The sequence below is a fragment of the Pan troglodytes genome, chromosome 19 (genome assembly GCF_028858775.2).
Source record: "Pan troglodytes isolate AG18354 chromosome 19, NHGRI_mPanTro3-v2.0_pri, whole genome shotgun sequence".
NCBI lineage: Eukaryota > Metazoa > Chordata > Mammalia > Primates > Hominidae > Pan > Pan troglodytes.
The window spans coordinates 75,340,676-75,571,576 of NC_072417.2; the positions used below are offsets into that span (position 1 = coordinate 75,340,676).

A 230,901-nucleotide genomic window follows, 5' to 3' on the forward strand; every position below is an offset into this window, starting at 1 on the left:
GTTGGAGAGCCCTTCCAAGCTGCCTTGGGTCAGGCTCGGTGGCTCACACCTGTAATCCCAGCACTTTGGGAGGCCGAGGCGACGGATCACCTGATGTCAGAAGTCCAAGACCAGCCTGGCCAACATGGTGAAACCCCGTCTCTACTAAAAATACAAAAATTAGCTGGGCATGGTGGTGGGTGCCCGTAGTCCCAGCTACTTAGAAGGCTGAGGCAGGAGAATCACTGGAACCCAGGAGGCAGAGGTTGCAGTGAGCGGAGATCGCACCACTGCACTCCAGTCTGGGCAACAAAGCAAGACTCTGTCTTGAAAAAAATAAAATTAAATTAAGAACAATAATAAAGCTGCCCTGCCTTGAGGAAGGGGGCCTAGGACTTCATTTTCCCACATCAACCAGCCATTGGATGGAGGCTGCCTCATATCAGGGAACATGATCTTGGGTGAGATAGCTCTCTTCTTAGAGGTATTCAGCTGAGGGCTTTCATCGGCCAACACCCCCAGCAGACTGGGGAATGATTGCCTCAGTGCCAATATGGGGAAATCCCGATCTGACCATTGCATCAGTACACCTACTGAACCAGAATCTGCACTTTAACAACATCTCCACGTGATGTTTATGCACATTAAAGTTTCAGAAGCATTGGTTTAAGGCTGGTTCTCCAACTTTTGTGTGCATCAGAATCGCCTGGAGGGCTTAAGCCTCAGCTTTCTGGGCCCCACCCCTGGAGTTACTGATTCTGTGGGTCTAAAGTCCAAGGATTTGCATTTTTAAAAAAATTCCCGGCTGGGCTTGGTGATTCACGCTTTAATCCCAGCACTTTGAGAGGCTGAGGCAGGTGGATCACTTGAGATCAGGAGTTTGAGACAGCCTGGCCAACATGGTGAAACATCTCTACTAAAAATATGAAAACTAGCCAGGCGTGGTGGTGCATGCCTGTAATCCCAGCTACTTGGGAGGCTGAGGCAGGAGAATCGCTTGAACCTGGGAGGCAGAGGTTGCAGTAAGCCAAGATCACACCATTGCACTCCAGCCTGGGTGACAGAACGAGACTCTGTCTCAAAAAAAAAAAAAAAAAAAAAAAAATCCCCGAGTGATACTGAGCTCCTGCTGGTTCACGGATTACACTTGAAGAACGACTGGCTCCAAATATACAGACATCTAATACCTTATAACCTGGAGGCAGGTGGCTACTGCAGCTGGTTCAGCTCCTCTACAATGCTGTCAAGGACACAGGCTTTTTCCCTTTATGCTCTGCCGTCATTAGCATATTAGCCCTTTGTCTTCATGCTGGTCATTTCTGGTTTCAAGATGGCTGCCATAGCTCCGGTTATCACATCCGTGGTCAAGGCATGAGGGATGGCAACAGGCGAGCACCAGCTGTGAATTATTTCTTTTCTGAAGAAACAAAAGTATTTTTGGAAGTCCCTCACTCCTGCAGATTCTTTTTTTAATTTCATAAATCCATATCGTTTTAATTATTTCAGAAGCATGTGTGATATATTCATGAAGTGAGTTAATTTAGAGAGGACAAGACCAACCCATGTCTTCACTAAAAATTTCACAGAAACCCCAAAAACTACCCTTCATGACTGCCACTCATTCCTAGGAAAGGAAAGGAAATGAAATAAATCCAATCCCAAGTGAGGAATAATCAAATGTGATTATATGTGTATTTATATATAAATACACATATAATATGTACATATATTTAATATGTACATACATATTAGTAATAAATACATATATTTCAGTAAAGGTGCCCAAATCTGACTAACTTCTCCTTCAACTCTATTATTTGAAAAGAAACCAGGTCAGCACAGGGGCTCACACCTGCAATCCCAGCACTTTGGGAGGCCGAGGTGGGTCGATCACCTGAGGTCAGGAGTTCGAGACCAGCCTGGCCAATATGGTGAAACCCCATCTCTACTAAAAATACCAAAAATTAGCTGAGCATGGTGGCACATGCCTGTAATCCCAGCTACTTGGGAGACTGAGGCAGGAGAATTGCTTGAACCCAGGAGGCAGGGTTGCAGTGAGCCGAGATCATGTCATTGCACTCCAGCTTGGGCGACAGAGTGAGACTCTATCTCAAAAAATAAAAAGAAAGAAAAAGAAAGAAAGAAAGAAAAAGAAACAAGCCAAAAAAACACATCTTGATGATTTTCTACAATAATTTTTTGCTTAGGGTTTTGTTTTCTGCTATTTTTTTTTCTTAAAGGAACGAAGTTTGCAGGTTTATTTTTATATGTCACTGTCCAGAACAGAGTTTATGACCACTCTCATTGCAAGGGAGGCTGGAAAGATGAGGTCTAGTCATCTACACTTTATAGTAAGAGGTGGCAAGTGAGAAGAGGGTTGAGAATGGCTGCTAAGTTAACCACAAACATTTTATCTTGAGCTGTGGAAGTAATCAATACCAGAAACCTTTAAAAAAGAAGTTGGTTGTTGGGAGTGGGACTGTGTGTGGAGAGTGGAGGGGTGGGACACTGGTTTTTCATAGCAAGATCTTCTATACAATTTGATTTATTACCATGTTCCTTATAAAATCCACCACTCCACTCTTTCTCATACTCCACCTTAGAAAAGCTTGTTGGCTCAACCTTCAAAAGATTTCTAGGGCCGGTTGCGGTGGCTCACGCCTATAATCCCAGCACTTTGGGAGGTCGAGGCAGATGGATGAAATCAGGAGTTTGAGACCAGCCTGGCCAACTGGTGAAACCCCATCTCTACTAAAAATACAAAAATTAGCCGTGTGTGGTGGCGTGTGCCTGTAATCCCAGCTACTTGAGAGGCTGAGGCAGGAGAATTGCTTGAACCCAAGAGGTGGAGGTTGCAGTGAGCCAAGATCGTGCCACTGCACTCCAGCCTGGGTGGCTGAGTGAGACTCTGTCTCAAAAAAAAATTTTTTTTCTAGAATTTATAATGTCTTGTCATCTCCACTACCACCATCATCATCACTGCTTCTGTCCTTGGTCTGTTAGAATTCATAATCAACAGAGCAGTCAGTGCTCCTTTAAAAAATCTCTCTTCTGGGCTAGGCATAGTGGTTCATGCCTATATTCCCAGCATTTTGGGACTCTGAGGAAGGAGAAGCACTGGAGGCCAGAAGTTCAAGATCAGCCTGCGCAACATAGCAAGACCACCGCCCACCACCACACCCTGCATCTGTACAAAAAATAAGAAAAATTTAGCTGAGTGTGGTGGCATGCACTTTAGTCCCAGCTGCTCAGGAGTCTGAGGCTAGAAGATTGCTTAAGACCAGGAGTTCAAGGCTCTGCAGTGAACTATGATCACAGCACTGCACTCCAGCCTGGAAAACAGAGACCCTGTCTCAAAACACAAAAAAAGAAACAAACAAAAGCCCCTTCTGTGCTCAAAACCCTCCAGTCACTTCCCACTCTCACTTAAGGTTAAAATAAAAATCTTTGCAGTGGCCTACAAGTCCTCCCACATGACCTTCTGACCTCATTTTCTTTTCTTTCTTTTTTTTTTTTTTTTTGAGATGGAGTTTCGCTTTTGTTGCCCAGGCTGGAGTGCAATGGCACAATCTTGGCTCACCGCAACCTCTGCCTCCTGGGTTCAAGCGATTCTCCTACCTCAGCCTCCTGACTAGCTGGGATTACAGGCATGCACTACCACGCCCGGCTAATTTTTTGTAGTTTTAGTAGAGACGGGGTTTCTCCATGTTGGTCAGGCTGGTCTCAAACCCCTGACCTCAGGTAATCCACCCGCCTTGGCCTCCCAAAATGCTGGGATTATAGGCGTGAGCCACCACACCCAGCCCTAACCTCATTTTCTCGCCCTGTCCATTACACTCCAGCCACCCTGGCCGCTTGAATATTCCTCAAACACATGATCACGTTCCCACCTCAGAGTCTTATTTGCTATTCTCTCTGCTGAGAACATCTGCCCCTGTTCCTGGAGCATTCTTACCCAGTCTCCTCCAAATATTCATCCCCGCGGCTCATCCCTCACCTCCCTCCTGTTTTTATTCAAACAACGTCTTCTCAATGAAGCCCTCCTTGACTACCCTTGACCGCTCTATTTAATAGCACATGTCCCCCACCTCCTGCTTTCTTTTTATTCTAAGCACACGCCACCATCTCAAGCACTATGTATGCAGATCTTTGTTTATGATCTGCCTCTGTCTCTAGAATGCAAGCTCATGAGCACAGGGGTTTTTGTCTGTTTTGTGCACTGCTGTATCCCTAGGCCCTAAAACAGAGCCAGGTACATAAGAAACCCTCACTGAATATTGGAGGAAATAAATGCAAAACCTCAAAAGAATTATTAGAATTTTTTCTTTTTTTTTTTTTTTTGAGAGATGGCATCTCACTCTGTCACCTAGGTGTTGGGGTGCAGTGACACGATCATAAATCACTAAAGCCTCAAACTCCTGGGCTCAAGGGTTCCTCCTGCCTCAGCCTCCCAAGTAGCTAGAAATATAGGCACATGCCACCATGCTCAGCTAATTTTTCTTTTTCTTTGCTTTTCTTTTTTTTTTTTTGAGACGGAGTTTCACCCTTCTCACCCAGGCTGGAGTGCAATGGTGCCATCTCAGCTCACTGCAACCTCCGCCTCCCGGGTTCAAGTGATTCTCCTGCCCCAGCCTCCTGAGTAGCTGAGATTACCAGCACCTGCCACCTCGCCCAGCTAATTTTGCATTTTTAGTAGAGATGGGGTTTCTCCATGTGGGTCAGGCTGGTCTCGAACTCCTGACCTCAGGTGATCTGCCCGCCTCGGCCTCCCAAAGTGCTGGGATTACAGGCATGAGCCACCACGCCTGGCAAATTTTTTAATTTTTCATGGAGATGGAGTTGTCACTATGTTGCCCAGGCTGGTCCTGTACTCTTGGGCTCAAGCGATCTTCCTGCCTCGGCCTCCCCAAGTCGGCCTCCCAAAGTGCTGGGATTACAGGTGTGAGCCACTGCACCCCAGCATATATTTCTTTTTAAAGGTATACGTATGTATTAGAGTTCTTCAGAGATGCAGAACCAAAGTAATGCAGAACCAATAGGATATGTATACAACCGCGTATATACACCTGAATTCTATTGGTTCCGCATTTCCGAAGAAGAGATGAGAGAGAGATTTATTTTAAGGAAACAGTTCACATGATACTGGGGGCTGGTAAGACTGAAATATGTAGGGCAAGCAGCAGGCTGCAATTTCAGTGAAGAATTGGTGTTGCATTGCAGTCTTGAGTCCAAATTCCTGAGGTCGGCAGACTGGAAACCAGGTAGGGCTTCTATGTTGCAGTCCTGAGGAAAATTCTTCTACAGGAAACCTCGGTGTTTGCTCTTAATGCCTTCACCTGCTTAGATGAAGCCCACTCACATTACAGAGGGCAACCTGCTGTCCTCCAAGCTCACTAACTGTAACTGTCACTCACACATGAAAAACACCTTCACAGCAACGTCTAAGCTGGCATTTGACCAATCGACTGGGTACCATACTCCAGCTGGGTTCCAGGTTGACACATACAATTAACCCTCACAGCACAGAGAAGAAAAATAAAGAAAGCTACACAATTCCTATTCTTTTTTTTTCTTTTTTCTTTCTTTCTTTTTTTTTTTTTTTTTGAGATGGAGTCACACTCTGTTGCCCAGGCTGGAGTGCAGTGGCGTGATCTTGGCTCGTGATCTTGGCTCATGGCAACCTCCGCCTCCTGGGTTCAAGTGATTCTCCTGCCTCAGCCTCCTGAGTAGCTGGGATTACAGGTACCCACCAACACGCCAGGCTAATTTTTTGTGTTTTTAATAGAGACAGGGTTTTACCATGTTGCCCAGGCTGGTTTCAAACTCCTGACCTTAGGCAATCCACCTGCCTCGGCCTCCTAAAGTGCTGGGATTACAGGCATGATCTACCATGCCTGGCTAATTTTTGTGTTAAAAACACAAAAACTACTAAAAGTAGAGACGGGGTTTCACCATGTTGGCCAGGCTGGTCTCTAACTCCTGACCTCAAATGAACCACCCGCCTTGGCCTCCCAAAGTGCTAGCATTGCAGGTGTGAGCCACCACGCCTGGCCCACAATCCCTATTCTTGAGGGGTGATGGGAAAGACAGTAGGAAATACAGATGAATATAACAAATGCCATGTTACAGAAGCACAAGGAAAGTTCTGTGGAAGGGTAGTTTTTGGTGGGGGGCCAGCTGGGACGACTTCATAAGAAGTGGTCTTTGAGTTCAGTCTTGCAGGATACATGGAATTTCGATAGGAGGGAAAGGCATTTTTCAGACTACTGAAACCTAGAGCCTGAAAATGCTTGGCACATTTGGTAAATGGCCAAAAGTCTTCAGGAAGCAAACTCTTGCTACCGTAGCATCTGCTTCCTGTACCTCCAATTCAATGCTAACATTATGCTGCCTTAATTTGCTCATTATATTTATTTTCCCATGTAGAAGTCTTGATTCTCCATTCTTGAGAACAGGCATATTATACTTTTTTATCCCTAATAGTTCCCAGGTCATAGAAAATACTTAAAATTGTATCTAACTAAAAGTATGTGGCTAAGGTGAACTTGCCTGTCCATACTCCTATCTTCTGATATAATTTTTCTTTGCACAATTGCTCTTCTGGATAAGTCTGTGTAGTTTAAGTCTACCTGAGCCGTACCGTGGGATCAGGAGTGGGTGCATGATACAGCTTTATCCCGTCGCTCTCAGAAATAGGGGCAGGCTCTGCTATATAGTCTAGGCTCTTTCTGTGGCAAGCAGTAGCAACCAATTCACACAGACTTAAGAAACAAAGGGGATTACTGCACGAAGAAATCAGAAATGACACAAACAAATGGAAAAACACTCCTTGCTTATGGATAAGAATAATCAATTTCATGAGAATGGCCATACTGCCCAAAGCAATTTATAGATTCAATGCTGTTCCCATTAAACTAGCATTGACATTCTCCATAGAATTAGAAAAAGCTATTTTAAAATTCATATGGAACCAAAACAGGCATCACACTACCCGACTTCAAATTATATTACAAGGCTACAGTAACCAAAACAGCATGGTACTGGTACAAGAATAGACACATAGACCAATGGAACAGAACAGAGACCCAGAAATAAGACCACACACCTAAAACCATCTGATTTTTTTTTCTTTTTTTGAAATGGAGTGTCACTCAGTCACCCAGGCTGGAGTGCAGTGGTGCAATCTCAGCTTACTGCAACCTCTGCCTCCCAGGTTCAAGCTATTCTCCTGCCTCAGCCTCCCAAGTACCTGGGACTACAGGCACGTGCCACTATGCCCAGCTAATTTTTTGTATTTTTAATAGAGATGGGGTTTCACCATGTTAGCCGGGATGGTCTTGATCTCCTGACCTCGTGATCCACCCCCCTTGGCCTCCCAAAGTGCTGGAATTACAGTCATGAGCCACCACGCCCGGCCAACCATCTGATTTTTAACAAACCTGACCAAAACAAGCAGTAAGGAAAGGATTCTCTATTTAATAAGTGGTGCTGGAAGAACTGGCTAGCCATATACAGAAAATTGAAACTTGAACCCTTCCTTACACCATATACAAAAATCAAGTCAAGATGTATTAGGCAGGGCACAATGGCTGTAATCCCAGCACTTTTGGAGGCTGAGGCAGGTGGATCATTTGAGGTCAGGAGTTTGGAACCAGCCTGGCCAACATGGTAAAACCCTGTATCTACTAAGAATATAAAAATTAGCTGGGTGTAGTGGCAGGTACCTGTAATCCCAGCTACTCGGGAGGCTAAGGCAGGAGAATCGCTTGAGCCTGGGAGGTAAAAGTTGCAGTAAACCGAGATTGCGCCACTGCACTCCAATCTGGGTGACAGAGTGAGACCCTGTCTCAAAAAAAAAAAAAAAAAAAAAAAAAAAAAAAAAAATATATATATATATATATATATATATATATATATATATATATAAAAGACTTAAATGTTAAACCCCAAACTATAAATACCCTAGAAAAGGGCCAGGCGCAATGGCTCATGCCTATAATCTCAGCACTTTAGAAGGCCAAAGCGGGCAGATCACCTGAAGTCGGGAGTTCTAGACCAGCCTGGCCAACATGGTGAAACCCTGTCTCTACTAAAAATACAAAATTAGCTGAGCATAGTGGCATGTACCTGTAATCTCAGCTACTCAGGAAGCTGAGGCAGGAGAATTGCTTGAAACCGGGAGGTGCACTCAAGGCTGGGTGACAACAGTGAAACTCCGTCTCAAAAACAAACAAAAAAACCCTAGAAGAAAATCTAGGCAATACTGCTCAGGACATAGGCATAAGCAAAGATTTCATGATGAAGACACCAAAGGCATTTGCAACAAAAGCAAAAATTGACAGATGGGATCTAATTAAAGAGCTTCTGCACAGCAAAAGAAACTCGTCAGAGTGAACAGACAACCTACAGAACGGGAGAAGATTTTTTGCAATCTATCCTTCTGACAGAGGTCTAACATCAAGCATCTACAAGGTACTTACACAAATTTACAAGAAAAAAACAACCCCATTAAAAAGTGGGCAAAGGACATGAACAGACACTTCTCAAAAGAAGACATACATGCGGCCAACAAACATGAGAAAAAGCTCAACATCACTGATCATTAGAGAAATGCAAATAAAAACCATGATGAGATACCATCTCACACCAGTCAGAATGGCTATTTTTTTGTTTGGTTGTATGTTTGTTTTTTTTTGAGACAGAGTTTCACTGTTATTGTCCAGGTTGGAGTGCAATGGTGTGATCTTGGCTCACTGCAACCTCTGCCTCCTGGGTTCAAGTGATTCTTCTGCCTCAGACTCCTAAGTAGCTGGGATTACAGGCATGCGCCACCACGCCCAGCTAATTTTGTATTTCTAGTAGAGATGGGGTTTCTCCATGTTGGTCAGGCTGGTCTCGAACTCCCAACCTCAGGTGATCTGCCTGCCTCAGCTTCCCAAAGTGCTAGGATTACAGATGTGAGCCACCGCACCCGGCCGCAGAATAGCTATTATTAAAAAGTCAAAAAATAATGGATGCTGGTGAGGTTGTGGAAAAAGAGGAACACTTGTGCACTGTTGCTGGGAGTATAAATTAGTTCAACCATTGTGGAAGACTGTGGTGATGTCTCAAAACCCTAGAGGCAGAAATACCATTTGACTCAGCACTTTCGTTCCTGGGTATATATCCAAAGGAATATAAATCATTTTGTTTTGAAGATACATGCACGTGTATGTTCGTTGCAGCACTATTCACAATAGCAAAGACATGGAATCAACCCAAATGCCCATCCATGATAGACTGGATAAAGAAAATATGGTGGCTGGATGGAGATACTCAACGAAATACCCTTTTCCCTCCAACCCACACCCCTCATGAGGCAGGCGCTGATTTTTGAGGACATCCTTGTGGCCACTTCTCACATTAGACCTTCCAGCCCAGCCCATGGACCCGCATTTCAGTGCCAGGGAGAGAGAAAAGGTCCAGCATTAAAAGTGAAAGTTCTATCCTCACTAACATCTCTGAGAGCATAGGGAGAGACATGATGTTGACAGGAACAGCGTGGGTGGCCTGGTATCAGAGTGTAGCTTAAAGGGTGGGAGTGTATTCTGCCCACCTGGGTAAGGACCCTGCAGGTCTGTGACACTAGGAGGGCTCCAGAAGACAGAGTGAAGCTTTGATCATCAAAGCTTCTAGCTCAGGAGTGGCTTGAATGGGGCAGGTCCAGGCCTGAGGTTCTGGTGACACCAGGCACCAATGACTTTAAAGCCACGGGAGCAACACCGCTTGGGGGAAGCAAGGAGGCATGGCCTCTGCAGAAGTCCTCATCCTCAGTGGTGCGTGATGACACCAGGAGGGGTCCTCATGTGTGGTGGTGAGCAGCATGGCTTTTGGAGTTAGCCTTCCTGGGCTTTATCTTGGCATCACCACTTACTTACTAGTCCCTAATGGTGGCTTCTCTGTGGGGTGTTGTGAGGATTTGCTCAGGTAATGCAGGTGCACGATTGAACCCAGTGTCTTGCTTGTAGTTCTCATTAGTGTTATTGTTCTTATTAAGGGGCTCGACAGGATGTGAGACCTCAGCAGAAGACTCCTGTGAAGGATAATGGAGCAGAAGGGAATGGGAAGGAGCCTCAGAAATAACAGGGGTCTTTGCAGCAGTGGGGGTGGGGCTGAGCTAGGAGAATGTTGCCTATTTCTGTGAGAGTGAATCTGTCATTTTTTGTTTTTTTGTGTGTGTGTTTTGAGACAAGGTCTTGCTCTGTCGCCCAGGATGGAGTGCAGTGGCACGATCTTGACTCACCTGCCACCTCTGCCTCCTAGGATCAAGCGATCCTCCCAGCTTAGCCTCCCAAATAGCTAGGACTACAGACGTGCACAGCATGCCCAGATAATTTTTTGTAGAGATGAGGCCTCACTATATTTCTGAGGCTGGTCTTGAACTCCTGGGCTCAAGCAATCCTCCTGCCTCATCCTCCCAAAGTGCTGGGATTACAGGTTTGAGACACTGCATCCAGCCAAATCCATTGTTTTTACCCTTAGGGCTCTGAGGCCTCAGGAGACATGAGTTATTCAGGCCAGACAGGGAGTGAAGCTAGGATTCACAGTGGATTTTCAATACTTCACTAAGAAGCTTGGATTTCATTCAAGAGGTTGTGAAGAACAACTGAAGAGAACTGTATTAACATTAATCTGAAGGTCTGTGCAAATAAGTCAGAAAAGGGGAAGCTCCCAGAAAGAGAGACCAATTAAAAGATTATTACCATAGACTGTGGGAGAAAGCATAAGGAGCCGAAATAGGACAGTAGCGTCGAGAATGGAAACGAAGGGACAGATGTGAAGGAGACACTTGGCGACAGAACTATCCCAGGATATATAAAGCATCTGCTTGCCCAAGTCTTCAATGTGTTTCAGTCCAGATCCTAGAGCTTTAGAAACTATGCAAACTAGCACCTTGCCATATGCAATCCAGCAAGCTCTTAGATTTTTAGTTGTTGTTTGCATTTACTGTTTTAAACAATTACATGATTTTTCCCAACTAAAATTCTAATTGCTTTATTGAACACTACATTGAATAATGATTCTCTAGCACAAATATCTTAGTTGATTTTCTATTCCCAGATCATTTTACATTTGTAGATTTAAAACTATTTTACCATCTGCTGACCCATTATAAATCAAATAACTTTTTTTTTTTGAGACGAAGTTTCACTCTTGTTGCCCAAGCTGGAGTGCAATGGCATGATCTCGGCTCACCGCAACCTCCGCCTCCTGGGTTCAAGGGATTCTCCCGCTTTAGCCTCCTGAGTAGCTGGGATTACAAGCATGCACCACCACGCCCCGCTAATTTTGTATTTTTAGTAGAGACAAGGCTTCACCATGTTGGCCAGGTTGGTCTCGAACTCCTGATCTCAGGTGATCCACCTGCCTCAGCCTCCCAAAGTGCTGGGATTACAGTCATGTGCCACCGCGCCAACCTCAAATAAATAACTAATAAAGTATATAATAAATGGCAAATATGATACTTAACAAAATGTCATGCTTCTGTACTGTTGCTAACAATGTCCATTTCTCACATCAGTGCTTTATTTTCCTTTCATATTGATTTAAAATACTTATTCTCACCAGGTGCAGTGGCTCACACCTGGAATCCCAGCACTTTGAGAGGCTGAAGTGGGAGGACTGACCTCAGGATTTCAAGACCAGCCTGGGAAACATAGAGAGACTTCGTCTGTACTAAAAATTTTTTAAAATTAGCCAAGCATGGTGGTGTGTGCCTATAGTCTCTGCTACATGGGAGGCCAAGACAAGAGGATTGACTGCGTCTGGGAAGTTGAGGCTACAGTGAGCCATGATCACGCCACTGTGCTCCAGCCTGGGCAACAGAGCAAGACCTTGTCTCAAAAAAGAAAAAAAAAAAGAGTATCCTCTATATGAAAAGAAGAAAAAGAAAATTTAAAAAAAAGAACAGGAGAAAAAGAAATATGACAAATAAATCTATTAACAAATTATAACCAGATCGCTAGGATTTAAGACAAATATACTAACATTAATGACTTGTTAATGCCATTACTTGCCACTGTGTTCCTGATTTAAGAATTTGGGGCCTGGCGCAGTGACTCACTCCTGTAATCCCAGCACTTTGGGAGGCCGAGGCGGGCGGATCACCTGAGGTCAGGAGTTCGAGACCAGCCTGACCAACATGGAGAAACCCCGTCTTTACTAAAAATACAAAATTAGCTGGGCATGGTGGCGCATGCCTGCAATCCCAGCTACTTAGGTGGCTGAGGCGGGAGAATCCCTTGAACCCGGGAGGCGGAGGCTGCGGTGAGCTGAGATCGCACCACTGCACTCCAGCCTGGGCAACAAGAGCGAAACTCTGTCTCGAAAAAAAAAAAAAAAAAAAAAAGAATTTGGATAGTAAACTGAGAACTAAGAATTAGGAACACTTAAAAAAGGAAGTAGAAATGTGCAAACCTGGGTGATTTGTTCAGTTTTCCAGGAATGAAATTATTTAATACTATTATGTGATATTATGCTTGCTTTTTCCTCAACAATTAACTGAGGCTAATGACACCTACCTCCCAACATTATTGTGAGGATTAAACAAAGTAACTTCTGCTTTTCTTTTTGAGACGGAGTTTCACTCTTGTTGCCCAGGCTGGAGTATAATGGCATAGTCTCAGCTCACTGCAACCTCCACCTCCCAGGTTCAAGCGATTCTCCTGCCTCAGCCTCCCGAGTAGCTGGGATTACAGGTGCCTGCCACCAGGCCCGGCTAATTTTTTGTATTTTTAGTAGAGACGGGGTTTCACCATGTTGGCCAGGCTGGTCTCAAACTCCTGGCCTCAGGTGATCCACCCGTCTCAGACTCCCAAAGTGCTGGGATTACAGGCATGAGGCACCATGCCCGGCCAAACAAAGTAACTTCTGTTAAACTATGAAGTGTGATACATATGTAAAATGTTACCTTTTTCTTTTTTTTCTTTCTTTTTTTGAGAGAGGGTCTTGCTCTGTCACCCAGGCTGGAGTGCAGTGGGGCAAACAGCTCACTCACCACAGCCTCGACTTCCTGGGTTCATGTGATCTTCCTGCCTCAGCCTCCTAGTAGCTGGGACCACAGGTGCACGCCACCATGACTGGCCAATTATTATTATTATTTTGTAGATACAAGGTCTCACTGTGTTGCCCAGCCTAGTTTTGAACTCCTGGGCTCAAACAATCCTCTCGCCTTGGCCTCCCAAAGTGCTAAGATTGCAGGCGTGAGCCACCATGCCTGGCCTAATTTTTCTAAAATACTGAAATTTAGAGTATGTTTAGTTAGCATTCATGAAGAAAGTTAATCCATAAATGGAATGGATTTGAATTGAACATTCTTAGGTAATTTGTTAACCAGACACATTTGTCAGCCATCTTGACTGGTCCGTGGAGATAACATACACTGTGGACAGATGACAGGTGACCCACGAGTACTTCCCCACTAGCATTAGCAGCCTGGCAGCACAAGACAGCTTATTTCCCAACAAGCCCTTTCTCTGGAGCCATAAAATAGCATCATCAATTTTTTTTTTTTTTTTTTTTTAGACAGAGTTTTGCTCTTATTGCCCAGGCTGGAATACAATGGCACGATCTCGGCTCACCACAACCTCTGCCTCCTGGGTTCAAGCAATTCTCCTGCCTCAGCCTCCCAAGTAGCTGGGATTACAGGCATGTGCCACCACACCCGGCTAATTTTGTATTTTTAGTAGAGACGGGGTTTCTCCATGTTGGTCAGGCTGGTCTTGAACTCCCAACCTCATGTGATCCACCCACCTTAGCCTCCCGAAGTGCCGGGATTAGAGGTATGACCCACCATGCCCAATTGCATTATCAATTTCTTAAGCTAAAAAGAGACTTGTATTAATTTATTAAATCAAGTCGTTATCAAATGCCTGTTTTAAACAGGTAAACTGAATGTTACGGTGGTTTGAAGCTGGGCAACCCACTTACAGTCTCTTATCATCAGTACAAGAGCAGAATTTGGGGCCTGACAGACCTTAATTTGAATCCTGGCTGTGGTCGGGCACAGTGGCTCATGCCTATAATCCTAGCACTTTCTGAGCCTGAGGTGGGAGGATCCCTTGAGCCCAGGAAACTGAAGCTTCAGTGAGCTGGGATCAAGCCACTGCACTCCAGCCTGGATGACAGAGCAAGATCCCATCTCTTAAAAATTTATAAGTAAACAAAAAATTAAAAGATCCTGACTGCCACAGAGAGAGAAAGGGAGACTCTACATACATACAACTGTTCCTGTTATCTTTTGCTGTACAATGATCCACCCCAAAATTTAGTGACTTAAAATGACAATTTATTATAATTTCTACTAATTCTGTGGGTTGATTTGCTCAGCTGGGCAATTCTTCCTTTTTTTTTTTTTTTTGCGACAGTCTGTCTTTGTCACCCAGGCTGGAGTGTGGTAGTGTGATCCTGGCTCACCGCAGCCTCCACCTCCCAGGTTCAAGCGAGTCTCCTGCCTCCAGCCTCCCGAGTAGCTGGGAACCACAGGCGCATGCCACCACGCCCAGCTAATTTTTGTATTTTTAGTAGATACAGGGGTTTCACCATGTTGACCAGGCTGGTCTTGAACTCCTGACATCAAGTGATCTTCCCGCCTCCGCCTCCCAAGGTGCTGGGATTACAGGCACGAGCCACTGTACCTGGCCAATTCTCTCTTAGATTCTTTCACGTAACTGCAACATGATGGTGGTTGGAAAAAGAGTCATCCGAAGCTCAACTAGAATGCACGACCGAGATGGCTTCTTCATTTATGTCATCTTGTGTTTTAGTATATGGAATAGCTACAAACTAGCCAGGAAACAATATCTGTCACTCTCCACGCAGCCTCTCTACAGGACTCACTTGGGCTTCCTCATGCTATGATGCCTTCGTGATACTTGGACCTCTGACACAGGGGGCCGCATTCCCCCAGAACACCCATTTCAAGAGCAAGTATTCCAAGAGGTTGAAAACACAAGCTGTCAGTCCTTCTAAAGTCTGGAACTGTCACAGGGTTACTTTTGCTGCATTCTATTGGGTAAGCAGATACAGGGCCACACAGATTCAAAGGGAGGGGAAATAAACTCCATGAGGAGAATGATAAAGATTTTTGCGGCCATTTTAAATTCATTACAACGACTATGAAACATTTCCTAGATATATTAAGTGGAAAAAAGAAAGGAGGTTAAAGAATGTATGTTTAGCTGAGCACGGTGGCTCATGCCTGTAATCCTAGCACTTTGGGAGGCTGAGGCAGGCGAATTGCTTGAGGTCATGAGTTCAAGACCAGCCTGGCCAATATGGTGAAACCCCATCTCTACTGAAGATACAAAAATTAGCCAGCAGTGGCTCACACCTCTAATCCCAGCACTTTGGGAGGCCAAAGTGGGTGGATCACCTGAGGTCAGAAGTTCAAGACCAGCCTGGCCAACATGGTGAAACCCCATCTCAACTAAAAATACAAAAATTAGCCAGGCATAGTGGTAGGCATCTGTAATCCCAGCTACTCGGGAGGCTGAGGCAGGAGAATCGCTTGAACCAGGGAGTTGGAGATTGTAGTGAGCCGAGATTGCGCCATTGCACTCCAGCCTGGGCAACAAGAGCAAAACTCCATCTCAAAAAAAGAAAAAAAATGCTGGGCATGATGGTGCATGCTTATGATTCCAGCTACTGGGGAGGCTGAGGTGGGGGTATCGCTTGAACCCAGGAGGAGGAGGTTGCAGTGAGCTGAGATTGTACCACTGCACTCCAGCCTGGGCAACAGAGTGATACTCCATCTCCAAAAAAAAAAAAAGATTGTATTTAGTATGGTATATTTGATTTAAAAAAAAAGGAGAGTTTTTTTTTTTTGTTTTTGTTTTTGTTTTAAGAGACAGAGTCTCACTTTGTTGCCCAGGCTGGAATGCAGTGGTGTGATCATAGTTCACTGCAACCTTGAACTCCTGGGCTCAAATAATCTTCCCACTTCAGTCCCTCCAGTATCTGGGACTGCAGGCACAAGCCACCACACCCATCTAATTTTTAAAAAATTTCTTGTAGAGACAGGGTCTCACTAGTTGCCTAGGCTGGTCTTGAACTCCTCGCCTCAAGTGATCCTCTCACCTCAAGTGATCCTCCCGCCTCAGCCTCCCAAAGAGCTAGGATTACAAGAGTGAACCGCCACGCCAGGCCAAAGGAGACTATTTTATTTACTTAATTTATTTTATTATTACTATTTTTTTTCTTGAGACAGAGTCTTGCTCTGTCGCCAGGCTGGAGTGCAGTGGCGCGATCTTGGCTCACTGCAACCTCTGCCTCCCAGGTTCAAGTGATTCTCCTGCCTCAGCTTCCTGAGTAGCTGGGACTACAGGTGCGTGCCACCATGCCCAGCTGATTTTTTTGTATTTAATAGAGACGGGGTTTTCACCATGTTGGCCAGGAAGGTCTCGATCTCCTGACCTCGTGATCCACCTGCTTCGGCCTCCCAAAGTGCTGGGATTACAGGCATGAGCCACCATGCCCGGCCAAGACTATCTTAAAATGTGTTAGTATATGCTCAGATAATATCAGCAATGATACATGTGAACCTGGTAAGTGTTTTTAGGAAGGGGAATTAGATGACTGGTTGACAAAGATGGGAGGTGGAAACTTCCTATTGTATACTCTTTTTTATATGTTTTTAACTTTATATCATGTGCATATATTACCTATTCAAATTCGACATCAATTTTTATAGAGACATAACATTTGCCACAATTTATGTCACAAGTGAAATAAATATTGCTTGTGGTGGATAATCTGACAATACTTAACATAGTCAATTAAAGAAATATCAGTTTGTTACCAACTTTGTAGCTTCTTGATCTTCAGTGTGAAAAGCCTGTATAAAAGATCACTCTGTTAAAATGGAACCAGTGGTGAGAGCAGCTACAATTGCATAATAGAACATAAAACACAAATACCAGCTCTTCAGGGAGGAACCATAGGGCTAATTTCCACATTCTTTATATTTCTTCGTTAGCATAACAGACAAATATTTGAACAATTCTTGCTCTAACAGGGCACATGATTTTTCATTAGAAATGGTTGCAAAATGGCTAGGTGCGGTGGCTCACGCCTGTAATCCCAGCACTTTGGGAGGCCGAGGTGAGTGGATCACAAGGTCAGGAGTTAGAGACCAGCCTGGCCAATATGGTAAAATCCCGTCTCTACTAAAAATACAAAAATTAGCTGTACATGGTGGCAGGCACCTGTAGTCCCAGCTACTCGAAAGGCTGAGGCAGGAGAATTGCTTGAACCCGGGAGGCGGAGGTTGCAGTGAGCTGAGATCGCGCCACTGCACTGCAGCCTGGGCAACAGAGCAAGACTCTGTCTCAAAAAAAAAAAAAAAAAGGAAAGAAATGATTGCAAAACTTCGTGTTTAACTATTAAATCAGATTTGATTGAGTAAGAGGAAAGATAGGAAGAGAGAGGGAAGAAACTTTTGTTTCTATCTGTGAAGTATTTTAATAAAAATACTAGAGCTACAAAACTAGATGTTTTACTTGGTGTGACTGAATGGTTTCTTAACTTTGAGCAACAGTAAGTCTCACCTGCAAATTATTGGCATCTCAGCTAGTATTACTAATTTGGGACACATTTAAAAAACAAGTTTTAAGAGTCATTTTCCAGAAATTGTCATATAACTGCAACAGAACAGTAATGAGACTGAACTTATTACAAAAAAATGCTCATTTTCAACAACTGTACTTTGGGCCTATCTGATAGTCTTCCTGTTAATGAGGAATAGTTTAGTTTTTGGGTTTTTTTTTTTTTCAAATAAATCAAGGGATTTAATTCTTTGTAACTTTTTCTTTTTCTGAAATGCAATAAAAATGTTGTTAAAATACAGGATTGCCAAGATTGATACTGGCTTTTGAAAGGATACTAATAACATTTTAGTTGCTAAGATTTCTTTGTATATATAGAAAATACTCCTGCTATTCTTAAGAAGTATTTTAAAGATCCAAAGACAGAATTTTGATTGTAGCTTTTATACAATGTTGCCATTATTTTCCATGATTCTATTGCCAAAAAGGAAGGTATAGCATATGAGTACTATAAGCAGCCTGTGAATATCTTTGCTTGCAACAGAATTTAGAAGAAATGATAAATGTGTGCCATTTAAAGGGTATTGTGAGAAAACTGCAATGTTTTAAGGCAAAATGGGTCCACTGAAGTAAGAAAGCTTCAAGTTAAATGGGAAAATAAATCATGATAGCCTCTCTTAATTTGCCATGATTCAGTATGGGTGAGGAGAAGTTAAATGTAGTAGACATATGTTGTGTTTTTCTGGCTGTCCACCATCCTCCCCTTCCCCCTTCCTATCAGCAGCTCAATCTTCCCTTGGAAGGAATTTCCTGTTGTATGTTTTGTTAATGCATGGGCTGTCCCTCGAACACACCTCCCAATGCTCATGCCCAGTACAGAAGCAGAGGGTTAGGTCCTTCCTCCAGCTGCCCTTTGGTGCCCCTGGGGAGGAGACACATGACCCAATTTGAGCAATAAAGTGCTCCCTACCAGGATTTTGCATCTTGAGCAAGTGAACCAGACCGGGGCCATCTGGGAGTCAGATTGCTCCCAGCAGCAGGAGTGTGGTACTGAGGCTGGGCATCTCTGCTGCCTCACCTGCATGGCGCCCCTGTATCCAACTGTATTCAAAGCCCTCTAGCCTTCTGTCATGTTGGTGAGTCTCTGATGCCTACCTGTGTTATTGAGATATGGGTCTGTTGCATGTAACAGAAACCAAAAATAATGGATACTTAAGGTGCAAGTTTATTTCTCTTTCACATAAAAATTTGAACATAGGCATTTTAGGAACTCTGGTCGATCTGGAACCCAGAATACTCTGGCTGCTTTGCCATCCCCAAGGTATGGACTTCCTCATGGTCCAAGATGGAGCTGCAGCCATCACATAAGTAATGGGAAAAAGGAAGAAGTATATACCTTCACCCTTCAAGGATAAGTTTAGGCTGGGTGCAGTGGCTGTCACCTATAATCTCAGCACTTTGGGAAGCCGAGGTAGGCGGATTACTTGGGCTCAGGAGTTCAAGAGCAACCTGGGCAACATGGTGAAACCCCATCTCTACTAAAAATACAAAAATTAGCCAGGTGTGGTGGCACACACCTGTAATCCCAGCTACTTGGAAGGCTAAGGCAGGAGAATCACTGAAACCCGGGAGGCAGAGGTTGCAGTGAGCCAAGATCACACCACAGCACTCCAGCCTGGGTGACAGAATGAGACTCTATCTCAAAAAAGAAAAAGAAAAAAAAAAAAAGCCAGGCATGATGGCACGCACTTGTAGTCCCAGCTGCTTAGGAGGCTGAGGTGTGAGGATTGCTTGAGATCCAGGGTGGGGCAGAGGTTGCAGTCAGCTGAGACTGTGCCTCTGCACTCCAGCCTGGATGATGGAGTGAGACCCTGTCTCAAAAAAAAAAAAAAAAAAAAAAAATGATAAGTGTAGGAAGTTGCACACATTACTTCTGTTTATATACCACTGGCCAGAACTTAGTCACATGGCTAGACCTAGCTGCAAGGGAGGCTGGGGAAAGTGGTATTATGTACCAAGTGTTCTTACTGGAAGCTTTCTACTCTTTCCTGAGTAAAAAGGAAAGAATAGAAATTAAATAACAACTAGCACTCTCTCAGACCTTTCATAAATACTTCTTAAGACAGCCAGAGATGGCTTCTGTTACTTCCAACCAAGAATCATGTCCCACCACCCAACAGTCTCGTGTCTATTGTTCCCATTTATTTATTTATTTATTTATTTAATGTATTTATTTATTTGAGACAGAGTCTCTCTCTTCATCCAGGCTGGAGTGCAGTGGTGCGATCTCGGCTCACTGCAACCTCCACCTCCCTGGTTCAAGCGATTCTCGTACCTCAGCCTCCTGAGTAGTTGGGGCTACAGGCACACATCACCACCCCTGGCTAATTTTTGTATTTTTAGTAGAGACGGGGTTTCATCATGTTGGCCAGGCTGGTCTTGAACTCCTGACCTCAGGTGATCTGACCACCTCGGCCTCCCAAAGTGTTGGGATGACAGGTAAGAGCCACCACCCAGCCTGTTGTTCCCATCTTTATGTCCATGTGTATCCGATGTTTAGCTTCCACTTACAAGTGAGAGCATGTGGTATTTGGTTTTTTGCTCCTGCCTCGATTCTCTTAGGATGATGACCTCCAGCTGCATCCATGCTGCTGGAAAGGACATGATTTCATTCTTTTTTATGGCTGTGTAGTAGTGAATGGAGTATACGTACCACATGTTCTTTATCTAATCCATCACAGATGGGCACCTAGGTTGATTCCATGTCTTTGATATTGTGAATAGTGCTGCAGTGAACATAGGAGCACATGTGTCTTTTTGGTGGAATGATTTATTTTCCTTTAGGTATGTATCTAGCAATGGTATTGCTGAGTCAAATGGTAGCTCTGTTTTAAGTTCTTTGAGAAATCTTCAAACTGCTTTCCACAGAGGTTGAACTAATTTACATTCCCACCAACAGTGTATAAGCATTCCCTTTTCTCCACAGCCTTGCCAGCACTTTTTTTTTTTTTTTTTTTTTGAGACTGAGTCTCACTCTGTCACCCAGGCTGAAGTGCAGTGGTGCAATCTCAGCTCACTGCAACCTCTGCCACCCCAGTTCAAGCAATTCTCCTGCCTCAGCCTCCCGAGTAACTGGGACTACAGGTGCAAGCCACCATGCCCGGCTAATATTTTGTATTTTAGTAGAGATGGCATTTCACCGTGTTGTCCAGGCTGGTCTCGAACTGCTGAACTCAGGCAATCTGCCCACCCCGGCCTCCCAAAGTGCTGGGATTACAGGTGTGAGCAACCGCATCCTGCCTGCCAGCATTTATTATTTTTTGACTTTTTAGTAATAGCCATTCTGGGATAAGCATGGTGGCTCATGCCTGTAATCCTAGCACTTTGGGAGGCCGAGGTGGGTGGATGGCTTGAGCTCAGGGGTTCAAGACCAGCCTGGGCAACATGGCAAGACCCCATCTCTAAAAAATACAAAAATTAGGCGGGCATGGTATCACATGCCTGCAAGTCCCAGCTACGAGCAGCTGACACGGGAGGATCGCTGGAGCCCAGGAGGTCGAGGTTGCAGTGAGCCATGTTCACACCACCATACTCCACCCTGTGTGACAAAGCAAGACCCTGTCTCAAAAAAAAAAAAAAATTAATAATAATAATAATAGCCATTCTGACTGGTTTGAGATGGTATCTCATTGTGCTTTTCCTTTGTTTCTTTAAAGATTAGTGATGTTGAACATTTTTTCATATGTTTGTTGGCTGCTACATTTCAACATTCTTTAATAATTTAACTCAACATAAGTCATCTATATGAGCTGAAATTACTATACCATCATATAGTCAGAGGTTATAGATAAATGCATGAAGATCATTTTTGCCTTGTCAAAATACTGTGCCATATACAGTTATCAATAAAGTGAGCGATGTAATAGTAAATCATTATACTCTCATGACATAAAAGAAAGAAAATAAAGTTAATATGTACAAATAATATTAATGCTGACTATGTAATGAAGCCATGTTTTCTTATCAGGATGTTCATGAATAAAATGAAATGACAGCACAAGGACATTTATTACATAATTTTCTACAGTAGAATAAATTCCTATATGTAACAGAAAGTCAGATGAAATTAAATTAAACTGAAAGGAAAATACTTGAATTAGACCAAATAAAGAAGTTTCTGATGAAAAATTATTACAGGAATGGATTACTGAGCTTGTTACAGACTCACTGGAATGGACAATTACCTGACTAGGATAACTTAATTATGGTTCTGCCTAGAGGCATGAGGCTGAGTTGACGACTTCTGCACTAGGATTTTATAGTTTTATTGAAAAAAATATAAAACCTGCACAGTTTATAATTTACACTTTTTTTTTTTTTTTTTGAGATGGAAGTATGCTCTTGTCTCCCAGGCTGGAGTGCAATGGCACAATCTTGGCTCACTGCAACCTCTGCCTCCCAGGCTGAAGCAATTTTCCTGCCTCAGGCTCCTGAGTAGCTGGTATTACAGGTGCCCACCACCTTGCTTGGCTAATTTTTGTATTTTTAGTAGAGACAGAGTTTCACCATGTTGCCCAGGCTGGTCTTGAACTTCTGACCTCAGGTGATCCACCTGCCTCGGCCTCCCAAAGTGCTGGGATTACAGGCGTGAGCCACCGCGCCTGGCCTAAATTTAAACTTATGAGGCATATAGTGGAATACACTCATTTAGAGATCAAACTATTGGCGGGGCAACAGTTTGAACAATAGTTCTCAACATCTAGTACTTTCCTTCACTTAAAGGAATACCACACTGAATTACCGTGATATTATACATTATAACTTAGGTTGCTCTTTTATATGGAAATATGAAATTACTAATCTACAAATATAGCCTTTCCAATAAAGCTACAGGATGCGTGGAGTAAAATCAGAATTCTCCATTATTCATTCCACTTATATGATGCAGGCAAGTGGGCAATTATTTACAAGTCAGTTTCAGATAAAAAACATCATTTAATCATTACATTGCTATCAACCTTGAAAATATCAAACAGTCAAAGAGGTTAAGGAAGAAAAAACAATTTGTCTTATTTATATACATTAAAATGCTAGCATAAATGGGTCTGTTTAAAAATCATAAATATTATATATATATATATATACAGTTAATAGAGAGAATACAGTATACCAAAAACCATTCACAATTTTTCAGCTAAGAAATAGCAGTGTGGTACATTTCTTCACAGTCTTTTTTTTTTTTTTTGTATTTATTTGAGACAGAGTCTCACTCTGTTGTCCAGGCTGGAGTGCAGTGGCGCGATCTTGGCTTACTGCAACCTCTGCCTCTTGCATTCAAGTGATTCTTCTGTCTCAGCCTCCTGAGTAGCTGGGATTACATGTGCCCACCACCACACCCAGCTAATTTTTGTATTTTTAATAGAGACCGGGTTTCACCATGTTGACCAGGCTGGTCTTGAACTCCTGACCTCAGGTGATCCATCGGCCTCGGCCTCCCAAATTTCTGGGATTACAGGCATGAGCCACCGCACCCAGCCAATCTGCCTTTTTTTATGGCTGCATGGTATTCCAAGGTATATATGTACCACATATTCTTTATGCAGTCTATTAGTGATGGGCATTTAGGTTGATTCCATATCTTTGCTATTGTGAATAGTGCTGCAATGAACATATGCATGCATGTGTCTTTATAACGGAATGATTTATATTTTTTGGGGGTATACACCTAATAATAGGATTGCTGAGTCAAATAGTATTTCTGTTTTTAGGTCTTTGAGGAATCATCACACTGTCTTCCAGCAATGGTTGATCTAATTTACACTCCTACACATATTATTATTATTATTTTTTAGACAGGTCTCACTCAGTTGCCCAGGCCGCAGTACAGTGGCATGATCTTGGTTTACTGCAGCCAAAACCTCCTGGCTCAAGTGATCCTCCTGTCTCAGCCTCCCAAAGTGCTGGGATTACAGGTGTGAGCCACCATGCCTGGCACCTTTCTTCCTTCCTTCCCCGCTTCCTCCCTTCCTCTCTCTCTCTCTCTGTCTTTCTCTCTCTCTTTCTCTTTCTCTCTCTTTCTTTCTCTCTCTCTCTCTGTCGCTCTCTCCCTTCCTTCCTTCCTTCCCTCCCACCTTCCTTCCTTCCTTCCTTCCTTCCTTACTTCCTTCCTTCCTTCCTTCCTTCCTTCCTTCCTTCCTCTCTTTCTCTATTTCTTTTGGAGATGGAGTCTCACCCTGTACCCTGTCTAGAGTGCAGTGGTGCGATCTCGGCTCACTGCAACCTCCACTTCCCAGGCTCAAGCAATACTCCTGCCTCAGCCTCTTGAGTAGCTAGGACTACAGGCGTGTGCCACCACGCCCAGCTAATTTTTGGAATTTTAGTAGAGACGGCATTTCGCCATGTTGGCCAGGCTGGTCTCGAACTCCTGGTCTCAGGTGATCTGCCTGCCTCGACCTCCCAAAGTGCTGGGATTACAGGTGTGAGCCATGGTGCCTGGCTCCACATATTTGCTTTCTTGAGTGAGTGACAAAGGATTAGATCCAGAACACACTGCAGGATTATACCTATCCTAAGTACAAACTTACATAAAAATCATTCTTTATGTATATTGTAGCAGGAAAAAAAAAGTCAAAAACTACTGTTGCAGAGACAGGACATAGAAATAGACCTGATAAATAAATAAGAGTGGGGATCATAAATATTGTCTTAAGCCTTTTGGGAACAACTAGATAAGCAAATGTAGCCAGTCAGAATAGTGGATATTTGTAATTTGCCCCTAAAGCATTTATTATTCCTTTTCTGAGTCACACCAAGGGTTACTGCATACAGCTGCACAGGTTGTGCACCGCACAATTCCAAGGGATGCCAATCACATTGCAGACTATGTGAATGGTGACCTTGGAGTTGTGCAGTGCACAGTCTGTACCACATTCCCGGTGATCTGGTCACAGCCCTGATTTTCCTTTGGGATCCACTGCTCACCCTCTCACAGTCAACACAATCTGATAGGATACTACCACTGGACCTAGAGTTATAACACGTGACTAGGCCTAATGCATCCCATCCCTCTGGCCTCTGGGTCAATGGTGGTCACATGAACTAAACCTAAACTAATCCACTCGGTTGAATCACAGAACTCTTAATGTGATTGTACAGCCTTATGACATAATTTTCCAAATAAAGACTGATTTTTTTTTACACTAACAGTACCTAATGAAGACAGCAACTGTATTAGTCCATTTTCACACTGCTATAAAGAAATGTCCAAGACTGGGTAATCTATAAAGGAAAGAGGTTTAATTGACCCACAGTTCTGCATGGCCGGGGAGGCCTCAGGAAACTTGCAATCATGGCAGAAGGGAAAGCAGGCACATCTTACATAGTGGCAGGAGAGAGGAAGTGAAGGGCGAAGAGTCCCTTATAAAACCATCAGTTCTTGGGAGAACTCACTCACTATCATGAGAACAGCATGGGGAAACCACCCCCATGATCCAATCACCTCCCACCAGGTCCTTCCCTCAACACCTGGGGATTACAATTCAAGATGAGATTTGGGTTGGGACACAGAGCCAAACCATATCAGCAACTATCAATTAAGTGTGTCAACATGAAGAACTTATGTTTTTCTCCAAGCACTGATGATGGCATCTTTACCAACTTAGCCACTCTCTTATCTGGTCTCTGGTGCTCAGTTGATGCCATTGAGATGGAGCTGCAATGGGTCTAGTAAATATATTCTTAGAAAAATGTTTTTCTCTGACCAAAACAGAGACTGAACTACAAGAATCACCATAATCTCTAAGTAATCAGCCAAGGCTAGAACAGAATAGGCCATGATGTATTGGGAGGTGGTGCATTCCCATCACTGCAGGTGATCAAACTCAGACTGGGCAATCACTCATAAAACACATAGTCAAGGAGATACAAATGTCCACTGGGGGCCTAAACTATTATATTGCCAAGATGATGCCTGCAATGTGGGCTTTTAAAATGGTAAAGATATTCAAACATATGCATATAAACAGAAACATGATATTCTAAGAATTAAATAGACTGTGTTATATAGATTTGCCTCCAACATTTTTGGAAGCACAAGAGTGTGACGATGCTTTCCCTTGCAGGGAAACTCAATTGTGATGCCAGTATGTCAAGATTATCAACCAGATTCCAGGGTGGTTTTCTTCACAATTTTGTTGAGATTGTCTATTTCTTTGTGCATTATATTATTTTTATGTCACTAATTTAAAATTTTAAGAAGACTTTTCCCATATATTTTCCCTATATAGCCATCGAAAAAGCACACACATAACACAGTGACTAATTTTTGTTGTCACTTATGTCTTTCACTTCACCAATTTGTTTACAGATTTATGGTTCATTGACTTTCACAGTTGGAAAATTAATGCTAACCCAATACTTTGTATAAATTTATTATGATTTTACTGTAAATTATTTTGCAGTAGATTGCTTGACTGACGTGGTGTAAAACTCTATAGTATATAAATGAAAACATTAAGCAAGTTGAAGGCATAAAATCAGCTAGCACCCTAATATAGTAGCTTTTGAGTGTGAAACTTTATTTTTTAATGGCACAGATATCGTTAAGTGTACAGCTCAATGAATTTTCACAAACTGAACATATCCATATAATTCTCAGCCAGATCAAGACACAGAGTGTCACTAGCTCCCCAAAAGCCCCCCTCATATTTGCTCTTAGTCACTAGCCACACCCCCTAAGTCCATATCCTGACTTCTAATTGATAGGTTAGTTTTGCCTGCGGTAAACTTTATGTAAATGGGATAGTACATTAGGACCTTTGTGAATGACTTCTCCCCCTCAATTTAGGTTTGTGAAATGTAGCCATGCTTTTGCATGTTGTTTGTTCCTTCTCGTTGTTGTATACTATTCCATTGCTTGATGTACCACAATTTATTTATCCATGCTACTGTTAATTGAGCATTTAGTTACTTGGTTAGATTTTGACTATTACAAAAAGTGCTGCTGGCCGGGCGTGGTGGCTCACACCTGTAATCCCAACACTTCGGGAGGTCGAGGCAGGTGGATCACTTGAGGTCGAAAGTTCAAGACCAGCCTGCCCAACATGGAGAAATCCTGTCTCTACTAAAAATACAAAAATTTGCCAGGCATGGTGGCACACACCTATAATCGCAAATACTGGGGAGGCTGAGGCAGGAGAATCACTTGAACCCAGGAGGCAGAGGTTGCAGTGAGCCAAGATCTTGCCACTGTACTCCAGCCTGGGCAAGAGAGCAAGACTCCGTCTCAAAAAAAAAAAAAAAATAGTGCTACCATGAACATTCTAGAACATGCCTTTTACTGAATATAAGTATGCATTTATGTTGGGCATATACCAAAGTAGTATTTTAATCCTCCAGCGGTAGGGTTAAAATGTCTACCTGCTATCTAATGTGTGCTCAGCCTCATGAACAATGATATATTTTTTCTAGTCATGATGTTAAGAAGGCAGCTTACAGTTTTTCTGGTACAAGAAATATATGACATTTCAAAACATCCTAGTAAAACATTTGGAATGTATTTAGATCTTCATATACTTAAAGCCTTAACTCAGGAGTGTAAACGATTAACTTTTATTTTTATATCCCCACACTTAATTTCTATTTTGAGCCCCCATTCTGCCCAATGGCAGAAGAAACTTAATCTGAGTGAATGAAGAATGCCTCCTCCTGCCTTTCCTCGCTGCGCCTAAGTTCCAGAGGCCAAAGTGATGCTGGGGCTGCTAGTTGCCATTTATCTGGGCCATCATGTGCTGAGACCCCACCGTTCCCCTGTGGGGCCTGCTGGCTCCTGGGGAGTCTTTCCGGTCCTGGCTGCAGGGCCTCTTCAGATCTGCTGGTCCCTTTGCCGGGGCAGGGTGGGCAGGCAGCCTCTGCGCCCTCTCTCAGGAGTGTGGCCTGCACGCTGCATGTCCACACTCGTGTACTGTGTATTCTCTTCCTCTGTGCCCATGTCTTGCTGCGTCCAGAGATACCCCTTGGTCCAGATTGGAGTGGGTAGCCTGGATCTCCATCTGTTCCTCCAAATCACTGTTGATGGCACGAACTTTATACCATGAATCTTCTAGGCCTTGGGAGTGTGAAACTCAGAAGCCCAGGTTGGTTCTTATAACACAAAAGCTTTTCACCTCTATCATGCTTTCCTTGAAGCAGTGAATGCTGATGGCTGCAGGGGAATGGAGGCGTAGACGGAAGAGAATATTGTTCCACTACTTAAATATACCTTTTTCTTTCTTTTTTTTTTTTTAACATGGAGTCTTGCTCTGTCTCCCAGGCTGGGTGCAGTGGCTTGATCTTGGCTCACGGCAACCTCCAGCTCCTGGGTTCAAGTGATTCTCCTGCCTCAGCCTCCCGAGTAGCTGGGATTACAGGTGCCAGCCACCATGCCCCACTAATTTTTTTTGTATTTTCAGTAGAGATGGGGTTTTGCAATTTTGGCCAATCTGGTCTCAAACTCCTAACCTCAAGTGATCGGCCCACCTCAGCCTCCTGAAATGCTGGGATTACAGGACTGACCCACTGCACCTGGCCCTTTCATTCTGTTACTTCTTTGAACTCCATTCATAATTGCTTAATTAATTTTTTTTTTTTTGAGACAGGGTTTCACTCTGCCACTCAGGCTGAAGTACAGTAGTGTGATCTTGGTTCACTGCAACTTCTGCCTCCCAGGCTCAAGCCATCCTCCCACCTTAGCCTCCCAAGTAGCTGGGACTATAGGTGTGCACCCTCACACCTAATTTTTGTATTTTTGTATTTTCTGTAGAGATGGGATAATTTTTGTATTTTCTGTAGAGATGGGATTTCACCATGTTGCCCAGGCTGGTCTTGAACTCTTGAGCTCAAGTGATCCGCTCGCCTTGGCCCCCCAAAGTGCTGGGATTACAGGAGTGAGCCACTGCGCCCAGCCATAACCCTTAATTTAAAAAACAAACAAACAAAACCTTTTCACAATACTACTTCAAGTTTGCCATGATAGCAACTTGATTTATATTAGATTGAATTCAGTGTAGGCTTTGGCAAAATTCACAGCTCTCTGTTATTTCTAAAATAGTTTCAAAATTCTAGATAAAAATTCAATAATAACAAACTATTATTAGTTTCCATGTATTAAGCACACAGTTTATGCCAGGTGCATTGCTATCAACCCTATATATATTTTCTTATTTAATGTTTACAGCAACCCAGTGAAGGAAGGCATTAGCTCCTCGGTTTTTTTGTTTGTTTGTTTTTGAGACGGAGTCTCACTCTGTCGCCCAGGCTAGATGTAGCGGCATGGTCTCGGCTCACTGCAACCTCCGCCTCCTGAGTTCAAGTGATTCTCCTGCCTCAGCTTCCCAAGTAGCTGGGATTACAGGTGTCTGCCACCACACCCGGATAATTTTTTGTACTTTTAGTAGAGACAGGGTTTCACCATGTTGACCCAGCTGGTCTTGAACTCCTGAACTCAGGTGATCCACCCACCTCAGCCTCCCAAAGTGTTGGGATTACAGGTGTGAGCCATGGTGCCTGGCCTATCTCCTCATTTTATATGTGAGAAAACTGAGGCACAAATAGGTGAACTGGCTTGCTTGAGGTCACAGAACTATGCTGTGAACCCATGCAGCCAAGAACTTGCAGTGAACCTAGGGTCAATGCAAATAACCACCATGTTATAGGACCTCAATGCAGAGAAAGAACAGGATCTGGCAACTTTGTTATTACTTTCTCCTTTAAAACATTAAAATCCAGGAAGAAGTGCCCTTTCAGACAAGAAAAACTGATAGCTCCTTCCTACTGCTTTCTGAATCTTGGTTCCCACAAATTAAATAAACTAGTCTCTACTGTGTAAATAGCAGAGTGAACTGATGGAATTATTTGTTACAATTTCTAAGGTCAATTTGCAACATATAAACTTATATACAAGCAGGCAGTCATTGAAAATGTTTGCAGAAGGCTTATGAACTAAAGTTGATAAAAAGTATTAAACAATATGTGGACACACACACACATACATCCACCCTACAGAGCAGACAATCCCAAGTGCTACAGTGCTTGCGCAAATATCTTTAATGAAACTTAAGTTAATGCCTTCCAAAATAAAAGCAGCTGCTTGTTTCAATATTATCAGTGCGAAAGCTGTGATCTAAAGGCATCCGGTGGAATAAAAAGTCATTTTTATTTCACTACTTTAATCCCTAGTCCTGAAATAAGGGAACAAGCCCCACAGTATTACATTTCACTTCCTAGTAACTAAAGGAATGTATACTCATAACAAAACTTCCTAACCTTACGGAAAGACACAACAGGGAAAAGGAAAAGTTCCCCAGAAAATTTTCTCTCCAGAGATTATCATTATCAATGATTTTTATTTCTTCAGATTTTTTTCTATTCATATATGAGGTCAGTCTCTATCTGCAGGTATAGCTTTTATAAAACACAATTAACAACTCCAAAAGCCTTAGAGCGCAATGGAGAACTTCATTACAGCTTTGAGAAAATGAATAACTGAAAATTGCATGCGTGTCGCAATAAAACTTCCAAAATGTCCACGTTAGCCATTTTCCCTCCATCTCACAAAACTGCCCTTTCTCTCTTCCTCCAAACTCATAGCTACCTTGTCTCAAACCTACTTCCTCTTATTTCTTTTCCTTTTATGTTTTCCTATTCAAAAGAAAAGCAGTCTATAGGCATTTTCAGTTTTCAGCCTAAGTGACCCCATGGTTGAACAATTTGTCAAGTAAATGAAGAATGCTTCCCCCTTAGAAAGGTCCCCCAAGGGAGGACAGAAACAGCAACAGAAAACACTCATAATTTAATGTTATTGTCCTTTTCACACATATGTAGCTATATCTATTATATTTTATTTTACTTTATTTTATTTTTGAGACAGAGTTTCGCTCTGTCACCCAGGCTGGAGTGCAATGGTGCAGTCTCAGCTCACTGTGACCTCCGCCTCCCAGGTTCAAGCAATTCTTCTGCCTCAGCCTCCCGAGTAGCTGGGATTACAGATGTGCACCACCATGCCTAGCTAATTTTTGTATTTTTAGTACAGACGACGTTTCACCATGTTGGCCAGGCTGGTCTTGAACTCCTGACCTCAGGTGATCCACCTGCCCCAGCCTCCCAAAGTGCCGGGATTACAGCACTTTTACAGCATGAGCTGCCATGCCCAGCCTATTTTATTTTGTTTTGTTTTATTTTATTTAGAGACAGTCTTGCTCTGTCCCCAAGGCTGGAGTGCAGTGGCGTGATCGTAGCTCACTTGGCTAATTTTTAAACTTTTTGTAGATATGGGGTCTGGGTATGTTGCCCAGCCTGATCTTGAACTCCTAGGCTTAAGTGATCCTCCTGCCCTGACCTCCCAAAGTGCTGGGATTACAGGCGTGAGCCATCCTGCCCAGCCTGTATCTATTATACAAGCTGTTTTTTTTTTTATTACTTTAACGCAAATGAGATTATACCATACTCTCTTCTCTGTCACTTCCTATTTTCATGTAATTTATGTTAGACATCTGTCGATGTCAGTATAAATACATCTAGATCATTTTTTATAGTTGTATACCTTTCATTACATGGATGTTTCACAATTTACTTTGCTAACTACCTATTGTTGGACATTTGGTTATTTCCAAATTTTTGCTATTTTATATAATGCTGCACTTGTATAAAATATAGTTTTATATAATTATGTTTAATTATGTACTACTACTGTATCTGACAACTGACTTGTATCAAGAACATACAAAGAATTGTTACAAGTTGCCAGGCAGAGTGGCTCATGTCTGCAATCCCAGGGCTTTGGGAGGCCAAGGTGGGCGGATCTCTTGAGCCCAGGAGTTGGAGATCAGCCTGGGCAACATGGGCAGACCCCGTCTCAACAAAAATACAAAAATTAGCCAGGCATAGGGGCACACATCTGTAGTTCCAGCTACTTAGAGGCTGAGGTGGGAAGACTGCTTGAGCCCAGGAAGTTGAGGCTGCAGTGAGCCAAGATCACACCACGGCACTCCAGCCAGCATGTCAAAGGCCCTGTCTCAAAAAAAGGAAGAAGCGGGGGAGGCAAATAAGTAGAGTATAAGCCACCTCATCCAACCTTATTGGAACCAGTAGTTGACTGGTTAATCAATCCAAGCAAGGAAGCATAAAAACTGATGCATGTGCCGGGCATGGTGGCTCACGCCTGCAATCCCCGCACTTTGTGAGACCGAGGCGGGCCGATCACCTGAGGTTAGGAGTTCGAGACCAGCCTGGCCAACATGGTGAAACCCTGTCTCTACTAAAAATACAAAAGTTAGCCATGCATGGTAGTACACGTCTGTAATCCCAGCTACTCAGGAGGCTGAGGCAAAAAAAGAAGAAGAAATGCTATGTGAAGCCTTTTTATAAGCGCATTAATTTCATTCACGAGGGCAGAGCCCTCATGACCTAATCACCACCTTGAAAGCCTCACTTCTTAACATCATCACATTAGGTCTTAGGTTATAACATGAATTTTGGAGGACTCAAGAAAAAAAAAGTGAAAGACAACCCACAGAATGGGAGAAAATACTTGCAAATTATATACAAAGTAGGCCCACTTTATTTGTGGAAAATATGTAGCCAGACACAGTGGCTCATGCCTGTAATCCCAGAACTTTGGAAAGCTGAGGTGGGAGGATCACTTGAGCCCAGGAGCTCAAGACTAACCTGGGCAACATAGGGATACCCTATCTCTACAATAAATAAATAAAATTACCCAGATGTGGTGATATGTGCCTGTGGTCCCAGCTACTTGGGAGGTTGAGGTGGGAGAATCACGTGAGCCCAGGAGGTTGAGGCTGCAGTGAGCCAAGATAACATTAATGTACCCCAGCCTGGGCGATAGACTGAGACCTTATCTCAAAAAAAAAAAATATATATATATATATATATATATATTTATCTATCTATCTATATATTCATATACAGATATAGATTAATATAGATATATAAACATATTTATAGATATATAGATACATAAATATATAGCTATATATATATATTTATAAATATATAGATATATATGTAACAAAATATGTTCCAAGACCTCCAGTGTATACCTGAAACTGCAGATAGTACCAAACTCTATACGTACTATGTTTTTTTCCTATACATACATACATACCTATGATGAAGTTTAATTTATAAATTAGGCACTGTAATAGAATAACAACAATAACTAATAATAAAAGAGAACAATTAGAATATACGTTTTGTTTTTGAGATGGAGTCTTGCTCTGTTGCCCAGGCTGGAGTGCCATGGCGCCATCTCGGCTCACTGCTACTTCCGCCTCCCAGGTTCAAGCGATTCTCCTGCCTCAGCCTCCCAAGTAGCTGGGCCTACAGGCGCCTGCCACCACGCCCGGTTAATTTTTGTATCTTTAGTAGAGACAGGGTTTCACCATATTGGCCAGGCTGGTCTCCAATTCCTGACCTTGTGATCCACCCACCTCGGCCTCCCAAAGTGCTGGGATTACAGGTGTGAGCCACTGTTCCCGGCTAGAATATACTTTAATATAAGTTACATGAATAGTTTTCTCTCTCTCAAAATACTGTAATATTTGGGATTGCAGCTGCCCACAGGTAACTGAAACTGCAGAAAGCATACGGGGACTACAGTATCTGACAATGGACTTGGATCTAGAATACATAAAGAACTCTTACAACTTGATAATAAAAAGGATATAACCCAATTTTAAAATGGACAAAAGATCTGAACAGATATTTCTCCAAAGAAGATATACAAATGGCCTATAAGGGCCAGGTGCTGTGGCTTATGCCTATAATCCCAACACTTTGGGAGGCCAAGGCAGGTGGATCACTTGAGGCCAGGAGTTCAAGACCAGTCTGGCCAACATGGCGAAAACCCATCTCTACTAAAAATATAAAAATCAGCCAGGCGTTGTGGCGCACGCCTGTAGTCCCAGGTACTCAGGCAGATGAGGCACAAGAATCACTCGAACCCGGGAGGCAGAGGTTGCAATGAGCTAAGATTGCACCACTGCACTCCAGCCTGGGCAACAGAGCAAAACCCCACCTAAAAATAAATAAATAAATAAAAATAAAAGAAAGAAAATAAATGGCCAATAAGCACAAGAAAATACACTCAATTTCTGTCTTAGTCTGTTTGTGCTGCTATAACAAAATACCTGAGACTGAGTAATTTATAAGCAAAAAAATTTATTCCTCACAGTTCCGGAGGCTGGGAAATCCAAAATCAAGGTGATAGCACATTTGGCATTTGGTGAGGGCCTGTTCCATTGTTCCCGTTCTTGCAGTGGCATCTTCACATGGCAGGAGAAGAAAGGAAAAAAGAAGAAGAAATGTTATGTGAAGACTTTTTATAAGGGCATTAATTTCATTCACGAGGGCAGAACACTCATGACCTAATCACCACCTTGAAGGCCTCACTTCTTAACATCGTCACATTAGGTCTTAGGTTATAACATGAATTTTGGAGGACACAAACATTCAAACCATAGAAACATCATTAGCCATCAGGGAAGTGCAAATCCAAACCATGTTAAGATACCACTTCACACTCACAAGAATGGCTATAATAAACAGACAGATAATAACAAGTGTTGGAGAAAATGTGGAAAAACTGAAACACTCATATGTTGCTGGAGGGAATGTAAAATGCTTTGCAATGAAGTTGGAACTGCTTTGGAAATAGTCTGGCAGTTCCTCCAAAGCTTAAACATAGAGTTATCATATGACCTGGCAATGCCAGGCTTCATCATATTCCCAAGGGAAATGAAAACATATGTCCACACAAAAACTTATACATGAATGTTCATAGCAGCATTATTCATAATAGTCAAAAAGTGGAGACAGCTGGGTGTGGTGGCTCCCAACACTTTGGGAGGCCAAGGCGGGAGGATCACTTGAGGTCAGGAGTTCGAGACCAGCCTGGCCAACATAGTGACATCCGATCTCTACTGAAAATACAAAAATCAGCGGGACATGGTATATGTGCCTGTAATCCCAGCTACTTGGGAGGCTGAGGCAGGTGAATGGCTTGAATCCAGGAGGCGGAGGCTGCAGTGAGCCAAGATCACACCACTGTACTCCAGCCTGAGTGACAGACTGAGACTCCATCTCAAAAAAAAAAAAAAGTGATAAACAGATAAATGAAATGTGTTATATTCCTACAACGGAATATTATTGAGCCATAAAAAAAAGGAAATAAGTACTGACACATGCTATAACATGAATGAACCTTGAAAACATTAGGTTACTTGAAAAAAGCCAGTCACAAAAGATCACAAATTGTATGGTTCCATTTATATGAAATGTCCAAATAGGCAAATCCTATCCTAAAAGAAAGTAAATTAGTGGTTGCCTAGGACTGAGGGATGGAGGAAATGGGGAGTGACTGCTCATAGGTATGGTATTTTTTTTTGGGAGAAATGAAAATATTCTAAAATTGATTGTGGTGGCCAGGCACAGGGGCTCACGCCTGTAATCCCAGCACTTTGAGAGGCCGAGGCGGGCGGATCACCTGAGGTCGGGAGTTCGAGACTAGCCTGACCAACATGGAGAAACCCCGTCTCTACTAAAAATACAAAATTAGCCGGGCATGGTGGTGCATACCTGTAATCCCAGCTACTCGGGAGGCTGAGGCAGGAGAATCGCTTGAACCAGGGAGGTGGAGGTTGCAGTGAGCTGAGATTGTGCCACTGCACTCCAGTCTGGCGAGAGAGTGAGACTCCATCTCATTAAAAAAAAAAAGAAAAAAGAAAAAAGAAAAAAAAGAATGTTTCAGGCAAAGGGAAGAGAAGTGCAATGGTGCTATTTCAGGCAGAAGCTTGTCAGGTTTGCTGTGGTGTGGCTAATGTGGAAGGACTCAGTGGGAAGGAAAAGAGATGAGGGCACAGTAGTGGGCAGGGCCAAGATAAAATAAAGCCATGTGCACACTGTTACATTTTTTCCTTGTCCAATATATTTCATTAAATGTAGACAAAACTTATTATAAAGACATAACTTTTGATGTTTGTAAGGTCATCTGTTATTTGCACTCCTTTTTTTTTTTTTTTTTTTTTTTTTGAGATAGGGTCTCACTCTGTCACCCAGGCTGGAGTGCAGTGTTGCCACCACAGCTCACAGCAGCCTCGACCTCCTGGGCTCAAGCACTCCTCCCACCTTAGCCTCCTGAGTATCTGGGACTACAGGCACATGCCACCGTGCCCCACTAATTTTTTATTTTTTGTAAAGACAGGGTTTCTCCATGTTACCCAGGCTGGTCTCAAACTCTTGAGCTCAAACAATCTACCCACCTTGGTCTCCCAAAGAGCTAAGATTACAGGCGTGAGCCACTGTGCCTGGCTTGTTATTTGCATCTGTGATTTTAAAATTCCATGTTTTTTATCATAAGATTGTCAGGTGCTTTCTGGACAGGAAATGCCTTAATTTGTGACTCAAAATACAAACAAATGTAGGTGATCAAATGCATATCTATGTCTTCAATGGAAATATATATACATATAAGTCATTAACGAAGACAAATGAGAACATGAAATTCATGATATATTTTCTTTTCCATCACCTAGCCCCCTAAAGGAGAGATCTTTTTCATTCAGAGCCCTGGGTTTTGTTTTGTTTCATGATTTGCTTTTTTTTTTTTTAAATAAGAGTTTATTTATTTATTTATTTGAGACAAGGTTTCACTCCCATCAGCCAGGCTGGAGTGCAATGGCGTGATCTCAGTTCACTGCAACTTCTGCCTCCTGGACTCAAGTGATTCTCTTGCCTCAGCCTCCTGAGTAGCTGGGACTACAGGCACGTGCCACTGCATCCAGCTAATTTTTTGTAGAGAAAAATTTTGTAGGAGGAGTCTTGAACTCCTGAGTTCAAGCGATCCGTCTGCCTCTGAGTCTCAAAGTGCTAGGGTTACAGGAATGAGCCACCGCGTGACCAAAAGAGTTTATTTTTTAAAGAAAATTGACTTCTTTGAAAACGTAGAAATGAGGCCGGGTGCAGTGGCTCACACCTGTAATTCCAGCACTTTGTGAGGCCGAGGCAGGTAGATCGCTTGAACTGAAGAGTTTGAGACCAATCTGGCCAACATGGTGAAACCCCGTCCCTACTAAAAATACAAACATTAGCCGGGTGTGGTGGCAGGTGCCTGTAATCCCAGCTACTCGGGAGGCTGAGGCAGGCGAATCGCTTGAACCCGGGAGGCGGAGGTTGCAGTGAGCCAAGATTGCGCCATTGCACTCCAGCCTGGGCAACAAGAACAAAACTCCATCTCAAAAAGAAAAGAAAAAGTAGAAATGAGGAAGCGGCCATATTTATTTTTTGAGATGAGGGTCTCACTGTGTTGCCCAGGCTAGTCTTGAACTCTTGGGCTCAAGGGCTTCTCCTGCCTCAGCCTCCCCAGTGGCTGGGCTACTAGGCACACACCACCATGCCCAGCTCTCCATACTGATTTTTTTTTTTTTTTTTTTTTAGATGGAGTCTTCGCTCTGTCGCCCAGGCTGGAGTGCAGTGGCGAGATCTCCGCTCACTGCAAGCCCCGCCTCCCGGGTTCACGCCATTCTCCTGCCTCAGCCTCCCGAGTAGCTGGGATTACAGGCGCCTGCCACTGCGCCCACTAATTTTTTGTATTTTTAGTAGAGACGGGGTTTCACCGTGTTAACCAGGATGGTCTCGATCTGCTGACCTCGTGATCCGCCCGCCTCGGCCTCCCAAAGTGCTGGGATTACAGGCGTGAGCCACCGCGCCCGGCCCATACTGATTTTTAAATTAAAAAAATCTACATTCTATATTCGCATCATAGCTTCTCCCTAATAAAATCTTTGTGAGTGTTTATGGGACTTATTCCCTGGAAAATCTGCAAGCAGCCTGGTAGCTTTATATATACAGGAAAGCCAAAGGACAAACTAGGAATTACGTCAGAGATGGGGAAAGACTAAGGATCTTACCCAAATCAGTTGAGAATCAGCCTTAAGTATAAATGGGCCAGGTGTTGGTGGCTCACACCTGTAATCCTAGCACTTTGGGAGGCCAAGGCGGGCAGATCACTTGAGGTCAGGAGTTCAAGACCACCCTGGCCAACATGGTGAAACCCCGTCTCTACTAAAAATACCAAAATTAGCCAGGCGTGGTGGCACGTGCCTGTGGTCCCAGCTACTTGGGAGGCTGAGGCAGGAGAATCGCTTGAACCTGGGAGGCAGAGGTTGCAGTGAGCTGAGATCATGCCACTGCACTCCAGCCTGGGTGACAGAGTGAGACTCCATCTCAAAAAAAAAAAAAAGTATAAATGAAGCACAATTAACGTGTTATAATTTTATAGAGCAAAAGTTCATAAAAATAAATATTCTAATTAACTCTCCTACATCTTATAAACACTATTACCAAACCCATTTAAGATTGAAGATAAATTATATCATGGCATGGGTAAAGATTTTCAGTAAGGAGTTGCTAGGATAAAAGCCAAAATTCTCCAGCATAAATTCACTGACAGGGATTTCTGTTTAATCTTTTCAAAATTCTAATACCCAATTTATTTCCTCTAGAGAATAACTTGTGTAGAATCATAACCTCTTTGGTGGACCTTGATTTTTCCATCTGTAAAAGTATAGAACTAGTTTTGACTTAACAGTCAACAAATGCCTCCCCTCTCCATATCTAGCTGATTAGAGCGCCCTCATGTGCGCATTTGCTGTAATGTTTTAGAAATCTGAAAAAGACAATATTAATCTCAGCAGTAATACAATAAATAATGTCTTCATTTGCACATTTATAGCAAATGCTATAAATATATAGCTCCAAGTATTACTCAGTAAAAGCTAAAGGCAAATGCTGTAGTAGGTTAATCTTACTGTCGTTCATTATCAAACCTTTCATATGCCAATTTTATCCTAAAACAGTGAAGTTATTCTTTTGGTTTCAATTTTAATTTAATGACTTAAGGGATTTTTTCCCTTAAAACTTCTAAGTATTTCATTATAATATTATTTCATCATTAGGCTTAAAGGAAAATATGTGGTCAATTGAGTTGTTATTTATTATACATGATAGCTTGACATCATCTTTTTAGGGATGGAAAACAGCTCCAGGGACCAAGTCTAACTCAGTTTTTTGGTATAAGAATTTACCTGTCGGCCGGGCACAATGGCTCACACCTGTAATCCCAGCACTTTGGGAGGCTGAGGCGGGCGGATATAGGTCAGCAGATCAAGACCAGGAGTTCAAGACCAGCCTGGCCAAGATGGTGAAACCCCATCTGTACTAAAACTACAAAAATTAGCCAGGCGTGATGGCAGGCACCTGTAATCCCACCCACTTGGGAGGCTGAGGCAGGAGAATCACTTGAACCCGGTTCAAGTGAGCCGGTTGCAGTGAGCCAAGATCACGCCACTGCACTCCAGCCTGGGCAATAAGAGCAAGACTCCATCTCAAAAAAAAAAAAAAAAAAAAAGAATTTACTAGTTTAAATCATAACAATTTCTTCCTACTCAAAGAGACTACATTGGAGGAAGCCAAAACAGAAGCTTATTTATTTATTTATATACTTTATTTATTTATTTTTGAGACAGAGTCTTGCTCTGTCACCCAGGCTGGAGTACAGTGGTGTGATCTCGGCTCACTGCAAAATCTGCCTCCCGGGTTCAAACGATTCTCCTGCCTCAGCCTCCCTAGTAGCTGGGATTGCAGGTGTGTGCCACCACGGCCAGCTAATTTTTGTATTTTTAGTAGAGACGGGTTTTCACCATGTTGGCCAGGCTGGTCTCAAACTCCTGACCTCAGGTGATCCACCTGCCTCAGCCTCCCAAAGTGCTGGGATTACAGGCATGAGCCACCAAGCCCAGCCTAGAGAAGCTTATTTTTTAAAAGAAAATACACAAAAAAATCAAAATCTCTTAAGTCCAATTGTAATTTTTTTTTGGCTTTTAAAAAATGTTAATGCCCTCAAATATTCTCCTATCCAATCACTGTATTTTAAATGGCATTCCTCCAACAAATATTTGTTGAGCCCCCACTACGTGCCAGGATTGAAATGTCAAATTGAAGGAGGCAATAGCTACTGAAGTAAAGCAAAAAAAAGTACTGGCTATTTTTCCTTCTATAAAATGACCTAGTAATAACCGCTTTACCCAGGAGAGTTGCTGTAAAGATCTAATAACATGACACATATAACCACACCCCTAAAGAATGAGGTGTTACCGCATGTTCTCACTCATAGGTGGGAATTGAACAATGAGAACACATGGACACAGGAAGGGGAACATCACACACCGGGGCCTGCTGTGGGGTCAGGGGAGGGGGGAGGGATAGCATTAGGAGATATACCTAATGTAAATGACGAGTTAATGGGTGCAGCACACCAGCATGGCACATGTATACATATGTAACTAACCTGCACATTGTGCACATGTACCCTAAAACTTAAAGTGTAATAATAATAAAATAAAAAAATAAATTTTGCTTAAATAAATATTATAATAAAAAAAGAATGAGGTGTTATTAAAATGTTTGCAAGAGAAACCCTAGTAATTCCAAGCACATATTTTAGGAATGGTTTCTTGTGTAGAAAATCCTGGAATGTGAGGCTCTGCTGATTTTTTTAATGCATATTCTCTTCTTATGTATGTGGAATTTTTTTTTTTTTTTTTTTGAGATAGAGCCTTGCTCTGTTGCCCAGGCTGGAATGCACTGGCATGATCTTGGCTCACTGCAACTGCTACCTCCTGGTTTCAAGTGATTCTCCTGCCTCAGCCTCCCGAGTAGATGGAATTACAGGCATGTGCCACCACACTTGGCTAATATTTGTATTTTTAGTAGAGATGGGGTTTCACCATATTGGCCAGGCTGTTCTAGAATTCCTGACCTTGTGATCCACCCACTTCAGCCTCCCAAAGTGCTGGGATTACAGGCATGAGCCACTGCACCAGGCCTATTTTTGTTTTTACTAATGTTTAAAGAGACCCACTTTATGTACAGAATTCTGGCTACAACCTAACAAATGAGTTGCTCTGTTCATCAGTTATAGCCAATTTAAGTAATTATGAAAAGCTCAACAATACTTTAACTGGCAATGAAAGCATCAGTATCTCACATTTACCACCACAACTTAGGATTTCTTGGTAGCTAAATAAAATGCTTCTATTTTGTGGGGGGAAACTGTCACATAAGTTGAAATTCTGCAATGTTCAATTGAGGAAAAGGTCTCTATGTTAAATCAAAGGTATAAATTCCACATCAGTAGTACATGAAAGAGAAAAAAAAAGCCAAAATTAAAGTGATTCATGCCCACTTCCCTAACTGAACCTAAGATTTTACTAACAGAGATGCCGTAACTTTGATCATGCACACATCAAACTTGAATTTAAAAACATGCATGCACTCACTCATCTTTTATCTGTTATGTAATTAATACTGTAAGATTATATTTTGCCTACATGCTCTATATTACTAATTTATAGGATTATTACTATTCAGTGTTGTTTACTTGAAACCATACTGTACTATACACAACTTTTGCAGTCCATGCTAACTTTATTTTTTTAATTAATTTTTTTTTATACAGAGTCTCACTCACTCTATTGGCCAGGCTGGAGTGCAGTGGCACGATCTTGGCTCCTGCAACCTCTGCCTCTCGGGTTCAAGTCATTCTCCTGCCTCAGCCTCCCAAGCAGTTGGTACCACAGGTACATGCCACCACACTCGGCTAATTTTTGTATTTTTGGTAGAGATGGGGTTTCACCATGTGGGCCAGGCTGGTCTCGAACTCCTGACCTCAAGGTTATAGGCGTGAGCCACCATGTCCCAACTCCATGCTAACTTTAGAGCTTATTTCCCATCCCATAAGATACAACACTACTTGTGTTACATAGTGAGCAGTGTGGGGAAGAAAAGCATAGAATTAAGTTAGTGACAAATCCAGTGAACTCAAAAAGAGGGAAAAAAACACTCCCAAACAATTGTTTTCCCCATATTCTATTCTCCCTAGAGGTAGTCCATACAGTAATGACAAAAGAAAAAAAAGGATACAAAATGAGAAAGATGTTCATGTGACATACAAGTACAGTAATAAAATCAACAAGCATATATGATATTTAAGCAAAATAGTATCTATGCATTGATGGTCATCTGATATAAATCCATCATTTCTGTTGGCCAACATCTAAAACCTTTATTTTTCTGAGGAGACAAGCTATAAATCTATATGGATATTTCTACAATGAGAATTCACTATTACATATGAACCAATATAATTTGATGTCAAATATTCACAATTAGGTTTTAAAAATCCCCTACTTGGCCGGGCGCGGTGGCTCATGCCTGTAATCCCAGCACTTTGGGAGGCCAAGGCGGGTGGATCATGAGGCCAAGAAATCAAGACCATCCTGGCCAACATGGTGAAGCCCTGTCTCTACTAAAAATACAAAAATTAACTGGGCGTGGTGGCAGGCACCTGTAGTCCCAGCTACTCAGGAGGCTGAGGCAGGACAATCACTTGAACCCAGGAGGCAGAGGTTGCAGTGAGCTGAGATCGCGCCACTGCACCCCAGCCTGACGACAGAGTGAGACTCAGTCTCAAAAAAAAAAAAAAAAAAAATCCCCTACTTATGTTAAGAGTACCAAAAATAGGGTCAGGAATGATGGCTCATGCCTATAATTTTGGCACTTTGGGAAGCCGAGGTGGGAAGATAGCTTGAGTCCAGGAGTAAAATAGTGAGACTCTGTCTCTACAAAAAAATAAAAAATTGGCTGGATGTGGCACACACCTGTAGTCCAGGTACTCACGAGGCTGAAATGGGTGGATCACTTGAGCCTGGGAGGTCAAGGCTGTAGTGAACTGTGATCACACCACTACACCCTACACCCAGCCTGGGCTACAAGGTGAGACCCTGTCTCAAAAAAAAAAAAAAAAAAAAAAAAGGTACCAAAAATCTATAGCTGTTTCAGGAATAAAATACATGTAGTTAGTGAGGTTTTTCTCTCCCACTGCTATGACTTAATTTTTGGTTGAGATGCTAAGCCAAACATCATTTTAAGTCTGTGGCCCAACCAAAAAATGGAATCATACTCTCCAAAGAATTGTACATTCCCACTCTAATTGCTAAAATAAAATGTTGGATTATGAAAATCAATTTTGTAGGTATCAATAAGTTATAAGAGCATGGCTTATTTTAAAAAAAAAAAAGTGGGCCAGGTTACCCTACATGAGCTGCAAAGCAAGCAAACTGAATTTTCTTATCGAAGAGCCCATCCTCATACTTAAAATTTCCCATGACTACATGGAAATTCTTTCACTTACCAGAAAGACCTGATTGGCAGTTTCACTGAGAGTTGCGTCATCTGGGCTGTCGACAGGTGTCTGACGTGTAAACTTGGAATCAAACTGACTTACATCCTCTTCAGATTGCTTTATACAAACAAAATAATTTAGAAAATAATGAATAGTCCATATGACATCAATCAAATGCACTGTAAGCTCTGGGAGCTCTTTTCGCAGGGGTTAACTATAATAAAGTATTAGAATAGTCTTAGCAGGCACTATTCTAATAGTGGAGAAATGCAAGTGGAAGAAAAAAATGCAAGTGGAAAGTACTGAGTCAAATTACATCTTCCAATCTTAAACATGCACTAAAAAAGATTTTAGTATACTGTTATTCCTACTAAAAATGTGAATATATTGACTGGGCATGGTGGCTCACGCCTGTAATCCCAGCACTTTGGGAGGCTGAGGTGGGCAGATCATGAGGTCAGGAGTTCAAGACCAGCCTGGCCAATAAAGCGAAACCCCGTCTCTACTAAAAATACAAAACATTAGCCGGGTGTGATGGCGGGCACCTGTAATCCTAGCTACTCGGGAGGCTGAGGCAGGAGAATTGCTTGAACCTGGGAGGCAGAGGTTGCAGCAAGCAGAGATTGTGCCACTGCACACCAGCCCAGGTGACAGTGCGAGAGTCTGTCTCAAAAATATATATATATATATCGAGCTCAAAACAAGCTGGAAAAAATGTGAATATCAATTTCCCCTCTCACAAAGCTTCAGTGTGCCTAGGCCACTGGCTAAATCCCTGTTTAGAGATAATTAGTTCAGTTGGCTACTGCAGGTTTGTAATAAACCTGAAAAACTACTGAAGCAGAGTTAAAACATGAATAACACTGGTAAGATGCTCCAGTTAAAGTTTCTTCCCACAGCTCATTTCATTCCTTCAGAAATCTAAAGGAGCAAAAATAATTTTCTATTCTGCATGGGTTATAAGTTATATTTCCTTGTGAAAGTATAGTTATCACTTCAGTTCTAACCATGAGATTTATTTATTTAATTCCTTCTCTCTTTCCCAAAATATCTGGTTAAACTCTTGGGCCAAATGTAAGAAGTAAATAATAATTTAGAATATCTGACTTAATACTAAAAGATGATGACCACATTGACCTTATAATTCTCTTAGAGCCCAGACTGTGAACCTGCACTCCCTGGAGGAATGGCTGATTCCAAGTGTGGGGAAAATGTACAAGATAAGCATAGAACACCAGTTTCCTTATTTTGCTCTTTCGTACAACACTAGACAATGTGCTCATGTCAAAAGGACTCAGAACCCAACATGAAGATGCACCCAGCATTCACTGCACCCAGCATTCAACGAAGGGAAAAAATGAGCACCAATAAAAATAACTGCTAGGTGCGGTGGCTCATGCCTATCATCCCAACACTTTGGGAGGCAGAGGCAGGTGGATTGCTTTTGAGCTCAGGATTTGAAGACCAGCCTGGTGAACACGGCAAAACCCCATCTCTACCAGAAACACAAAAATTAGCTGGGCATGGTGGTGTACCTGTGGTCCCAGCTACTCAAGAGGGTGAGGTGGGAGGATTGCTGGAAGTCAGGACGTCAAGCCTGTAGTGGGCAGCGATTATACCACTGCACTACAGCTTGGGTGACAGAGTAAGACCCTGCCTCAAAACAATAAATGAATAAATAAAAATAAAATAAAAATAACTGCAATGAAATGAAACACAAATGTGTTAAAACGTGTAAGTTCATAATATACTAAAAAAGAAAAAAACACACACACACAAAGTTCATTGGTCAATTCTGGAAGATGCTAGGGAACTAATTCATTATTTTGAAAACTAGGAAAGAATCAAACATACATCCTGCCTTTCCTGTATGAACTGTACCTTGGGTAACTAACTGATCAAAGAGTTTCTCTTTATGAAAGAATTCCAGCTAACAAAGAAAGAAGAAATAACAGTTAGAATAAAACCATTTCACAAACACCTGATGAAACTATAAAAGTGGGCTACAGTTTCTCAACCTCAGGGCTACTGACATTTTAGGCCTATTAATACTTTGCGTTAGGGGGCTGTGCTATGCTGACTCTTACCCCTGAAGGTACCTATAGCATTCCCTCCCCCAACCTGTGACAATCAGTGTGTCTCCAGACATTGCCAAATTACCCTGGTAGTGAAATGCTGACACAGGCAGTGACCACTAACATAACTAAAAAAACACACATACACACACACAACTACACATTATGCCTCCTGATCAAAGCATACGCGATACTGAGAGTGTAATCTGAATCAGATCAACCACCTAAATTTAAATACCAGTTTTTGGAAATTTGGGGAACAGATGAACATGGTCAATGAAACTCTGGGGATAATATCAGCAAAATCAGAATTTGAGAATTCTACAGGACAAATGACCCTGTTTCTTCAATAAATCACGAGGGGAATCTATAAATGAAAAGAGACCTAAGAGACATAGTAACCAAACTACATACAGACCTTGATTAAATCCTTACAAACAGGAGAAAAAAAAAAAAAGAATGGAACAACAACAACAAAAAAATTAGGTGGGGCAACACAGGGAGACCTCATCTCTAGAAAAATTCAAAAAATTGGATGTGGTGATGCACCCCTGTGGTCCCAGCTATATGGGAGGATCCCTTGAGCCTGGGAAGCTGAGGCTGCCATGAGCCACTAACATGCCACTGCACTCCAGCCTGGGCAACAGAGAAAGACCCTATCTCAAAAAAAAAAGAGAAAAAAAAAAAAAAAAAAAACCTGGGGAAACTGTCAACTTCTTAGGTGTGATGATGGGATGACAGTTATGTTTAAAGAAGATGATCTAATTATTTTTAAGCTGGGCAGGAGGTGTATGACAGTTCTCCTCCTTACAATTGTTTGTTGTTTTTCAAAGTGGGTCACATTATGCTCCATGACCAAAAAATAATCACCATCACCATCCTCCTCCTTTTCCACCTACAGCCCAAGGAATGGAAAAAGAAACTGTGTTTTCTCAGATTCTGAGGTGGTAGAAAGACAATAACACACTAACTCATTTACTCATAAACATATTGTTATGGGTTGAATCGTGTGCCTTACCCACCCCCCAGAAAATTTCGTATGTTGAAACTCTAACCTCTAGTTCCTCAGAATGTGACCTTATTTGGAAAGGGTTATTGCAGATGTAATGAGTGAAGATCAGGTCCTACTGGAGTAGAGAGGAGCCCTAATCCAATATGCCTGGTATCCTTAGAAAAAGGGGAAATTTGGCCACAGATATGCACACAGGTAGAACACCATGTGAACATGAAGGCAGAGATCCGGGTGATGCACCTACAAGCCAAAGAATGACAAAGATTACCAGCAAACCACCAGAAGCCAGGGGAGAGGCATGGAACATACAGTTTCTCACAGTAGTCAAAGAAACCAACTCTAACAATGTGATCTAGAACTTCTAGTCTCCAGATCTATGAGATAATAAATTTCTGTTGTCTAAGCCACCCGGTTTGTGGTACTTTGTTGCAGCAAGCCTAGCAAACGAATGCACACATATTCTGTATTTTGAAGAAAAAATTCCCAGAGAATCATATTTAAAATGGTTAAATTAAGCAAAATAAAACAAACCAAAAAAAGAAAAGTCCCAACCACCTGAAATATTTAATTGTCTTAGGAAACTGACTTAAAAATATCTAATACAGGCCGGGCGCGGTGGCTCACACCTGTAATCCCAGCACTTTGGGAGGCCGAGGCGAGCGGATCACGAGGTCAGGAGATCGAGACCATCCTGGCTAACACGGTGAAACCCCGTCTCTACTAAAAATACAAAACATTAGCCGGGCGTAGTGGCGGACGCCTGTAGTCCCAGCTACTCCGGAGGCTGACGCAGGAGAATGGCGTGAACCCGGGAGGCGGAGCTTCCAGTTTGCCGAGATTGCGCCACTGCACTCCAGCCTGGGCGACAGAGCCAGACTCCGTCTCAAAAAAAAAAAAAAAAAAAAAAAAAAAAAAATCTAATACAGTCAATTGCCACTGGCTTTAGTTCTTTCAAAGACAGTACAAAAATAAAAGATGCTTGGCTGGGTGCAGAAGCTCACACCCGTAATCCCGGCACTTTGAGAGGCTGAGGTGGGTGGATCACTGGAGCCCAGGAGTTGGAGACCAGCCTGGGCGACATGGCAAAACCCTGTTTCTACAAAAAATACAAAAAAATTAGCCAGGCATGGTGACACGTGTCTGTAGTCGCAGCTATTCGGGAAGCTGAGGTGGGAGAATCACCTGAATCTGGGGAGGTCAAGGCTACACTGAACTGTGATCGTGCTACTGCACTCCTTCCTGAGTGACAGAGTGAGACCTCGTCTCAAAATAAAATAAACAGGCCGGGCGCGGTGGCTCACGCCTGTAATCGCAGCACTTTCGGAGGCCGAGGCGGACAGATCACGAGGTCAGGAGATCGAGACCATCCTGGCTAACATGGTGAAATCCCGTCTCTACTAAAAATACAAAAAATTAGCCGGGCACGGTGGCGGGCGCCTGTAGTCCCAGCTACTCGGGAGGCTGAGGCAGGAGAATGGCGTGAACCCGGGAGGCGGAGCTTGCAGTGAGCCGAAATCGCGCCACTGCACTCCAGCCTGGGTGACAGAGCGAGACTCCGTCTCAGAAAAAAAAATTAAATAAAATAAATAAAAAATAAAAACAAAGATGCTGAAGAGAGGATAAACCAGAGATCTTTGAACTGCTAATAAAAATAATGTTTCTGTCTGCTCTGAGATTTTTCTTTTCTCAGCCAGGCCAGCTGTCTCTGTTCAGAAAGACCTGGGGGTCTCCTTGACCATGCACTCAGGGCTCAGACCCCAACACAAACAAGCCCCGTGTGCTGAAGAGAAGCAGGTCCCTTAGCTGAGGTCCAAAGGCTGTGGGTCCTGCATGAGCCTGAAGTGGTGCACGTCCCTGGTCACATTGGAGGTGGAGAGCTTGGGGATCTGAATGTGCTGTTTGCCTTGGATCTTTATTTGTGATTCAGAAACAGTGGAATAAAAGGAAAGGAAAGAAAACCCGAATGGCCACCTCAGCAGGATGCTCCAAGGGTAGTGTCCAGGTGGCACTGACTCAGACACGTGGGGGCTTCCCCCACCCATGCTCAAGAGCCACTTTGCCATTTCACCATCTCTCTGTCCTCCACACCCCTCAGCAGCAAGCACACCAAGAATGTGTTCACCATGAAGCTCAAATCTCAGCAGAATCTAGAGTCTGAAATCCAAGTAAGGGAAAGTGTAGAGCTTCTCGGATGATGCCCTGTCAATTTTATTTTAACGAATGAAAGACCAGAAGAAGTCAGTCTTTGAAAGGAGAGGACAGGAGCATCTGCTGGCATTAGCAGCCATGCCATCGTAGGACCGGCTCACCTGGACCCGTGGCCACCTGTGCTTTTACATCTAGTCTTGGTTAACCATGGGCCACTTTTCCAGCTTGGAAACTAAGCATATGCTCCACTTCCTCTCCTTCCTCATTGAACTCTTTCACTAAAAGAACAGTGCAAGAGAGAGTTAAACTGTTTGCCTCATTCTTAAGAACTTTCAGGAAAAGTGTTGGCAGGGAAGGAAATTTCCCAGCTCTGGGAAACAGTCTTGTGGATTATCTGCTGGTTTCGTTGATCTGTGCTGTCCTCCCTGCATTCATGAGGAAAACTGGCCTTGGTTCAAATAAGAACAGGATTTGTCCTGGTGACAGAGAAAGGTTTCTTCTGATGTCTATATATCTCCGAGGGGGATGCTTTCTCCAGGCAGAGGCTGTGGCCAAGCGATCGGGGGGCTCAGAGGGCTGCTGGGAAGGGGTGGGCCCCTCTCTCCCCAGAGGGAAACTCCTGGGGACCTCTCGAGCACCCCTGCCCATCCTTTAAACATAAATTCATAAATACAAACAAGTAGGCCATTCACAGAAATATTTCTGTGAATAAAATATGTCATAGGACGGGTGGCACTCTCATATGGCAATAATTATGACAGGGGCCGGCAAATGACCTGAGTGACCCGGAGTGACCTGAGCACTGACTCCCAAATGCCCTCCATCGGATGTTCTGCATCCCCGAGACCCTTTCCTGGGTCCTCCTGGGCCCTACCACCCCCTAGACCATCCAGACCTCAGGTCACCCCCCTGTCTGTTGACAGAGTAGTCTCCGTTCCTGAATGTGCTGGTCACCAGCAACAGCAGCTGCTCCTCCTCCAGGAAGCTCAGCCTATACTTCTACATGCAGAGAACCTGGACGGCACCCAGGTGGACCTAAGCCTTCAGCTCCCAGTAGACACTCTGGGCTTCCTACCCTGCCCAGACACTCTGGGCTTCCCCCCACACCTCCCCTCGGCCGGGGCTCCTGTGCGCATCTGTCTCTCCCAGTGCCCAGCACAGGCGTGGAATGGAAGGGATGAATGGACCGATGTGAACACATCATCCTGGATTCTCCTTCCCTCTCGAGCCCTGCAGCTAACCCATCGGCAAGCCCTGGGGCCTCTGCCTCCAAAATCCTGCCTATCCCATGTGCAAACGCCTCTCACCATGTCCACTGCTATTTGCAGTTCTGTGTGTGTGGAAATACTTCCACAAATTTGGAATGAACAGGTCACAGCTGTGCCTGGAGGGAACGGCCAGGGAAATGTGCCCTCACCTTGCTGTTCTATCCAGGCCCACCCAGCTGAGGATGGGGGACCTGCCACCACTCTCCTGGCAGTTCCGGACTCCTGGGAACCGGCAGGTGAGGACCCAAGAGTGTTTTCAGTGACCCGGCTGACCTGGTCATCCGTCAGTCCCACCTTGGCCTAGGCCTCTATGCAGCACAGATCACAGCTCATTCCATCCTGGCATTACACTGGCCTGTGCCCTGTCCTCAGGGTCACATCCGTCTCCCAGAAGCCGTGCAACCCTGGAAAACCCAGGTCTAACAGTCAGGTTCCTCCTCTGTGCATTAACAATGGCGTTGACGCCTGCTTTGCGGGACGCTGGGAGGGGAGAGGGAGGTGTATGCTGGAGAGCTCCCCAGGGGCAAGGCCTGGCTCTGCGTCACTCACTGTCAGATCCTGAGAGCCTGGGGCTGGCCCAGCACATGGCCATCATTCCCTAAGAGTTGGATTTCATCCCTCAGTGCTGAAGGCAGGGGATAGAGCTTAGACAGACCCCTTGCGTCCTGTCTTCTTTATCTACAGCTTACTCATCCTTGCCCCTTTCACGTGCACCCGGCAGAGCAGGTGTTCACTGAGCTTGAGCAAAATTCAAGCTAGAGCAGCTGATGGATCTTGAGGCCTAGATTCACTGTCAAAGTGTTTCTCAAACGGTGCTCTCCAGAACACCAAGGAAAACTCATTTACTGTATAAGTTTGAAAATCCCTGCCCACCGGTCTACCTTTGTGTATGAGCAATCAGCTCTACCATTCAGCCCAGGTGTGTGTTTGCTGGACCATGTGGAGGAAGCTGAAGAGACATGAGCTGAAGGCAGAGGGTGAGTCCAAGGTGGGATCTTGGGACAGGTACGAGAAGTTAGGCAAAAATGGGATAATTCTAGCCTTCATAACCTTAGATAATAGTTCACATTATTATTTAGTTAATAGAATTGTACCCACATTACATTTCTTAAATTTTTTTAAGAGATAAAGTCTCACTCTGTCACCCAGGCTGGAGTGCAGTGGTGCAATCATGGCTCACTGCTTCCTGGAACTCGTGGGCTCCAGCAATCCTCCTGCCTCAGCCTCCTGACTAGGTGGGACTATAGGCACACGCCACCATGCCTGGCTAATTTCTTTGACTTTTCTCTAGAGACCGGGTCCACCTAGGTTTCCCAGGCTGGTCTCAGACTTCTAGACTCAAGTGAACCTGAATCTCCCGCCTCGACCTCTCAAATTGCTGGGATTACAGGTATGAGCCACCACACCCGGCCTAAATTTCTTATGTGCCATGGGACTGCAAAACATCATTATTAGGGGCAGCTGGATGGAAGGTATAGGAGGACACTATAGTGCCTTTTCAATATTTCTGTCTAAAATCTAAAATCATTTCAACAGGAAACATTTATTTCAAAACGTGAAGGTGGTTATCCTTCCATGAGTTTAAAGTACAAAGGCAGGCTCACGGTGTCGTCAGAATTCAGAATGATGGTCGTGGGGCTGGGGGTGTTGGGAGGGGCTGGGCATGGTTGGCTTTGTGATCTGGAGTCTGGTGTGCTCCATCTCTGAATGTCTCTCGAGCTGCACTCTTTCTTAATACATTCTCATAAGTTTAACAAAAAATAAAACGAGGAGGCGAAGCTTGCTTGGGTTGTTAAGCCTAGGGAAATTATCCAGCCATGAGCCCTGGCCCAGATGCTTCTAGAAGCCTGGAGGGAACTGAGAACTTTCCAAGTGGAGGCCGCAGAGGCAAGGCCCTGAGGTGGGAGCACACTGCTGTTCGTCCCTAGCTCTGAAGGGGGTGCCCTGCTCGGAATCAGTGCTGGGTGCACTGCAGGGCCGGGAAGTCCATGCCCACGTTGTGGCTCAGTGCAGTGCAAGCCGATCTCACCCGCTCCGCAGGGTGTTTAGCCTGCCAGCAGGTGGCCGGCTGGTCCTCCTGGGATATGGCACGGACCCAGCAGCTCTGTCTGAAATCATAACGGCGGAACCAAGGGTCCCCTACGTCCAGGTCCGTTGGGAGGCGGGGCATGGAGTTCCACTGCAGGAATCTCCAGGAACCTTGAGGTCCTCCCTGAGCCAGGGCCGGGCTGGGCACACCCTGAGTGCCCACAGGGTAGGTGTCTTCCCGGACAGCCCCACCAGGACAGGGTGTGGAAGAACGAGGTGCCCGTGGCGGGGAAGCTGACCACATGGGCTGCGGGAACCGGGCTGGTGGGCCTGGAGGGGCCTGCCTGTCCCCCTTGCAGAGGGTCTTCCCGCCACGTGAAGCCGGCACAGGCCTGGATGCCGACGACCCTTGCTCGGGTTTGGCTGAAAGGAAAACAGACGCGGTCAGCATCTCCAGTGAGCCCACGCAGGCCTTTCCGGGCTGGGCCCCACCTGCCTCCGTCTCTGGAGTCCTCGGGGTCTCTGTGTGGCCCCCGTGGCCTGACACTGAGGACACGCCTGTAGTCTGCTGATCCCAGAGGGAGGGGTGCGTGCTGCCTCGCGTGGGGAAGCTGTCGTGGCATGGCGGGTGGCTCCTGGGACTGCCCCCAGGGTTCAGACTGGCTGGGGGCTTCCTGCCACACACCTTCGTCCCAGGGCTGTTGGGCCTGGGATACGGCCCCCAGTCAGAACTCAGGTGGGAGGGGCCTTGGATGTCACCCAGCCCCTTGCCACCTCACGTGGGGACCCGTCTCCGCAGTGGGTGATTGGGCCCGGATGTGGGTCACCCTCTGTCCTCCTGGGCTGCCCAGTCCATGCCAGGACTGACCGTTCCCACTTCTGGCTGAACTCTTGGCTCTGGCTCTGGGCCCGGGGTCCCGCCTGAATTCCCTTGTCTCCCTGGCTCAAGGCTTGTTGTCCTGGCAACCTTGGAGGAGCGTGCAGGAGTGAGGGGCCTCTGCTGCTCTCTGAGGCTGTGGGTGCTTGCAGGGAGGGGCGGGGCCTCCCACAAATGGGTCTGGGCTCGTCTAGTAACTTGGAGGGCCCTGCGAGGGGGAGACGGAGACACCGCAGAAGGTGGGAGGGGGCTTGTTGGAGGGTCTTGCCCACATCCCCCTCCTGCGTGCACAGCATGTCCAGTATACACGCACTCAGCGCCTGCCCTGAGGACCGGTGGGCCTCCTGTACTTTCTTAGAGTCCGGGAGGAAGAGGAGGAAGAAAAGGTGAAGAGGAAGGCCCAGGTAGTAGGGTTGCGGGTCCCGGGCACTCCCCTACTATTGACTACCCCAGAGGGGGACATGGGAGGGGACGTGGCACTGGAGCCCACCTGGGGGTGGCAGGTCCCCCTGCTTTCTTGTTAGTTTCTTCATAGAGGCCCTAAGATGCTTGAGCACAGTGTCATCATCCCTGGCCCAGGTATCAACGAACCGGTTCCAAAAACGTGCCCACGGGCCACACCTGGACGTCTTCGTGAGGCGCTCTAGGGACAGGGTGGATATCAGGCCAGGGGAGTTACCTGGGAATGGTCACAGCTCATACCCCGTGGCCACTTCAGTCTCCCACTGGGCGGTGCCGGATCCTATTGTGGCCACCCCAGGCGTCCAGATATACACAGGAGACTGTGGCTGGGGGGCGATCTGGACAGGGAAGTGCTCACCACACTCTCGACTTTCATCTGGGTCATGTGGGGGATGGGCTCGGTGTCACAGTGTCCTGCCCAGCCCACCTGGCCAGACCTCCCTCTGGGCCAGAACAGAGGATCATGAGGACAGTGTGAGGAAGCTGCCCTCGGGCCAGTCGGGCTCTGACCCCAGGGCTCCCCAGGCCCCGCTGGGCACACGTAGACTTACTCTGCTGAACCTTAAAGGCGATTCTTGTTATCGGCATCAACGCCTGTTCGCCTTCTACCAGATACACATCCCACAGGCGCAGGGTGAGCCCGAGAGAGATCTGTGGGGACAGCAGGTGTGAAAGAACCTGGTCCTTCCAGGCTGGGGCTGGTGGCTTGAGCTGCGCACACTGGGGCTTCAGTCTCCAGAGTCAGTGACCTTCCCCATGAGGGTCGCCTGAGCCCTCCAGGACGCTGGGTCAGACAAGGTCTTGAAGCTCCTCATGGGGGGCACTCATTTGAGTGGGGATGTGGCTCCTGGAGAGAGGGGCTTGCCCAGGGCTTGAGGCTTCCCTGAGCCCTCTCAAGTCGGGTCCTGGCCCAGTCTGCCCATGAGGCTGGGCCTGAGCCCCAGCCATTGCCCTGGGATGACCCCTCTTGGGCAGAGGGTTTTGCTTGTGTGTCCTTTGGGGACCCGCCTGAGATTCCTGTGGGCTGGGAGTGAGCCAGACCCCCGGGCTGGGGAAGCAGGGCACTGCAGGGCAAGGAGGGTCCCTGAGCCAGGGTCTCCCAATGCCTCCTTACCCCGTCAATCAATATCCGGATGAGGCAGCCTAAGGACGAACACTGCCCACATAGATCTTTCTTGTCCTGATGGAAGCAACAGAGGTGCTCAGGCCACTGGGCTGCCCTAAAAACCTCCCTCTTCCAGGGCCTCTGAAGACCCTTCCCCTAGTGCAGAACACTGGGCGGTGTCCAGAGCTCCCCACAACACTGTCACCTTCCCACACTCCCGGTGGACACATTGCCCTTTGCCCTGCTCTGCGGGAGCTGGGCCCCCATCCCTGTGCCTCTGTCTCCTCCAGGGCAGGAAAGGAAACCAACTCCCAGCCCATGGAGAACCCGACGTCCCAGATCAGGCCCTGGCTGGGACTCAGCCAGTCACCAGCCCCACGAGGGGCTCCAGCCCCCCTGCTCCTACAGCCCCACGGGAGGCAGGGCTTCTGGGAAGAGCTGAGGGAACCATAAACTCACCTGATGCCACATGGTGTTGGGTTGTGACGTGGCTACCACATGCTCCTGTTGGTCTTGGAGCCCCTGGACGGTCCCGCCATTTGGGCTGTGAAATCCTGAGAAGCCCCCAGCCCATCATGAAATCAGAGCCTTCCCCCAAGATGTGGAGCCATCAGCTGCAAGAGCTGGGTAGCTGGAGAGGCCCCCAAACCCCAAGGCCTCCCACCCTCCCATCTGGTGACCCCAACATGCGGCCTTTACCCTGGGGAGGTGGGGCGGGAACATTCCCTGGAGCCTGGCTGGAGGTTCCCCTGGAGGCCTCCTGGGCCAGGGTGCAAAAAGGGCAAGCCTGACTTTCAGGCCACCACAGGGCGGCCGGAACTGGGTGGGTGCTGGGCTTCCTGGTCATCTCCTGGTAGTGGGGTCGGGCCAGGGAACAGGGGATGGGGAGATGCTGCCACCTGGGCTTGGTCGGCCCATTCGTGGGCACCGATGGCAGCAGGAGCCCGGGCAGCTGGAGGGCAGGAGGACTCTCAGGGAGGGGAGAGTCAGCTGCACAGAATCAGAGCCGGAGGGCGTGGCTCCAGGACACAGAGGGTGGCCACGGGGAGGATGAGATGCCCTCTGCTGATGGGGATGAGAGGTGTCTGATTTGGGCTTTGGGGGTCAGCCGTGGACTCCTGTGGGACCCTCAGCAGAGACATCCTAAAGTCTCCCAACAAGCTGGCGACACAAGGAGGGTGCCTTGGCTGAAAGCTGTGATCACCTGGCCAGGGTGGCCATCTCCAGGTCTGGCTGCAGGAGGTCCCCGGGGCAGCTGTTCGCTTACCCTGCAGGGAGTGCCTCTCACTGGCCAGCAGCTGCACCAGTGCCCAGAATGCATCCTCCTCAGGAAGATAAAGGAGGAACAAGGCGGCGATGTGGCTCAGGTCCCTGCAGTAGCCCACCTCCTGCAAGAGCCAGAGTCACCATGGAAGGACATCAGCTGGGAGGGCTGAGGTCACCTGGGAGGACTCATGTCATTGGAGAGGGCAGAGGTGACTGGAGAGGCTTCCTCTGAAGGAGAGGCTTCCTCTGAAAAAGAGGCCTCCTCAGGATGCACATTCATTTCATGACAAGAGCCAAGTCCATCAGGCACTTCAGCACCTTGTCCAAAATGTCTGCTGATAGCACCATCCTGTGTGTGATGCTGCCAAGCTCCTGGGCTTTGGGGCAGCCCCAGGAGGAGGGCGTCATTTCTTGTTCTGAGAAGTGGTGGTCAGGCCCAGGTGACACCAGGAGTCCAGGCCCTGACTCCTTTGTGTATCAGCTTGACCCCTTGAGACCACCCCCTTCCTTGGAGGTTTATGCCAGCGGTGAGCTGACATCCTACCTCCTATATCCTGGTGGGTCACAAATACTAACTTTAAAAGAAGCAACGACACCCCCACCAGACACCCACTCCTGTGAATATGGAAATATGGCCCGGGAACCTCACTGCCAGGAATACTCACCGGGTTATACTCCTCATACGCCAGGAGGATGTGGAGTAGTTCCCGCTGCCTAGGAAACAGAGAAAGGGGGCTTTGGTTTGTTTTGTGCAGATGTTGTTAATTTCACTTTGTCTACAAAGCCTAACAGCAAATCCCATTTCAGGTTCAGATGATTCACCAGATAAGCAGTGAGCTCTTCAGGGCCTGAGACTCTTGAAGAAATGTTTCAGTAAAATCCACATCTGTGACATGCAAATAGCCCAGTTGTACAGTGACTTGCCTGATCCTTTTCACTCTGAATGATTTTTTTTTTTTCAGTTTGCACACACGCCAGTTCAGTCTGTGGGTGTACAGTTCCTCCACGGTTCCAAACCAATGTGCAGAGTCTCCCGGCCACCGCTCCAGCCCCTCCTGGGGCGACTCCTTCATCCTCCAAGTCTCCAGGGTGGCCCCTATGCACCCAGCCTCTCCCCGATCCGTCAGCCCCTGGCCACCCAGACTGCTTCTCAGTCCCTGTGGTTTGGCCTTTTCCAGAATGGCCTAGGAATGGGAATCCTACTGTGGTAGCTTATTGGGTCTGGCTTCTGTCCCTCAGCAAAATGCATCTAGGATCCACCCACGTTCGTGCGGGCATCACTGGCTCGTTCCCTTTTCTCACTGGGTCTTCCGTTTGAAGGGAGGACCAGCCTTGCTCTCCCCATTCCCGTGTTGAAGGCCGTCCCCGAAGGCTCCGTGTGTGAGTGACGAGGAGTCAAGCAGTGAACCTGGCATGCAGGTTTCATGTGGATGTCAGTTTCCAAATCAGTGGGTTCAATATCTGTGACACTTTGGGGATGTGTGGTTCAAGTCCATCGAGCTTTGTGAGCCACTGCCCAACTGGCTGCCAACGTGGCTGTGCCATGTCATGTTCCCAGCAGACCTGGATGAGAGTTTCCAGGACCCCTAATTCTCCCAGCATTTGGTGCTGTCACTGTTGCCTGGGGGGGCTCATGGGCCCTCTATCCTGCCACCCTCCCGTGGGTCCTACCATGGGTCCCCATGGGTCAGGGAGAGCACCTTTCACCATTGTGCATGATTTTGTTTGCTGCCTTCCATCTCCTCAGGATCCTCCTGGGTTCTGGCCCCACATGTTCCAGTCTGGCCCAGGGCTTGGAACCAGGGAGGTGCTCGGTTCATGGTGCCGGCTGCTCCCTGGGCCAGGAGAGCTCTTGGCAGCTGTGTCATCCCTCCTGGGTGACCCTGGCTTCTGCGCCGGGGAAGCCCCCATTCCTCTCATTCACCCCATCTCTGCTGGGACCCTGTGGCTCCCGTAGACTTACTTGGTTCCGTATCGATCCCTGAAGAATATATGCCTCCTTAATGTCCCGCTTATGTCCAGGTCCATCTGCTGGATGTGTTCAGATGACCTCTTGCCCTTCTCCTTCATGATCTGTAGGGCAGGGCCAAGAGGAGGAAGCAGTCTCAGAACAGATGGAAGACTCCCTGCCCCCAGTGGCAGTCAGCCCACAGTCAGCACTTCGGGAAGGAAGGACAGAAGGAAGGTTTCCTTCTGCAGAAAGCTGCATTTTGGCTTGTTACTGAAGCCAGGGAGGGTCACCAGAGCTGAGTTTGTCTGTGGTGACTGTGTCACCATCTGTGCCCAGGGTGTTCATCTGACCTTCACCCCCAGCTCCCCAGGGTGGTCTTGACGTTCCCTCCAGCTGGAGACCTGGGCCCCTGACACGGCCTGTCCTGTTTGTTGTCCTCTGGCTGAGCGTACCTGGTATCTTCCGGGGTTTTTCAACTTCATTTCCTCAATGTTCAGGAGGACTGACCACATCGGGCCCTGGATGTTCATGGGAATTCCCTGGTACGCTCGATCTATGAGCTGTGGGCAGAAAACAATCTGGTGTCACAGGCCACGGGGTGACCCCAGTGAGGACCAGAGCCCGGGGATTCTGGAAATTGTCGGTTTTGGCCCCATGATTCCTCAGTAGAGGTGAGATCAAGCTGGGACAGGGTCTCCCTTCCCAGGACTGAAAGAGTGGATGGACACTCAGAGTTGAAACTCTGATCTGAACCTTTTCCTTCCTTCAGGTCACCAGGGCATCCCTAGCCTTGAGCTCCGGGTGGTCCCAGCCCTAGATTCAGATTCCCTCCCAGCAAGGTGACGCTTGCACAAATAGGCAGGAAATCTGGCGACCAGGCCTGCAGTCCTCTGGGCGAGGACAGTGTGCCACCCACCCTCTGAGAGGCTGACGGTGCCAGGCCACAGCCATGGGTGCCTGTCCCCTGTCTCTGCAGAGAGTGCTTCCTCCCTCCACACATTACCTTCCTGCTGTTTTTGTAGGTGTCCCACTCTCCCAGCATTTTCACCCACTTGCTCTTTCGGCTGATCTCCCGCCGAATTTGCTGTCAAATGAGGCATGTTGGAGTTAGCGGAGCTGCCAGGCTTCCCAGAGCCGCCCGCGGATGCTGGGTCTTGGGCTCTGGAGCCCTGGTGGGAGCCAGCTGGAAGGAGCCAGGGAAGGGCAGACCTCAAGGGCTGAGAGCCTTTGAGCAAATGAGCACCAGTGGGCTGGCTTTGGGACCCCGGGATGTACCATCCTCAGGCCACAGCCACACAAGTCTTAGGTCCCAGCCTCTAGGTGGGGTCCTGACACAAGGGCGCAGCCACCCCCAAGCCAGGACTGTGGTTCTCCTTTTGGAATTTTATCAAACTGCCAAAGTGAACAGCAACCTGGGGTCAGGTCCAGCAGGGACTGCTGCCCCTCCCAGTGACAGCGCGTTGCCCTCACCCGCCACCGCTCAGGCCAGCTGCTTCCTCTGCCTCACTGACCACCTGCCCAGTCCCTACGTCCCTGGACCAGCCCCTCCATGCATCAGGCTCTTACCTTCGCCTCCCGCGCAGTCAGAGGAGGCAGTTCCGTCTCACTGTAAGGCAACCCAGGCAGAGCTGAGGAACTGCACGGGGCCTGGAGCGGCCCCAGCCTGGGTGCCGACCCCCAGAAAGGACTGGCTCTGTCCCTTTCCAGCTCAGGGCTCAGTCCAGGAGAAGGCACAGGGAAGGGAGGACAAGGGCCTTCCTGTGGGGCTGACTCCCAGGAGGGGCAGGACCTGGGAGAAGAAGGAGTGTAGGGACAGCCTGGCCGGGGTTACTGGGGCCCCTGGCGTGGGGGGCGGACAGGCTGCCCAATGGGGCTGCCCGTCCTGGACTCGAGGTGGTGCTTTCTGCTGGAGCTGAGAAAGGTTAGCCCTGAGATGGGATGGGGGCCGCCCAGGGTGGGCGACCGGGCCCTGACAGGAGTCCCTCAGGGAGTGACCACATCACCCCGCCAGGGTCAAGGGAGCCTGCCCTGAGACCTGCCCGGTGTACTCTGGGTGCACCAGGGGCCCATCCCACTTGACAGCCCCAAGGCCCTTGCAGGTTCTGACCTCCCAGCATCTACCTGCCTCTCCCTGCACCCTAGCCACACACCCTGCGTTTCAGAAGTGGCACGGCTCATCAGCTCCCTCCCACCCTACCTCCCCAGGGATCCTCTGTCTCTCCATCCTGTGATCCCTGAGGGCTGGGCTCCTGGCTGGGCTCCTCTTACCCGGCCCCAGATCCCTTCCCAGCACCAGACCCAGGGTCTTTAGCCACAAGCCCTGCTGCCTCCCTGGCCTCACCGTGAGATGCCCAGAACGGGGCCCTGCCCATCTTCTCCCCCATTCTCCTAGGGCTACAGCCCCCATTGTCACCATGCCTTTTCCCCTCACGGGACAGTGAGGGCTGTAGCTCTAGGGGAATGGGGGAGAACAGGGGCAGGTGGGCCCTCAGAGACCTGCTGGACAACAGCCCTGAGGCTGGGCCAGGCATCCCCTCACCCTGTGGCCATAACCCTTGGATCTCACCGGGGTTGTCTCCAAGTAGACAGGGCCAGACCCTCAGGCTGCCCCGCTCCTCTTGTGCTCACTTGCCGACAGAACTGCTGAGCGCCCAGGGGCCTGACCTAGCCCAGTCTCCATTCCCACCGGCTCCCTAGATGGGCCCCACACCTCTGGCCTAACAACAACCTCGGGCTGGACCTGCAGGGGAGTCAGGGAGGAGTTCTGTCCCTGGAAAGGAGGTTGACCCGACCTGGTGAGACATGTCCTGCATCAGAAAGGCCTTTCTAAAAGCAAACCCATCCCTGAGCTGAGACAGGTGCTTTAGGGGTGAGGGGAGTGCAGAGGACTCACTGTACAATCCCCAAATGATCGACGTTGTTGTTGTAGCTTCGAAAAGGCTTAGGCCCCTTGTCCTCTGACAGCCCAGCTCGGTGTCCCTGTAGCCCAGAGGGAGCCTTGGTGAGGGGTCCAAGGTAAAGGGTGCAAGGGCCTGGGGGCATTGGCCACCCGTCCCTGCCCTGTGCTCCTAGCGAGCCCAGGACCCTTTGACCAGGGCACACTGGAAGAGCCCTCCCTCCAAGAAGCAGACCCACTTGTACCTTTTCGTATTTCATAATGACGTCCTCTCGCTCTTGTGCCCACCAACTACCCGCGACCTCTACCACGTCCATCCTGTGAGACAAAATTGTCTAAAGGTTACACTGTACGCGGCGGCTTCGGAGAACACCTGAACCGCTCTCGCCGGGCTCCCAGATGCTGGCTGGCTGCGTAACCCCCATTCCACCGCCGCCCCCAGGTAAAAAGGGGCCAGACCCAGTGGCCCACAGCCGCTCGAGTCTCTGGAGTCTCAAGTCCCAAGCAGGGGTGGGCATCTTCCCAAGGACTTGAGTACAGTGGGACCTAGACAGAGAATCCTGTTGTCCCCCAATGCCATGAAATGGGGACACACTGGCCCCAGCAGGTTGAATGGTTTCCACCTGCCAAGGGTGAAGGGCCCATGATGGGCTATTCCAGGGATGTGGAGGCAGACTGGGGTCAGCGACCAGAGGTCTCTGTGCAATCGGCCTCCTGGGATGCTCAGGGCCTCAGAGATGCCCAGTTTCCTACAGGGAACAAGATCTCTCCTGACTGCTCGGTTCTACTCCGCTCATCACTTTGGCTACCGTGGCTCTTCAGTCTGAACAGTGAAGCCACTTTAGGAATAACGCCTGTTGAGCAGGAGGGTGTTGGGTTTGGGGGATGAGAAAGATCTATTGTACGCATGGAAACCACGTCTCTCGCGGAGGGACTGTGGAGTCCACCATTCTGAGCCGTCCCAGCAGGAGGAGGCTTCATTTTCCTGGGTCACTGAGGACGAACAGTGGGTCCTTGGTCCTGGAGAACACCTGGATGGACCGTCCCTCCTGGGAATACTCGAGGCAAAAGGAGGGCGAGGCCTCAAGAGGACCACACAGAGCAAGAAATACCTGGGGAGAACCCTAGTGCCCGGACCCCTTTGAACAGAAGGGAAGATAGTCTCCCCTCAGCCAGCCCTCCAGGGCTCCTTCATTTTCCACAGCTGCCCAAGGGCAGCAGGCTCCCCCGGACAAGGGACCATGTGTGTTCAGTGGGGCCCACAGCAACCATCGGGACCCAGCTTAGGGCACAGAGGTGTTCTGAGGACCGTCAGTGGATCTATACCAGTGGCTCTGCCAGGACCAGGCTCTGCCCCATCGGGATCGGAAACCTGGGCAGATTTGGGAGGTCACAGGGTTCAGGCCTGAATTCCAGCACAGCACACGGCAGGGCTGAGAGCAAAACTCAGGGTCATGTCCGGATTCCCAGGCCAGTTACTGCCTCTCTGACCCCAGACGTCTCATCTGTCGAATGGGGACATTTGGGAACAGCACCCACTCTACGAAGCCACCATGGAGACGAAAGAGCCAATCGTCTACACGGGCAGTGTAGAACGGGCGCCTGGTGAGTGCTCAGGGATGACCCTCCTCAGTAGCTGCCCCACAGAGGCCAACACCGCCCGCACCGTAGCCACTGTCCCCAAGTCCGCCTGGAGGAAAGAGAGCAGGTCACGCTCACCTGATTCTGATGAATCAGCTGGCCTGGGTCATACCTCTCAGGGAGAAAACCTTTGAGTCCACAGAGCTGCTCACAGATACCACTGCCTGTGTGTAACTGCTGTAGAACACTGAGGCAGGCCAGAGAGTGGATAGGTGTTAAGCACCAGTGACATTCTGAGGTCATGGCACGCATCACAATGGGGCCTTGCCCGGGTCAGCAGCGCCCAGAGTCAGGGTCCTCCGCTGCCTGAGGCGTCAACATGCCTGCCTGCAATGTGTTTGTGCATGTGCGTGCACACGTGTATGTGGGTAAACACGTCTGTGCACGTGTGTGTTGCTTCTCTGGCCAGTCCCGGCTGCCCCACTCATGTGTGCACCCAGTTCCTCATCACTGTCACCCCCGAGGCCCAGGGCCAGCATCAGAGCATCCATGGCTGCTCCCTAACCTCAGCCCTCCCTGCCCAGGGTGGTCCTGGGATACATATAGGGGTGGAGGGAAGTGACTGCTGCTGTTGGATCTCAGAATATAAAAGCTAATACTATTACCTAATGGTCTTTTTAGTGTCTCTAATGGTATCGCTTTTTCATTTCTGATATTTTAACTGGGTATTTCTCTCCATGACCCTTGGATATTCTAGCTAGAGGATCCTGTGAGGAAAGTGCCGGGCACACAGTAGGGGCTCACTCTTCTAGACATGTTATCTAAAACCTGGTTCATCTGTCCTTCCATGCAGGGCCTAGGGGATGCCAAATTCCAGGGTCCAGAAAGAGCTTGGGATAAAATGAAACTTCAAGGGGACGGCTTTGACCTGGGCTGAGTCTGCCTGTGCCGAGTCTGCCTGTGCCATCCAACTGGAGTCTCAAGTCCTGAGGCAGGACGTCCAGGTGCCCCAATGCAGGGTCCTCCTGATCAACACCTGCTCCCCTGTACTCATTAGCAACCTCACCCACCCTACTCTCAAAGCACACTTGGCTCTCATATCCAGGAGCTCTGCATCTGTAGATTCAGCAACAGCAGATGGAAAATATTCAGAAAATAATTTGGATGGTTATGTTTCTATTGAACATGTGCAGACTTTGTTCTTGTCATTATTCCCTAAAGAATACAGTATCACGACCATTTATGTAGCATCTGCATTGTATTACACATCCTGAATAATCTAGAGATGGTCTAATGTCTACAGGAGGATGTGCATAGCTGATATGTGAATACTAGGCCATGTTATGTCAGAGACTTGAGGATCCATGGATTTTGGCATCCCCAGGGACCCTAGAACTAATCCATGGATACCAAGGGATGACTGTATAAACTCACTCAGTAAGGCTTCTCATTGGAGGAAGGGCCCAGTTCAGGACACACAGGGACATCTCCCTGGACTACTGTCCATTCATCCACCCATTCATCCATTGTCTCCCCCCACCCCCCCATCTCGGACTGTCCCAATGACAGCCCTAGCAAGAAGAGACAAGAAACAAGATAAGTTCACGTTGTCCAGTTTTGAGGTATTGGAAGAAGTTGCACCAGTATGAGAATAGTGGGTCAGTTTTCTACAGGATCCAGAAAGCATATCGGGCAGCCTCGGGGTGCGGAAAGGAGCCTGGCCTCTCCAGCAGCCACACAGGCCTGCAGTAGGATGGGGCTGGGGCTGGCCATGTGGATCACTCAGGCCTCATGAGGGGAAAGGAAATACCAGGGGGCAAAAGAGGAGCATGGGGGCAGCTGGTTGCCTAAGGGGAAGGCACCTCAGGGAAGGGGACTGTATTCATTTGTTTTCACACTGATGTAAAGAAATACCTGAGATTGGGTAATTTATAAAGGAAACAATCTTAATTGACTTGCAGTTCTGGAAACTTATAATCATGGCAGAAGGGGAAGGGGAAGCAGGCACCTTCTTCACAAGACGGCAGGAGGGAGTGAGTGGAGAACCAGTAAGTGCCACACTTTGAAACTATCAGCTCTCCTGAGAACTACCTCACTATCCGGGGAGCAGCACGGGGGAAACTGTCCCCAAATCCAATCCCCTCCCACCAGGTTCCTCCCTTGACACAGGAGGATTACAGTCCCAGATGAGTTTTGGGTGGGGACACAGAGCCAAACATGTGAGGGTCTCAGTCTATGTTGCAGCTCCCCTGGGGCTGAGGCCTCCTCCCAGCCACCCCTTCCCCCAGGGCTTCCCACCTTCCCTGCCCTGAATTCTCTTTTTTTTTTTTAGCTTAGTGATAGACAAAGTTAACATAGAAATCTTGGCCTTCCCAGGTGTGGTGGCTCACACCTGTAAACCACTGCACTCCAGCCTGGGCAACAAGAGTGAAACTCCATTGCAAAAAAAAAAAAAAAAAGTACATTTCAAATAATTATCACAAAGCAACTAGCTTTCCATTATCACTGAGTTTAAGAAACAGAATATAGTGAGCACTCAAAAGCCTCCCATTTGCTTCCTCCAAATCACAAATTCTCCCTTCCTCACAAAGGTAACTATTATTCTAAATGTTACAGTAATCACTTTCTTGCTTTTCTTTACAGTTTTATATCCTATGCACAAGTAAATAAACACTAGATTTCATTTTCCCTGTTTTAAAAGTTTTTATATTTATAAATAGAATTACTTAATTCATTTTTGTTTGTTTGTTTTTTGTTTTTTGAAACAGGGTCTAGCTCTGTCATCCAGGCTGGAGCGTAGTGGTGTGATCTCAGCTCGCTGCAACCTCCACCTTCTGGGCTTGAGAGATTCTCTTGCCTCAGCCTCCCGAGTAGCTGGGACTACAGGTGTGTGGCACCACGCTGGCTAATTTCTGTATTTTCTGTAGAGATGGGGTTTCACCATGTTGCCCAGGCTGGTCTTAAACTCCTGGGCTCAAGCAATCGGCCCACCTCAGCCTCCCAAAATGCTGAGATTACAGGTGTGAGCCACCGTGCCTAGCCTAATTCTTTTGTGTCTGGCTTCTTTCCATCAACATTAGGTTTACGAGATTCATTTATACTCGATATAACTACAAATCCATTCATTTTCATTCCTGTATAATGTTCCATTATCTTAATATATCTCAACTTCCCAATCCCTTCTACAACTAATGGACATGCAATGTTTTCATTTTGGGGCTACTATAGAACATGGTGCTACGAATATTCTTGTACATATCTCCTAGTACACATATCTTTTGGGTGGATACCTACAGGTAGAACTGCTTGTCTTTAACTAGAAAATTGTATTCCAAAGTAGTTGTATTAATTTATATTCTCATCAGCATGGTATGAGAGTTCCTGTTGCTCTACTTAGCAACCCTCTCAGTCTGTTTAATTTTACCTGTTCAGGTGAGTGCACTGATATCATAATATTGTTTTAATTTACATTTCACTGATTACTAGTGTCGTTGATCACTTTTTTTTTTTTTTGAGATGGAGTCTCACTCTGTTGCCCAGGCTGGAATGCAATGGCATAATCTCGGCCCACTGCAACCTCTGCCTCTGGGGTTCAAGTGATTCTCCTGCCTCAGCCTCCCGAGTAGCTGGGACTACATGTGCCCACCATCACGCCCAGTTAATTTTCGTATTTTTAGTAGAGACGGAGTTTCACCATATTGGCCAGGCTGGTCTTGAACTCCTGACCTTGTGATCCATCCGTCTCGGCCTCTCAAAGTGCTGGGATTATAGGTGTGAGCCACCGCACCCAGCCAAGTTATCAATTTTAATGAAGTCCAATTTATTCTTTTATATGAGTAGCGTCAGGAATGTATTTACCAGTATTATCTTCCAAGGGCTATTTCATTGTTTTGCTTTCAAATTTAGCTCTATAGAACACCTGGAATTGTGGTGAAAGGTAGGTGCCAAGTTTCATATGGATATCTAATTGTCCCAGCACCACTTGCTGAGAAAACTGTCTTTCTCTCACCTCTCTGCAATGTTATCTTTGTTATAAATCAGGTGTTCATACATTTGTGAACTGGTTTCTGGGCTCTCTCTTCTATCCCAATGGTCTACTTGTCTTTTCTTGTAGCAATATGACATTATTTTAAATATCATATCTTTGTGAAATAAATCTTGATATCTGGATGATATCCAATCTTGATGATATCCTCATATCTTATTCTTCTTCAAGAGTATCTTGGTTATTCCTGGTGCTTTGTATTTCCACATATGAGAATCAGCTTATCAAATCACACACCACACACACACACACACACACACACGCAGACTTTGCATTTTTATTGGGATTGTGCATTAAGTCATCTGTAGATTAGTTTGTGGAGAACTGATATCTTAAAATATTGAGTCTTCTAATCCATGAACATGGTTTATTCCTTCCAATATTTAAGTCTTCTTTAATTTCTATCAATATTTTATTTTCTATATAGATGTCTTATGTGTCATTTTTAAAGTTTATTCCTAGGTACTTAATTTTTTCTCAGCATTTAATTTTTTTGATACTAAGATAAATAATATCTGTAGTTGAGTTGAATGGTGGCCTCTAAAACAGTATATCCATATATCCATGTTCTAACCCCTGGAACCAGTAAATGTGACCTAATTTGGTAAAAGGATGTTTGTAGATGTAATTAAGTTGAGGATGTCAAGACGAGATCATCCTGGATTATCTGGGTGGGCCCTAAATTCAATAAGTATCCTTATCAGAGAAAGACAGAGAGAAGGAGAAGGCTATATGAAGAGGCAGGGATTGCAGTTATGCAGTCACAAGCCAAAGAATGCCTGGAGCCACCAGAGGTTAGAAGAGACAAGAAAGCATTCTCTCCTAGAACCTTTGGAGGAAGCCCCCACCCTACAGAAACCTTAGTTTCAGACTTCTGGCCTCCAGAAGGTGAAAGAATAAATTTCTGGGCCAGGTGCAGTGGCTCATACCTGTAAACCCAGCACTTTGGGAGGCCGAGGCAGGCAGATCACGAGGTCAGATCAAGACCATCCTGGCCAACATGGTGAAACCCCATCTCTACTAAAAATACAAAAATTAGCCAGGCATGGCAGCGTGCACCTGTAGTATCAGCTACTTGGGAGGCTGAGGCAGGAGAATTGCTTGAACCCGGGAGGCGGAGGCTGCAGTGAGTGGAGATTGCACCACTGCACTCCAGCCTGGGCGACAGAGCGAGACCGTCAAAAAAAAAAAAAGAATATATTTCTGTTGTTTAAAGCCACCAAATTTATGGTAATTTGTTACAACAGTCCTAAGAAAACCAATACAGTACCTTTTTTACAATTTCATTTTCTCTTGTTGCTGCTATACAATCAATTTACTTGATCTAGAAGCCCTGCTTTCCTTTATTTTATTTATTTATTTATTTATTTAAGACGGAGTTTTGCTCTTGTCGCCCAGGCTGGAGTACAATGGCACGATCTCGGCTCACTGCAACCTCCGCCTCCCAGGTTCAAGCGATTCTCCTGCCTCAGCCTCCTGAGTAGCTAGGACTACCGGCGTGTGCCACCATGCCTGGCTGATTGTTGTATTTTTAATAGAGACAGGGTTTCACCATCTTGGCCAGGCTGGTCTCGAACTCCTGACCTCATGATCCACCCGCCTCAGCCTCCCAAAGTGCTGGGATTACAGGTGTGAGCCACTGTGCCCGGCCTTTCCTTTACTTTATAAAATTAGGACACTAAAGTCCAAAGAGCTCAATCAGCTATCTAGTGGCAGAATTAGAACTAAAACATAGGTTGCTAAATTCCTAGTTCAGTGCCCTTTCTACTCTACCAAGTTGCCACTATACCCGAAGACTACCTCTTTAACAATTATCCACTGACCACAGTTTTCAAACCTTCCTTTTTCTTTTTTACCAAAGAGTCAACCTTTAATGCAATAGTTATATATTAGACTATCAAGAGAGGAATTACGCACAACTTGATTTTCCTCAAGAACATTCTTGTATCCTCTAAGAAAAAAAACAAAACAAAACAAAAAAACCAACCCCAAAACAAAAAACTTTTCCGAAGCCATCCGCATTTATGTGGCAGTGAAGATATACATACCTACACAAACACACAGGAAACATAAATTTTGTGTGTGTTGGTTTTTGTTTTTTTCTAATTTTTTTAGAGACAAGGTCTCACTTATTGCCCAGGTTGGAGTGGAGTGGTTATTTACAGGTGTGAGCATCATAGCATATTATAGCTTCAAAATCCTGTCCTCAAGGGATCCTCCTAAACATGCCTGGCTTAGGAGATACTTTTTTTTTTTTTGAGACAAAGTCTCACTTTATCACCCAGGCTGGAGTGCTGTGGCGCAATCTTCGCTCACTGCAACCTCTGCCTCCTGGGTTCAAGCAATTCTCCTGCCTCAGCATCTCGAGTAGCTGAAACTACAGGCCCATGCCACCATGCCCAGCTAATTTTTTTATTTTTAGTAGAGATGGGGTTTCACCACGTTGGCCAGGCTGTTCTCAAACTCCTGACTTCAGGTGATCCCCCTGCTTCAGCCTCCCAAAGTGCTGGGAGTACAGGTGTGAGCCACCGCACCTGGCCATTTTCTTTCTTTTTTTTCTTTTTCTTTTCTTTTTGAGACAGGGTCTTGCCCAGGCTGGAATGCATGGGGCAAGCAAGCATGGCTCACTGCAGCTTTGACCTCCTAGTCTCAAGTGATCCTCCTGCCTCAGCCTCCAGAATAGTTGAGACTATAGGCACACACCATCATGGCTGCTTAGTTAAAAAAAAAAAAAGTCTTTTTTTTTTTTGGAATAGACGAGGTCTCACTATGTAGCCCAGGCTAGCCTTGAACTCCTGAGCTAAGGTGATCCTCCTGCTTCAGCCTCCCAAAGTGTTGGGATTACAGGTGTGAGCCACTGCACCCGGCCAGGAGACACAAATTTCTAAAGAAAGTAGTACTCAGATGCACTGACTATCCTGTTGCCTCTTAATATACGGATAAGGAATGTCATTTCATACATTAGCCACCATGAGTAATACTAAATCCTGGCTCTGATCACTTATATTAGCACATATAATACATTGAAAATGCATTCACAGCAACAGATTTTGAGGACAGGATAAAAAAGTAAAAAAATAAAATTTGTAAAATTATTAAATTTTAAAAAATTAAAGAAAAGAAGAGAAGAAAATGCATTCAATGATGTTGCAAAGACAGAAAATGACTATTTCACAAATGACACTAGCCAGACTGGCAGTGAGTTGCCTAACATTTAACTAACCATTTTTCGGTGGACTGCAATGATGTAACCTGTAAAGGGGCTGTCAGGAAGAGATGGCATGTGACCATTAACCATTCCATTTGTGAAGTTCTTCTCAGTTCCACATGGCACAACAGTGTTTGGCATTCCATTGGGGATGAATATTGGTCGGGGTAGGTCCCCATTGGTAGTAAGGGTGAACATTCCATTTGTAGATGGCGAAGAGGAGAAATCTACAAATTCAAAGATAAGTACAGCATCATAAGCTTGTGGTATTTTCATCTTTGCTCTTTTCTCAAGTATCCTGAGGACCAGAGACAATGTAGTCTCTTAACACAGGGCAGGGAGAAATCACAGTATAAATAATTCTAGATTTATTGGAAGATTTTAATTTTCCAGTTTTACTTCCGTAACTCACACTTTTGACCAAATGAAAAAGAAAGAGTAACTGCTGGAAACTATTAAGCAGAATTTTTGCAGAAACTTGTATCAGCACCATGTTGTAGCACACAAACAGTTCTACCACTTGTTTTCTTTTCCTTCTCTTCGCCTTTGAAGACACTGTCCAATACAGTAACCTCTACCCAGATGTTGCATTTAAAATTTAAATTAGGCTGGATGAGGCAGCTCACATTTGTAATCCTAGCACTTTGGGAGGCTGAGGTAGCAGATGCCTTGAACCCAGGAGCTAGTGACCAGCCTAGGCAACATGGTGAAAACCCATCTCTACAAAAGATACACCATAGCTGGGCATGGTGGTACACGTTTGTAGTCCCAGCTACTTGGGAAGCTGAGGTGGGAGGATTGCTTCAGCCCATAAGGCAGAGGCTGCAGTGAGCCAAGATGATGCCACTGCACTCCAGGCTGGGTGACAGAGTGAGACCGTTTCTCAAAATAAATAAATTAAATTAAATTAAATTAAAAATGCATTATTCTCCCTCACACTAGCCACATCTCGAGCGCTTAACAGTCCACGTGACTGGTGGATACTGTATTGGATGGCAAAGATCACAGAAGTTTCCACCACTGCAGAATTCTATTGGACAGTGATGCTCTAAACTAAAACTAAAATTAGAACATCCACCAACTCACCGTCAGGACTATCTACCTACTACACATCAATGAGGGGAGCCTCATAAAGCCCTTTATAGTTGGGGAATTAGCCTAATTAACCTAATTGTAAGTAATATAGAGAATAGACAAAGCATACTAGTGGCTAAAAGGACTCAGTGAGTGACCACATTAAATTACATATAATGTTGGATTTCTTTCTAGCTATATCTATTGTTTATATTTTCTGGTAGTATGTTCCTCTCATACTAGCTGTTGCCATGTTAGTATTAGATAAAAGTTCAAAGAGATCTGAATTCCAAGAGTATATTAGCTAACGACTACCTATCTAACTGAAGTCACTTGGGTTCTCTAAATTTTAGGTTTCTCGTCGAAAAAATATGGAATAATCAGTAAGGTTTCCCTTGGGTTCCAAAATTCTTCTGCTATCATATCCTCAGCATGAACAAATATAAAAAAGATGACAACTCTTAGGCAAATATTTAAAGGAGCAATCATGAGAAGGAGTTCTAGTTCTATCTTACCTGTCTGTGTTGGACTAGAAGCTGAAATTGGAGACGCAGGGACAGGAATTTCAAATGCACACAAAAATCCACTCACTGAGAGTCGTACTTTTTGGTTGTCCTGAGGAAAGTTCTACAGAAACAGCAGCAAGATGAGAAGGGGAAGATGTTTCAGATAAAATGGAAAAGTTCTCTCTCTAACATATTTCAAAAGAATGTCTTAGGCGCTTTCATCCGTAAAACCAATGAGATGATTGAATAATTTTTCAACTACATAAAGGATGAATGCTTGATAAAAATAACGGAAAACTAACCTCAATTTTTGAACTATTATCTCTTTTCACAGGAAGAAGTGTGTTATATATGACTGACTTCAGTTTTGTCCGTTTCAGGGATCTAAATTCCAACCCTCAGAGACTCCATTTTTGCATTTCATATTAAGAAACTGTCAATGAGGTGAGAGTGTGTTCAGAAATCCCAAAGATGAATATAAATAATACCAGTTGCAGGAGCTTAATTTAGAGTAGGCAATATATTTATTAGATTATTTGTTTCCCCAGCTGGTATGTAGAAAGACATGATTGGTGTCAATTTGTCTTTACTCTTAATTTCTTAGTGTGTTAAAAGACCAAGTATATATATTCATAAATACTAAAAACACACATTCATAAATACATAAAATACTTTAACCTAGGAATAATTCTACTAACAGCGGTAATACAGAAGAGTTGTCAAGTGTAATAGCAGCAGGCTTTGGTAACAGCAGCAGTCTTTGGTGGAAACCTATACTATAGTGACACAGCTAGAACACTCCATATAGGCAGCCTTACATATTTCCCTTCTTCAAAAATACCACCATCAGTATTATCCCTTTATTCTGGTAGAAAACTCTTAGGTTTCTGGGTTGGAAAACTTGGCGTTTTTTGTTGTTGTTGTTGTTCAGTTTTCGTTATGTTTTAGTATCTCTCTTGGTCACATAACCTAACAATTGATCATAATAATTGAGAAAAATGTCATCTTTGGAGGATAGAATCAAAAGTTTCTTAGAGTAGTTAATATTACCTTTATGTTGGAACCATGTACTTCTGCTAGAAGGATTTGTTCTGAATTAAGTCCACAGAGATCACTCAGCTGTTTTTTTAAACCTGTGTACTTTTCATCCATATTCAGTCTTAGTCCATACCGTACAGGGGTAGTACCATCTAACTTAATCACTAGTAAAGAGGAAAGATCTTTTATTGGTAAAATGTAGGTTTCATTGAAAGTCTTAAATGCTGTGTACAGATATATCTGACTCGTAAATATAATAGCAAATATTTCAGCCTAGAATTTTTATTTTATGTGTAAACACTAAAACAGATGGTGCTTAGGGATAATATTAAGTGAAATCAGTATTTTTTTGGTGTTCATCTGACATAAAAGTATGAGTGGCTTTGCAGGGTTTTAAAGAGAGTTGCTGGCATATTTGAAACCAAAAAAACATGCCCCAATCTACATCTTTCAAACCTCAAGTCATGCCTAAAATTAGGTTGCTCAATTATAATATGCTGACCACCGGTCTTTATTTGTAAACAAATAACTATGCTTACAAATTCAGGCTATTTAAATAAAGTAAATTTAATGGAGCCAAGTAATTTTTCAGAACTTTCTGACCTACCTGTTATTTCTAATTGCATATAACTGTCCATTGGTAGTGGCAAAGACAAAAAATTGAAAGGGTCAAATCGGACACTTATATGCCCACATGTCTTGCATTTTACTTGAGATCTTAGCTGCCCATGGAACAAATCCACAACAATTGATCTATTTCTTCTTAGTTGGTTGTCCCAGGCCTAGCAATAAAAAAGATGAGAATTTTCTCTCAAAATCCAAAAGAGAGGCATTTCTATATAAATTCAAAGAAACTAGTTGAATATATTGGATTTAAATGTAAAGAATATAATCCTTACTCTTCATTTAACATAAAATATTAAATTGAGATGGAAAATCCTATTTTTCATTTGTTCTTATCAAGGTAACAATGGTAAATATTAAAGTTATTTGTCCATTAACAAGTATAAAGCATGGCTATAGGTCACTGTATCCATTACTTTAGCAATTATGGGGACTCTTTAAATTCCACTGGATAATTATTCCTACATCCAGTCCCATAAAGTTTACAATATGAAATGGCAACAGTTTTCTATTTTCATTAAACGTATTTTTGTTTTGGCATTATTGCATAAGAATTAAGCACAGAAATAGAAATTCATTCATTTTTGCAGTAAAGTTCTGATCTCAGAATAGTTTAGTTTGCATTTAAGTTGTGCTACATGTATTTGTGGCCAGAACATTTTGTCTATTGCTTACATTAGAAACTCAAAACTGACAAACCTCTGCAGCTACTTCCCAGTCTGGTCGCCCATCACTGTCCTTCAGTTCCACATATGGCTTTTCATGGACTCGATTAAGATCTTCATGAAGACCATCCAAGAGAAAAGCCAGAAGTTCTTGGGAGTCTTGTTGCTGAAACCCGTTAAACCTGGGAGCATATTTTGCTATGGTCCACTATAAATATAAGAGAAGTCACAGTCATTATTTCCTACCCATAAAATTTGGAATGAATATGTCCTATAATCCAATCAGAGCCATTGTAAGAAAATAAATAGTATAGTACTTAGTCTGCCTCTATTTCAACAAATATATTTTGGATAATCATGAAATCTTTTGAATCTTAATGTCAAATGACCCCCCCAACAAAAAGAGAAGTATTTTGGCCAATACTGTGCAATACTGTGTCCTCAGTTCAGTATCATGTAAGCAAACTATTCTTCAGGCACACAGATGTTATTTAAGGCAGAAATATTAAAACAGCGTTTGCTCACATTGAAAGATCCTGTTCTATAATGTTTTACATTTTTATATGCATATAAAATATGTATATTTTATAGGTACATAGTATATACATAACATGTGCATAAAATAATGTGCATATAATAATACATAACATGTATAAAATAATATGTGTATATATTACTTTATATAATATAATGTTGTCTTCAACAATTACATTTTCTGGTCTTGTTGCATCCTAACTTTTATTAACTGCATTATATTATAGAATTATTTTGAGGATATAAATTAATTAGAATAGTGCCTGGCAAGAGGTAAGTAGTCAAATGTGTAGCTGTTATAGTTAATAATTTGTAATATAAAAAGCTTTTGCTTTGTATTTAAATAAAAATAATGAATAATCCTAACTTCACTAAAATCTACTACATCTGATATTAATATAAAACTTATATTCATTAGTTTCATTCATTCATCCTTCTACTTTTTTTTTCTTTTTGGAGACAGAGTCTTACTCTGTTGCCCAGGCTGGAGTACAATGGTGTGATCTTGGCTCATTGCAAACACCACCTCCCAAGTTCAAGCATTTCTCATGCCTCAGCATCCCAAGTAGCTGGGATTACAAGCATGCACCACTATGCCTGGCTAATTTTTTTTAGTAGAGACAGGGTTTCGCCATGTTGTCCAGGCTGGTCTTGAACTCCTGGCCTCAAGTGATCCACCCACCTCGGCCTCCCAAAGTGCTGAGATTACAGGCGTGAGCCCCTGCGCCCAGCCTACTTCTTTGTATTCTACAGATAGAACTATCTTAGTTACGTTGAAAATGGATTGGATTGGATGTAATTAATAAGACTCTGAGGTCCACCTTGCAGTTAGAATACTGCTAATAGTGAAGTATTACCAAAAAAGGTTTACTCTTCATATAAGATGTTTGACAAATTAGTAAAATGAATGACATCCCGAATTTAGAGTATACCTTTGGTCTTTATCCTACCCACTACATATACAGTAGTATTTTGCATATATTTAAACAAGCAAAAGAATTTGACCTTTTGTTTATACCAAGTGAAGGATCCAAAAACATTTATTAAGCTAAAAGGCTAAACACAAAAAACAAGTAGAGAAAAATGATTAAACAACTATTAGGAATTAAATACTTTTATATTATTTTAACCTGCTTACCCGAAGCTTTAATGGGGCAACATTCTTCTGAGTTCCACTCCAAAGTTCCTGCACTAAATCACCATAGCATTTAGCCATATGCCCCTTCATACCAATGGGATTTGTCCTAGAAGTTTGAGAGGAAAATTTGTTGCCAAAGATTCTCATAAATCACAATCATGTGGGTGCAAAAATGCCTAGCATCTCACATCAAAATATCTTTTCTTTTTGAAACAAGAGATGTATTCCTTGGCCTATTTCATATTAAATAGGGCAAATAAGATAAAATCTTTCTCCCACAGGGTGAAAAAAGAGGAAATTTAGGTAATATTGGGTTTATATCAAAGTCACAGGTTAAGAGGCCAGTGACTCCAGAAAGATTACCTGTTGAGTTCATAAAGATGTCTCCCTGAGATAAAATACTGTGTCAGTGGCTGTGTGTTACTAACACACTGGATGCTTGAGTTCATGAAGCATGTGTTTCCCAGGTTGCTTAGACCTGTGGCTCCCTTTTCTGTGGGAACTGGAACAAACAATATGAGAACCAAAGCTTAGCTGTAGTAATATGCCATGGCACAAACAGTTACTTATATTCAATGAAAAGGTTTTTTATAACTCTCATAATCAGCTAAATGGTGCTAATAATTCTCTAGCAGGTCTTTGAAATGCTAGAGAAGGCTTTTCATGGAGTGTCTGGCAACAGTGATGATCCATGCTCATTTGTAACCCAGAAGCAGCAATTATTCTTTTTAATTGCTATGATTTTTCAAAATAATTCAAACAATTCTTCTTCTAGTATGTCTTTTAAAACATATAAATTATTTAATTGCAGAGTTAGAAAGAAATTTAGAAAATAATTTGATGGTGGGTTTGCCAACATCAAATGCTGCTTCAGGAAAAAAGAAAAAGAAGAAGGCCCTAATTACTTTTGAACTAGAAAACCAAAAGTTGTTAGCACTTTAATAGTTGAGAGAAGAAAAAAAAAAGAATACATTTAAAATAATCTCTTTAAAAAATAATACTGGAGACTTACCCTTGTGTCTATCTATTTTACTACTATTTGCTATTAAAGACATCTCCTCAGGCCAACTCATATCTTTGTTGCGAACTGGAAGGACAGATAGGAATGTGTTAATTTCTTATCTATCTAATTTACACCCATTTGATTGCTTTTTTTTTTAAAGACATCTTATTCCTAAATCAGAAGTTTTAAAATCTAGTTAATTTTAGTACATGCATTGCTTAACGACGAGGTTATATTCTGAGAAATGCATCATTAGGTGATTTTGTCTTTGTGTGAACATCACAGAGTGTACCTACACAAACCTAGGCTATGTATGGTATAGGCTGTCGCTCCTTGGCTACAAACCTGTACAGTATGTTACTGTATTGAATACTGTAGGCAAGTGTAACACAATGGTAAGTATTTGTGTATCTAAACATGTTAGAACATAGAAAAGGCACAACTAAAAATACAGTATTATAATCTTATGGGACCACTGCTGTATACAGGTCTTTTGTTGACAAACATCTTTTTGCAGCACATGCCTGTAATTGGCTCTAAAAGCATTCCTACTCTTCATATTGAGGACTTTAAAGTCACTTGGTTTGAATAATCTCATCCCTCAATTACCTACTTGAAGTAAAATTATACTCAACCATCTACAGAAGTAATTAAAGTTCAGAAACAATGGAATTTCTTATACTTAAAACATTAGAAATTACAATTCTTTCTTAAATTGTAACAACTGTCAGAGTAATTTATTCCTTTTTTTTTTTTTTGAGACAGTCTGGCTTTGTCCCCCAGGTTGGAGTGTAGTGATGTGATCTTGAGTCACTGCAACCTCCGCCTCCTGGGCTTGACTGATTCTCATGCCTCAGCTTCCTGAGTAGCTGGGACTACAGGCACGTGCCACCACACCCAGCTAATTTTTGTATTTTTAGCAGAGACAGATTTCACCATGTTGGCCAGGCTGGTCTGGAACTCCTGACCTCAAGTGATCCACCCATCTCAGCCTCCCAAAGTGCTGGGATTACAGGCGTGAGCCACTGCGCCCAGCCTATTCATTTTAATGCAAAGGCAGCTAACAACGTTGCCACAAAACTTGATGGGAAAAGATACACTTAAAAAGTTTTTAATGGCATGTGCATGCCAGTGTGTAAATCTATGAATATACAAGTAGCTCTGTCAGTGAGTAGCCAATGTTGGTGACTAATGAAAGCCTGTGCTACTAACTATGCAAGAAAGTTGTTCTCTTTACTCAAACTCAAAGCAGCAACTTGAAAATTTTAAGGAACTATAAATGTGTAAACTGAATTCACTTGTTTTTTATCTACCATTCCCATCCTTTGTCAGTCAATGACTAAAAACAGAATATTTTCGCTTTAAAGCAATCTAAATTGTATGGTAGGATTACATAAGAGTTCAAAGGGTTTTCTTTTTCTTTTTTTTCAAAGGGTTTCTTTATCATAAAAACATAATAATCAAATAATAGTTGTTTTGGAGAAAATTATAAAATGGGTTATTAGTAACTCTTTAAATTCTTCCCCTTGAAAATTTAATATAGATGCATGCTTCCATCTTGTACCTTCAATTACCAGGTGTTGTTCATCCTGGATTTTCAAATATTCCAATTTATGATCCTCATCATCCAGAAGAGTAAGGTAGTTCTGTGTAAGGAGGAGGAAATGTTTTTGTTATTTGGTTAGTAAACTTGAAACAAATACAGAGATAAAAATGAGTAACAATTAAAAAAAACTTCTTTGTAGTTATATAACATATCACAAATATCTGGCCTACTATAGTCGTTCACAAATATTTATAACTTAGGTGGTGGTATGAGAGAAAGACAATGTGTACTTCATAAGCGTTATCTTTCTCTTTTTTAAAATTTCAGTAGGTTTTTGGGGAACAGGTGGCGTTTGGTTACATGAATAATTTTTTTTTTTTTTTAAAGATGGAGTCTGGCTCTGTTGCCCAGGCTGGAGTATAGTGGCACTATCTCGGCTCACTGCAACCTCCGCCTCTGGGTTCAAGCAATTCTCCTGCCTCAGCCTTCTGAGTAGCTGGGACTACAGGCTCACACCGCCACACCCAGCTAATTTTTGTATGTTTTAGTAGAGACAGGGTTTCACCGCGTTGGCCAGGCTGGTCTCAAACTCCTGACCTCTGGTGCTCCAGCCACCTCGGCCTCCCAAAGTGATGGGATTACAGGTGTGAGCCACTGTGCTCGGCCACACCATTAGTTTATAATGTAACATATAATCTTTGTAACATGTAATCTTTATATGTAACAATAATCTTTGAAAGATAGTACTGTCCATGGTGATCAATTGCTATTATGGATCTCAGAGACAAATATTACAAGTATACATATAGTAACTTAAAAGATGAACTTTTCACTGATATCCTAGACATGGCTTTTAGCATAATTACTATAGGTAAAATCCCATACTCATGAAATATGATTTAACACTTAATTAGCCTTGTGCTCTTTGGCAACATATGTACTAAAATTGGAACAATACAAAGAAGTTTAGCAAATTTCTTTTACTATTTAAAATTAAACAAATACCAACAATCAGACTCTCCATGACTCTGAGATGCCTCTTACCTCACTGTTGTATAGCCACAGGCGCATATCTTCCTCTTTAATGCGCAGCCTTTGAGATAGATATTCGTGAATTTCCTTGATGGTCTGCATTCGACTAAAACAGCCTGTATAGGCTAATACCCGCTTTAAAGGTGCATTCGGAGAAGGTACATTTCCTATGGTTACAGTAATCACAGTAAGAAAAAAGGCAGATGTGAAAAAGGAGCACCCCTCTCAGCAATGGGGACCATACTATTTTAGGAAATAATAATGAGAAATGAGAATTACAGGTGTAATAATTTTATAAATGAAGAGCACCAAAAAGCTTTAAAGTGCAGGCAGGAGACCCAAGTTCTTTTTGTTTGTTTGTTTGTTTTTAATAGATGGAGTCTTGTTATGTTGCCAGGCTAGAGTGCGGTGCTGTGATTTTGGCTCACTGCAGCCTCCACCTCCAGGGCTCAAGCAATCCTCCCACCTCAGCCTCCTGAGTAGCTGGTACTACAGGCGCACGCCACCACATCTGGCTAATTTTTGTACATTTTTGGGTAGAGACAGGGTCTTGGCCATGTTGCCCTGGCTGGTCTCTAACTCCTGGGCTCAAGCAATCCACCTGCCTCGGCTTCCCAAAGTGCTGGGATTACAGGTGTGAGCCACCAAGCCCAGCCTTCCAGGTGTTTTAAAGTGAGTCCAAAGCCTCGACTTTGAAAAGATTAGCAAAGGCCCAAGGCCCAAGGTCCAAATTATTGGCAATATTTAGATACCAAGAAGAGTAGGAACATGCCAGAAAACAATTGGCATTGATATCTGGCTGCACTCAGCTGAGTCACAGTCAATAGCAAAATGAAATAAAACTCAGTGGAAAAAAAATTAAGACAGAGTTAAAAAAAAAAAAAACTCAGTGGAGGAGATAAAATGAGATGGGATTTGAATCCCACAGATAGATAATTGGATTCACCTGGTCCACTTTCCTAAACTTTCTTCGAATCACTAATCCCATCACTTTCAGTCATTAAGTAGCTGAATTATCTGGCACAGTGGTACAACTGCACCAGAAAACATATGTATATCTATTACATATCAATTTAAAAAAAAGAGAATTTGACATAAAATTCTAAATAGGTATAGACTCTACATAGCCAAACAGAGTTTTTTATTATCATTATTTGAGATAAGGTCTCATTCTGTTGCTCAGGCTGTAGTGCAGTGTGGCAATCATGGCTCACTGCAGCCTCAACCTCCTTCATTCAAGTGATCCTCGCACTTCAGCTTCCCAAGTAGAGACAGGGTCTCTCTATGTTGCCCAGGCTGGTTTTGAACTCCAGGGCTCAGGGAATCCTCCCACCTTGGCCCCCCAAAGTTCTGGGATTACAAACTGAGATTACAAGTGTGTGAGCTACCACATTTGGTCAAAACAGAGTTTCAAATTGAAGCCAAGAAGTTTCCCATGGCCAAATAAACAAGTGCCCAATAAGGAAAAATAAAATCATATTAGCCTGTCCACCCAGTAAGATGACGACAGACATGACCTTGAATTCCTGAAGGGCTAAAGGTAGAAACAAGAAGAGTGGTAATACAGGGGAAAAGAGTAAAGAGTGAAGGAAGAATATATCAAGTCTCACTACATACTTCAAAAGAGGAGGGGTATGAAATGACAAGAGATTATGGAAATCAAAGAGAGGTGGCAAAAAAAAACACATCATTAAACCCTGGTTCACTATTCCGCCAAAAATCTAGGCAAAACTGTGGCTTAAAATAGTCTTCTCTGCTGAGGCTGTATTTTATTGAGCAACCCAACTTAAAAATATAAACTTATCAATATAATGTACATTCCAAATAATTTTCTACCCATTCAATCATGAGTTAGCTTTTTTCTTCCTGAAACATGCTTTTAATGAGTCTTCCCCACTAAATAAAGCTGAGAAAATATGTGCATCATCTACTTTTTTAGAACTTCAGAAAAGGAATTCCCTCACCTAAGGCAGGCTAAAAAGTCACCTAAAAAACAATGACTTCTATAGCTTTGTCTGTAGAAAAGGCTACATTTAAGTAATTGTAACTGTAAGAAGGTTTGAATACTTGTCACTTCAAAAGGAATAAAAGAGCCTAGTAAACAGTTGTAATAAATTGAGTATTTGAGAAAGATGAACATCATGTTATGGCAGAACAAAACCCAAACCGTGATCAGTTTTTAAACACATAGCAAGCAAATCTTTTACAATCAGCAAGCAAAGGATAATCTCTAAAAGAAAACAAAAGAGCAAATTTCTCCAATTATACATTTTAGGATTAGTTGTAAGATTACAGCAAGAAAGCATATTTTTATAAATTTTAAAATGATTAATGATTGATTACACAACTAATTAGCAAGGAATAAAATTTCAAAATAAAACCAAATTTGGAGCATCTGAAATATGCAGTTCTAGGATTCAGAAGCATATAAGTATAGTATTCAAGTCAATCTCTATTGTCCTAAGCCACAATATGAAAATTTGAGTTTTAGAAAGTTTTTATAGCATAGCTCATTAAGCAGGCAGCCACTTACTATACATACTTTTGTGCTTTTGAATAGCACCAACAAATCTAGTGGAATTTATAGAAGCAGCAAAAATCTAGGATCAGCACAAGAGTTACAAAGAATACCTACTAAAAGCGCAACAACACATCTTGCCTCTCATGTTATCTTTCTTTTATATATTTTTTTGAGACAGAGTCTCGCTCTGTTGCCCAGGCTAGAGTGCATGGCACGATCTCGGCTCACTGCAACCTCTGCCTCCTGGGTTCAAGCAGTTCTCATGCCTCACCCTCCCGAGTAGCTGGGATTACAGACACCTGCCACCACACATGGCTAATTTTTGTATTTTTAGTAAAGATGGGGTTTCGCCATGTTGACCAGGTTGGTCTCGAACTCCTGACCTCTGGTGATTCAGCAGCCTCGGAGTCCCAAAGTGCTGGAATTACAGGCATGAGTCACTGCACCTGGCCTCATGTTATCTTTCAAAGAGAATTGAAAAAGTTGTAATGGGTGCCATGGAAGCAAGGCTAATCCTTCTAATGGAAAATTAAATCAAGAATGTTTCATAAAGGTTCTATCTCACTGTTCCTTTTTTAAAAAATGGTTTCCTTCACTTTTTTTTTTTTTTTAAGAGACAAGCTCTTGCTCTGTTACCCAGGCTGGAGTATGGTGGCACAATCATAGCTCACCACAGCCTTGAACTCCTGGGCTTAAGAGATCTTCCCACCTCAGCCTCTTGAGTAGCTGAGACTACAGGGCACACCACTTTGCCCAGCTAATTTAAACAATTTTTTGTAGAGACAGGATCTTACTATGTTGCCCAGGCTGGTCTCAAACTCCTGGCTTCAAATGATCTTCCTCCCCAGTCTCCCAAACTGTTGGGATTACAGGCATCAGCCACCATGCCCAGCCTCACTGTTCTTTGATTTTGCTGTTTTCCCCAAAGACAAAGTTTGGTAGACGGGGGCCAATGCTTTGCTATAATTATTACAAAACACTATTGAAAGAATTCTTACCAAACAGGCCGAGGTGGATGGATCACGAGGTCAGGAGATCGAGACCATCCTGGCTAACACGGTGAAACCCCGTCTCTATTAAAAATGCAAAAAATGAGCCAGGTGTGGTGGTGGGCGCTTGTAGTCCCAGCTACTTGGGAGGCTGAGGCAGGAGAATGGTTTGAACCTGGGAGGCGGAGCTTGCAGTGAGCCGAGATTGTGCCACTCCACTCCAGCCTAGGTGACAGAGCAAGACTCCATCTCGAAAAAAATAAAAAATAAAAGAATCTTCATATATTATATGAATATAACCTTTAATGAAGATACAAAACTAACTTTGTTCAATTTCAAAGGAGAGCAAGTACTTCTTTTGGTCAGGGTTTAGAGGTAGTTCTTGCATACTAAGTTATTTAAATTATAATAACATGCTGGTATTGTTAACATAGTCTGAGAATTTGTGTAAATGGTTGCTCATGATTATTAATATTATTTTTTGAGACAGAGTCTCACTCCGTCACCCAGGCTGGAGTGCAACGGTGTGATCTTGGCTCACTGAAACCTCCACCTCCTGGGTTCAAGCGATTCTCTTGCCCCAGCCTCCCAAGTAGCTGAAATTACAGCACCACCACGCCCAGCTAATTTTTGTATTTTCAGTAGAGACAGGGTTCATGTTGGCCAGGCTGGTCTTGAACTCCTGACCTCAAGTAATCTGCCCACCTCAGCCTCCCAAATTGTGGGATTACAGGCATGAGCCACTGTGCTCAGCTTATTATTTCTTTACTGCTGAAGAATAATTTCAAACATTTGCAAAGCAAAAGCACAGAGCAAGTCTTGCCCATCAATAAAGTTTAACCTTATGGAGAAATGAAAGGGGAACTTTTTGCATGTTATACATTAAAATGGGAACTACTTTATATGTCATTTTGATAGGCTTGATGTTTTTTCAAAGCAAATATATCACTTTAATCTTCAAAAATATGCCTTTTGCTCTGTACTCTCTGTCTCTTATGTAAAGCCTCTTTAGATCAAGCATGAGAAATGTATCATGTTTTGCCAAAAAACCAAACAACAACAAAAACCTTAAAAAACAAAAAAGATGATAGTATAAAAGGAATTGCTTTTTACAAATTTGAGTGGAGTTGAAAAGACCAGTCAATGACTGGTATACTACTACTTAGTCTAGTAACAATTTACAATGGCTTGTCTCAAAGAAATAAAGCATGTAAAATATATTTCTATTTATTTTCTTCGTAAGTAGAAAAGGAAACATCCCATCTCAGTTTGCTGTTGGAATGTTTGCTTCAACCCCTCATCTAGTCTTGTGCATGACCACAGATCTAAGCCCTGTAAAAATTAATTACTGAGTCTGTAGGAAAGCTGATGGGAATGTGTATCAATACAGTGGCACCAGACTTTGAGCAACGTAGTTTTCACCTTTTTTTTTTTTTTTTAAGGAAATTCATGGTATTCTTGCTGCATTCTTAAGTTACCTCTCGGTAAATGCTGAGGAAACATTCTCAGGCTCATCATACCCATATTCACCCAGATGTTAGACTGCTGTGTCCGAGTGGCAGGCTGCTGTCTCAGGAAGAGAAGATAGCGGGGAAATAATTCCAGCTCTGGGATGTCTGTCTTGCTGTTCTTGATAACCTATTATTTTAAAAGATAAAAAGAGATCACTAAAAAAAGAAACAAAACTTGCCATTTTAATCTAACTTCTGAGATTTATTTCTAAACCAAAATGTCCAACAAGTTCACTAGCCACATTTCAGTAATTACTGAAACTCACACATTTAAGTTACATGGATCTGATTACTGTTAAAATTCCTGCTCCAAAACCCATTTCCTAAGATTATAACTCCTTGTAGATATCTTCTCCCCTTTTATTTAAAAGCAAGTAACAACACTGAGGAAAAAAAACCCCTAAGTATTATCTATAATTCTACTACCCTCACACCATAAGTCTTTTCATTTTTACATATTTCATGTATATAAATGACTGACATTTTAAGGACAAATTCATAAAAATTGAGTTACAAGTCAAAAACTATGGAAGTATTCATTAGCTATATAGTCATGCTGCCATCTAAAGTTTAGCAATTTACACTATTGCCAGTAATGTGTAAGTATACTACTCTCATAAAACCTTATCACTGGACATCATTTAAAAACATCCACATTTCGTTAATATGAAGAGTATTATAAATTGCTTAAATTTTTATTTTTTGTACTAGTAGTGAGGATGCAACTGTTCCCATATAAAAATTTACTACGTTCTGCTTGCATAACCAGTCTGTTCACATATGTTTTGTCTATGACTTAAACAAAAAATTTGGATGTAAAAAAAACTCAGATTTCACATTGTTGGAACAGGATTTTTAAGTAGTTTTAACCTGCTTATAAGCCCACAGACACAGGAAAACATTTAATTATCAAAATATTGTTGTAAGAGTAGTACATGATCAATTTCATATTCTAAAAGGATAGCAGGGTTAACACTGAAACTCCTTTTTTTTTTTTTTGAGACACAGTCTCACTCTGTCACCCAGGTTGGAGTGCAGTGGCCCGATCTCGGCTCACCGCAAGCTCTGCCTCCCGGGTTCTTCCCATTCTCCTGCCTCAGCCTCCCAAGTAGCTGGGAATACAGGCGCCCGCCACCACACCTGGCTAATTTTGTTTTTGTATTTTTAGTAGAGACAGGGTTTCACCGTTGTTAGCCAAGATGGTCTTGATCTCCTGACTTCGTGATCCGCCCGCCTCAGCCTCCCAAAGTGCTGGGATTACAGGCGTGAGCCACCGTGCCCAGCCAACACTGAAATTCTTGAAAACAGAAACTCTGTACAGAGTCTTTTAAGTCTCAGGTGACCAGGCTTTATTTTCCTTTACTCTCATAACCAATATCTTCTGCAACAGAACTTTTTTTTTTTAGTATCAAGAGGGAGCAATAAAAATCAAATAAAAACAACACTACAAGCCAGGTGCAGTGGCTCATGCCTGTAATACCAGCACTTTGGGAGGCCAAGGCAGAAGGACTGCTTGAGACCAGGAGTTCGAGACCAGCCTGGGCAACACAGCAAGATTCTGTGTGAACACTTACCAATTGATGGTGAGCATTTCAAAAATACAGGGCCCTGTAAGAAAAATTTTGTTTCTCTATGAGAACATCTCAAGTATATTTATTAATTTCATGCAAAAAGTCAGAAGCATATAGAGACCCAATCCTAAAGAGTGAAGAAATAGTGTCCCTTATTATTAACCTGAGATAAAATATCAATAATTGGGCCCAGTACAGTGCCTCACATCTGTTATCCCAGCACTTTGGGAGGCGGAGGTGGGCGGATTTCTTAAGCCCAGGAGCTCAAGACCAGCCTGGGCAACATGGCGAAACACCATCTCTACCAAAAAATATACTACAAAAAAAAAATAATAATAATAGCCAGGTGTGGTGGTGGATGCCTGTAGTCTCAGCTACTAGGGGAGCTGAGGTGGGAGGATCACCTGAGCCTGGGGAGGTCAAGGCTGCAGTGAGCCATGATGGTGCCACTGCGCTCCAGCCTGGATGACTCTTTGAGACAGAGTGAGACCCTCTCTCAAATATAAATATAAATATTTATATATATACACACAATTGTGTGTATGTGTGTGTGTGTGTGTATATATATATATTTCCTTATATTGCTGCTACCAGAGTTTCTATACCAAAAAACACCAAAATAAGATCATGGCCAGTGTTGGGATCAAGTATATAAGTAAACAGAAAAAGAATATTTGAGGAGAAGGTGGAGAAAATTATGAAATAATTCAGAGAGAAATAAACAGAAAAAAGAGAGAGAAAAGAAAGTGGTGGAAATTGTTAAAAGTTATGTGTACTATTGTAAAATGTACAAAACATTTCTAACAATCACATTTAATAAATTCATAGGTCTTAAACTTTAGATTGCATAGAAATCACCCGCTCCCTTGAGATTGTGATCAAGTAGGTCTAGGATGGAGCCCATGAATCTTCATTTTATATAAGCAATCCCACTACAGTTAATTTTGTTGAAATAGCCTTTACAATAAAAGAAAATATATGTTGATATATTTATTTGGAATTATTACCTTTTTGCATGATCTTTAGCAAGACGATCTCGTCAAAGCGCTCTGTTTAACTCTTAGCATCTTGAGCATCTTAACATCTTTAGCATCTTGCGATAATGTAATAGTTTGACAAGCATCCCAGAAGTACTGATTTACCAAAGCTTATCTAACATGATCTGATCATGCTTGAAACCATAAGACTTTCTGCTTGCCAAAAACATGGTCTTCTATATCTTGCCCAACCTCTAATCCTTTTTTCATAAAACTGTGTAACACATGAGCCAACCAAGAGTGTGTAAAGCTCCTGTTAAAATGGGGATATGGCCCCACTCTAAATTTCCAGAGAGACCAGCTGATGTTTTGAAATAAATATTACTAGAGTTTGCCTCTGTTCTATGAAGGCTGGGTTTCAAAAATACAACCAAAGAAACAAAAGTACAGCAATAAACCAAAGGGATATAAAAAACAGCTAGAGAGCCATTTAAAATATTTGAAGTAAGTAGGAGCAAGTAAGTGTCAATGTTTTAATGTAGTGCTCTATTGTTGGATCTGAAATAGTTCGTAACGCAGTGGTTGCTTTGACATTAGTGATTGCTGTCACAGAAGCAGAGACTTCCTGTTGTTTGCTATTGTATCCCCAGTACTGAAACAGAGCCTGGCATGTAGTATGCACCCAACAAATATATTTTTTTAGAATGTAATTATTTTATTAATATTTAAAAACATTTTTATGTTTTGAACATATTTTTGAATATGTTCAAATATTTTACTTTAGTGAATAGTAGTGGACAAGGCCAGATATGATGTTTTTCTATAACCTTAGGTTAGTATTGGTAGCGGTTTGATAAATTCAAATCCTTTGACTCCAATCACAAGGCTTTCTCTGAAGTACTTCACTGATTTTTGTAAAATATTCTTAATTTGAACTGTTATTCAAATTGATTTTAAGTAAAATTTGTATGTGGCTAGATATTCCTTGTTGATTTCACTTTCACTGACATTTTTACTGTCATTTAACAGTGCTTACAAAATATTACCTGTTGGATTTCTCTTTTTTTCCCCAACTTTCATTTTAGAATCAGGGGGTACAGGTGCAGGCTTATTACACAGGTATATTGTATGATACTGAGGTTTGGAGTATGAATGAATCTGTCCCCCAGGTGGTGATCATAGTACCCAATAGGTAGGGTTTTTTTCAGTCTTTACCCTACTTCCACCCTCCCCGCTCTTGTATTCCTCAATGTCTATTGCTACCATTTTTATGATCACGAGTACCCAAGGTTTAGCTTCCGCTTATAAGTGAGAACATATGGTATTTGGTTTTCTGTTTCTGTATTAGTTTGCTTAGGATAATGCTTTCCAGCTGCACCTGTGTTGCTGCAAAGGCTGTGATTTTGTTCTTTTACATGGCTGCATAGTATTCCATTGTGTATATGTACCATATTTTCTTTATCAAGTCCACGACTGATGGGCATCTAGGTTGATTCCATGTCTTTGCTGTTGTGAATAGTGCTGTGATGAACATACAATTGCATGTGTCGTTTTGGTAGAATGACTTATTTTCCTTTGGGTATATGCCCAGTAGTGGGATTGCTGGGTCAGATGGTAGTTCAACTCTCAGTTCTCTGAGAAATCTCTAAACTGCTCTCCACAGTGGCTGAACTAATTTACATTCTCACCAGCAGCAGCAGCAGCATGTAAGTGTTCCCTTTTCTCCCCAGCCTCACCACCATCTGTTATATTTTGTCTTTTTAAGAAAAGCCATTCTGGGCCGGGCGTGGTGGCTCACGCCTGTAATCCCAGCACTTTGGGAGGCTGAGGCCGGCAGATCACGAGGTCAGGAGATCGAGACCATCCTGGCTAACATAGTGAAACCCCGTCTCTACTAAAAATACCAAAAATTAGCCGGGCGTGGTGGCAGGCGCCTGTAGTCCCCAGCTACTCAGGAGGCTGAGGCAGGAGAATGGCGTGAACCCAAGAGGCAAAGCTTGCAGTGAGCCCAGATTGCACCACTGCACTCCAGCCTTGGCAACAGAGTGAGACTCTGTCTCAAAAAAAAAAAAAAAAGAAAGAAAAGCCATTCTGACTGGTGTGAGATGATATCTTATTATGGTTTTGATTAGCAGTTCTCTAATGATTAGTGATGATGAGCATTTTTTTCATGTCTGTTGGCCACTTGTAGGTCTTCTTTTGAGAAGTGTCTGTTCATGTCCTTTGCCCACTTTTAAGTGGAGTAATAATTTTTTGCTCTTTAACTTCCTTAATAGATTCTAGATATTAGACCTTTGTCAGATATAAAGTTTGTGAATATTTTCTTCCATTCTGTAGGTTATCTGTTTACTCTCTTGATAGTTTCTCTTGTGGTGCTTCTGTGTGCTCTTTAGTTTAATTAGGTCCCATTTGTCAATTTTTGTTTTTGTTGCAATTGCTTTTAAGAACTTAACCATAAATTCCCTGCCAACGCTGATATCGGAAAGGGTATTCCTAAGTTTTCTTGTAAGATTTTTATAGTTTGAGGTCTTACATTTAAGTCTCTCATCCATCTTTTGAGTTAACTTTTATATATGGTGATAGGTAGGGGGTTCTGTTTCATTCTTCTGCATATGGATAGCCAGTTATCCCAGCACCATTTTTTGAATAGGAAGTTTTTTTTCCCATTGCTTATTTTTGTCAATTTTGTTGAAGATCAAATGGTTGCAGGTGTGTGGTTTTATTTCTGGATTCTCTATTCTGTCCCATTGGTCTATGTGTCTGTTTTTGTACCAGTACCATGCAGTTTTAGTTACTGTAGCCTTGTAGCATACTTTGAAGTCAGGCAATACAATGCCTCCAGTTTTGGTTTTTCTTTGTTTCTTGATTTTTTGTTTTATTTTGCTTAGGATTGCTTTGACTTCTTTTTGGTTCCATGTGAATTTTAGAATTTTTTTTTCTAGACCATCAAATATTTGATGAATTTAACAATGAAAATATTTTTTCTTTTTTTTCCTCTTTCACACTAGTGAGGAAGTAACAAAAACAGGACAAATTGGCTGAACAGAATAAATGTGTTTATCATATTTAGATTATTTTTCCTTTCTCAATTTATACTTATATAAAGTAAAAATAAACTAATTAGAGCTAAATGGGGTGACTTGTACCTGTAACCTCAGCACTTTGGGAGGCCAAGGCAGGAGGATAACTTGAGTCCAGGAGTTCAAGACCAGCCTGGGCAGCATAGGGAGACCCTATCTGTAAAAAAAAAAAAAAAAAAAAAAAAATTGTAAAACATTAGCCAGGCGTGATGGTACATGCCTGTAGTCCAAGTCACTCAGGAGACTGAGATGGGAAGATCGCTTGAACCCTGAAGGTTGAGGCTGCAGTGAGGCATGATCATGCCACTGTACTTCAGCCTGGACAAGAGAGCAAGACCTTGTTTCTAAAAAGGAAGTATATATATATGCATATACATATATATATGCATATACATATATATATACACACAGAGTATATATATGTGTATATATGTAGTTTTATATGTATAAAAGTATATGTATATATATTCTTTTTATACATAAAAAGTGTGTATATAAATACTTATATATTATATATATATACACACACACTTTTTTCTAAATATATATATAATCAGAAGAAATTCTAGGCAACTGCCAAATCCTTAGCACTTTACTTCACAGTTTAAGAATTTTATGTAGGGAGCCAAGATGGCCGAATAGGAACAGCTCCGGTCTACAGCTCCCAGCATGAGCGACGCAGAAGACGGGTGATTTCTGCATTTCCATCTGAGGTACCGGGTTCATCTCACTAGGGAGTGCCAGACAGTGGGCGCGGGTCAGTGGGTGTGCGCACCGTGCGCGAGCCGAAGCAGGGCGAGACATTGCCTCACTCGGGAAGCACAAGGGGTCAGGGAGTTCCCTTTCCGAGTCAAAGAAAGGAGTGACGGACGCACCTGGAAAATCGGGTCACTCCCACCTGAATATTGCGCTTTTCGGACCGGCTTAAAAAACTGCGCACCACGAGATTATATCCCGCACCTGGCTTGGAGGGTCCTACGCCCACGGAGTCTCGCTGATCGCCAGCACAGCAGTCTGAGCTCAAACTGCAAGGCGGCAGCGAGGCTGGGGGAGGGGCACCCGCCATTGCCCAGGCTTGATTAGGTAAACAAAGCAGCCGGGAAGCTCGAACTGGGTGGAGCCCACCACAGCTCAAGGAGGCCTGCCTGCCTCTGTAGGCTCCACCTCTGGGGGCAGGGCACAGACAAACAAAAAGACAGCAGTAACCTCTGCAGACTTAAATGTCCCTGTCTGACAGCTTTGAAGAGAGCAGTGGTTCTCCCAGCACGCAGCTGGAGATCTGAGAACGGGCAGACTGCCTCCTCAAGTGGGTCCCTGACCCCTGACACCCGAGCAGCCTAACTGGGAGGCACCCCCCAGCAGGGGCACACTGACACCTCACACGGCAGGGTATTCCAACAGACCTGCAGCTGAGGGTCCTGTCTGTTAGAAGGAAAACTAACAAACAGAAAGGACATCCACACCAAAAACCCATCTGTACATCACCATCATCAAACACCAAAAGTAGATAAAACCACAAAGATGGGGAAAAAACAGAACAGAAAAACTGGAAACTCTAAAATGCAGAGCGCCTCTCCTCCTCCAAAGGAACGCAGTTCCTCACCAGCAACAGAACAAAGCTGGATGGAGAAAGACTTTGACGAGCTAAGAGAAGAAGGCTTCAGACGATCAAATTACTCTGAGCTACGGGAGGACATTCAAACCAAAGGCAAAGAAGTTGAAAACTTTGAAAAAAATTTAGAAGAATGTATAACTAGAATAACCAATACAGAGAAGTGCTTAAAGGAGCTGATGGAGCTGAAAACCAAGGCTCGAGAACTACGTGAAGAATGCAGGAGCCTCAGGAGCCGATGCGATCAACTGGAAGAAAGGGTATCAGCAATGGAAGATGAAATAAATGAAATGAAGCAAGAAGGGAAGTTTAGAGAAAAAAGAATAAAAAGAAATGAGCAAAGCCTCCAAGAAATATGGGACTATGTGAAAAGACCAAATCTACGTCTGACTGGTGTACCTGAAAGTGATGGGGAGAATGGAACCAAGTTGGAAAACACTCTGCAGGATATTATCCAGGAGAACTTCCCCAATCTAGCAAGGCAGGCCAACGTTCAGATTCAGGAAATACAGAGAACGCCACAGAGATACTCCTCGAGAAGAGCAACTCCAAGACACATAATTGTCAGATTCACCAAAGTTGAAATGAAGGAAAAAATGTTAAGGGCAGCCAGAGAGAAAGGTCGGGTTACCCTTAAAGGGAAGCCCATCAGACTAACAGCGGATCTCTCGGCAGAAACCCTACAAGCCAGAAGAGAGTGGGGGCCAATATTCAACATTCTTAAAGAAAAGAATTTTGAACCCAGAATTTCATATCCAGCCAAAATAAGTGAAGGAGAAATAAAATCCTTTACAGACAAGCAAATGCTGAGAGATTTTGTCACCACCAGGCCTGCCCTAAAAGAGCTCCTGAAGGAAGCGCTAAACATGGAAAGGAACAACCGGTACCAGCTGCTGCAAAATCATGCCAAAATATAAAGACCATCGAGACTAGGAAGAAACTGCATCAACTAACGAGCAAAATCACCAGCTAACATCATAATGACAGGATCAAATTCACACATAACAATATTAACTTTAAATGTAAGTGGACTAAATGCTCCAATTAAAAGACACAGACTGGCAAATTGGATAAAGAGTCAAGACCCATCAGTGTGCTGTATTCAGGAAACCCATCTCACGTGCAGAGACACACATAGGCTCAAAATAAAGGGATGGAGGAAGATCTACCAAGCAAATGGAAAACAAAAAAAGGCAGGGGTTGCAATCCTAGTCTCTGATAAAACAGACTTTAAACCAACACAGATCAAAAGAGACAAAGAAGGCCATTACATAATGGTAAAAGGATCAATTCAACAAGAAGAGCTAACTATCCTAAATATATATGCACCCAATACAGGAGCACCCAGATTCATAAAGCAAGTCCTGAGTGACCTACAAAGAGACTTAGACTCCCACACATTAATAATGGGAGACTTTAACACCCCACTGTCAACATTAGACAGATCAACGAGACAGAAAGTCAACAAGGATACCCAGGAATTGAACTCAGCTCTGCACCAAGCAGACCTAATAGACATCTACAGAACTCTCCACCCCAAATCAACAGAATATACATTTTTTTCAGCACCACACCACACCTATTCCAAAATTGACCACATACTTGGAAGTAAAGCTCTCCTCAGCAAATGTAAAAGAACAGAGATTATAACAAACTATCTCTCAGACCACAGTGCAATCAAACTAGAACTCAGGATTAAGAATCTCACTCAAAACTGCTCAACTACATGGAAACTGAACAACCTGCTCCTGAATAACTACTGGATACATAACGAAATGAAGGCAGAAATAAAGATGTTCTTTGAAACCAACGAGAACAAAGACACAACATACCAGAATCTCTGGGATGCATTCAAAGCAATGTGTAGAGGGAAATTTATAGCACTAAATGCCCACAAGAGAAAGCAGGAAAGATCCAAAATTGACACCCTAACATCACAATTAAAAGAACTAGAAAAGCAAGAGCAAACACATTCAAAAGCTAGCAGAAGGCAAGAAATAACTAAAATCAGAGCAGAACTGAAGGAAATAGAGACACAAAAAACCCTTCAAAAAATTAATGAATCCAGGAGCTGGTTTTTTGAAAGGATCAACAAAATTGATAGACCGCTAGCAAGACTAATAAAGAAAAAAAGAGAGAAGAATCAAATAGACACAATAAAAAGTGATAAAGGGGATATCACCACCGATCCCACAGAAATACAAACTACCATCAGAGAATACTACAAACACCTCTACGCAAATAAACTAGAAAATCTAGAAGAAATGGATAAATTCCTCGACACATACACTCTCCCAAGACTAAACCAGGAAGAAGTTGAATCTCTGAATAGACCAATAACAGGAGCTGAAATTGTGGCAATAATCAATAGTTTACCAACCAAAAAGAGTCCAGGACCAGATGGATTCACAGCCAAATTCTACCAGAGGTACAAGGAGGAATTGGTACCATTCCTTCTGAAACTATTCCAATCAATAGAAAAAGAGGGAATCCTCCCTAACTCATTTTATGAGGCCAGCATCATTCGGATACCAAAGCCTGGCAGAGACACAACCAAAAAAGAGAATTTTAGACCAATATCCTTGATGAACATTGATGCAAAAATCCTCAATAAAATTCTGGCAAAATGAATCCAGCAGCACATCAAAAAGCTTATCCACCATGATCAAGTGGGCTTCATCCCTGGGATGCAAGGCTGGTTCAATATACGCAAATCAATAAATGTAATCCAGCATATAAACAGAGCCAAAGACAAAAACCACATGATTATCTCAATAGATGCAGAAAAAGCCTTTGACAAAATTCAACAACCCTTCATGCTAAAAACTCTCAATAAATTAGGTATTGATGCGATGTATCTCAAAATAATAAGAGCTATCTATGACAAACCCACAGCCAATATCATACTGAATGGGCAAAAACTGGAAGCATTCCCTTTGAAAACTGGCACAAGACAGGGATGCCCTCTCTCACCACTCCTATTCAACATAGTGTTGGAAGTTCTCGCCAGGGCAATTAGGCAGGAGAAGGAAATAAAGGGTATTCAATTAGGAAAAGAGGAAGTCAAATTGTCCCTGTTTGCAGACGACATGATTGTATATCTGGAAAACCCCATTGTCTCAGCCCAAAATCTCCTTAAGCTGATTGGCAACTTCAGCAAAGTCTCAGGATACAAAATCAATGTACAAAAGTCACAGGCATTCTTATACACCAACAACAGACAAACAGAGAGCCAAATCATGAGTGAACTCCCATTCACAATTGCTTCAAAGGGAATAAAATACCTAGGAATCCAACTTACAAGGGATGTGAAGGACCTCTTCAAGGAGAACTACAAACCACTGCCCAAGGACATAAAAGAGGATACAAACAAATGGAAGAACATTCCATGCTCATGGGTAGGAAGAATCAATATCATGAAAATGGCCATACTGTCCAAGGTAATTTATAGATTCAATGCCATCCCCATCAAACTACAAATGACTTTCTTCACAGAATTGGAAAAAACTACTTTAAAGTTCATATGGAACCAAAAAAGAGCCTGCATCGCCAAGTCAATCCTAAGCCAAAAGAACAAAGCTGGAGGCATCACGCTACCTGACTTCAAACTATGCTACAAGGCTACAGTAACCAAAACAGCATGGTACTGGTACCAAAACAGAGATATAGACCAATGGAACAGAACAGAGCCCTCAGAAATAATGCCGCATATCTAAAACTATCTGATCTTTGACAAACCTGATAAAAACAAGCAATGGGGAAAGGATTCCCTATTGAATAAATGGTGCTGGGAAAACTGGCTAGCCATATGTAGAAAGCTGAAACTGGATCCCTTCTTTACATGTTATACAAAAATTAATTCAAGATGTATTAAAGACTTAAATGTTAGACCTAAAACCATAAAAATCCTAGAAGAAAACCTAGGCAATACCATTCAGGACATAGGCATGGGCAAGGACTTCATGTCTAAAACACCAAAAGCAATGGCAACAAAAGCCAAAATTGACAAATGGGATCTAATTAAACTAAAGAGCTTCTGCACAGCAAAAGAAACTACCATCAGAGTGAACAGGCAACCTACAGAATGGGAGAAAATTTTTGCAACCTACTCATCTGACAAAGGGCTAATATCCAGAATCTACAATGAACTCAAACATATTTACAAGAAAAAAAAACCCCATCAAAAAGTAGGCAAAGGATATGAACAGACACTTCTCAAAAGAAGACATTTATGCAACCAAAAAACACATGAAAAAATGCTCATCATCACTGGCCATCAGAGAAATGCAAATCAAAACCACAATGAGATACCATCTCCCACCAGTTAGAATGGCAATCATTAAAAAGTCAGGAAACAGCAGGTGCTGGAGAGGATGTGGAGAAATAGGAACACTTTTACACTGTTGGTGGGACTGTAAACTAGTTCAACCATTGTGGAAGTCAGTGTGACGATTCCTCAGGGATCTAGAACTAGAAATACCATTTGACCCAGCCATCCCATTACTGGGTATATACCCAAAGGATTATAAACCATGCTGCTATAAAGACACATACACACATATGTTTATAGCGGCACTATTCACAATAGCAAAGACTTGGAACCAACCTAAATGTCCAACAACGATAGACTGGATTAAGAAAATGTGGCACATATACACCATGGAATACTATGCAGCCATAAAAAATGATGAGTTCCTGTCCTTTGTAGGGACATGGATGAATCTGGAAACCATCATTCTCAGCAAACTATCGCAAGGACAAAAAACCAAACACCGCATGTTCTCACTCATAGGTGGGAATTGAACAATGAGAACACATGGACACAGGAAGGGGAACATCACACACCGGGGACTGTTGTGGGGTGGGGGGACGGGGGAGGGATAGCATTAGGAGATATACCTAATGCTAAATGACCAGTTAATGGGTGCAGCACACCAACATGGCACATGTATACATATGTAACAAACCTGCACGTTGTGCACATGTACCCTAAAACTTAAAGTATAATAAGAATAATATAATAATATTAAAAAATAAAATAAAATAAAGAATAAAATGAACAGGAAAAGTGAAAAAAAAGAAGATATTGGCCAACAGATATAAAGTCATAGTTAGGAGGAATAGGTTCTGGTGTTCTATTGTAGAACAAGATGGCTATAATTAATAATAGTGTATTGTGTGTTTCAAGCTAGAAGAAAGGATTTTGAATGTTCTCACCACAAAGAAATGATTAATATTTGAGGTGATAGATATGCTAATTACACTGATTTGATTATTCCACAATGCTTACATGTATCAGAACATCACATCATACCCTTTAAAATACACAATTATTATTTGTCAGTTAAAAATATAAAAAATGTAAAAATATTTCCAGGGGATTATGATGGAGTAAACCCACAGACTTTATTTAGTTATTTATTTGTCTCCATTATTTTAGCAAGTTTCAGATCCTATTGTGCAGACACATTTATAAAGGTTGATTTTGGTCTTAGTTCTCCTAAAAGCAATAACAGAATCCCACAGCTCAGGGTTTAGAAATTCCTTACTTACATACCAAAAACCATGTTTACTTGACTAGTTTAATTGTTCTTTGCCCTTTCTGCTTATAGAATTGATGCCTAGGTGTGAGCTAGAATTACCCACTCTTTATATCATTACAAATTTTCTTGTATCCATCCCCTTATTTCTTAAGGAACAAAAGTGTCTTCAGATAAGAAGGAAATTTTCTTGAAAAGCATAGGAATTGATCTCAAGGAGAAAGAAATCCGGACACTGAGTGACCACCTACCAGTTGATGGTGAGAGTTTTTAATATCGGTATACCCCTTAGTAAACCTTTGAACATGAGGCTAGTAGTGGGGCTGGAATGATTGAAGGGGCTAGAATGATTGAAGATAGGGTATATATGAAAAGAAATGAGAGAGTAAGACCTTCACCATAGCTACCAAACTGAACCCAATGGCTACCGCTTGGGAAGAATCACCAAGAATACTGCTAACATAAATGGCAAGTGTCAACTCACTATGTAACACCACAGGAAATGCCAAGAATTAACAAGAATACATAGGACGTAAATCTTTTAATCCCTGCTGGTAATCCATCGTTAATAGCAATGACCAACACTGTGTGGTCCTGACACATGCAAGGCACTATTCTAAGTACTATCACATATCAACTTATTTAATCTTGCAAACAACCCTAAAAGGTAGGTTCTGCTTTTATCCCCATTCTACATATAAGGAAACTAGGGCACAGAAGAGTCAAGTCACTTGCCCAAAGGCAGAGAGCTAGTAAATGATGGAACCAGGAAAAGAACCTAGGCAATCTGGCTCCAGAAACTGTCTCTTAACCACGATGCTATACTTCCATGAGCTAATAGAATTAACGAATTTTACTTTTCCGCGCTACCTGCAGAGGGGTCCATACGGCGTTGTTCTGGATTCCCGTCGTAACTTAAAGGGAAACTTTCACAATGTCCGGAGCCCTTGATGTCCTGCAAATGAAGGAGGAGGATGTCCTTAAGTTCCTTGCAGCAGGAACCCACTTAGGTGGCACCAATCTTGACTTCCAGATGGAACAGTACATCTATAAAAGGAAAAGTGATGGCATCTATATCATAAATCTGAAGAGGACCTGGGAAAAGCTTCTGCTGGCAGCTCGTGCTATTGTTGCCATTGAAAACCCTGCTGATGTCAGTGTTATATCCTCCAGGAATACTGGCCAGAGGGCTGTGCTGAAGTTTGCTGCTGCCACTGGAGCCACTCCAATTGCTGGCCGCTTCACTCCTGGAACCTTCACTAACCAGATCCAGGCAGCCTTCCGGGAGCCACGGCTTCTTGTGTTACCGACCCCAGGGCTGACCACCAGCCTCTCACGGAGGCATCTTATGTTAACCTACCTACCATTGCGCTGTGTAACACAGATTCTCCTCTGCGCTATGTGGACATTGCCATCCCATGCAACAACAAGGGAGCTCACTCAGTGGGTTTGATGTGGTGGATGCTGGCTCGGGAAGTTCTGCGCATGCGTGGCACCATTTCCCGTGAACACCCATGGGAGGTCATGCCTGATCTGTACTTCTACAGAGATCCTGAAGAGATTGAGAAAGAAGAGCAGGCTGCTGCTGAGAAGGCAGTGACCAAGGAGGAATTTCAGGGTGAATGGACTGCTCCAGCTCCTGAGTTCACTGCTACTCAGCCTGAGGTTGCAGACTGGTCTGAAGGTGTACAGGTGCCCTCTGTGCCTATTCAGCAATTCCCTACTGAAGACTGGAGCGCTCAGCCTGCCACGGAAGACTGGTCTGCAGCTCCCACTGCTCAGGCCACTGAATGGGTAGGAGCAACCACTGACTGGTCTTAAGCTGTTCTTGCATAGGCTCTTAAGCAGCATGGAAAAATGGTTGATGGAAAATAAACATCAGTTTCTAAAAAAAAAAAAAAAAAAAGAATTAACGAATTTTAAAAGGTATATAGTAATGTTACAGATGAAATTAATTAAACTTGGCATATTTTAGATGGTCTCATGCTAGTGGAACTGAAAAAAATTCATCAGGAAATTTTGGGAGACTACTGTTCCCTAGAGGAAATTGTAAAAATATATAATTAATCCAAGTCAGTGAATACTGTATGTGCTTTTCTAAATCAGTGGTACCTTTCATTCTTCCAGTCCATCAACTTTAAAAACCATGATGCATCAGGCACTGTTCTAGGCCCTTGGTACCTTTGCCTTAATAAGTAAGCAATTTTCAAAACATGACTTTTTCTTTTGTTTTTAAATCCCTTCTATAGCTCTTTCAATCTACCAGTGCAATAAGCGCAGATACTTGCGGTTGCCCTGTTGTCCTAGTATCTTGGAACATCACCAGCACAGTGATTTAAAGTGTGAGGCCCTTAACATAATTCTTGTAGAATACCTTCTACCTCTGTTTAATCATCTGAGATAGGATAGAATATTGTTTCAGAACCTAATGGGCCTCAGTGGAGCTAATTGGGGACATAGAAAGGGAAGAGTGTGGTGGCATGTTATTTACAGGCAGACTTTTATCCAAAAAAAGGATCTCCCTTGTCCTATTTAAAAGTTATAATGGTAACCATATTACTACTAATAATAAGGTATTATAAAACTATAAAATAATACCAGTCCAGGCACAGTGGCTCACCTCTGTAATCCCAGCACTTTGGGAGGCTGAGGTGAGAGGATCTCTTGAGACTAGAAGTTCAAAACCAGCCTGGGCAACATAGCAAAACCTCACCTCTAAAAATTATTTCTTTTAATTATCCGGGAACGGCCAGGTGCAGTGGCTCACACCTGTAATCCCAGCACTTTGGGAGGCCGAGGCAGGTGGATCTCATGAGGCCAGGAGTTCGAGACCAACCTGGGCAACACAGTGAAACCCCAACTCTACTAAAATTACAAAAATTAACTGGACATGGTGGTACACACCCATAATCCCAGCTACTCAGGAGCCTGAGGCAGGAGAATTGCTTGAACCCAGGAAGTGGAGGTTGCAGTGAGCCAAGATCATGCCGCTTCACTCCAGCCTGGGCAACAGAGCGAGACTCTATCTCAAAAATAAAAAAATTTTCCAGGGATGCTGGTATGTGCCTATAGTCCTAGCTACTTGGGAGAGTGAGGCAGGTGGATTGTCCAGCCTAGGCGACAGAATGAGTCCCTGTCTCAAAAAAAAAGAAAAAAAAATACCGGTAAAAGATTGTCATAATCGCTGGGTGCGGTAGCTCACGCCTGTAATCCCAGCACTTTGGCAGGCCAAGGTCAGGAGTTCAAGACCAGCCTGGCCAACATAGTGAAACCCCGTCTCTACTAAAAATGCAAAAAATTAGCTGGGCGTGGTGGCGGGCACCTGTAATCCCAGCTACTCGGGAGGCTGAAATAGGAGAATCACTTGAACCTGGGACACAGAGGTTGCAGTGAGCCGAGATCATGCCATTGCACTACAGCCTGGGCAACAGTGCAAAAAAAAAAAAAAAAAAAAAGATTGTCATAATCAAAAAAGTATTTAAAAAGAACTAACAAAGATAAATTCTGTATCTAAGAATCTGGAATGTAATAATTTTAAAGCCAATTCATTGTTTATGTTTGCATTTTGCTATTACTATAATTTAGTAAATATTTATGGAGCATCAATTGTTGTGCAAACCATTACACTAATGCCTAGGTGATAGTAAGAATGCAAAGTGATTCTTGGTATCTTGTCCTCAGATAAACTTATAGTCTTAGGAATATTACAAATAATACAACAGTGTGAACATATTTGAGCAGTGATGAATTGACACCCTTGACCAAGTCATAAATAGAAAATGAGTGTGTCCTTCAGCAGCTGTAAGGTTCCAAACTGAATCTTGCCTATAAGAGTAATAACATCTCTTAACTACTAGCTTAACCTGCCAATCCAGTGTCTCTCAAACTTGCAATCTTACAAACTGCTTAAAATTTATCTGCTGACTTCCAGTAACTTCAGACTTTAATTTGAGAAATACTGATCAAAGAAACTAAGTACATGGTCTACGAAAATATATTTTAATTGAGAATGGTCATGGCAAAATAAAAGTTTTGTCATCACAAATGGACTTTAACTGGATATATCAACATGATACTTACGTTGGCAACCTAAAAGCAACCAGATGTGGATACCATCACTCTCATCTTTTAGTGGATAACTTAGTGCCAGAGTCATCCTAAGCCTAAAGGTAAAGTCAGCGTTGACAAAAATGGAAATACCATTTTTAAACAAAATTTTTTAATTCTCAAATTTCCAACCCCTGAATAGACTAACTTACTAGATAATATATTGATTGTCCTGAAGGAAAGAAGAATGCTTTAAACTTTACTCTTGCATTGTGAAATGTAGATTTTGTTTGTTTATAGGATAAATAGTAGTAGCTATATTAATTAAATTCATGAGCATTGGACTTGGAAAAATAAACTTCTAGGGAAATGTTTTTGAATAATTGACTTTTGAGTTTCTATTTCAAAATTTAAAGACCTTATATCATTTTTCCATAAATCTTTTTGATGCTTTTTTATCTTAAAGATAATGGGAAGATTGATTTTAATGTGATGATGGATGAAGTTAAAAATGTTACAGGTGAGTGAGATGTTACAGTAAATACTACATTGTGTGATCTTAAAGTTTTATATGGAACTATATTTTTAACACAATAACGTTTCTTCCACTCATTTATTTAACAATTATTTATAGAGTATTTACCACATGCCAGGCATTGTTCCAGGCATATAGGCTACATCAGTAAATACTACAAAGGTCACTGCCTCATGGAGCTTAGATTCTAGCAGGGGAAATAAGCAATAAACAATAAACATTAAACATAAGTACATTATATAATATGTTAGAAAGTTATTTATGCTATGGAAATAAGTGAAAAGTAGATAAAGGAGATTGGGAGAGCAGGGAGTGTTGGGGAAAGAGGCAGGTGTGTTTTTAAACAGATAATCAGGCCTTCTTGAGAAGGTGACATTTCAGCAAACACTTGAAAGAGGTGAGGGTTTTGACCATGTGGGGATTTCTAGACAAAAAGTGTTGCAGGCAAAGGGGACAAGGACAAAGGCAGGAGCATGCCTGGTATATTCAAAGAACAGCAAGAAGGTCGGTGTAGCTGAAGCTGAGTAACTAAGTAAAAAAGTAATAGGGAGACTGGGCACAGTGGCTCACACCTGTAATCCCAGCATTTTGGGAGGCCCAGGCAGGCAGATCACCTGAGTTCAGGAGTTCAAGACCAGCCTGGCCAACATGGTGAAACCCCATCTCTACTAAAAATACAAAAATTAGCCAGGCGTGGTGGTGCATGCCTGTAGTCCCAGCTACTCAGGAGGCTGAGGCAGGAAAATCACTTGAACAGGGAAGCAGAGGTTGCAGTGAGCTGAGATCAGGCCACTGCACTCTAGCCTGGGTGATAAAGCCAGACCCAATCTCAAAAAAAAGTAATGGGGGATGAGAAGAGAAAAGTAATGGGTGCATTACTTATTTTTGAAAGCCCTGCAAGGACTTGGGCTTATTTTCTGAGATAAACAGAAAGCTATTGTAGGGTTTAAAACCAAGGTGTAATATTATCTGACCTATGTTTTAATCAGATCTTTCCGGATTTGTTTTGAGCATAGACTGGGGGTGGGCTGGGAGGAAGGAATCAACAGTAGAAATAGGGAAACCATTTGGCTGGGCACGGTGGCTCATGCCTGAAATCCCAGCACTTTGGAAGGCTGGGATGGGTGGATCACCTGAGGCCAGAAGTTCAAGACGAGCCTGGCCAACGTGGTAAAACCCTGTCTCTACTAAAAATGCAAAAGTTAGCTGGGGGTGGTGGTGCACGCCTGCAATCCCAGCTACGTGAGAGGCTGAAGCACAAGAACACTTGAACCTGGGAGGTGGAGGTTGCAGTAAGCCAAGATCATGCCACTGCACTCCAGAGCAGACTCTGTCTCAAAAGAAAAGAAGAGGAGACTGGGCGCAGTGGCTCTCACCTGTAATCCTAGCACTTTGGGAGGCTGAGGCGGGTGGATCACGAGGTCAGGAGCTGGCTAACACAGTGAAACCCCGTCTCTACTAAAAATACAAAAAAATTAGCCGGGTGTGATGGCAGGCGCCTGTAGTCCCAGCTACTCGGGAGGCTGAGGCAGGAGAATGGCGTGAACCTGGGAGGCGGAGCTTGCAGTGAGCCCAGATAGCGCCACTGCACTTCAGCCTGGGTGACAGAGCGAGACTCCATCTCAAAAAAAAAAAAAAAAAAAGAAGAGGATAGGGGACGGGAGGGGAGGGGAGGAAACAGGGAAACCATTTTGAGGGCCTTTAGAGTAATCAGTGTTAGGGATGCTGGTGACACAACCAGGGTGGAAGGCAATGGCTGGATTCTGGACATATTTTTTAAAGAGTCAAAAGAATTTTCTGGAGGATTAGATACAAAGTACTAGATAAAAGGAGAAGTCAAGAATGATTCTAAAATTTTTGTCTTGAACAGCTAACTAAAAGGGTAGTCTTGCCATTAACTGAGATGAGAAAAGTTACCAGTAGTACAAGTTTGGGTGGAAGAAAATTAGGAATCCAATTTGGGACATTTTGAGATAACTAATAGACCTCCAAATGCAGATGTCAAGTACAAACTTACTAAACAGACTCAAATTCAAGAAATATATCTTGGGTAAAAATATAAAATTGAAAGTCATAGGCATATAGATGGTATTTAAAGCCAGGAGATTGAATGAATTCACTCAACGAGTGCATATAAGTGAAGAAGAGAAGAGGACTAAAGAATGAAACCTGGAGTACTTCAATATTAAGAAGTCCTAAAGCAAAGAAGATGAGGAGTAGCCAGTGATGTAGGTGGAAAACCAAGATAATAAGGTGCCCTGAAAACCAGATAAGGAATATTAAATTAAGTTGGGTGCCCCCAGAAAACAAACCCTGAAACGAGGATTACATATACAGGTAGTTTGCTTGGGAAGTGAGCTCAGGGGAGCAGAGAAGTGAGACATAGATAAAAGCAGCCAATAAAGTGTTTATCAAACAAGTTACCATTGCAGGTAACTGGAGCTTAATCGCACTGGGGAATATCTGGTAAATGACATGGCCTCAAGAGAGGGGTAATAGAGCTAGGTTATTTTCACACCAACTCATATCAGTCATTGGTTAAAAACTGCTTAAAGGAGGGGAAAGCAGTATTACTCTGCTGGCATTTCTAGCCATCTGAGCATAGGCAGAGTGAACTCTGGCAGCTGGAGAAATCCCTCAGACAAACAGATACTAGTAACTGAAAGTGGAAAAGCATGCATTGATATGAGGGGATATGAGCAGGACATCTATAGCATCTGCTACAGTTACCAGACAAGAGGGCAAATCAATAGTCAGATGCTGCTGATAGGCCAACTAACATGAGAACCGAGAATTGACAATTGCATATAGCCACATGGAGGTCACTGGTGATATCCAAAGAGAAACTTCAGGTAGTGAGGATGAGAAGAAGCCTAAGTGGAATGAGTCCGAAATAATGGGAAATAGGATTTAGAAACTGTGTGAATATCTAAGGTGTTTCACTGCAAAAGAGAGCAAAGTGGAATAAGGGCATAAGTAAAGTGGTGAAAATGGTGGTAAGAGGCAGCTTCTTTTTTTAATTAAAGAGAGGAAAGAAGTAGTGATCAAGTGAAAGAAGAGGAAACAGTGGTTTGAAAAGAGGAACGAAGGTGTGAAGTAGTCATAAAGAAGAGTAGGAAAATTAAGGAACCAGCAAAGTATAGTATGATTGCCCCAGAGCATTAAAGACCCAACTGAGGTTCATGATCATCAATGTAAAGTGAGGGTAGTCAGCATAGTTCGCTTTAGTTCTAGTTAGCTACATGGCTGTAGGCACAGAGTAGTAGAGACTTGCATTTAACCAGCAGTGGGATTTTGTCAAGTGAGTATATTAAAAGCAAGAACAGAGTAACTTAAAGCCAATCTTCTGCAAGATGTAAATACAGTTAAAGCTTTCCTTACTCACTGATGCTTTTAACTTCCTAGTCCTTTGTGGGTTCATCCTTCTTAGTGATATCAACAAAAGCCAGTCTTTGTCTAAAAGTATGTTTATTTTACAATCATCTTTGAATCATAGTTTGGCTGAATCTAAACTTGTAGATTGTCATTTTATCTTAGAACTCTGGAAACAAATGATTCTTTTTTTTTTTTTTTTTTTTTGAGACGGAGTCTCACTCTGTCACCTAGGCTGGAGTGCAGTGGCGCCATCTCGGCTCACTGCAAGCTCTGACTCCCAGGTTCACGCCATTCTCCTGCCTCAACCTCCAAAGTAGCTGGGACTACAGGCGCCCGCCACCACGCCTGGCTAATTTTTTTGTATTTTTAGTAGAGACGGTGTTTCACCGTGTTGGCCAGGATGGTCTTGATCTCCTGACCTCATGATCCACCTACCTCGGCCTCCCAAAGTGCTGGGATTACAGGTGTGAGCCACCACGCCTGGCCATGATTCATCTTTGAATCATAGTTTGGCTGAATCTAGACTTATAGATTGTCATTCTATCTTAGAACCCTAGAAACTAATGCTGGTGTCTGTCCCTGAGGAGAGTATAATAAAGCTGGTTCCACAAGGTTGAAAAACTGAAAACTGGATTCAGCCACTACTGCAGGAAGGAACTGCATCTTCCAGCCTTTCAGACTCCCTCTAGCACTCTCCGTTGGCAGAATTTAACATGGAGCCAGAAACATAGTTTACAGAGTCTCAGGCTCAGCATCATAAAGCTAAGTATAGAACGGTAGGATTGGAGCTGAGAGACAATAACTGAATAGCTGAAAGAGTACCCTTTTGGCTACTCAGCTACAATCCTTCTGCATATATTTGAACTTATATTTATCAAAAAAAACCCCTCTGTTTCCACCTAATAAGATGCAACTATTCTTCATATAAATGAAGATATTATTTTTCACCCTCTCCACAGAATGAGGAGAAACAAAGTTCCAACAGTCCATCTCGGGTAGACAGTCATACTATCTCTGAGCTGTGTTAATTACTTATCAAATTTAGTTACAGTGCTATCTGAATATTCTGTTACCTAAAGTCTAAATTGTAAAGTTAACATATAACAAAACTAATATTTAAATTAAAAATGGAAAGAGGGAAAAGAAAATATATACCATGTGCGTGCGTGCACACACACACACACACGTATACACATAGACATACATATATACACACACTACATATATATGTATTTATGTATTGATTGTTTTCTGGACTCTTTTTGCTGTTAAAAAAATAAGCTGTCTTAATTGGGTTTTTTTTGTTTGTTTGTTTGTTTTGGAGGGGGACAGAGTCTTGCTCTGTCACCCAGGCTGGAGTGCAGTGGCGCAATCTCAGTTGACTGCAACCTCTGCCTCCTAGGTTCAAGCAATTCTCCTGCCTCAGCCTCCTGAGTAGCTGGGATTCCAGGCATGAGCCACATGCCCGGCTAATTTTTGTATTTTTAGTAGAGATGGGGTTTCACCATGATGGCCAGGCTGGTCTCAAATTCCTGACCTCAAGTGATCCACCTGCCTTGGCCTCCCAAAGTGCTGGGATTACAGGTGTGAGCCACCACACCCAGCCTTAATTATTTATTAATAGCTACTTTTTCTCTTGTAACTTTTAAGATTATCTCTATCTTTGAAGTTTTCATTATAATGTCTCCAAATATACACTTCTTTTCATTTTTTCTGCTCAAGACTTGTGATTTCTGAAACTAAAAATTCATGCCTTTCATCAATTCTTGAAAATTCTTAGCCTTTATGTTTCAAATATTGCCTCTTCTCTTTTTCTTTTACTTTTGGAAACTCCCATTATGTATATGATGGACTTTCTTATTCTGTCTTTCCTATCTTTTTTCCATATTTTCCTCTTTTTATATTGTTCTCCTTTTTCTTAGAATTTCTCAAATCTCTCTTCTAGTTCACTAATTCTCTCTACAACTCCATCTCACACTGTTTATTGAAAATGCCAATAACAATTTTTTATTTCTAGATATCATTTTACATCTTTTGCACACTAGCCTGTTCTTTTCCTCAATTTTTTATTCTTATGCTTCTATCTATGCCCTTTCTTTCTCTTTAATAGGTTTAATTTAATTAAATTAATTTATTTATTTGAGTCAGAGTCTCATTGTGTCACCCAGGCTGGAGTGCAGTGGCATGATCTCAGCTCACTGCAGCCTCCACCTCCTGAGTTCAAGCGACTCTTGTGTCTCAGCCACCCAAGTAGCTGGGATTACAGGCATGTGCCACCACAACCAAATAATTTTTTTTTTTTGTATTTTTAGTAGAGACAGGGTTTCAGTGTTGGCCAGGCTGGTCTCGAACTCCTGGCCTCAAGTGATCCACCTTCCTCAGCCTCCCAACGTGCTGGGGATTACAGATGTGAGCCACTGTGCCCAGTCTCTTTAATGGACTTTAAATATGCAGTGTTTCAAATCTGTGTCCCTATCATGTGCTCAAGAACTTATCTCCCTGCTCCTGCTTGGGCATTAAAACAAAGCTGTTGCCAGATCTGGTCAGATAACCCACTAGGGTTATCTCCACATCAAATTGAGTATTTATCTCAGCACCATAGGAAAGGTTAATAAAAAAAGAAAGAAAAAAAATTGACTACATATCAACTTGACTCTTAAAACCCTCTCTATTTCCTGAAACCAAAAATTTTTCTTCCTTTCTGACAAACTCAGCCATCCATCTACAATTATTTTGTCATTTTTTAATCCATTTTAGATATTTGTAGCAAGTAGGATGTCCTACTCTATTGTTTTGCTGGAAAAAGAAGTTGTGTTCATAATATCTAAGTAGTTTATGATCTCAGTTTCAACTTATTTAACTCAGCAGTTATTTAAAGTATTTTATTTATAATTTCCAAGTAGAGAGGATTTCTTAAATCTCTTTCTGTGGTTGATTTCACATTTTTTCCTCTTTTATTTTTATTTTATTTTATTTATTTTATTTATTTATTTTTTTTGAGACAGAGTCTCACTCTGTCACCAGGCTGGACTGCAGAGTGATCTCGGCTCACTGCAACCTCCATTTCCCAGGTTCAAGCAATTCTCCTGCCTCAGCCTCCCAAGTAGCTGGGGCTACAGGAGCACACCACCACACCCAGCTAATTTTTGTATTTTTAATACAGATGGAGTTTCACCATGTTGGCCTGGATGGTCTTGATCTCTAGACCTCGTGATCCACCCACCTTGGCCTCCCAAAATGCTGGGATTACAGGTGTGAGCCACCGCACCCAGCTGACTTTGAATTATAATTAGAATATGACTAATATACTTTTTGCCTTTGAGTAATTTATTGAGATTTAAATTTTTGTCTTAAAACATGATCAATTTTAGTAACTGTTGCAATAATATTGGCCAAAAAAGTCATAGTCCTGCTTGTTAATTATGATTTTTTTTTTTGAGACAGAGTCTCACTCCATCACGCAGGCTGGAGTGCAGAGGCCCGATCTCTGCTCACTGCAACCTCCGCTTCCAGGGTTCAAGTGACTCTCCTGCCACAGCCTCCTGAGTAGCTGGAATTACAGGCACATGCCACCACACCTAGCTAATTTTTGTATTTTTGTAGAGCCAGGGTTTCACCATGTTGGCCAGGCTGGTCTTGAACTCCTGACCTCAAGTGATCTGCCCACCTCAGCTTCCCAAAGTGCTGGGATTACAGGCGTGAGCCACCACACCTGGCCTAATTATGTTTTATATATTGAGCAGTTTCAATGTCAGTTTTACCCCTTCAAAAATTTTGTTTTCTTCACATAGTAAATATTCAGTAATGATCAAGTGAATGAACTCTCTGAAATTTCAATCAGTAATGTATTTTGCTTGGCTGATGTTCAAACAATTAATTAACTCATTCTGCGTTTAGTTGATCACTGGCTATGTGCCAGGCATTATGCTAGATTTTGAGAGAAAGACATGATCCCTGACTTCCCGAGTTTACAATGTAATTATATAAATGTAAATTCACTCAAGGTGAAATATATTACAAGGAGTCAGATTTTATTGTCATTTTTAACTTACCCCATAATTAAGGCAAAAGAACAAGAGGGAAGGGGATAGGGAGGACCAAAAAGAAGAAGAAAGAAGAAAAAGAAAATTAAAAATAGAGGTGTTCTTGTGGTATTATTTATATTAACCATGAAACAGCTCCCAAATTATTGAGAAATTATACAATTTCTGTTTTACTTTATATGATATTGTTTTATCATTGTAAGAGATTTTATTTTACTTAGGTTAAAAGAAAAATTTCTGACTACCCTCCTTGACTCTAGATAGCTAAACAAGGCCTGGTACAGTGGCTCATGCCTGTAACCCTAGCACTTTGGGAGGCCAAGCCAGATGGATCACTTGAGGCCAGGAGTTCAAGACTAGCCTGGGTAACACAGGGAGACCCGATCTCTACAAAAAGTACAAAAAATTAGCTCCATGTGCTGTTGCATGCCTGTAGTCCCAGCTACTCCGAGGGCCTGGGGTGGGAGGATTGCTTAAGCCCAGGAGGTCAAGGCTGCAGTGAGCCATGATCATGCCACTGCACTCCAGCCAGGATGGCAGAGTGAGACCTTGTCTCAAAATAGTAAATAAATAAATAAATAAATAGCTAAACAAGCTTTTACTGTGCTTTGCTCTTCCCCCAGCAGCTCAGGATTATACACACACACACACACACACACACACACACATATAATTATATATATACACAAACACAGGTACATATATATGATATATAATGTTATATGTAGTTATAATGTTATATGTTAATCATAATTACATATATTATATGTTAATTATAATTACATATAATGTTGTATATAATTTGATATAGTTTGGCTGTGTCCCCACCCAAATCTCAACCTGAATTGTGTCTCTCAGAATTCCCACATGTTTTCGGAGGGAACTACGGGGTGGTAATTGAATCATGGGGGCCAGTCTTTCCCATGCTATTCTCATGACAGTGAGTAAGTCTCATGAGATCTTATGGGTTTATCAGGGGTTTCTGCTTTTGCTTCTTCCTTATTTTCTCTTGCCGCCGCCATGTAAAAAGTGCCTTTCACCTCCCGCCATGATTCTGAGGCCTCCCCAGCCATGTGGAACTGTAAGTCCAATTAAACCTCTTTTTCTTCCCAGTCTCAGGTATGTCTATCAGCAGCATGAAAATGGACTAATACATAATTATAATGTCATAATATAAAATATGACATAATTCTTATATTCTTACCTATGACTATTTCCCTTCCTCTAAAGGAGAGCAGATTCATGCTGGGGATGTGAAAAATGTTCTGGAAAACATGGGAATAGAGATCACAAATAAGGAGCACAAAAAGCTGCTGAAAACTCTGCCAGTTTCTGGTAAGCATTTACATGTGTTCTGCTTCACTGATGTCTAAAAATATATTCATTCAGCACTTACTGAAGATCATTTTCTGTGTGGCACTATCTAAAACCTGAGAGAACAGGGACCATGTCTGATTCCCCAAGTCCTTACACTCTTGAAAATTTCAAAGAGGTTTGTTTTAAGGTTTTTTATTAGAAATTCTAATATTTGAAACAGTTGTTCAATTAAAAATATTTTTTAAAAGGCCCAGTCCTAGCATTTCTAAAAATCCTGTTATGATTATATTGGTTTAGGAAACATGAACCTCTTCAGTCAGAAGTCCTATTATAAGGCAATTTCTTTTGTCCCCCCTAGGAAAAAGATAAGACTTAAGGTATAAACTGAAAAAAAGTAAGAGCAGAAGGGGTAGAAAAGGTGAAGAAAGAAAAGATGAAGGTAAATTAGAGAGGAGAAAATAAGAAAAGAAAGGCTATGTGTAGTTCAGCACGGTAGGGCACCACTAACAATAGTTTGTATTCTATCCAGTGGATAGGTTCACTACACTGAGTTTTCCAAATATCTTTCATTTCATTGAGATTAAATTGTAATAAATTTCTAAATTTGCCCTTCCTGTAAGTATATATTTTAATTTTTATGAATCTCTGAAAGCATTATTAATCATGTTTTATCCTACAGCTGATAAAAAGGTGTTTAAGAAAGAATTATTGGATGGTGTGAAATCCTTCAGAGGTAAGTGAGGAAAAGGATAAGGACAATAATATTTGAGATTGTTCTAATTGGTTTTTTTGATTACATAAATAAGCAGAAAATTATGCATTTTATTCAACAAATATTCAAGTGTCTACTAGATGCTGGGTATTTGAGAATAATCTGGAATATATATAGTAGCATACAGAAAAAAATGTAATTACCCACAATTTCAAGTAATATTACCTTTTCTATTACAGATATCTTTGATCTTTTTCCTGTGCATATATATGTATTATTAATTAAACTCTTACTAGAAATGTTACGTATCCTGCATTTAATCCTAAAATTTTAGTGTAATAATTTCACCATGTTATTTAAAATTTCTTTGTAAACATCATTTTAATTACTATATCATCTGGTTGTATTATAATTTACTTAATCATTGTTCTCTTGTTGAACATTTATTTAGTGTTTTTCTCTTATATGTCTCTGATCTTCATACATAAATCTTGATCCAACTTTAAAGTCATTTTCTTTGGATATATTCTTCCAGCAGGCATTTGCACCTCCATACATAGTATTACCATCATGCCCTAAACACAGTATATTATTTTTATATTTTTTATTCTTATTCATTTGATGGATGAAAAAATTGAATTAATTTGATGAAAATATTGAATCTAATCATTGTTCTGATTTTTTTGTTATCAATAAAGTTGAAAATGTTTTTATATTGGTGATATGTAGCTGTGGTCCCAGCTACTCAGGAGGCTGAGGCAGGGGGATCACTTGAGCCCAGGAGTTTGAGGCTGCAGTGAGACTGGATGGCAGAGCCAGACCCTGTGTCAAAAAATATATTAAAATAAAAACAATTTTTAAATCGGCTTTATATTGTTGTGTTAGTCCATTTTCATGCTGCTGATAAAGACATATCTGAGACTGGGCAATTTAGAAAAGAAAGAGGTTTAATGGATTTACAGTTCCATATGGCTGGGGAGGCCTCACAATCATGGCGGAAGGCAAGGAGGAGCAAGTCACACCTTACGTGGATGGTGGCAGGCAAAGAGAGAGAGCTTGTGCAAGGAAACTCCCCGTTATAAAACCATCAGATCTTGTGAGTCTTATTCACTATCACAAGAACAGCATGAGAAAGACCTGCCCACATGATTCATTACCTCCCACCGGGTCCTTCCCACAACACATGGGAATTCAAGATGAGATTTGAGTGGGGATACAGCCAAACCATATCAATTGTTTTATATTTAAATCACAGAATTCTCACAAGGATAGCAGTTGTTTTCTCTTTAATGGAAAAAGAAAGCTTATTTTGAGGATTTTTTCATTCATCAAACATTAGACTGGCATAGTGTGGGGAGTGTGGTGGGGGAGGGGCTACAAAAAGCAGAAGATAGTTCTTTAATTTCTTTTTTTTTTGTTTTTTTTTGTTTTTTTTTTGAGATGGAGTTTCACTCTTGTTGCCCAGGCTGGAGTACAAGCGATTCTCCTGCCTCAGCCTCCCAAGTAGCTGGGATTACAGGCATGTGCCACCACACCCAGCTAATTTTGTATTTTTAGTAGAGACGGGGTTTCTCCATGTTGGTCAGGCTGGTCTTGAACTCCCGACCTCAGGTGATCCATCCACCTCAGCCTCCCAAAGTGCTGGGATTACAGGTGTGAGCCACCATGCCCGGCTGGTAGTTCTTACTTTCAAAGAGTTTATAATCTACTTAGAGAGCAAAATATATACATAAAATCACTCATAGAAAATTTTGATCAGCACCATAAGACAGGGCAAGAAAAAAATTTAAGCTGGGCGTGGTGGCTCACACCTGTAATCCCAGCACTTTGGGAGACCACTGTGAGTGGATCACGAGGTCAGGAGTTCGAGAGCAGCCTGGCCAACAAGGTGAAACCCCATCTCTACTAAAAATACAAAAATTAGCCGGGCATGGTGGTGCCCACCTGTAGTCCCAGCTATTCGGGAGACTGAGGCAGGAGAATCGTTTGAACCCAGGAGGCGGAGGTTGCAGTGAGCCGAGATCACGGCACTGCACTCCAGCTTGGGTGACAAAGTGAGACTTCGTCTCAAAAAAAAATTTTTTTTAATTTTAAAAAATTTTAAAAACATAAATGAAAAAGGAAAAAATTTTTCAAAAAGAAAATGTTTTTATATCATTACATCTTTTAATCTATTGAAGTCCAAACATTGTTTCTATTAATATGAATGACCTCTTTATAGATTAAATATTAGCACATTGTCATATCTATTATAAATATTTTCTGAATTCGTTATCTGCTTTTTATTTTATTGTATTTTTACAACAGCTTTATTGAGATATAGTTCATATACCATACAATTAACCTACTTAAAATGTATAATTCAATGGGTTTTAGTATACTAACAGAGTTGTGCAGTATCACCACAATCAGCTTTAGAATATTTCAGCACTGCAAAAAGAAACTCAATACCCATTAGCAGTCACTACTTATACCCCCCAACTCTCGCAGACCTAGGCAACTACAAATCTACTTTTTATCCATTATGTTGTATTTTGATATATGGCCATTTTTCATGTTTATGTATTTAATTTTATCAGTCATTTCTTCTGTGATTGACTTTTAAGTCCTTTATAAGCTAGCCAGTGTGTGAAGAATCACATATATTTAGTTTTCTTTGTTTTTCTATTATTTCACTTTTTACATTTAATGATTTATCTGAAATATATATTGACTCTTTATTGACTCTTTTTAAATCCCCATATTTCAGAATGATTTGATCAAAACTACACCAATAATTTTCAGTAATTTTCCCCATTAACTGGAGTCCTCCTTTATGTACAATTACACTTGGGAGATAATTTATTATTACTGTAGCAAATTTCAAATCTTACTTTTTGACAGAATAACACGATTTGGTTTGTTATCTCTGTCTAATTCATCAGAAATGCCAAACTCTACTTCTCCTCCCCAGTATAAACTTCTTCCAGAAGTTTAATTTTGGAAGCATATTCTGTTCCTGACGCCCACATGACTTGCTGTAAATAGCTTCTTTCTGCTTTCATTTCTGAGTAGGGGTTGAGAGTATGCATTTTTCATTTTATGACATCCTTATCTACTTTTTCTTGTTTCTATGAAGGAGGGCAGGTTAATGTCAATGACCTAACAAGTGTTCTACAAAACACTGGGTTCAGACTCAAAGCAAAAGAAATCAAGGACCTGAAGACTCACCTGCCAGTGACTGGTGAGCATTTAAGACACCTTTATCCTGTAGATAATGACTAGTCTACTGTGAAAGCAAAGAGTAAAGACATGTTGGAGAGAGAAAAACTGGGGACAGAGATACAATTTAAGAGACTGTTAATAAGGTACAGGTGATAAGGGCCTTACCTGGGAACCACACATATATGGGGAAGACTGATTTGATGTGGTGGGTGAAAGGGAGGGAGATACTAAAGTGTGCACCAGAAGTTTATCACTTATGTGACTGCCAAAAAACCATTTTTAAGAACTGGGAGAAGGATAGCAGAGGAAGCAGAATGAAGAAAAATCTTTGAAATATAGTTGAATTGAGGTACTTATAGGACACTCAGTATCAGACAATTGAAAATGCATTCCCTAATTATTAGTGTTATTCATCTTTAAACAAGGTACATCAAACCATGAGAATCATCACCAGGGTTAAAACAGTGTCTCAGAGTGTCTCTATGAGGACAAGAATACCAAAAGAATGGAAAGATAGAATAAAGGAATATTTGAGAGAGAAAAAATGGAATAAAAGAGTAGGATAAGGAAGAAAGAGATAACAGAAAGAGATGAGGAGAGGGTAAGAGAAAATAAAAAGTATAAGAAGAGATGAAAAGATATATCCATCAGGATTAGACCAATCTCCTATTTTTGAATTTTTATTTTTTTTATTATTTCAATAGTTTTGGGGGAACAGGTGGTATTTGGTTACATGGATAAGTTATTTAGTGGTAATTTCTGAGATTTTAGTGCACCCATTACCCGAGCAATGTACACTGCACCCAATGTGTAGCCTTATCCCTCACCCCACTTCTAACCTTCCCCTTGAGTCCCCAGAGTCCATTATATCGTTCTTATGCCTTTGCATCCTTATAGCTTAGCTCCCACTTATAAATGAGAACATACAATGTTCATTTTTCCATTCCTGAGTTACTTCACTTAGAATAATGGTCTCCAACTCCATCCAAGTTGCTGTGAATGCCATTATTTCATGGTATATTCCATGGTAGTATTCCAGAGTAGTATTCCATGGTATATATATATACCACATTGTCTTTATCCACTCATTGGTCGATGCGCATTTAAGCTGGTTCCATATTTTTGCAATTGCAAATTGTGCTGCTATAAACATGCATGTTCACGTGTCTTTTTCATATAATGACTTCTTTTCCTCTGGGTAGATACCCAGTAGTGGGATTGCTAGATCAAATGGTAGATCTACTTTTAGTTCTTTAAGGAGTTTCCATACTGTTTTCCATAGTGATTATACTAGTTTACATTCCCACCAGCAGTGTAAAAGTGTTCCCTTTTTACCACATCCACACCAACATCTATTATTTTTTGATTTTTAAATTATGGCCATTCTTGCAGGAGTAAGGTGGTACCACATTGGGGTTTTGATTTGCATTTCCCCGATCATTAGTGATGTTGAGCATTTTTCATACATTTGTTGGCTGTTTGTATGTCTTCTTTTGAAAATTGTCTATTCATGTCCTTTGCCCACTTGTTGATGGGATTTGTTTTTTCTTGCTGATTTGTTTGAGTTCCCTGTAGATTGTGGATATTTGTCCTTTGTTGGATGTACAGTTTGCAAAGATTTTCTCCCACTCTGTGAGTTGTCTGTTTACTCTGCTGATTATTTCTCTTGCTGTGCAGAAGCTTTTTAATTAAGTCATATCTATTTATCTTTCTTTTCATTGCATTTGTTTTCGAGTTCTTGGCCATAACATCTTTCCCTAAGCCAATGTCTAGAAGAGTTTTTCTGATGTCATCTTCCAGAATTTTTATGGATTTGGGTCTTAGATTTAAGTCTTTGATTCATCTTGAGTTGATTTTTGAATAAGGTGAGAGATAAGGGCCCAGTTTCATTCTCCCACGTGTAGCTTGCCAATTTTTACAGCACCATTTGTTGAATAGGGTGTCCTTTCCCCACTTCATGTTTTTTGTTTTTTTGTTTTATTTTGGTTTTTTTTGTAGATATGGGGTTTCACCATGTTGACCAGGCTCCTGGCCTCAAGTGATCTGCCCACCTTGGCCTCCCAAAGTGCTGGGATTATAGGCGTGAGCCACCATGCCTGACCTGTTTACGTTTTTGTTTGTTTTATTGAAGATCTGTTGGCTGTAAGTATTTGGCTTTTTTCTGGGTTCTCTATTCTGTTCCGTGCCTATTTTTATACCAGTATCATGCTGTTTTGGTGACTATGGCCTTATAGTATAGTTTGAAATCAGGTAATGTGATGCCTCCAGATTTGTTATTTTTGCTTAGTCTTGCTTTGGCTATGTGGACTCATTTTTTGTTCCATATGAATTTTAGAATTGTTTTTTCTAGTTCTGTGAAGAATGATGGTGGTATTTTGATGGGAATTGCATCGAATTTGTAGATTGCTTTTGGCAATGTGGTCATTTTCACAATATTGAATGTACCCATCCATGAGCATGGGATGTGTTTCCATTTGTTTGTGTTGTCTATAATTTCTTTCAGCAGTGTTTTGTAGTTTTCCTTGTAGAGTTCTTTCACCTCCTTGGTTAGGTATATTCCTAAGTATTTTTTTTTTTTTTTTGCAGCTATTGTAAAAGAGGTTGAGTTCTTGATTTGATTCTCAGCTTGGTTACTGTTGGTATACAGGAGAGCTACTGATTTATGTACATTAATTTTGTATCTGGAAACTGCTGAATTATTTTATCAGTTCTAGCAGCTTTCTGGAGGAGTCTTCAGGGTTTTCTAGGTAGACAATCATGTCATCAGCAAACAGCAACAGTTTAACTTCCTTCTTATCAATTTGGATGCCCTTTATTTCTTTCTCTTGTCTGATTGCTCTGGCTAGGACTTGCATTACTATGTTGAACAGAAGTGGTGTGAATGAGCATCCTTATCTTGTTTCAGTTATCAGAGGGAATGCTTTCAACTTTTCCCCATTTAGTATTATGTTGGCTGTGAGTTTGTCATAGATGGCTTTTATTACATTGAGGTATGTCCCTTGTATGCCAATTTTGCTGAGAGTTTTAACCATAAAGGGATGCTGGATTTTGTCAAATGCTTTTTCTGCATCTATTAAGATGAGGATGTGATTTTTGTTTTTAATTCTGTTTATGTGGTGTACCACATTTACTGACTTGCATATGTTAAACCATCACTGCATCCCTGGTATGAAATTCACCTGATCATGGTGGATTATCTTTTTGATATGTTGTTGGATTCGGTTAGCTAGTATAGTATTTTGTTAAAGATTTTTGCATCTATGTTCATCAGGGATACTGGTCTGTAGTTTTCTTATTTGGTTATGTCTTTTCCTGGTTTTTGTATTAGGGTGATACCGGCTTCATAGAATGATTTAGGGAGGAATCCCTCTTTATCTTTTGGAATGGTGTCAATAGGATTGGTACCAATTCTTCTTTGAATTTCTGATAGAATTCAGCTGTGAATCCATCTGGTCCTGGACTTTATTTTCTTGGCAATTTTTTATTATCATTTCAATCTTGCTGCTTGTTACTGGTCTCTTTAGAGTTTCTGTTTCTTTCTGGCTTAATCTAAGAGGGTTGTGTATTTCCAGAAATTTATCCATCTCCTCTAGGTTTTCTAGTTTATTCATGTAAAGGTGTTCATAATAGCCTTGAATGATCTTTTGTATTTCTGTAGTATCAGTTGTAATATCTCCTATTTTGTTTCTAATTGAGCTTATTTGGATCTTCTCTCTTCTTTTCTTGGTTAATCTTACTAATGGTCTATCGATTTTATTTATCTTTTCAAAGAACCAGCTTTTTGTTTCGTAATTCTTTTGTATTTTTTTGTTTCAATTTCATTTATTTCTGCTCTGATCTTGGTTATTTCTTTTCTTCTGCTGGGTTTGGGTTTGGTTTGTTCTTGTTTCTCTAGTTCCTTGAAGTGTGTCCTTAGATTGTCTATTTGTGCTCCTTCAGACTTTTTGATGTAGGCATTTAAGGCTATGAACTTTCCTGTTAGCACTGCCTTTTCTGTATCCCAGAGCTTTTGATAGGTTGTATCACTATTATCATTCAGTTCAAAGAATTTTTTAATTTCCATCTTGATTTCATTGTTAGCCCAACAATCATTCAGGAACAAGTTATTTAATTTCCATGTATGTGTATCAAACCCCTTTTAGAGTTTATTTCCAATTTTATTCCACTGTGGTGTGAGAGAGTACCTGGCTACTATTTCAGTTTCCTTAAATTTGTTGAGACTTGTTTTATGCCCTATCATATGTTCAACTTGGAGAATGTTCCATATGCTGATGAATAGAATGTATATTCTGCAGTTGTTGGATAGAATGTTCTGTAAATATCTGTTAAGTCCATTTGTTCTAGGATACAGTTTAAACCCGTTGTTTCTTTGTTGACATTCTGTCTTGATGACCTGTCTACTGCTATCAGTGGAGTATTGAAGTCCCCCATTATTACTGTGTTGCTGTCTGTCTCATTTCTTAGGTCTATTAGTAATTGTTTTATAAATTTGGGAACTTCAGTGTTAGGTGCATACATATTTAGGATTGTGATATTTTCCTGGACAAGTCCTTTTATCATTATATAATGCCCCTCTTTGCCTTTTTTAACTGCTGTTGCTTTAAAGTTTGTTTAGTGTGATACAAGCATAGCTACTCCTGCTCTGTTTTGGCGTCCATTTGCATGGAATATCTTTTTCCACCCCTTATCTTAAGTTTATGTGAGTCCTTATGTGTTAAGTGAGTCTCCTGAAGGCAGCAGATACTTGTTTGATGAATTCTTAGCCATTCTGTATCTTTTAAGTGGAGCATTTAGGTCATTTACATTCAACATTAGTGTTGAGATGTGTGGTACTATTCTGTTCATCATGCTGTTTTTTGCCTGAATATCGTGTGTGGTTTTGTTTGTTTGTTTGTTTGTTTTTATTGTGTCATTGTTTTATAGGTCCTGTGAGATTTATGCTTTAAGGAGGTTCTATTTTGGTGTATATTTTGGTGTATTTTGAGGATTTGTTTCAAGATTTAGAGCTCCTTTTAGCAGTTCTTGTAGTGCTGGCTTGGTAGTGATGAATTCTCAAAGCATTTGTTTGTCTGAAAAAGACTGTATCTTTCCTTTATTTATGGAGCTTAATTTCACTGGATACAAAATTCTTGGCTGATAGTATACTTTAAGGAGGCTAAAGATAGGGCCCCAATTCCTTCTAGCTCATAGGTTTCTGCTGAGAAATCTGCTGTTAATCTGATAGGTTTTCCTTTATAGGTCACCTGGTGGTTTTTGCCTCACAGCTCTTAAGATTCTTTCCTTCATCCTAACTTTGGATAACCTGATGACTGTGTGCCTAGGTGATGACCTTTTTGCAATAAATTTCCCAGGTGTTCTTTGAGCTTCTTGTATTTGAATGTCTGGATCTCTAGCAAGTTCAGGGAAGTTTTCCTCAATTATTCCCTCAAATATGTTTTCCAAACTTCTAGATCTCAGTGGCAACAGGGCTGAGATCTTGCCCCAGGCTATAAGCCTCCCCACTGAGAAAGCAAGGAGGGCTCTCAGACCTTGCCCTTCCCCACCTGCCCACACCATCAGCTGTGGTTTCTGCACTCCTATCTATACTTCCCATTTGCTCCCCTCTGGATTCTGCTCAGGAAAATTCATGCTCAGTTGAAATTACTACAAAGTTCAATTAGGAGCTTCCTTCACCCTGTGGCCCCTCCCCAGTTCCACTGGGCTGCCTTCCCCAAGAACCCCTATGAGATAAGGCCAGGAATGGCTTCCTTGGGCTGAAGCTGGAGACCAGAAGTGTCTACAGGGCTCTTCCTGCGGCTTCTTCTATTTTTATATTTTGCCTGGCTCCCTAAATCCATTTCAGCTCTAGGTAAGGTTAAATCTTTCTCCTGTGATCTGGATTTTCAGGTTCCCCAGAGGGGACGTGTGTTCGGAGGCAGACTTTACCCCCTCTCACACTTTGGGAACTCACAGTTTTTCAGCTTAGACCAATCTTTTAAAAAAAAAAAAAACAAAAAACCGCATGATTGTGATAGTATTGGCACTGAGTTGAAAAGACTCTGAAGAGAAGGAGGGGAGGAGTCTATTCTTTCTTCAACTGAGCTTGATAGCTAACATTAGTAAGGACACAGATCACCAAGAATCTTGATTGGCATGAAGGGCTGGCTTCAAGTTTATTACAGCATGGAACACCATAGACTAGAAAGATTATCTTTTACTAAGGCAGACTTCATTATTCAAGGATCAAGGTCCTGATTTTTAAATACATTTTTTCTTTTATTGATTCATTCCACAAATATTTATTGAATGCCAATAATATGTCAGCATTGTAATGATACTGCTGTATTTACTTGGCAAATGTTTATACTATATCTGGGTAATGTATTTACTAGAAACTAAGAATGGTTAGGGGTACAAGGGCAGCAGAGATATGGCGTCTGCCCTCAGAGGAGCTTACAGTCTTGGGAAAATACAAGAGAACTAGGAAACATAGGGTATCAGGATCTTCTAGGCTAAATGATAAATATGCACTGAAGTTGGATGAGGAAACAACAAGCAAACTGAGTATTGTCTATTATTGCATGTACTCTCTAACCCAGTGGTTCTCAAACATTTTGGTCTCAAAAATTCTTTATGTGACTGGGCACAGTGGCTCATGTCTGTAATCCTCCCACTTTGGGAGGCCAAGGTGGGAGGATTTCTTGAGCCCAGGAGTTTGAGACTAGCCTGGCCAACATAGAGAGACACCACTGTTAAAAATTAATCAATCAATCAATCAATCAATAATTTTTAAAAAACTTCTTCATGCTGTTCATGTGGGTATATATTAATATTTATTATATTAGAAACTAAAACACATTTAATAGTACTTATATATTAATTCATTTTAAAATAACAATATGGCTTCAGGGATCTGGCAGGGCCTTTGTCTCCTTGCACCCACAAACTGTGCTTAGTTCCACTCTTCATTGCTCCATGCCCTCCACTCAGGGAGGCCCAGGTGACTGTGCCACAGCCCCTGTCTTCTGTGACCTGCAGGAATTGGGAGATCCATAGGGAGGATGCCAGGACACTCAGAAGTTAGGAGATGGGCTAATGGGGACTAAGGACCATTAACCTAAAATAATCAAAAAGTCAGAATCAATTCCTCCTCCAATATGGATGACTAGATGCAGCCTCAATTTTTTGGAATAGTTTCAGTAGGAATTGTACCAGCTCTTCTTTGTACATCTGGTAGAATTCAGCTGTGAATTCATCTGGTCCTGGGCTTTTTTGGTTGGTAGGCTATTTACTGATTCAATTTCAGAGCTCATTATTTGTCTGTTCAGGGAATCAATTTCTTCCTGGTTCAGTTTTGGGAGGTATATGTGTCCAGGAATTTATCCATCTCTTCTAGGTTTTCTAGTTTGTGTGCATAGACATGTTTGTAGTTTCTGATGCTTATTTTTATTTCTGTGGGGTCAGTGGTAATACCCCCTTTGTCATTTCTTATTGTGTTTATTTGGATCTTCTTTCTCCTCTTTATTAGTCTAGCTAGTGGCCTTTTTAAATTTGTCAAAAAACCAACTCCTGGCTTTGCTGATCTTTTGAATGGTTTTCAGAGTCTCAATTTCCTTCAGTACAGCTCTGATTTTGGTTATTTCTTATATTCTGCTAGGTTTGGGGTTGATTTGCTTTTGCTTCTCTAATTCTTTCAGTTGTTGTGTTAGGTTGTTAATTTAAGATCATCCTAACTTTCTGATGTGGGTGTTTAGTGCTATGAATTTCCCTCTTAATACTGTCTTAGCTGTATTCTAGAGATTCTGGTATGTTGTATCTTTGTTCTCATTAGTTTCAAAAAACTTACTGATTTCTGCCTTAATTTCTTTATTTACACAAAAGTAATTCAGGAGCATGTTGTTTAATTTCCGTGTAATTGCATGGTTTGAGTGATTTTCTTATTCTTGACCTCCATTTTTATTGCACTGTGGTCTGAAAGTGTGTTTGGTATTTCAGTTCTTTTTTATTTCCTGAAAATTGTTTTATGTCCAATTATGTGGTCAATTTTAGAGTATGTGCCATGTGGCAATGAGAAGAATGTATATTCTGTTGTTTTGGGGTAGAGAGTTCTGTAGAGGTCTGTCAGATCAATTTGGTCCAATGTTGAGTTCAGGTCCTGAATATCTTTGGTAATTTTCTGCCTCAGTGATCAAATACTGTCAGTGGAGTGTTGAAGTCTCCCACTGTTATTGTGTGGGAATCTAAATCTCTTTGTAGGTCTCTAAGAATTTGCTTTATGAATCTGAACAGTTCTGTGTTGGGTACATATATATTTAGAATAGTTACGTCTTCTTGCTGAATTGAACCCTTTACCATTATGTAATGCCCTTCTTTGTCTTTTTTGATCTTTGTTGATTTAAAGTCCATTTTGTCTGAAATTAGGATTGCAACCCCTGCTTTTTCCTGATTTCCATTTGCTTGGAAGATTTTCCTCCATCCCTTTATTTTGAGCCTATGGGTGTCATTACATGTGAGATGGGTCTCTTGAAGACAGCATACCATTGGATCTTGCTTTTTTATCCATCTTGCCACTCCGTGCCTTTTAAGTGGGCCATTTACCCCATTTACATTCAAGATTATTACTGATATGTGTGGATTTGATACTGTCATTGTGTTAGCTGGTTATTATGCTGGCTTGTTTGAAAAACTACATTTATTAATATCACCATCATTCTTATTAAAATAATATTTAAGTATTGGGAAACTATCGAGTCACAGTACAGATAATAAGGTTTCCAAAATTCAAATTGCTCTTCGAAAGCTTGAACTCAACCATTAAAACATCTGTTGTTAGGGTTTTTTTTTTTCTTAAAATGACAGGATTACTTTGTTCATTTTCAAGAAGGTGTCTGGCAGATATCCAACTCTGAAAAACTATATTTTGTCCATTAGTCATTTTCTCCAGTGAAAATGGTATCCCATGAAAAAGCAGCTAGTTTTCTTGCAACTCAAACAATCATACAAGTTCTTTTCCTCAAAAAATCATCATAGTTCAGATTGCAGCTAAAGTGTTTTATGCACTCAAGGGTTAATATCTAATAAAAACTAATAACTTTTGCTGCTTTGCCAAGGACATCTTACTACAAGTATGTACAGTGAAGGATGCAGTGACTGCTAGTACACTTGGTTGTCACTGCCTTCATTCACGCAAAGATGCAGCAGTTTTGTCCAACATTGCTTTTGCACCATCAGTACAAATGTCAACACAGTGAAAATGGCAAAGGGTATTGGGTGAATATAGAGGTCCATGGCCCACATGCTGAGAACACTTGCTCTAACACATCTCAGCCTTGCACTCAATGCAAGAGAACTAGATCTGAAAGGAGGAGGGCTGACCTATAGGATGGCGCTAACTTCAAACAAACAAAACTTCATTCACCATAATGCTCTGAATATTTTTAACAGCTAACAGTTTGTAAAATAAAAACAAGCATTCAATTAAGTTGAATGAATATATACTTAAAGCTTGAATCTTTTTTCCTCTGGTATTTGCTCCTTTGGATTGAAAAAATAATAAAAATTCTAGAATAATGCATTAAAAATTACTGTAATTCTGTTCACTAAATTTCAATTTAAGAATTTTATATATTTTTTTAATTTTCAGTAGCTTCAACTCTGAATCTAAATTCTGAGTTTTCTTACAGAAAATGAAAAGGTCGACCTGGATGTCTTGATGGATGCAGCAAAAGCTTTTACAGGTCAGTGGGAATTTATATAAGACATAATAAAATTGAGATCTTAATGCTTTATAGATAACTACATTTTAAAGCAGTAGTTTACCCCTTCCAGAAATCACTGATAAATTCATTCTTCCCTGTTACCATTTATTGATAATTTTATCTTGTTGACAACATTTTGGAATATTAAAGATTTAGGAAAAGTGTGGGTACTCTCAAAAAGAGGTATTAACTTGTCTAATGTGTAGGCCAATAATGTGTTCATTTCACTAGTGTTTAAAGAACCAAAATATTGGTGAACACAGTGAATCTCAGTGTGAAGTTTTCACAAAGGAAATGTGATCACTATGAATAATTAGTCCCATAATTCAGGTCATGAAGCAGAAACAGAAATATTACTTGCAGGTAGAATTACATAGATTCTATATAGCATCTGTCTTAGTCCATTCATGCTGCTATAACAAAATATCACAAACTGGGTGATTCAAAAATGATAGAAATTTCTTTCTCAAAGTTCTAGGGGCTGAGAAGTCCAAGATCAAGACACATTTGATGTCTGGTGAGGGTTGCTCTATGCTTCAAGATGATGCCTTAAACACTGTGTCCTCACATGGGGAAGAGCAGACAGGCAAAAAAAAAGGGGCTGATTGTTGTATGAGACCTCTGTTATAGGGGCCTTAATCCAGTTCACAAGCAAGGAACCCGTATGACCTAACCACCCCTAAAGGCCCTACCTGTTAATACTGTTGCATTGTGGGTTATGTTTCAACATGAATTTTGGAAGGGATGCAAACATTCAAGCCATAGCACATCATAAGTCACTAAGCAGTTATGCCACTCCCCTGTTACTCCATGCTATCCTGGCTCATACCCAGAACAGAAGTATCATCTGTTTATTTGGATTAAAGAATGCTTTCAGGTACTGAATCTCAAAATAACTTTATGTAAGTGAAGTCAGCTCATGTATTTATACCTCATTGTGCAGTTAGAAATAGTGCTGTACTGGATTATATTTTTTTATAACTTGGAATAATTAAATCTCTTAATATTGTCTTCTGAAACAATTCCCATCTATTCGAAGGAGAAAAGGTTGAAGCTGAGAACCTTAAAAATGTGCTGAGAAACATGGGGATCGAACTAACAGAAAAAGAACACTCAATGCTGTTAAAAACTCTGCCAGTCTGTGGTGAGTATTTAGCATACCATCATGGTGCTTGTGCATGGAGCTGTGGTATCATAGGCTTCTGGACAAGAACTGTGAGAAACCCCGTGTTAGTCAGGGTTCTCTAGAGGGACAGAACTAGTGGGAGAGATAGATAGATAGGTAGATAGATAGATGATAGATAGATAGATAGATAGATAGATAGATGAATTTATTAAGGAGTATTAACTCACACGATCACAAGGACCCACAATAGGCCATCTGCAAGCTGAGGAGCAAGGACAGCCAGTCCAAGTCCCCAAACTGAAGAACTTGAAGTCCAATGTACAAGGGCAGGAAGCATCCAGCACAGGAGAAAGACGTAGGCTGTGAGGCTAGGCCAGTCTTATCTTTTCATATTTTTCTGCCTGTTTTATATTCTAGCCACGCTGGCAGCCAATTAGCTTGTGCCCACCCAGATTAAGGGTGGGTCTGCCTTTCCCAGCCCACTGACTCAAATGTTAATCTCCTTTGTCAATACCCCCACAGACACACCCAGGATCAATACTTTGCATCCTTCAATCCAATCAAGTTGACACTCAGTATTAACCATTACACCCCCTAAAAAATGAAATTCTGACATAAGAAACCCTGTTCTTGGCTGGGCGTGTTGGCTCACACCTGTAATCCCAACACTTTGGGAGGCCGAGGTGAGTGGATCAGCTGAGGTCAGGAGTTTGAGACCAGCCTGGCCAAAATGGTGAAACCCTGTCTCTACTAAAAATACAAAAAAATAAGGGGTGTGGTGACAGGTGCCTATAGTCCCCTACTCAGGAGGCTGAGGCATGAGAATCACTTGAACTCGGGAGGCAGAGGTTGCAGCGAGCCATGATACTGGGCAACACAATGAGATGCTGTCTCAAAAAAAAAAAAAAAAAAAAAGAAAGAAACCCTATTCTTGTCACTTGTGTTTTAATTTGGAAATGAGAAAGTTCTCTCTTTCGCATTCAGCGAGCAGGACTCTGCTAAACGTTGTAATAGCTACACAGCTAAATTCTTCTGTAGCCCCCTGATGCACCCAACATTCTCAGTCCCTCCCCTTTTAGCCCTCCTATCTCCCCACAATCCATCAATTAAAAGGGAAAACCACCTGAGAGCAGGGGCCTCCAGGACTGTGTGCTTATACTGTCAGTATCCCACCTGGTCAGTAGCACAAACAGCCCCTCAAAAGTTCCACCTGCAGGGCACTTGCACAGAACTACCCATAAAGACCCTAGAGGTCAGCCTGTGCTTCAGAACTGTGCCTCCTGCCCGGTTCTAGAAACCCCATGTAGATATCCTTTCCTCCCATCACTCTTTGCCCCAGTTTTCCCCAGGCAAGAGTAAGGCTGCACATTGCCAAGGGGGATAGTGCCCTTGAGGCAGAAATAGCACCCTGGGCAGCAAATGCTCAGTACCCATTTTAATTCATCCCTCATATTCTTTTGTGTGTGTGTGTGTGTGTGTGTGTGTGTGTGTGTGACGGAATCTCACTCTGTCACCCAGGCTGGAGTGCAGTGGCACAATTTCCACGCACTGCAACCTCCATCTCCCAGGTTCAAGTGATTGTCCTGCCTCAGCCTCCCGAGTAACTGGGATTACAGGCACCCACCACCACACATGGCTAATTTTTGTATTTTTAGTAGAGATGGGGTTTCACCATCTCAAGGCCAGGCTGGTCTTGAACTCCCGACCTCAAGTGACCCACCAGCCTTGGCGTCCCAAAGTGCTGGGATTGCAGGCGTAAGCCACCATGCCTGGCCCATCCCACATATTCTTAAAGCTGTGGTTACTCATTTTGTCTAGGATTTCCTCCAGATTGTTCTCTCAAAGGGCCAGTTATGAGAATTGCAGCCTACTTAGGAGTTTGGTTCTGAGACAGCAGGAAGGAGAATGCAGATGGACTGTATCAGGGACTACACTACTACAGACACTGTAGTATACTATACAGACAATGCCAGGCATTGAGGGGTTTTTCAGTACTACAGATTCTCCTGCCATAGGATGGAGCCTGAGGTGGGGTGGTGCATAAGCCCTCTGTTCTCTATTCTAATTGAATTTCAACTCCATTTATGGAAAGAGTTTGTTCAGAAAACAAAAACAGTTTTTAATTTTTTATTTAAATATTTTTTATTACTGTTCAAGTTGATAACTATTTTTCATATCATCCCTTTAGGATCCTCCATTAGGGATAAAGATAGGAACACTTCATGGGCCCAGAGCATAGTCAGGGAAAGGAGAGAAAGGCGAAGTGCAAGAAAAGAAGAACAAGAATAAAGTAAAAAAAAAAGCAGCAGCACCAGCTGGCCGCAGTGGCTCACGCCTGTAATCCCAACACTTTGGGAGGCCAAGGCGGGTGGATCACTTGAGGCCAAAAGTTCGGGACCAGCCTGGCCAACATGATGAAACTCTGTCTCTACTAAAAATACAAAAATTAGCCAGGCATGAAGGTGCATGCCTGTAATCCCAGCTGCTCGAGAGGCTGAGGCAGGAGAATCACTTGAATCGGGAAATGGAGGTTACCGTGAGCCAAGATAGCACCACTGCACTCCAGCCTGGGTGACAGAGCAAGACTCTGTCTCAAAAAAAAAAAAAAAAGCAGCAGAAGCAGCACGTGTGTGTGTGTGTGTGTGTGTGTGTGTGTTTGTAGGGCACATCAACTACTGGCATGTGTTTCAACTAGGGGACAGATAGACCACACTGAGAGCAGTTCTTATCTTTTGCTATTATTTGAGGGTGAAATAGAATAAATTTCTAGGTGAATCATGTCTTATAAAAAGAGTTTCTTATCCTCTTTTTGACTTGAATTTTACCATATCTTACAGATGGAAACATGTATAAGAAAAAATTACTGGATAGTGTGAAGCCTCTCAAAGGTAAGAATACGAAAACAGCGCTAAAATGTACTGGGCTTTACATTTGCTTTTTTGAATTTCTCACTGATTGGAATCTCGCTATTCCACTGTTTACTAATTCTGAATGTATGCCTCGTAACCTACCATTCTTCCTTTGGTATAATTATATTTGAGCAAGGGACTGTTAGTAATATGTCACTGTAGCAAGTTTGAAATTCTGCTTTCAGCATGTATGATGGCTCACACCTGTAATCTAAGCACTTTAAGAGGTCAAGGCAGGATCACTTGAACCCAGGAGTTCAAGAGCAGCCTGGGCAACTTAGGGAGACCCCATCTCTTCAAAAAATAAGAAAAAATTAGCTGGCCTGCTGGCATGCATTTGTGGCCCCAGCTACTTGGGAGGCTGAGGTGGGAGGATCACTTGAGCCCAGGAGGTCGAGGCTGCAGGGAGCCAGGATCATGCCACTGCACTCCAGCATGGGCGACAGAAAAAAATCCTATCTTAAAAAGAAGAAGACATTCTGGGCCAGGCGCCATGGCTCACGCCTGTAATCCCAGCACTTTGGGAGGCCAAGGTGGGCGGATCATCTGAGGTCGGGAGTTCAAGGCCAGCCTGACCAACATGGAGCAACCCCATCTTTACTAAAAACACAAAAATTAGCCGGGCATGGCACATGCCTGTAATCCCAGCTACTTGGGAGGCTGAGGCAGGAGAATCATTTGAACCCAGGAGGCAGAGGTTGCGGTGAGCCAAGATCGCGCCATTGCACTCCAGCTTGGGCAGCAAGAGCGAAACTCCATCTCAAAAAAAAAAAAGAAAGAAAAGAAAAAGAAATTCTGCTTTCATTTAGGTTTGTTATCTTTATCACAATTTATCAAATTTGTCTAATTCTTTTTCATCCATATTACTTCAATTGAAAATTATAGCTCAATGTTGAGGGAGCATTTTCTCTTCTCAACTCTGACACTGAGTGGCCAATATATTATTTCACTCTCCACTTGATATAAATGCATATTTAAAGTTAGCATCTTCTGGGCCGGGCGCAGTGGCTCACACCTAGAATCCCAAAACTTTGGGAGGCCGAGGCGGACAGATCACCTGAGGTCAGGAGTTTGAGACCAGCCTGGCCAACATGGTGAAACCCCATCTCTACTAAAAATACAAAAATTAGCTGAGCGTGGTGGCACACACCTGTAATCCCAGCTACCTGGGAGGCTGAGGCAGGAGAATCACTTGAACCCAGGAGGCAGAGGTTGCAGTGAGCTGAGATCATGCCATTCCAACCTGGGCAACAAGAGTGAAACTCCATCTCAAAAATAATAATAATAATAATAATAATAATAATAATAATAATAAAGCTGGCATCTTCCACTTCTTCAAATTACTTGTTTTTCTTATTCCATCCTCTTAATTCCTAAGGAAAAAAAGTCAATGTCAGTAATCTGGAAAGTCTTCTAAATAATATGGAAATCGAAGTTGGGAAAGAGGAATATGAGGACCTACTGAACCATCTGCCAGTTGATGGTAAGTGTTTCAGATACCACTGTACCTAGGAGAAACGCAGGGCTTCTGTAGGAAGGCTTCTGAAAGTAAACCTATTTTTTAACCTCTTTGAAAAGCTTATGAAATATTTCAAACATACCTAAAAACAGAGAATAACATAACAAACATTGTGTGCCCACTGGCCAGAGTTAACAAATGCTACTATTTTGCCATACTTGCTTCATACATTCTCCTACCTCCCTCCCTGTTTCCTTCCCTCCCTCCCTTAATTCCTTCCCAAGTAAACCTTTTTATAATAAGACAAAGTTTTATTAATAACTCAGTAAGACCGTTTTAATTAGACAAAACTGTCAGAGGCAAAGCTAGAATAATTCATTAGGAAGAAATTGCTAAGGAATGAGCCCCTGGCTAAGATTTCCTTATTAGATGGCTCTTCCCCTTGAAAAACAAGCTTCCATCAGAGAGCCAGACAGCACATCTTTCAGTAGAGCCAGCACATGCCAACCCAAAATAAATAATTTTTCTCCCCTAATTCAGGGTTTCTGTTCTCAACTAGCAATGGGCAGGTGTAACTAAAGTAGGCCACTGCTATCAGCAGACATCTTCCATGCTACCTTCACCTGTAGCTGGCCCTAACATAGAAAACAGTTTTGGCCTAATTTGTAGTTTTTTGTTTTGTTTTGTTGAGACCGAGTCTTGCTCTGTCACCCAGGCTGGAGTGCAGTGGCGTAGTCTCGGCTCACTGCAACCTCCACCTCCCGGGTTCAAGCGAGTCTCATGCCTCAGTTTCCCAAGTAGCTGGGATTACAAGCATGCACTACCACACCCAGCTAATTTTTGTGGGTTCGTTTTTGTTTGTTTTTTCTTTTGTTTTTGACATGAAGTCTCCCTCTGTCGCCTAGGCTGGAGTGCAGTGGTGCAATCTCAGCTCACTGCAACCTCCGCCTCCCAACTTCAAGCAATTCTCCTGCCTCAGCCTCCCGAGTAGCTGGGATTACAGGCACCCGCCACCATGCACGGCTAATTTTTTGTATTTAAAAATACAAATAATTATTTGTATTGTTTATAATAATTACAATACAATATAATATTGTGCTGTTTCACCTTGTTGGCCAGGCTGGTCTCCAACTCCTGACCTCAAGTGATCCACCTGCCTCGGCCTCCCAAAATGCTGGGATTACAGGCATGAGCCACCTCACCCAACCTAATTTTTGTATTTTTAATAGAAGCAAGGTTTCCCCATGTTGGCCAGGCTGGTCTCAAACTCCTGACCTCAAGTGATCTGCATGCCTTGCCCTCCCAAAGTGCTGGGATTACAGGCATGAGCCACCCTGCCCAGCCGTAATTTGTAGTTTAAAACCTCACGCTCCCTAGGCTTAACAACATTGATAATTATCCATAATTTTGTCTGGCCCTTCCTCCTATCCTGAAAAAAGTCACCATAAATTACTTTTTAATTGTAATGTTGTCCCTACATGTTTAGCTAGGGGTCCTCAAAAATGCTTCCTGCTGGAAAATATTGTTACTGATGAGGTATTTTTTAGAATTCTTTATTTTTTTTAATGACAATTTTTTTTCTCATCCAACAGTGTGACTATTTCCATACCACTGAATTTTTTCATTTGTTTAGCTAGCACTTACTATATGCAAAACAATGAACTAGAGAGTGGAAAATTTAAACCCAGTAGTATAATAAAATTAAGGCATAATTTCTGCACTCAAGTAGATTACAGTCTTGAGGGGTAGAGGTGGGAACATAAGCAAAATTTGGAGATTAAGAAGATAGCATTCCTTCAAGGTTTAAAGGTTCACTGTTTATGTACATAAGTGACTTCTAGGTTTCAAATTCAATCATGTCTATTAAAATATGCTCCCCTTATGGGTCCGAAGGAAGAGAAAAGCCTATAGAAGGGATTACTGTTAAACTTGCTTCATCTCAATGTTGAGTCGTTTGATGCTTTATAGAAAGTGGTATTAATGAAGTAGGTGTTCACTTTAAACTTACAGCTTGATCTTTTTCTACCCTCTGTTTCTTCTTCACTTTGAGTTAAAAGAGTTACTAGAGAAAATTAGGAGAAATAGCTGAATTCCAACCTTTATATTACAACTTAAATTTTCATGTCAGTTGTCTAAGATTTGGTCTCTATGTCTGACTTGTCTCGTCTCACAGAAAATGAAATGGTTGATGTGAATGTGGTGATGGATGAAGCAAAAGCTTTTACAGGTGAGTCAGAAGTCATGGTGAGAAGGGCATTCATTTTTAACTAAGACCTTAATGCTCTATAGAGAAAAAAATGTAAATGTTTTTAAACAGTAGATTTTGGCTGGGCATGTGGGCTCACGGCTGTAAACCCAGAACTTTGAGAGGCTGAGGCAGGAGGATCACTTGAGGCCAGGAGTTCAAGACCAGCCTGGGGCAACAAAGCAATACCATGTCTCTACAAAAAAAAAAAAAAAAATTAGGTGGACATGGTGGCATGTGCCTGTAGTCCCAGCTACTTGGGAGGCTGAGGCAGCTGAGCCCAGGAGTTTTAGGCTGCAGTGAGCTATGATTACCACTGCACTCCTGCCTGGGAGACAGAGCAAAAACCTGTCTCATAAAAAATATATTTAAATAGTAGTTTTCTCTTCAGACTATTACTAACATGCTAAATTGACACCCCTACAAATGTAACGGTTAAATGTTTGTTTCATAATCTTACCCTTTGATTTGGGATTTTTCCTGTAGAGACTTATATTATGTAGAGGTTTGTTTGTTTTTTGTTTGTTTGTTTGTTTGTTTTTTTCTGAAACAGAGTCTCACTCTTGTTGCCCAGGCTAGAGTGCAATGGCACAATCTTGGCTCACTGCAACCTCCATCTCCCGGGTTCAAGCGATTCTCCTGCCTCAGCCTCCCGAGTAGCTGGGATTACAGGTGCCTGCCACCACACCCGGATAATTTTTGTATTTTTAGTAGAGACGGGGTTTCACCATGTTGGCCAGGCTGGTCTTGAACTCCTGACCTCAGGTGATCCACCCACTTCGGCTTCCCAGAGTGCTGGGATTACAGGTGTGAGCCACTGTGCCTGGCCGGTAATTTTTTTCATAATTTGAAATCATTGTTCTCTTCCAAAAATTCTTATATGTTAACAATTCCCATCTTTCCAAAGGAGAAAAAGTTAATGTCAGTAATCTGGGGAATGAGCTGAGGAAAATGGGGCTCGTACTCACTGATGAGGAGCACGAGAAGCTGCTGAAAACTCTGCCAATTCGCAGTGAGTATTTACCGCATCCTTTGAAACTTGGATTTAGGGGCTTGTGTGTGAAAACTTCTTAAATTATACATGTATATGCCCAGTAAACCTGCTTTAGAAAACACAGCTATCACACTAAAAGACATCTTGGCCAGACGCGGTGGCTCCCAGCACTTTGGGAGGCCGAGGTGGGCGGATCAAGAGGTCAGGAGTTCAAGAACAGACTGGCCAACATGGTGGAACCCTGTCTCTACTAAAAATACAAAAAGTAGCCGGGCATGGTGGCATATGCCTGTAATCCCAGCTACACAGGAGGCTGAGGCAGGAGAATTGCTTGAACCTGGGAGATGGAGGTTGCAGTAAGCCAAGATCGTGCCACTGCACTTCAGCCTGGGCGACAGAGCAAGACTCCGTCTCTCAAAAAAAAAAAAAAAAAAATCTTGTTGCCTGTTTTTGTTACTCATATTTTAATACCGACAGCTAGCAACATCTTTCACCGGGGGTGTCCCACCATCCGGGCTATATTATCCTGTCCCCCTGGGAGCACTGCCTAATCTTATCATGACCAATGAGAAGGAAACCAGGGAAGAAAGAAAAGGAAGGAAAAAGACAGAAACAGGGAAATACTGTATTTTATTCAACCAGTGGATAGACTTATAACAGGGAAAGTGTTCTTTATCTTTGGTTTCATTCTTAAATGTAACAGAGAAGAAACTTCCAAGCAAATTGAAAGGGGTTTTTTTCCCTGAAATTATGGATGTTGTGTTGTCTTTGTGCTGATTTTGTTAGTCTTCCCGTCATTTAACCCATATTCTGAATTGTGTCTTATCTTACAGCTAGTGGAAAGGTATATAAGAATAGATTGCTCAAAGGTGTGAAGGCCCGCAACGGTGAGTAGGAAGCATGGTGGAAGAGCAAGTAAAAAAATTCCTATGTTTGGTATTTTCTTTTAAATGTTCCAACTTCGCTTCCTGCCAATCTACTGATTCATTGTTAGGACATAACTTACCATTCTTCTTTGGATGCGTTGGCCTTTTGGGATATAAGTTAAAAAATCATATCACTATAGGAAGTAAATTAGTTGTTGTTTCAACCATAAGTCATTAGACTTGCCTGCTCGTTTCTATTGACCTCTCAGGGAAAACCAAAGCAGAACCCCCTGGATCAATATTAAGAGAAATACCCTATCTTTCCATACTAACACTGTGTAAGTAATTATTATTTCAATTGTTAATTAGAAAAAGATGTTTTAGAACACTAAAATAATACAAGAAAACTATGCAACTCTAACCACTTTAAAAAAAAAAAAAACTGATACAGTCTGGCACAGTGGCTCATGCCTGTAATCTCAGCACTTTGGGAGACCAAAGCAGGCAGATCGCTTGAGGCCAGGATTTTAAGACCAGACTGGACAACATAGTGGGACCCCATCTCTACAAAAAATTTTAAAATTAGCTGGGCATGGTGACACATACCTATAGTACTACCTACTTAGGAGGCTAAGGCAGAAGGATTGCTTGAGCCCAGGAGTTCAAGGCTGCAGTTCCATCCTGGGCTACAGAGCAAAACCCTGTTTTTAAAAGAAAAAAAGAAATGTAAGTTCTCCTATCCTCCACAAATCCCCTCCCCATAAAGGTAAATACCGTTAACAATTCAGCAGTTATCTTTCTCAATTCTTTCCAACTTTTAACTGACATATCTAAATCTAAGGAAATACACACACAGTCTGAGGAGATACACACACACACACACACACACACACACACACGTTAATAATTTCTTTGTATTCTTGTACTTTACCCTCCAATTGGGGTTTCTGATGCATGACCATGATTAACATTTTTCACTCTTAAACAATAACACTCATATTCTTATTCCATGCCCTTCTTTCTTAAGGGCCAAGGGTCAAAATAAAAAAGGTGGAGACTTTTTTGGAAAACATGGGAACTAAAATCAAGGATGAGGAACTTGAGGAACTCATTACCCAACTACCAACTGAGGGTGAGTATTACAAATATCTCTATGCTCTTCAGAAAAACCTTAAGCCCTTCCATTAGAACTGCTGAAATCAGCCTTTTACGCATCATAATGAAGTAAATGTAAAAACTTAATTCTGACTCTTGATGAAATACCATCTTCAAAAATGCTTTTGAAAAGATATGTCAGGTATGCCACTTGAAGCCTCAGTCATACCTGGGAATGCCACACACTTAAGGAGCTGAAAGAAAAATGAATTGAAGAGAACATTTAAGGGAAAAATTAAGAAACCTGAAAGTCAAATGAAAAATTAGAAATGAATAGTTGCAAGCCAAAGAGCTAATATCCCTAAGGTAGCAAAAGCCCTTGTACATTGATAAGAAACATACTGATAATAGAAAAATAGGCAGATATACAAATAGGTAATTCATGCAAGAGGAAATACAATGTACATCCCCAAATAACATATGGAAAGATGTTTAACCTCACCAATAATCATGAAAATGCAAAATAAAACACAACACTATCTTCATTCATTGGACTGGCAAAACTTAACAAGATTGATAATATTTAGTTCTTATGAAAATATGAGGAAGGGGACTAACTGATAAATTTGGGGTGAGAGTTGCCACTGCTATATATACTTTTTGAAAAGTCACCTGACAGTGTCTAAGGGGGGGAAGTCTTCTCTTTTCCCTGGTGAATCCAGCCTACGTTCCTCATGCAGTATACATTATTTCTTTGTGCTGGGTCCTGGTCCCTGTTTTGCCACAGACTTGCTGACAAATAATTTAACCCTACTTAATCTTAGTTTCCTCACATGTAAAATATCTTCAAGTTGAACTAAATGATGCTCTATGATTACTTCTTGCTCTGAAATTAATATATGTAATGCATGTAATGCAGTCTCGAATAGTCAGTAAATGTTAGTGATGATGGATGGTGGTGTGGTGGTGATGATGATGGGGAAGATATAAAAGTTGTTAAAGAGCAGAACAAAACAAGAGGCGCTCCCAGATGGCCAAATAGGAAAAGCTCCAGTCTGCAGCTCCCAGTGTGATCGATGCAGAAGATGGGTGATTTCTGCATTTCCATCTGAGGTACCTGGTTCATCTCATTGGGACTGGTTGGACAGTGGGTGCAGCCCACAGTGGGTGAGCTGAAGCAGGGCAGGGCATCACCTCACCTGGGAAGTGCAAGGGGTCAGGGGATTTTCCTTTCCTAGCCAAGGGAAGCCTTGACAGACTACCTGGAAAAATGGGACACTCCTGCCCAAATACTGCACTTTTCCCAAGGTCTTAGCAACTGGCAGACAAGGAGATTCTCACCCATGCCTGGCTCAGCAGGTCCCATGCCCACGAAGCCTTGCTCACTGCTAGCGCAGCAGTCTGAGATCGAACTGCAAGGCGGCAGCCTGGCTGGGGGAGGGGCGCCCACCATTGCTGAGGCTTGAGTAGGCCAGGAAGCTCAAACTGGGCAGAGCCCACCACAGGTCAACAAGGCCTACTGCCTGTAGACTCCACCTCTGTGGGCAGGGCATAGCTGAACAAAAGGCAGCAGACAACTTCTGCAGACTTAAATGTCCATGCAGACATGGACGTCCATGCAGCTCTGAAGAGAGCAGTGGTTCTCCCAGCATGGTGTTTGAGCTCTGAGAATGGAGAGACTGCCTCCTCAAGTGGGTCCCTGACCCCTGTGTAGCCTAACTGGGAGACATCTCCCAGTAGGGACCAACAGACACCTCATATAGGCGGGTGCCCCTCTGGGATGAAGATTCCAGAGGAAGGATCAGGGAGCAATATTTACTTTCTGCAATATTTGCTGTTCTGCAGCCTCCACTGGTGATACCCAGGCAAACAGGGTCTGGAGTGGACCCTCCAGCAAACTCCAACAGACCTGCAGCTGAGGGACCTGAATGATAGAAGGAAAACTAACAAACAGAAAGGAATAACGTCAACATCAACGAAAAGGTCATCTACACCAAAACCCCATCTGTAGGTCACCAACATCAAAGACCAAAGGTAGATAAAACCACAAAGATGGGGAGAAACCAGAGCAGAAAAGCTGAAAATTCTAAAAACCAGAGCACGTCTTCTCCTCCAAAGGATCGCAGCTCCTCACCAGCAACTGAACAAAGCTGGACGGAGAATGACTTTGACAAATTGACAGAAGTAGGCTTCAGAAGGTCAGTAATAACAAACTTCTCCGAGCTAAAGGAGCATGTTCGAACCCATCTCAAGGAAGCTAAAAGCCTTGAAAAAAGGTTACACGAATGGCTAACTAGAATAAACAGTGTAGAGAAGACCATAAATGACCTGATGGAGCTGAAAACCATGGCACGAGAACTTCGTGACGCATGCACAAGCTTCAATAGCCGATTCGATCAAGTGAAAGAAAAGATATCACTGATTGAAGATCAAATTAATGAAATAAAGTGAGAAGACAAGGTTAGAGAACAAAGAGTAAAAAGAAACAAACAAAGCCTCCAAGAAATATGGGACTATATGAATAGACCAAATCTACGTTTGATTGGTGTACCTGAAAGTGATGGGGAGAATGGAACCAAGTTGGAAAACACCCTTGAGAATATAATCCAGGAGAACTTCCCCAACCTAGCAAGGCAGGCCAACATTCAAATTCAGGAAATACAGAGAACACCACAAAGATACTCCTCAAGAAGAGCAACCCTAAGACACATAATTGTCAGATTCACCAAGGTGGAAATCAAGGAAAAAATGTTAAGGACAGCCAGAGAGAAAGGTCGAGTTAACCACAAAGGGAAGCCCATCAGACTAACAGCGGATCTCTCTGCGGAAACCCTACAAGCCAGAAGAGAGTGGGGGCCAATATTCAACATTCTTAAAGAAAAGAATTTTCAACCCAGAATTTCATATCCAGCCAAACTAAGCTTCATAAGTGAAGGAGAAATAAAATCCTTTAGAAACAAGCAAATGTGGAGAGATTTTGTCACCACCAGGCCTGCCTTACAAGAGCTCCTGAAGGAAGCACTAAACATGGAAAGAAACAACCGGTACCAGCCACTGCAAAAACATGCCAAATTGTAAAGACCATTGATGATGGGAAGAAACTGCATCAATTAACAGGCAAAATAACCAGCTAACATCATAATGACAGGATCAAATTCACATGTAATAATACTAACCTTAAATGTAAATGGGCTAAATGCCCCAATTAAAAGACACAGACTGGCAAATTGGATAAAGAGTCAAGACCCATCAGTGTGCTGTATTCAGGAGACCCATCTCAGGTGCAGAGACACATATAGGCTCAAAATAAAGGGATGGAGGAAGACCTACCAAGCAAATGGAAAGAAAAAAAAAAAAAAAAAAAAGCAGGGGTTGCAATCCTAGTCTCTGATAAAACAGACTTTAAACCAACACAGATCAAAAGAGACAAAGAAGGCCATTACATAATGGTAAAGGGATCAATTCAACAAGAACAGCTAACTATCCTAAATATATATGCACCCAATACAGGAGCACCCAGATTCATAAAGCAAGTCCTTAGAGACCTACAAAGAGACTTAGACTCCCATACAATAATAATGGGAGACTGTAACACCTCACTGTCAACATTAGACAGATCAACGAGACAGAAGGTTAACAAGGATATCCAGGACTTGAACTCAGCTCTGCACCAAGCAGACCTAATAGACATCTACAGAACTCTCCACCCCAAATCAGCAGAATATACATTCTTCTCAGCACCTCATCGCACTTATTCTAAAATTGACCACATAATTGGAAGTAAAGCACTCCTCAGAAAATGTAAAAGAGCAGAAATCACAACAAACTGTCTCTCACATGATAGTGCAAGCAAAATAGAACTCAGGATTAAGAAACTCACTCAAAACCACACAACTACATGGAAACTGAACAACCTGATCCTGAATGACTACTGGATAAATAACGAAATGAAGGCAGAAATAAAGATGTTCTTTGAAACCAATGAAACCAAAGACACAACATACCAGAATCTCTGGGACACATTTAAAGCACTGTGTAGAGGGAAATTTATAGTACTAAATGTCCACAAGAGAAAGCAGGAAAGACCTAAAATCGACACCCTAACATCACAATTAAAAGAACTAGAGAAGCAACAGCGAACAATTCAAAAGCTAGCAGAAGGCAAGAAATAACTAAGATCAGAGCAGAACTGAAAGAGATAGAAACACAAAAAAACCCTTCAAAAAATCAATGAATCCAGGAGCTGATTTTTTGAAAAGATCAAAAAATTGATAGACCGCTAGCAAGACTAATAAAAAAGAAAAGAGAGGAGGATCAAATTGATGCAATAAAAAATGATAAAGGGGATATCACCACCGATTCCACAGAAATACAAACTACCATCAGAGAATACTATAAACACCTCTATGCAAATGAACTAGAAAATCTAGAAGAAATGGATAAATTCCTGGACACATACACCCTCCCAAGACTAAACCAGGAAGAAGTTGAATCTCTGAATAGACCAATAACAGGCTCTGAAATTGAGGCAATAATTAATAGCCTACCAACCAAAAAAAGTCCAGGACCAGACGGATTCACAGCTGAATTCTACCAGAGGTACAAAGAGGAGTTGGTACCATTCTTCTGAAACTATTCCAATCAATAGAAAAAGAAGGAATCCTCCCTAACTCATTTTATGAGGCCAACATCATCCTGATACCAAAGCCTGGCAGACACATAACAAAAAAAGAGAATTTTAGACCAATATCTCTGATGAACATCGATGCAAAAATCCTCAATAAAATACTGGCAAACCAAATCCAGCAGCACATCAAAAAGCTTATCCAACACAATCAAGTCGGCTTCATCCCTGGGATGCAAGGCTGGCTCAACATACACAAATCAATAAACGTAATCCATCACATAAACAGAACCAATGACAAAAACCACATGATTATTTCCATAGATTAAGAAAAGGCCTTCGACAAAATTCACCAGCCCATCATGCTAAAAACTCTCAATAAACTAGGTATCAATGGAACGTATCTCAAAATAATAAGAGCTATTTATGACAAACCCACAGCCAATATCATACTGAATGGGCAAAAACTGGAAGCATTCCTTTGAAAACTGGCAGAAGACAAGGATGCCCTCTCTCACCACTCCTATTCGACATAGTGTTGGAAGTTCTGGCCAGGGCAGTCAGGCAAGAGAAAGAAATAAAGGGTATTCAATTAGGAAATGAGGCAGTCAAATTGTCCCTGTTTGTAGATGGCATGATTGTATATTTAGAAAACCCCATTGTCTCAGCCCAAAATCTCCTTAAGCTGATAAGCAACTTCAGCAGTGTCAGGATACAAAATCAATATGCAAAAATCACAAGCATTCCTATACACCAATAACAGACAAACACAGAGCCAAATCATGAGTGAACTCCCATTCGCAATTGCTACAAAGGGAATAAAATACCTAGGAATCCAACTTAAAAGGGATGTGAAAGACCTCTTCAAGGAGAACTACAAACCACTGCTCCTCAAAATAAAAGAGGACACAAACAAATGGAAGAATATTCCATGCTCATTGATAGGAAGAATCAATATCATGAAAATGGCCATACTGCCGAAAGTAATTTATAGATTCAATGCCATCCCAATCAAGCTTCCAATGACTTTCTTCACAGAACTGGAAAAAACGACTTTAAAGTTCATACGGAACCAAAAAAGAGCCCGCATTGCCAAGACAATCCTAAGCAAAAAGAACAAAGCTGGAGACATCACACTACCTGACTTCAAACTATACTACAAGGCTACGTAACCAAAACAGCATGGTACTGGTACCAAAACAGAATATATAGACCAATGGAACAGAACAGAAGCCTCAGAAATAACACCACGTATCTACAACCATCTGATCTTTGACAAATCTGACAAAAACAAGAAATGGGGAAAGGATTCCCTATGTAATAAATGGTGCTGGGAAAACTGGCTAGCCATATGTAGAAAGCTGAAACTGGATCCCTTCCTTACACCTTATACAAAAATTAATTCAAGATGGATTGAAGACTTAAATGTCAGACCTAAAACCATAAAAACCCTAGAAGAAAACCTAGGCAATACCATTCAGGACATAGGCATGGGCAAGGACTTCATAACTAAAACACCAAAAGCAATGGCAACAAAAGCCAAAATAGACAAATGGGATCTAATTAAACTAAAGAGCTTCTGTACGGCAAAAGAACTACCATCAGAGTGAATGGGCAACCTACAGAATGGGAGAAAATTTTTGCAATCTACCCATCTGAGAAAGGGCTAATAAGAATCTACAAAGAACTCAAACAAATTTACAAGAAAAAAATAAACAACCCCATCAAAAAGTGGGCAAAGGATATGAACAGACACTTCTCCAAAGAAGACATCTATGCAGCCGACAGATGCATGAAAAAATGCTCATCATTACTGGTCATCAGAGAAATGCAAATCAAAACCACAATGAGATGCCATCTCACGCCAGTTAGAATGGCAATCATTAAAAAGTCAGGAATCGACAGATGCTGAAGAGGATATGGAGAAATAGGAACACTTTTACACTGTTGGTGGGATTGTAAATTAGTTCAGCCATTGTGGAAGACAGTGTGGCGATTCCTCAAGGATCTAGAACTAGAAATACCATTTGACCCAGCAATCCCATTACTGGGTATATACCCAGAGAATTATAAATCATGCTACTATAAAGACACATGCACACGTATATTTATTGCAGCACTATTCACAATAGCAAAGACTTGGAGCCAACCCAAATGTCCATCAATGATAGACAGGATTAAGAAAATGTGGCACATATACACCATAGAATACTATGCAGCCATAAAAAATGATGAGTTCATGTCCTTTGCAGGAACATGGATGAAGCTGGAAACTATCATTCTCAGCAAACTGTCACAAGGACAGAAGACCAAACACCACATGTTCTTACTCATAGGTGGCAATTGAACAATGAGAACACTTGGACACAGGGCGGGGAACATCACACACCAGCGCCTGTCGGGGGGTGGAGGGCTGGGGGAGGGATAGTATTAGGAGAAATACCTAATGTAAATGATGAGTTGATGAGTGCAGCAAACCAACATGGCACATGTATGCCTATATATCAAACCTGCATGTTGTGCACAGGTACCCTAGAACTTAAAGTATAATAATAATAATAAAGAACAGAATGAAAAAAGAAAGGAAATTCTATAATCTGTTAATCAATTTTTCCTGTTATGAAAATATTTCCTAACAATACATATTTATTATTACTTTTATATACATAATAAGACAATATGTAATTTAAAACCTCTTATAAGAAATAGCATTGGGATCACTGTCTTCCTTCTCTCCTACTCCTGTCCTTGTTCTTCAAAATCTTTCATATAGATCAAGGGCTTTTGACTTTGTGCCATGACCCCTTTGTAAATCCGCTGAATGGACCACTTCCGAGTGTAATGTTTTAAAATGTATAAAATAAAATAATAGGATTACAAAGAAGCTAATTGTATTAACATATAATTTATCAAAACATTAAAATATAAATTATTAGTATTTATTAAAACATTTAACACTTTCTAGTAGCAGATCAATTTTTTTTTTTTTCCGAGACGGAGTCTTGCCCTGTCACCCAGGCTGGAGTGCAATGGCGCAATCTTGGCTCAGTGCAACCACCGCCTCCTGGGTTCAAATGATTCTCCTGCCTCAGCCTCCCCAGTAGCTGAGATTACAGGTGCACACCACCATGCCCAGCTAATTTTGTATTTTTAGTAGAGATGGGGTTTCACCATATTGTCCAGAGTGGTCTTGAACTCCTGACCTCAGGTGATCCACCTGCCTAGGCCTCCCAAAGTGCTGGGATTACAGGGAGTTAAAATTATTTTTATAATTTTAAAGTAATGATGAGGGCCAGGTGCGGTGGCTCACATCTGTAATCCCAGCACTTTGGGAGGCCAAGGAGGGCAGATCATTTGAGGACAGGAGTTTGAGACCAGCCTGGCCAACATGGTGAAACCCCATCTCTACCAAAAATACAAAAAAAAGTAGCTGGGCGTGGTGGTGCATACCTGTAATCCCAGCTACTAGGGAGGCTGAAGCAGGAGAATTGTTTGAACCCAGGAGACAGAGGTTGCAGTGAGCCAAGATTGCACCACTGCACCCCATCTCAAAAAAATTAAATAAATAAAAAATAAAGTGATAATAAGCATGAGCAACATTTCAACATATTTGGAACAACTATATTATGATTTGAAAATGTCAGTGATTTCTATTAGTGACAAAGTCACAACTTATGCCATTATTCTTAGGTTTATTGCCTTCATTAATAATTGAAGAAAATAATAAATTTAAGTTAATGGTTAGTGAAAAGAAAGACACACTTTTGGCCAAGCATTGCGGCTCACACCTAATCCCAACACTTTGGGAGGCAAAGGTGGGAGGATCACTTGAGGCCAAGAGTTCAAGATCAGCCCAGGCAACATAGCAAGACCCTATCTCTATTAAAAAAAAAAAAAAAAGGCCAGGCACAGTGGCTCATGCCTGTAATCCCAGCACTTTGGGAGGCTGAGGCGGGCGGATCACGAGGTCAGGACATCAAGACCATCCTGGCTAACACAGTGAAACCCCATCTCTACTAAAAATACAAAAAATTAGCCGGGTGTGGTGACAGGCGCCTGTAGTCCCAGCTACTCAGGAGGCTGAGGCAGGAGAATGGGGTGAACCCGGGAGGTGGAGCTTGCTGTGAGCCGAGATGGTGCCACTGCACTCCAGCCTGGGCAACAGAGCAAGACTCTGTCTCAAAACATAAAAGAAAAAAGGAAGTCTTTTTTTCCCATTCCAGCTCAAGACCTCCCTGAATTCTGGCAATACAGGGTCAATAGACCCAGGTTAAAAACTCCTGATACAGGTCACCCATCCAATACTCTGACCTCTTGTTCCTTGATATCTTTAACTTCAGTCATTTTTTTTCCTCCCTTCCATCTTGATTACCACTCACATAGTAATGACCTAGAACTTGTCCTTCCCTAATACTTCATCACCTCCAAAATTTCTGTTGCATAGACTCACTCTCTAACCTTTTTCCTTCCAGTTCATTTACTATGCAGACATTTTTGCCATAACAGCACATAGGAATTCCTGAAAAACCTCCTGTTCTGTAAAATTACCCACTGAAGTAACGGAGCTTATGGAGAAAATTCTGGAAGCACGCTCAAAATCTATGCCAGCTTGTAACCAGAACAGTACCAAAAGCACAAGGAAACTTGTACAGCCCAGGCAAATAGCACAGAGCAGCTGTAAGATATTTAAAAATGGGCCGGGCACGGTGGCTTATGCCTGTAATCTCAGCACTTTGGGAGGCCAAGGTGGGTGGATCACAAGATCAGGAGTTCAAGACCAGCCTGGCCAAGATGGTGAAACCCTGTTTTTACTAAAAATACAACAAATTAGTGGTGGCGGGCACCTATAATCTTAGCTACTCGGGAGGCTGAGGCAGGAGAATCGCTTGAACCCAGGAGGCGGAGGTTGCAGTGAGCCAAGATCACGCCACTGCACTCCAGCCTGGACGACAGAGTGAGACTCCATCTCAAAAAAAAAAAAATTAAAAATGCATACACACACACACACACACACACACACACACACACCAAAAAAGGAGTTAAAGAGCTGGCTTGCCATTCTGAAATAGTGTAGATGGAAGTAGAGCTCTGAGCCAGTGAAGCTGGTTCCCCCTTCTGCATCACGGGCACTCATTTTTTAATTTTATTAAAATATGGAACAGAAAGGCTCCAGCTGTAGCTCCAACCTAAGATTTTTTTTCTTGCTTGCTGAAGAAAAGAATTCCCTTCTTATTTAGGAAAAATTACGTATGAACAAACACACTGTTCACATTACTGTGACATTATTCCATTTACCAATTGAATATGATGAAACAGTGCTACTGAATCATATGTTGTACCAGAACAGAGTATAGAACTCCAACTCCAGCTATTCCAGCCATGTGGAGACCTTCATGCCTTTGACCCTACTATTCTTTTATTATTCAACAACCCCACCACCACCTCTCTTAATTTTCTCCCTTCCTTAAATTAGATTCACTGCCTCAACATCATATAAGCTTACAAACTCTCTGAACTTCAAATTTCCTTGGCAAAAACTTGGCCATCTTTTTACTCCATGCTTACCCCTGAACAGCTTAACATTGCTGGAGAAGATCACAAAGCCATGCTAATAGAACTCACTTCACATAATGGGCAGAAACTTCAAGTTAGCCCTTAACACTGCCAAAAAAGTCCCTGCTATGTTTTCCAAGTAACTTCACTTTCTTACTCTCAGAGACAATTTCACACCTTCTCTGTCCAAATTTCCAGTGTCTCCTCACCTCAACTCTCAATTGATGATGTCACCTCAAACTTCATAGAGACAATAGATGCAGTTAGAGAAGAAAGACCTCATTTTCCTACCTCCGTTTCTATGAACCTATGTATACCTATGCCATGCCCTGCCTTTTGTCTTACTATAAAGGGGAAAGAATGCTCCTTTCATGGGCCAGCCTTTCCACTTGCACCCTGGATCCTATTTCCTCTTGCCTTCTCAAAAACTTAACTCCTGCAATATTTCCCCTTTCCTGCATCATCAATTTCTCCCTCTCTGAAGTATCTCTATCTATATTTCTCTTGACATGCAGCTATGCTTTTCTCTCACGCTTGCTCCCTCCTAGCTACCACATCATCTCTTGGTTCCTCTGCACAGCAGAGTTGCCTCAAAAAGTTGTCATTACTCGTCGTTTCCATATCCTCACCTCCCATTCACCCTTCAGCATTCTCCAGTTAGGTATTTATCTCCACAATGGCACCAAATGAGCTCTCAACAAGACTGTCAATAATCTACTTCTTGCCAAGGCTCACAGTCAATTCTTTGTTCTTATTTTACTTGACATCTTAGCAGCATTTGACATAAGTGGCCACCCCCTTTTTATTAAAATACATTTTTCAGCCAGGCACGGTGGCTCATGCCTGTAATCCCAGCACTTTGGGAGGCCGAGGCAGGTGGATCACTTGAGCCCAGGAGTTTGAGACCAGCCTAAGCTACATGGTGAAACCCTGTCTCTACAAAAAATAAAGTAACTATCCCGCTGTGGTGGCACGTGCCTGTAGTCCCAGCTACTTGGGAGGCTGAGGCAGGGGGATCACCTGAGCCCGGGAGGTGGAGGCTGCAATGAGCTGTGATTGTGTGCCACTTCACTACAGCCTGGGTGACAGAGCAAGACCCTGTCTCAAAAAAAAGAAAAAGAAATGTGTTTTTCTCTAGACTTTTAAAGCCCCATACTCACCTGGTTTTCTTCTTCCCTCACTGACATTTTCTCGGTTTTCTTTCTGACCGTTCCTCCCCAGCAAGATCTCTAAACAATGAAGTGACCCAGGGTTAGACCCTTGGCTGTCTTTTTATCTACACTCTCCTCTTAGGAGATTGCATTCAGTCTCATTGGGTCAGATACCTTCTCTAAGCTGGTAGAGTAAATTTATATCTCTAGCTCAATTTCTCTAAGTCAGCAATAGCATATCAAACTAGTTATTTGGTATCTCCACTTGAATTTCTAAAAGTCATCACCAATTTAATGGAATTATTGGTTAATTCTCCTAAAATATCTCAAGTCCTCCCCAAGTCAGTAAAGGCATCCCATCCACCCTGTTGATTGGGGATGGTAGACTAGGTTTCATCTTTGATTTCTCCTTCCTTCATATCCCACATTTAAATCTAGGTTCATCAACACCTGTGAAAAGAAGGGAAAACAAAATTTTGAAAAAGAAATCTAGGTTCAAACTGAAAAATACATCCTGAATCCAAGCCCACTATTGCAACCACAGCCCAAGCCACTGTCATCTCTTTACTGGGCCAGTGAAACAGGCTCCTGTCTGGTCTCCATTCCTCCAGTTTCCTTATCCTATCCACACCAGCCAGAGTGATCTTTTGAAAGCTGCAATCAGGTCAAGTTACTCCAGTTTTCCGAGGCCTCCAATGACATTCCATTGCAATCAAAGTAAAATGCAGACTTTATCATCATGCCCTACAAGGCCCTGCATGATTTGGCCCCTGTCACACTGACCTTCTGTCTCTCGATCATGGCAAATTCATTCCCACCTTAGGACTGTTGCACATGCTGTTCTTCTACTAGGAATGCTCTTCCCCCAACTCTTCACATGGCTACTCATTTCTCATCATTCAGCCTTCAACCCAAATAGACCCTGCTCTGAGAGGCCTTTCCTGACCTCCCTGTCTAAATCAATCCCATCCTCTATTACTGTTTATTATGTTGCCCTATTTTATTTTTGATAGCATCTTAACAGTACATAAAATTATCCTTTTTGTTTATATGTTTATTATCTGTCTCTCTCACTACATTGTACACTCCTTAAGAGCCAGAACTCTGTCACCTTGCCTACTTTTGTATCCCCAAAGCCTCTCCAAGTGCCTGGCACCTAGAAGGTGATACATAAATAGCTGTTGATTAATTGACTAAATAAAAGTACATAGGGTCAGAGTCGTTTATCCTCTCCCTATGCTTAACTGTAACCAATCACTTCTTAATTTAGACCACTCTGGTGGTCTCTAACACAAAGAAAAACAAAAAATTTGATAGATTTGTCACAATTAAAGCTTTCTTTGTTTCTAAGATAACACTCTTATCTCTGAGGATAAGTCCATAAAATTCTAAGGAAAAATTTAAAGATTAGTAAATTCTGGCTGGGCATGGTGGCTCACACCTGTAATCCCAGCACTTTGGGAGGCCAAGGTGGGTGGATCACTTGAGGTCAGGAGTTCAAGACCAGCCTGCCAACATGGTGAAACCCCATCTCTACTAAAAATACAAAAAATTAGTTGGGCGTCGTGACGTGCACCTATAATCCCAGCTATTCGGGAGGCTAAGGCAGGAGAATCACTTGAACCCGGGAGGCAGAGGTTGCAGTGAGCTGGGATCATACCACTGCACTCTAGCCTATGCAACAGAGTGAGACTCCACCTCAAAAAAATAAAAAAAAGAAAAAGATTACTGAATTCTTATGATCTTCATAACTTCAGAACTTCATACAGCATTAATGTTGAGGGTCTCAGTAACATCAGTTCATCTGACTCTGGGGTATACTTTTCTTGCCTTACAGGTGAGACAGCAGTTGACCTGAATGACTTAATGGATGCTGTCAGTTACATCAAGGGTGAGTTGCAAGCTATAATGGAAAGATGTTGTAAGTAACATCTTAATATTTGCAATTAATGTTGGAGAAGAATATTTTCTATTCATAAGTGTTCAGATTTTTCATATAACATATGTTCCATTTTTGTGGATGCTGCTGAAGTTGAGTAAGCACCAGCATGGCACATGTATACATATGTAACTAACCTGCACAATGTGCACATGTACCCTAAAACTTAAAGTATAATAATAAAAGAAAAAAAAAGTTAAAAAAAAACAATAACTAATCTGTATTTATATATCAGTGGCCATACTAGTCTCCAAAATTTTCCGCAAAACAGTTCTTCAAAGTAGTAATAGATATCAAGAGCCACAGAACTATTCATACCCTTTTCCCCACTAACCCCAGTCTTAGAAATCTATCCTTTAAAAATAGTTTCATTGAATAAAATGAAAAATTTTCAGTCTAAGGACTTTCATTCTCATAATTGTGAGAAAATTGAAACTGATTAGAAATATCTAACCATACAGGAATTACTACATAAACCATGGTATGTCAGTTTAATGGGATGCCATGTTAAAATGCTAACTGTAAAGATTATATGGCAACTTTGAAACATGTTTATGAAGGAATGATTTTAGGTTGGAAAAGCAAAATACGGAAGTGTACATGTATTAGATTTCCACATTGTAAAAGTACAGCCTTATTGCCAAGACCAAGATGGAATATCAAAAACTAAAAATGGTTCCTGTGTTAGAGTGATGGAATTCTATCTTTCCCCTGTTACATTAATCTGTAATGTTGTTACATAAAACTAAGTCCCTATATGTATTTTAATGTGCTGTGGATTTTGCAACAACCCACCAGTCAATTCCTAACCCCTGGTTACTTTCTTCTTTGTAGCCACTTTCTGATTCTTTCAATCAGAATTAAAGATTTTTGTTTCTGATCCTCCTATTCTGGATGATAATGTATATAAGCACAGATAGTGTTCTTTGTCCTTTGCAAATAATTCTGTAATATTTTTGCAATTCATTTCTCACCCTTTCTAAGGAGAGGTGATTGATGTCCAGAACTTAGACAACTTTCTAGCAAGCGAAGGGATTGAGCTCACAGAAGAAGAAATGAAGGAGTTGATGCCTCATTTGACATTTAACGGTGAGGTGTATGTTTTATAATTATGTTACCTTCTTAGAAGTGTATTTTTGGGCTGGGCATGGTGATTCACGCCTGTAATCCCAGCACTTTGAGATGCCAAGGCAGGTGGATCACCTGAGGTCAGGAGTTCGAGACCAGCCTGATCAGCACAGTGGAACCTCGTCTTTACTAAAACTACAAAAAATTAACTGGGCGTGGTGGTGGGCACCTGTAATCCCAGCTACTCAGGAGGCTGAGGCAAGAGAATTGCTTGAACCCAGGAGGGGGAGGTTGCAGTGAGCTGAGATTGTGCCATTGCACTCCAGCCTGAGCAACAAGAGCGAAACTCTGTCTCAAAAAAAAAAAAAGAAGAAGTGTATTTTTGTCATCCTGTACATAACATCCTCAGAAATGATCCTTATCTTTGTAACACCTAGAACATAGCTTCCCAAACTTAAATGTGCATATGAATCACTTGGTCGTCTTGTTAAAATGCAGATTTGGGGGCCAGACGTGGTGGCTCACATCTATAATTCCAGTGCTTTGGAAGGCTGAGGCAAGAGGATCTCTTGAGGCCAAAAGCTCAAGATCAGTCTGAGCAATAGACTGAAACCCTGTCTCTACAAAAAAAAAAAAAAAAAATTTAATTATCCAGGCGTGATGGCACATGCCTGTAGTCCTAGCTAATTGGGAGGCTGAGGCAGGACAATCACTTGAGCCCAGGAATTCGAGATTGCAATGAGCTATGATTGCACCGCTGCATTCCAGCCTGGGCAACAGGGCAAGACCCTGTCTCCTTAAAAAAAGAAAAAAAAAAAAAAGCAGATTTTGGTTCAAGAATAGGGTAGAGCCTGAGATTCTGCCTTCCTAACAAGCTCTCAGGTGATGCCAATGATGCTGGTGCACGAGCCACCTTTTGCCTATCAAAGACCTAAAAGATGAAAAAAAGACATGATATGTTAAGATTGTGCCTGACTTGCCGGGCGCGGTGGCTCACACCCGTAATCCCAACACTTTGGGAGGCCGAGGCAGGTGGATCACCTGAGGTCAGGAGGTCGAGACCAGCCTGACCAACATGGTGAAACCCCGTCTCTACTAAAAATAAAAAAAAAATTAGCCAGGCTTGGTGGCACACGTCTGTAATCCCAGCTACTCAGGAGGCTGAGGCAGGAGAATCACTTGAACCCAGGAGGGGGAGGTTGCAGTGAGCCAAGATTGCGCCACTGCACTCCAGCCTGGTGACAGAGTGAGACTCCGTCTCAAAAATAAAAAATGAAAAAAAAAGATTGTGCATGACTTTCATTTCTTAAATCACAAATACAACCAATATGCTAAGTTGTGCCTGATGGTATGATTCCAGCCTGAAAAATAAGGAAAAATATTACAGCGAGTGAAACTAGAAAATAAAATGAGTATTAGGAAGAGATACACAGGGGAAGGAGGGGGAATTTGGGGTTGTTTATTGAAATTTTATTATTGTTTATTGAGTCTATTTACATGGCTTACTCACTGGCCCTTGTGCTATATAAATACTTTTTTATTTCTACCACTTTCTTTTCTGTTCTGATATCCCAGAAAAAGATGTTCTAAGTGCATCGGAGGATAGCGTTTCTTACTATAATGCTTCAGTGATGTTGTCAGAGAGTTTCTATTCAGCCTGGCCTTGAATTTAAAAGAGTATATTGATTTATTCAAGCAACAAATATTTATTGGTCACTGAATATGTCAGGCCCTATACTAGGTACTAGGAATACAAGGATGAAGAAAGGAGACATACTTCGCTTTCTCTACGAAGCCCGACTGAAAGTAGGAGATGAGACACTGAACCATTAGGTTTCTCAAATCATGGTTTTATAGCAATAAATTTGAACCAATCCGTTGCAAACATATCTCCATGTTCTGTTCTCTCTAGTTTTTCATTTCTTCCTTTTTGCCTATATTTTCTTCCTCTTGTCTCTTCAGTTGAAGAGATTTTGTTTTTTGTTTTGGGGACAGGGTCTGGCTCTGTCACCCAGGCTGGAGTGCAGTGGCATGTTATCAGCTCCTGGGCTCAACCTTGCAACCTCTGTCTCCTGGGTTCAAGCTGTCCTCCTACCTCAGCCTCCCAAGAAGCTGGGACTACAGGCACACACCACCACGCCCAGCTAATTTTTGTATTTTTTGTAGAGACGGGGTACCACCGTGTTGCCCAGGCTGGTCTCCAACTCCTGGGTTCAAGTGATATGCCTGCCTCAGCCTCCCAAAGTGCTGGAATTACAGGCATGAGCTACCGCACCTGGCCAGTTGAAGAGATTCTTTACAACCCTTCTTAATCCACTACTCTTGATCTCATCTACTCTCTTTCCAAAAATTACTCCTTTAATAATTCATTTCCAACATATTCAGTTTCATTTATCTCTCTGTATCCTGCCTCTAAAAAGGCAGATTGCCTTCAGATCAACCTTTACATAGCAATGGTCAGAAACCTTCATGACTCTTTCCTATGTTCCCAAAAAAGTCCAAACAAAACCCACGGCAACATAGCCCCCATGTACTTCTCAGCTTTCTCCTCCACTACTTCCAACATGTCATGCTCCAAACCAACTGAACTACCCACAGTTCCCTCAAAATACCTTGTTCCTTCTTATTTTTGTCCCTTTGATTAATACAATTTCCTAAAGCACAGAAAAGATGAACTGCTTTTTAAAAAGCAGAGATAGGGCCAGGCACAGTGGCTTAAGCCTGTAATCCCAGAACTTTGGGAGGCTGAAGTGGGTGGATTGCTTGAGACCAGGAGTTCGAGACCAGCCTGGCCAACCTGGCGAAACCCCATCTCACTAAAAATAAAAAAATTAGCTGGCATGATGGCACATGCCTGTGATCCCAGCTACTTGGGAGTCTGAGGCACGAGAATCACTTGAACCCAGGAGGCAGAGGTTGCACTGATCTGAGATCACACCACTGCACTCCAGCCTGGGTGACAGAGTGAGACCCTGCCTCAAAAAAAAAAAAATGTAGAAATAGGTATCTCTTTCAAAGACTCATCCTTGCCAGGCACAGTGGCTCACACTTGTAATCCCAACACTTTGGGAGGCCAAGGCATGAGGATCACTTGAGGCCAAGAGTTCAAGACCAGCCTGGGCAACATAGGGAGACCCCCCATCTCTACAAAAAAAAAAAACAAAAAAACAAATTGTTTAATGAGCTGGGTGTGGTGGCACACACCTGCAGTCCCAGCTGCTCAGGAGGCTGAGGCGAGAGTATCGCTTGAGCCAGGGAGGTCAAGGTTGCAATAAGCCATAATCACGCCATGCACTCCAGCCTGAAGGACAGAGCCAGACAGAGCCAGAACAAAAGTTCATCTTTTTTTTTCCATCATATTCACCTGACAGAAAAATGAATCCAAATTCCAAAGCAAACCAATGTTTCTAGTTCTTCTAACTCATGGAAGAATTTCAGCCTATTATATTGTTTTTAATAATTTCACAACTGTTATGAATTTTTATGTGACTGCCTCTGTATCTAAACCAAAATGTTTTACAGGAAATGGAAAGATTAATGTTAATTCAATAATGGAGGGCCTGAAGAAGTTTAAACGTAAGTGAAAATTTATTATACAATATAAAATTATAATCTGATGCTATATGTGTATTTTTATCTGTGTTTTCTTGGTTATAAAAGTAATATATGTTCATTATAGAAAATTTCTATATTTACCAAATGAAAAGATGAAAAAAGGAAATTTTAATAATTCTTAATTCTGTCCTCCAATGATAATCCATAATTTTATCACCACAAATTTTTTCCTTATGCATACATAATTTCTGTGCTTTTTTATCCATGTCCAATGTATTTACATTCCCTTTTCTTACTCATATTAAAATCTTACTTTTTTATAAATATAGCTAGGCCGGGCACGGTGGCTCATGCCTGTAATCCCAGCACTTTGGGAGGCCAAGGCGGGTGGATCACCTGAGGTCAGGAGTTTGAGACCAGCCTGACCAACATGGTGAAACCTCATCTCTACTAAAAATACAAAAATTAACTGGGCGTCATGGTGCGCGCCTGTAGTCCCAGCTACTCGGGAGGCTGAGGCAGGGGAATCGCTTGAACCTGGAAGGCGGAGGTTGCAGTGAGCCGAGATTGTGCCATTACACTCCAGCCTAGGCAACATAGAGAGACTCCATCTCAAAAAAATAAATAAATAAATATAGCTAATAATCTAAAGTTCCTTTCTGGATGCCTCTGAAATTTAATACATAATCTCAGTACTTTTTGCTTGTAGGCCCCTTATATTTAATTATTTCTAAAATAAGTTTCTTATTGCCAAAATGCCATGTTCCAAATGAATGGGAGATTTGAACATTATGCTGTGAAATTGATCAACAGAGGCCAGGTAAAACTTGTCTCTGCCCTCTTCCCACACACGTACAACCTCAATCTTGAGTTCATTTTTTAAGTAATCTTGATTTATTCTCTGCATCTGCATTCCTAACAAGTGCGACAAAAAAGAAATTTGCTGTGTCTCTGCAAGCCTGACTGTGTTTCAAAAAGGAGGATGTTGCAGGGCATGGTGGCTCACTTCTGTAATCCCAACAATTTGGGAGGCCAAGACAGGCAGATTGCTTGAGGCCAGGAGTTGGAGAGCAGCCTGGGCAGTATGACAAAACTCCATCTCTACACAAAATTAGAAAAATTAGCCATGTGTGGTGGCATACACCTGTAGTTCCAGCTACTCAGGAGGCTGAGGTCGGAGAATTGCTCCAGCCCAGGAGGTTGAAGCTGCAGTGAACTGTGATTGCACCACTGCACTCCAGCCTCGATGATAGAGTGAGACCTTGTCTGTAAAAAGAAATAAAAAAGGAGAATGTAAGAATAATTTAAGGTATATTATGCAAGTATCTACAAAATGAATTTTAATAGAAAATAAATTTAAATTCTGGGTACCCATGCCTAATATTTCCAAGTTAGTCCTGTTGTATTTTATTTGTAAAAGAAAAAATATCTACCTTTTAATAAGTCCAGTCTATCCCATCTATTGCTGCTTTTGTTGTTGGTGCCAGAAAACTTTCAGGAATGTTCACTTGGTAGTTTTTATCCCCAGCATTTAAAATCATACTGCCAATTGGAGATACTGGAAACCATCTCCCATGGCCATGTATAAGTTCTATGTTCACCAATAAGTATTTTTTGAGCACCCAGACACTGTTCGAGAAAGTTTAGCAATGACCAAAAGATAAAGCAAGGTTCCCACTCTCCCAAAAGCTTAGTTTTTGAGTACACAGTATATGCTCAATAAATACTTGTTGATTACCTGATAGAGGTTCTAGTCTCCTGCTTTCAGATAATTGAAGATTCACTAACCGAAGCGGCTGTATCAAGGTCATTCTTAAGATAATCCCTCCTATCTGGGCAACTCAGAACAAACAGTTCTGTAAAACTAACAACCCCAGGTAACATAAGCGAGTCACCCATATCAGAATTGGCTCTTAACCATTTATAAAGCCAGGAAGGCACAACACTTCAGATATCTTTGCTTACTTTTCTATCATTCTTCTTTCTCCTCTTCCACTTCTTCTTTTTTCCTCTTTTATTATCTTCTCCGTATGTCTAAAAATATATTTTTTTCTTTTGCTCCAGCTTCCCCTTGTTTTTCTAGTGCTATTCTTTCTTTTTCTTCCAGTCTCTTTATCAAACATATGCATTTCACATGGCTACCCAGCTCGCCCACATGTTTTCTTCACTTCATAAGCCCCAATCCACCTACTGCCACTGAAATATATTTTATTCTGTGAAGTCTACAGTGCCTTAAAGAAAATTTAGATGTTTTAAAGTATGTTTCATATTTTTAGAAATTTCAAATACTGGTTTCTATTTCAAAGATTCACTCAATAATACTACATTTTCACTTATAAAGTTTTCTTTGGCTGGGCACGGTGGCTCACGCCTGTAATCTCAGCACTTTGGGAGGCCGAGGCAGGTGGATCACTTGAGATCAGGGATTAGAGACCAGCCTGGCCAACGTAGTGAAACCCCGTCTCTACAAAAATACAAAAATTAGCCAGGCTTGGTGGCACACTCCCAGCTACTTGGGAGGCTGAGACAGGAGAATCGCTTGAACCTGGGAGGCAGAGGTTCCAGTGAGCCGAGATCGCACCACTGCACTCCAGCCTGGGTGACAGAGTGAGACTCTGCCTAAAAAAAACTTTTAAAGAAAGTTTTCTTTATATAAGTATTAAGGGACAAATTTTATTTCTTAATGCCATATTGACACCTTTGCCTTCAAATATACTACTGTGATTTAAGTCTTCACACTCAAATTTCAGATGACAGACATAGGCATAATGGCAATGGCATTTTTCACACTTAAATATCTTTTTCTCCCATTTCCATTTCACCATTTCTACTTTCTAAAGAATAAAGGTGAATTTCAGCTACTTAAGCGTGATAACGTGGAAATAACATTCATATATGAACAACTTCAAGACCTGCTAAAATTTATGTTATTTGATGGTGAACATTCAGAACTTCACTCTGGCCTTCAGAGGCACTGGGGTTGTAAGGTTCCACATGAGAATTTCTAAAACTTTACTTCCTAGGGACACACAGAAAGTCTAACATACATTTAGAAAAAAAGTCGCCATATAAAAATAAAGTCTGCTTCTTGTCATCTTCTAAGTCACATTCTCAACCAGCATGTTGCCACGTGCAGTGTCTAAGAATGGCATAGGGTGCCTCTAGCAAACTAATATCCAGGAAGGGAGAAGAGCCAAGCAATAGAGAGAGAGAGAGTGACCAGATCAGAGGCAGGGAAAGAAAAGGTGCTTCATAGGTGTAGGTTTTTCTGAATTCTACAGATTATGTGTTTTATATTAGAATTAATCCTTTCCCCATAGGAAAGATATTTCTTCTTTATATGTATTGCTTTCTGCATTATATATTACCTTATATAGCCTCTATAACCTAAAGGGATCACCAAGAATTTTCCATGTTTCTGTGTTTCATCATCTGCCATAGACCTTTTTTGATATTAAAATAATACATTATTGGTTTATCTGGCCAGGCCAAACCAAACCAAACATAGGAAACTGAGTTATTATAGCCACACTTTTTTCCTGAGTATTAATCTCCTCATGCTTAGAAAACAAAACTATTCCCACATTTTTAGAGGAAAGAAAAGAAAAAAAGTTAAATCTGTACTATTAAGGTTTTGGTTGGTTGTTGTTCTGGCCATAGAAAGGGGTGGGGTGAAGGAAGATTTTGCAGTTAGTTAATCATACCCACATATTTGATAGGATAATTCACTAGAAAGAAATATCTATCTCATTAAAAGGTATCTAATTAGTCAATACCGTCCTAAACAAAGCATTCATGAAAATGAAGTGGGTAACAGATCATCTTCCTCCCGAATCAACAGATTTTCAAAGTCATTCCACTTCTTTACATCCTAAAAGATGATAAATGAATAGTCTTGATTTCAATGCTGACACTATAGTGCTTTTCAATTTTTGCTTTTGGAGTGCAGTGCATTAAGGCACCAAAAGAAACAATATGAAAGAAGATGGATATCCCATATAACCTTGACATTTTCTTAATTTTTTCACTCATCTGGGGAAAAAAATAAGATAAATTATGCCCTCCTAGTCTACTTTCCGTAACTTCAGAAATTCATGTAATTTTGATTCTTAATCTTGTCTTTAAGCAAAAGGAATGGTGACTCTGCATAAGTTGAAAACTGCAAATGATGTTAAAGGTGAGTGTGAAAGCTGATGTGAAGCCATTGTAAAGATGGGGCTTAATACTTTGACTTACATTTTTTAATACCTTAGTTACTTTCCCTAATTGTCTTGTCAGTTTCTATCCTCCATCTACTTGTCCATAAAGTGAATGAACACCGTTATTTCTCCAACTGTCTTTCTAAGTTCCTTGTACCTTTATAGTCCACACCACACTGAATCACATGTGATTATCAGGTATTTTATATTCTTTTCTAACGCTCCATTTGTGATTTTTTTTAACCTCTAAGAACACTGTAGCCTATTTGGTATCACAGTACAATTTACAAAGCAGGTGTTCCTGACTCTGCCATTAAGGAAATTAATTCAGTTCATTGGGCTTTAGTGTCCTTAGCAGTAAAATAAAATGGGTGAGGACCTGGAGCACTGGCTCACACCTGTAATCCTAGAGCCTTGGGAGGCGGAGGCAGGAAGATCACTTGAAGCCAGGACTATGAGTCCAGCCTGGGAAATTCAGCGAGGCCCCCTCTCTATAAAAAATTTTAAAATTAATCAGTTGTAGTGGCACTTGCCTACTGTAGTCCTAGCTACTTGGGAGGCTGAGTGGAAGGATCACTTGAGCCCAGGAATTGGAGGCTGCATTGAGCCATCACTGCGCCACCGCACTTCAGCCTCAGCTAACAAAGAAAGAACTTGTCTCTTTTTTTAAAAAATGAAATGGGCATGGACACAGGGAGGGGAACATCACACACAGGGGCCTGTTGGGGGGTAGGGGGGTGGGGGGCTAGGGGAGAGATAGCATTAGGAGAAATACCTCATGTAGATTACAGGTTGATGGGTGCAGCAAACCCCCATGGCACGTGTATACCTATGTAACAAACCTGCACGTTCTGCACATGTGTCCCAGAACTTAAAGTATAATAAAAAAAATGTGGTGGGTTGGGGGCAGAATTAGGTTGATGATCTATTAGTTATCTTTCAGCTTTAAAATTCCAGGACTAACTTCTGTGGCTGAAAGGACATTATCAATAAAGTAAAAAGACAACCCACAGAACAGGGAAAAATATCTGTGAATTATGTAATTGATAAGGATCTAGTCTCCAAAATATATAAAGAATGCTGTAACACAACAATAAGGCTGGGCATGGTAGCTCACACCTGTAATCCCAGCACTTTGGGAGGCCAAGGAGATTGCTGGGGGCCAGGATTTCAAGACCAGTCTGGGCAACATAGTGAAACCCCATCTCTACCCAAAATACAAAAAATTAGCTGGGCATGGTGGCCTGCACCTTGTAGTCCCGGCTACTGGGGAGGCTGAGGTGGAAGACTCACTTGAGCCTGGGAGGTCGAGACTGCAGTGAACCATGATCCTGCTACTGCACTCAACCCTGGGCAACATAGTGAGACCTCACGAAAAAAAAAAAAAAAAATCTAAGTAGCCTTTAATATAGTAGGCTCTTAGTAAATAATTGTTGAATTAATTTATAAATTAAGCCTTCCCTTTCTTTCCTTGTGTGTTCCTGTCCAGAATGGGAGGCAGTGTACCAAGCTTAAAAAGATTAGGTTAAAGTCAAATTATGCTCATAATGAACAAATCGCCCTGAGCAGGAATAGGAAACCTCTAGAACTGCTGCAAGTGAAACCTGAAGCACTTTTAGGGGCCCAACTATATAACTAGCTAAGCCTTGGGTGCCAGAGATATCTGTACTTAGCCATGATAGACTAAAGACATGAGTTAGGAGTCCTAACTCCTGCGCTAGAGTATTTACAATGCCATGAGACGTGTCAGATCGTGAATACCTTGGTTTCTGCTTAAAACAATCTTTTCTGTAATTGTTCTTTTGAAAGCACTTTTCCCAATAATACTAAAGACAGCCTATGAGAGTTTTTTTGCCTCTCTTTCTAGGCTTAAACAATTAATGAAATGATTCTTAATCACCATTCAGTGAAGGCAGCTGAGTAAAATGTTTTAATTGAACAACTTTCAACTGACTGATGAAGACTTTCTCTTTTTTTTTGAGACAAAAGTCTCGCTCTGTCGCCCGGGCTGGAGTGCAGGAGCGTGATCTCAGTTCACTGCAACCTCTGCCTCCCAAGTTCAAGCAATTCTCCTGCCTCAGCCTCCTGAGTAGCTGGGATTACAGGTGTGCACCACCACACCCAGCTAATTTTTGTATTTTTAATAGAGATGAGGGTTTCATCATTTGGCCAGGCCGGTTTCAAACTCCCAACCTCAGGTGATCTGCCCGCCTCGGCCCCCCAAAGTGCTGGGATCACAGGCATGAGCCACCACACCCAGCCTGATGAAGACATTAACATGAAAATATATTAATATAGAACTTGAAACAAAAATTCTCCCCCTTCCCTGAAATTCCAACAGTGTCAAAATGTTCAGATTTTATAAATCATACCCTCATATACACCAAGGGTGCTGAATGAACCACACTGAAAACACAGTTGCTGTAAGGTTAGAAGGAGCTCCTGGGTCATTCTCTCCCCGGGCTTGAGCCTGAGCAGTGAATGAGGTCACAGTTGTGTGATGGAACAAACCCTTTATTGGATTCCTGATCTGATTGAAGCCCAGAAGTGGTAGGTAGCACGGCTTAAAAGTAGGTAAATATCGTGATTTTGTAGGATTCTATGCTAAGTCCTTTTTAAAAAATCTATTATCTTTGAGAATTGAAGGTATTTTTTTAAAGAAATGATTATTTTGAGGTATGGGGATGATTTCACAGCACCTTTCAAATGCCTGAATTGTTGAGCCATTCCGGAGTTCCCAGCTCTGTGGTAGGTTTTCAGATTTTGAGGACTTGTAATTGAGTTGTTTAGAAACAACTGCTTTCTGGGCTCTGAGGTGAAGACCTGGGAAAATGGATCAAATTCTAACCAAACATTCAGAGACTTTTTTTCCTCATGGTTGAATAGTATTCAATTATCCATTATTCTTAAGTCAGCAACCTAGTTTTCTTGTCAGTGAACTATCAAATACACTCTACATTTTTTTATTATTATTATACTTTAAGTTTTAGGGTACACGTGCACAACGTGCAGGTTAGTTACATACGTATACATGTGCCATGTTGGTGTGCTGCATCCATCAACTCATCATTTAACATCAGGTATATCTCCTAATGCTATCCCTCCCCCCTCCCCCCACCCCACAACAGGCCCCAGTGTGTGATGCTCCCCTTCCTGTGTCTATGTGTTCTCATTGTTCAATTCCCACCTATGAGTGAGAATATGCATGTTTGGTTTTTTGTCCTTGCGATAGTTTCCAGCTGAGAATGATGGTTTCCAGCTGAGAATGATGGTTTCCAGCTTCATCCATGTGCCTACAAAGGACATGAACTCATCATTTTTTATGGCTGCATAGTATTCCATGGTGTATATGTGCCACATTTTCTTAATCCAGTCTATCATTGTTGGACATTTGGCTTGGTTCAAATAACAACAGACGGGGAAGCCCTACCAACCCAGCTTCTGGTTCATAAGCCCTGTTTCTCAAACTATGCCAAGTGGAAAGGCGACGGTAATTCACGAGTTCCTTCCAGGGTCTAGGGTAGCAGAACTGCATTGTATCCCACCCCCATTCCTACTGTTAACCAAGACCACCTGGGCTTTTCCTCCCTGACTCCACCAAGATCGCACTCATGGAGGCCTTGCCACCGCCTCCATAGACGCCCGCCCCCAGTGCGCTCGGTCACCTCCCTCCTGCTGGCTGCCCTCGGGGGCAGCACCTCCCTCAGAGCCAAAGACATCAAGAGGATCCTGGACAGCGTAGGCATCGAGGCGGACGATGACCGGCTCAACAAGTTTATCAGTGAGCTGAATGGAAAAAGCATTGAAGATGTCATTGCCCAGGGTATTGGCAAGGTTGCCAGTGTACCTGCGGGTGGGGCTGTGGCTGTCTCTGCTGCCCCAGGCTGTGCAGCTCCTGCTGCTGGTTCCACCCCCGCTGCAGCAGAGGAGAAGATGAGGAGGAGGAGGAGGTGTCCAAAGAGTCAGATGATGACATGGGATTTGGTCTCTTTTATTAAATTCCTGCTCCCCTGCAAATAAAGCCTTTTACACATCCAAAAACAAAAACAAACAAACAAACAACAAGTGGTTCCCAAGAAGTGACAGGGCAGGGATGAGTCTCCCCAAAAGAAACCCTGGGAAAATCTACTTACTACTAGGCAGGTATCTAAGATGTAAACAAGTAGGCAAATACATTTTATTCTTTGTCAATTATGACTTGAAATGCTCTACTGATTTCATAATAAAATAGCATCTTTAAATAACTTTTTCCATATATTTCCAGAATGCTCATTACCTGTGTCACATGGCACCATTTTTATTATTTAAGGTGTACAACTTGATAATTTGATATATGTATACATTGTTAAACAATCACCACAATCAATCTAATTAACATATTCATCACTTAGTTACTATTTGTGCGTGTGTATGCGTGTGTGTGTGTGTGTGTGTGTGTAGTGAGACCACTTAGGATCTAATCTCTTAGCAAATTTCAGGTATACATTACAGTAGTATTATTACCTGTAGTCACCATGCTGTTCATTAGATCTTCAGAATTTATTCATCTTCAAACTTTGTATCATCAACATCTCCCCATATCTCCTTCCTCAACCACCATTCTACTCTCTGCTTCTATGAGTTAAACTATTTTAGATTATACATATTAGTTAGATCATATAGCGTTGGTCTTTCTGTGTCTGGCTTATTTCACTTAGCATTTATTCTTACATAGGATCAGAGTGACACTAATTGAAGGGGGAGCAGTGACAAGCAACTTTGCTTAGAAATCGGGAACAACGAAGGGGACTTTCCACATGGCATTCCAACTTTATGCATATCTCTAACTTGAGTTTGCATCTATTACCATTCCTTGAGGCCCTAGACTTTTCAAACTCCAGGCTTTGAGCTGAAAAAGTTGCAAAAGAATATAAAGAATGAATCTGTAAACTGATTTCTTAATTGTATATTCTGAATTCCAGACAGAGTCACTGGCCACATGGCAGTTTCAGAAATTAAACCAAAACTTAAGCTGAATCCTCTAACAAAAGTACCCATCTCCCACAATAAAAGGTAGGTAATGAATGATTAAGGGTGATAAATGTATTATGATAAAGAATTATTAGTGTTACAGCTCTTTTAGAATTTTGTCTAGCAGGTTTTCCGATCTTTACTGGGAAGCCCCTAAAAAAAAGAAAATTATTAAGATTATTGGCCGGACGCAGTGGCTCACACCTGTAATCTCAGCACTTTGGGAGGCCGAGGTGGGCGGATCATGAGGTCGAGAGATCAAGACCATCCTGGCCAACGTGGTGAAACTCCGTCTCTACTAAAAATACAAAAATTAGCCAGGCGTGGTGGTGTGCGCCTGTGGTGCCAGCTACTCGAGAGGCTGAGGCAGGAGTATTGCTTGAACTTGGGGGACAGAGGTTGCAGTGAGCTGAGATCGTGCCACTGCACTCCAGCCTGGTGACAGAGCAAGACTCCATCTCAAAAAAAAATTATTAATATATTAAATGCTCATAAAGATTATGATGAAACAATTAAAATACTCTTCAAATATTTATTATATGATAAGTTTAGTTATAAAACAAAACATCGGAATTGAAGAGAAATATTTTTTATGAAAACAAAAAGATATACATCTTTTTTGATAGGAAGAGCAGAATTCTCCCTCCTGTCCTCCCAAAGGAGAAGCTGTTTTTATGTTAGGATACAAAATACCCTAGGGGGCTCAAGGAGTTATCAGTTATATCTTGAGATATTTTGAGTGCCAGTTTAAAGAAGAAAAAATTTAGAAGATCATAAAGAAGACCTAAACCCATAACCAAGTCAAAGTGTAGAAAAAGGGTCTATATTTCAAATATAGCTGGTAAACGAAAGCTGGTACATTAGCCATGACTGACCCTGGGCTAAAATTGGGAAGGGAGATTTACCTGTGACATTAACAATGGCTTTTTCTCAGTCACCTAACAACAAATTTCAATAAACAGCCACTAATGAGCAAAAATGAGAGCCTGATTTATATTTTATCAGATCATAAGAAGAACATTTTTTTCTCTTTCACAATTATCCATTTACTTTCTATTTTAAGTGTATCTTTTCTAGTGTCCTTGACTACGCAAGCTGTCTTTTGAGGGAGTGAGTTCCTTGTCACTGAAAGTAGTTAAGCAAAGACTAGGCAATACTACATGTAAAGGGAATTCCTACATTACATGGGAGGCTGGATTGGGTTCATTCCAAATGTAAGGTTCTTCAGTCATTTGAAACTTTGAAAAATAAAGTCTTTCTCCAATGTTTGATCCAAGATAAGGTCTGAAATTGTGCCAAGAGTGTCTTTTTAAAGACAGATAGTAAGAACTTTACATTGCCTGGCCTGGCACGGTGGCTCACATCTGTAATCCCAGCACTTCGAGAGGCTGAGGCGGGTGGATCACTTGAGCCTAGGAATTTGAGACCAGCCTCTACCAAAAAAGATACAAAAATTAACTGGGTGTGGTGATGCACACCTGTAGTCCCAGCTACTCAAGGGGCTGAAGTGGGAGGATTGCTCGAGCCTAGGAGGCAGAGGTTAGGGCGAGCTGAGATCGCACCACTGTGCTTCAGCCTGGGCAACAGAGCAAGACCCTGTCTTGAAAGAAAAATAAAAGATCTTTACACTGCCTTGAATTCTACTTTCCTCCTGCTTCTTGAGAACATAGTATTTCGCCATGTACTGCATCTTCTACATCATGCAAAAGAAATTTGTTTATATTTAGAAATACAGATGGCCCCCAACTTAACAATGGTTCAACTTACCATTTTTTGACTTTATAGTGGTACAAAAGCCATATGCATCTGGTGGAAACTCTACTTCAAATACTCATACAACCGTCCTGTTTTTCACTTTCAGTACAGGAGTCAATAAATTACATGAGGCATTCAACACTTTATTACAAAATAGGCTTTGTGCTACATGAGTTTGCCCACATGTAGGCTAATGTAACTGTTCTGAGCACATTTAAGGTAGGCTCGGCTAAGCTATGTAGGTTAGGCAAATTAAATGCATTTTCAATTTACAATATTTTCAACTTATGATGGGTTTATAAGGAGGTAACCCCATCATGAATCAAGGAACATCTGTACAATAAATATAGAATAACCTATCTGAATAAGGACAAACCTGAGCTTCAGAAATTACAGGTTGGGCACAGTGGCACACACTTGTAATCCCAACACTTTGGGAGGTAGAGGCGGGAGGAACACTTGAGCCCAGGCGTTCAAGACCAGCCTGAGCAACATAAGGAGATCTTGTCTCTACAAAAAATAAAAAATTAGCTGGGTATGGTGGAATGCACCTATAGTTCCAATTACTCAGGAAACTGAGGTGGAAGGATCCTTGAGCCTGGGCAGTCAAGGCTGCAGTGAGCCACGATCACATCACTGCACTCCAGCCTGGACTGCAGAGGGAGACTCTGTCTTGAAAGAATGAGAGAAAGAGAAGAAATTCAAGTAGATAATAAAGAGGAAGCACCAGAAGAAGAAATCAGTGTTAGTAAAAACTGAGAAAATAAGACAAGTTAGATAAAATTCCACTTTCAAAAGTTAAGAACAGTTTTGAGACTATCACCTCCTTTTCTCCCAGGCCCCTCTTTGAAAATGAGTTGAATCTAATAAGTACTTTAGGGGATACTAAATTAATAAACCATAATAATTTGTTGTTTAACTACAATGTTTAGTATTTCTTCTAGTTTTACTTTTTTTTTTTTTTTTTTTGAGACAGAGTCTTGCTCTGTCACCCAGACTGGAGTGCAGTGACGTGATCCCTGCTCACTGCAAGCTCCGCCTCCTGGGTTCATGTCATTCTTCTGCCTCAGCCTCCGAAGTAGCTGGGACTACAGGCACCTGCCACCATGCCCGGCTAATTTTTTTTTTTTTTTTAATTTTTAGTAGAGGCGGGATTTCACCGTGTTAGCCAGGATGGTCTCGATCTCCTGACCTCGTGATCCACCCGCCTTGGCCTCCCTAAGTGCAGGGATTACAGGCATGAGCCAGCGCACCCGGCCTAGTTTTACTTTTTAAACTGCTTCTTATAAAGCCACAAAACTATGAGATTTCATATTTTTTAAACTTTTAGTTTTACAAGTATCAAAACTAAATGCACTTTAAATAAATTTATAAAATTGGTTATAATTAAATTTTGGAGTTAAATCACATTTACTTAAATGTAATTAAATTTTATTTATCATATTATAAGCAAACTCAGTTTTACATGATATATTTTTGTGTTCTTAAACTAATAAATTACTTCAGATCTGTACAAAGTATCTTGAAAGTATTAATATGTTCCTGCCTTTTCCAGATTTTACTTTCCTCAATAAATGAAAGGTCACCCAAGGTTTCAAATTTTCAGAGGTGTTCTCTATCTTTATTTCGCTCTCTTATACACCCATACATATGCTGGTAAAAATACAATTTGACGACTGTAAAATAGTTGTAAAAGTTGTAAAAAGAAAAAAAAAAGTTGTAAAATAGTCATAGATGCAAAGGTTTCTCTGTAAGGGTATTCACCACAATGTTTATACTGTTTTAAAATTTGAAACTCAAGGCTGAGAGTTGGAGCCAGCAAAAAAGAAAATTGAAACAACTTCTCTTTCTAACAACAGGAATAGTGTAAAGCATTATGGCCTTGATTTTTGGAGTCAGACAAATCTGGGTTTGAATCTCAGGTCTTCCATTTACTATCTGTATAACCTGAGACAAATTATTTAATTGCTCTGAGCTTCTGTTTCTTATTTTGTAAAATGGGGGAAATCGTAACTGGTTTTTTGGGGTTTGTTTTTTTTTGAGATAGGGTCTCACTCTGTCACCCAGGCTGAAGCATAGTGGTGCAATCATGACTCAGTGCAGCCTTGACCTCCCAGGCACAAGCAATCCTCCCACCTCAGCCTCCTGAGTGGCTAGGACTGCAGGCCTGTGCCACCACACCTGGCTAATTTTTTTTTATGTTTTGTAGAGACAGGGTCTTGCTACGTTGCCCAAGGTGGTCTTGAACTCCCGGGCTCAAGCGATCCTCTTGCCTTGACCTCCCAAAGGGCTAGGAGTACAGGTATGAGCCACCATGGCTGGCCTGAAATTATAATTTTTTAAGGGAAGGGTGATGGGCAAGTTTAGGGCAGAGGAGGATCTCAGTGGCCAACATTTTCTCACTGTTCATCCTGTAGCTATGGGCTATCCTAAACAGAAGATCCCTTAGGATAGTAGACTGGATACATTGAGATGCTACAGTCATTCCAGTAAGCAGAAACTGATGAATAGGACTAATATCTGCTGGTTTCACATATGTAGTAAATCTAAATATTTTCATATCTTTCCTCAGGGATAGAGACTTACCAGGATCTCTTCAATGCCAATTACAACACAAAGAAAAGAAGCTAAGTGCTTCACAAATGGCAGGTAATGAGAATCATCCTCAAAACTGAAGCATAAACAACAGCTCCTTAATATGTCTGATCCTTTCTTCTCTAAGAAAGATCTGAGATTTCAAGGGTGGTCTACACCACCATCATTTGAGAGAAAGGAAAAAAACCCTACATTTTTGTGGGACAGGAGGGAAATTGCTTTTATATGGACATCTCCCTAGAATTTAGGCAGTGCTGGTCAAATAACTGTATTCAAAGAAGAACTTGGGGGTATGGAAAAGAACAAACGCAAAAAGAACAAAAATAACAAAAGAACAAATATAAATCAAGTAATAAAGAACACAAACACAGCTACAGTCCTAGGATTTCTCAAAGAAAACAATATAAAATGAGCTACACTGGCTAAAGTTTATTCATCCAAACAACAAATATTTATTTAATGCCAAAAATGTACTAGGCGTGGGAAACAACAAAACAAGTCAGACGTGGTCCCTGCCCTGATAGGAAGTCTAATAGGGAAGACAGGCTGTTAAACCATGAACTTGCCAGGCACGGTGGCTCACGCCTGTAATCTCAGCACTTTGGGAGGCTGAGGCAGGCCAGGCCGATCACCTGAGGTCAGGAGTCCGAGACCAGCTTGGCCAATATGGTGAAACCTTGTCTCTACTAAAAATACAAAAATTAGCTGAGCGTGGTGGCGGGCACCTGTAATCCCAGCTATTTGGGAGGCTGAGGCAGGGAGAATTGCTTGAACCCAGGAAGCGGAGGTTGCAGTAACCCGAGATCGTGCCACTGCACACCAGCCTGGGCGACAAAGCGAGACTCTGTCTCGAAAAAAAAAAAGCCATGAACTTGCTGAATAAATCATTTAAATTACAATATAACACAAGTTATGATAGGAAAAGTATGGAGTGTTATAGGAGCTTAAAGGAAAGCCTCCTAATTTGGTCTTGTGAGGGAAGAAAGGGAGTCCCAGAGAAGGCTGAATGACGAATAGGAGTAAATCAGGCAAATAGCGCTGACAGAAGTGTTCTAGGCAGAAAGAACAGAATCTACAAAGGCCAGAGAAAAGGGAAAGCATGATGCACTAGAAAAATTCAAAGAAGTCAAGTGTGGCTGTGTTTGGGTTGCATCTGGTTTCTGAAGAGGCTGATGCTTTACCCCACTAAATTTAGAACCAATTTAGAAATTGACCCAGGAGACAGAAATGAATCAAAGAATCAATCCACCTTGACCAGCCCTGACAGGGGCAGTCCCTCCAGGGCCACCAAGGCCCCAGATAGCAAAACATCAAATATGGAAACTAGAAAATGTGTTCTTTACAGTGCTTAATCCTCAACTTTCCTATGAGAGGTTAATTTGTTCATTCTATAATCAACCTTTATTGCTGGGAATTTCGGTTTGGAAAACGCAAAGGATTGTCATGATCAGATTGGCATTTTTCATTGTAAAACTGAGCTAAATGCCTTAATAATAACAGCTTATGGTTTTATAGACCTTTAAGGTTTCTAAAGTGCCTTAAGATACTTTGGTACTCATTTTAAGGGGTCTATTTTAGTCAGATATGGTGAGACATGCAGACACAGAAATGATGGCCACAGAGGAAGTTTTTCATACTCACAGATCCCTAGAAACAGGGCACAGCATGCCAAGCATGTGGGGCCACAAGAGGAAGCACCAGGGTCAGTCAGGAAGTGGGCAGGGGCAGCATGTGGACAAGAAACTCTATTGTGGTTTCTGCAAGAAGGAATGGACAAGGCAGGGTAAGCAGGTATGGGGTTAGCTAGTTTAAACAACTTCAGTGGGCTCTGGCATGTAAGGGCTGTCCCTAGTTGTCTGGTACCTAGCCCTGGGATGACTAGGGCAGGGAAGTAGTGTCCTGACTGTAAGAGGTGGAGAAGGCAGGTGATTGAGGATATGGTCTCTGGAATATGGTCTATGGAATTGGATGGTTTGCAGAGGAAAGACACACTCACAATCTAGTAGTCACTATTTCTAGGAATTGACCAGCCCTGAGAGGGGCAGTCCCTCCAGGGCCAGCAAGGCCCCAGATATCAAAACATCAAATATGGAAACTAGAAAATGTGTTCATTACAGTGCTTAATCCTCACAACCTTCCTATGAGAGGTTAATTTGTTCATTCTACAAATATTTATTGAATACTTCAAGATCCCCAGCATCTCCCATCCTTACTGTCAATTGGTCTGCTTACTTTCCCAAAGAAAACTGAAGCAATCAGATTAGAATTTCCGTAGACCCTCACCTCCATGTCTACCTCCTTACCAGCATCTGTATCCATAACCTCTGACTTCCACCAACTTTTTCTATTTGAGCAATAAAAATTAATAATATAGAATTGATTATAACCCAAAGTATAAAATAAACATCCATGAATCCACACTGATAGAAATAAATGACTAATTTTTTAATTTTTATTTATTTATTTATTTTTTCTGTGCAGTGGTGCGATCTCGGCTCACTGCAAGCTCTGCCTCCCAGGTTCACGCCATTCTCCTGCCTCAGCCTCTTGAGTAGCTGGGACTACAGGCGCCCGCCACCACGCCCGGCTAATTTTTTGTATTTTTAGTAGAGACAGGGTTTCACCGTGTTAGCCAGGATGGTCTCGATCTCCTGACCTCGTGATCCACCCACCTCGGCCTCCCACAGTGCTGGGATTACAGGCATGAGCCACCGCGCCCGGCCATAAATGACTAAATTTTCAATAGGAAGAAGAGACAAATGGCAGAGGTAGCAATAGCCAGAGGGGGAAATGGGGTCACAATGTACTTTTTAAGGGAGAAACAGCAAAAGTTTATACAACAATAGGATTGATATAATAGAAAATGAAAAAATGATATTTCCCTTACCTAAGAGGAGACCCTTTCTTCAGTAAATTCTTTGAATATGAGAGAGGGGATGAGTTCCAATCCACAAGGGAGGGATTGGCTCTGGGTAAGAGCATACAGTTTATTTGCAGCGCAGAGAGAAAGGAAGATCATGCAGGTACAGGTGCTGGTCAGGAAGTAGACATGGAGGTGGGAGTGTGTAGGAATTCTATTTCTCTTCTTTCTAATCATCCACCCAGAATTACTTTTTCTTTTTTCCATGGTACATACCACCTTCTAAAATGGCATCTAGTTTACCTATTTATTACATTTATATGAAGGCACAGATCTTTGTCTATTTAGTGCACTAATATATCCAAAGCACTTGGAGCAATACCTGGTCCATGGAAAGCATGCAATCAATATTTGTTTACTGCCTACTAACATGCAAGAGATAGTGGGAAAAACAGAAACAAGTCAGAGATAGTTTGGTTCCAGCCCTAGAGAAGCCTACCTTTTATCAAGGAGAAAGATGTTACCTTTTACATTACACACTTACAGAGCAGGTATCATTATCTCTGTAGGAGATTAATCACTGTTATACATAGAGACGCTGAGACTTGAATGTGATATGAAGTAAGTTTTATTCAGGTGTCATTTGGGATATATTTTGTTCCAGGTTTATTTCCTCATTCTCTAATTTCAGAAAATACATACCTAATTTTGGCTCCAGTTAGTGCCTTGACTATTTCTTTGAAAAACTTTGGATTATACAAAACATACACACACACATATGTGATTTGGGTCCAATTTGACAAATTAGTTTTCTATTGCTGCTGTAACAAATTGCCACAAACATAACAGCTTAAAACAACACAAATTTATTATCTCACAGTTCTATAAGTCAGAAGTCCAGGTGGGTACAGCTGGTTTCTCTTCTCTGTGTCTTATAGGACTGAAATTAAGGTGTTGGCCAGCCTGTCCTTAGCCAGGATGGTCTCAATCTCCTGACCTCGTGATCCACGAGGATCTCCTGGAGGAGAATCTGCTCCCAGTCTCATTCAGATTTTTGGCAGAATTCTGTTCTTTTCTCTTGTAGGGCTGACATTCCAGTTTCTTTGCTGTTTATCAGCCAGGAGCTTCTCAGCCTCTTTAGCAAGCAGAGAAGTTCCTGGCTGATAAATCAACTATGGTGGGTCAGGTCTTTCTCATGCTCTAAACCTCTCTGATTTCTGCCACGTCTCTCCAGCTTCTAGCTATATAAGGGATCACGTAATTAGATTGAGCCCAGAATAATCTATCTTAATTATATGTGCAAAGTTCCTTTTGCCATGTAAGATAGCATATTCACAGGTTAAGGGATTACGGTGTGGATATCTTTGGAAAGCCATCTTACCTACCAACACTTGGTTTTGCAACAGTTAGTTCATTCCAGTTCAAGTTCCGTGGAAGGATACTGTCCTTTATAAGAAATGTCTATTAAGCACTCATTTTTTTCGCAATCCTTTTTTTAGAACATGATCTCCAGTCAACTATATTGTCTGTCCTAGTCCTATTAGTGTATGTACTTCTTCTTGAACAACTGTCCTGAATAACTTAATCCTATTTCCCCAGCTTTCCAAGATGCCTACAACTTCTTCTACAAGGACAAAACTGGCTATATTGATTTCCATGGACTGATGTGCACTGTAGCTAAGCTGGGAATGAATCTAACCAAGCATGATGTCTATAATGAATTGAAATGTGCTGATATTGATCGTGAGTCCTTTGGCTTCTCATTGTTTTTCTCATAAAAGATTTTTGTGAATATATAGTTTTCTTTTAATGACTGTATAAACATGAGAAACAAATCTTATTTACTTGCCCCCCAAATATATATATATATTTGTGTGTATATATATATTTGTATATGTTAAATATATATATACACGAATATATATAGTACATATATATTTGTATATGTTTGTAGACTATATATTTGAATACTATATACAAATATACATATATGTATATATCCATATATCTATGTATACACCACACACACACACATATATATAGCCTTAAAGGGACACACACATATATGTGTGTGTCTGCGTGTGTATGTATGTATGTCCCTTTAAGGAGATCAGTGAGGTATGTGTACAAGTTGTGAAATCAAATTAATCCTAGAAAATGGACTATTTGAAAAACACTGTGTGGAAGCTAAGAGTGATTGTCTGATTTCAGTATCAAATTCAGGTTACCTGTCCTGATGTACAAAAGCAGTAACAATGTTAATAATGACATGTTACCAAGAGAATTCAAGCCTTTTGTTTCTGTTTGAATCAAAATAGAACAAATCTTTCTTTTTCCATCAAGTCCCACCTATATTGAATTTTAAATGCCACAGCACTTTTGTTGGTATTTTTAAAGCATACAGATAATTTTTTTTTTTGTTTGAGACGGAGTCTTGCTCTGTTGCCCAGGCTGGAGTGCAGTGGTGCAATCTCGGCTCACTGCAATCTCCGCCTCCTGGGTTCACGCCATTCTCCTGCCTCAGCCTCTTGAGTAGCTGGGACTACAGGTGCCTGCCACCACGCCCGGCTAATTTTTTGTATTTTTAGTAGAGACAGGGTTTCACCGTGTTAGCCAGGATGGTCTCGATTTCCTGACTTCGTGATCCGCCCGCCTCGGCCTCCTAAAGTGCTGGGATTACAGGCATGAGCCACCACGCCCAGCCACAGATAATGTTTTTAGTGAATATACTGACTGAATTATTAGTAGCCCAAACTGATATGCTGTGTGAAAAATATATTCAGCATATTATCTCCTCTCACCTCTCTCCACCCAACTGCTAGTCCCCTATTCAATCAACATCAGTTCCACCTGTCATTCAGTGTCACTTAAGGTGTCACTTGCTTCTACTAACTATGTCAAAATTTTCTATTATTTCATGGAAACATACACATACCCCTCTAATAATACTCATCATCCTTCAATTTTAGAGGAAATGGAATACAGCTTGGGGATGTTATAATAGGAATAATAGGGGTTATATAGGAATAATTGGGTTATAGCATGGGAAGACAGGACAGATTCCTTGCAAACATGGCCAGTCTCTGAGAAAGGAGCAGGTGGACAGACTGCAATGGCTGGGTGCTCCTGGCTGGATGTTTCCAACCACCGTTGCTTCTGTGGGCTGTGGAGGACTCATGTAATGGTGCTAAGACCACTTCAAGAAGACCAGGGCTCACCTGAGCATATTTCCAGCCCTCAAATGCTCTGTTTTTAATATTGAATCATCCAGAGTGTTTTAATTTTTATATTTAATATATACTCTGATAATTAAAATACATCTTATCCTTGTCCTGAGTCTCAGATTTTTGTTGCAGGAGATGGGAAGGTGAACTTCTCAGACTTTATCAAGGTTCTAACAGATAAGAATCTCTTCCTCAAGGCAGTGGGTGAGTAGAGATGTTATGAACAGAAGGCAGTTGGGCAGCTACAACTCACTGCACAGCAAACATCATTCACAGGCTTCCAGTCGGGAGACAGGTCAGGAAGGTGTAGTCTGGGATGTGAGTTACTTTTGTACTGCTTCTCCAGAACGGTATTTGCTAAACAAATTGATACAGTGTTAACTACATCAAGCAGGCACTTGCACTGTCCAAACACCTACTGCAAGAGACACTGCCCTTTGGTCTCCAATGAGAACACTGAAAGAGTGACTGGTGTCGAAAAATTTGGCTGCCTTCTATAATGTCTGAATTATTTTGTCTTTTTTTTTTTTTTTTTTTTTGAGATGGAGTCTTGCTCTGTCACCCAGGCTGGAGTGCAGTGGCACGATCTTAGCTCACTGCAAGCTCCGCCCCCCAGGTTCATGCCATTCTCCTGCCTCAGCCTCCCGGTAGCTGGGACTACAGGCGCCCGCCACCATGCCCGGCTAATTTTTTGTATTTTTAGTAGAGATGGGGTTTCACAGTATTAGCCAGGATGGTCCCGATCTCCTGAGCTCGTGATCCACCCGCCTTGGCCTCCCAAAGTGCTGGGATTACAGGCGTGAGCCACCACGCCCAGCCTATAATGTCTGAATTCTTTACCAAGTGTATGCAGTACTTTGGGAGGCATTCCTTTTATTTAAAAAAAATTTATGTTTCAGAAAAAGAAAAATGTACTCTCTCATGTAAATCTAGGGTGTCGTTAATTTACTGTTCTTGAAAAAATACCTTCCCCACACTGATGAAGCCTCTACCCTCAGTGCTAGGGCTGGAGAGTCTGCTGGAGGTTAGAGAGCATTAAGGTGTCACGTGCTTCCACTAACTAATAGAAAATAATTTTTCTATTATTTCTCCCCCAAGGTTATAAATGATGTGTAGTTGTACTTGAAATATTGTCATTAATCCCCTCATGGTTTGTTTATAAGTTTAACAGGCTGCCTTGGAAAAGCTAACCATTATTCATGTTTTCTAGGATAAACATTCCAAATTCCAAATACTGTATACAGTTTTGAAAATATATTCATTCATAAGCTATGAACTGTTCTTAGGATAAAGAGAAGTTATTTCTTACAAGTAGTACTATAGTAATGGGAGTTTGCCTAGAATCTTTGCCTAGAACCAGATAATAATCATTAACACAAAATTCATGTTTGTGTTAAAAATATTACTATGTTTTCTTAGAAGTTATTGAACTAAAAGTATTTTTTAACATTCCATTTTATTCTGTCTGCTCAATACCCAAAATGGCCTTTCTACCAAATAGAACAGACTTTTAATGTTTTACTGTACCTCTAGTTCCTGACTTGATATTATTATTGTAAATAATCAGTAAAGAGGTGGTCAATTTCTTATTTCAGAAGGTATTTAAAAATCTATCTTTTGTTTTCCCTCCATAGTTCCAGAAAAGGAGACCTGTTTAGATTTAGCTGGCAACCCAGGAATCCTATTGTTTGAAATCCTATCAAGGCTTCTAGAGACTTCAGCCCTACCCAGAAAGTCTATAATAGAAATAGTAAGGTAAGTGAGAAGGAAAGGAGCAAACACAGCCTTCTCAGAAGCATTATGAAGATATTAACATGGCAGTCAGCTCTCACTAACATCCAACTCCACAGGGTCTGGTCCAAAACTAAGGAGAAGAAGGTATCTGGGCAAATGCCCTTGTGCTACAACATGAGACCTTATTCCCTCATCTCCACAGTCCTGCCCAGCTCTAAAACTGCAAGGCTGACCTCAGACCACCTAAGGGCCCCACTGAGGACCTAAGACAACCATGAAATTTTAGCCTCCTCTATCTCAGGCCAAAGAATTCCAGCAGAACAAGACTTTTCCAGGAATAATTTTGGGTGGGCTTAGAAATCCAGTTTGGAATATAAGACACTCTTGTTCATGCTGAAACTACCAGGGGCTCTCAAAAATCTCTGACTCAGAGATGAGGTACAGCAAATTCAGACCTCCGAAAGTAGCCTTTGGACTAGAGCAGAGCCAGAATTAGACTTGAGAATAAAGGATGAAGAAACATTCTCATCCTTTAAACCTTTAATTCTCATCCTTTAAATAAATAACACACACCAACTGCATTATTTATTCCAGCAAGTAGCGTTTAGAGTAAATCACCTCAATCTATTTTTATCATTATCTTAAACAAATGTTGCTATTATCAGTCTTTTCAATTCATACTCCTTCAAAGCATTCCAGTCTCCCACCTAGAGAGACTTAAGAGTGTAGAATTCCACCAACAATGTAAAAATATTCTTCTGCCCCTCAATAAGTTGTCTCTTTTTACTCTCCTATCTCTCTGTCAGATGTAGAATAGAGGATGCACAAAATTCTACTTTTCATTCCAACTCAAAGACACTTAGTAAAGCCTGCTGTTGGTACACAAATTCAACACATTGTTTAACTTCTCAATCTCAGTTTCCTCATCTATAAAAAGGGAATGATAATAATAATACCTACCTTATGGGACAATTGTGGGGCTGATGTGTGACAATACATGTGAAGTGCTTAGCACATTATAAGAGCTCAATAAATGTTAGCTATTATTATCATGTGGAAGTAACTAGACTAAGCATACACATATTATCTTGAAAATTGAAGCTTCAGCTGGGCGCGGTGGCTCACGCCTGTAATCCCAGCACTTTGGGAGGCTGAGGCAGGCGAATCACAAGGTCAGGAATTCGAGACCAGCCTGGCCAACATGGTGAAACCCCGTCTCTACTAAAAATACAAAAATTAGCCAGGCGTAGTGGCAGGTGCCTGTAATCTCAGCTACTCGTAAGGCTGAGGCAGGAGAATAGCTTGAACCTGGGATGCGGAGGGTTGCAGTGAGCCGAGATCACTCCACTGCACTCCAGCCTGGGCAACAGAGTGAGACTTCATCTCAAAAAAAGAAAAAAAAAAAAAGAAAATTGAAGCTTCGTTTAAAAAAAAATTATAGCCAGGCACCATGGATCGCACCTGTAATCTCAGCTACTCAGGGGGCTGAGATGGGAGAATGACTTAAGGCCAGAAGCTCCATACCAGCTGGGCAATATAGCAAGACCCTCATCTCTACAAAATTAAAAAAATTAACTAGGCATGGTGGCGAATACCTGTAGTCCAAGCTATTCAAGAAGCTCATTTGAGCCGAGGAATTTGAGGTTACAGTGAGCTGTGATTGTGCCACTACACTCCAACCTGGGCAACAGAGTGAGACCTTCCTCTAAAAAAATAAAATTAAAATAAAATTTTTTTAAAAAGAATATACATATTATCTAATTTAATCCTCACCTCCCTAATGAGTATATACTATCATCACTCCCACTTTACAGATGAAAAAACTGCAGCACAGGTCAGTTAAATAACTTGCCCAAGAGGGAATGGTACCTATATTTTAGCACCGTCTGATTCCAGAACTCGTGCTCTTATCTATCTCCCTATACTGCCTCTCACACCCAGTAAGTGCTTAGGAAATGTTAGCTGATGTTGGCATTTTTATTGTTATTGTGGTGTGGCTGTTATTTATCTGGTTATCTTATCTGGTTATTATTTATCTTGTCATCTTGCTAGTGCCTGATACCTAAGGAGATTAAAAATGTTTAAGACATAGTATTTAACGTATAAATGGAGACAGTTTGAGAGGCTGAGGTGCATGGATCACTTGAGTCCATGAGTTTGAGACCAGCCTGGGCAACCTGGTGAAACCCCATCTCTACAAAAATTAGCTCTTTCACTCAGGCCCGTGGTGCCAGCAGGATGGGCAAGTGTCATGGACTTCGTGCGGCTAGGAAGCTCCACAGTCACTGACGAGACCAGAAGTGGCATGAAAAACAGTACAAGAAAGCCCATTTGGGCACAGTCCTGAAGGCCAACCCTTTTGAGGGTTGCATGAGAGGTGCTTCTCATGCAAAAGGAATTGTGCTGGAAAAAGTAGGGGTTGAAACCAAACAGCCAAATTCTGCCATCAGGAAGTGTGCCAGCATCCAGCTGATCAAGAATAGCAAGAAAATCACAGCCTTTGTACCCAATGGTGGTTGCTTGAACTTTATTGAGAAAAACGATAAAGTTCTTGTTGCTGGATTTGGTTAAAAAGGTCATGCTGGGCCGAGCACAGTGGCTCATTGTTGTAATCCCAGCACTTTGGGAGGCCAAGGCAGGTGGATCATGAGGTCAGGAGTTCGAGACCAGCCTGGCCAACATGGTGAAACCCCGTTTCTACTAAAAATTTTAAAAAATTAGCCAGGCGTGGTGGAGGGTGCCTGTAATCCCAGCTACTCAGGAGGCTGAGGCAGGAGAATCGCTTGAACCTGGGAGGCAGAGGTTGCAGTGAGCCGAGATCATGCCACTGCACTCCAGCCTGGGCAATGAGAGCGAGACTCCATCTCAAAAAAAAAAAAAAAAAGGTGATATTCCTGGAGTCTGCTTTAAGGTTGTCAAAGTGCCCAATGTCTCTCTTTTGGCCCTATACAAAGGCACGAAGGAAAGACCAAGATCAAAACTTTAATGGTGAAAATACTGTAGTGACAGGCCAGGCGTGATGGCTCACGTCTGTAATTCCAACACTTTGGGAGGCCAAGGCAGGTGGATTCCTTGAAGCCAGGAGTTCGAGACCAGCCTGGCCAACATGGTGAAACCCCGTGTCTACTAAAAATTTAAAAATTAACTGGTTGTGGTGCTGCGCACCTGTAATCCCAGCTACTCAAGAGGCTAAGGCACAAGAATCGCTTGAATCTGGGAGGTAGAGGTTGCAGTGAGCCGAGATCGCACCACTGCACTCCAGCCTGGACAACAGAGTGAGACTTAGTCTCAAAAAAAAAGAAAAAAAACTGTAGTGATAAATTTTTATATGCAAAAGAAACAAAAAATTAGCCACCATAGTGGCACACGCCTGTTGTCTCAGCTACTTAAAGGGCTAAAGCAGGAGGATTGCTTGAGCCTGGAGGTCAAGGCTACATACAGTAAGCCATGTTCACCTCACTGCACTCCAGCGTGGGTAACAAAGTGAGACCCTGTCTCAAAAGAAAGAAAGAAAAAATAATAATTTTATATGTACACACACACACACACACACATATATATATAAATGGAGAGAGAAGTCAGAAATATGTGGATATTTAAATAAATGTATGGAAGTAACATAATTCAACATATGTTAAATAAATGTCAAATAAGTGGCAAAGATAATTATTTAATTTCCTGAGAAAGCAGGTCTTGATTTGGTTAATGGTAGAATTTGATAGGTATTCACATAGTTGATACCGTTTATTGAATATGTATTAAATGCAAAGCTCTGAGCAAGCACTTTACATACATTAGTTTTTCCCTGGCTAATAACTGGTCTTCCTGCTTGCACCTTTGACTGCTGCTCCCCTGCTCTGCCTGCTGAACAGCCTACTCACAACACTCCCTGTGCCTAGCTGACTCCTTGACTCCTACAGCACCAAATGAGTCTTCCAAATGCTGCAGATCATATCACTCCTCTGCTCAAAACCTTCAAAACCCTCCCATTTCCCTCAGAGTTAAAGCCAAAGTCTTTTTTTGTTGTTGTTCTTTTTTGAGACAGGGTCTTGCAGTGGCACCATGATGGTTCACTGAAGCCTCAACCTCCCAGGCTTAAGTGATCCTCCCATCTCAGCCTCCCAAATAGCTGAGATTACAGGTGTGCACCATCACACCTGGCTAATTTTTCTATTTTTTGTGGAGATAGGTATTCACTATGATGCCCAGGCTGGTCTCAAACTCCTGGGCTCAAGAGATCTGCTCACCTCAGCCTCCCAAAGTGCTAGGATTACAGGCGTGAGCCACCGCCTGGCCCCAAGCCAAAGCCTTTACAACGACATATTGGCCCTCTATGTGCGCTGCATTCCCTTTTGACCTCTTTGACTTTGTCTCTGTTACTGTGCTGTAGCCATGCTGGCCTCCTTACTCTTCCTCATATACATCAAACACGCTCCCACCTTAAGGCCTTTGCACTTGCTTTTCCCTCTATCTGGATACTTTTCCCCTGGATAGACCATGACTCACTCAACTCACTCTCACTACCTTTGGGTCTTTGTTCAGATGTCATCTCAGCAAAGCCTTCTCTAACCACCCTGTTTAAAACTGCAACCCTCCTACCACTCCCTGTCCCCACTTCTCTGCTTTATTTTTCTTCATACTATTCATCACCTTTTAATATGCAATAAAATTTACTTATTTATTTTATTATCTGTATTCTCATGCTAGAATGTAAGTTCCATGAGAACAGGAATTATTTTTTGTGTGTTTTATTACTGCTATCTTCCCAGTATCTATTATAGGAAAATGCTTGATATACACCAGGAGCTCAGTAATTATTTGCTGAATGACCTCCATTTAATCCCCAAATCAAACCTGTGAGGTAGGTCCTATTACCTCCATTTGTATACAGGCAAGGAGAATGAGGCACAGAGAAGATCACACTGGGATCTCCAGCCCAGATCTTCCCTCTAGGGTTTCCATCTGCCTACTGGGCATCTCCATGTGTAAGCCCCAGAGCCACCTCAAACCAAAGGTAAAAACTTAATTTATCTCTTTGTCCACACATACTTCTTTTTTTTTCTTATTTTTTTATTATACTTTAAGTTCTAGGGTACATGTGCACAACGTGCAGGTTTGTTACATATGTATATATGTGCCATGTTGGTGTGCTGCACCCATTAACTCGTCATTTACATTAGGTATATCTCCTAATGCTATCCCTCCCTCCTCCACTGACCCTACGACAGGCCCCAGTGTGTGATGTTCCCCACCCTGTGTCCAAGTGTTTTCATTGTTCAATTCCCACCTATGAGTGAGAACATGCGGTGTTTGGTTTTCTGTCCTTGCGACAGTTTGCTCAGAATGATGGTTTCCAGCTTTATCCATGTCCCTACAAAGGACATGAACTCATCCTTTTTCGTGGCTGCATAATATCCCATGGTGTATATGTGCCACATTTTCTTAATCCAGTCTATCATTGATGGACATTTGCGTTGGTTCCAAGTCTTTGCTATTGTGAATAGTGCCACAATAAACATACATGTGCATGTGTCTCTATAGCAGCGTGATTTATAATCATTTGGGTATATACCCAGTAATGGGATTGCTGGGTCAAATGGTATTTCTATTTCTAGATCCTTGAGGAATCGCCACACTGTCTTCCACAATGGTTGAACCAGTTTACAGTCCTACACAGTGTAAAAGTATAAAACTACAGTTTTACACAGTGTAAAAGTGTTCCTATTTCTCCACATCCTCTCCAGCACCTGTTGTTTTTAATGATTTTTAATGACTTTAATGATTTTAATGACTTTTTAATGATTGCCATTCTAACTGGTGTGAGATGGTATCTCATTGTGGTTTTGATTTGCATTTCTCTGATGACCAGTGATGATGAGCATTTTTTCATGTGTCTGTTGGCTGCATAAATGTCTTCTTTTGAGAAGTATCTATTCATATCCTTCACCCACTTTTTGATTAGGTTGTTTGATTTTTTTCTTGTAAATTTGTTTAAGTTCTTTGTAGATTCTGAATATTAGCCCTTTGTCAGATGGGTAGATTGCAAAAATTTTCTCCCATACTGTAGGTTGCCTGTTCACTCTGGTGGTAGTTTCTTTTGCTGTGCAGAAGCTCTTTAGTTTAATTAGATCCCATTTCTTAATTTTGGCTTTTGTTGCCATTGCTTTTGGTGTTTTAGACATGAAGTCCTTGCCCATGCCTGTGTCCTGAATGGTATTGCCTAGGTTTTCTTCTAGGGTTTTTATGGTGTTAGGTCTGACATTTAAGTCTTTCATCCATCTTGAATTAATTTTTGTATAAGGTGTAAGGAAGGGATCCAGTTTCAGCTTTCTACATATGGCTAGCCAGTTTTCCCAGCACCATTTATTAAATAGGGAATCCTTTCCCCATTGCTTGTTTTTGTCAGTTTTGTCAAAGATCAGACAGTTGTAGATGTGTGGTATTATTTCTGAGGACTCTGTTCTGTTCCATTTGTCTATATCTCTGTTTTGGTACCAGTATCATGCTGTTTTGGTTACTGTAGCCTTGTAATATAGTTTGAAGTCAGGTAGCTTTGTTCTTTTTGCTTAGGATTGTCATGGCAATGTGGGCTCTTTTTTGGTCCCACATGAACTTTAAAGTAGTTTTTTCCAATTCTGTAAAGAAAGTCATTGGTAGCTTGATGGGGATGGCATTGAATCTATAAATTACTTTGGGCAATATGGCCATTTTCACGATATTGATTCTTCCTATCCATGAGTATGGAATGTTCTTCCATTTATTTGTGTCTTCTTTTATTTCGTTGAGCAGTGGTTTGTAATTATCCTTGAAGAGGTCCTTCACATCCCTTGTAAGTTGGATTCCCAGGTATTTTATTCTCTTTGAAACAATTGTGAATGGGAGTACACTCATGATTTGGCTCTCTGTTTGTCTGTTATTGGTGTATAGGAATGCTTGTGATTTTTGCATATCGATTTTGTATCCTGAGACTTTGCTGAAGTTGCTTATCAGCTTAAGGAGATTTTGGGCTGAGACGATGGGGTTTTCTAAATATGCAATCATATCATCTGCAAACAGGGACAATTTGACTGCCTCTTTTCCTAATTGAATACCCTTTATTTCCTTCTCCTGCCTGATTGCCCTGGCCAGAACTTCCAACACTATGTTGAATAGGATTGGTGAGAGAGGGCATCCCTTCTTGTGCCAGTTTTCAAAGGGAATGCTTCCAGTTTTTGCCCATTCAGTATGATATTGGCTGTGGGTTTGTCATAAATAGCTCTTATTATTTTGAAATACGTCCCATCAATACCTAATTTATTGAGAGTTTTTAGCATGAAGGGCTGTTGAATTTTGTCGAAGGCCTTTTCTGCATCTATTGAGATCATCATGTGGTTTTTGTCTTTGGTTCTGTTTATGTGATGGGTTACGTTTATTGATTTGCATATGTTGAACCAGCCTTGCATCCCAGGGATGAAGCCCACTTGATCATGGTGCATAAGCTTTTTGATGTGCTGCTGGATTCGGTTTGCCAGTATTTTATTGAGGATTTTCGCATCGATGTTCATCAGGGATATTGGTCTAAAATTCTCTATTTTTGTTGTGTCTCTGCCAGGCTTTGGTATCAGGATGATGCTGGCCTCATAAAATGAGTTAGGGAGGATTCCCTCTTTTTCTGTTGATTGGAATAGTTTCAGAAGAATGGTACCAGCTCCTCTTTGTACCTCTGGTAGAATTCGGCTGTGAATCCATCTGGTCCTGGACTTTTTTTGGTTGGTAGGCTATTAATTATTGCCTCAATTTCAGAGCCTGTTATTGGTCTAGTCAGGGATTCAACTTCTTCCTAGTTTAGTCTTGGGAGGGTGTATGTGTCCAGGAATTTATCCATTTCTTCTAGATTTTCTAGTTTATTTGCATAGAGGTGTTTATAGTATTCTCTGATGGTAGTTTGTATATCTGTGTCCACACATACTTCTATAGTTCTTCCACTTGAGTTTCAGATCTCAGTGCATGGTTTTGCCATCTCAGTGTATTTACCCAACTGTCTGAGCCAAAGGCGCAGCATAATCCCCAGTTGTCACTGCTCTCTCATTCCCTACATCCAACCAATCACTAAGCCCTGTCTATCTTACCTCCTCAACATGAAAGCAATGCATTTCTCTTTATCCCCACAGAAACACCCTAGTGTAAGTAAGTACTATCTCCTTGGACTTAACTGTAGTATCCTGCCTTGTCACTCTGTTTCCATTTTTGCCATCTCCATCCACTTTCCACACTGCAGCCAGATCATAACTGAATATATTAGAAAATATTTAAGTGGCCTACAATGCCAAGCACAAATCTAATCATATCATCACATCACTTACCTTCTAAAAAGCCTACAGTGACCTCTCATGTTTCCTATGAAAAAGTTCTAACTTAACGTGACATTTTAAAGGTCCTTCATAATATATCCTTTGCTTAACCTCCAGTCTCATATATCTCTCTCTGTCTCTCCACAGAGTCTTGCTCTCTTATCTCCCAGGCTAGAGTGCTGGAGTGCAGTGGTGCGATCAAGGCTCATTGCAGCCTCTACCTCCCAAACTCAAGCAATCCTCTCATTTCAGCTTCCTGGAGTAGCTGGGACTACAAGCGTGCACTACCATGCCTGGCTAATCTTTGTATTTTTTTGTAAAGACAGGGTTTCACCACGTTGCTCAAGCTGGTCTTGAACTCCTGACCTCAAGTGATCCACCCCCATCAGCCTCCCAAAGTGCTGGGATTATAGGCGAGAGCAGCTGTGCCCAGCCCTCATCTCTTGTAACTTCCCCTCTCACACCCTAGATTACATTTAACTCGGGTCCTCAAATACTCCATGCTCTCTCACCTCCTGGTATTTGCCTAAAACAGTTTCCCCCTTTGTGAGTCAGTTTCCTAGGGCTGTCATAAAAAATTACCACAGCCAAGAATGGTGGTGCAGGCCTGTAGTTACAGCTACTTGGGAGGCTGAGGCAGGAGGATCCCTTCAGCCCCAAGGGCTCTGGGCTATAGTGCACTATGCTAATCAGGTGAGATTTAGATTATGTCACATTAGTTAAATACTTGCAATCCCAAGGCTTTGGGAGCCCAAAGCAGGAGGATCATTTGAGCCCAGAAGTTCAAGACCTGCCTGGGCAATGTAGGGAAACTCTCTACAAAAAACCTTAAAAATTAGCCAGGCAGGGTGGCTTGCACCTGTGGTCCCAGCTACTCAGGAGGCAGAGGCAGAAGGACTGCTTGAGTCCAGGAGTTCAAGGCTGTAGTGAGCCTTGCACCCCTGTACTCCAGCCTGGGAGACCGTGAGACTCTGTCTCTAAAATAATAATCATAAATAGCAGGCTGGGTGCGGTGGCTCACGCCTGTAATCCCAGCACTTTGGGAGGCCGAGGCGGATGGATCACTTGAGGTTGGGAGTTCAAGACCAGCCTGACCGACATGGAGAAACCCCGTCTCTACTAAAAGTACAAAATTAGCCAGGCGTGGTGGCGCATGCCTTTAATCCCAGCTATTCGGGAAGCTGAGGCAGGAGAATCGTTTGAACCCAGGAGGTGGAGGTTGCAGTGAGCCAAGATTGTGCCATTGCACTCCAGCCTGGGCAACAAGAACAAAATTCCATCTCAAAAAAAATAATAATAATAATAATAAAGACAGCAAATACAAACACAAGCCACTAGTTTTGGTATGTAATATACATGAAACAATTAGTTATAAAATATAATGTGACATAAATTGTTAAGCAAAGATTAGAATTTCAAGGAAGAAAGGAAACTATAGACTAGAGCAAAAGTTCTCAAACTTGCACTATGTCAGAATCAGCTGGAGTGATTGTTAAAACACATTGCTAGGCTACAGGATTTCTAAGTTAGTAGGTGTGTAGTCAGGGCCAAGAATTTGTATTTCCCACAATTTGTATTTTCCCAGTGGTGCTGAAGACCACATTCAGAGCCATAGAGTATATAGAGAATACTCTGAGGGAAAGAAAAACTGAGGCTTGAAGGACCTGGTGGGAATTAAATTACATTATGCCATTTTCACAGGCAAGTGATGACATTGTGGATGGTTGAGTTCAAGGCTAGGGAAGAAAGTATCTGATCATAAGTCAGACTCTAATCAGAGCACCATAGGCACATTTCCTACCAAGCACTGCTTCAGCCCCAACATTTAGAATGAGTCCTTTCCATCTTCCTGAGAGGAAAGGAAAGGTCGTCTGTCACCATCCCAGAGAGTAGTGAAGCCTCCCATTGCTGTAACAGGAAGAAATCAGCCTATGTATTAATGAGAAGCAAGGTCCTACACTTTGTCCTCTGAGACAGCATGAAGTGATGCTCTTCTGCCCAGAACACTGAGATGTGAGAGGTTCCACTGCCAAAGCAGTGAGAAGCAAGTCCTTCCACCTCAGCAGCAGTAAGCAGATCCCTACCATAGCTGCAGAGAGAAGTCCACTGTTCTGGCAGCAAGGAGGAAGCTGATCACCACAGTCACTGATATTCGAGGCATGCATGTTTGTAAGTCAGATGTTTATACTATGGATCAGAGTCCTTTATCACATACAGCCTGCCAGCTGTACTTATTCTTAAAGAATGTATAACCTAAAACACCCAGTAACACATCTTCTAAGTCTGTTCATACACATACGCTCCAAAAAAAATGATAGGAAAGAAATGCAATCAATAGTGATTTACTCCAGATCATAAGCTTACTGGTAGTATTTTCGTTTCTTTTTTATACTTTTCTATGTTTTCCAAATTCTCTGCAATGAGAATTTCTTTTAATTTAAAACAAAAGTTGCATTTTTAAACCTAACACAAAGTAATAATAATCAATGTTTGCATTCAAGCTGGTACCACTTAAGTGTTTGTCAAGGATCATAATTCATAAGTATTTTTCTAAACAAAACAGGGAGGTCAGAGCTGGACATGATAGCAGGTACCTATAGTCCCAGCTACTCAGGAGGCTGAGGAGGGAGGAGAATTTGAGCCCAGGAGTTCCAGTCCAGCCTGGCAACATAACAAGACCTCATCTCTCTCTAAAAAAACAAAAACAAAAACTCTGGGAAGCCTTGGGGAAAAAAAGGAGACCAAAAGCCAAGGAATACAGATATAAATAGTCAAATGGCCTGTGGAAGGTATCAGTAAATATTCTATAAATATCACAGAAATAGGCACTCAAATATTATTGAATGAATATGCAAATTAGATTTAAAATAAGTTTCTTCAGCATATGTAACTAGCAACTTGACTTTTTAAAATTTTTGTCCTATGTCTCTTTGTATCCATTTCTGAATTACCTTTTTTTTAAAGCTATTTCCAAAGAAAATTCCAGCATACTGGCCCAGGAATGTTGTGGAGTCCCTACACTATGGGCTATGGAAAAAGGACACTTAAGCCAGACATATGCACACCTCCAAGCTCAAGCATGGCTGCCTTTGCTAATGCTGCCCGGATTGCAATAACGAAAGAAAAGGATTTATTTAAATTTCTTGAAGAGCTCAAGAGTAAGAGCCATTTGTTCTCTCTCTACTGTTGTAAAGGATTTATTTGTGTATGACTGGTCAGAAAGAAGTACTAGAGCCCAAATGCCATAAGAACAGGACCGCAGCCTATTCTGAGTGACCACTCTCTGTCACATAGATGTCATTTGAAAGCAAATGTAGATGTAACTGAATCCTCAGACACCTGATGAAGCCTAGAGTCTGTGGATGGGTGGGGGGTGGGAGCAGGAGAGTGAAGAATGAGGGCCATGGCCACTGAGAAGAATAGACAAAGCAAAACAGGCACCACATGCTGGTCTTTTATGTGAACTTCTTCTTACATTGTTTGTGATACCATTTTTGTTTTTATCTTTTTAGGATGCAATTCCGGTTCAGATAGCCCATATTCAAAAATACCCATCTTTCCATTGTTCCCTAATGTGGATGGGGTGGTGATGGGAAAGCCATTCAAAGACATGCAGAAATTAGAGATGCTAAGAATAAAGGAGCCTTTGCATTTCTTTGAGGATTATTTTTTCCATAAAAGAGACTGGAAAACACAGGTGAGATTTAGATTATGTCACATTAGTTAAATACTTGGATTTTTAAGCACTAACTTAACAGAACTAATGACATGCTTTTTACAACAAATAGTTTTAGTCATTATTTTCAAACCAGATGCCATAACCATGTTCCTAAATTTAAGTCCAGGTATTAACATTTCATTTAATTTCAACAAATAGGTAAACTTGCTAAAAAATACAGCTTTGGGGTTGGGGATGGGGAATATAGGAATAATAACAATAAAAGTTTCTCCAATCCTATCTCTGACTGCTCCCCCAACCACTCAGGGACCAGAAGCTGCACTCTGGACACGCTCCATCCACTCTAGATTGTGGTTGGGCAAACACCATGAGATGAGAAGACCAGGCCTGCAACCCAAAGGGGCAGTGCTGTGATGGAGGGGCCATCCTGCCCTCGACTAGATCCCCATTTATGGTCCCAGCTGCACCTTCTGGCCTTGCTTCAAGTTCTGTTGACTCTAGTCTTTTTGCCCCCCCCTCCCAGGATATACTTTTGTCATCATAAGTTTTAAGGTCTCCAGCAACTATGCCCAAGTTTCTAGATAAACTCTCAAGAGGCTCTGGCCTCACCCCAGGTAAGGCCTCTAGGCCTAAGAAACAGAATGGAAACTTAACTGGAGGCCAGCCCACCCTGTGGAGCTCTGGGTTCCAGAGGTCCATGTGTTGTTCACATCACTATACAATTCCTAGAAGGCGCCTCCCCACATAGAGTTTAAGAGGCCCAGAGGGGTATCACTGTCACAAATGACCTCAAGTTCAGACTTTATCTTTCACCAAATGAAGTAACACCCACAGGCAAATATCACTGAGAAGATGGAAATAAGAGGACATTTATCCTCTTTTAAACTTATGTCCCAACATTCAACTACTCCTCCACCCCAGATGCTTATCTGTTTATTGTCAATCTCTCCAACTAGAATATAACATTCACGTACACAAGGGTTGTATTTCTTTCACTAAGGTATCCCTATCATCTAAAATAGAATTTGGCCCACAGGTAACTCAGTATTTTTTGGAAGAAAGAATACTGTAATACAAATACTTTATTTCCTGAGAGCATACTATATGCTAGATTGTCTCTAATAATCTCAGCAGAAATAATGTCAATAGCTTCCTAAATGGTCCCCTTGCTTCTACTATTGTCCCCTTCAATCGATTCTCAACCCAGCAGCCAAAGTGGTTCTGTTAAAATCAGATTGAAACCCTCCAATGGCTTTTCATATCACGCAGAATGAAAACCAAAATTTTTATAACTTGTTACAATGTCCCACACAATCAAAACCTGAGCCTTCCAATAATTGTAGCCGCTAGTAGCTGTTTAAGTTTCAATTAATTAAAATTAAACAAAATTACAAATTCAGTTCCTCAGTCACACCAGTCACATTGCAAATGCTCAACAGCCATATGTGGCTAATGGCTACTATACTGGATGACACAGAAATATAGAAAATTTCCATTATTGAGGAAAATGTTATAGGCCATCACTGATCTAGGCTCTCATTGCCTATCCAACAATCTCATCGTCCACTGCTCACCATCCAGTGCATTCCACTCCATCCTCAAGACCTCTTTACTCTTCCTCTTACAGACTAGACGTGCTCTCACCTCATGGTCTATGGCTTTGCTATTTCTTCTGCTCTAATGTTGTTCCTCAGAGAGCTGCATCATAGCTCTCCCCTCACCTCTTTCAGGTCTTGTCTCAAATGTCACTTTAGGAGGCCTCTCTAACAACCCCATTAAAATAACAATCCCCACATTGTCATTGTACTAAATGCCACTGAATTGTTCACTTCACATGGTTCATTTTATGTTACATGAATTTTCACTTTAATAATTTTTTTTTGAGTCAGAGTCTTGCTGTGTTGCCCAGGCTGGAATACAGTGGCATGATCTTGGCTCACTACAACCTCCACCTCCCAGGTTCAAGCAATTCTCCTGCCTCAGCCTCCCAAATAGCTGGACCACAGGCATGCGCCACCACACCTGGCTAATTTTTGTATTCTTAGTAGAGATGGGGTTTTACCATGTTGGTCAGGCTGGTCTCAAACTTCTGACCTCAGGTGATCCACCTGCCTCAGCCTCCCAAAGTGCTGGGATTACAGGCATGAGCCACCACGTTTGGCCAATAAATTATTTTTTAAATAAGTATTTAAATAGCTGGGTGCAATGGTACATACCCCTAATCCCAGCTGATTAGGAGGCTGAGGGAAGAGGATCACTTGAGCCCAGGAGTTCAAGGCTATAATATGCTATGATCATGCCTGTGAATGCACTGCACTCTAGCCCGGGCAATATAGTGAGGCTCCATCTCTAAAAATAAATGTTTTAATTAAAAATAAATTTAAAATAAAAATTTTTGAACAAATAAATATATATATATGTATTCAAATAAAATCACAACCCCCAATACCTTACCCCCTTTCCTGATTTTTTTCATAACACGTTACCGTCTATTACATATTTACTAGTATATTACCTCTAATACACTACATATTTATATTTATTATACTACATGCATACACATGTATATTTACATCTATACCTACTGTATATGTACTATATTTACAAATATTATAATATACTACATTTAATGCTATTTCTATTAAACTATATGTTTATAGTTATATACATATATAGTATATCTAATATACTATGTAGTATATTACATCTAATCTAATATAATTGTATATTTATAAATGTTCATTAGAGGCTGGGCGCAGTGGCTCACGCCTGTAATCCCAGCACTTTGGGAGGCCAAAGCGGGTGGATCACCTGAGGTCGAGAGTTCAAGACCAGCCTGACCAACATGGAGAAACTCCATCTCTACTAAAAATACAAAATTAGCTGGGCGTGGTGGCACATGCCTGTAATCCCAGCTACTCAGGAGGCTGAGGCAGGAGAATCACTTGAACCCGGGAGGCAGAGGTTGTGGTGAGCCAAGATCGCACCATTGCACTCCAGCCTGGGCAATAAGAGCAAAACTCCATCTCAAAATAAAATAAAATAAATGTTCATTAGAACCAAGAAATAGGCTGGGCACAGTGCCTCATGCCTATAATCCCAGCACTTTGGGAGGCTGAGGTGGCTGGATCACTTGAGCTCAGGAGTTTCAGACCAACCTGAGCAACATGGTGAAACCCCGTCTCTACAAAAAAGAAAAGAAAGAAATGGTACTTTCAAGTTTCAGAAAGTAACTGAGTTACATGAACACTACTTGACCCCACACATAGACTCCCTATGACCACGTTAAAATATTGGATAGGGCTGGGTATGGTAGCTCGTGCCTGTAACCCCAACACTTTAGGAGGCCAAGGAAGGTGGATTGCTTGAGCCGAGGAGTTCGAGACCAGCCTAGGCAGCATGGTAAAATTCTGTCTCTACAAAATATATATATAAATATATATATGAATACTGGACGAAATAAAATGACAAACATTCAAAAATGTATTCAAAAGAAAGGAAAACCCCATGTTTCAGAAAGCAAGAGAGAGAGAGAGAGAGCGCCTAAAGCCAGAATAACAAGTTCACAAGTTAACAAGTGGTAATAGATCTCGGCCCTGATGAGTTGGGATTGGGGTTTAGATGCCCATTCAGGGTCAGGAGATGTGGATCCCCGGAAGTAAGCAACTGGAATTGAAACCAGTATCTGTAAGGGTTGCCCTCTCAGTAAAAGGAGGGGTAGGAAACTGAGTCCATAGCCAAGCTTGGTCTGCTCAAAGCTCTGAATAGAGAAGAAAGTATTCTGTGAAGAAATTGAAACTCAGGATTGTAGGATGCATGGATTCAGAATCTGAATTTATAGTTTCCACATTGGATGAAATCTCCAAGCAGTAAAATTACCTTAAAAACCGGTTTTAGATTGGTATTACCTTGGGAGGTCTGCCAGACACAAACATAAACACATCCATATCCTAGGTTTGCACAGCTTATATCAAAAATCTTTTAAAATCTCTTTTAAAGATAGGTTCACAAAAATTACAAGCCATACAAGGAAATAATCTACTCTCAAAAGAAGTCAGTAGGTAAACAAGAGGAGTATCATAATTTGATATAGCAGATCTTTAAAAGACTGTAAAACATGTTTTAAATTATTAAAGAGAGGTGTTTAGTAATGACTGAGTATTTTTAGGAATGACTGAGAATTTTTTAAAATTGATAAAAGATATGAATTCTTAAATTGAAGAAAACACCCTGGAGCAGCATATATAAAAGAAAATACAACTTCAAACATTGCAGTTGAAAATGAAGACAAAGAAAACACTTCAAAAGCAACCAGAGGCCAAGCACAGTGGCTCACATCTGTAATCCCAGCACTTTGGGAGGCCAAGGCAGGTGGATCGCCTGAGGTCAGGAGTTCAAGACCAGCCTGGCCAACATGATGAAACCCCATCTGTACTAAATACAAAAATTAGTCGGGCATGCTGGCACATGCCTGTAATCCCAGCTACTTGGGAGGCTGAGGCAAGAGAATCTCTTGAACCCAGAAGGCAGAGGTTGCAGTGAGCCGAGATTTGCACCACTGCACTCCAGGCTGGGCCACCAAGCAACATTCTGTCTCTAAAGAAAGAAAGAAAGAGAGAAAGGGAGGGAGGGAGGGAGGGAGGGAGGAAGGAAGGAAGGAAGGAAGGAAGGAAGGAAGGAAGGAAGGGAGGGAGGAAAACAGACAGAAAAAATAAATAACTTACAAAGGAACAAAAAGTAGACTAACAGGAGACTTCATGCATGCAAAAATAAAGGCCAGAAGACAATCAAATAATATCTATAGATTGAGGAGAGAAAAGTATTTCCAGCTAAGCTATCATTCAAGAGGGAGAGTAAATAAAAACACTTTCAAGGCCGGGCATGGTGGCTCACACCTGTAATCTCAGCACTTTGGGAGGCCAAGGCAGGCGGATCACCTGAGGTCAGGAGTTCGAGACCAGCCTGGCCAACATGGTGAAACCCCGTCTCTACTAAAAATACAAAATGTACTCAGGCGTGGTGGTGCGTGTCTGTAATCCCAGCTACTAGGAGAATCACTTGAACCCGGGAGGCGAAGGTTGCAGTGAGCCAAGATCCCACCACTGCACTCCAGCGAGACTCTGTCTCAAAAAAAAAAAAAAAAAAAAAAGAATGTTTGACATTATAAGGGCGTTGTTCTTTCTTACTTGTCTATAACTTTAATGTGATTTTTCAAATTTTCCCCAAGGGTTTTTGTTGTTGTTGTTGAGACAGGGTCTCAACTTTGTCACCCAGGCTGGAGTGCAGTGATGTGATATCAGCTCACTGCAACCTCTGCCTCCCAGGCTCAAGCAATCCTCCCACTTCAGCCTCTCTAGTAGCTGGGACTACAGACACGTGCCACCATGCCCAGCTAGTTTTTGTATTTTTAGTAGAGATGGGGTTTCACCATGTTGGCTGGTCTTGAACTCCTGGGCTCAAGCAATCCACCCTCCTCAGCCTCCCAAAGTGCTGGAATCACAGGCATGAGCCACTTTCATGACTCTGTCTCAAAAAAAAAAAAAAAAGTCTCAATCATTAAAACAGTATGATATTAACAGACAGACCCAAGGAAGAAAATAGAAAGTCCCAAAATAAATAGAGCTATGTGGAGAATTTTAACTTAAGGAAAACGTGACATTTCAACACAACAGGAAAATGATAGATTATTCAACAAATAGTGCACTGAGTAGGCATCTGAGGAAAAAAATGAGATTCACACTTCATATACAAATTGCAAATGGATGAAATGTAAAAGGAATAAATGGAGGGTCAGAGAGAAAGAAAAAGAAAAGAAACCTTAAACATACTGAAATAAACTCTGGGAAAGCCTCCCTAACTGTGATACAAAAGTCAAATGCATTTTTAAATAAAAAGATATTAATTCCACTGCTTCAAGATCAAAAATCTCCATATGGCCAAAAAAAATCACAGTTGCCACTCATAACACAAAAGGCTAACTTCAAAGAACTTCAAATTCATAAGAAAAAAATAACCTATATAAAAATGGGCAAAGGGTATGAACAGACAGTTCTCAGAAACATGAAATAATATTCAACCTCATTCCTCATAAAAGATCCAAGTTAAAACTCTCCTCAGATATTTATCTTTTCATATTATATTGACCAAGATGAAAAAACATGGGTATACTCATAAGTTACAGATAGGTTTGTAAATTGGTTCACCCTCTACAGAGGAAATTTGGCAATAATTACCAAAAGGACAGACCTCACACCTTTTGACCTAGCAATTCCAGTCCTAGGGCACCATCTAGGATATACAGATATTTTTGCACATATGCCAAATGCCACTCCTGAGGGACCCAGAAAAAAGTCTAAACAAACAAACAAATGGTTTGGCAATAACCTTATAAATTATATACAAATCCTTCTATAATAAAATATACTTATTTATTATGTCTTTTTGTTGTATAATTCAAATTAAAATGTATTACTAACCTTCTTTTTTAAATATGCATAAAGGCAGCAAATATAAAGTCTATGGACCCTGCCTCAGGTTATTCAAATAACATCCTCACCATTGATCAAATGCTCAAGAAAAAGCAGACTTGTACAGTGGCCGATGCAACTGCTATTAAACAACATGTGAGTATTCCTTGTTGAGTTCCTTCCCAGAAATCACTGACAAAAATATTGTCCACTTCAATACTACACCGTAAAACCAAGAGAATTTTTATCTGCTCTATGTCTTTAAAATGAGACAAGGTTGTTTCTCATGTTTACCCATTGTAATAACACCATTTCTTTCTCTATAATCAAATGGATTCAAATGTTAAGTGTTATGATTCATCCTGCTATTCACCTATGCAGCTATACTCACTGTTATTTCTGGGACATTCATTTGTGTTATTCCAGAAATATCAAACTAATTAAGGTAGTTAACCAACAGTCACAGTGAGTAGTGTACTCAGAGATTCATGGTGAAAGAATCTTACATCCTGAGGCCTCTAGCCCTGGGGCACCAGCTGCACCAGGGCTAAGAAGCTTGAGAAGATCAATAGTTTGATATTAATGCATTGGAAATCTTGGCATTAGGTAAAGAACAGCTGGGGCAAGTATTCTTTGGGCTATCTCAATTTATCCTCCTTGGTTCAGCTGCCACCTATGTACTGATTACTGTTAAAGTTGTCACTAACCTAACTTCTTTCCTCTATGTCTGTCCTATCTCACTGACCACCTGATGACTATTTCTACCTCTACGCTGGGTCTCATAACATAACAAACTCAACATGTCCAAAACAAAACTCATCATCTTCTGCAGCCAACTGCTTCTCCCCTGGGAATTCTGTATCTCAGGTGCTTGTTTGTTTGTTTTGTGTGTGTGTGTGTGTGTGTTTAAATAAGGTCAACTTTTATTTTAGATCCACGGGGTACATGTGCAGGTTTGTTATGAGAGTATATTGCATGCGTCTCAGTTGATAGCATCTACTCAGTCACTGAAGCTAGAAGGCCAGGAGCTATCCTTAACTCGGGTTTTTTCCTCATTCCTCACATCTGCTAATCCCCAAGTCTGGCTGATTGCATTCTCTAAAAGATTTCTCAGGGCTGGGCATGGTGGCTCACACCTGTAATCCTAGCACTTTGGGAAGCTAAGGCAGGTGAATCACCTGAGGTCAGGAGTTTGAGACCAGCCTGGCCAACATGGTGAAACCCCGTCTCTACTAAAAATACAAAAATTAGCTGGGCATGGTGGTGGGCGCCTGTAATCCCAGCTACTCGGGAGGCTGAGGCAGGAGAATCCCTTGAACCCAGGAGGCAGAGGTTGTGATGAGCCAAGATCGTACTACTGCACTCCAGGTTAGGCAACAGGGCAAGACTTCGTCTCAAAAAACAAAAAAACAAAAAAACAAAAGAAACCACATTTTTCAAATCTGTCCCCTTCACTCCATCCCCATTACCACTGCCTTAGATGAGGCAGTCTCCAACCTGGTATCCTCGAACCATTCTCCACACAGCTGCTAATGATCCAACATGAAGAGCCAACCATGGCACTGTCCTGCTTAAAAGTGAACACGTCCCTCTCAATGATGGCAATTTCAACTCTGTTTTCTGCTTAAGGGATTTATTTCACTTTCATTAGAAACAGTGGGTCACTACAGCATGATTTTCACTGAGGAACAGGCTTTTGCTAGCCTCACAGAGATTACTGACTTATAAGATTAAGTGTAAGGGCCTGCCTGTCCTTTGTCATTATTTATTCCTCCCACTTTAAACTTGACACTCCAGCAATACCAAGTGCCTGAACTCTCCTACCACACCTCCAGGATATTTACTGCCTTGGGGTCTCTGTTTATGCTGTTTATGCTGTCCCCTCTCCACTTACCACTTACTCCCCTCACCACTTACTCCCTCAATTTGATCACATCCTTGAGGACCTACTCAGCTCAGCATCTTCTCCCAGTCAGTTCTCCCTATCCTAGGCTGAACTGAGTGGCTGAATTGGCCCTCCTGTTATATCCCTAGCCTATCTCCATACCATACTTCAGCCTATTTTAGTCCACTGTATTTTTCATATCCTTATAAAATTTCTTATTACCTCATTATTCCCAAGCAGTACATTTTGATTGTCCATCACCTCCTAGCTCACACGTCCTCATGAGGCACCACCTAATGTATAGATTCAGTGACTTTCGAGTAGCCCAGGGACATAACTCTTGGGGTATCTATCATTGTGGTCCACAAATCAAAGCTACTTTAAGGTAACTACAATAAACTTCTGGTCTCTCACTGCAGGTGAAGAGAGCTACTGATACCTATAATTTAGGAATTGCCCTTGAACACCGAAAAGAAATGCTAAACCTCTGGCAGAAGATCCGAGGGGATTTGATTGGGATAGACTCTAGAAATGAGTCCTTTTATGACACCTTTTCTACTTATACATGGTCCTGGAATGTTTGCCAAGAATTACTTTCTCCTAAGGACTTAAGGTTATATGATGCCTATGTGAATAGAAATTCCTCCCATAACTGCAGATCCTCTTCCTCATCAGATACCAGTGAATGTGACACAGACTCAGGAAGAAAAAGAAAACGGAAAGGTTTAAAGGGATTTCAACAATGAAATTTCTACATTTTCTAAACAGCTCATCACAAACTACTTTTTCATAGTTATCAAAATTATTGTTTCTTGCTTTTGTCTAAGTACATTCTTAGAAGCTGGAAATTTTGACATCTTTTGGATTCTGACCAGTAAAAAAGTTTAAGTCATAAAATGGTTTCCCTTTCCTAAATCTTTTTTTTTTTTGAGACAGAGTCTTCCTCTGTCACCAGGCTGGAGTGCAGTGGCATGATGTTGGCTTACTGTAACCTCCACCTCCTGGGTTCAAGCCATTTTCCTGGCTGAGCCTCCCGAGTAGCTGGGATTACAGGCACCCACCACCACACCCAGCTAATTTTTGTATTTTTAATAGAGATGGGGTTATCACCATGTTGGTAAGGATGGTCTACGATCTCCTGACCTCGTGATCCGCCCGCCTCGGCCTCCCAAAGTGCTGGGATTACAGGCGTGAGCCACCGCGCCCGGCCCCCTTTCCTAAATCTTTACTAGTAAATAGATGCTGGGCTGTTAGTTCCCTAGCAACCAGCTGCACTCTGCTGCCCCTACCTGGCTTAAGACTGCCTAAGCCTCATCAGGAAGGAGAAAAGTTGGCCTGAGCTAAGGGCCCTCCAAGCAATAAACCTCTGAGTTTATGGTGAGTGTAAACTGGGTTAGGTTTTCAATTGTTTGTGAAAGAGACTAGAGACAGCAGCTGAGGATGACCTTTCAGTTTCAGGGAATAAGATCAGCAAGCCCTAAATGAACCTTGATTAAATTTGGGTATTCCCAAGGCTCCTTAGCTACACACCTGCACACTTAGAGTGCTCTTACAAATAGCTGAACACAGCCAGGTGCGATGGCTGATGCCTGTAATCCCAGCACTTTCGGAGGCTGAGGCGGGCAGATCACCTGAGGTCAGGAGTTCAAGACCAGCCTGGTCAACATGGTGAAACCCTGTCTCTACTAAAAATACAAAAATTAGTCGGGCGTGGTGGCACACGCCCATAATCCCAGCTACTCTGGAGGCTGAAGCGGGAGAATTGCTTGAACCTGGGAGGTCGAGGTTGCAGTGAGTTTATGGTGAGTATAAACTGCGATTATGCCACTGCACTCCATCCTGGGTGACAGAGCAAGATTCTGTCTCAAAACAAAACAAACAAAATGAATAGCTGATCACATCCATTGTATTTATTGTTGCTGTTCTTTAATGCATTTGATAAAGAAGCACATATATAACTATATTACAAGTTTGGGGGATTATAATTTTTTATTATGGTAAAATACACATTACATAAAATTTGCCCTTTCAATCATGTTTAAGTGTGTATCATCCATTACTGGGTTTTTTGTTTTGGTTTGTTTTGTTTTGTGTGTGTGTGTGTGTGTGTGTGTGTGTGTGTGTGTGTTTAGAGACAGGGTTTCACTCTGTCACCCAGGCTGGTATGCAGTGACACAATCATGGCTAGCTGCAGCCTCAACCTCCTGGGCTCAAGCAATCCTCCCACCTCAGCCTCTCACGTAGCTGGAACTACAGGGGCACACCACCATGCCCAGCTAATTTTTTTTTATTTTTGTAGAGACACGGACTCCCTATGTTGCTCAGGCTGGTCTCAAACTCCTGGGCTGAAGTGATCCTCCCACCTCAGCCTCCCAAAGTGTTGTTATTACAAGTATGAGCTACTGTGCCCAGTCCCATTGGGGTATTTTTCTGTGGTTCTCAAGGGTTGCCCACAGAGAGACAGACCACTTTTGGACTCAGGAAATCTGGATGTACCAAGACTAAATCTATATTAACCTTCTGATCTACTGTCAGGATGGCAAAATGTTTTATTTCTTGTGCCAATTCTGATCTAAAAATGTAAGGGATGAAAAAAAATATAAGGGATGAGATCAGCTATTTGTAAATGTTGTCCGAGAAGCTGGTTTGCAGGTGTGTGGGTGCAAACCAGTCCATCACACTCAACATATAGAACAAATGCTTTTTAAATCACTATTCTAGAAAAATTTTGACCCAGAAAAAGGAAAAGATATGTCCAATATTGATGGGGACAATGCCTCATAATGTAAAAAAAAAAAAAAAAAAAAATTGAGGCAGAGTCTCACTCTGTTGCCCAGGCTGCAGTGCAGCAACGTGATCTCAGCTCGCTGCAACCTCCACCTCCCCAGGCTCAAGCGTTTCACTTGCCTCAGCCTCCCAAGTAGCTGGGATTACAGGTGCGTGCCACCACATCCAGCTAATTTTTGTATTTTTAGTAGAGATGGGGTTTCGCCATGTTGCCCAGGCTAGTCTCAAACTCCTGAACTCAGGTGATCTGCCAACCTCAGCCTCCCAAAGTGCTGGGATAACAGGCATGAGTCACTGCGCCCCGCTGTAAAATTATAAAATGCCAGGAAAAAGCAATGAAGATAGTGCCCCCAAAACTGTTTATTGAAATGGCCTTGAGGTAATTTTGTGAGTGTTAACATGAATAGTCAAAAGAGTCTAAATACACCTGCTATTATTTATAAAGATACAATGTTGGAGAGAAGAACTAACCTTATAGATAGATAAGCAGCCATATTTTCTAGCTAAAAACAAGATTTATGACTTGACAAGAGACTTTTCATATGGCTGTGGGTATAACAGGGAATCTAGGAGATATAATTTGGATGCCAAAATGTTATAATTCCTGGAATATTTCCTTGCATCAGTGAGATAACAGGGCAGAATATTTTTAATAGGACCTGTCCTGGAAAATCTAAAATGTACAGCAATACATTCTTTCTATTAAATTGTCACACACTGTTGATGACAGTGTAAATTGGCATCTCTGTGCTGAAATATGGTATAGCAAGAGGGTACTCACCCATCCATTCATTCATCAATTATCTACTGAGTTGCATACTGTTTGCCAGACCTAGTTCTAGGACCTGGACATATAACAGTTAACAAACAAGTAAAATGACTTAACCTCACAGAGCTTAGTGATGGAGCTAATTATAACCATTGACTCAGCAATTCCTCTCCTAGAAATTAATCATAAAGAAATAATCATGAATGTACAAAATTATTTCATTACAAAGATGTACACCATGTTGAATTTTTTTTTTTTTTTTTTTGAGACAGAGTCTCACTCTGTTGCCCAGGCTGGAGTGCAGTGGTGTGATCTCGGCTCACTGCAACCTCCGCCTCTAGGGTTCAAGCCATTCTTCTGCCTCACCCTCCCGAGAACCTGGGACTACAGGTGCGTACCACCATACCTGGCTAATTTTTGTATTTTTAGTAGAGACGGGGTTTCATCATGCTGGCCAGGATGGTCTTGAACTCCTGACATCGTGATCCACCTGCCTCGGCCTCCCAAAGTGCTGGGATTACAGGTGTGAGCCACTGCACCCAGCCGTTAAATTTTTAATAGTATGAAACTTAAAGTGACCTAAATGTCCAATAAAGCATGATATAGCTATACGAAACAATACCAGAAGGACATTAAGTGATGTTGTAAAGGAATATTTCGAACAAAAGAATAATGTCCCCAAGTTATTATTAAGTTAAAAAGCAGACTACAACTGCTAAGTGGCATGGGAGAACTTCAAGGCGTTGTTCTAAAACTAGATTGTGACACTGATTACACAAATACAGATTTTTATGAAAATGTATTGAACTGTACACTTAAAATGGATGAATGTAATTGGGTTTTCTTGTTGTTGTTGTTGTTGTTGTTGTTTGAGACGGAGTCTTGCTCTGTCGCCAGGCTGGCCTGCAGTGGCACGATCTCAGCCCACTGCAACCTCCGCCTCCTGAGTTCAAGCGATTCTCCTGTCTCAGCCTCCCTAGTAGCTGGGATTACAGGCACCCACCACCGTGCCCGGCTAATTTTATTTATTTATTATTTATTTATTTATTATTTATTTTTTGTGTGTGTGAGAAGGAGTCTCACTCTGTCGCCCAAGCTGAAGTGCAGTGACACAATCTCGGCTCACTACAACCTCCAACACCCAGGTTCAAGTGATTCTCCTGCCTCAGCCACCTAAGTAGCTGGGACTACAGGCGTGTGCCACCACGCCTGGCTAATTTTTTGTATTTTAGTAGAGATGGGGTTTCACCATGTTGGCCAGGATGGTCTCGATCTCCTGACCTCGTGATCCGCCCACCTCGGCTAATCCCAAAGTGCTGGGATTACAGGCGTGAGCCACCACACCCGGCCTAATTTTTGTATTTTTAGTAGAGACGGGGGTTTCACCATCTTGGTCTGGCTGGTCTCGAACTCCTGACCTCGTGATCCACCCGCCTTGGTCTCCCAAAGTGCTGGGATTACAGGTGTGAGCCACTGCGCCCGGCCAGATGAATGTAATTGTTTAAAAAAAAAAAAAGCACAAAGCATTTTGTTCTGAAACTATTTTAATGTAAAGTCACTTATATAACTAAATTAGAAAGAAAGAACTGGGATGATATAAGCCAAAGCGTTAATGAGTCAAATTAATGGTGGGAAGAAGTATTTTCTTTTGTTTTATCGATATCTTCTAAATGTTCTATAATAAAAAATCTATTTTGCAATAAGAAAACACAGGCCAGGTGCAGTGGCTCATGTCTGTAATCCCAGCACTTGGGGAGGCCGAGGCAGACGGATTGCTCAAGAACTCCTCAGGAGTTTGAGGCCAGCCTGGGCAACATGGCAAAACACTGTCTCCACAAAAAATGCAAAAATTATCGGGGTATGGTGGCACAAACCGCTAGTCCCAGCTTCTCTGTTGGCTGATGTGGGAGAATCACTTGAGCCTGGGAGGCAGAGGTTGCAGTGAGCTGTGATCGTGCCACTGTACTCCAGCCTGCGTGACAGAGTGATGCCCTATCTCAAAGAAAAAAAGGAGAAGAAAGGCCGGGCGCGGTGGCTAACTCCTGTAATCCCAGCACTTTGGGAGGCTGAGGCAGGCGGATCATTTGAGGTCAGGAGTTCAATACCAGCCTGGCCAACATTGTGAAACCCATCTCTACTAAAATACAAAAATTAGCTGGGTGTGGTGGCGATGGCCTGTAATCTCAGCTACTCAGGAGGCTGAAGCAGGAGACTGGCTTGAGCCCAGGAGGTGGAGCTTGCAGTGAACCGAGATCATGCCACTGCACTCCAGCCTGGGCAACAGAGCTTCGTCTCAAAAAAAAAAAAAAAAAAATTAACTACCCTTGTCCTTGGCTAACAACCTAAAGCAATAATCCAGAATGAGAGTTTTTAACCTTTACAAGCGTTAAACCCATGCCACCCACTGAGCTAGAAGAGTTCTCCTTACTTACCACCAGAGGGACCCTTAGTTCCTCTGAAACGTGGCGTTTCTGAAGCTACAACCCGGTATAAAGTCTGACACCAGAGAACTCACAGCCATGTCAAACTTATGAAAAATTATTTTAGGTGCTTCAAAAAATAGGTTTTACAGGCCAATCAAATATAATTGTATAAAATTAAGTTTAGGCCGGGGGCGGTGGCTCACTCCTGTAATCCCAGCACTTTGGGAGGCCGAGGTGGGTGGATCATGAGGTCAGGAGATCAAGACCATCCTGGCTAACACGGTGAAACCCTGTCTCTACTAAAAATACAAAAAATTAGCCGGGCATGGTGGCGGGCGCCTGTAGTCCCAGCTACTCGGAAGGCTGAGGCAGGAGAATGGCGTGAACCCGGGAAGTAGGGAGCTTGCAGTGAGCCGAGATCACGCCACTGCACTCCAGCCTGGGAGACAGTGTGAGACTCCGTCTCAAAAATAAATAAATAAATAAATAAATAAATAAAAATTAAAAATAAAGTTAAGTTTAGGATACTTTAGCACATTTCACAGAAAAAAGGCCAAAGCTGTTTGACATTTAAAATGTCTCCACTGGAACTAATATAGTAAATTAGAGTGAAGACAATGAGCTGTCTGCAAGAAAATATGCAGTGGGACTGTTGATTGGGAACACTAACAGCTTTTAGTGAGGGGAGAATAAAAGCCCATAGATGAGAAAACAAGATGCCAGAAATAAATGTAAATCAACCACCATATCTGCAAACAGCTGGCCTTGAGAAAAGATAAAAATTCCTTGTACTTGTTTCTGGGTATGGAGCTTGGGTTCAAAATGTTTCCGAAGACCACAAGAATAGCAAAAGCATATTGTCTTCAAATGAAGTACAACTTCTTTACTATCTTTTTTATTAACTTGTGTATTTTTCTTCCTGATTAGAGAGGCTTAGAGCTTGTTCCCATTTCTTTGGAGGAAAAAGTATAGAATCATTCATTGCTCCCCGTAGTTTTACCTACAGAAAGAATTTACAATGGAATAAACAATTACTGGCTGGGCGCGGTGGCTCACGCCTGTAATCCCAACACTTTGGGAGACCGAGGCGGGCAGATCATTTGAGGTCAGGAGTTTGGGACCAGCCCAGGCAACATGGTGAAACCCCATCTCTACTAAAAATACAAAAATTAGCTGAGTGTGGTAGCGCGCACCTGTAATCCCGGCTACTCAGGAGGCTGAGGCAGGAGAACCACCTGAGCCCAGAACATGGAGGTTATAACGAGCTGAGATCCGGCTACTGCACTCTAGCCTGGGAAACAGAGCAAGACTCCGTCTCAAAAAAAAAAAAAAAAAAAAAAAGTACTAATTACCCATGTGCTATGTCTAGCACTGCACTAACCCTTTCCTTTTTTTAAAAAATTCATCTTTCCCTTTATTCTGACATTATGACATTAAATAAAGTCCAAGAGGTATTGGGCTGGTCCTTGTTTGGTCTCTGCCCTTTCCTTCTTTTCCAAGTGGTATTCATTATGCTTCTCTTGGAAGTCTTCTCAAATAACCTTATGTCTATAACATACTTTCTTCTAGATTCTTTTGAGAGTCTATTTGTATTAGATCTAGAAATAGAAATGTAAGGCTGAAATGTATTACTATGACAAACTGTTTGTATGTGTGTATTACAATCTTAATTGTGCTAATAAGGATAATTATAATAAATATCATATGCATGATTCAAAAAGGTTAGATGGTTATAATTTAAAAAAAAATTGTCCTTGGATATTCCATTTGAGTTGCTAAGCCTCGTGTTCTCTAATTTCATATCTCCATCTCCCCCTACCCCAACCAAAATATATATACATACTGTGTATACATATACACCCACACTATGAAGAGCTGAATATAGAAGCTGGAAATTGCCCTGTTTCTTCCCGCTGCTTGCTACCTTCTTCAGTTCTGGACATCGGCTCCGCAGTGGAACTAGGTAGCCTCAACTCTTATAATGATTCAAGATTTTTCCTGTTTTACAACTTGAGGGAAGCTGGGGAACCTGTTAAGAGGATCCCAGCATTGAACTGGGTCTCAAGTGGAATGTCTCCCACTTTCTGCCTAACCTGCACGTCCATCAGCACCTCATCAATGAGAAACGACTCCTCCGGGGAGAATTTCCCCCTGCCTGGTCCCCTTCCCTAGAGAGCCCTTCGCCAACCCTGGGACAGCCCCAAACGACAGCTCCCGAGCGCCACCCGGACCAGACTCCAGGGCCGCCCGGTCCCGCCACCCTTTTTCCCGCCCAGACTCCGCGTCTTCTGAAAGAGGGCGTGACCCGCAGGAAGTTCTCGCGTTACGGAAAGTAAAGTGTTTCCGGCTCCGGTGTCATGGCCGGCTCCTACCCTGAAGGTGCACCTGCAGTCCTCGCCGATAAGAGGCAGCAGTTCGGAAGGCGGTTCCTGAGCGATCCCGCGCGCGTCTTCCACCACAATGCCTGGTAATCACTCTGCCCCTTCGCCCGGCCTGTCGCTGGCCCTCTGTCCCGCCGCCTCGGAGCACTCCGAAAAGCCCCTGACCGCCGGCCACGAGTCAAGCTGCCCTACCCGAGGCACTCTCCAAGGGGAGAGAAACTCCTAGGCCAGCGACTCACCCTGCCCGCAGCCAGGACGTGAGGCCCCTAAGCTGCCCGTTTGATTTTCTCAGGGACAATGTGGAGTGGTCGGAAGAGCAAGCCGCGGCGGCGGAGAGAAAAGTCCAGGAGAACAGTATCCAGCGGGTGTGCCAGGAGAAACAAGGTGCGCTTAAATGGGCTCTCATTGGTATCAACAGCCAGCGTACTGCCGAACGCGCCCTCCCGGAGAGGCCAGGGAACCGCGGCCGCCCAGGAATCCTTTATTCCTGGCCTGATGCGGATCTCAGGAGTAGAGCGGGACAGGGAGGGGATGAGCAAGGAGAGAAAAAGGCTGCATTGTAACAAAATCTTAAGTCGTAGAGGGTTTTTTTATATATAGTTTTACTTTGGAGGAGGGTAATGTTGTCTTTAATTGTGTTTAGTAGATCCACGTTGATATGGCTAGCCAATGACAACTGTGTGGTCACGCGATCATCTTAGAACCTGTACTTTTTACTTGATTTGCATTTTCCATGAGGAGATGTTTCCATTGAAGCTTCATTTAAGTGATTAGATTCTAAATATTGTTGGGAGGGGGGCTAATGACTGGTGACTGTGTGTCGATTACTTGTGTGATGGTTATGAGAATTTAGGGCTTTAGTCAAGGAAAGGTGAATGCAGCAGAGTGGAGATAAGTCTGGCCAAAGAAAAGGAGGCCCCTGCTTGAGAGGTGGATGATTTCACTGCAAAATATCCCTAGATAGTAAAACTAGGACTGATTGTTCCAGACAATTGAAGATATGACTACAAATTTAGTACCCGCTGAAAGAGTTCTGTACAACAAAAAGATTCCAGTTACAAAACATTCACCCTGCATATTTTGACAGCAACTAGATCAAAGCAAGTTAATAGTTAAAAGGGATTTTGAAAATCACGTGGTTCAATATTCTCTTTTTATTGTTAAAGACACTTGGACCACAGGACATTAAGTGCTTTTCCCAGAGGTAAGCAGTCAGTAGTAGCAGTAGTGGAACTAAAATCCTGTTTCTTAGGGAGTCTTGGTTGATTCAGTAGGTGAGTTGTGAGTTGTTAACACACTTCTTAGTGAATTCCAACTTCTGTTGTCACTGTCCTGCTCAATTTGTTAGGTTTTTATTCTTTCTACTACACTAGTCAAGGCCCCCTGAATTGGCAAGAGCAGTAAACTGAAATCTGGGACTGTCATGATCACCTTAAAAACAGCCTTCATTTAAACTGTCCATACTTTTTTTTTTTTTTTTTTTTTTTGGAGATGGAGTCTCGCTCTGTCACCAGGCTGGAGTGCAGTGGCATGATCTCAGTTCGCTGCAATCTCCTCCTCCCTGGTTCAAGCGATTCCCCTGCCTCAGCCTCCCGAGTAGCTGGGACTACAGGTGTGCACCACCACGCCTGGCTAATTTTTTGTATTTTAGTACAGACGGGGTTTCACCATGCTGGCCATGATGGTCTCAGTCTCCTGACCTCGTGATCTGCCTACCTCAGCCTCCCAAAGTGCTGGGATTACAGGCATGAGCCACTGCACCTGGCTACTTCTAGGATTTTTTAATAGTTAAAAGTCATCTGGCTGGGCGTGATGACTCATGCCTGTAATCCCAGCACTTTGGGAGGCCGAGGCGGGTGGATCACGAGGTCAGGAGATCGAGACCATCCTGGCTAACACGGTGAAACCCCGTCTCTACTAAAAAATACAAAAAATTAGCCGGGCGTGGTGGCGGGCGCCTGTAGTCCCAGCTACTCAGTAGGATGAGGCAGGAGAATGGCATGAACCCGGGAGGTGGAGCTTGCAGTGAGCCAAGATTGCGCCCCTGCACTCTAGCCTGGGTGACAGAGCGAGACTCTGTCTCAAAAAAAAAAAAAAAAAAAAAGGCATCCAAAGATGTAGGAGGACACTTGATAGATAGAGATAGTAAGTTCTCTGGTTGATTGTTCAAACAGAATTTAGACTCTCCTATAATGACGGATAGGGGCATTCGGGTATAATGCCAGATGGCAGGACTAAATGACCTCAGAAATGCCTTCAGTTCTGGGACTGTGGCTCTACCTGAGGATACTTTTAGTATTAAAGTGACATTTGGTAAAGCAGGATAATTGACATTAGATATAAATAAAATATTTGAGAGCTGGTTCTTAAAACTTTTTCTTAAATATTTACAGTTGATTATGAGATCAATGCCCACAAATACTGGAATGACTTCTACAAAATCCACGAAAATGGGTTTTTCAAGGATAGACATTGGCTTTTTACCGAATTCCCTGAGCTGGCACCTAGCCAAAATCAAAATCATTTGAAGGATTCGTTCTTGGAGAACAAGAGTGAAGTATCTGAATGTAGAAACAATGAGGATGGACCTGGTTTAATAATGGAAGAACAGCACAAGTGTTCTTCGAAGAGCCTTGAATATAAAACACAGACACCTCCTATGGAGGAGAATGTAACTCAGAAAATTAGTGACCTGGAAATTTGTGCTGATGAGTTTCCTGGATCCTCAGCCACCTACCGAATACTGGAGGTAACCTTTTATTGTCTTGGTAGTGGGATATGTGAAGCTATTATATTTGTGCACATGAGGTAGCATAGAGAGGCTGACAACAAAAGTAACTTCTATTGGATGATGCTGACTAGACTTGACCCTTATATTAGCCTGGAATCACCTCCATTTTTGAACTGATAAAATGCCCTTAATGCAGACCAGATATCTGGTGGTCATGACGGACAAAGATCACACGAGAACAGCATGTCACTTCCAAAAATTGTATTAATAGCATCATGCTGTACCTGTCACATGCCACTGCATCATACAGGTGAAAGAGCTCAACATGATCATGCTATAAGTCTGGAAAAAAGTCCCAGATGAGAAGAAATTGTTGCTTCTCTTCTAATACAGTTACAGGAATGGAGAGGGTAGTTAGGATGGTGCCTGTTTCTTAGGCCTGGGATAATTCTCTTCCTCTGCATTTGGATGGTGTTGCAGAGTCTAGACCTGGAAAAATGTCTAGATTGGTATAATGTAAATTCATAAATGGGGACTGCGCACATTACTGGAAGCTGGTTCTGGAACTAGTTAGCCTTGGGATTGAGTCCTATGGTGTGATCTTAGACAATTTCCTTACCCTCTCTGAGCAGTGAGACTGCTGCCTCTGCACCTCGTAGTTATGAGGATGGAGATAATGTACGTAAAAGGGCTAAGAACAGTATCTGGCACATAGTTAAGCCCTTAATAAATAGTTGCTGTCTTCATTACCACGCAGCACTGTGTTTAGGACAAGGTTGTCAGGGTCCCCTTTTCATACATTTTTCAGCACAGTCTATTACAAATATTTTCACAATAATAATATAAGCTCAGTAAGAAAATACTTCATCTACAGGACTATTTGCTAGAACTCAAAAGATAAAAGCAATCCTTGCCCTTTTTTCTAGACCACCTCGTTTCTGCTAATAAAAACCCATGCTCTTGTCTTTTAAGGGTTCCTGAAGTCAACATCAAAATCAACAAATGTCATGGGTACTGTTTAGCTCTGGTCACTACACCTTCCCTAATACAATTAGGCCAGATTCTTGTTGATTATTATTTTTCTAGCTTTTCTAGCTTTAGGGAATTAACTCTGGAAAGTTCTGTGATTAATAGTTCATTTCTGTCTGCAGGTTGGCTGTGGTGTGGGAAACACAGTCTTTCCAATTTTACAAACGAACAAGTAAGTATGTTGTAAAAGTTTATGATAGCAAAGAAGATAAAAGTGAAGGTTGGCTGGGCGCATTGCTTCACGACAGTAATCCCAGCACTTTGGGAGGCCAAAGCAGGATTGCTTGAGGCCAGGAGTGTGAGACCAGCCAGGGCAATGTAGCAAGAAAAAAAAGTAAAGGTTTTTTCAAAACTTGCTGCATCAAACTATCAATAATGGTTATTGGAAAATATGGATTATGTCAGATTCAGATTTCTACATTGTTCATTTATGGATTGTTTTAATTTGATTATCTTTGTCGTTTGGAAAATTAGACTTAAAACTTGCTAGTGTTAACATTTAGTGCCTTCTTCTTCTAAGGAACAAATGTGTTAAACTTTTCCATTCTCATGATCTCTGAAGAACAGTCAGTGGCTGAGTTGTCATCACCCCCATGGTAGAGTTGAGAAAGCTAACATACATGAAGATGTCTCCTGTTCTGATGAAAACACACTGGTTTTGTGTACTTAAACAGAACGCTTCTGACACCAAATGTGCGGGGTTTTTGCCAACTCTGACCAATTCAACAACAGCTGGGTGTCCTACAATTCAATTCTGACACTGTCTACTTGGAGTTGGTATCAGATCCCACAAGTTAAGGGTTCGGTCCCAGAAGACTGCCCCCCACTTCAGATGCCAGTTGTGAATCTGGCCCTCCGTGTTTCTGCCCTACAGGCTGTAAATCAGGGTAGCCCTATCTCCAGTTCAATAATTTCCTAGAATGGCTCACAGAACTCAGGGAAACACTTTACTTACATTTATGTGTTTGTTGTGAAGGATACAGATGAACAGCCAGCTGAAGAAGTAATTAGAGTGGGGTTCAGAGGATCTCACGCTCAGGAGCTTTGACCCTGAGGAGCTCAGTGCAGTGTCCTCCTATCACACGGATGTGTTCACCAACCTGGAAGCTCATCAAGGGGTTTTTTTTAGTTTTGAGACAAGCTCTTGTTCTGTCATCCCGACTAGCACACAGTGGTGTGCCCATAGCACACTGCAGGCTCAAACTCCTAGGCTCAAGCAATCCTCTCACCTCAGCCTCCCAAGTAGCTGGGACTACAGACACATGCCACCATACCCAGCTAATTTTTGTTTATTTTTTGTAGAGACAGAGTCTCACTTTGTTGCCCAGACTGGTCTCAAACTCCTGGGCTCAAGTGATCCTCTTGCCTCGGCCTCCCAAAGTACTGGAATTACATACATAAGTCACCGTTCCCAGCCTCAAGAGTTTTTATACAGCTAGGACACAGACTCATGGGAAAATTAATTTTAAAAGGAGAAGAAGAAAATAGTTTTCATACAACATAATCTGCATTTCTATTCAGGACATTGGTGGGTGAAGCTGAAAGTTCCAATCGGTTTGCCCTTACTAGTGTTGGCCCCACCCCAGGTCATCTCATTAACATAAATTCAGTGTGGTCCTGAGGGAGTTCATTATGAATAACAAAAGATACAGAGTCTTGCTTCATCACCCAGGTTGGAGTGCAGTGGCACAATCTCGACTCATTGCAACCTCCGCCTTCCGGGTTCAAGTGATTCACCTGCCTCAGCCTCCCTAGTAGCTGGGATTAAGGGTGCATGCCACCACACACAACTAATTTTTATATTTTTAGTAGAGACAGGGTTTCACCACATTGGCCAGGCTGGTCTCAGACTCCTGACCTCAGGTGATCCACCTGCCTCGGCCTCCCAAAGTGCTGGGATTATATGTGTGAGCCACCACGCCCAGCCTGCTGAGGAAATTCTTAAGGTTTTTGGAACTCTGCCTGGAACCACAAAGACCAACACCAGATATATTTATTATACCATATCTGTTTTGTTTTGTTTGAGACGGAGTCTTGCTCTGTTGCCCAGGCTGGAGTGCAGTGGCGTAATCTTGGCTCACTGCAACCTCTGCCTCCTGGGTTCAAGCGATTCTCCTGCCTCAGCCTCCCAAATACCTGGGATTACAGGCATGCGCCACAATGCCCAGCTAATTTTTGTATTTTTAGTAGAGATGGGGTTTCGCCATGTCGGCTAGGCTGGTCTCGAACTCCTGACCTCAAGTGATCCACCCGCCTCAGCCTCCCAAAGTGCTGGGATTACAGGCGTGAGCCATGGCTCCCGGCCCTATAGCTGTTTTTAAACCCCTTGTGGAAATGACATTCCAGTTCTGTATGCATTACTGGAATCCACTGTTTCTCAAAGGTTTCATATAATATATACTTTGCCAATTTAGCCCACAGTATTCATTAACAGGATTAAGTAAAACATTACCCTCATTACTAATATACACTTAAATATTTCTACAATTTGTTCTCAGAAATTTCTAAGAAAATGGCAAGTCCTAGTAGCTAACACTGAAGAAAAGAGATTGTTCTGCTCTTGAAGTTACAGTCTGAGGAACCCACCTCAAATGGGAGATTGACTTAGCTTCAAGTTATGGCCATTAATCATCAATATCATCAATGCATGTAAAATAATGTAGATGGCATCTTTGCCACAGCCTCTTTATGCCATTTAAATAAGATCGCTGTGTTCAATATCTTGCTAGAACCCACTTGTTCATGTAATTCACTGGCTTAGAATTGGCATGTTTTCTACTGCCTGTGAATCAGGTTTAAATTGTTGGACATAGTTTTCAAAGTCCTCTACAAGAGTGTGCCCTATAAAGTATGTCCTCTTATCCCTCAGTGCACTGGTCACACCTTGCATGTCTTCCCCTGACTCCGTACCTTTCCAAAATGTCCTTTGTTTCTGCTACACTATTTCCTTCCTTCCTCACATTCTAGATCAGAAGCATCTAGAAAACTTCCCTAGTTGTTATCGTCCAGCTGCCTCACTCTGGCAGTCTTTTTTGAGACAGTCTCACTCTGTCACCCAGGCTGGAGTGCAGTGATTCGATCTCGGCTAGCCGCAACCTCCGCCTCCCAGGTTCAAGCAATTATCCTGCCTCAGCCTCCCGAGTAGTTGGGATTACAGGTGCCCACCACCACGCCCAGCTAATTTTTGTATTATTGATTGATTGATTGGTTGATTGAGACGGAGTTTTGCTCTTGTTGCCCAGGCTGGAGTGCAGTGGTGCGATCTTGGCTCACCGCAACCTCCGCCTCCTGGGATCAAGCGATTCTCCTACCTCAGCCTCCCAAGTAGCTGGGATTACAGGCATGTGCCACCATAACCAGCTAATTTTGTATTTTTAGTAGAGACGGGGTTTCTCCATGTTGGTCAGGCTGGTTTCAAACTCCCGACTTCAGGTGATCCACCCGCCTCAGCCTCCCAAAGTGCTGGGATTACAGGTGTGAGCCACTGCACCCAGCTAATTTTTGTACTTTTTAGTAGAGATGAGCTTTCACCATGTTGGCCAGGCGGGTCTCGAACTCCTGACCTCAGGTGATCCACCCACGTCGGCCTCCCAAAGTGCTGGGATTGCAGGCATGAGCCACCATGCCCAGCCCACTCCGCAGTCTTTACAGCCTTTTTATGTTTCTTGAGTTACCCTATTGCCTGGATCCTTTTTTTTTTTTTTTTTTGAGACAGGATTTCTGTCACCCAAGCTGGAATGCAGTGGTGCCATCACAGCTCACTGTAGCTTCAACCTTCCAGGTTTCAGGTGACCCTCCCACCTCAGCCTCCCAAGTAGCTGGGACAACAGGCGTGTGCCACCACCCCTGCTAATTTTTGTCTTTTTTGTAGAAACGGGGTTTTGCCATGTTGCCCAGGCCAGGGTTCTTAATATTTTTTTAATGTATCTGATAAAGCCTTAGGATCATTTCTCAGGCTAATGTATTTTTCATTTGTTTTCTTTTTATATATAGCAGCTTTATTGAGATATAAAGTGTGTAATACAGTGGTTTTTTTGTTTGGTTGGTTTTTGTTTTGTTTTGGTTTGGTTTTGAGATGGCATCTTGCCCTGTCGCCCGGGCTGGAATGCAGTGGCACGATCTTGGCTCACTGCAACCTCTGCCTCCCAGTTTCAAGCGATTCTCCTGCCTCAGCCTCCTGAGTAGCTGGGATTACAGGCGCCCGCCACCACACCCAGCTAATTTTTGTATTTTTAGAAGAAACAGGGATTCACTGTGTTGGCCAGGCTGGTCTCAAACTCCTGACCTCGTGATCTGCCTGCCTCGGCCTGCCAAAGTGCTGGGATTACAGGCGTGAGCCACCGCACCTGGCCGTAATACAGTGGTTTTAAGTTAATTCACAGAGTTGTGCAGCCATCACTGCAGTCAACTTCAGGACATTTTCATCATCCCAAAAAGAAGCCCTATACCCATTAGCAGTCACTCCCCATTTCCCAATTTCCCCCAATCTCTAGCCCTAAGCAACCACTACTCTACAAATGCACAAATCTCTATATAGCTTTATCTTGGGCTAATTTTAAGTATATGAAGTAAAATAGAGAAAACCGATTATTTTGAAATACAGTTCTATCCTCAGAGCCCAATTAAGGACTCTGATTTTAAAAATAATACTCTTAGCCCTTCATATTCACCTTTTCTGCATCCGAGGATTCAAGCAATCATGGATTGAAAATAAATAGTATAGGCCAGGCGCAGTGGCCCATGCCTATAATCCCAGCACTTTGGAAGGCCAAGGAGATAGGATCACCTGAGCCCAGGAGTTCAGGACGAGCCTGAGCAACATAGTGAGACCCTGTCTCTACAAAAAAATTAGCTGCCGGGCGCTGTGGCTCACACCTGTAATCCCAGCACTTTGGGAGGCCAAGACGGGCAGATCACAAGGTCAGGAGATGGAGACCATCCTGGCTAACACAGTGAAACCCCGTCTCCACTCAAAATACAAAAAAAAATTAGCCGGGCATGGTGGCAGGCACCTGTAGTCCCAGCTACTTGGGAGGCTGAGGCAGGAGAATGGCGTGAACCCGGGAGGCGGAGCTTGCAGTGAGCGGAGATTGCACCACTGCACTCCAGCCTGGGTGACAGAGTGAGACTCCGTCTCAAAAAAAAAAAAATTGCCAAGCATGCTGGCATGCACCTGTAGTCTCAGCTACTTTGGAGGCTGAGGCCAGAGGATTGGTTGGGGCTGCAGTGAGCCATGATCACACCACTGTACTCCAGGTGACAGAGCAAGACCCTGTCTCAAAAATCAATCAATAATACAACAATTTTTTAAAATATAACTGTTTACATAGCATTTATATTAGGCATTATAGATGATTTAATGTATGCAGGAGGATGTGTGTGGGTTGTATGCAAATGCTACACCTGACACCACTGTGTAAGAGACTTGAGCTGGATACCAAGGGACAACTATATGACCTGTAGAAAACTTAAAGAAAAGCACAGGCCAGGCGTGGTGGCTCACTCTTGTAATCCCAGCACTTTGAGAGGCCAAGGTGGGCAGATCACCTGAGGTCAGGAGTTCAAGCCCAGCCTGGCCAACATGGCAAAACCCCATCTTTACTAAAAATACAAAAATTAACCAGGCGTGGTGGTGGGCGCCTGTAATCCCAGCTACTCAGGAAGCTAAGGCAGGAGAATGGCTTGGACCCAGGAGTGGAGGTTGCAGTGAGCTGAGACCACACTATTGCACTCCAGCGTGGGTGACAAAAGCAAAACTCCGTCTCAAAAAAAAAAGAAAAGCACAAAGAGGCCAGGCACGGTGGCTCATGCCTGTAATCTGAACACTTTGGGAAGCCAAGGTGGGCAGATTACTTAAGGTCAGGAGTTCAAGACCAACCTAGTCAACATGGTGAAACCCCGTCTCTCCTAAAAATACAAAAATTAACAGGGCATGGTGGTGGGCACCTGTAGTTCCAGCTACTCAGGAGGCTGAGGCCAGAGAATCACTTGAACCTGGGAGGCAGAGGCTTCAGTGAGCTGAGATTGCCCCACTGTACTCCAGCCTGGGTGACACAGCTGAGACCTCGTGTCTCAAAAAAAAAAAAAAAGAAAAACATAAAGAAGAAAACAATGCTTGCCAGGCGCGGTGGCTCACCCCTGAAATTCCAGCACCTTGGGAGGCCGAGGCAGGTGGATCACCTGAGGTCAGGAGTTTGAGACTAGCCTGGCCAACATGGTGAAACCCCGTCTCTACTAAAAATACAAAAATTAGCTGGGCATGGTGGTGCGCACCTGTAATCCGAGCTACTTGGGGGGCTGAGGTAGGAGGATCACTTGAACCCAGGAGGCAAAGACTGCAATGAGTCTTTGAGAAAGCAGAAGCTGAGTCTGATAGAACTTAGCCCGTGACCTTAATGGGTACTCGGCAGATGCAGCTGCCTGGCTGATTAGAGAACAGGACAGGCATGGACCCTGCTTTCGGAGCAGTGCTGTGGAATAGAACTTTGTGCAGTGACGGAAATGTTCTGCATCTTCACTCTCCCTTATGATGGTCACTAGCCACGTGTGAAATGTATCTAATGGGACTGAGAAACTAAATTTTTAATTTAAGTAGCCACAGGTAGCTAGTGATTACCATAGCAAATGCTGCAGTTCCCCAGGTTTTTAGTCTTGATTATACCTCCCAGAAGTTGTCTGCTCCAAAGGTCAACAGTTCAGCAGGAAGCAGAGCCCATGCCTTTGAGAGGCTGGAGGTATTGCATACTCCCAAAAATCCCAGGGTCTCACTCACAATGAGCCCAACAGTGCAGAAGAGCTCTGGGCTGTTGTTTCTAAAATGCAAGCATACAGCCTTCCTCCTCTCCCATTTTTATTTAGACCTGTACTAACAGAATTCTGGCATTACAAATTGTTTTGTATTTTGATGTCTTCAGAATAAATATATAATGTGCTTCATAATTGAAAGCAATTTTGATGGTTTTAAAATCAACATTTTTTGTGTTGCTACCTGGTGCTGAGACTTGTGCTAGATAGTGAGGATACCAAGAAAAATAAGCACAGGGATTTTGTGTTGTTCATCTTTATCTCCTCAGCATCTAAGATAATACCCAATGCATAGTGGGCTCTCAGTAGTGTTTGGTGAACTAATAAGCGAAAGATGTAATCGCCACTGTCAAAGCACTCACTCACTATGTGGTGGGGGCCAACAGACAGGTACAGATGTGTTCCTGGTGTGGAGAAAGTGCCAGGGTGGCTCAGCGAAGAAAAAAGAATTCTTGTGGTGCTATCAAGCAAGGCTTCATTTGAGGGAAAAGTAGGATTTCTGTAGGTGGAAAACGAGAAGACATTGATTTGAAACTCCCTGGTTGTTTTATAAACTTCATATTAACTATGTCCACAGAGCCTCCAAAAGGATAGAATTCAAAAGGGATTTTAACCAAAATGAAATATGTTGTGACTAATAGATACAGTTTATTTGAATGAATGATAGTTTTTCCCATTTGATATTTTAACTGTGCTACACAAGAATGAGAGTAGACATAGCTCGATTTGTAGTCTCATTGTTCTGTCTTTTCTGCCCATTTCAGTGACCCAGGACTCTTTGTTTATTGCTGTGATTTTTCTTCCACAGCTATAGAACTGGTCCAGGTGAGTACGATGGGAAATTACCTATTGGTAATTTCCACTGATTAAAGGGAAAAGGTTCTCCTAAAAATCAAGGTCTCTGGCTGTGTTCTTATACAGTCTGTGTTCTTACGGTCTAAAAGTAAAAGATTTACTGATAACGAGCATACCTTGCTTTATTGCAGTTCACTTTATCACACTGTATAGATGTCGTATCTGTTCATATATTGAAAGTTTGTGGCAACCCTGCATCAAGCAAGCCTACCGGTGCCGTTTCTCCACCACCATATGCTCACTTAGTGTCTATGTGTCATGCTTTGGTGATTCTCAGAATATTTCAGACTTTTTTACTGTTATGTATGTTATAGTGTGTGATGTTACTGTTGTACTTGGTTTGGGGTTCCACAAATCACATCTGTGTAAGACGGTCAACTTAATAAATGCATGTGTTGTGACTGCTCCACCAACCTGCCATTCCATTTCTCTCCTCTCCTCAGGTCTCCTTGTTCTCTAAGACACAATATTGCAATTAGGCCACTTCATACTCTACAGTGTCCTCTGTGTGTTCAAGTGAAAGGAAGAGTTTCACCACGTTGCCCAGGCTGGTCTCGAATGATAGCTTACACTTATGTTGTAATTATTAAATTTAATACACAATTGCATAAACTAATGAAATACGATTGCATGCCGGTGCGGTGACTCATGCCTGTAATCCCAGCACTTTGGGAGGCCGGGGTGGGCAGATCACAAGGTCAGGAGTTCAAGACCAGCCTGACCAAGTGAAACCCCATCTCTACTAAAAATACAAAAAAATTAGCTGGGCTAAAAATACAAAAAATGGCGCATACCTGTAATTTCAGCTACTCAGGAGGCTGAGGCAGGAGAATCACTTGAACTCAGGAGGCGGAGGTTGCAGTGAGCTGAGATCGCGCCACTGCACTCCAGCTAGACAACAGAGCGAGACTCCATCTCAAAAAAATAAAAATACATTATTGGTCGGCCACAATGGCTTAACGCCTGTCATCCCAACACTTTGGGAGGCTGAGGCAGACAGATCACTTGAGATCAGGAGTTCAAGACTGGCCTAGGCAACATGGAGAAACCCCATCTCTACTAAAGAAAAATACAAGAAATTATCCAGGCATGGTGGTGGGCACCTGTAGTCCCAGCTACTCAAAAGGCTGAAGCAGGAGAATCGCTTGAACTGGGGAGGCAAAGGTTGCAGTCAGCCAAGATTGTGCCACTGCACTCCAGTCTGGGCGACAGTGAGACTCCATCTCAAAGAAAATAGAGAGAAAGAAAAAAAAATAGTTTATTGCTAAAACATGTTAATAATCATCTAAACCTTCAGCAAGTTGTAATCTTTGCTAGTGGACGGTCTTGCCTTGGTATTGATGGCTGCTGACTGATCAGGGTGGTGATTGCCAAGGGCTGGGGTGGTGGTTGCTAAGGGCTGGGGTGACTGGGAATTTCTTAAAATAAGGTAACAGTGAAGTTTACCATATCATTTGGCTCTTCCTTTCATGAAAGATTTCTCTGTAGCATGCGATGCTGATAGGATTTTGCCCACAGTAGAGCTTCTTTCAAATTGAAGTCCATTCTCTCAAACCCTGCTGCTGCTTTATCAACTAAGTTTGATGCCATTTCAAAACAAAAAACCTTTCTTGCCATTTCTAAACAATGTTCATAGCATCTTTACTGGAGTAGATTTGATCTCAGTAAACCACTTTCTTTGCCCAACCGTAAGAAGCAACTCCTTATAGATAAGGATGCTGGTTTAAAAAAAAAGAAAGAAAGAAAGAATAAGACTAAAAAACAAGCAGCAACAAGATTGCAGCAATTCAGTCACATCTTCAGGCTTCACTTTTTTTTTTTTTTTTTTGAGACAGGGTCTCACTGTGTTGCCCAGGCTGAAGTAGAGTGACACAATCATAGCCCACTGTAGCCTTGAATTTTGGGCTCAGGTGAACCTGATGAGATGATTCCATTGGGGTTCTTTGAGTTACAAGTAACAGAAACGTCTAGACAAACTCAAAGCAATAAGGTAGAATGTCATAGAACTTAAGGGCACAAAATACAGCCCCAAGTTCCTGGTATCTTACCTGTCATTGTCCAGGGCCCATTTGTTTTTTCCCTCTTTGCATACCAGTTTTCTCTAGTCAGTATTTCCTAATTTTGCACGTGGCCCCAACGTGCTTGCTCCTCCCAGTCCCTTACAAGCTCACCCTGTTCAGGGGTTCATGGTGCCTCACTAAAATGATTGTGTCCCAGTTCTGAAGTCCCTGGGAAGTCTAGTTAACACAACCTAGCTGATAAATACAGCAGCCCTGTTTGAATCAGCTTTGGCCAATGAGAAACAAACTCACATATTTGGAGAAGACGGACATTGAGGGTAGATGCCTTAAAATGTATCTGTTATGGCTGGGTGCAGTGGCTCACACCTGTCATCCCAGCACTTTGGGAGGCCAAGGCCAGCGGATCACGAGGTCAGGAGTTCGATACCATCCTGACCAATATGGTGAAACCCCGTCTCTACTAAAAATGTGAAATTTAGCTGGGTTTGGTGGCACGCACCTGTAGTCCCAGCTACTTGGGAGGGTGAAGCAGAAGAATCGCTTGAACCCAGGAGGCGGAGGTTGCAGTGAGCCGAGATCGCACCACTGCACTCCAGCCTGGGTGACAGAGCAAGACTCCATCTCAAAAAAAAAAAAAAAAAATGTGTCTGTTACAATTGGCCAGGCATGGTGGCCAGCACTTTGGGAGGCTGAGGTGGGCAGATCACTTGAGGTCAGGAGTTCAAGACCAGCCTGGCCAACATGGTGAAACCCTGTCTCTACTTTAAAAAACACAAAAACTAGGCCGGGTGCAGTGGTTCATGCCTGTAATCCCAGCACTTTGGGAGGCTAAGATGGGCAGATCATCTGAGGTCAAGAGTTCCAGATCAGCCTGGCCAATATGGTGAAACTCCATCTCTACTAAAAATACAAAAATTAGCCAGGTATGGTGGTAGGTGCCTGTAGTCCCAGCTACTCGGGAGGCTGAGGCAGGAGAATCGCTTGAACCTGGGAGGCAGAGGTTGTAGTGAGCCAAGATCACGCCATTGCACTCCAGCCTGGGCTACAAGAGTGAAACTCCATCTCAAAAAAAAAAAAAAAAATACAAAAACTAGCAGGACGTGGTGGCATGCACCTGTAATCCCAGCTACTGGGGAGGCTGAGGCAGGGGAATTGCTTGAACCTGGGAAGCAGAGGTTGCAGTGAGCTGAGATCGCACCACTCCAGCCTGGGCAACAGAACAAGACTCTGTCTCAAAAAAAAAAAAAAAAAAGAGTCTGTCACAATTATGTATAATGCTGTTAGGGCAGATTAGGAATTGGTAGTGCCATGCTTTTAGAATTATTCATTCAGTTAAAGACCAAATGAATATTGAAGCCTATCTTTACTTCAGTTTTTGATAACAAAGTAAATTTTCTACATCTACAGAAATAGATTTTCCTGAAGAATTCTATGGTTTGTGTAATATTTTCTAGTTGGGAGTTGTTTTAAATCGTGTGCTTTGTTGTTTGTTTTGAGACAGGGTCTCAGTCACTCAGGCTGGAGTGCGGTGGTACAATCAAGCTCACTGTGGCCTTGATCTCCTGGGCTCAAGTGATTCTCCCACCTCCTGTGTAACTGGGACTACGGGCACATGCCACCACACCTGGCTAATTTTTTTTTTTTTTTTTTTTTGCGACGGAGTCTAGCTCTGTCGCCCAGGCTGGAGTGCAGTGGCGTGATCTTGGCTCACTGCAACCTCCGCCTCCCAGGTTCAAGCGATTCTCCTGCCTCAGCCTCCAGAGTAGCTGGGATTACAGGCGGGTGCCACTGCACCCAGCTAATTTTTTTGTATTTTTAGTAGAGACGGGGTTTCACCGTGTTGGCCAGGCTGGTTTTGAACTCCTGACCTCAGGTAATCCGCCCACCTCGACCTCCCAAAGTGCTAGGATTACAGGCATGCACCCGGCATTTTTTTATTTTTTGTAGAGATGAAGTCTCACTATGTTGCCTAGCTGGTCTCAAACTCCTGGGCTCAAGTGATCCTCCTGCCTCAGCCTCCCAGGGTGCTGGGATTCTAGGCATGAGCCACCGTGCCTAGCAGATCGTGCTTTTGGTTTGTTTGTTTGTTTGTTTGTTTTTGTTTTTGTTTTTGAGACGGAGTCTCCCTCTGTCGCCCAGGCTGGAGTGCAGTGGTGCCATCTCAGCTTACTGAAAGCTCCGCCTCCCGGGTTCACGCCATTCTCCTGCCTCAGCCTCCCGAGTAGCTGGGACTACAGGCACCTGCCACCACGCCCGGCTAATTTTTTGTATTTTTAGTGGAGACGGGGTTTCACCATGTTAGCCAGGATGGTCTCCATCTCCTGACCTCATGATCCGCCTGCCTCGGCCTCCCAAAGTGCTGGGATTACAGGCGTGAACCACCGCGTGCTTATTTAAAGTATGTGCTGTCTCTCTCCTTACGAATGTTTTTTTTTTCCCTGTTGGTCACTCATTTTCATGATCGTTTTCCAATTCTTAGATCTGACTTCATGCATGAGAAGTACAGAAAGTACACAAGAATAAAGAATAAAAGTAGGGGAGTCAGGAATGTTCTATTTTAAAAGCAACTATTAGATTCCTCACTGTCTCCCTTCAATTATTCCTGATCTTTACTCTTTGAGTCCTCCCTGAAATAACATGCTATTAGATTGATGCAAAAGTAATTGTCGTTTTTGCCGTTTTTTTTTTTTCTTTTTTTTAGATGGAGTTTCACTCTTATTGCCCAGGCTGGAGTGCAATGGTGCAATCTCGGCTCACTGCAACCTCTGCCTCCTGGGTTCAAGCGATTCTCCTGCCTCAGCCTCCCGAGTAGCTGGGATTACAGGCATGCGCCACCACACCCAGCTAATTTTGTATTTTTAGTAGAGATGGGGTTTCTCCATGTTGGTCAGGCTGGTCTCGAACTCCTGATCTTAGGTGATCCTCCCGCCTTGGCCTCCCAAAGTGCTGGGATTACAGGCATGAGTCTCCACATCCTTGCCATTACTGTCAATAGCAAAAACCGCAATTACTTTTTCACCAATCTATATAATGATTAGAAATATATCCCCTACTCTGGAGGGTGAGGCAAGTGATGCTATCGCGTGAACCCAAGAGTTTGAGGCCAGCCTGGGCAACATGGGGAGATTTTGCCTCAAGAAAAAAAAGAAAAAAGAAATATATCCCTCTTTGTGAAGTAGCAACAGTTACATTTAAAATTTAAAACAAGATAATCTTTTCTTTAGGCTATGTTAATATTTTCTAACTTACTTGTGTCTTCCACCTGTCTGCAGACAAATTCAGAATATGATCCTTCTCGGTGTTTTGCCTTTGTTCACGACCTGTGTGATGAAGAGAAGAGTTACCCAGTGCCCAAGGGCAGTCTTGATATTATCATTCTCATATTTGTTCTTTCAGCAATTGTTCCAGACAAGTAAGTTTGGGTCCCTTGGCTGGTAGTGTCACAAAAAGAAAGCTTTGGTGAGGGACCTTTTTTTTAAAAATAGGGTCTTGCTCTGTCAGCCCAGGCTGGAGTGCAGTGGCATGATCATGGCTCACTGCAGCCTTAACCTCTTGGGCTTAAATGATCCTCCCTCCTCAGCTTCCCAAGTAGGTGGGACCACAGGCACGTGCCACCAGTCCTGGCCAATTTTTGTGTTTTTAGCAGAGATGGGGTTTTGCCATGTTGCCCAGACGGTCTTGAATTCCTGGGCTCAAGCGATCCTCCCACCTTGGCCTCCCAAAGTGCTGGGATTATAGGTGTGAGCCACCATGCCCAGCCTGGCGAGGGACCTTGATATTAGAGTTGGGCTCAAAGTAAAAAGAGTTTTGTTTATGTTCTGATAGACACAAAGAAGCCACACCATTTGTAGTGATGTGAGCATCTCAGCCATTTTCCTAAATTTGTCTTGATGTCCAACTTCTGTTCTGGCCTCGAAACTTCTGCAGTAGTTGGTTCTTCATTTCCTTGTTGTGGCTCAACATTGGGAAAGAATGGGAAATCAGTCTCTAATGAGTATGTGGGGAAATTCCTATTGATAGTCTCATCACATGCCGTTTTAGAACTGTGAACTGTGGGTGTCACAGCTCTTAGGTAATGTCTCATTATTGGCTTTTTATTTTATTTTATTTTATTTTTTTGAGATGGAGTCTCGCCCTGTCGCCTGGGCTGGAATGCAATGGCGTGATCTAGGCTCATTGCAACCTCCGCCTCCCCGGTTCACACAATTCTCCTGCCTCAACCTCCCGAGTAGCTGGGATTACAGGCACCTGCCACCATGCCCAGCTAATTTTTGTATTTTTAGTAGATGCGAGGTTTCACCATGTTGGCCAGGCTGGTCTTAAACTCCTGACCTTGTGATCTGCTTGCCTCAACCTTGCAAAATGCTGGGATTACAGGCATGAGCCACTATGCTGGCTTTTTTTTTTTTTTGAAGACGGAGTCTTGCTCTGTTGCCCCGGCTGGGGTGCAGTGATGAGATCTTGGCTCACTGCAACCTCCACCTCCCGGGTTCAACAAATTCTCCTGCCTCAGCCTCCCAAGCAGCTGGGATTACAGGTGTACGCCACTATGCCTGGCTAATTTTTGTATTTTTTTTTTTAGTAGAGGTGGTGTTTCACCATGTTGGCCAGGCTGGTCTCAAACTCCTGACCTCATGATCCGCCCGCCACGGCCTCCCAAAGTGCTGGGATTACAGGCGTGAGCCACCACGCCCAGCCTATTGGCCTTTTAAATGCTTTAAATAAAACAACCTTATTAGCAACATGAAATTTACATTGAACCTTAACTAAGGTGTTCTCTGATGCTTACAGTGTTTTAGAAAAGGGTGATACAGAATTCTATAAAATCAGATTCAGATTAAAGGAAAGTCAAATGCTATATCCTAAAATACACCATTAAAACTTCATATGCATAGGTAACCAGTGGTCCTGTGACACTACCTTCTCTTTTTTTTTTCTGAGATGGAGTCTCACTCTGTTGCCCAGGCTGGAGTGCAGTGGTGAGATCTCAGTTCACTGCAACCTTTGCCTCCAAGGTTAAAGCGATTCTCCTGCCTCAGCCTCCCGAGCAGCTGGGATTACAGACAAGCACCACCACACCTGGCTAATATTTTTTGTATTTTTAGTAGAGACGGGGTTTCACTATGTTGGCCAGGCTGGTCTTGAACTCCTTACCTCAAGTTATCCACCCACCTCGGCATCCCAAAGTGCTGGGATTACAGGCATGAGCCACTGCACCTGACCAAAACTACCTTCTCAAGGAAGCAGAGTCAGATGGTGGCTCAGAGATTCAGATACCATTGACTAATTCCATGGAAGCCCTTGTCACTGCCAGAGTGCAGTGAGTCTGGACAGGCTGGGGGTTGGCACATGTTAGGGTAAACTATACCCATGAAATCATGAGATTAGAGACGTCAAACATCTCCTCATTCTGTGTCATCAGAGTCCTGCAAAGGATGATTAAGTAAATTAGTGTTAAAGGTCAAGGTAAGCTGGTGTTAGGAAGCCAGATTACATGACTAGAGACTGCAGGGACCAGTGATTGAGATCCTGGTTTATCTCCCATAGTCCAAGGACCCCTCGCTGGCTGCACAGGATAGGAGCTTTGGGTGATTGACCTTCCTCTAGAAGGCCACACTTCCTCTAGAAGGGTACTGAAGTCATCCAACCTGAGAGGATGAGTGTGAAATAAAGGCATATGCAGGATAACTCAAAAGGCCTACCATGGTTTTAAACTTTAATAATTGCAGAGGTTGACCAGGCACAGTGGCTCATGCCTATAATCCCACCACTTTGGGAGGCTGAGGTGGGAGGAGTGCTTGAAGCCAGGAGCTCAAGACCAGCTTGGGCAACAAAGCAAGACCTTTATCTCTACTAAAAATAAAAATAAAAAAATTTAGCCAGGTACATATCTGTAGTCCCAGCTACTCAGAAGGCTGAGGCAGGAGTATGGCTTAAGCCCAGGAGTTTGAGGCTGCAGTGAAGTGAGCTATGATCACACCACTGCACTGCAGCCTGGGTGACAGAGTGAGACCCTGTCTCAAAAAAAACCTATGACCTTAGAAGTTTCAATGCTACAAACTTTTTAAAAATTGACATGGACTAAAACAAATTATTAAAATTTAAAATTCAAGCCAGACACAGTGGCACACACTTTTAGTCCCAGCTACCTAGAGACTGAGGCAGGAGGATCACTTGAGCCCAAGAGTCCAGCCGAGGCAACATAGCATAGCAGGACCCCAGCTGTTTTTTGTTTGTTTGTTTGTTTTCTGAGACGGAGTTTCACTCTTGTTGCCCAGGCTGGAGTGCAGTGCTATGGTCTTGGCTCACTGCAATCTCCGCCTGCCATGTTCAAGCGATTCTCCTGCCTCAGCCTCCCAAGTAGCTGGGATTACAGGTGCCTGCCACCATCCCTGGCTAATTTTTTTGTATTTTTAGTAGAGACAGGGTTTCACCATGTTGGCCAGGCTGGTCTCGAACTCCTGACCTCAGGTGATCTGCCTGCCTCGGCCGTTTTTTTGTTTTTTGTTTTTTTTTTAAGTGGGAAACATTCATTATGCAAAATATAAATAGACTTTGAAATTTTTTTGGTGAAGTTTGTAGCATTTAGACTTCTGAAGTTATGAAAGCTTCAACCTGCACCAAGACTTTTGAAGAACACTGCATATGGAAAGCACAGACCTAAGTGTAAAACCCTCTGTCTGTTATACTCATTTGCGTACTGATTGTATTGTAAGTTCTTGAGGACAAGTCTTCATTTAACAAACAGAAAGATACAGCCCCTACATTGAAAGAGCTCAGGTCTAATGGTGCAGGCAGATAAGTCACCTAGCAGAACCCACTGGATGCTCAGGATTCAGCTCAGCCACAGGCGCACAGGGCAAAGATGGCTATCTAGGACAGTGGGGAAGTGAGCCAGGTGGAGAGCAGAGAACTTTTGTTTGTTTGTTTTTTGGAGACAAAGTCTCAGTTACTCTGCGGCCCAGGCCGGAGGGCAGTGGTGCAATCTTGGCTCACTGCAACCTCCACCTCCCAGGTTCCAGAAATTCTCCTGCCTCAGCCTCCTGAGTGTCTGGGATTACAGGCACACGCCACCACACCTGGCTACTTTTTGTATTTTTAGTAGAGATGGGGTTTCACCATTTTGGCCAGGCTGGTCTCAAACTCCTGACCTCATGTGATCCACCTGCCTCAGCCTCCCAAAGTGCTGGTATTACAAGCATGAGCCACCGCACCCGGCCGGGAGCAGGGAACTTTCTTACGGCAGAAGCGGGCTGTCCTCGGGCCCCTTCAGGCTGATGGCAGTGGATCGAGGCCACAGCTGTGAGCAGGCAGCTAATGTCCTTCAGTTCTAACTGAAGCAAGAGTAGAGGAGCTTAGATCTCGGACTTGGTGTGTCAGTTGAGGAAGTCCACTGGCTTTTTGGGATATGCTACAGGGAAAGAGAACCCCGTCTTTAAGGAGACCTGATTGACCGTCATTCCCTGCTGCTCCACAGGATGCAGAAGGCTATCAACAGGCTGAGCAGGCTTCTGAAACCTGGCGGGATGATGCTTCTGCGAGATTACGGCCGCTATGACATGGCTCAGCTTCGGTTTAAAAAAGGTATTTTGAAAGTGCTGAATCCTAACCACTAGAGATCATGTCCTTTGCAGGGACATGGATGAAGCTGGAAATCATCATTCTCAGCAAACTAACACAAGAACAGAAAACCAAACACCGCTTTTTCTCACTCATAAGTGGGAGTTGAACAATGAGAACACATGGACACGAGGCGGGGGGCATCACACACTGGGGTCTGTCTGGGGGTGAGGGGGCTGGGAGAGGGATAGCATTAGCAGAAATACCTAATGTAGATGACGGGTTGATGGGTGCAGCAAACCTCCATGGCACATGTATACATATGTAATAAACCTGCACGTTCTGCACATGTACCCCAGAACTTAAAGTATAATTAAAAAAAAAAAAGGTATTTGGCCACTATAATCAAAAAATGGTGCTGCCATCAGAATAGAAACTCTAGAATTAGAACTCCTTATATAAAGCCATTTAATATGTGACAGAGTAGTATATTTTTTTAAGAAAACTGAAGAGGCTTGTATAATCTAGATATTGAGGTCTTTTTAAGCAAGACAGCTACCTTTAGAAGAGCTTTTATTAGAAAGACATTTGAAAGACAGCCGGGCGCAGTGGCTCATGCCTGTAATTCCAACACTTTGGGAGGCTGAGGCGGGTGGATCGCCTGAGTTCAAGAGTTCAAGACCAGCCTGACCAACATGGAGAAACCCTGTCTCTAATAAAAATACAAATTAGCTGGGCATGGTGGCGCATGCCTGTAATCCCAGCTACTCGGGAGGCTGAGGCAGGAGAATCGCTTGAACCCAGGAGGCAGAGGTTGCAGTGAGCCAAGATCACACCATTGCACTCCAGCCTGGGCAACAAGAGTGAAACTCTGTCTCAAAAAAAAAAAAAAAAGATATTTGAAAGACACAAATAATTTTAAATGTGGCATGACAAAAGATGCCATTAAAAATGTAAAAGGCAAATGACGGAGTAAGAAGGAATATTTTCAGTGCATATAATAGATAAAGACTTAATATCTTTGCTCTTCAAGGAGCTCTCATGAAACTGATAAGGAAAAGATCAGTGACCCACCCAAAAAACAGGCGAGGAGTATTTAGTCAGTTCACAGAAGAACATATCTAAATGGCCAGTAAACAACACTTCAAGGAAATAAAAATAACGAGTTAGTACTTCTTATTGCTGGCCAATTCAAAGAAAGAGGTGCATTCCTTCATTACTGGTAGAAAAAGAAATTGTTACAGCCTTTTTTTTGAGATGGAGTTTTGCCGTTGTTGCCCAGGCTGGAGTGCAATGGCGTGATCTCGGCTCACTGCAACCTCTGCCTCTTGGGTCCACCCGCCTTGGCCTCCCAAAATGCTGGGATTACAGGTGTGAGCCACTGTGCCCAGTGTTACAGCCTTTTTTTTTTTGAGACGGAGTCTCGCTCTGTCTCCCAGGCTGGAGTGCAATGGCACGATCTCGGCTCACTGCAACCTCTGTCTCTTGGGTTCAAGCAATTCTCCTGCCTCAGCCTCCCGAATAGCCGAGGCTACAGGCATGTGCCACCACGCCTGGCTAATTTTTTTGTATTTTTAGTAGAGACAGGGTTTCACCATGTTGGTCAGGCTGGTCTCGAACTCCTGACCTCAGGTGATCCACCCACCTCAGCCTCCCAAAGTCCTGGGATTACAGGCGTGAGCCACTGCGCCCGGCTTACAGCCTTTTTTTAAGCACCCAATTATTGTTCAATCCAGTCATTTTTTTGAATATAGTCAAGAACTAGCACATAATACATGCAGGAGCAAAACTTTGTAAACAAAGTGAATGCCTCTGGATAGGGAGATGTTGTGCTTGTCACCTGAGGTGGACCCCGTACCAGTGAACTTGGAGGGATTTCTGTTCTGTATTCAGTGAGAGGAGAGCAATGTGCAAGGGAGTATTTTAAACTCCATCCCCCTATACCAGTATCTGCAGGGAAATAAGTATACACTTGTGTGATGATTTGGGCATTCAGGAAGGTCTAGAAGTATGTGCCAGGCCGGTAAACTGAAGTAAGGTCAGGGAGGTTAGCAGCAGAAGGGAAAGCATGTTCATGATCAAAACAGTATCTGAGTTGTATTTATGATTCTGTAGACATGTGAAGAGACATGCAAAGGACAGTCACCACCAAAATGGTAATGATTGTCTCAAGTTTCCTTAAACTCAGCTATATTGCTTAATTAAAAAAAATAAAAATAGGCCAGGCACGGTGGCTCATGCCTTTAATCCCAGCACTTTGGGAGGCCAAGGTGGGTGGATCACCTGAGGTGAGGAGTTTGAGACCAGCCTGGCCAACATGGTGAAACCCTGACTCTACTAAAAATACAAAAAATTAGCTGGGCATGGTGGTGGGAACCTGTAATCCCAGCTACTTGGGAGGCTGAGGCAGGAGAATCACTTGAACCTGGGAGGCAGAGGCTGCAGTGATCTGAGGTCACGCCATTGCACCCAGCCCAGGCAACAGGAGCAAAACTCCGTCTCAAAAAAAATAAATAAATAAAAAGTTTGTGCTGTTAATTTAATGGGGTTGGGAGAGTGAACAAGTTGTTTTCATCAAACAATTCTAGAGTTTTGGAGTGGGGTGCTTAGGAACCTCATGTTTTCTGACATTGTGACTTACTCCCGTTGAGCTGCTCTTCCCGAAGCACTGAGGCAGGAGTGCTCTCCACCCAACAAACTGACCTCTCAGTTAACATTCCTTAGCAATGCGAGTCAAAGAAGTGCTTTAAAGTGTCTCTGATTTTTAACACATCACTCTGCAGGTCAGTGTCTATCTGGAAATTTCTACGTGAGAGGTGATGGAACCAGAGTTTACTTCTTCACACAAGGTATGAAACACTCATCTTTTTACACTAAAAGTCCCCAGTACCAGATGAGATGGTCTTCAAGGCACGTTCAGAAGGAAAACTATCTGGCCCCTCCTGCCTTTTAGGCAGGCCATTTCCTGCGGTTCCCCACTGCTCACACCCTCCTCCACCCTGGGCTAGGCTACCCATGGCAGCCAGCCACTCGGGCCCCCAGGCAGCCCTGGCTTGTCCATGCCTTCAGTCCTGCTCTGCTCTCCCTGTCTGCCACTGTCCAAAATGGGAAGCCTGCCCACTCTGCAAGGCTCATCTCCAGTCCAGCCTGTTTCACCCTCTACATGGGGTTGTGCTTTGGTGTGCCCGGGTCAGGGTGAACCCTGGGTTCTAGGGGTGCTGGGAACTGCTCTCCTCTGCAACTGGCCTATCCACAGGCTTCATCCTTCACCTGGGCCTTCCGAATTCTCCGTTCCTGGGCCCATTTTAGGGTCACCTTCTTTGAGCCTTTGGTTAAGATGATGAAACCACTTTCCTAAAACAATTGCTTTGACATACATAGATATTTTTGCATAAATTTTAAGGTGTTCATAGAGCCTAAAGGCCAAATATAAACCAAAGGTTTTTAAAAAAGAAAAAACCGCGGCCCATACGCAGTGGCTTCCCCTACCTAAACATGAACTTACTGTTACCAAGCCACCACTGCATTTATAACCAAACGGCCATGTAAAAAACACGACAGCAACTTCCCAGAGCCCCTTTTAACAAGGACTTAGTAGATAAAAATGCCTTTTCTTGAGGGGAAAAATGCATAAACATCTTTTATTTTCCACACTAGAGGAACTGGACACGCTTTTCACCACTGCTGGACTGGAAAAAGTTCAGAACCTGGTGGATCGCCGACTGCAGGTGAACCGAGGGAAGCAACTGACAATGTACCGGGTTTGGATTCAGTGCAAATACTGCAAGCCCCTTCTGTCCAGCACCAGCTGAGAGGCACCTGCTACCAACACGATGCAAGCCCATTGTGTTTCCGGGCTTTTTTAAAAAAAAATTTGTAGCACTGGGCATGGTGCATGCCTGTAATCCCAGCCACTCAGGAGGCTGAGGCGGGGAGGATCCATTGAGCCCAGCAGTCCAGCCTGGACAAAATAGTGAGAGACCCTGTATCTGAAAGTAATAATAAAAATAAAAAGAATATAAATGAGGTCTCGTTGATGTTGGACAATTCAAGAATTCAGACTTGAACCTTAAACCTAGGAAAAGTTACTTTGTATCAGGATTCTAACAATTATGCTTCGTATTTGTGAAGTCCTTTAAAACATAATTTTCTCAAGTTCTTTCTTTGAGATCTCAATCTGTCTTAGCATTTTGTAACTAATAACTGAAATTTTATTCAAAGGAATTGTAAACCTTAAACCACCAATTTATTTCCATGTGAAAAAGTGTTACATATGACAAGTGTTTTTTGACTGTAATTGCGTTAAATCTTTTGAGAACGTAAATGCCGGGCTAGGCAATTGCAGTTAATACATACAGAGGTTAGTGAAGGGCTTATTAAGTTGTAGGGGACGCAAGCTGGGAAGAATCAGATCAGATATTTTCCTGACAAAAAAAAATGACCCTATAGAGAGCATCAAAATGTGGTGTTCTTGTTAAGTAATTGATCGTGGTCTTCGCTTTAATCTTAGTTCCGCCAGGCACGGTGGCTCACACCTGTAATCCCAGCACTTTGGGAGGCCAAGGCGGGCAGATCAGCTGAGGTCAGGAGTTGGAGACCAGCGTGGCCAACATGGTGAAACCCTGTCTCTACTAAAGATAAAAAAATTAGCTGGGTGTGTTGGTGGGTGCCTGTAATCCAGCTACTTGGGAGACTGAGGCAGGAGAATTGCTTGAACCCAGGAGGCAGAGGTTGCAGTGAGCTGAGATTGCGCCACTGCACTCCAGCCTGGGCAACAAAGCAAGACTGTCTCAAAAAAATAAAAATAAAAAAAGTCTTAGTTCCATGGAATTTTAAGCATTGTTCCCCCTCTAACCTGTGTCTAAAGAATTAAAAGAATTTGGCCGGGTGCGGCAGCTCATGCCTGTAATCCCAACACTTTGGGAGGCTGAGGCAGGCGGATCACGAGGTCAGGAGATTGAGACCATCCTGGCCAACACGGTGAAACCTCGTCTCCACTAAAAATACCAAAAAAATTAGCTGGGCATGGTGGCACACACCTATAGTCCCCTGTAGTCCCAGCTACTCGGGAGGCTGAGGCAGGAGAATCGTTTGAACCTGGGAGGTGGAGGTTGCAGTGAGCCAAGATCATGTCACTGCATTCCAGCCTGGGCAACAGAGGAAGACTCCGTCTCAAAAAAAAAAAAAGAAAAGAATTTTCACTTTTTGCAAAATTATCTTTTTTAATGCACCCTTAAGTGTTTGACACAAAAGGAATTGAGAGAACTTCTTAATTTTAACCACATCATCACTTCATTTCTGAATGTGATCATTATCAGTGTTAGATGCCTTTTTTTTTTTTTTTTAAGGAGACAGGGCTCTCACTTTGTTGCCCAGGCTGGAGTTCAGTGGTGCAATGATAGCTCATTATCACCTCGAACTTCTGGCACAAGCCATCCCTCCGCCTCAGCCTCCTGAGTAGCTAGGACTGCAGGTGGGCACCATCATGCCTAGCTAATTGTTAGATCCTTTTTTTTATGTTCTGCATTTTTTCAGTTATTTTTACATATTTCTCTCTTGATCCATGCAGTTATAGGATATATCCTTAATTTTAGAAAGTAAGGACTTTTCGACCAGGCGTGGCGGCTCATGCCTATAATCCCAGCACTTTGGGAGGCCGAGGTGGGCAGATCACTTGAGGTCAGGAGTTCCAGTCCAGCCTGGCTAACATAGTGAAACCCCGTCTCCACTAAAAAATAAAAAATCAGCCTGGCATGGTTGTGGGCGCCTGTAATCCCAGCTACTCAGGAGGCTGAGGTAGGAGAATTGCTTGAACCTGGGAGGCAGAGGTTGCAGTGAGCCGAGGTGGTGCCATTGCACTCCAGCCTGGGTAACAAGAGCAAAACTGCATCTCAGAAACAAAGATGCCTAGCTTTCACCTTGTTGATGTTTTTCTAAATTTTGGAATAATAAATTTATATAGGAATACTGCCAGAATAGTCCATTTTTTTCTGATGTCCCAACATCACCAAATATATCCATCACAAGTAGGAATACATGGAAACATTAATGCCAGCCACTAACCATTTATGTTTACCCAGTAGTCCCAATAATAGCTTTGTCACACAAAAACATGATTATGTTGGCTGGGCACAGTGGCTCCTGTAATCCTAGCATTTTGGGAGCCCAAGGCAGGAGTTCAAGACCTGGCTGGGTAATGTAGCAAGACCCTGACTTTTTTTTTTTTTTTTGAGACAGTTTCGCTCTTGTTGCCCAGGCTGGAGTACAATGGCACGATTTCGGCTCACCGCAACCTCCGCCTCCCAAGTTTAAATGATTCTCCTGCCTCAGCCTCCCAAGTAGCTGGAATTACAGGCATGTGCCACCATTCCCAGCTAATTTTTTGTATTTTTAGTAGAGACAGAGTTTCTCCATGTTGGTCAGGCTGATCTCGAACTCCCGACCTCAGGTGATCTGCCCGCCTCGGCCTCCCAAAGTGCTGGGATTACAGGCGTGAGCCACCACGCCCGGCCAAGACCCTGACTTTTTAAAAAATGTTAAAAATAGGCCGGGTGCGGTGGCTCACACCTGTAATCCCAGCACTTTGGGAGGCCAAGGTGGGCGGATCATTTGAGGTCAGGAGTTCGAGACCAGCCTGGCCAACTTAATGAAACCCCATCACTGCTAACAATACAGACCTGGCACGGTGGCTCACGCCTGTAATCCCAGCACTTTGAGAGACCGAGGCAGCTGGATCACCTGAGGTCGGGAGTTCGAGACCAGCCTGACCAACATGGAGAAACCCCGTCTCTACTAAAAATACAAAATAGCCAGGTGTGATGGCGCATGCCTGTAACCCCATCCACTTGGAAGGCTGAGGCAGGAGAATCACTTGAATCTGGGAGGCGGAGGTTGCAGTGAGCCGAGATGGCACCATTGCACTCCAGCCTGGGCAACAAGAGTGAAACTCCGTCTCAAAAAAAAAAAAAAAAAATACAAAAATTAGCTGGGCATGGTGGTGGGCGCCTGTAATCCCAGCTATTTGGGAGGGTGACTCTAGAGAATCATTTGAACCTGGGAGGCGGAGGTTGCGGTGAGCCGAGATCGCGCCATTGCACTCCAGCCTGGGCAACAGTGAGACTCCGTCTCAAAATAAAAAACAAAAAAAATGTAAAAAATAAATAATTGTATTGAATTTATTAGTTGTGTCTCAGTCTCCTTCAGTCTACAGTTTAGGCTTGCTTTTGCACCTTTGCATTTTAAGGTAAGAGGCTATTGTGTAAACTCGAATTGGGTTTGTTGGTGTTTCTTCATGATTTGGTTCAGGCTCTGCATTTTGGGCAGGAATATTCAGAGGTAATGCTGTGTTCCTCCCATAGGATCGTATCAGGCGACGCATGATTATGAATTTCCCCATTATTGGTGATGTCACTTAGTTGTGTTGTCTGCCGGGTTCTGCCACTGTAAAGTTAATAAGTATTTTGTAGGGAAGTGCTTTGAGACTAAATATCCTGTTCCTCATCAAACTTCTACCCCCTAGTTTCAGTATCTATTGCTGTTTTTTGGCTGAATAACTATGATAGTTGCCAAATAGTGGTTTCTGATCCTTCCATTCCTTCTACACTGATTGGTTGGTATTTTGTACAGAAAAGCTTTCTCATATCTGATTTACTTGTCTCAATATGGACCCATGGGTATTTGAGTTTCTTGTGGGGTTATTTGTTGTTGTTTTTGAGACAGGCTCACCCAGGCTGGAGTGCAGCAGCACGATCACTGCTCACTGCAGCCTCGACCTCCCAGGCTCAGGTGATTCTCCCACCCCAGCCTCCCAAGTAGATGGGACTACAGGCATGTGCCACCAAGCCTAATTTTTGTACTTTTTGTAGAGACAGGGTTTCATCATGTGTCCCAGGCTGATCTTGAACTCCTGAGCTCAAGCAATCCTCCCACCTCGGCCTCCCAAAGTGCTGGGATGAGCCACTGCGACTGGCCCCACTTAATGGGTTTTCAGAGGTGGGAGCAAAGAATGAAGGGAGGAAGAGAGCTCCTATCTCTTCCATTACTGTATTTACTTAAAACTGGAAAAAACTGAATCACTGGGATGGTATTTCATTTATCTTTTGAAATGAAGAATAGATACATTAATTTAAATGATTCTCTAAAGACTGTCCTTCAGCATCCCTAAAGCATTTCAACAGTATAGGCACAGTTTTTATTTTATCTTTCTGGCACCTGGTTTGGGCTTTGGGCTTAGATTAAAAAGACGAGCCTTCTCCTGCCCCTGCTCCCTTTTATTCCCTGCCATCTGCTAAGCTCGACTTTTTATCTCTCAGGCCAAATTCGACTCTGCAAGGGACTTTGCATAACGTTTCATCCTCAGAATCGCTAATGATGGGCAGAGGACTGTTACATTTGTTGGGAGGGATTAAAGTATATGACCTCAGTGCCACTTAAAAAATAAATACTGTCTCAACTATCAGTCTGGCTCTGAATGGTATCTCTTAATATGCTTAATGCAAGAATGGTGGGTCGGGC

General features: G+C 42.3%; 4 protein-coding genes, 1 long non-coding RNA gene, 1 other non-coding gene and 3 pseudogenes across 13 annotated transcripts; 6 read left to right on the top strand and 3 right to left on the bottom strand.

The window, feature by feature from the left end:
• Positions 1-33,782: 33,782 nt before the first annotated feature.
• Positions 33,783-46,515, bottom strand: LOC107969083 (uncharacterized). Its single transcript, XR_001710656.3, has 3 exons — positions 45,983-46,515; positions 42,862-42,969; positions 33,783-33,877 (listed from the first exon to the last, which is right to left on the bottom strand). It is a non-coding gene; the product is annotated as an uncharacterized LOC107969083 (long non-coding RNA).
• Positions 46,516-50,879: 4,364 nt separating this feature from the next.
• On the bottom strand, positions 50,880-61,805 carry LOC112206071 (TBC1 domain family member 3G). 3 transcript variants are annotated; one of them, XM_063799139.1, is made up of 15 exons: positions 61,660-61,805; positions 60,186-60,258; positions 59,938-60,023; positions 58,611-58,650; positions 58,048-58,128; positions 57,497-57,604; positions 57,057-57,166; positions 55,759-55,807; positions 55,095-55,215; positions 54,287-54,381; positions 53,837-53,902; positions 53,274-53,373; positions 52,751-52,903; positions 51,375-51,806; positions 51,074-51,331 (listed from the first exon to the last, which is right to left on the bottom strand). In XM_063799139.1, exons 2-15 carry the CDS (start codon positions 60,255-60,257, stop codon positions 51,195-51,197), a joined length of 1,650 nt encoding a protein of 549 aa, XP_063655209.1. In that variant the 5' UTR covers position 60,258; positions 61,660-61,805; the 3' UTR covers positions 51,074-51,194. The 3 variants fall into 3 exon arrangements, with proteins under 3 accessions (XP_024206310.2, XP_063655208.1, XP_063655209.1); XM_024350542.3 differs by having other exon boundaries at positions 50,880-51,806; XM_063799138.1 differs by lacking the exon at positions 61,660-61,805 and having other exon boundaries at positions 50,880-51,806; positions 60,186-60,335.
• A 26-nt stretch (positions 61,806-61,831) lies between these two features.
• EFCAB3 (EF-hand calcium binding domain 3) lies at positions 61,832-194,404 on the top strand. 6 transcript variants are annotated; one of them, XM_063799137.1, is made up of 30 exons: positions 61,867-61,927; positions 63,483-63,569; positions 64,290-64,407; positions 70,689-70,798; positions 95,891-95,995; positions 100,249-100,302; positions 108,966-109,070; positions 109,732-109,785; positions 112,883-112,987; positions 122,631-122,684; positions 123,745-123,849; positions 126,669-126,719; positions 128,119-128,223; positions 130,373-130,426; positions 131,352-131,456; positions 132,272-132,325; positions 133,332-133,436; positions 146,565-146,618; positions 147,651-147,755; positions 151,257-151,310; positions 155,416-155,466; positions 160,450-160,540; positions 164,826-164,902; positions 169,308-169,451; positions 171,065-171,136; positions 172,567-172,687; positions 183,961-184,154; positions 184,509-184,693; positions 191,176-191,298; positions 193,447-193,920. In XM_063799137.1, exons 6-30 carry the CDS (start codon positions 100,275-100,277, stop codon positions 193,771-193,773), a joined length of 2,523 nt encoding a protein of 840 aa, XP_063655207.1. In that variant the 5' UTR covers positions 61,867-61,927; positions 63,483-63,569; positions 64,290-64,407; positions 70,689-70,798; positions 95,891-95,995; positions 100,249-100,274; the 3' UTR covers positions 193,774-193,920. The 6 variants fall into 6 exon arrangements, with proteins under 6 accessions (XP_016788179.2, XP_063655207.1, XP_063655206.1 ...); XM_016932690.3 differs by lacking the exon at positions 70,689-70,798 and having other exon boundaries at positions 61,832-61,927; XM_063799136.1 differs by lacking the exon at positions 64,290-64,407.
• LOC134808929 (ubiquitin carboxyl-terminal hydrolase 32-like) lies at positions 67,421-86,769 on the bottom strand. Its single transcript, XM_063799482.1, has 12 exons — positions 86,719-86,769; positions 82,923-83,082; positions 77,947-78,101; positions 76,921-77,002; positions 75,366-75,440; positions 74,717-74,855; positions 74,354-74,459; positions 72,716-72,889; positions 72,000-72,174; positions 71,405-71,556; positions 70,364-70,475; positions 67,421-69,001 (listed from the first exon to the last, which is right to left on the bottom strand). The coding sequence occupies exons 1-12, from the start codon at positions 86,767-86,769 to the stop codon at positions 68,781-68,783; spliced, it is 1,602 nt and encodes a 533-aa protein (XP_063655552.1). The 3' UTR covers positions 67,421-68,780.
• LOC735378 (small ribosomal subunit protein uS2-like) lies at positions 96,593-97,641 on the top strand (annotated as a pseudogene).
• Positions 157,989-159,511, top strand: LOC107969016 (large ribosomal subunit protein P2-like; annotated as a pseudogene).
• Positions 160,591-160,653, top strand: LOC112206132 (U7 small nuclear RNA). Its single transcript, XR_002940335.1, has one exon. It is a non-coding gene; the product is annotated as a U7 small nuclear RNA (small nuclear RNA).
• Positions 174,905-175,652, top strand: LOC107969293 (small ribosomal subunit protein uS12-like; annotated as a pseudogene).
• Positions 194,405-196,855: 2,451 nt separating the features above from the next.
• METTL2A (methyltransferase 2A, tRNA N3-cytidine) lies at positions 196,856-226,413 on the top strand. Its single transcript, XM_016932696.3, has 10 exons — positions 196,856-196,973; positions 200,880-201,473; positions 201,680-201,771; positions 203,781-204,136; positions 205,270-205,319; positions 212,716-212,776; positions 218,100-218,239; positions 222,305-222,411; positions 225,171-225,236; positions 226,045-226,413. Exons 2-10 carry the CDS (start codon positions 201,364-201,366, stop codon positions 226,197-226,199), a joined length of 1,137 nt encoding a protein of 378 aa, XP_016788185.2. The 5' UTR covers positions 196,856-196,973; positions 200,880-201,363; the 3' UTR covers positions 226,200-226,413.
• The last annotated feature ends 4,488 nt before the right edge of the window (positions 226,414-230,901 follow it).

Excerpts from the sequence above, each read along its gene's own strand:
- LOC112206071 (XM_063799139.1), bottom strand. The coding sequence starts at position 60,257 with ATGGACGTGGTAGAGGTCGCGGGTAGTTGGTGGGCACAAGAGCGAGAG. Across the intron at positions 55,808-57,056 it reads AGGGATCGATACGGAACCAA|GCAGCGGGAACTACTCCACA; the intron begins GTAAGTCTACGG and ends TCTGTTTCCTAG. Across the intron at positions 53,903-54,286 it reads CCAACACCATGTGGCATCAG|GACAAGAAAGATCTATGTGG; the intron begins GTGAGTTTATGG and ends TGCTTCCATCAG.
- EFCAB3 (XM_016932690.3), top strand. The coding sequence starts at position 61,901 with ATGCCTGCCTGCAATGTGTTTGTGCAT. Across the intron at positions 126,720-128,118 it reads TAGTGTGAAGCCTCTCAAAG|GAAAAAAAGTCAATGTCAGT; the intron begins GTAAGAATACGA and ends TTAATTCCTAAG. Across the intron at positions 160,541-164,825 it reads CCCATCTCCCACAATAAAAG|GGATAGAGACTTACCAGGAT; the intron begins GTAGGTAATGAA and ends ATCTTTCCTCAG.
- LOC134808929 (XM_063799482.1), bottom strand. The coding sequence starts at position 86,769 with ATGGTAGCAATAGACATTGAGGAATACAAGAGCGGGGAGGGTGGAAGT. Across the intron at positions 78,102-82,922 it reads TCCTCAGCATTTACCGAGAG|GAAATGTACCTTCTCCGAAT; the intron begins GTAACTTAAGAA and ends CTGTAACCATAG. Across the intron at positions 75,441-76,920 it reads ACAACACCTGGTAATTGAAG|TTCGCAACAAAGATATGAGT; the intron begins GTACAAGATGGA and ends CTGTCCTTCCAG.
- METTL2A (XM_016932696.3), top strand. The coding sequence starts at position 201,364 with ATGGCCGGCTCCTACCCTGAAGGTGCACCTGCAGTCCTCGCCGATAAG. Across the intron at positions 204,137-205,269 it reads CCACCTACCGAATACTGGAG|GTTGGCTGTGGTGTGGGAAA; the intron begins GTAACCTTTTAT and ends TTCTGTCTGCAG. Across the intron at positions 225,237-226,044 it reads AGTTTACTTCTTCACACAAG|AGGAACTGGACACGCTTTTC; the intron begins GTATGAAACACT and ends TTTCCACACTAG.